The sequence below is a fragment of the Homo sapiens genome, chromosome 8 (genome assembly GCF_000001405.40).
Source record: "Homo sapiens chromosome 8, GRCh38.p14 Primary Assembly".
NCBI lineage: Eukaryota > Metazoa > Chordata > Mammalia > Primates > Hominidae > Homo > Homo sapiens.
In genome coordinates this window covers 30,338,405-30,577,735 of record NC_000008.11, presented here as the reverse complement: position 1 = coordinate 30,577,735, position 239,331 = coordinate 30,338,405, and the positions used below count along the sequence as shown (strand labels likewise).

At 42.6% G+C, this 239,331-nt stretch overlaps 1 protein-coding gene, 3 long non-coding RNA genes and 2 pseudogenes across 26 annotated transcripts, besides 32 other annotated features; 3 read left to right on the top strand and 3 right to left on the bottom strand.

Moving 5' to 3' along the window:
- Positions 1,934-1,983: a silencer, noted in NCBI's record as "silent region_19078". NCBI's record gives its function as "represses an Ori minimal core promoter by ATAC-STARR-seq in GM12878 lymphoblastoid cells {active_cell/tissue: GM12878}" and the evidence as "EXISTENCE:reporter gene assay evidence [ECO:0000049][PMID:35858748]".
- Positions 5,480-193,195, bottom strand: RBPMS (RNA binding protein, mRNA processing factor). 23 transcript variants are annotated; one of them, NM_001008711.3, is made up of 10 exons: positions 192,578-193,195; positions 102,880-102,957; positions 99,899-99,937; positions 98,359-98,421; positions 73,300-73,450; positions 33,112-33,242; positions 28,151-28,236; positions 18,780-18,849; positions 11,376-11,479; positions 5,480-7,099 (listed from the first exon to the last, which is right to left on the bottom strand). In NM_001008711.3, coding segments are annotated over exons 1-8 (615 nt in total). In that variant the 5' UTR covers positions 192,644-193,195; the 3' UTR covers positions 5,480-7,099; positions 11,376-11,479; positions 18,780-18,848. The 23 variants fall into 23 exon arrangements, 22 of the variants coding, with proteins under 22 accessions (NP_001008711.1, NP_006858.1, XP_016868470.1 ...); NM_006867.4 differs by lacking the exon at positions 28,151-28,236 and adding an exon at positions 15,587-15,792; XM_017012981.3 differs by lacking the exons at positions 11,376-11,479; positions 28,151-28,236 and adding an exon at positions 20,942-21,078.
- Positions 12,331-12,939: an enhancer, noted in NCBI's record as "H3K27ac-H3K4me1 hESC enhancer chr8:30422314-30422922 (GRCh37/hg19 assembly coordinates)". NCBI's record gives its function as "activates a minimal SCP1, AML or CMV promoter by ChIP-STARR-seq in naive and primed H9 embryonic stem cells {active_cell/tissue: H9 hESC(naive and primed)}" and the evidence as "EXISTENCE:reporter gene assay evidence [ECO:0000049][PMID:30033119]".
- Positions 18,613-19,112: an enhancer, noted in NCBI's record as "H3K27ac hESC enhancer chr8:30416141-30416640 (GRCh37/hg19 assembly coordinates)". NCBI's record gives its function as "activates a minimal SCP1, AML or CMV promoter by ChIP-STARR-seq in primed H9 embryonic stem cells {active_cell/tissue: H9 hESC(primed)}" and the evidence as "EXISTENCE:reporter gene assay evidence [ECO:0000049][PMID:30033119]".
- Positions 19,113-19,614: an enhancer, noted in NCBI's record as "H3K27ac hESC enhancer chr8:30415639-30416140 (GRCh37/hg19 assembly coordinates)". NCBI's record gives its function as "activates a minimal SCP1, AML or CMV promoter by ChIP-STARR-seq in primed H9 embryonic stem cells {active_cell/tissue: H9 hESC(primed)}" and the evidence as "EXISTENCE:reporter gene assay evidence [ECO:0000049][PMID:30033119]".
- Positions 21,266-21,325: a silencer, noted in NCBI's record as "silent region_19077". NCBI's record gives its function as "represses an Ori minimal core promoter by ATAC-STARR-seq in GM12878 lymphoblastoid cells {active_cell/tissue: GM12878}" and the evidence as "EXISTENCE:reporter gene assay evidence [ECO:0000049][PMID:35858748]".
- Positions 26,750-27,044: an enhancer, noted in NCBI's record as "tiled region #2547; HepG2 Activating DNase matched - State 5:Enh, and K562 Activating non-DNase unmatched - State 7:EnhWF". NCBI's record gives its function as "activates a minimal TATA promoter and a strong SV40 promoter by Sharpr-MPRA in HepG2 and K562 cells {active_cell/tissue: HepG2 | K562}" and the evidence as "EXISTENCE:reporter gene assay evidence [ECO:0000049][PMID:27701403]".
- Positions 27,869-28,528: an enhancer, noted in NCBI's record as "H3K27ac-H3K4me1 hESC enhancer chr8:30406725-30407384 (GRCh37/hg19 assembly coordinates)". NCBI's record gives its function as "activates a minimal SCP1, AML or CMV promoter by ChIP-STARR-seq in primed H9 embryonic stem cells {active_cell/tissue: H9 hESC(primed)}" and the evidence as "EXISTENCE:reporter gene assay evidence [ECO:0000049][PMID:30033119]".
- Positions 29,192-29,251: an enhancer, noted in NCBI's record as "active region_27212". NCBI's record gives its function as "activates an Ori minimal core promoter by ATAC-STARR-seq in GM12878 lymphoblastoid cells {active_cell/tissue: GM12878}" and the evidence as "EXISTENCE:reporter gene assay evidence [ECO:0000049][PMID:35858748]".
- Positions 33,523-34,130: an enhancer, noted in NCBI's record as "H3K27ac-H3K4me1 hESC enhancer chr8:30401123-30401730 (GRCh37/hg19 assembly coordinates)". NCBI's record gives its function as "activates a minimal SCP1, AML or CMV promoter by ChIP-STARR-seq in primed H9 embryonic stem cells {active_cell/tissue: H9 hESC(primed)}" and the evidence as "EXISTENCE:reporter gene assay evidence [ECO:0000049][PMID:30033119]".
- Positions 34,131-34,738: an enhancer, noted in NCBI's record as "H3K27ac-H3K4me1 hESC enhancer chr8:30400515-30401122 (GRCh37/hg19 assembly coordinates)". NCBI's record gives its function as "activates a minimal SCP1, AML or CMV promoter by ChIP-STARR-seq in primed H9 embryonic stem cells {active_cell/tissue: H9 hESC(primed)}" and the evidence as "EXISTENCE:reporter gene assay evidence [ECO:0000049][PMID:30033119]".
- Positions 35,347-35,956: an enhancer, noted in NCBI's record as "OCT4-NANOG-H3K27ac hESC enhancer chr8:30399297-30399906 (GRCh37/hg19 assembly coordinates)". NCBI's record gives its function as "activates a minimal SCP1, AML or CMV promoter by ChIP-STARR-seq in primed H9 embryonic stem cells {active_cell/tissue: H9 hESC(primed)}" and the evidence as "EXISTENCE:reporter gene assay evidence [ECO:0000049][PMID:30033119]".
- Positions 35,957-36,564: an enhancer, noted in NCBI's record as "OCT4-NANOG-H3K27ac hESC enhancer chr8:30398689-30399296 (GRCh37/hg19 assembly coordinates)". NCBI's record gives its function as "activates a minimal SCP1, AML or CMV promoter by ChIP-STARR-seq in naive and primed H9 embryonic stem cells {active_cell/tissue: H9 hESC(naive and primed)}" and the evidence as "EXISTENCE:reporter gene assay evidence [ECO:0000049][PMID:30033119]".
- Positions 36,565-37,173: an enhancer, noted in NCBI's record as "NANOG-H3K27ac-H3K4me1 hESC enhancer chr8:30398080-30398688 (GRCh37/hg19 assembly coordinates)". NCBI's record gives its function as "activates a minimal SCP1, AML or CMV promoter by ChIP-STARR-seq in primed H9 embryonic stem cells {active_cell/tissue: H9 hESC(primed)}" and the evidence as "EXISTENCE:reporter gene assay evidence [ECO:0000049][PMID:30033119]".
- Positions 37,174-37,782: an enhancer, noted in NCBI's record as "NANOG-H3K27ac-H3K4me1 hESC enhancer chr8:30397471-30398079 (GRCh37/hg19 assembly coordinates)". NCBI's record gives its function as "activates a minimal SCP1, AML or CMV promoter by ChIP-STARR-seq in naive H9 embryonic stem cells {active_cell/tissue: H9 hESC(naive)}" and the evidence as "EXISTENCE:reporter gene assay evidence [ECO:0000049][PMID:30033119]".
- Positions 37,783-38,391: an enhancer, noted in NCBI's record as "NANOG-H3K27ac-H3K4me1 hESC enhancer chr8:30396862-30397470 (GRCh37/hg19 assembly coordinates)". NCBI's record gives its function as "activates a minimal SCP1, AML or CMV promoter by ChIP-STARR-seq in naive H9 embryonic stem cells {active_cell/tissue: H9 hESC(naive)}" and the evidence as "EXISTENCE:reporter gene assay evidence [ECO:0000049][PMID:30033119]".
- Positions 38,399-39,110: an enhancer, noted in NCBI's record as "H3K27ac-H3K4me1 hESC enhancer chr8:30396143-30396854 (GRCh37/hg19 assembly coordinates)". NCBI's record gives its function as "activates a minimal SCP1, AML or CMV promoter by ChIP-STARR-seq in naive H9 embryonic stem cells {active_cell/tissue: H9 hESC(naive)}" and the evidence as "EXISTENCE:reporter gene assay evidence [ECO:0000049][PMID:30033119]".
- LOC124901929 (uncharacterized) lies at positions 73,447-77,203 on the top strand. The gene is made up of 2 exons (XR_007060882.1): positions 73,447-73,556; positions 77,026-77,203. It is a non-coding gene; the product is annotated as an uncharacterized LOC124901929 (long non-coding RNA).
- Positions 101,776-101,967: a silencer, noted in NCBI's record as "fragment chr8:30333285-30333476 (GRCh37/hg19 assembly coordinates)". NCBI's record gives its function as "represses an EF-1alpha promoter that drives an FKBP-Casp9 reporter gene in an ReSE screen in K562 erythroleukemia cells {active_cell/tissue: K562}" and the evidence as "EXISTENCE:reporter gene assay evidence [ECO:0000049][PMID:32094911]".
- Positions 115,674-116,469: an enhancer, noted in NCBI's record as "H3K27ac-H3K4me1 hESC enhancer chr8:30318783-30319578 (GRCh37/hg19 assembly coordinates)". NCBI's record gives its function as "activates a minimal SCP1, AML or CMV promoter by ChIP-STARR-seq in primed H9 embryonic stem cells {active_cell/tissue: H9 hESC(primed)}" and the evidence as "EXISTENCE:reporter gene assay evidence [ECO:0000049][PMID:30033119]".
- Positions 124,367-124,868: an enhancer, noted in NCBI's record as "NANOG hESC enhancer chr8:30310384-30310885 (GRCh37/hg19 assembly coordinates)". NCBI's record gives its function as "activates a minimal SCP1, AML or CMV promoter by ChIP-STARR-seq in naive and primed H9 embryonic stem cells {active_cell/tissue: H9 hESC(naive and primed)}" and the evidence as "EXISTENCE:reporter gene assay evidence [ECO:0000049][PMID:30033119]".
- Positions 127,129-127,423: a silencer, noted in NCBI's record as "tiled region #3907; K562 Repressive non-DNase unmatched - State 21:Repr". NCBI's record gives its function as "represses a minimal TATA promoter and a strong SV40 promoter by Sharpr-MPRA in K562 cells {active_cell/tissue: K562}" and the evidence as "EXISTENCE:reporter gene assay evidence [ECO:0000049][PMID:27701403]".
- Positions 130,365-130,892: an enhancer, noted in NCBI's record as "H3K4me1 hESC enhancer chr8:30304360-30304887 (GRCh37/hg19 assembly coordinates)". NCBI's record gives its function as "activates a minimal SCP1, AML or CMV promoter by ChIP-STARR-seq in primed H9 embryonic stem cells {active_cell/tissue: H9 hESC(primed)}" and the evidence as "EXISTENCE:reporter gene assay evidence [ECO:0000049][PMID:30033119]".
- Positions 130,893-131,421: an enhancer, noted in NCBI's record as "H3K4me1 hESC enhancer chr8:30303831-30304359 (GRCh37/hg19 assembly coordinates)". NCBI's record gives its function as "activates a minimal SCP1, AML or CMV promoter by ChIP-STARR-seq in primed H9 embryonic stem cells {active_cell/tissue: H9 hESC(primed)}" and the evidence as "EXISTENCE:reporter gene assay evidence [ECO:0000049][PMID:30033119]".
- Positions 139,506-140,041: an enhancer, noted in NCBI's record as "H3K27ac-H3K4me1 hESC enhancer chr8:30295211-30295746 (GRCh37/hg19 assembly coordinates)". NCBI's record gives its function as "activates a minimal SCP1, AML or CMV promoter by ChIP-STARR-seq in primed H9 embryonic stem cells {active_cell/tissue: H9 hESC(primed)}" and the evidence as "EXISTENCE:reporter gene assay evidence [ECO:0000049][PMID:30033119]".
- Positions 150,146-150,645: an enhancer, noted in NCBI's record as "H3K4me1 hESC enhancer chr8:30284607-30285106 (GRCh37/hg19 assembly coordinates)". NCBI's record gives its function as "activates a minimal SCP1, AML or CMV promoter by ChIP-STARR-seq in naive H9 embryonic stem cells {active_cell/tissue: H9 hESC(naive)}" and the evidence as "EXISTENCE:reporter gene assay evidence [ECO:0000049][PMID:30033119]".
- Positions 150,646-151,147: an enhancer, noted in NCBI's record as "H3K4me1 hESC enhancer chr8:30284105-30284606 (GRCh37/hg19 assembly coordinates)". NCBI's record gives its function as "activates a minimal SCP1, AML or CMV promoter by ChIP-STARR-seq in naive H9 embryonic stem cells {active_cell/tissue: H9 hESC(naive)}" and the evidence as "EXISTENCE:reporter gene assay evidence [ECO:0000049][PMID:30033119]".
- LOC112268025 (uncharacterized) lies at positions 157,861-162,422 on the bottom strand. The gene is made up of 2 exons (XR_002956700.2): positions 162,176-162,422; positions 157,861-160,414 (listed from the first exon to the last, which is right to left on the bottom strand). It is a non-coding gene; the product is annotated as an uncharacterized LOC112268025 (long non-coding RNA).
- Positions 165,106-165,546: an enhancer, noted in NCBI's record as "heart enhancer 24". NCBI's record gives its function as "activates a minimal c-fos promoter by transgenic reporter assays in zebrafish embryonic heart {active_cell/tissue: heart(embryonic)}" and the evidence as "EXISTENCE:transgenic organism evidence [ECO:0001131][PMID:20075146]".
- Positions 172,289-172,583: a silencer, noted in NCBI's record as "tiled region #541; HepG2 Repressive non-DNase unmatched - State 14:Gen5', and K562 Repressive non-DNase unmatched - State 21:Repr". NCBI's record gives its function as "represses a minimal TATA promoter and a strong SV40 promoter by Sharpr-MPRA in HepG2 and K562 cells {active_cell/tissue: HepG2 | K562}" and the evidence as "EXISTENCE:reporter gene assay evidence [ECO:0000049][PMID:27701403]".
- Positions 179,659-180,357: an enhancer, noted in NCBI's record as "OCT4-NANOG-H3K27ac-H3K4me1 hESC enhancer chr8:30254895-30255593 (GRCh37/hg19 assembly coordinates)". NCBI's record gives its function as "activates a minimal SCP1, AML or CMV promoter by ChIP-STARR-seq in naive and primed H9 embryonic stem cells {active_cell/tissue: H9 hESC(naive and primed)}" and the evidence as "EXISTENCE:reporter gene assay evidence [ECO:0000049][PMID:30033119]".
- Positions 181,756-182,453: an enhancer, noted in NCBI's record as "NANOG-H3K27ac-H3K4me1 hESC enhancer chr8:30252799-30253496 (GRCh37/hg19 assembly coordinates)". NCBI's record gives its function as "activates a minimal SCP1, AML or CMV promoter by ChIP-STARR-seq in naive H9 embryonic stem cells {active_cell/tissue: H9 hESC(naive)}" and the evidence as "EXISTENCE:reporter gene assay evidence [ECO:0000049][PMID:30033119]".
- Positions 183,153-183,851: an enhancer, noted in NCBI's record as "OCT4-NANOG-H3K27ac hESC enhancer chr8:30251401-30252099 (GRCh37/hg19 assembly coordinates)". NCBI's record gives its function as "activates a minimal SCP1, AML or CMV promoter by ChIP-STARR-seq in primed H9 embryonic stem cells {active_cell/tissue: H9 hESC(primed)}" and the evidence as "EXISTENCE:reporter gene assay evidence [ECO:0000049][PMID:30033119]".
- Positions 192,066-192,737: an enhancer, noted in NCBI's record as "NANOG-H3K27ac-H3K4me1 hESC enhancer chr8:30242515-30243186 (GRCh37/hg19 assembly coordinates)". NCBI's record gives its function as "activates a minimal SCP1, AML or CMV promoter by ChIP-STARR-seq in primed H9 embryonic stem cells {active_cell/tissue: H9 hESC(primed)}" and the evidence as "EXISTENCE:reporter gene assay evidence [ECO:0000049][PMID:30033119]".
- Positions 192,335-195,617, top strand: RBPMS-AS1 (RBPMS antisense RNA 1). The gene is made up of 3 exons (NR_046205.1): positions 192,335-192,592; positions 194,039-194,192; positions 195,121-195,617. It is a non-coding gene; the product is annotated as an RBPMS antisense RNA 1 (long non-coding RNA).
- Positions 192,738-193,408: an enhancer, noted in NCBI's record as "H3K27ac hESC enhancer chr8:30241844-30242514 (GRCh37/hg19 assembly coordinates)". NCBI's record gives its function as "activates a minimal SCP1, AML or CMV promoter by ChIP-STARR-seq in naive H9 embryonic stem cells {active_cell/tissue: H9 hESC(naive)}" and the evidence as "EXISTENCE:reporter gene assay evidence [ECO:0000049][PMID:30033119]".
- Positions 224,215-225,879, bottom strand: TUBBP1 (tubulin beta pseudogene 1; annotated as a pseudogene).
- Positions 227,389-227,870, top strand: PPIAP84 (peptidylprolyl isomerase A pseudogene 84; annotated as a pseudogene).

Genomic DNA, 239,331 nt, shown 5'->3' with positions numbered 1-239,331 from the left:
CATTTTCCTCACCTGCACTGTTTATGTTCTGCTGTGGTCCTTTGTGCTGGTGGTCATGGTCCTCCCGTCACAGCATGGGATAGTAGTGGATTAGGAAACGAGGTGTTGGTTCTCAGAAAAGGCATGATGGAAACCCAGAGCAGGAAGTGCTTTGTGCAGACGACAAAGAACCTTTTTTTGCTTTTTCAGTTGTTTTCTCTTTTCTACTTACCTCTCATCCCTTTACAGTGTTATCTGTTTGCTTTACCTCTTTCTTACCTCCAAGCCCCAAAACATGGCAGGAGAGGATGTAACTGAGGTTCCCACGATAATTTAGAACACAGGAAATACAGCCTGTCTTGCTTTGTATAAGGTTTTTTTCTGGTAAGGAAGAGCTTTAATATCTTATGGCATGAAACTAGCTTTCCTGTAAAAAATCTAGAGTTAGCTTATCTCCAGGTAGGTACCTACTTTTGTGATCTCCACACTCCATCTTATTTTATGGGCCAGGTCTGGAAGTACAGTTTGGACATCTCATCTGCTTTGCAGGGAGATGGGCATCAGGGCCTCCGTCGTGGGCTCTGTGATCAGGTTCTCCATCTCTGTGATAAGGCGCTTACTGCCAGTTGTGTTATTGGTTGTGACTTCTAGCAATGCCTGTGCTCAGCAGTACTTCGTGGGCTGGCCTGATAATTGATTTCAGTTATTTTGTCTAAAATTCATTTCAGAAATGAAGATCTAGCAAAATGAAGTGACTCACTAAATTGCTGTACTCAACAAAATTCCGTAGCTTTATCTCATTCACTTGCAGTTTCTTTTGTTAAGCCTCGACCCACTCAGTCTACTACATGTAAGAGCAAATCCTCCATATACCCCATCTCAAGGTACTGGGGTTGCATCATCGGGTGACATGTTGAGGATACAGTGTTTGTGGGAACACTGATGGAAGGTTACTTGTGTTGGACGGTCATATTACAGGCACACCTCATTTTATTGTACTTGCTTTATGTGTTTTCACAGATACAGTGGAGTTTCTTTTCCATATTGAAGGTTTGTGGGAACCCTGCTTCAAGCAGATCTGTTGGTGCCGTTTTTCCAACAGCATGTGCTCACTTTTTGGCAATAATATATTTTAAATTAAAGTATATAATTGGATTCTTTAAGACATAATGCTATTGCTCACTTTCTACTATCATGTAGCATAAACATTTTAATATGCACTGGGAAACCAAAACATTTGTGTGACCCACTTTACTGTGATATTTGCTTTATTGCGATGGCCTGGAACCAAGTCTGCAGCATCTCCGAGGGATGCTATACAGAGAAGCTGTCTCTTCGCAGTTCTTCTGGGTGTCTGAAAACATATCCACCAGAAACACCAAGTTGAAGTCATGTTCTCGCCTCTGCCCGTTTCTGGTGGCTCTGCTGGCCATTTAGAAGCACGTGGGAATGGCACGGCTCGGTGAGTTAAGAGGGTATGACAGTCGGGAGTGCATTTGATCTATAATTCATCACCATGATGTGAGGCTTTTAGGGGATAGCTAAGGGAAATGTAGTCAAGCCTGGACAGAGTGTAAAAACCGAACATTTGGCTGCTGCTGTCACAGCCTGTAAATGTGGCCAGATGATGGTGGGACCCAGGGGACAGAGTGGCACTTGACACCTGTTGAGCAGAGGCTTAGTGGAAAGGCAGCGCAGGACATCCCGTTCCTTCCAGCCCCAGCGTTCAAGGGACTGCGAGTGGACAGCCCTGTCTTTATCTGTGAGCCGTTTGAAATCTGTAGCAGTAGAATGGGATTGTCAGTGTGGACGGTTTTGTGGGATGAGGGCATTTGGTTTATCAGTTCCCTGATTCTTAGTTAATAGTGATTTTCTGAGGCATAGAGGATGAGACTCAGTGTCTCTTCCCTGTAGCCACGGGTTTTACTTTCAGATGACTCATTTGTGGGGAGGATTTGGGGTTTTCTAAGGTTTGGTTGACTGTTGACAAGCTCAGCCTGGTGCCGCGCCTTCTGCAGCGAGGCGGAGCAGCCCTCCTGGACCTTCCTGCAGGTTCGAGGTCTCTCAGGGTGGTTTTTGTGGGCTTGTCCTGAGAGATGAGAAGGTGTTCTGTGGGAGTTGTGGTGGGATGGTCCAAGGACCTCTTGGAAACCATTTTTCAGACTAACTGGACCGTAGAACACCCATCCCTGTCCTGTCTGGAGTGTTGGGGGAAGCACCGCTGGAAACTCAAAGAGCTAGACGGCCCTGGCTGGCGCTGTACGGTTGGCCCCCCTCTGGCTGCAGTGTAAAGAACGACAGTGCATTTTGCTTCCCTGGATTTCCATTAGAAATAAATGTGGATCCTGCTCTTCAGCAGATGGGGAGGGGACTAATCCAACTCCACTGGTTGGGGATGGGACCAGCACATTTGTGTGACTTAACCATGTGGTTCTGAGACCCTGGTGAAAGCCCAGTGACTTTTCATCTGGCCACAACTTCGTGGGGCTTGCATGTCAAGGGAGAAAAGGCAAAGACTTTCCTTTAAAGAAAACACAGAAGGGTGCCAGCAGGGGATAACTGAGTGAACCATATCCTGATTTAGGCGGGACCAGCTCTAGAAGCGCCAAGAGCAGGTTTGTCCCGTGGGTGGTGATTGTGAGGTTTTGAAGTGCCTGCTAAGCCCCCACGCCAAAGCTTATGTTGTAGTTTTAAAAAGTGCTCTTTTGTCCAGGTAAATCTTTTATTTAACTCGTGCATCATTTCTCATTGCATTTAGGCCTTCCTTTTTGCTCAGAAGAGAAGTTTGGGTTGACTTTAAGCATTTGGCCCAAGTTCCTAACTTGGAATTAACGACCATGGGCAGAGTTCCACGTGAATTTCTCAACTGGACAAGTGGAACACAAGGACCCGAATTTTCTCTTCCCCTCAGATCGTCCATAGGTGAGATGTATGTGAACAGTGGTGGAGAATGGAAGCCTTCACTGTTTTGTTTATGTTTACCAGCAAATTATTACGGTTTGTAGGAAGAGCTCCCTCCTCCCTCGCCCCCCAAATAGGAATGAGTTTGAACTGAGGGTCAGGAAGAGGTAAGTGGCAGGTTCGTTGGAGAGCTGCAGAGGGGCCTAGTTCTCACAGCACACTGGCATCTCTCAGGATTGGGTAGCTATGGAGCCAGGCCAGTTCACACAAGAGTTAATATTAGTTCCATCTGGGATGTTCTACAGCAGGGACAGATAGCTTTACAGTGGCAGTTATTGAAATTTCCTAATTTAGTGCTCTTGATCAAATTGCTGACAACATACAGTTTTTCATTATCATAGTTATTAGAGTTTTAGGAGAGGCATTTATTGAGGATGAGTGTTTTAAATAACACCTCACTGGTAATGAATATTCTTAGGTTTTCTATGCAGGCTGTAAAGTTGTTTTATGCCATGAGGTTTTATGCCATGAGGGTGTGGAGAGAATGGTTTAAGAGTTGGAGAGGAGAGCAACTGTGTGCCAGAACCTTCCATCTGGGTGGGTGAGAGTGCTTTTGGGAACCTGTCCATATTCTTAGCACAGATCATGTCTTGCCCAAAGCGCTCAGAAACAACTAGTTGAATTTGGACATGGTGGCACGCGCCTATAGTCCCAGCTACTCAGGAGGCTGAGGCAGGAGGATGGCTTGAGTCCAGGAGTTCGAGGCTGCAAGTGAGCTGTGAATCTGCCACTGCACTCCAGTCTGGAGACCCCGTCCCTTAAAAAAAACCTTACTTCTTTATGTCATCTTGACAGACACCAAGAATTCTTGTGTATTGGAACGCAGAATTCAGGGATGGGGCAATAACAATTGCAAGCTAGTCCATGAAAGTAGGGTGGAGACATGTGCATGCCCTGGGTCCAGCTGAGTCTGAAGCCCAGGTGTGATTAATTGGCAATGTAGCGTTCACTTTGTGAACTGCAAGGTTCTTTTCACATTCCTTTAATTTGTAATTTTGTTATAGACGTGGAAAGCATGGTATTTAATTTCAGATGCCACTTTTATAGTTATATCAGTTCGACATTAACAAGGGTTCATTTGGTAATCACACAAAAAGATGGGCTTAGTTACCATCTTTCTGGAGCCTACAAATTGGGACATTTTGCATGGGAGCAAGAGCAAACAGCCTGCCTTTTTCGTATTCCAAGTTCTTGATTCCAGAAGACATACTGCATTCCTTCCTGTTCAATAGAGTGACAAAAAGGGTAACTTCGCACAGACCCTAATGAAGCTGGTATCTGGCTGGTGAGTGGAAATATATCTGGAGGTCACACTAGATTAGTAAATACCATCCAGACTTGTCACTTGCACATCATGAATGACTATCATCAGCATGGGGAAGATTGGGGTGCTCATCCATCCCAGGGCCCCCTGTAAAAAATCATAGGTGACTGTGTTCAGCCAGTGACTGGCTGGGATGGAGTCCGGGCAGTCCCGAGGCAGCAAAACCCCTTAAGAGCTCACTAGCCTCCATTCCTTAGCTGTTTGGCCAATCTCTGGTGCCTATGAGTTGGAGCTCACAGGTGGACCAAAGGCAGATCAGGCGGGCCTGAGAGCCATGCTGGCGTGGCCTTCTAAGCCTGGGCCCAGGAAAGCGTTTGGCCTCTACAGTTACGTAAGTTGGAAGGCAGTGGACACAACCTACGTTTGGTGGCTAGGCTCTTCTGCAGGCAGGCTGTGAGAGCTTCACTGCGGGTCATCTCAGTACCCAGCAAGACTCAGTAGTGGTTGTTGCCACTGCTTGGATGTTTTTTTTTTTTTTTTGCTTTCTTTCTCCTTTGGGGGGAAAAAAGAGTAGGTGAGAGTATATATAAAACACGATTCTCTTGGCAATTGGTGCCTGGTTTTCCACTTTTTTTTTTTTTTTAATTTTTTATGGTTTTGGAGTCAGGGTCTTGCCCTGTTGCCGAGGCTTCAGTGCAGTGGAGCAGTCATGGCTCACTGCAGCCTCGACCTCTTGGGCTCAAGTTGTCTTTCCTCTGTGGTCCCCCGAGTAGCTAGGACCACAGGTGCTAGTACTCCTGGCTAATGTTAAAATTGAGGGTCTTGCTGTGTTGTCCAGGCTGGTCTCAAACTCCTGGGATCAAGCAAGCCTCCTGCCTCAGTTTCCCAGTGTTGGGATTACAGGTGTGAGCCACCATGCCTGGCGTAAGATATATTTAAGTCAGCAGAAAACCCAAGTGACATTTTAATATAATTCAGATAATCCTGAGTCAAGCTTTGTAGGCTGAGGTAGATGAGGGGCCTCCCTTGAGGTCCCTCTGCCTCTGGTGTCATTGTGGGTCACCAGCCACTGTGGTTGTGCGTTTGCAGACTTACTCTCTGGCTTTCCCCGGTATCTGCTTCCTCCTTTAATCTCTTTGTGCCTAAGCTCAATGGCCAATGCTTGCTTAGCTCTGCCGAAGCCTGACAATGGGAATGAAATCTGCTGGCGTCTTGTCTGCAGTGTGGGATACATGTAGTTGGTCTTGCTAAAAAAGAATTTGTCAAGCAATGGTGTGACAGCTGGAATAAGCACTTTATTTTTTAAAAATGACAATAGAAAAGTACCTTTAAACAGTTATAAAAGCATAATAGACTGCAGAAGTGGCTATTTTCCTTAGGAGTACAGTCATCTCACCAAGAGCCGATTGGCACTGAGGGCATAAGCAGGTCCTTGAACACCAAAGTGGATCCGTCACAAGTCCTTGAGCTAACTGCCTTTTCCCCTTATTTACGGTAAGAAAGAGCCCCTCACTCCTGGCCTTGGTTTTTTGTGTTGACCTTTAAAAGCTTCTTGACATCTTTATATTTCTAATGGAAAATAACAAAACAAAAACCCAAACCAACCAGGTAATCATGACATTGAAATTTTCAACATAAGCCGAGCGGATCAATAGGAAAGACTGTGTTTGGCAGCTGAATTTAGGTCAGTGTGGTTTTACAAAAATGGCTTCTGTACAAGGGGAGAGGTTGAGCTGTCATGAACTCTGGAGATGTGTCAACTGACAACACCAGACTGACTTTGGCTTTGACGAAGTCTGAATAGAATTGGTTCCAAATGCCCACTGCCTCCGTCTCCTGTGGGGTGTGGCAGGACGTCTCACAGTGAGCACACGCCATTTGGGAGCTCATGGTATGTGGTCGGTTTGGCCCAGTGCTGCCAAGAGTTGGCAACACCAGCTCAGTTCAGCCGGTGTTTTGCAAACAAACATCACTTTGGAGATACAGACATGAGCTGCCCACTGCAGCCAGGTGGGCTGGGCACAGCCAACCCCTTCAAGGGCCAGGGCTGGCCTCCCAAGCCAAGGTTTTCCCTTACCAGTGAGGCAGGCTCTGCACTTACACTGCGGGAGCAGGGATGCGGGGCTGGCTTGTGGAAGGTAGGTTAGGCATCGAGTGGCTACACATACAGGAGAGTGGAAACATAAAACTGTACAAAGTCACACTTGGCACACAGTTGATATAGTCACAGCTGGAGCTACTAGGGCTTTCTAAGGGCACACTCAGCAGTTCTTACCAATGATGTTTTCTTGCCCAGTTGTGAATAAGCCATAGGTAGAAGCTCCTGGAGGCTTCTGGTTGATTGTCTTGCAGGGCTGTCCTACTAGAACTGGGATCCTAGACCTAACACTGCAAATAACAGTTCTGTTTCTAACATCTAACACCATGCTACTAATTTACCCTGGACTCCGGCCAGGCACAGATTTCTATATATTCACAATACAATTCAGGATATTTTGATAATATTTGGAAACATGCCTCAAACATGCAACTTACTTCAGAGGAAAAAAATAGATATTTTTAATTACAAGCATTCAAAAGTCAAGAACAAAAACTGTGATCCAAACCAGTGTAAGATCGTCCATCCCAGCATACTTAAAATGTTTGGTATAAAAATACTCACTTTTCTTGGTTTTATTGTTGACTTCTCTTACGTTTCGTTTGAAAATATCTCCAAACTGTACAGAAATTTCAGACCATGCATTCACAAATAATACGCTATTTCTTACAATTATACAGTGTAAAAGAGTAAAACATTTTTATTAATTATATTTTTTTCTTCGAGAAAAACAGATGTGTGATAGAGGCTGTGACAAAGTCTTGAAGGGATCAAAACTGGGCAAGGGTTTTTCAAGCCTGAAACAGAAAGAAAACATGTTAGGAGAGCAGGTGTCAACCCCTCCCTAGTTGCGATGGCTTTGTCCTGGAGATGCTGTGGATGGGAGAACGGATGGGTTAGATGACAGTGTGCGGATGTGTGTATAGAACATATTTGCTGACCACATGTGTCAGTGGTCTCACCTTGATTAGAAACATGGGGCAAGTCCTTGGCTCCCGCTCACAAACCCCTACCCTGGCCCAGAGGTTTTCTTGAAACACATCTCAGCTATATTGTATTATTCAGTCACTCCTTTTCCTGCCATCTTACCAGCATGTCACACACGTTTGAGAAGTTGTAGAAAAGGTGTATGCAGAAGGCAATCAATCAGCTCAGCATACACTAGAATTTTGTACAGGGAGATGCTTATTTGTGTGCCGAAAGAGGCCATAAACAGATAATTATTGATAACCTATTTAAATGTCCCAAGTTAGATTTTGTCCCAAGTTAGATTTGGGAAAATGTGTTTTAAAAAGTCCTGAAATGAGAATATTTAGGTGACCACTGAAACATAGCGTACGGGATGAGCTTGTAAATGTTCACACCAAATCTGTCCAATTTGTATCTGACCTGTGACTTTTCACTGCCCAGTTTTTGGACGACAGTATGAGTGGGTAGCGGGTAACGGCCGGCGGAGCAGGGGCAAGCCAGGCAGAGCTTTCCACAGTGGGCCCTGGACACCCTGGACCTTCTCTGTGACGGGCGACTAATACTTGCCTGTCTCTTTAGGTTGTGGCAAATAAATAATGACATTAGTTCTAGCACATCCGCTTAAGTATGCTTACTGTAGACAGCCCTCAAGGCAGCCAAATCCAGACTCATCCCTGTGCACCCCTGGCCTGTCCCTGCCCTTTACACCGACCTCATTTCCTGTCCTCTTGGCTCATCTGCTCCTTCCACTCCACCATCACCATCTTAGGGCCACCTGTGCAGAAGTGTGCTTCTACCTCGAATCTTCATCTACTTTGCTTTGGGCAGCATGACAACAACATTCCTAAATCACTCTCCACCCCTGCTCATCTTTCCAGTGGCTTCCAAATCCCTAACACATCCTTCAAGGCCTTCAAAAGCCTGGCCGCAGTCTACTTTCAGCAGAGCGTGCCGTGCCTGTTCTTACTTCCTCTCTTCTGTTACTAGTCCCCTCAGCATATACAGGCCACACTGTCTTTCAGAACTCATGCCTCTGGAGATCTTAAGGGCTTCCTCCTCTGAGCTCCTCACAGGGGTTCTCACTGACCAGGCCACTTTAGCTTTGACAGGGATCATCCTGCATTATTTTCCTGAGACCTTTTCCTTCTCCTCAAACCCCAGTCACTTGCAGGTGGCCCAAATGCAAACCCTCCATTCAGACACTTAGACTGTAGGACACACAAAACAGGAGTGGTGGGTCATTTATGGCATGTGGCACTGAGACATGGGCCCCTGGGGTTGATGGTGTCTGGCCTGGGAGCAGGCCAGGGGACCAACTTTGGGTTCTGTACACCAGCCCAGGGGCACCCTGAGCCTCCATGGGTAGCTGCAGCCCTGATGAGGGGGATATGGTGGCTCCAGCTTTCCTGGGTAATGAACCACGCAGCTTCCCAATGCCCCAGCCCCTGAGCAGGCGGAATGGCTGCCTAGGAGGGCTAATCTGAAGGGAGAAGGAACATAGGCAGGAGGAGGGCGGGAGCAAGTCTGGTTTTCTGGGCCTTCCATAACTGCCATGTAAATGGGATCCTTGCATGGGAAAGGAATGTAGTCACACTACCACAGATGATCCCAGACTGAACAGAAGGTCAAAATGTGGCTATTTCAGTCCCTGTAAACAAGGAGGAGGTTTAGCTAGGAGCGGAGTTCAAACCTTGGAATGTCTTAACAAGGACATTTTAAACAGAATCCAAAGACATCTGGGAACACAGCCCCACGGAGGGATGGATGGCGGGGTCAGGGTTGGGAACGCATAAGGCTCTGATTAGGAGCAGGTTCTCCTCGCGGGGCCTTCCTGGAAGGGGCCGACTATGACATACAGGTGATGGGACGTCAAGACAGGGAACAAATCTCCTTATCTCAGGTAAGTGGGAACAGTCCCAGTTTGAAGACACTGGAGGATGTCTCTTGGTCTCTTAAGGAATATTACACAATTCTAAAACACTGCATTTTGGGTCTTTGGTGGAACTCAGAACGTGGGGACAGATGGGCCTGGGGTCAGGATGCCCGCTGCCTGCCCCTCACTCTGCGGTCTCTTCGTACCCAGTCAGGGTCTCGGTCCGATGCCTTGGGAGATTTTTCTCCCAGAGGAAAGCCTCCCTTGATCCATCTGCAGCTCCTTGACCTAATTCCTGAGGATTCCTTCCCCAAGAGTTTCTAAGGCTTCCTGGTTACCAAGTCAGATAAGGAATGTTCTCCCCCCAACTCCAAATAAACATGGGCCATCATGTGGCAAAGGTTCCTAATTAAGAGTGCTTCCGTTTTCATTTAATACCTGTCAGCTTCATCTTCAAAAAATCAGGTACTGATATTAATTTGTAATAGATTTTCAAACGTGTCATTGAAAAAGTTCACGGTCTCTGGAGCCTCTAGGGGCATGGTCTTCTGCAGTTTGGAACTCCATTCCAGCCCTGGGGGCCCATGGAGAATGGCCCATCTCTGCCCTCCAAGGGTAGGTCACATAAGCACTGTTGTCTGACCTCAGATTTGGGAAGAGAAAAGCCCCCTCCAAACTCGCTGCTGTAACCCAGGGAAGGCCCCAAGAAATTGTGAGCCCCACCTTAACACACTGGTGCTGAGAACGCCACTGCTCCCCTCCATGCTGGCTGCTGCCGCTCTCTCAGGCACATCTGGGGCATTTGCAACCTGATCCTCAGCTGCCCCCAGGACCGTGACCCAAACCTGTCCCCTCTTTTCTGTCTCCTGCCACTAGGCCCTTCCGTGGCCTACCAGGAAAACTCCTGCTCCTTGCATTGTTGATACTTTGGTTGACTTGCTGCATTTAAAATCATGTCTAACCAGCATTCAAAAATTGCATAAGTGGAAAAAAATGTGCAAGTGGCTTAACTGGTTTTTAAATATCCCCAGGAGGAAGAACAAAATCATGTCTTTTAAAAAAGTTTGAGTGAGTGATGACCATTAAGAGCTTTGACAAAAGGAAAAGCTAGAAGGCCGTGGGCCTAGTGGGATAGACCCAGCTGCCCTATGTGATGTGAAAAAAGCTTGGGTTAGTGCAAGAAACAGGCACCCTGGGAAAAATGCCCAAAGTGCAGGGTCCGGCTTCCTGTGGGAAAGCTCTCTGGGGTGGTGGGAGGTGGGTCGCCCAGTGTGGCACACACCTGATGCCTGCTCCTGGGTCGGCACTGAGAGGTATCGTCGGAGTATGAAGTGACTTAAGCCCCTCAAATGCGACCCCACCTCCTTGGCCAGAAGCGCTTGGTTCTCTGTAGCAGGAATCTTGTTCCTTTCAGACTCCTCTTTTTTCATAGGCCCCTCAGAGGGATGCAGCCTGCCGCTTTATTTAGGCTGAGACATAAACCACCATAGACTCGCCCCTGGCATTCCTGCCGCTCTAAGCCAGGCTTTCCAGAGACCCAACAGCAAGGTCACCTCTGGGAATGCTACAGGAGGATTTTTTTTAGACTACATTTCCTGCTAGTAGCTAACGAACTGAGGAGTGACAGGTGATACCGACTGAAAAGACAGATCACTAAAACCATGAACTACTAAGCTAAAACCATGAACTACTAAGAGGCCCACAGTCTGGAGAAATTAATTGTGAATTCTGATTCAGTCATGCTCCAGGGTAATTATCCTATGTCCCTAAGTCATCAAATGGCTGATCATATGCAGTATAACTGGATTAATAAGATGGGGGGATATACACATTACATCTGAAACAGATTTCCAACAAAATAATAATTTCCCCCCAAAAAAGGCGATGCTTAAAGGGAAAAGCTTCGTTTCAGTAACATTTCCCTAGGTGGAATCCCTCACTCCAGGTGCCACTGGACAGCCAGATGTTCATGGTGCCAGCCTTACCTAAGGAGGACATGGTGAGCACCAAATACTGGGGTGATGGGCTTTAAAAATGTATCAGTTGCTGTCCTGGGATGACCTTCCCTGGCAGGCCGTGTTGGAGCAGATGTTAAAGAGCTCCGGGCAGAATCACCTGGGGTGGAGGGGCACGAGCACCTGGAATGCCAGACCCCACCCCCAGAGGCCCACAGTTCCCACGTGTTCGCCATGCCGCCCCTGAGGGCTTGTTCAGCCCTGACTGTTACTCACCAGCATGCTCCAGTTTTGTAGAACAGCTAGAGAACAGTAGCCACCACTGAAGATTGCATTAATACCCACAAGACAGATTGCAGCCGCCATCACACACCTGGGACCTGGGATGGAGAAAGATCACCCGTTAACGGTGCACAGTAACCTCCACCTGGGGCTGCCTCGGTCTTGAAGACCGGCCTGTTCTGAGGGCAGAGAGCCAAGAGAGGCAACGCCGAAAGAGATCAAAGGCCTCTGCTGCTGAGCTGAGGACCAGAGGCTGCTGCAGAATGGCCTTGGATATGCGACATGAAAAGCTCTCAGCCAGGAAAACGCACTGAGGACTTGGCGGAGCAAGTAAGAGGAGGCTTCTGGGGGCCAGCGAGGAAGGACATTCCAAGAAAAGCATGTGAACTCTTCGCTGAGGGCGCATTAGGAGGCTGCAGGCCCAGCAAGCAGGACTCTACACCCACGTCCCTGTGGTTGCATCCCAAGGGCTGTGGCCTAGACCCGGAGGACTGTCCAAAGGCCCTGCAGAGGAAAGGCATGGGACCTGAGGCCCCCACACAGCAAGATCCAGAAACAGCCACCTCCAGGAGCTGAGCAGCTTTGGTCAGCCCAAGGCCATAGGAAATCCCTGTCTGTCACAGGCACCAAGGACTAAACTTTGCTCCAAGCATCTCCTGGAAAACAAAAACTAAAAGGATGCACATTTGTGAAGATATCTGGCTACTTGTACCCTAGGGTCTGAGAATTTTGAAATACGAAGGTGCAAAGACCTAGCAAAGAATCAGTTTCTAATACTCCCCCTGCAGGCACGGCTGCCTCTGAGCCGGCTGGTTACAGCAAGGATTCCAGTGCCAGGGAAGGAAGCCCAACTCCCTGCATGTGGACACCAGCGGTCCTATTTCCCACTAACATTTCTCAGATCTCCCTCCCTGCAGACAGGCCGTGTCCAGTATGCGAGGCTTATGAGAACTGGAGTGCATAACATACTGCTGCGGACTGTCCGGGTTCCCCAGAAAGGTGGCACTGGCTCAGCTGGCACCTCCGAGTGGTCCCACCAGGACTCTTCAGGGAGAGGGGACTGCGTGTGCTGAAACCCAGCTCTGGAATCAAGAGTGAGCCTGAAGACTACCTTCCTAGGACATCTCTCTCCTCAGATTTAAGGAAGAAAACATTTTCCCCAGAACTTCACTATGCAACATTAGATGATTCTAGTTTCCTAGCAAAAGTTGGGTTACTTGAGAACAGGAAAATAATCATCTTTGCACATGAAACCTATCAATCAGCTCACCCAACCTCTCCAGGACCCCTCCACACAGGAGGGAGAGCACGAGCCACCCAGAGCTGCAGAGCCAGGCCACATTTCCCGGGAGGCTGTATTTCTAGGATGATTAAGAAGCCTCTGGGCTTCAGCTAATCAGTGCGACTCATACAAGTACTGGGATCCTGGGACCCTCCCTCTCCTCCATGTCCCCAGGAGCATAGGGGACAACCCGCTCCTGGGACCTCAACAACAGTTGTCTGCACCCCCGGGTTTACCTGGGCGGGGGGAGGTGGGGGCAGTAACATGAGCCAGAGTCCGGCCAGGAATTGCTCTCAGGAGTCGCGGAGCCCCCAGACCCCATGGCCTGGTCTGAACACGTGGCTACCCTCTTTGAACTTCTTCCAGGGAAGAGTCAGGCAGCTCTGCCAGTGCACATGCTCAGGAGTCTCCAAGGACTCCAGACAGATCCACAGAAAACACAATGGGCAGGAGCAGGTTGGGGGGCTGCAGTTTTCACTGCATTTGGTTGTCACGTGGTTTGTAGAGGAGCTCGGTAAGTGCTTGTGATGTGGCACAGTCCGGAGGACAGTGGTGGCTAGAGGGGCACCCACCACGTCCACAGGACTGACAGTGTGGAGGGTCTTCAGGCCCACCCCTACCTTTAGAGCTCAGATGGGAACCATAACAGACTCCAGAGCTGGAAAGAATTGCAGAACCAGGCTTGCGTCTCCTCACTGGGAAAACAGAGAAAGGTCTCTGAGGAGGGCCCTGCACACTCTCCCAGTGATTCCTTAGTGCTGCGTGGGAGCCAAGCCTGCTGCACTTCCAGTCCATTTACTTTAAGATTACAGGAGTTAAATATTTTCCAAGCCTCACTAAAGTGGAATGTGTTCTGAAAAAGAAACCCCGTATAAAGCTGGTGAAGTTCTAGGTCTTTGCTGAGATGTTACCTTCTCAGGCGGACCCTGCCTGCTTTGCTAACTTGAAGCAGAAGGCACCAGAAGTGCTGGCCGTACCACAACACTGAGCTGCTTACCTGGCCTTATTATTTATTCCCTGAATACTATCACCACCCAAACTATTATGTCTATTTGATTACCTATTACCCATCTCCTCCCCAGGACGCTGCAGCTGCTCACCGTATTAGCCTTAGGTATGACGGACAGTTACGGCGTTAGTAGCCTTAGGTGTGATGTGCAGACCTCACAGCCTCATACTGGTTGGTGGGTGCACCGCAGTGTGATAGCATGACATGGACAGGTGGCTTTCTTCTAAGGGGAGGCCAGCGTGACAGCAGGAGCCACCGCAGCTGTCTGGGCCTCTGGAGCCCCAGTGCCTTTCCTCCTTGTTAAGCTCTAAGCTCCACCTGGGCACCAGCACCTGGGACTCTACTGAGGATGACTCAAGCTCACAGCCAAAGACAGGCAAGGCCATTCCACCCAAAACAGAAGAGAAGGGAAAAATAGCTCCAAATTCCGTCACGTTCTCTCTTGCATTTCCTTCTCCAATCTGGGGAGGCTGTAACTACATGTGCTTATAATTTCTGGGCTCTGGTCCCGGTCCATGGCCAGGAAAATTTCAAGAGTCCTGAAAGAAGACGTCCCCCTACACCCCACTTGGCTCCCAAACGCTGGTTCTTCCCTTTCAAGAACAGTTCAACTCTTTGAATATCCATCAAAGAAAGCTGCCTCACTCTCACTGCATGTAAGGAGTGACAGCAGCGTTGCTCATGCTCGCCTGTTCTCAGTGTATCTGGGAAACTGACAATTTTCAATCGTGATTCTGTATTCTGGGCTCTCTAGCACATGGCTGAACCATCAGCAAAACTCTGGCCACAGGCTGTGTCTGCATCACTAAACTCAACACCATCCATCAGCAAGAGGCGGAGCAAATTAAAACACCAGTAACACCCTGTCCCCTTCTGACCCCCCCTCTCCTGATGGCCTTGCTTATGCCACAGGAACAGCATGCACATGGCCTGTACATGCCCTCAGCTTGGCTCTCCTCACAGCAAGCTGGTCTTGCAGGATCATGAGCAGTAACTCCCTCTCCTGTACATGTGTCCACAGTTCTCTGCCATTAGAACTTAAGCTCCTGAGGGGCACAGGCCTGTTTTTTCATTTTTGTATCTTGGACACAGCAGACACAACAAATGTTTGTCTAGAGAATAAAGTTCTTATTTACATATCTAGTCTAGTCACTGATTTCTCTTTAGCACTAAGAAGTCCAAGTAGATAAATGAAAAATCCTTGAAGGACCTCTGGGAGTGCTGGCCTTTGAGGATTTGGAAGGACGGCATCACTCCTGCTCGTCTTCTGTTCTTTCCGTGCTGGGAAAGCAAGATGGGGAAGAAAGCCCTCCCCGCCGAACGGAGAGAGCCATGTGGGCCTCTGCCAATGAATGGTATGCGCCTTTCATTTGGCCTTTTTGACTTGTTCTGGTTTAAAAATGTTTATATTAGCTCATCAGCACCACTGTTTCCAATTCTAATTTACATTTGCCTAAGATTACACAGCTTGGATTATGGGCCATCTTGGAAAGGACTTGATCCAAGAGACTAGAAGGAGCTGAAATAATAGATCCGCACTGAGCTAGTCTAACTTTAGATGGGCTGGGAGACTAGACTCCCCCGCGTGCAGGAGTAACGGGCACCATTATCCATACTCCTTCCTCACCTGCTCCCCACAGGCTCCGAGGAAGGAGTCTGGCCCATGGCCCAAGCTTAGCTCAGAACAAATGATTCATCCACGGGAGACATTACATACTCTTTTTTTTTTTTTTTTTCGACAGTCTTGCTCTGTCGCCCAGGCCAGAGTACAGTGGCATGATCTTGGCTCACTGCAACCTCTGCCTCCCGGGTTCAAGCGATTCTCCTGCCTCAGCCTCCCTAGTAGCTGGGATTACAGGCGCCCACCACCATGCTTGGGTAATTTTTGTATTTTTAGTAGAGACGGGGTTTCACCATGTTGGCTGGGCTGGTCTCAAACTTCTGGCATCAAGTGATCCGCCTGCCTCAGCCTCCCAAAGTGCTGGGATGACAGGCGTGAGGCACTGCGCCTGGTCCATTACATATTCTTATTCGGATCTTATTCGGATCTAGGGCTTCTATTAGCCGTACTTCCAAAGGAGGGCAATTGTTCGTCCTTCTAGTAGCCATTGCTGAAGGGTCTGTGAGAAATGATTTGGAAAAAAATTAGGTGAGCAGATACAAATGAAACCCAGGATCTCTGTCACTGGAACCCACGCAACTGCTTCACAATGGATGTCTTCTCTGTGGCCTACATAAATTCTTAAGGGGAAAAAAGCCCTTCCTTAGGTCCCAGGCCAACATCCTTTGCCCACTTCTCTACCAACTGAAATTGCCAAGTTGAAGGTCTTCTCTCACCATGCTTGACTTTCCTGAAGCATCTGACTGACAGAAGTGGCCGGCGCACCCTGCTTCTCCAGCCCGCTCTCCACTCTCTGGGGGCTGCTCTTTCTCTGCTGACTCTTGGCTCTCAGATGTGCTTGGCAAGGGGCCTCTCTTCCAGTTTCACCAACTTCCTCAACGGTCAGTTTATGCTGAGGGTCAGGTCAGTGTTTCAAGCCATGCCTTCTCTTGTGCGCTTCAGAATTTCCAGTTACCTCATCCTCGGCACCTCTAGCTGAACACCCTACCAGCCTCTGACAATGGAGAGCTCAACACACTGTCATGGAATAGGGAGCTGCTCACAGCAGGGTCCGCTCAGTGCCATCTGGAGTTGTAAGGCAGTGCTGGGCACCATGGTAACGGGGAGGTTCCTATGCAACCAAATAAGTAAGGCTTTGGGATCTGTATTTAAAAGTCAATTATGGGCATATGAAGACGAAACATGGACTTACAAAATTCTGGACTTCATAGACCCTAGACTATATCTCAGATATAGTCTTATAGCTTAAGAATGGTATTCCCTGGAGCAAAAAAATCTCTCCTAAAAAGCAAACTTTTAGAATTCACAAAATAATTAAACATTTTAAAAGAACATTTTATCTATCATGAATTGTTAATAAAGGACATTTAAGAGACAATTACCATTTCCTAACACTACCATTTAAAAAGGATACTTAGGCGCGCACACACACGACATGTAATTTCAGAATAAGGGACAAACAAGTAGTACAAGAAAAGCTACTACATTGTCTGGGGTTTTAAATATCATCACAGATTAATGAGCAGTATCACACATGAATACTCATCCAAGGATCTCTATATATGGGGGCCTCTGGTTTCGTTTCTGGCTAAGAGGTTAGGATATGGTTCCCCCAGGCATGAAACATTAGTCTCCTAAGATTCTGTGAAAAAAGGATGACCTGGTTTCAAGTAAGCTTGAGGAACACCGTGTACCAGAGCCCCCTCCTCTTAAATATTCATGATGTTCATATGGTAATAAAGGCTCTGAGAATCTTTGGGTAAAGAAATTTGTTTCACTGACCTTGGAAGGATTTGTGTACTTCACCTGCGATTGCCCCTGAGGACTATTATTATTTGGCCACACTCGAATATGAAGTATTTGAGTTAAAATATGAAATACATTGGGTTAGAGGAAGAGTAGATACAATTTTAGCTTCCTGATGCTGATGTCCTAAAGCACAGAGCGCTCTCTCTCAACTTTCCTATCCCTGCCATCAGAGAAAGAGCTGTGAATGGCCAGGTGGCTGCTGGGCTATGACTGGCTGCTCTGAGAATCGTCTGTGGGCTTCCGACACTCTCATGCCCATTACTCATCTCTCTACTGTCTGCTGAGACCTCTCCTTTGCGAACACAGAAGGGGTCTTCTGACTCGGACCTGAGCTCATCCAAAAGGGCCGGCCTCCTGCGTGATGAGAACTTCAAACATGAAGTCCACACTCAGCAGTCCTCCCAGATCTTGAAGGTGACCTGACCCACCAACCGAGACTTCAGGTCAACAGGGCAACTTACCTGTGCACAATAAACCCTAGCACTCTTTAAAAATCTTATTCAATGCTCTCTTTCTTCTTCACTGACAGGCACTGACCTGCGCGAGTTCAGCTCTAGTGTCTTTTTCTTGTGAGAGGTCTGAAACATTTCTCCATTAAGTGGAATCTAAGTTGACCAGGGGCCTGTTCTTTCCACAGAATGCCTCTCCAGAAGAGTCTATCTAAATGGCTTCAAATGATCTAACAAAAGCATATGGACTCAGTATTAATGGTACAAAAAGAAAAGAACACTAGTTTAGTTTGGAAGTATTTTTATCTTACAATAGAAGTCTCCAAGGAAAGGCCCATGACACTATTGTAAAATCAGGTGCACAGGTTTGCCATGATCTCTTTAGCATTTCTAACAGCATGAGGATCAGGCCCCTCCCTCTTCTCATTTTTCTTCCTATTTCATGAAGGAACTGTGTAAACCAAGAGAAGACTGATGGTGGAACTAAAACATTCTAAAAACTTAACTCTAAGTAGACTCTCCAAATTCACATACTAAATTAGAGTTTAGAAGAACAGTGCCTTGTACTTAACAGAAATTCAGAATTTCTGAATTACAGAAGGCATTTGGTATTTTGTAGAAATGGAGAAAAGGCATTTGGTAGTTCTCTGAAGCAACGTTAGGCCTAAAATGGCACAAAAATGCCCATTTAGGATAGTGCTTCCTTCATGATGAAAACCTTAAAGGAAAGCCTGCTGGAACTGTGCACTGCACCTTTGGTAGGAAAATGAGGTATTTTTTAACGATTAGTACTTTGGATATGATGTATGCAGGGAAACTCATTCTAATAAATCTCCCATAATCAACTACTGTGTAAATTAGTGGATGACTATTCCTGCAACTTAAGGTTTTGATTTAATGCTGGCAGCAGGTGAACTACAATTAGGTAATAAAATGTTCTGACAGCTGTTCTACAGAAATTAGCACTGACTGCTTATTTTTAAGTGGGGAGGCCAGGTACTGGTTTCCTAAGTTAGACTCAAATAGACTAGCACCCGTACCTAGGTGAAAATTTCCTCTCGGAAAAGATGCACTGCTATGTAGTTCAAGTGAGTTTAACAAAGATGGACAAAGGAGGTGCATAAGGTGTGGGTGCAGAGAAAGGAGGAGAGCTGCGTTCATGGCGCACCCACCATGTACAGATGTGTTCTAGGGGCTTCGCACATTCCAAAGGAAAGCGAGTACTTACATAGTATTCAGCAGAACTGACGGGACTTCCAGCCCTGAGAAGTAGCCTCGGAGGGAGGGAGCCAGCGCATCTGAAAAGACATGGGAGAAGGCCGTGAGCCAGGGCTCCCCAGCATATCCCCATTCTCACGGAGGGTCCTGCTTGGCTACCACTTCCCTACTGTTCCAAGATGGTACCCACTCACACTAGCCTGTGAGGGCCTCTTCCCCAAGGGGCTGAAAAGCATCAGAGCGGTGTCCTGAGAGGCGTTCCACACACCATTATGAACACACAGGCAAGCTCTCTGAGGAAAGCACCCACCTCGAGAAGTGCCCGAGGTTCCACCAACTCCTCTGCTCTCATCCTCCTTTTAAAGGTTAGCAGCCATTTGAGGCTAAGATCCGGCACAGCGAATTCCTTTTCCCAGGCCTAGGCTGGTGAAAGGCTATCTAATGGCTTTCTAAGCAGAGTGTGGAAACATAGCTGCTTTGGTAAGGAAGGGGCAGTTCACGACCCCATCCACACCAGTGGCCTGGCCAGGACTACTTTGCGATTCTATTCCTGTTCTTTTAAAAAAAGGGTTCCAGCTTCTTGGCACTGTGTGTGTCTGGTACCCCAGGCCCTCTGTTCACCCTACTGAGGAGATGGGCCTACAGCCTTCAGCAAGGAGCCTCCCAGCTGGGACCAGCAGCCCTGTCTCTTCCATTAGCTTTCTAAAGTGGAAGGCCAGCCGCAAACACAGGTGCATTGAGCAACACTTTGCCCACCTGGCAGCATATTCCAGGTCCTATGCCAAGGAAAACATGAAAAAAAAAAATGGGTGTGGTGGCTCACGCCTGTAATGCTAGCACTTTGGGAGGTCAAGGCGGGCGGATCACCTAAGGTCAGGAGTTCAAGACCAGCCTGACCAACATGGAGAGACCTCATCTCTACTAAAAATACAAAATTAGCTGGGCGTGGGCATGCATGCCTGTAATCCCAGCTGCTTGGGAGGCTGAGGCAGGAGAATCGCTTGAACCAGGAGGGGGGAGGTTGCTGTAAGCTGAGATTGTGCCACTGCACTCCATTCTGGGCAATGAATGAAAATCTCAAAACAAACAAGAAACAAAACAAAAAACACCCAAAAGGGCAAGCGCCGTTTGTCTTTAACGGCATCCATCACTGGACATGTTTTTGGACACAGGCAAGAGATGCCCGCCTCCCACTGCTCTTCCTTTCACATGGAGGCGGCATGGTCTCCCCATGACCACCATGAGCAGCCCAGAAGTGCTGCTGGGAGTGGAGAAGGTGAGGCCTGTGGGGCCAGGTGAGGCGATGCCCTCCCGCAGGGTGGCAGAGGAGGACTTACTGAGATCTCCAAAGCTTAGTGATGAAGCAAGAGCCATTCTGGCTGAAATGGAGGTGCAGGGGGGTCTGGGAGGCAGCACTGCACAACGCAGGGCTCTGAAGGGACTGGTGGAAAGCTCCTGCCTCATCTCCTTGTTTTACAGGTGTGGGCACCAGCTGAAGTCTGGGGATTCTCAATGACCTTGGTCACAGAGCCCAGTGGGGTCAGAATCCAGGATGAGGCCCCACGAGATCCCCTAACTTGATTCTAAAAGCAGGGATGTCTAGAAATTGGGTCCTAGAGAAATCCGACACAGCACCCCGACCTTGTCCCTGGTCCGAGCACAAGGCGGCCTGGGAACCTCCTCCTCCCCATGGGCCTCCTCACGAGCGGTTCTTTCCTCGCTGGCCTGAGTCAGGAAACGCAGGCTTAGGACATACCGGAGCTTCTGCCTGCACCACGACTCCGTCAGGCTGCCTGTGCATTGGGTCTCTTCTGGCGACCATGCCAGATATGACCAGCGATCAGATGACCAGCTAGAGCAGGGTCCCCAGTATCAGGGAAAGGCAAAGTTGCTGTCCTCAGGGCCACCAGCAGGTACCAAAGCTCATTTAAGGCAGGGCTGGGGTCACTCCCAACACTCATTGCAATTACAGGGACAAGGGTCAGAAACTTTTCCCAGGCAGGAAGGCTAGAAAACACTCCTCTGGGAAATTAGAAGTGTGTTCAGAACAAAAGAAGGAGGGCAAGAGTGGGGAAGATGGGGGTGAGGTAGGGGCGGGCAGGGAAGGGGACAGAAGAGTCTAGGGGAGGAGAGGGAGGGCAGAGGTGGGGAGAAGAAAGAACTCATACCTACCCACGGCTCATGGCCTGGTGCATCTGAATCCACTTGCTCACTAAGCAAAGAGCAGAGTTGGAGCTGCCTTCCTGAGACAGGTGGGAAAGGACGGGGCGGGGACACAGAGCCCCCATGGCAGGTGGGGGGCTGGACACCTAAACACACAGTAGAGGGTGATGGGTCTGTGTGCACTGGGTCAGTGTGGAGCGCAGTGGTGTGACTGGTGCGGCCTGGGTGTGGGTTGGGGCGCTGAGCCCCGACGAGGCCAAGACGTGACGGTGTTTCACAGGAGACACAGGAGGGGGAGGGCTGCCCGGGGAGGAGAGCTGCACAGTGGATGGCATGGTTCTGCTTTCGGTGCAGGTGACTGCGAGAAGGAAGCCCTGCCCCAGCCTCTCTGACCAGCTCTCGCACACAGCCCTCACGTTCTCACTCGCACAGGTGCCTGCAGGGTTGGGGACGAGCGTGCAGCCCGTCTTCAGGCTCTCGTCAGCCTGGTCGAGGCGCACTCCAGAGTGACATGAAGGCGGGTTCCGAGCTGTGGGGTCCAGGGGAGGCTGTGCTCAGCTGAGGAGTGAGGACGCCAGTGATGCAATAGGTGGCTGCTCCTCAGAGTGGATGTGGTGGCGGGTGGCGGACACACAGACCCCTGAATTCATTGCTCTTGTGTCTCAGGCTAGGACACTATGTGCTTGCCAAGTGGGGGGCTCTTCTCACCGCATCCACAGACACCCACGGCTGCCTCCTCTTCCAGCCTGAGAGGCTCCGCTGCGCCCAGCTTCCAGCAGAGGGCAGTGCCCCCCTGGCCAAGTCTGAGCGGCTCATCCAGGTTCCCGCACCACAGCCGGCAGAGCGGCAGGGCTCATGGTGCACAGCAGAGTTCGGGCAGCCGGCCCGGTGGGGGGGAACAAGCTGCTCCGCGCTAATCACTGTGTGGGGGTAATGAGGAGAGGGTTCTCTCTTAGCCCCATTCGGGCTGCTTGTTCTGCTGGGCTTTTGGCCCCAGGTCACTCCTGCCCATCCCATAAGGGCTGCTTTACAATTCTTCTTAACGGGGAAACCTACAGTTCCCTCCAGACTGCCTGCGTCAAGGTCCTCTCCAAACAGTTCAGCAGGCTAGTTTAGGGCTCCCCATTAGAATAATGTGACAAGGGCTGGCCTTCCATGCAAGGCAGCGGCCCCTCACATTTCTTCATGCCATGTGCAGAAAACGTATGTGTACACAAACACACACCCTCTCTCTCTTCTCCCATAGTTCTCTCTCTCAAATGTGCACACTCACAGTCTTGCACACAATTCCAGGGGCTTCTCAAGACCCTGTGAGAAACTTTAACACAATATACTTAACCAAACTGACCCTGACATTTAGTCTGCGTCAGAGACCGCGCTAAGCACTTCACACAGCCTGTGACATCTAAGGCAACGTGGACGACCCTGGGAATCTTCTCCACTAGAACTTAACAATAGTGGTAAGTTATTACCATGTTACAGTTCACTACCCAGGGCCACACTGTTTGGGATTCTACCATCCCTCTTCTTCAGGAATGCTCTGAAAATGCAGTGCCCCTGCATGGCTAACACTGTAAGTCTCCAGCACTCAGCATGGTGACAGATTGGACAACAGGAGAGCACCAAGATACCCAGAAAAAGAAGCAACTCAGAGTAAAAATCAAATGGAATGCTAGAGAAAGCGGTACCCACCCATAAAAATAATTTCCATCCTCTTCCATTTATAGATGAAAAATGAAGGCCCAGAGGATTAAATACAGACAGAATTTATGTTCCTAATACTGATGCCAAGGACAGGAAGACCTTGACTAGTCTCGGGAGGACGCCCTGCCTGAAGTACCAACCCTTCTGCAGTGGTGAGTGACTGGCACAGGGTAAAACTCTACAGTAATGATTTGCATTGCGCTATCCCCTTTCTAGGGGCTGAATCCCACTATCATACTTGCCCTTAGAAAGAGTCACGAAAAGTGCTTAGCAGGTGACTGGCTCAATTAATAGTCACTACTGAAAGCAAATACTCTCTGGTTGGACTGTTTTCTTCTCTGGGGAATGAAGGGGTAAGCCTAGACCAGTGGTTCTCAGGTTCCTGGACCAACGGCATCACCTGGGAACTTGTCAGAAATGCCAAAACTCTGGGAGAGGCATCCAATAAACGACACTGTAACCAGCCCCCCAGGTGATCACCAGGCACATGGTCAAGTCTGAGAGATGCTGCTTTTAATTAAGGTTTCGAAAAGTATGGCTGGAAGAACACTGGTCTAGAAATGCTCTAATGTCAAGGACATTAGAGAGAAATGCACAATTTGGTCCCTTCAGCAGTTTCTTGATATGTGTGGGCACAGTAATGGCTCCAAGAAGTTCCAAAATAAAGAAACCTGTTTGACTTGATCTAGACCTGTGCTGCCCAAGTTTATCTGACTGCAGGATCTCTGGATTATGGAACAGCTGTGAATCCCTGTGGGTGTTGAGAAATGCTGGTCTGGAAGGTCCCTTCCAGTGGTAGCATTTGGTGGATCTAAGAGGCTGGGCTGTGCCATTTGCATGCTTCGAGCTGGAAGACAGACCACCAAACCGGCTAGTGCTCTGATGTCTCATGTACATGGAGCAGCTACAGATTTTCTCTCACCTTCCCTAGTGCAGATGCTGTACCTGAATGCAGGTTTCCCCTGCACCACATTCAGAAGTCAGCTATCCCTCTTTGAACAAAATAGTTAATAACAGTAGCTTGGGCAGGGCGCCGTGGCTCATGCCTGTAATCCCAGCACTTCGGGAGGCTGAGGCGGGTGGATCATGAGGTCAAGAGATAGAGACCATCCTGGCTATTATGGTGAAACCCCATCTCTACTAAAAATACAAAAAATTAGCTGGGTGTGGTGGTGTGCGCCTGTAGTCCCAGCTACTCAGGAGGCTGAGGCAGGAGGATTGCGTGAACCTGGGAGGTGGAGGTTGCAGTGAGCTGAGATGGCGCCACTGCATGCCAGCCTGGTGACAGAGGGAGACTTCCTCAACAAAAGACAAAACAAAACAAAACCCACAGTAGCTTGAACAAGTTGTTTTATGTAAATGACAAGAATGTTATCTCAAACTAATGGGTTAATGTTTTGAAGGCATGGATATTCTCAGGCAGGTTTCCATGACTCTCCCTAGAATGGAGCGCTGAAGTTCGCTGTGGGGCTCGTTCCCAACACTGAGCAACTGCAGGGAACCACTCACACAGTGACTACCTACCATCAGCTCTGCCCTACTCGCTCCAGACCTCAGGATCCACTTTTGGGTGGCATCACCAAATAAAGCACGTTAGGCCATTACAGCAAGCTCTGTCAGAGACTGCCAGGCTGAAGAGAGGCTGCCAAGCCCAGCATAATCTGGTCCAAGAAACTCCAAACTCATCGAATAGGCTGGAGGGATGATGTGCAATACAAAAAGATTGTCTTCCTTACAGCGCTGATTGCAAGATTCTTTTAAACAGCAACCCTCACCTCCATTTCTAAAAAAGCACTCACCAAAACTGGAAGAACACTTTTTGGGAATTTCGCTGCTGCATGAAATGAGGCCCTCTTGTAAAGGAACCACTCCTCTTCTCCCTGCCCCCCAGAATCGGCAGCCTATACTCTTTCTCAGCAGACTCAGGCATGAAAACGCCATCAGCATTCTTCACTACCTGTCTGGCACCTAATAGTCCTTGCCTAGGGCAATTAAGTCGCTATGATCTAGGCAGAATGTCAAGATTTGTATGACTTGGTCCTTGGTTAAGGCTGCCATCTCACCTGCCCCAACAGCTGGAAAAGAGGTGAGCAAGAAAGTCCTAGCTGGAGGAGGCCATGCTCCCCGCTGGCCTTGTGCTCTTGCCGGATCTTCCAGTCACGATGGCAGGTGCTACTGAGGTCCGAGCCCAGGCAGGGACAAGGTCTAGACCACAAGGACAAGGTCCTAGGACTGTGAGTACATCCTGGTAAGCCTGATCAAAGCTGGGTTTAATGAAACAAAAGCCTCCAGGGAGAATTTTCTCTCCTGGGCTCTTAGACTCTTTTCCTGTCTGTCCTAAGCACAAGCTAAGCCCTGCTTCCAAACAGGCATGTGAAATGTGCCCAGACATCTCAGAAGTTCACTTGAGATGCCACTTGGGTTAAAAGCACCCAAGCATGTAACACCCTGTGTCAGATTAAGTCCACAGTGGTTGCTTGTCATCCATATTTAATTCTGTCAGTCTGTTAATTTTTAACTATGTTTGCTATCAAGGGCCATTAGAGGTCCCCAGGAGCTGAGCTCAGTGAAGCGCATAGAACTTCGTGGCAGAACGCACAAAGCTTGAAGTTGGGGTGTCCCACTTTCCCATCCTGTCGCTGGGTCTGGCCTTCCCCACCGGCAGCACAAATCCTGAATAAAACATGATTCCATTTGGAGTTGATTTTCCTTTACCCCTACTGTCACAATTGGTTTTCTTCACAGAAAAGTTCACTCTCCCCTTTTATGAAGGCTACATTTTATAATTCCAAAGTTTCTCTGTGGCCTTGGTTTTGTTTCCAAAGCAGTTAGAGTTCACATACTTTCCGGACGGCATCTGGGTGCCTATGCCTACAGAAGAAAAAAACCTTGGGTACACACCCAGCTGACCCAACCAGACGGCCTCCTCTCGGTATACGCCACAGCCACGGACCATTCTCACCCTGGCTCTGGTGTTTCTCTTCTTTACCAAAGCAAAAAGCCCAGGCCCTTAGGTTTCTCTTATCAGGGTGCTGGTCAGGAGTCCCTGTGTCCTAAGTGCTTCTCAAGCTTACAGGGAGGGCTCAGGAGCCTCTGGGCCACACCAGATCGAATCCTGACAAAGGGAAGGCATTGGAAGAACTATTTTAATCATAACTATGACTTTAAGCCAAACATCTTACTGTTTTCTGCAAAATAAACCCATGGAGATGTTCATTCTTCCCATTTATAGATGAGGAAACTGAGGCTCCGTGCAGTTAAAAACCAACTTGCCTAGGATCCCAAATTTAGCAGAGTGGGTAGAAACTGTCATTAAAATCAGGTTTGTTTGATTTAAAAAACTGAGTCCCAGTTAGGTGCCAGGCGCTCAGCAGCACCCGACTGTGACAGTTGGGCCACGCGGTTGTTAATCCCAGGGAAGAGCCGAGCGCAGACGGCACTTCCAGGTGCGACTTGTTGGGACTCAGGGTTGGGCTCTTACTACTATTAAGGACAGGGGAGAAGGCGCGTAGGATCTGGGGAGTTTAACCTTCCGCAAAGGACAACATGGAACACACTTAGAAACCTGGAAAACAGTGTACCAAATGGAGAGTAATGGAGTAATGGAGAGTAATGGTGCCCCCAGTCAGGAGGAGGCCCACGTTGAGATGTTCTGGCAATCCTGAATAATACTGTGATTTCTACGGAAGTCTCCTTGGGGTGAGTGACCCTGGCCAAAGCCACACAGCCATACACTAGGGGACCGACTCTGGTTTCTGAACGGCATTTCCTCCTAAAACTGCCCAACATGGAGAGGCCTGGGCCTCAGTAGCAGCAGCAGTTCTGGACAAAAGAACACGTCTCCCTAACACCCTGGACGGATGGTTTTGGAGGACTGCTTCTAAAGAGGGTGAAGGACAAAATGCTGATGTCTCTCTCACTGCAAATGACGGAAGAGGTGGAGAGGGTCACCAGGGAGAGAGCATCTGCCTGGCCGGGGGCAGATTCTCGGGTTTCCTGGCAGAACTGTGAAGAGAGCAATATCCCCAAGTACAAGCTGTAACTCCATTGCCTGGAAATGAGGCTGAGGAGAATACTAGCAGAAGGACTGTGGGAAGAAAGTGCCAGAAAGTCCAGGGAGGAATGGGCTGGGTGACCTGTGATTCTTTCTCCAGTTTCTCCGATAGGAAAGTGAGATAAGGCTGCAGCTGGAAAGGTCAGGGACAGCGGGTTTGTGTAAAGTAACTCGTGAGGGCAAGGGCCATTCCGTCGCTGGGATTCAGCTGCCCAGCCCCCTCCACCCCGGATGTATTTCCTGTCAGAAGGGGGTTCCGGTGGCCGTGTCCAGCCTGGTTTGGGGAGGCCCCTCTTTTGGATAAGCTCTCCCAGTGCTGGCGTAAGCTGTGAAGATCACACTGCCAGGAGCAGGGCAGGTGCTGTCAATCGGTGCTGTGGGTGGTGCTCTCACTGCAATGCCTCATCTTACTCCCGTCATTCATTCATGCTTTCCAGTCTTCCATTTGGCTCCAGCCGTGAGGTCTCTAGCAGCCCCTGTTAGTGTCATCCACATGTGCTGGCCATCCTGTGTCTTAACTGTCACGGCCTTGTGGGTAGCTTAGGCTTAGTCCTGGGCTTCCTTCTCCTTACTGAAAATTCAAGTGCCCCTTAAAAGATCCTTGGGAAGGGCTACCTTTAAAGCAAACATGAAGCCCTTCTAATATGCCGGGCATTCTCTTAAGTGTTTATGTGAAGGATTATTGGCCCTTTTCCTGAAGCCCAGAGAGGTTAAGAAACTTGCTCAATTGAGGTCGCACAGCGTGTAAATGGCAGAGCTCCTGTGTGGCCAGGGAGTTCCAGAGCCTGTCTTTTCCACCCTACATTTCTTGCCATGAGCTTAGAAAGGAAATGAAGCCCCGCAGAGCTCTCCTGAAAGGCGCAGCTCAGAGCACAGGCCCTGCATCAGGAGGCAGGCATAGAAATCGCCCCCAGGCGCTTGTAATCCCAGCACTTTGGGAGGCCAAGGCGGGCAGATCATAAGGTCATGAGATCGAGACCATCCTGGCTAACACAGTGAAACCCCGTCTCTACTAAAAATACAAAAAATGAGCCAGGCGTGGTGACAGGCGCCTGTAGTCCCAGCTACTTGGGAGGCTGAGGCAGGAGAATGGCATGAACCCGGGAGGCGGAGCTTGCAGTGAGCCGAGATCACACCACTGCACTCCAGCCTGGGCGACAGAGCGAGACTCTGCCTCAGAAAAAAAAAAGAAGAAAGAAAAGAAAGAAAAGAAAGAAAAGAGAGAGAGAGAGAGAGAGAGGAGAGAGGGGAGAGAGAGAGAGAGAGAGAGAGAAGAAAAGAAAAGAAAAGAAAAGGAAAGAAAGAAAGAAAGAAAGAAATCGCCTCCAGGAAGGGCCTGGGAAAGGAAAGGAGACCCAGCCCACTCTCACAGGAGGCTGGCGCTGTGAGCATGAGGCCTGGCCTCCCCGTCCGCCCCTCCTCCTGTGAGAGCTAAGCCAGGTGCTCCTAGAAAGCCTCACCAAACAGGAAACCAGGCCAGGCTGGCACTATCAGGAGACGGAGCGCTCAAGGGGTGGCTTCTCCTCACAGTCTGACCTTCACAGAGCTGCAGGTTGAGAGGAAAAGGTAAATGTCAGAGGATTAACAATTTCATTTATGTCTGAAAACAATGGAAGGCCTTGGGCAGAACAGCCCCAAAGGCAAGCTCTGCAGTCCTTCAAAGCTGTCGTTTTCCGGATAGCCACAGCCACAGCTCTGGAGCAGACAGTATATACCTTAGGAATCCCAGGCCTCAAGGACAAGGCAGTCTGGGGTCAGGGGTCAAGTGCTAAAGTGACCTGAGATTCACAGAAGCAAGCAATGGGAATCTCCGGACTCCTGCCTTACTTTTGGGAGGCAGGACTGCCAGGTGAGGGGTTGAAGCCATGTCCCTGGGGCCCCAGACATGACTCTGTTCACAGGTTTCCCTGTGGGACCAACCACCCTCACAGCACTGGCCACCGTACAGGAGGTGGAAGCCAAAACCATCAGAGTCCTTGCCTTGTGAGCCTCCCATGCGCCTGGAGGGGATCCACAGCTGTCTCGCTGCTGGGCGACTCCTAAGGAGCTGTGTGCGCACTGAGGTCCATACCCAGCACTGCCCTCGAGACACCCCCCAACACTCTATGTATTCAAAACATACCCGACACCAAAGCAGAAGTCCTTGTGTCTTTTTTCTCAGTTATTTCCTACAGGGCATAGTGATGCAGATGCTTAATACGATTTGCTTTTTTTTAAATCTAGTTTTCAGAAGTCCCACCCTGCTGATGAGCAACTGCTCAGATACAGGGGAGGTGGGGACAGCCCTGCAGTTCAGGTAGTCCACCCACTACTCCCAGGCCCATCTACTCCTCTGTGAGCTCCCTTCCTGGTTAGCCTATGTCTCTCTTCCCATGGTCCACTTCTGTATTTATTTTGGGTTTAACCTTTAAAATTTTTCCAGTGTGTCACAGAGCCATCCCAAGGGACACGCATGCCTTGTCCTCAGGCAGTCTGTTATAATTTTAAAACCTTTGGTTTATGTCCAGGTAAGCTGTACAGCAGCCCTATTAGAAATCCGATAGAACTGCTGTTACTCTGGACAAATGAGGCCTCTGAAAAGGAATTAGGTAACCAGGACTTTCTCTCTCAGTCCTACTTACCTACAGAAGCTTCTGGCCCCACACTGTGACTCTGCCTGAAGTACAGGGTGTATGGTGTGTTTCGAGAATGTGGTAAGGACAGTATACTTTAACGACTTTCTCTCTGCCCATCACAACAAGACTGAAAGCAGAACATGAGCTCAAACCTAAGAGGCGGAAGTGTGTGAATGTGAGGTGACAGAACAGCTGTGTGCTCTCTTCAGTGTATAAGCTTTTTGAAAGCAACAGATGAAAGTTTCCTCTCCTAATTAACACATTTCAAATACCAATGACCTTGAAAGTAAACTGGATGATCACTTTTAAAAATGTTAATGATCTTCTTAGCAATCCGATGTCTGCTGCACAGGGTCGCTCTTTGATCTCTAAACATTAAGTCAGTACTGAGGCTTTCAGTCCTATTACCTTATCCAATAATTTCTAAAAAACGGGATCTGATGGCAAATAAGTATCCTTACTTTAGAGCTGGGAAATCTGAAGGGGTACCAGACCACAGCTGAAGCCGGGGCAGAGCTAGAAATGTGACTCAACTTCTTTTCAATGACACTTTGTCTCCTGGTCTTCCTTCCTGTGGATCCCGGTGGGCAGACTGCACACTGCACCCACACGTTTCACAGGGGCTCCCCTAGCTAGACGCAGCATCCCTGCTGAAGTGAGGTCTCCTGGTGGATGAGACGCTTCCAACATGCAGCTCTTGGTGGCTCTTCTGGGAGCCCAGGGAGAGACAAGCAGCAGCAGTGTGGCCTCGGCTCCAGGACCTGGCCTCTCCAGGAAGCTCGTTCTGAGTCCTTCTATGTAAAATAGACTTGGTGTCACAGGCCCAATTCTCCCAAAACCTCAGTCAGAGAGTAACACCTTTGCTCCAAAATTGCATCACCATGAAAACAAAACGCTGCAGTCTACTTGAGTTCATTTTTGCTCTGATTAAAATTTTTATTGAAATCTCTCAAAGGTCGTCAAGAAATAGTTTTTGTGAAAGGGGGGAAAATAGCTAACAAACAAATTCAACATGGGAGCTCCCTCTGCTGGTCTGCAGTAGGTTGGTATGTTACAAACACATTCCCAGAGACAAATCTAATTTGCTGGAGAAGTGGACAAAAGACAGGTGTGTTGGGCTTTGCCTCAGGAGAGAAACACTAGAAGAAAAAAAAAATCCATGTCTCAAAATAGAGCATAACATTGCTAAGAAAAACAAAATTATTTAAAGCCTCTCCAAAGACATTATAAGATTTCCAAAACAAAGACTGAATTCTCCAATATGGGGAGATGCCCCGTAGAGGCTCCAGTCTGCTCTGCCTCCAGTTACTAAAGATTCTCTTGGGCCCTTTGGGTGAGGGTTAAGTGCTGATTCCCTTTGCTTTGCCTCCAAGTCTCTTCTTACAGGCTTCCCATCTACTTAGAGAAGAAAGATCCAAAGAGTCACTGGAGTGAGGCCTTTCCAAAATTCCATTAAAGAATAAGTCTGTGGTGAGCCAGCACCTCGGAGTGGAAAGAGCCAGGCCTGGGAGGCAGGTGACCTGGGTCTAGTCATGGTAGAGCCCCTTCAGATTGTGGGTAACTCCCTCCATCTTCTCAGGCCTGTTTCCTCATCTGTAAAATGGGTCAGACCAGCTGATCTGTAAAGCCTCTACTAGTTCATTCTGATTCTCATACTGGACAAATACATTTAAATAACCGTATTTGTTCATAGAGTCCATGACTGCACTGGGAATGACTCCAAACAAGAAGTGGCGTTGAAAACTGATACCAGAGGAGAGTCCCACCAAATCTGGGACCGATGTGGCAGAGCTAAGTGGATTCCAGTTTGGGAAAGTCTCAAGATCAAGGAAGAACTCCCAGGGGAGGGTGCCACCATGGGCAGTGCATCCCATTAAGTCAAATGGCTGAGTCCATTTAATCTTGGCACTGTCTCTCCCCATCCTTCCTTACAATGGCATATGCTTTCTAATCTCTTGAGACTCTTTAGGCCCTTCTCTTACCATACCGTATCTCCAGAATTACTTCTGATTTGACCCATTACATGAATGAAGAATGAGCAGATGTCATGGCCAAAAGCCACTATTCCCAGTACTTTCTGGCTGTTGTCAACTCTTGATTATCCAGGGTAAGGGTGAAAGGCTTTGTTGCTGACTAACCAAAGCCATGGCTATTCAGAAGACTATGCAAACCACTGTTTCATGGTATTTATTAACATTTGCCTTAATTGCCACGTGATCTGTACCCGGCAGTCTAGCAAGAGGAGACACCATCCAGAGCAGGGGTGGGAGGTGGCAAGCAAAAGGGGCTCTTAGTTGCCCCATGTCATCCACATATTTATCCGCAGCCTGCTACAAAGATCCTAATGACTCAGCAGAAGACACCCACAGGTTTACATTTTATCCCGACCCCGTTACCTGCCAGTTGTGAGGGTTCCCAAGCACTGACATGGAAAAAGGAAGAAAAAGCAGCAGGGGAAGGAGAAGCCAAAGGCACAGGTAATCCTGGCTCCTTTATTTTCTGTGCCATGTACTCTCAACCACCAACACCACCTACATTTTTTTCTTCACTACTTGTACTACTTTCTCCCTTCTTCTCCCAACATAGAGGGCAATCATTACTGGGGCTCAGGCACCAAGGGCAGGCCAGGAAGCCGGGTCATCAATGCACGCACAACGTGTTGGTAACTCAGAATTAAAAGATGTTCAGCCAACAACAATCTCGACCCCATGACTTTCAAGAACCCTCGCTGGGGGCTGCTTCTAGGTGGTCTTTATCAAGACAGGGAATTCTGTACAACATAAAAGAGTTTTAAGTCAGAAGGAGGTTTTCTGGGAAGCTGTTTATTTCACCCAGCCTTGTAAACAAACACTGAGCAAAACAGGCAAACGAAAACTCTGCCTGTCCAGCCTAATAATTTTTAAAAATTTAAAATTTAAAGGCTGAATTACACATGCAGAAAGACAAATGAAACCTACGTACGTACTTTCTATTTGTTACTGGTCATCAATCTTTGCAGGCCAAAGAATGAGTGGTGATCTCCAGAGGTGAATCTTTACACTGATTACTACCACTTGCACTAAAAGCGAAGCTAAGAGAAATATTTTCTCCAAGGGGAGAGGAAGTGTTAGTATGTAGACAGTAATCTTTGCGGAGAAACAGGAAGTTTGTTTATAAAAATCAGGCTATTTTTAACTAAGAAAGAAAGCTGGTCAGAATAGAGATCTCTACCTTGACCTGTAATTCCATCTTAGACACTATCTTGTATCTCCTTTTCTACAGGGTTTCCTGAAAATGGAGAGAAGGAACCCTTAATCTTTCCTGTAACATATTTAAGAAAGTACAGCCTTCCCCCCTGGAAGCTTTCCCTTTGGTCAGAGATTCTTCTCACCGTACACGAGAGTGGAAAACTCTCAACACACAGAAACACGCACAGACGCACATATCCCCTTCTCCTAGCACACACCTTCCTCTGCAGCCCTTCCACACAAGGCACACACGTATACACTCTGGTGATGCCCTCTAGCTAGCTGGGAGCCAGGTGGATAAACCTGCCCCGGTCTCTCATGTGCGATATGAGGTGAGATCATTAAGGAAGAGAGAGGTGTCATTTGGGGCAAACATCAGGCAGTGGGTGATATCATTGCTGTCAGACGATCCTCGTCAGTCCTGAAGGAGTGTCAGCTTGATTTAGAGGGGATCATTAATCTCTTGAGGGTGGATCTGTTAGCTGGATAGGTGTTAGTTGTATGGTGTGCTCTCGGGAACCAAGTTTGAAAGGACTGGTGGTGAAGTGAGTGAAGTCCTGGCCGATGGGTATCAATTACCTGGGCATGCAGTGAAGCGGGATAGGTGAAAGCAGGAGGAGGTAGAGCAGGCGCTAACTCCGCTGGGTACAGAGGGTACGGGGCCCACACTTCAGGGCTACTGGGGTAAAGTGCAGGCACTGTGAGCTCATCTGCAAGAAAAGAATAAGGCGAGAGTTAGTGGTTACCATACAGCTAGTTTCAAATCAGAAAACAAAACACCCAACAACCCCGAGCCCCAATCACTGTCGGAAGTCAAATTACTCTCATTCTTTTAACAACCTGTTGTTTGTTGGCTTTGGTCCCACAAATGCTAAGTAAGGGAACGAAAAATATAACACAAGAAAAGCAACAAGCATCTGCTGCCTGTCTGGCCTGCTGAGATCTCAGGCCTGGACTCCGCCTTGAACACTCTGATGTCTTTCCGACTGTAGCTGGGGAACCCAAAACAGTGGGAATTTCCTGCACAAAACAGGAAATGCGACCCTCTGAGGAAAAGGGAGAGAAAGAACCAATGAAAGACATCCCATGAGAACCCACTGCAGAGCCTTTGGGAAAACCATGGCTTAACGGCAGGGCCTCAACAGACCAGAACTGGAAGACTTTTCTGTTTATTGGCATAATTACTATTGACAAGTCAGTAATGATCATCAAGCATTTTCCACGTAGCCCTCAGAAGTACAGGGCCAAATACTGTGACCACAGGGCATTTAAGATCTTAAAAATTCAGAGAATTGAAGTGAAAAACCTTGAGAATCCTGATTAAAATTACACTCCACAAAGATGTAAACAGGAACATTTCCAGTTGCTCTTTACAGACTAACTTTTAGGGGAAAAAAGTGAGTCATATTGCCAAGTGCCTGGTCTAAGTGTTCCTCAGGCAGCTCCAATTCCACCCAGGTCAGGCTGCAGTTGGCCAGATTGAAGGGCAAGTGCCTGGGCCTCCCATGTATCAGGAAGCAATCCATTAAAAGTAACAGCAAACACATGAGGGAGCTTCTCAGGAAAGGCAAAAATAACATCAGTCAATAGCAAGGAATCTGGGCCCTGTGAAGCAGCAATCTCAATATGTGCTTTTATCACCTGTCAAAATCTGAAATCAAGTGTGCCAAGGACGCTATCCAGGACTAACACGGGAGTCAGCAAAAGGTGATTTGATAGAAGTCATTAGTAACTCTGCCATTCAGTACTTTCCCTGAGTCTACAGTGCAAGGTCAACAGAGTCACTTTATTCCTTCCTACCATCTAAGGAGCCATTCCAGGCCCAGTGTCTCTGCATCCTTCCCATCCCCCGAAACTCTTCAATACAGAAAGGGGGCTAGCAACAGAAAACTGCTTTGCTCGGTGTGATGTGGGACTGCTCTATGGCGAAACCAGAAAGTAGCAGAACCTGTGTGAGGCTTCCCCACAGCCAGCTTGCATGGCACGAGCTTCTCTCAGGATGGTAGGGAGTCAGGAGCTGACTGCTGATGATACGTTCAGAGGGCAGTTTGTACCCATTTTCAGATATGATGGGACCCCAACAATGTGGTTTAACATACTGTTGCTGGTTGGCCTTCCTGACTCCCTTCTCCTCTCAACAAGGCAGTAAAAACTACCTCCTCAGGACTTGGTGATAGAAAGACAGACTGCCTGTGCATCTAGGTGGGAGAAATAAGCCCCTAAGAGTGGACTGATCATTATTAGTCAGGGTGAAAGCAACAACACCAGAGTCCTTAAAATGATCAGGTCCACAGCATCTACTGTGTTCTAGGGTGTGTAGGTGCCTGTAGCCCAAGGCTTAGGGACCACCCTCAGAGGGGCTGGGAGGGGCTTAATAGATCCCTGTGCTTCCTGTTGTGATGAGACCATGTGATTTCCAGAGTAACTCACGTGGGAGCCCAGCTAGTGGAAACTAACTGCTACCAGAACCAATGCCTTGAATTTTAAACAAACAACCATTCTCAGGAATGCCAAACTATTATTGTTGTTTAGCGACCAGGCTATTTTAAGACATTCTGAGTCTTTTAAATCCTCAGTACACTGTGGCCCATGCTTGTCTGTTCCCACTGTGATAGCAGAAGACCATAAAACTGATACATACAACTGATTCCAAATGGCAGAGCCCTCAGGGGGAACGTGTTTGGCCTGCAGCCTGTCAGTGGTCCTTCCTTATCTTCCTGGCTAACTGGGGTGGGGTGGGTAGAGGTGGTTACCTGATCAGTAGGTCCTTCCTTTAGAAACTTTTAAAAATGAAATGAGTATGTCCTTTAAGATATCTGATCCTAAAGAGATAAGCAACAGAGATAAGCTGGAATCAGATTTCAGTGTCAGCCTGACTGCTGGAATTTATGTTTCCCAGACTTTTCTCTGTTTTTATCCTGAAGCATTACTTCCCATTAGTTCTTTACTGATGCTTAGAGACAATTCACCATTGATATTTGCACAAAACCCAGCCCAGCAGAAAAGAGGATTTGGTCTGAAATCCCCTAAACTCAAAATTGCTGAGTAGTAGTAACGTATTAGTGAGGCAGAAGCCTAAAAGAGATAAAGGTGAACTTACACTTGATAAATCCCTTGATACATCTTATCATCTCCGTCTCCCTTCTCCCATCATGAAGGAATGTGGAATTACCATAAACATCAAAAGATACGTGGTCTGACCAGGTCAGGATCGCACCTGAAGCAGTCCTCACCAACACCTAACTTTCCAGTATGAGCCTGAGCACTCTCCTAACACACACATACACTCCTTTGACGGAAATGGGTATTAAAGCAGAATAAGCTTTTTGCGTTTGTTTGCTTTTTCGTTGCTTGAGAAAATTACAAAAGCTAGAGAGACTGGTTTTCCACAGCACAAGCCCTTCACAAGGACTCCCCACTGAAGGAGCAGGCAAGGCCCTGATGGGTTTCACCTTCCTGAGTCACTGCCCATCCTGCTCAAACTTTACAGGATGGAAGGCTGAAAAAAGAAGACAAAGATTGCTGCCCAAGGCCCACTGGGATGAATTGGAGTTTAGGGAGGGGGTGAGATTCCTCTTGACAAAAGAGGCTCTTGACCACCCAGAGTGAGCCAGGCCCCAGTAAGCAGAAAGAGGGCAGATCAAGAGGCCAGGGCTTTTTTGTCTGGGCCTAATCCATCCCTCCTGAGAGGCAGGGCAAATCCTTTCCCATTGCACCAATCTGGCTACATCTTTTCTTTTTTGCACCTTCTGAGGATAATGTTGTTGAGGGCTCACAATATACATCTGAATAGGCTTTTTTTCTTAGCATGAGAATATGCAACCAGAAGAGCTCAAATTGGATTCTGAAAAACAAGGACTGGAAACTTCCAACTCCACCCTGTAATCCCTTTGAAACGAAAGAACTGCAGAGCGTCTGATGAAGGTTTAAGCCTACAGAGCTTGGGAAGATCATCTTCTGCCTTTTCGTTTTAGATGAGGAAACAGATGCAGAAAGGTGAAGCTTACAGTCTACGGTCACATTGAAAGAGAGATAAACATGAATGACTCTTAGAAACAACTGAGAGATGGAAGAACAAGGAGAATCTTTAATGGACTTAAGTATGGCCATGTATCTCTGAGTTTAGTTGGTAACACAAGGTTTAAGAACTTTTTTGCCTCCTGAAAACATCTATTTGGAAATATTCCATAGCAACTTCATGCTCGACATACTCAAAACTAAACATGCTCCCTCAATGACCTGTCCTCGTTGGCTCCAGATTTCAGCAAGATGCTACCTTCCACTCAGCTGCCCAAGCCACAGACCTGGTGGTCACCCCATCCTCCCTCTCATTCATTCTTTCATCAAGGTCCTGGTGAATCTATCCCATGATCCAGTTTGATCTTCACCAACACTACTGGATTACTGAAAAGGCCTCCTAAAAGCCCTCCCGGCTTCCACACTCAAGTCAAGACAACTTTAAAAATACACAGTTTGGCTGCGTGCAGTGGCTCACACCTGTGATCCCAGTGCTCTGGGAGGCAGAAGCAGGAGGAAGAAGATCGCTTGGACCCAGGATTTGAGACAAGCTTGGGCAACATAGCGAGACCCCGTATCTTAAAAAAATATATATTAGCCAGGCCTGGCGGTGCATGCCTTTAGTTCCAACTACTCGGGAGGCTAAGGTGGGAGGTTCACTCGAACCTAGGACTTATTTGAGGTTGCAGTGCGCTCTGACTGTGCCACTACACTTCTAGCCAGGGCAACAGAGTAAGACCCTGTCTCTTAATTCAGTCATGTCACTCCCGCTTAAAACCCTTCTATGACTTCCTCTTGCTCTGTGGATACTGCCCAAACTCCATGTAATGGCCTATAAGACCCCAAATGATCTGGCCCTCATCCTCCTCTCCAGCCCTGATTCTCATCTGGTTCTCCCTCATGGTCTGGGATCAGTCACTTCCATTGCATGACTATGCCTGCCTCTCGCCCACACACTGCTCCCTCTGCCAGAGGCACCCTTCTCCCCCTCCTCTTGCCTGGCTTAACTCTTACTCATCAGTTACTTACTCCTTCCACCCAGCTTAACTCCTCAGTGTGCTCTGCTTAGATGCCTCTTCTGGGGGCAGGGAGGGGCCTGGTCTCGCACTGCTAGTCTAGAAGACTGCTTTCTCTGTGCTCCACCACATCCTGCACCTCCCCAGTCACAGCAGTTACCTCCTGGACGGCAAGCTCACTCTTATTCTTGCTCACCAGTGTCTACCACCATATTATAAGACAATATCAAGAAATCAACCATTTGGGCCAGATGCAGTGGTTTACGCCTGTAATCCCAGCACTTTGGGAGGCGGAGGTGGGTGGATCACTTGAGGTCTGGAGTTCGAGACCAGCTTGGCCAACATGGGAAAACTCCATCTCTACTAAAAATAAAAAACTGAGCTGAGTGTGGTGGTGCACGCCTATAATCCCAGCTAATTGGGAGGCTGAGGCACAAGAATTGCTTGAACCTGGGAGGTGCAGATTGCAGTGAGCCAAGATCACACCACTGCACTCCAGCCTGGGCGACAGAGCGAGACTCTGTCTCAAAAAAAAAAGAAAAGATTTTTTAAAAAAAAGATTAAAAAAAAAAATCAACCATTTGCTTTATACTTGAGAAAATGAATGACGAAAAAATATACTTCCATCCTGCCTTCAGGTGAAGAAATAGCCAGACTGAGGATTAATTCTGGGTGGGAGAGAAATAAGCACATAAAGGCACCAAGATCTATCTAAGGTCTCACAGATAACTTATAATGTCTGAACTAAGACCAGAACTCATGCCTCTTGTCTCATAGTTTGGGGTCCCTTCTATACACCATCCTTTCCTCCCTGGGGTGGGTGATGCCCCCACTGCTGCTGGTGATGACAAGTCCCCTGGAAAGCAGGTGGTCTTTATGTCTGGCTTTTAGCATACTCAACTTGCTATAAGAAACTCAGGGACAGAGTCTTCCAGGAGAGCTTGCCTCGTAGATGAAGAATTTGGCCAGGAAAAACAGCAGCCATGACACAGAAAATCCAAACATGATGAAAAATTCCATTTTTAATAGGAATAATATAAATTTTGAAACAAGAAAAATAAATCAAGGATTCTGTTAGCAATCAACTCCCACTCACATACCTCAGCAAGTAGCTGATCCATGCCTGTTAAGCCCTTCAAAAATCAGCCATACAGGCCCACTCTTTTAAGGACTAGCCTATTCAGACATGCTCTTCCGCCATCAGGACTAAGAATGTAGCCCACGCCAGCTCCCGTGGTGCAGGGCAGTGCACACTAGCTCCTGTGATAGGGTGAATGGCATTTCCCCAAATCAAAATCCACCTGCAACCCCAGTACATAACTGTTTTTGGAAACAGGGTCTTTGCAGATTGATTTAGGAATCTTGAGACAAAGGCAGGGACTGGAATGGTATCTCTACAAGCAGAGGAATGCCTCAGAGCCTCCAGAGGATCCAACACTGCTGACACCGTGATTTCAGATTTCTGTCCATTGAAGCCACTCAGTTTCTGGTAATCTGTTGTGGCAGCCCTAGGGAACTAATACAGTTCCCATAGAATGTCAAACCCATTCACTGGCTTCCCAAGAAGACAAATGTAGATGAAGATGTTTATGAAAGAAGCTAATGAAAAGATTGTTGCCGGGCGCGGTGCCTCATGCCTGTAATCCCAGCACTTTGGGAGGCCGAAGCGGGTGGATTACTTGAGGTCAGGAGTTCAAGATCAGCCTGGCCCACATGGTGAGAACCCCGTCTCTACTAAAGATACAAAAATTAGCCAGGTGTAATGGTGGGCACCTGTAGTCCCAGCTACTTGGGAGGCTGAGGCAGGAGAACTGCTTGAACCTGGGAGGCAGAGGCTGCAGTGTGCCAAGATCGCACCACTGCACTCCAGCCTGGGCGACAGAGCGAGACTCTGTCTCCAAAAAAAAAAAGATTGGGTGAATAGCTCAAAGGAGGTGTTTTCCACCACCCAGCACTAATTACCATGGCGGTTTTTGTGTTCTGTACAGGGAACCAACTGTACTACGTGCTGCAGTCATGAGGAGAAATCAAGTCTCGGCTTGGCTCTCCACTATTTCTATTTTCTCTCTATCATGGACCTTGGTCATTTCCATTGCTTCAACTACTAATTCTATTTAGGATGACTCATAAACCTATAGCATTGATTTCTACTCCAATGTAAACACCCTAAACTCATCAAACTCAACTCATGGAGAAGTGAACTTACTGTCACTCATAAACCAATTCCTCTTCTTACCTCCAATACTTTCCTTTATCCCTTTTACTCAGGCTAGAAGCCTCCATCACTTCCCATGTCCAAACAATTGCTAAGTCCTAGTAACAATAAAGATGACAAAGATAACTACAGTGATGATAGCAGTAGTAACAACAGTAGGAGCTCGTGTTTACTGACCACATTCTGTGCACCAATCATCCTCATGGGAGACATTAGCAGGAGCCCCTTTTACCTTATGAGAAAGCTGAGACACAGCGAGGTTAAATATCCAGCCCAACGACTCTCACAGAGCCAGGATGTGAATCAATCAAGATCATGAGTCCAGACCCTTCACTTCTGCACTTCACTGCCTCTCTCCATGTTCATTAGCTCCACCTACTGATGATAAAGACATATTCTCTATGTAAAGACATATTCTCTATGTCTTTCTCATTCCCATCCCTACTTCTATTACCCAAATGCGGGTTCTCAGCCAGACTGACTTTAACTTCCACCGTCTCCCCACTCCACTATTTCTCTGATACAAACTGCAGAAGCAACAAGTTTTCTGCAAAAAAGCAAGCAGACCCCAAAATAAATATGCCAAGGAAATTCCAAAAGCAAGCTGGTCATGATTCAACTGGCCCAGAGTCACTTTTCCATTTAATGATTTTCTGCTGTTCTGACCAGTCACTGCTTTGATGGTTGTCTTCTTCCTTTGCTGCCCACTTCTTCGAGGCTAAGAAATCATGCGATGCAATCCAGGATTTTAAAAGGATCTGCTTTCTAATCAGAGTTGAAGGGAACCCTGAGCATGAGTGGGAAGAAAACTGTTCCTCTGGGAACTTAAGCCACTACTATTACCTACTCTTACTCATCACATGGGGACATTTTCATTCCTCCTCCTTCCTATGACCTGCAGCTGCTGGGATGAGGGTTACCCAGAGTTTCCCCAGGAAAGTCTATTCCCTGGCATTAGCAGAATATTCCAAGTGTCTGCCAGCCTCTCTGCGAGCCTGGATTTTGACAACTGCAATCAAGTCTGGATGTTTAACAGGAGCTGTATTTTCAAAACGTAATGGTTTTACATCTATGAACAACATAAGAAAATCTGCTCAGTCCCACTCTGCTAGAGACCTGGGTAAGCTTCATGAGAGCAGCATACTGTTCTGTTAGATTCACTACTGTGCCCGCCACAAAGGAGGTCCACAAAGGAGAAAGAGTAGAAAAGGAAGGAAAATAAATTTCTTCTAACATAAAAAAAGTGTTTCAGGAAGTATATCTTCAGGGCAACTTGAATCTATGATTCAGGTGGAAATTAATTTTTTAAAAATAAAAAATTTATAAACAAACAAAAACAGTGTTTTAGTATAACTTTCATTTGTCACTCACACACCTCTTCTGGCATACATCTGTTATTTGGTGAGGGAGGAAAGGGAGCAAGGGAGAAGGATGGTTATGACAGCAAGGGGAGGCAGAGGTGTCTTTTCAATGAAATTGAAATTGCTGCTTGGGTACATCTCTATCTAGTCCATAAAAAGAGATGATCTCGCCAGGCGCGGTGGCTCACGCTTATAGTCCCAGCACTTTGGGAGGCCGAGGCGGGCGGATCACCTGAGGTCGGGAGTTCGAGACCAGCCTGGCCAACATGGAGAAACCCCGTCTCCACTAAAACTACAAAATTAGCTGGGCGTGGTGGCACATGCCTATAATCCTAGCTACTAGGGAGGCTGAGGCAGGAGAATGGCTTGAACCTGGGAGGCGGAGGTTGCGGTGAGCCGAGATCGTGCCATTGCACTCCAGCCTGGGCAACAAGAGTGAAACTCCATCTCAAAAAAAAAAAAAAAAGAGAGAGATGATCTCTTATTGAACTATAAGGTCCCTGAGTGCAGGGCCTGTGTCTGTTGTGCTTACTGCTGTATCTCCAGTACCTAGCATAGCGCATGTTACATAGCAGACATTCATTCATTCATTATTTATTGATTTATTTTAGAGACAAGGTCTCACTATGTTGCCCAGGCTGGAGTGCAGCAGCTGTTCACAGGTGTGATCATCAATGTGCACTACAACTTCAACTCCTGAGCCCATGTGATCCTCTCTCCTCAGCCTTCCAGATAACCTTGCCAAGCTTTCAGAAATGAACATTTTTAAGGATCTCAATACACCTAACTGTGCTGTTTGAATGTATAATCCCCAAAGTAGCAACATTTGTACCAAATTTTAATGTAACAACACTGGGAATCATCCTTAAAAACAGAACAGGGCACATGCTTGTAATCCCAGCTACTACAGAGGCTGAGGTGGGAGGATCACCTGAAGCCAGGAGTTCAAGGCCAGCCTAGGCAAACATAGTGACACCCTATATCTAAAGAAATGTTATTAAAGTCTATTATTTTAATGTAGATTTCTTTGATAATTAATGAAGCTGATCTAATGAACTTTCCATTTCTTAGCAGGGACTCTTAGTTGGGACAGGTGCTGCCTAAAAGAGTCTTCATCAAGGCATGGAGCACTCTTGAAAATCCAGTAAAGACCAGATATCCTTTCTTACACCTCCCAAAACAGGCTATGTGTACCCTGAACACTGCACCTACTGCTTATACGAAAAATTTTCTTTTTCTGTGTCTATGTCCTTCACAAAACTGTTATCTCCTATCCTTAGCACATATGTCTGGCACACAGAACATATTCAAGAAAAGTTAGTTAAAATTAACGATATTACAAAGTGCCTACAACTAACTTAAAACTAGCAAGAGGATATAAACTTCAGAATTATGTAATCCACCCAATGATTTACAGTTTAGCACATTTCCTTGACTTTTAAGAAAATGTCAGTTTTCTTAAATCTGCAAAGGTTCCAGTCCTTGACGAAAAAAGGTGGAAACTACTAACTTGTCATAGTTATCAGTTTTTTTTTTTTTTTTTTTTTTTTTTTTTTTTTTTTTTGAGACGGAGTCTCGCTCTGTCGCCCAGGCCGGACTGCGGACTGCAGTGGCGCAATCTCGGCTCACTGCAAGCTCCGCTTCCCGGGTTCACGCCATTCTCCTGCCTCAGCCTCCCGAGTAGCTGGGACTACAGGCGCCCGCCACCGCGCCCGGCTAATTTTTTGTATTTTTTTTTAGTAGAGACGGGGTTTCACCTTGTTAGCCAGGATGGTCTCGATCTCCTGACCTCATGATCCACCCGCCTCGGCCTCCCAAAGTAGTTATCAGTTTTAAAGAGATTGCCACTGACCTAGGAAACTGATGAATCAGAACCCCAAAATATACTTCATAGCACAAATAACATAAATCTAGACACACACATAAGCAAACTCTTCTGTGAGCCACGTGAGGAATTCCAGAATGAAGCTGTGTGTCTGAACTGAGCTCCCACTCTCACCCATGGCCTTCTCCTGCTCTAGGAACTCAGCAACTCCACCACCCCCGTTCTTCTGGTTCCCCATCTATGCTGGCTAGCCGTGGGCTACTTGCCCTTGATCTATCCACAGGGAATGTTAAAAACATCAACGACTGAAATCCTATTTTAAAATTATGTTAATGTATCCCTAGAAACCAGAACAAGTATTTATTTTGTGCTTACGTGTATAGTATCCTTCACAAGCATAAAGTCTCAATCTCCCCTTAGTCCTTTGAGCTAGATACTAGTATTTCCATTTTACAGATGAAGAAATTGATGCTTGGAGAGTTTTAGTGACTTGTCCAAGGTCATACAGCTTATAGGTAGAGGGATACAAATCTAAAGAATCTGTTTCCAGAGTCTACATTCCTGACAAGGCATCACTGCCTCCAAACTGAGTTTCTGTGTTTTTCAGAAGTCAGAGTACAAAAACAATTTTTTTTTTTTTTGAGAGTCTCGTGCTGTCACCCGGGCTGGAGTCAGTGGCGCAATTTCGGCTCACTGCAACCTCCGCCTCCCAGGTTCAAGCAATTTTCCTGCCTCAGCATCCCGAGTAGCTGGGATTACAGGCGCCCACCACCACACCCAGCTAATTTTTTATATTTTTAGTAGAGACGGGGTTTCAATCATGTAGGCCAGGCTGGTCTCGAACTCCTGACCTCGTGATTCACCCACCTAGGCCTCCTAAAGTGCTGGGATTATAGGCGTGAGCCACCATGCCTGGCCAAAACAAACAATTTTTATAGACTTGAAATAATTTAACCTGGCATTCTGGTGGGGGGAAAAAACCTGATTTGTGTACAAGCAAAAATTATACTGTTACTAGTCCTGAAAAGAAATTCCACAGGATCTGTTCTACACTTCTTTGAGTAATGAGTACTTATTCACTAGCACCAGATTTATCAGGCACCACAATGGCAATGGATATGAAGAAGGCTGCTAAACATTTCTGTGTGCCAAGGAATTTGATCATCTCTTTAAGCCAGGCTAGATCAATCACACTTGAATATGAAAAGTCTTTTACTGCCAATTACTGTGAAACAAGAAAAACCTACAGGAGCAAAGCCACCCATGGACCCAGAACCGTCTCTCCACAGGTAACAAAGCTGCTAGCAACAAAGTGTGGACATCTCAAAAGTGCCCTCCTTTTCCAAACTCTCCTATTTTGATTCATTCATGTTTTAAAAATCTGGTGCCCTTGGATTAAATTTTCAGTGCAAAACAAAACCCCACTTCTGGAAACATCTGCTGTTGCCTGAGAGTTGCTTTCCTTCACCTCCCTTGCTTTCAGAGGCAGGCTAGGTTCCACGTTGCCACTGAAGGATAATCCCCCTGCATACTCCATGATCGCAGTGAATAAAAAATGTTTTCTGAGAGTGTTAAGCCATGAGGCCACAAAATGGATGAATAACTGGGCAGTCTCCAGTTACAAAAAATAAAATGAGGCTAATTCTTAAATGAAGTTATGACCAGCATGAATAAAGCCCACAAGATCCAAAAATGTCAATTTGGTCAGGGCTACTCTCACATTTAAATTCATCTTGGTTAACAACTGTTTGTCTTCAACAAACACTGAGCACCTGCTGTGAGGCAAACTCTGGTTGAGTATCATCATCATTTATGTTTCCAGCCCAGATTTCAGGCAGTAATGCTGATTATCTACAGGTAATTCCTGTTTAACTGAATGTATCCTGGTGGTCCTCGGTGGGAGTGGGTAGCGGAATGTACTAGAAACCATTTGGAAATGGAACTCCTTATTTTACAGTGGCAGGTTATTAGGAAGATGTGGTATGTCATCTGAAAAGTGTCCGAAGACCTGGGAACTCTTTGGAGGGTGAGGAGATGGTCACTGAAAAGGGTATGGACAAGAAAAGAACAAATGACTTCCTCGTATCAGTATTATAGATGGGGTAATTCCAGAATGTATGCGTATGGTGGTGAAAGGTGACTCAATAAGCTTCACCTGAAAGTCAAACCGGTGTTTCTCCCCTTTAAGTCCTTTAGTTGTAAATGTTACCAGCTGTGCAACATTGGATAACTTACCTAATCTCTGCCAGCCTCCGATGCAACAGATAAAAATAAAAACTAACACCTAGTTCATTATAAAAACTGAATGCGAATTTGACATGCATATAGTTACTGCACAGTGTCAAACAACAGTAACATTAGTAACTGACATTAATATAGGAAAAAAGGTAAGGAATACAATCTGGGGGTATAAATAATGTTGTCTCTGCTATAGGAAATCCATCCTCAGTACAAAAACAATCCCTTGATTCATCAGATGATCTGGGGTCATTACCTACCAGAGGGAGGTGGCAGGGAGTGGTGCTTTGGAATGTATGCCCTCAGCCACTTCTCATGTTTAACTGTTTCTTCCTCATTCTTCGTGCCTCAGACATATTGTTCAGCTCTTTTGTACTAAGATTAAATTAATGATCACTAGAAGATAGAGCTTTGTTAATTATATTGGTGTTCATGTACTTATTTTTAAAATAAGAACAATGCTCTTCATTTAAGAGCAGAAGACTTTCTTTAAAAGAAATCTCACAGCCCTCCAGCTTCACCAGGGAAATGTGATCTGCTCAAAAAAATCTACTTAACTTTATTAAACAAAACTGGCTAAGTACCTTGGGAGACTCTGACCTACACAATTCCCTTATCATTCATTCCACCGGCTGCAATGAACCTGCCAATTTACAACAAGCAGCTCCAGGTGTCCATGTACCTCAGTCCCCTGAATAGCCATATTTTATCTTCCTTTTACTCTCCATCTCTTTGCCTTCTAAAAATCACAAAGATTTAACCACAAGTTTAAGAACAACCATAACAAGGCCCAAATTTTAATTATGCAGGAGGTTAATAGTCACACTGTTGACTTTCCGGTAAGATAAACAGTGAAAACTTGGCAAATGCTAATGTAAATAACTCCCCCCTCCTGCCCTCTCATTCCTGAAAATTGTACTCATTCTTGCAGAGTTCATATATGAGAACAGGGTATCCTAACCTAGTTAGAAGCACTGAAATACCAAAAGAAAACTGCAAGAGTTTAGACTAACTGAGCTGCTTCTTTCTGGGGAATAGTAAGTAATTCTATCTCATGAGGATCACTGGTCTGGGATGAACAGATTACCTTCCAACACTAAAAGGTTGCCTGTCAGTCTGAAATCTTTTTTCAGTTGCAATGATGCAAAATCAAGGAAATCTGGGCATGAGGGTCAGCAGAAGGCTGGTTGGCTCTGGCATGACTTCAGATCTTTGGTGGGTAATCCAACACAGGAACCAAGGAGTTTCTGGGGTTTCTTCCCTCCCTAAAGCTTCAGAACATTTTAGAATGAAGGTGTCCAAGCCATCCCAGTGCAGGCAAGGTCCCCTACAAATCTAGAACCGACTGCTGGTTAAGTATTAAGAAGATGGTCATATAAAGTTTTTTTTTTAATTAGGGGACGGGAAATACCTTAATGTTCAAATCTAAGAGCTAGTTCAATAACTATAAAATGGTCCACTATTATAGCCACCGAAAATAGTAACGTAAAAGACCTGTCTATAAAGATGGAAAAAGTTGCATAAACAAGTGAAAAAATATATATATATAATACAAGCCCATACTTATACATACGGTTTGCATGAGGGATTGGTATAATGTTTTGGTAGGTAGATCTAGGTTTGAAGTCCCTGGTCACTTACCATCTATGTGACCTCGGGCAAATTTCCTCATCAAAAGAGGAGGAGGAGGAGGAATAGTAGTAGTAGTACCTATTCTCATAGGTTGTCATAATTGAAAAGATAAAGGGTTTAAGAAAACTTCCCATGAATGGCCAGGCGTGGTGGCTCACGCCTGTAATCCCAGCATTTTGGGAGGCCGAGGCAGGCGGATCACCTGAGGTCGGGAGTTCGAGACCAACCTGACCAACCTGGAGAAACCCCGTCTCTACTAAAAATACAAAATTAGCTGGGTGTGGTGGCACGTGCCTGTAATCCCAGCTACTCGAGAGGCTGAGGCAGAAGAATCGTTTGAACCCAGGAAGCGGATGGTGCAGTGAGCTGAGATCGCACCACTGCACTCCAGCCTGGGCAACAAGAGCGAAACTCCATCTCAAAAAAGAAAAGAAAAAAAGAAAACTTCCCATGACAGAACACATATTCAACCGTGTTGTTGTGATTACCTGTCTGGATAGTGGAGACTGAGAAACCCAGAGTCTGAGAAGTTAAATAACTTGACCCACGTCCCACAACTAATGTGATAGACTTGTATTTCAAAACTCAGGTCAGCCTCACTCTCAATACTGAGGCTACCAGTTCTCTGCAACATGGTGTGATGCCCAAGCTTGAAATCAGGAGATCTCATCCTGGGGTGGTTCTCAGCTTGTGTTGTAATATACATTCCAGTTAAAACTTGGGCTCTGTACAATAGGCAAATGGTGGAAACAACTCAAGTGTCCATCAACAAATGAATGGATAAACCAGATGTACTATATCCATACAATGGGTCATCATTCAGCCACAAAAAGGGATGAAGTTCTGGCCGGGTGCGGTGGCTCACGCCTGTAATCCCAGCACTTTGGGAGGCCGAGGTGGGCGGATTACCTGAGGTCAGGAGTTCGAGATCAACCTGGGCAACACGGTGAAACCCTGTCTCTAGTAAAAAAATACAAAATTGGCCAGGCGTGGTGACACATGCCTGCAATCCCAGCTATTCGGGAGACTGAGGCAGCAGAATCGCTTGAACCTGGAAAGCAAAGGATGCGGTGAGCCGAGATCATGCCATTGCACTCCAGCCTGGGCAACAAGAGTAAATCTCCATCTCACCAAAAAAAAAAAAAAAGGATGAAGTTCTAATATATGCTACAACATGGATGAACCTTGATGACATTACGCTAAGGGAAAGAAGCCAGACACAAAAGGACAAATATTGTATGACTCCACTTATATGATGTCTCTAGAGGAGGCAAATTAACAGAGACAGAAAGAAAGTAGATTTTCAGCTACCAGGTGACAAGGAAAGGAGGGAATGGGGAGTTACAGCTTAATGGTTAGAGTTGTTTTTTTGTTTTGTTTTGTCTTTTCTTTTTTTTTAGGTGGAGTTTTGCTCTTGTTGCTCAGGCTGGAGTGCAATGGCACCATCTCAGCTCACTGCAACCTCCGCCTCCCAGGTTCAAGCGATTCTCCTGCCTCAGTCTCCCGAGTAGCTGGGATTACAGGCATGCAGTTAGAGTTTTTAAGGTGATGAAAAAGTTTTGGAAATAGATAGTGGTGATGGATGCAAAACACTGTGAATATAATTGATGTCACTGAATTGTACACTAAAAAAAATGGCAGGTTTATGTCATATATATTTTACCACAATTTTTTTTTTTTCCTTGAGACAGAATCTCGCTGTTGCCCAGGCTGGATGCAGTGGCGCAATCTTGGCTCATTGTGACCTCTGCCTCCTGGGTTCCAGCGATTTTCCCGCTCAGCCTCCTGAGTAGTTGGGACCACAGGGGCATGCCACCACACTTGGCTAATTTTTAATTTTTTTTTGGTAGAGACGTGGGCTTTACCATGTTAGCCAGGCTGGTCTCGAACTCCTAACCTCAAGTGATCCACCCACCTCGGCCCCCAAAAGCGCTGGGATTACAGGCATGAGCCACTGTGCTGGGCCTACCACAATTTTTAAAAATTAATAACATACCAAAAAAAAATACTGAGTTGTATGCTTTAAATTGTATGGTATGTGAATTACAGCTCAATAACGCTGCTAAAACAAACCAAAAAACAAACCAAAAAACCCCCACCTTGGGGTCTGTGACCTGACAGACTTGGCTTAAAACCTCAGATGAGCAGCTTACCAAATGTGACCATGGGCACATTTAAAAAACTCTGAGCTTAATTCCTTCTTTGTAAAATGAGGATAATGACTATATTTATGTAACAGGGTGTTGTGAAGATTGAATGAGATAATGAATATAACGTGTTTAACAGAAATGTCTTGAATGAGTAACAGCTGCTATCATCCTCATTATTGAATTTCTCATTCCTAAAGATGCCCAAAGGTCAAACATGCACTATCTAATGACCTCAGGTTTCACCAGTTCCCAGAACTATGTTAAGACCTAATGACCCACCATGGTCACAGGTATGTCCCGGCTCCCCATCTGGAGCCCATAAGGCAAACATACTTGCAGGAGTTTCCCCCATCCTACATGTCCTGTCCACCCACCCCTCTTTCTCCAGTCTCTGTACCAGTAAAATTTCAGGGCTGATCAGACAAGGGATAGAAAAGACAGGGAACCAAATCCTATTGCAGAGACTGCTTGAGCACCTTAGTACCTCTCCGAAAGCAATGTGACATCCCCCACACACACAATCCACCACTAAACAAGGATTACCATTTTAAACCTATCTTTTTTTTTTTTTTTTGGAATAAAGTTTCGCTCTTGTTGCCCAGGCTGGAGCGCAATGGCGCGATCTCGGCTCACTGCAACCTCTGCCTCCCGGGTTCAAGCGATTCTCCTGCCTCAGCCTCTTGAGTAGCTGGGATTACAGGCGCCCGCCACCACGCCCGGCTAATTTTTGTATATTAGTAGAGACGGGGTTTCACCATGTTGACCAGGCTGGTCTTGAACTTCTGACCTCAGGTGATCCACCCGCCTTGGCTTCCCGAAGTGCTGGGACTACAGGCGTGAGCCACCATGCCTGGCCCATTTTAAACCTATCTTTAAGGATATTATAACCATGGAGAAAGTGAAACAAGAAAAGGGACTGCTGACTGTAATCTCTCAACATATGTCTCATTCTCCATCTCTTCTCAAGAGCTAAACCTACCCAGCTTCTCCATCCTTTTCTCACAGACACTCCTCTTTCCAATCTTTCATTTTTTTCATGCTGGATCCCCTCCAAGTTTTCCTTTTCTCACACTGTGCTGAGGCCCAGCACAGGATGCTGGGGCTGGGAATAGTCTGGTAAATGGATCATGAAGCCCACAGCACACACAGTGTGGGGCTTGGATGGTAAATTATGAAAAGACTGGGCTGTGTATGTAACCAACGGTTGTAGGCCAGCTAGTGGGTGACGAGATGGTAGTTACAAATGTCTCAGAGGGAATAGAAACTGTTGGAAGAGTTGTCTCTGGATCTTCAAAGAGAATTTATGAAAAGAGATGAGAATGCAAAATTTAATTCAGAGACCTGGGGAGCTGGCAGTTGAGGAAAGAACAAACTCCACCCAGAGTGAGGCTGGGAGACCCCAGAAAAGGTTTCCCAGGGTAGCTGTGTGATTAGGGACGAGAGGAAGGCCTGGGGTGTGGATGCTCACACCAGCTTCCAGGGCCATTTCATCTGTTAATTCCTCTGATCCTGCTACAAATATAGAATGAGTAGCGTGTCTGAGGGTTTACAGTAACTCACTTCAAGGTTTTGCCAGAAAGTGATTTTTCTCAGGATGTATTTACTTCCCACAACAGAGTATCTTTAGATGAGAATCAGGTCCAAAGGGGCAAATGGTGCTGGAAATAAATAGAGGTGGAGAGAGAACTGGGAAAGTTTTGTAAGTATGTATCAGAAGAACAGGCTAGCATGCCCTTTTTAGGATGGAGCTACAGAGCGCTATCTGAATCATCACCCTGGCACTTTTGGTGATGCATTTTTAATCATTCTCTTAATTTTTTTAGATGAGAAAATACCTAAGACAAAGCCACATCTCCTTTAAAATCTGTTGCTGAGTTCTTTCTGATAATGTAATTCTCCTTCTTCCAGATCTGCAATACCTCCCAATACCTTTTGAATTAAAGAAAACTATTAACTGTAATCTAGCATTCCCATTTCCTTCTTCCTTCTTCCCAAATTTATTGCACACCATCAACTCACCCCTAGCTTGGTAAAATTAGTTATGATTTCCTGAATGAAGTCAGTCTTGCCATTAAATTTTCAAATCTGTTCTTCCTTTTGACTGGAATGTAATTCATCTAAATCAAGGGGTAGCCACATACGTTCAGAATTGCTTTTCTCCAGGCTGTGTGTGCTTCAAGAAGCAACCTGAGGGCTTCCCAGCCTTCAGTAAAATAAAATTGCGGTTAGAAAATTTATCTCAGTGGATTGTTTTCACTTTGGGGAACTTGCCTTCCACCAATGGTCCTACATAAATGTAGTCAGTATCAATGCCGCAGCCTGAATAAACACAGCTCTACAGCAGTAACCAACACGGTAGAGCAATTAACCTACATTTGGAGAGCCAGGCAAGCTTTATGAAGAAAGAGATGGTTAAGGTGACTTCTGAAGGACAAGCAGCTAATTTGTAAAGGGATTAAATTTATGGCCAGAAATTGGGCTCTCTAAGCAAAAAGCCTGAAGGCAAAGCGAATACATGATGGACTCTGTTTGGACTCCCAGAGCTGAGTATTGTTGGAGCATGGCTTTGAAGGAGACCTTATGGCTGGGAATCTGGGGATAAGGAGTTGGGGCGCAGATCATGAAGGGCCTGCACACCGTGCTAAAGAGTTGGACTCTACAAAGTAGGAAGTGAAGCTCTTCTCATTTCACTATGGGGATCCCCCATCTATCAGAAATGGCTTTTCATCAAAAGGACATCTGTTACCATAACTGCTACTAATCTGGGATTTAAGTGCATCAAATATTTTCAAATAAATCAATACATTTCTCATGAGTGGCAAGGAATTCTTTCACACACTGTATAACTATTCAGAGGAGAATTCAAGAGAAGCAGCTTAGGGCTGGGAAGCCTCAGAGTAATTGGTCAGGGCTAGGAAGGCCAGCTGGAGGAGCTGCAACCTGCAGAGAGCTCTACAGCATGGGTCCTGACACCCGCCACCTACCTGGCCTAGGGCTGTGCCACATCAAATGCCTTTCTCTGTACTAGAGTCACCTACCTACGTTCCCCCGCAAGCAGCTTCCAATCTCCTGACCTAAAACGTCATTACTGATTCACTGAAAGGAGTAAGTAACACAATTCCTTGCAGAAACTGCAAAAAAATGTTCTTATGGTTCTATTTCAGTATAAAGTCTCACTTTTATCTGATGGTTTGTTTTATGGCTTCTGAATTTTAGATGACTTCAGAGAGGAAGCCAGTGAACTTTGAAAGGATATCATTTACATGTGTTTGCCATATCAGGTAGCACTTAACATATATAAATAGGGAGTTGTGGGTAAGAAAAACAAAGATTTCTAAAGTTTCTACAGGATTACTGTAGATTCTTTTTATTGCGGAGGAGGAGGAAGGAGAAGGGTCAAGTGGAAAAATGATTATATGATTTAAAATATTTGTTAAAAGAATCACATAGTTTCCTGTTTGCATATCTCTTTTGGCATTTGTTGATATCTGTGTCTAGGTCTTGAGAGAGGCCAGTATATTTTAGACTTTTAAAAGTTAACTTGGATTTGAACTAGGAAGTAGGAGACTGCTAATTCCTAAATTTAACTTCTACTAAAAATTATGACATTAAAAACTTTGCTAATCTTTAACTATTTACCAGAAATCAAGTTAAATTGCTATTTTAGGAGAACTTAAGTTTGAGAAACATTTACAATAAAATGATTTTTGAAATAACTTTTAATGACACATCAAACACATCTAGATTAAATTTTTTCATAAATATATCCACTGATAAAGTGCTAGCAAAAATGGTATGATAGACTAAACTTGGAATATTCCAATAGGATCCCAGCTTTGGTACTTTTTATAAATAGTACTAATAATGGTCTTTAAAGGGCTACGAAAAAGTAGTTTTACTGATAAAGTTTGAAATTAAGTTTCTAAAGTTATTAATGTGATCAAATGCTTATTTTGAAAAATACAAAAGGTTAGGGAATGAATTAGTAGATCTAAGTAATGATTATCAATGGCTGGATAGTTTTAAGCACTAGAGAATCAGTATGAGAGAAGAAAGTGCAGAATGTTCTGGAAATCACATTTGGGTCTTTAACCCTCCTATGTTAACTGCTTAGTTCCCTTCTTTTCATCTCACCTTGCCCTACTTATATCTGCCTTTCTATAATTTTTCAAAAAATGAAGAGGGGTAATAACCTGGGACTGTAGTGGAAGGAGAGAAGAAAATTGGTGTTATGTCTGAGATTAAGGCAAAATTTACATATATAGACCTGAGTATTGTACTGAATAGCTGTGTAATCTTGGGGAAAACTACATATCTCCTTAAGCATCAGTTACCTATAAAATAAGAAAATAAAAATTTGGATATTCTGGTACATGGCTGTTGGCTGTGTACATTGGTATAATCTTCATACAGCACTGTTTGGCAAATTATTATAAAATATTTTTTAATTTAATGAAATACATTAACATAACCAAAAGACAATAAACAAACATAAAAAGGAATGGGCAATTGGTAGATCCTGATAATCAATGGCTGTAAACATCACAAAATGAGAGACCACTAATCCTTATGTGCCTCTTGATTGAAGTACACACTACCAGGTATTCTTGCAAGATAAAAAATATATATAAAAGATAACTTGCAGATAATTTAGAAACAGAATCATGCTAAACAAAATCACAGAGATACTCTAAGAAATTACAGGACAAACAATCTGGGTTCCACAACAAATAAACTGCAAGCAAGAACATGAGAGAGAATGAGAGGGAACATATTGAATGTTGATTCAAACAACTTAAAACAATAAAACATTATGCTAAAAATCCTTCAATTTTTAGATATGTTTGAAATTTTCCATAACAAAAAGTTAAAGGAAAAATGAGTAGACCATCATTAAAAATGGTAACACTGGAAAGCAAGATAATCCACTTATAAAGTCTCTTTTCTTGTCTAGCCACTTGGTTATTTGATTACTAACCCACTCAGCAGAAATTAACATGCTAATGCAGTTATGAGAACACAAAATGTGTCTATATTAAGTATAATGCAATTTATGGACTTTGCAAGAGCCCAGAAATCAAGAAAAGAAAAAGCATCAAGGTTAGATTTATCTTTACAGTTACAATTTTGAGGAATTCTTCCCCTGTCATGTGCTCACCCTAAAGCCCTGGCACACTAGATTTCTAGAGGAATCTTACTCAAATGATACTCCAAATGAAGCTGCTTAAGCCTTGGACTGTATTTGCAACATGCCATTATGTAGTACTCAACACATTTTAAAGTATATTATCTCATTGTATTCCTACTATTACAGCTCAGTGAGGTAAAACAAAACAGGAAATTCATCATCATTATTACTTTTTTTTTTTTTTTGAGACACAGTTTCACTCTCTTGCCCAGGCTGGAATGCAGTGGTACGATCTCAGCTCACTGCAACCTCCGCCTCTCGGGTTCAAGCAATTCTCGTGCCTCAGCCTCCCAAGCAGCAAGGATCACAGGCACGCACCACCATGCCTGGCTAATTTTTGTATTTTTAGTAGAGATGGGGTTTTGCCATGTTGGGCAGGCTGGTCTCAAACTCCTGACCTCAAGTGATCTGCCTGCCTCAGCCTCCCAAAGTGCTGGGATTACAGCGTGAAGCACTGCAGCCAGCCTAATTCATCATTATTTTAAAGAGAAACCATCAGCTGTGGAGATGCTCATATTATTAATTTTGAGGGATAGGAAAACAGAGAACAGAATCACCAGCTTCTCCTTCAACCAATGAGGAAAGTATCCACCTGAAAGCAAACTACACTAGTCAAGAAAGCATTATTCTTCTTATATAGACCTATCAATAAGGAAAAGAAGAAATGGACAAATAACTGGAAAATACCATTCTCAAATTAAATGGTTAATAAGTATATGACAAAAAACTTTATTAATAAACTACTAAAATGTCATGCCATTTTTGCCTGTCAGAAACATAAGTATTTATTTTTTAAAAATCACCTAATTGAGAAATGACTGATATACAAAGAGCTATACATAGTTAATGTCTACAACTTCATGAGTTTGGAGATAAGTATATACCTATGAAACTCTCACTACAATCAATATCATAAATATATCCATCATTTCCAAAAGTTTCCTCCTATCCTTTTTAAAAATTATATAAAAATTGACATATATTGTTTAAATTGGCAAATTAAAAATGGTATATATTTATGGTGTACAACATTACATGTGTGTGTCTGTGTTTTGAGAAAGGGTCTTGGTGCGTTGCCCAGGCTGCAGTGCAGTGGCTCCATCATGGCTTACTGCAGTCTTGACCTCCTGGGCTCAAGCAATCTGCCCACCTTGGCGTCTCCAAATGTTGAGATCACTGGCATGATCCCCTCCACCCAGCCACATGGTTTGTTGTTGTTGTTGTTGTTGTTGTTGTTTTGAGGTGGAGTTTCTTTCTTGTTGCCCAGGCTGGATTTTTTTTTTTTTTTTAAATAGAGATGGGGTCTCACTATGTTGCCCAAGCTGGACTAGAACTCCTAGGCTCCAGGGATCTTCCTAACTCAACCTCCCAAGTAGCTGTGACTATAGGCCTGTGCCACTGGCCCTGACTCAATGTGACGTTTGGAATACGTGTACACTGTGGAATGGTTAAATCAAGTTAATTAACATAAGCATTACTTCACACACTTAGGTTTTTCTGATAAGAACACTTAAAATCTACTCTCTTAGCAATTTTCAAATATACAATACATTGTTATTAACTACAGTCACCATAATGTACAATAGATCTCTTGAGCTTATTTCTCCTAACTGAAAATTTGTTTCTTTTGACCGACATTTCTCCAATCCCCCCATTCTATCTTCTTTATTTATTATGATTTTGGAGGATGTGGTAAGAACACAACCTAAGATTTACCCTCTTAACAAATATCTGTACTCCCATGTTCACTGTAACATTATTTACAAAAGACAAGACATGGAAGCAATCTAAATGGCAAATGACAATGAAAATGTGGTGTATACATGAATTGGAATATTACCCAGCCTAAAAAAAGGGGGGTAGAGGAGAGGATCCTACCGTTTGCAACAACATGGATGAACATGGAGGACATTATGCCCACATGATACTCATATAATTTAGGTTACTCACAATTATATGAGTAATCTAAAATAATTTTATACGATAATAACCCTAACTGAGGGAGAGAAGCAGGGAAATAAGCATTCCCATACCAAGAGCCTACTACGTTTCAATCTTTCTGCCAGGCACCATCTTTGTTGACAAAGTTCATCTATTCTTCATAAACGTACAACGAAAAAGTCAACTAAATTCAACCTCAGATTCAAGTGTGTCCCGTCCTTTTGGGGAAAACGTCAATAAACCCAAACCAATCATGACAGAACCATACTGTCTTGGTCCTAGAAAGCCACTAAATATTCAACAGTATTAAGAAACAACTAAAGGGCTTATTCAAACAAAGAGAAAATGTTAAACAAACCCACCCATATCACTGTCTTCCTGTCTATACATTCCATTTCAGGGACCAAGGTCAGGTGTTAAAACAAGCAGAGAAGACATGTTCCAGGAATGCTCCATCAATGGCACACTACTATAAAGCTAACATTTTGAACTAATCTAAATATTTAACTTTCTGCCCCTTCTGCTTATTTTAAAGCATCTAGTCAATATCAGTGCTCAGTCTGTTTTATGTTTATCTTACGTGCAAAGACACACTTTTTACAAGATAAATTTCTTTTCTTGTTGATGAACATTCTGGCTATTACATGTCCCACCTTTCCACTTTTAGCTTAATTTCATGTTCTGCTGACAAAGCCTTACAATTGGGAAGAAAATAACAACGTATAGCCACTAGTAATCCCAGTGTTCTACTGTAGTTCCTAATCAAAGAATCTTAGTAATTAAAAAAAAAAAATCTATTTCCTTTCTAAAAATTTTATTCTCACAAAGCTGTAAAAGTGGGTTTTTCTGTGGATGTTCATCTCACTATGTTGCCCAGGCTAGACTAGAACTCCTAGGCTCCAGGGATCTTCCTACCTCAACCTCCTTTTCTGTGGATAAAGGAGTTGCTTTAACCAGATAAATAGCCAAAGAAATGCATTATACTCTAACAGTGATAGGTCGTATTGGGCACCTAGGGAAGCACCTCTAATGGTTCTGAACCATTAGGAAGTGAGACTCCATCATTCCTACAAATGATGGACATTCCAAAACAAGGTCCACTGAGGCAGTCCTGGTGTTTCCTTCTATCAAAAAGATACTGTCCCTTCCCTGCCCCTGAGCATCAGAAAGAATAATGACTGCGGTATACTGAAACCCCTGAAAATATACTAAAAAACACGAGTTCACGATGATACTCAAAAGTAGGGAAAGGGGAAACAATAACAACAACGATGCAACAAACAACCCCCCACAAAACAGTGATCACCAATGGAGATTACCAGGCACCAATGTCTTAGGCGGAAAATTTGCACTGAAAGGAAAAGAATTAAGCATTTGTCCTGCTTTTTTGGATGACCTGTATTTCAGGGTAAACAACCAATTAGAAAAATCAACATTTTTCAGTCACTAATGAAGTAATGAGGAAAAGATCAATACATGAAGTCGTTAAAATGAAGGTGATAGGGACCTTACAATGTAGGCTTGAATCCACAAACCCCTCTTAGTTTACACCAAGCATGGAATAGCCCCCAAATTACTTATTTTATAAAGGGATGTCATATAAAGTACACAGTATGGCCTATGATGTATTCATACCCAGAAATGGCAAGGCTGAATTTAACCAAACCTTGCAAATCTCATCAAGCTTTTATATTTACAGTAAATAGAGGGGACACAAGAACAAGCAAAAGGACACCTAAAAGAAGAAAACAGACAAACCCAGGAGAATCTTTTCCCAGGAAGGCTGGCACTTTTTTCAATAATCCAATGGCATAAAAAAGAGAGATCCGGCCAGGCGCGGTGGCTCACGCCTGTAATCCCAGCACTTTGGGAGGCCGAGGTGGGCAGATCACGAGGTCAGGAGATCGAGACAATAGTCTCTCTATTAAACTCCATCTCTACTAAAAATACAAAAAATAAAAATAAAAATATTAGCCGGGCGCAGTGGTGGGCGCCTATAGTCCCAGTTACTCAGGAGGCTGAGGCAGGAGAATGGCATGAACCTGGAAGGCGGAGCTTGCAGTGAGCCGAGATCGCACCACTGCACTCCAGCCTGGGCAACACAGTGAGACTCCGTCTCCAAAAAAAAAAAAAAAAAAAAAAAAAAAAAAAAAAAAAAAAAAGAGAGAGATCCTCCCACGTAGGGTGAGAGAAAGTGCTCTAGATTAAAAGGCACTTAAAAGACATAACTAATGCAATATATGGACTGACCAATTCAATTGTAAAAAGACAACTGAGGAGGAGGAGAAAGAAGCAATCAAAAAGTTGTGGCTAAATCTTGGTAACTGTTAAACATGAATGATTCGTTTTTGGGATTGGTCATACTATTCTTTCTATATTTTGGTATATTTACCAGTATGAGAGGGAAAGAGAGAATTAGACACATACCCTCCAAGCAGATAAAACCCAAGCCATGGAAAACACCAATCTCTTCTGTATTGTGGCTTTAAAAACTGGTTTCTTTGTAAACCTGCCAAGAAGATACTGATTCCATGAGACAGGAGTCCTAAGATGTTTGTGATTTAACAGGGAAACGTTCATTAGCAGTGTTTCTTTTGCAAACATGCCCCTCCTTCTTCCTCAAAGTCACAAGGGAGAGACTTTTTAATAAAATTTTTCCTTTCCAACTAAATTCAGGCTTTTGGGTGGAGGACACTAGCAATATCACCTGAAAAACATCATTTTCCTGCTCAGGGTGTGAGGTGTAATCAGCATTCCACTTACTCTCTGCTCCATCTATCAAGTGTAGGTCATACTGGCTTACACTGAGGTCAGGAGGGGTTAACGATAATGTATGCATGTGCCTGTATTTGGCATGTGGTGGGGGTTCAATTAAATGACAGCTAAAAATCATACTCCTTTTCAGAAAAAAAAAAAAAAAAAAAAAAAAAAAAGTCATGCTTGGCCGGGCGGATCACTGGAGGTCAGGAGTTCAAGACCAGCCTGGCCAACATGGTGAAACCCCATCTCTACTAAAAATACAAAAAAAATAGCTGGGCGTGGTGACGCACAACTGTAATCCCAGCTACTCGGGAGGCTGAGGCATTAGAAGCACTTGAACCCAGGAGGTGGAGGTTGCAGTGAGCTGAGATCATGCCACTGCACTCCAGCCTAAGAGACAGAGCAAGACTCTGTCTCTAAATAAATAAATAAATAAATAACCAATGAATGAATGAATGAAAAAGTCATACTCCTAGCTAACTGCCTACAACCTCGAGGTCCTGGATTCTACCACAACCACGGGGGAATGGAAAAACATCAGATGAAATTGCAACTCAGCCAACACACTTATTTCAGCCATGTGGGACCATAAGCAGGATCCAGTTAACCTGTGCCTGGAATTCTGCCCTACAGAATGTGTAACATAGTAAATGTAAGTCGTTTTAAACAAAACAAAGAAAAAACACAAGAAACGTCTCCATACTCCTTTATCAGAGTTTGCCTATTCCATACATGCTACTTCTGAGACGACTAAAGCAGCATGCTGGTAAGATGTGTTCTGTGAATCCTGAAAAGTTTCCTCCTATTCACAGAACAAATGGTATCTAGATTTCCTAAATGCGGCACAATATCCCTGCCCAGTGCTGCTGCTTTCTGTTTCCTTCTGGGCATCTCTTCAGCTGCACTGGATCATGAGCTCCAGCTCTTTTGTGATTTCTTTCTCCCTACACTTTCAGTTTTTGATCCTCACACTGGACACCCCTTCAGTCTGTCGATCTGTTTCCACAATTTCTACTTAACTGAAATCTTTCTCATGTTCAGCTAAAAGCGGAAGACCACCAGGTCTTTCCCATACACTGAATAATGATTGGCTTCATCAGTTGCACAAGCATTGTCTATAACTTCAACTGAACACTTGCTCTACCTTACACACGGCAGCTCCTTACAGGCCTGTTTCCTCTACTATGTGTAAACACTCCAAGAGCAGAACTGTACCTTATTCAGCTTTTTAATCTCTCACCTCCCCTCAAATGTTTGCTAAACTCAAGTGAGAAAATTAGAACAGGAACTCACCATAATTTCCTGCACAGAACTGTTAATGTTTGACCAGTTTGATCTCCTTGACCTTCTGAGGGCTATTTAATTAAAAGACAGAAAGACACCCCTCCACCTTCAGCCACTAATTAAACTATTTTGTTTAAGTAGAGATACTGCTGCTCCTCCACTGTATCTCAGTATAGCTAGGGTCCTAGTGGCTACACGAAGCACAGAATGAAAAGAAGGATAAGGGACCTGAGTTTGCACAGATTACATTATACTTACCCAGAGATTTAACTCTCTAAGCGACCATCATTTCTGCCAATGTTTTCCAAAATGAAAAGAGCTTTGGTTACATGGTATTTCACACACACACACACACACACACACACACACACACACACACACACACACGGGGTCTTGGCCTATATATCTATTGATAAACAAAAAAAATAAGGTCTAGAGCTGAGAATGAAAGCAGGTATCAGAGCAGGATGTAATGTCAAATCCCATTCATACAATATCTATGTGTATATCTGTATAGCTATTCATCCAAAATGTTAAAATACTTATCTCTGGGTGGGTAACATAATTTTCAGCATTCAATTTTTAAAACATACAGATTGAAATAAGTTATATTATTAAAAAAATCAATTCACATGAGGAAAACTCATGTGTGTCTGTGTGTGTGTGTGTGTGTATTTAGAGATGGAGTCAAGCTATGTTGGCCAGGCTGGAGTGCAGTGACCATTCACAGACAAGATACACTATAGCCTTAGATTCCCGGGCTCAACTCCTTCTCTTGCTTTAGCCTCCTGAGTAGCTGGGACTACAGGCGTATGCCACTATACCTGGTTTTATATACACGTATTATAAAAACTATGTTTTTGGAATGCCTTAAATCTTTGTATTTAAAAAATTTTATAAATGCCTTACATCTTTGTATTAAAAAATTTTTGTTTAATTTCCACATTTCTTGAAATAAGCTTGTACCACATTTGGAACTGGTATTGTGGTGGGAGAGAATTGGGCATTTGTGAAAGATACTTGGGTAGAGTCTCCCAAGGAGGTACTATATGAACGGCTGGTATGTTATCCAGCTCATCATACAACCAGTTACTCGTGGGCTAGTCACTACAGAATACACAGCAGAAATAAAAGACCCATTTTAAAGGAGAGGCTGACACAAAAGCTTGCAGGTGTTTTTTCTTTTTTGAGATACAGTTTCACTCACTCTGTCCCCCAGGCTGGAGTACAGTGGCACGATCTCAGCTCACTGCAACCTCTCCCTCCTGGGTTCAGGCAATTCTCCTGCCTCAGCTTCCTGAGGAGCTGGAATTACAGGTGCCCCACCCTCCACCACAGCCGGCTAATTTTTGTATTCTTAGTAATGATTGGGTTTCACCATATTGGCCAGGCTGGTCTTGAACTACTGACCTCAAGTAATCCGCCCTCCTCGGCCTCCCAAAGTGCTGCAATTACAGGCGTGAGCCACTGTGCCTGGCCAAAAAATGTTAATTTTAAATTATTAGGACCAGAAGTTTTTAAACTTTGGTTTTAGGACACCTTTACACACGTAAAAACGATCAAGCCTAAAAGAACTTTTGTGTGGTTTTGTACCATGTTATAAACTTTTGAAGTTAAAAAAGGTAAGGGGCCAGGTACGGTGCCTAAGGCCTATAATGGCAATACTTTGGGAGGCTGAGGTGGGAGGATTGCTTGAGCTCAAGACCAGCCTGGGCAACAAAGCGAGGCCCCATCTCTACAAAAAAATTAGAAAATTAGACAGGCAAGGTGGTGCGTGCCTGTAGTACCAGCTACTCAGGAGGCTGAGGCAGGAGGATCACTTAAGCTCAGGAGCTGGAGGCTGCAGTGAGCTGTGATGGCATCACTGCACTCTAGCCTGAAGAACAAAGTAAGACCCCCATCTCTTAAAAAAGAAAAAAAGTTTATTAATTCATGTTTTTTAAAATATTTTAGTGAAATCTACATATTTAGAAAAAAAGATAAAACTTTAGATCTACATATTTGCAAATCTCTTTAGTATCTAGTTTAATAGAAGACAACTGGTTTCTTATACCTGCTTCAAATTAAATCTATTGTAACATATTGTATTGGCTGTAGTATATGAAAAAAATATGGTCTCACAGAGACATGCATCTAGCTGGTCAAAGGAGTAATATTTCAATACCCTTTACAGGTAACTGGATATTCTTCTCTGCTATTACACCAACACTTATTAAGGGGTGGTTATTAAAGATGTCTTGGATTATGGAATCTGAAACCTTATCAATGAGCTTTCCTATTATGTTCCATTAAAATCCATTGTCCTGGCCTGGTGTGGTGGCTCACACCTGCTATCCCAGCACTTTGGGAGGCTAAGGCAGGAGGATGGCTTGACACCAGGAGCTTGATACCAGCCTGGGCAACAAAGCAAGACCCCATCTGTACAAAATGTTTAAAAATTAGCTGGGTCTGGAGGCACACACCTGTAGTCCCAGCTACTCTGGAGGCTGAGGAGAGAGGATCGTTTGACCCTGGGAGGAGTTTGAGGCTATGATCGAACCACTGGCAACAGAGTGAGACATGGTCTCTAATAAAAAGTAAAAACTAAAAAAGATTTTTAAAAATCCATTGTTCCATTTCATACAGACCTTTACCCATGCATGATTTTGGAATATAATACATTGGTCATTTGGAAGATAATGGTTCAATGAGTTATGTGGATCTTCTAAATGTTGACCCATTTCATTAGGCAATTTAAAAATTCATTAATATGGCTGGGAGTGGTGGCTCACACCTATAATCCCAGCACTATGGGAGGCCAAGGTGGGTGGATCACTTGAGGTCAGGAGTTTGAGACCAGCGTGGCCAACATGGGGAAACCCCGCCTCTACATTAAAAAAAAAAAAAAAAAAAAAAAGCCCGGCATGGTGGCTCGCACCCGTAGTCCCAGCTACTGGGAAAGCTGAGATGGAGGTTGCAGTGAGCCGATCAAGCCACTGAACTCTAGCCTGGGTGACAGAGTGACACTCAATCTCAATTAAAAAAAAAATTCATTAACATCACCACCAATCTGTTGGGAAACTGTCAAAATCATGGTGGTCAAGTTTTCAAAAATTCTAATTTTTGCCTTAAACCTAAAATTTTATTATTTGGAACAAAAACTGTCATTTTCCGTGAAGTGACAGGCACATCTCACAATTTTTCAAGAAAAAGCCAAAATCCAACTCTGAATAACCATAGTTTATGAGTGTCAAGTAAAAATGGATTAAAGGAAGCAGCCATTTACTTCATACCTTAAAAGAACTACAGAACAGCTTTATGTACACTCCCCATTCTGTCACAATCATAAAACGACTTGCACTGAAGAGCTGAGGTTAAATAACGTTAATTTTTACCTGTTTATCAAAAACATTCTTAGGCAAAATTGGCTTTTTTCTTAACAAAGTGTGCAGGAGTGAGGATGCACACTTTACTGCTGCACACTTTTTACTAATGCTCACATTGGTAAATGATTACTAATGTATTTTGGTGCCACTGTCTTGATATGTATTAAGGTGCCAGTAGTTATGTCCACTACTACACATGAGAAAAGCAAACTATTTTTGTGAAAATAATATAGGCCTCATGTACTCCCTTAAGGAATCTCAGAGACCAACCAGGGGTGCGTGGACCATGCTTTTGAGAACTGCCATACTGTAAAAGAAAAGATAGCTCTTTATTTGAGGATTACAAAAGGGAAGTAAAAGGGAGCCTGCATCAACAATGTAAGAAACACCTTCCTTCACAATGAGCAAGTGAGGTGAGAAATGGTCATCAAATAATTAAGCTTGTATTTCTTTTGGATTGTCCCAGTAAATCAACTCCCTTTACTCTTTCATCTCTAAGAATATAATGAATAATTTGAGTTCATAAAACAAAAGTTGGGGCAATTATTTGCATTACAATAGAAATATGTGATATCCAAGGAGATTCGAGTCCCTGATTTTTTTTTTTTTTTTTTTTTTTTTTTTGAGATGGAGTCTCGCTGTGTCGCCCAGGCTGGAGTGCAGTGGTGAAATCTCGGCTCACTGCAAGCTCTGCCTCTGGGTTTACACCATTCTCCTGCCTCAGCCTCCCGAGTAGCTGGGACCACAGGCGCCTGCCACCACTCCCGGCTAATTTTTTGTATTTTTAGTAGAGACAGGGTTTCACCGTGTTAGCCAGGATGGTCTCAATCTCCTGACCTCATGATCCACCTGCCTCGGCCTCCCAAAGTGCTGGATTTCAGGTGTGAGCTACCGTGCCTGGCACCTGAGTTCCTGTTATTTGTTTACAGCTGTTCAATGATTTAATAAAGAAACAAATTCAGCTGGGTGCTGTGGCTCTGATGCCACAGTCTGAAGTCTTTCTCCTCTGTGTCTCACTTCCTGGCCTCTTTCTTTTGCTATCACCCTAGGGCTCTGCTGCCCCAAGACTCTGCATTACTTTCTCCCCACAACCTGTTCTTCACACTGAGACTCCTATCCCTCACCAGCAAAGACTGGAGGCAAGAAAAAGGGGTGAAATAATGACGTGTGCCCTCACTACCACCTCTTCCCAAAATCTCAGGGTGGGGTGGGGTGGGAAGGCTGCCTTTCTAAGTGTACCTCCAAATCTACCCACCCAGTAGCATTTCGGGTGATATCAAGAAGAAACTTCAGGGCAGGCCCCTTCCCCTTTTTATTTACCACTAACTGAACTCCTCTCTCTACACGAAAGAGATCATATGGAGTTCTGCTCTTATCAGTTTCCTAGAGCTTAAGGAGGCGGTTTTGATGAAGTCTACCTGGATAGAAAAGTGTTCATGAGGTGAGAATTTGTTTAAGTATAGTATGGTCAGTGGCCAGGTGCAGTGGCTCTTGCCTGTAATCTCAGCACTTTGGGAGGCCTAGCGAGAAGGCCCAGAAGTTAGAGACACAGCGAGATCCCATCTCTACAAATTTTTTTTTTTAAACTAGCCAGGAGGCTGAGGCAGGAGGATCACTCGGGCTTCAGCCCAGGAGTTGGAGACTGAAGTGATGAGATATGACTATGATTGCACCACTGTACTCCAGCCTGGGTCAAAGAGCAAGACCTAACCTCAAAAAACAACAACAGTAACAAAAACCCAAACAACAACAAAAAAAACAATGCTTTGGATATATAGTCCTGGATGGAAAGGGGTCCACGAGGTGAGAACTCATGTTAAGAATAGTATGGCCATGTTTTATCTAAACTAAATCCAACCAAAAAACCTGCCATATGCTGTATTTTTATACAGTATGTATAAATGCATAGATATTTATGTATAAAATAAACAAAAACAAAAAAGCATACACAAACAAATAAGTAAACAAAAATAAATAATAAAAAAGGAAATACATGAAGAAACCCCAGGCAAGGTGGTATGGTATGTGCTTGTACTCCCAGCTACTCTGGAGGCTGAGGCATGAGGATTGCTTGAACCCAGGACTTTTAGGCCAGCATGGGTGACATAGCAAGGCCCAATCTTCAAAAACAGAGAGAGACTGACTGACTTGAGGCATGTTCTCTTAACGTGGACTGAAAATTTTATCTCCCTGAATAACCAACCCAATATTATGTAAAACAATCCCTCACATTCCTATGTTAGTTTTAGTTTTCCCAGAGAGAAAAAAGTACACCAAAACTAAATATAAACGATCTGGTGGTTCAACTTCAGCTAACATTTTACAGTTAATGCACCTTGGCCATCAAATTTGATGCTACTGAATTATACTGAAGCTTGATTTTTTTTTGAGACACAGTCTCACTCTGTTGCCCAGGCTGCAGAGGAATGGTGCGATCTCAGCTCACTGCAACCTCGGCCTCCCGGGTTCAAGCAATTCTCATGCTTCAGCCTCCTGAGTAGCTGGGATTACAGGCGCACACCATCATGCCCAGCTAATTTTTTTTGTGTGTATATATATATGTGTATCTATATACACACACACACATATATATACAAATATATATATACACAAATATATATATCTATACACATATATACACAAATATATATATCTATACATACACACACACACACACACACAGAAATATATATATATATATATATATATATATATATATATATATTTTTTTTTTTTTTTTCTTTTTTTGTTTTAAAGAGATGGGGTTTTGCCATGTTGCCCAGGTTGGTCTCAAACTCCTGAGCTCAGGCAACCCGCCTGCCTCGGCCTCCCAAAGTGCTAGGATTACAGGAATGATCAACCAAGCCCAGTCTGAAGCTTGATTTTTTGTTTTATTTTGAGGCAGAGTCTCGCTCTGTCACCCAGGCTGGGGTGCAGTGGCACGATCTCAGCTCACTGCAACCTCTGCCTCCTGGGTTCAAGTGATTCTCTGCCTCAGCCTCCGGAGTAGCTGAGATTACAGGTGAGCGCTGCCACGCCTAGTTAATTTTTGTATTTTTAGTAGAGGCGGGGTTTCACCATGTTGGCCAGGGTGGTCTCAAACTCCTGACCTCCTGATCACTTGAGATCACCTCGGCCTCCCAAAGTGCTGGGATTACAGGTGTGAGCCACCACGCCTGGCCTTGATTTTTTTCAATAAGAAGTTGACCAGCCCTGAAATCCTGACTTTATATCTCTTTAGTAAGTGCATTTTCAAAGGTCTGAGTGAGTTTAAAGCACCTTCTAAGGAATTATCTTCGAAAGAACTATAGCTGTCAGCACCCATGGGCTACTTCAAAAAGAAGTGAGTCATGGCTCACACCTGTAATCCCAGAACTTTGGGAGGCCAAGGCAGGTGGATTGCTTGAGCCCAGGAGACCAGCCTGGCCAATGTGGCGAAACCCCATCTCTACAAAAAATAAAGATTTAGCTGGGTGTGGTGGCATGCACCTGTAGTCCCAGCTATTTGGAAGGCTGAGGTAGAAGGATCACTTGAGAGGAGGTCAAAGCTGCAGGGAGCCATGATTGTGCCACTGAACTCCTGCCTGGGAGACAGAGCCAAACCCTGCCAATCAATCAAGAAATGGACCATAAAGGTAGGCAATGTTGAAGGGCAGGAGGGGGAGCAGGTTGGGAGGTAAATAATAAAAACATAACTGGAAAAAAAAAAAAGGCAGTGTGGTGATGTGAGACTAGCAATGAGTTTTAGAGCCAAGCACGCCTTAAAATGAGCTATGTGACTTTGGGAAAGCTACTCAAACTCTTGAGTTTCAGTCTCCTTAGGGGTAAAATAGGTATTTTACATATAATTCTTAAGGAAAGAGAGTAGTTGCTCAATAAACATTTCCTTTCTTCCCATCCATTAAATAAAGGCCTATGAATCATTCAATCAAATGCCAGAATTCAAGCAGCTCAGGAGCTGGTTTGGGTTTACTCGAGACATCAGAGTTAAGAGAGACTTCTCTCTGCCACTATTCCTCTTGCTCTGATTCTAGCAAGCGTATCTGTGCCATATGAATACACAGTGCTCTACAGCAACAGCAGCAGAGACTGAGGTGATGTTTTGTGAGAGCCCAGGTATTATTTTCGGCCCTACTGAGCCACTTAGTCTCACTTGCAGCAAAACTTTGTCCTAAAGATAAAGGGGTAAGTTAAATGATTTCAAAATTCAAAATGCAGAAAGAGATACATTTTATTATGTGCATATTAAAAGGTGTGTAAGGATAAGCACCAAATTGTTAATGGTGATTGTCTCTGGGTAGTAGAATTTAATGACTTTTATTTTTTTGCTGGACTGCCTGAAAATTTTTCTTCTGAGAAGCATGTAGGATTTTGGTTATGAGAAAAAAATGAAATAGAAAGTCTTGCCCTCAGAACACCTGCAACTTTTAGTCATTCCCTTGTGTCCCGTTCCTTCTGCCCAGATTGATTAGGTATTCCTCCTGCCCAGTCAGTCTTCATAAACAATGCCGCTGGAGAGCAGGCGTGAAACTGACAAGACATCTGCCAATCTTTCTAATTGTGCATGCCATGCACTGCTGCCTTGGAAAAAATGCAGGCACCAGGGCTCTGTACCATGGGATACAGGAAGCTTTAGATAGGCCCTGGATGACCTTGTCCCGCAGAGATGAATGTTAAGAGATTTCCTATTTGCTCAGTGTTGTCTCTGGGAGGGAATGTGTGAGATACTTTACAGGCTCTCCTGAACCTTCACAGGGTCTCTTCAGACATGAGACACAGAACTCACTTCCAGTTAGCGTAGGTTGTTACTGGATAAATGGGAACTTCCAGGGACATGGCAGGTAAACAAGGAAGTAATCTGATTAGTCACCAAAATGTTATGTGCTGATCAGGTATCTAAGAGTACTAATTTAACAGAGCAAGCTTTTGTCTGAGAGAGGGAAGGGAGGAGGGAAGAAGGGAGGAAGGAAGAAAGGTGCAGGGGCAAAGGAGAAGAATATGAAAGTAGGAAGGAGAATTTAACTTTAAAAATTCCTTGATTTATCAGTGACTCTCAACTGTGCATCAAAACTACCCAAAGAGCTTTTAAAAGCCTAGAGGGGAGGAAAATAAGAACAATTATTATTTTTTTAAAATACAGAGCCTACGTCCTAGCCCAGACCTGCAGAACCGGACTCCTTGGAGCTGGAGTACAGGAATCTTCATTACTGCAGAGTTCTGGAGCCTTTTGATATCTGCTTCATAAAAACTGAATCGAAAGGACAGGATCTGTCTAAACTGAGTAAAGGCTCTATTAAGTGTTGAATGCCTCCACCTTTAAGGGCACTATTATAATAAGGTATATTGCAAAGAGTATAAACTCATCAAGAACATTTATTCAATTAATTTCATATGTATTATGACAAACTAACCAAATGAGCCATCTTAAATATGTGCATTTTATCACATCCCAATCAGACCTCAGTAACACTGTAAGTTTAAAAAGTACTTTGAAGGGCACCTCTCTCCACACTTGCTGGGAATAAGAAAATCATGATCAATTGAAAAAAACATAAAAATAAAACTATGGTATGTTACCAAAAAAAAAAATCCATTATGTATTTATAGATGTGAGATGCTGAGTATACAAACACAGAAAAACTACAGGTCTTTTAATTATGAGGGACAAAAGGCACGTGAATGTACCCATTTTTACACACGCACACTAACAGTCACTGCGTACTGACTCTGTGGCCCTAATTATTGCCGCTGTGTAGCTGAGAAAACTGAGACACAGAGAGGTTAGGTAACTAAACCAAACTTACAAAACTAGTAAATGACAAAAAATCTAGAATTTAAGTCTAGGCTCTATCACTTGATGTATTGTATTTCTAGGGCTGCCATAGTGATATACCAGAGTGAGTGGCTTAAACAACAAATAATTTATTTCCTCACAGTTCTAGAGGCCAGTCTAGAGGTGTCTGTAGGGTTGGTTTCTCCTGAGGTCTCTCTCCTTGGCTTGCAGATGGTTGCTTTGTCCTCTGTCCTCACACGGCCCTTCCTCCGTGTATATACATACCTGGTGTCTCTTTTTCTTCTTATATGGATAGCAGTCATAATGGATTAGGGCTCCACCCCTAAGGGCCCCATTTGAACTTAATCATCTCTTTAAAAATCTTATCTCCAAATATGGTCACATTTTGAGGTACTAGGAACAGACACTTCATCATATGAATTCTGGGGGACACTATTCAGCCATCACACTTACTGACAGTGTTAACTCAGGAAAGTTACTAGACTTTCCCAGGCCTCAGTTTCTTCAACTGGAAAATAAGTGCTATTGAGAATGAAATGAGATAATTCACATAAAAATGCTTAGGAGAGGATCTGGCACACAGCATCATCACTTTACAGACGAGAAAAATAAAAATCAGTAACAGTGACTTACTCTTTCTTCACCTCCAAAGCAGAGTTCTTATTATAGAATACTACATTCCTGTACAACCTAATGCACAATCTAAGAGAATTTAATGTAATTTATAATTCTTCCTCATCTCTTAACTCCCGCTTTCTCACAGATCTTTTCCAACTTTATTACATACAAGGAAGAGAAATAAAAGCTCAAATTAATGATCAATTCTATTAATTTAGGCAGGTAGGTATACTACTTTCTTGAAATTGTATGTCAATTTCACTCATCCTTTCTCCTAACTTGCAAAGACAATTGGCTACACTCAAACTGTGATGACAACTCAGAAGATCAATATCTGCTGTAACTATTAGGAAAGAAAGGCAACCCAATGCTTTTTATTAACAAATTATGATTGTACTTTACGTTTGCCTAGTACTTTACATACACTATATCTATTTAATCCTCAGCCCAATCCTGGGATATTGTTTTATTTACCTCTCCTAACAATCAGAAAGTATTATTCCTATTTTACAGCTGAGAGAATAGGAGCACAACCAAGTGAAAAAAATTTTTTTCTCTTAAAGGTCACAAAGCTTGTCAATAATTGGCAGAATTATCGACAGGATTCTCAGTGACATCTTCTAGCCTGAAGCCAAAGTTCTCCACAGCAGGCCACCATCTACCCAGCTAAGTTGCAACACCTGGTTTTCTCACTCTCCATCCCTGGCACAAATAGAGCAGGTGCTCAGCAAATACGGCAGTCTGATTCGGGGTCAATCTCAACTAAGCTGCAGAATCTCTTATATGTCCTTCATATGGGGCCAAGTTTTTCTGACAACTTTGACCACCATCACCTCCCCGGAACGACAGCTCTTTTAAGGCAGCAACCAATTTCCTTCTTCTCCAGGGTCTAGCACATTGGGTGCTCGTTTAAGTTCATTAAGTTCATATATTTATGGAGAATTGAGAGTTCAAGTGTATGTGTGTTGTATAATCAAACCACAGAACATTCTTCCTTTAGTGATGGCAACGAGTGCTTTTCAGCCACTACCATATAAAAACAGTAACCAAAAGAAACATTTATAAAAAACCTCTATGGCCTACAACAAAGACTAGCCTTCAGGGCCTTTCCAATCCTCAAATTCTCCAATTCCATTATATTCTACACCTGATAAGTAGTTAAACTGACCACCTTGAGTACCAATTCTGAGTACAATGCAAGTGGGTTTGTCCGTGTAGACCCAACACAGTGTTCTTAGTCTTGCCGTATGCTTCCAGGTAAGCAAGTTGTATGTGACGGTCAAGTTCCCAGTTCCCAGAGGGAATGGCAATGGATAATAAGGTTGACCTGAGCCATAGTGGACTTGCTCTCCTCAAGATGCTGTGTCGTAAAAATGAGCTATATTAAGATAAATCATGCTGACTTTTATTTTCCTCAAGAATACACTGCTGGCTGCTTGGATTTTTTTTTTTTTTTTTTTTTTAAACTTCAAATTTGTGTTGCTGTGAACAGCTGGGCAAGTTTTTACCCTGTCATGGAAACTATCTGGCCATTTTTGCACTGTTCTGTATGCTGGGAAGGGAGGTGAGCAGAGCTTGCCAGAAAAGAGTTCTAAGCTCAGTTTCTATGCTCTCCTGTAACTTCAGGGACTTGTGAATGTCCAGTTTGTTCCTATTTGTTGCTTTTGTATAGCATGTCGTAATCTGGCTACAACCTTCCTGGCTACCTATTTCACAGGGCTGTTGTAGGAAATTCAGAAAAAGTTTCGTGGTCCTGTTAAAAAGAGCATTCAGCAAAGAATTGAAAAGGTAAAGTTAAGTATCACCAGCATTACATTTCCTGCCTGAATTAATCTTTTCAAAGAACTCTGAGATCTGAGGCTGGCAAATTCACTAAAAAGGCAAAGAATTACTTTAGGTTATTTTTACTAAATCAGGCATCCTAAAAATACTCTTTTTTGATGCCTTGATCAAGAGAGAAGAAATTTCAGAGAGAAGAGGCATACAAATGCATCTACAGTTCTACAAGTAGCCCAATTTCAGTATCAATTTATCCACTCACTATAATAAATATTAAATATATACAATATACAAAGTATTAAGCTAGATACTATAAGGATGAAGAATTATGTAAAAGATGTTCCTATATCCTCCTGTACTACAAGTACACTGTAAGATGTAACTTTTGTTTAGATTTCCTTCCCAAATAAGCAAAGGTTTCTAGTTTCCCTGGGACAAAGAAGGTGAAAGAACAAAATAATTTTTTTTAATCTATTATGACTTTCTGGATTCATAGAAACATTTATTTTAGAACATTCAGGGAGACTTATCTGTTAGTTTCTACTGATGAGTACCAAGAGTGACTGAACTACAGAATGGCTGTGACTTCCAAAGATAACCTGATTAAATCTGACATGCACATGACATGGGGGGAGCAAGGAATCCATGTGTCCTTCAATTTCAATAAGAAGAGTTAAAATGTACTATCGAAGGAAGAAGATCACAACCGTGTGGTTTAGAAAGCAGACCAAAAACAACAGGACAGAAATATTCCAAATAACTTGGAATCCAAGTCACTTGGGTTTCCTTGAATGCCCTGCCATATTAAATCACATATGGCTCTGCAATGAAAGGAGAAGTTAAGGCCTGTCTCATGCCCCACTTCTGCCACTGACTGAGCTTGAGAAAGCAAATTCAATCTTTTAAAGTTATTCAGGGAAAGGCAGAAATGGTAGTCTGGACATATAATGAAATAAGCTTATTAATGTGGGGTAGAAGACGTCTTGAGCAATTAGCCAGTGTCCTTATCCAATTAAGTTGGAAAAGAAAGCCCCAAATTTCCTTAAAGTTTTACTGGTATTAGTTTGCTAGACTGACAGTTCCAATATATACATTCTTTGTATGTGTTTACTTTTCCCCCTAGAGTTATGGCTAAACTGAATAGAACCAAATTCCCAAGATCTGCTTCTTTCTCTTTTAATATCCTATTTTTCCAAAGCCACCGAGCTGATGTCCTTCAACAAATGGATTAAAGTAAATGCTGAGAACCAGCTCTCGTGTCCGAGCAGGGGGGAATGAAGGGTTTATACCCAAGGCAACTAGGGGCATACTCATGATGGTCAATATAACATTAAGGAAATCTGTAGTACATCAAATGATATTCTGAAGTTATGGTTCTATTCAAGCTGAACCATCTTTTGGGAAGCCAATCACAAACAAGATTGCTGTATTTGGAATTCTGACACCAAGAACGCCTAGGCAACCTCTTCACAGAAATGGAAAATAAGACTCAGCCAGCTCCATGTCCCATGGTGTAACCTCACATGCAGCACATGAACAGTTCTTAGTTATTATTACTTTTGAATGAAAAGTAGATCGACTTACATGGCTCTCTGGCAATGAACTGAGGTACAGTGTTGGGCAGAGGAGTACTGGGGTTTGGAGTCCCTACGAGTTTGTTCTTGGCCATCTTCGTGTTTGCCTTAGCAAACTCTAGTCGTAGTGTTTGCGGAATTTCAGGATCGAAGCGGATGCCCTTTGGAAACAGAGAACAAATGGAAGATGTTTTCATTTCCTTTGAGTCAAACCGGAATGGTGACAAAATAAACACACCAGTAAACCCTGGTCTATCAGGAAAAAAGGTCAGCAACCACTCTCATTCTTACTACTTACACAGGTTACATGAAAAATGACAACACAAAGTGTCCCGAAAGTCAGTGGGATTTAGTTTAGTTAAAAAATGTAGTTACACAGATTTTCAACTATTCCTTTTCTTTTTAGACAAAAACTTTTCAGTTTAAAATTTGAACCAGCAAATTCCTAGCACAGTTACACACTTTAATATATAGTAATTTCAGTTACCTCTGACCCTATTCCTGCAGTTTACCTAAAATAGATTATATTCAGTAAAACAAATCACAGACACTATGAAAGACACTAGCGCAAGACAAGTCTATTTGGAACCTTTCCACCATTCAAGAATGTCTTCATTATTAAGCATCCAATACCATGAATTCTGGACCCTACGTGTCAAAAAGATATCCCAAGAGAGTGTATTTTAAATGTGCACCCATGGGACCCACTCAGTTCCCATGTTTTCATGGTGTGGTCTGGAAAGGGACTGGAGTCCTGAAAACGAGTCTCCTAAGAACACAGTTGCCATTTAGTGTTCTGAATGTACACACATGGGCCTGAGGGCTCCAAAGCATCCCCCGCCCCCTCGCCACCATTCTTCCTAATGAGCTTGAAAAAAAATAAGAGCAGGCAGGGCGTTGTGGCTCATGCCTGTCATCCTAGCACTTTGGGAGGCCGAGGCGAGTGGATTGCCTGAGCTCGGGAGTTCAACACCAGCCTGGGCAACATGGTGAAACCCCATCTCTACTAAAATACAAAAAAAAAAAAATTAGCTGGGCGTGGCGGCATGCACCTGTAATCCCAGTTAGTTACTTGGAATGCTGAGACAGAATTGCTTGAGCCCATGAGGCAGAGGGTACAGTGAGCCAAGATCGCGCCATTGCACTCCAGCCTGGGTGACAGAGCTAGACTCTGTCTCAAAAAAAGAAATATCCACAAAAACAAGACTCTCTTACTCTAGAGACCAGGATGAACAACTCTGAACTTCACAGGCTCAGCTTCAAGTATACAAGGAAGAGCCTGTGGCTGGATGGTAATGGCATTAACAGGAAACAAGGGGGGAAGGGGAAGGAAAGAGAGGTCCTTAGGGAGGCCTAACAAAAGCCACAGAGCCCTGACCCAGAAGTCTTGGAGTGGGTGGAACTTCATGAGCATGACTCACTCATTCTGAGAAGAAACCAACTGAGGGCAGTAGCAAAAGGGATGTGGAGAATACCCTTGTGCATACCTAATCAACACCAAAAAGCGAACAGATAGTGCCTGTTCTGTGAAACATAAGAACATTTTCTTTAACTGATATTGTGTTGTATTTTTGTTTTTTAAATTTGGGAAACCTCAGTATTATTTTGAAGAAAAAGTATATAAGGAAAAACAAAAACAAAAAGCAAAGCTGCATTCTGAAGCAGGCTGGGGTGAGGTCACAAAGGACCTCACTGAGGTGGACCAACTTCCACCCTAACAAAGCTAATATTACAACAGAATTAATATTTCCAAGAATGGACCTAAGAACTGTGGTCTCTGCTGGGAGGCAAGCACAGTCCCTGGGTGTTACGTACAGGTATGCTGTAAAAGGACTTCCTCATTTGCACCACACTCCATCAGACACACATAGTAGCAACTTGCCATCAACTTCAGGACGTCCTCCCCGGCACTAAACTTGACCAACCTTCCTGTGAAGAAGCAACTTTCCTAAACCTGAGTTCACATTAACCTGAGTCCTGTGGCCCAGGCCACTGGGGATGATGTGAAGAGTATCCTGGGACCTAGTTGTGGTCTAGAGCATCTAGCCTCAGAAAATGAGGCTGCACATGTGAATTCTATGCCTCAGCTCTTTCACTGGTGTTCCAGAATCAACTGAAGCTCCACATCATGTGTTTGCCTCTTACACAACCTGGGCTGGCGGCTTGAGTCCTAAAACATGCTGAACTAAGTCTCCCCTACTCCCTGCCCCCTTCTTCATACCCGCCCCCCAATTTGAACTAAAATAACATCAACATCATGTTCCAAATCAAAGTTCCAGCATCCTTATTTAAAAAAAAAAAAAAAAAGCTCAGAAGTTAAAATGACCTAATTTGTTTGGCAGCTTATTCAGAGGCCGGAGGCTTAGAATACAAGCCACATTCCTCTAACATCTTTAGCAGCAATACCATATTTGGTAATCAATATCCTGCGCAGCTAAGTTTCCATCCATAGGGATTAGCCAAGCCAAAAACATTTTAAATGTTAAGGGATGATGAAGAGGAGAAAAAAGAGGGGCAGGAAAAGGGAGAACACAGAAACGAAGAGGGAAAAAAGAAAAAGAGGCAGATAGGAAGAAGACAAGAGAAAAAAATTCCTTGTGTTTTTAATTAAAGCCTACTAAGATTCTTCTCTGGCTACAATTACTCCACATTAAATGCTGTCAGGATAAGATTACTGCCAAGTGAAAGGGTGAACCTGTGTCTTTCAAAAGCAACCTTTTCCTCTCTTGCTCATAATTCACCGTTCTTCTCACAATGAACAGAGAACCTTTCTCTTCCAAATGTAAATGGTGTCCTATTTATTACATGGACCAGAAAGGACAGTTTCTGAATATTAGTATATTAATTTGAATATAAACAGTTACTTACAAGCACCCCAATCTGACTGGCTACTGGACAGCCAACAGTCTCTACAAATGCAGGTTCCATATAATCTACAGAGGCTGAATTCCCTACTCAGGGCAAATTCTGGGAGATCTTTAAAAGGACACTGCTGAGAAACAACATATTCTTGTTCGTCCAGTATACTTAAAAGTATACCAGGGCAGTTTCATGCCAGGGAGCCAGGGAAGGCACCAGAGGAAGTGATGAAGAGTAGAAGTTCACCAGGTGCAGTTCAGGAAAGGGCTCAGCAAATTTCTCTGTAACAGGATGCAGAAAGGGTGTTGGGGTGGGAGGGGTCAGGGGTGGGGTGGCTGAACAAGCAGACTGGGGAGAGATCACAAAGGACCTCTTATGCCATGACTGAGGACTTTGGAGTGTGTGCTCAGCTAAGCCATTAGGTTTTAAAAATGGGGGGGATAATATGATCAGCTTTATGTAGTAGGTCTGTGACCCTCAAATGTTAGCAGCATCAACTTGGAGGATTTGCTAGAGTTTCTGGTTCAGTAGCTCTGAGATGGAATCTGAAAATTTGCATTTTTAACAAGTTCAGGGTAATGCTGATGCTGTTTGTGTAGGGACCACATTTGAGAATCACAGTGATTGGCGGTAACTCTAGGGGTGGTAGGGAAGACAGACTCAATGAAGGGACTAGAACAGATCAGATATGAAACCATTAGAGCAGCCCTGGGAAGAGAAGCTGGGATGAGATGGCTACTGCCCTCTAAGCCTTCTTCTTTGGGAAGGGTACTCAGGGGCCAATGTCTGTGTTCTGTGCCCTTATTCCTCTGACCACAGCTGCCTATTTAAGGGGCAGCTGCAGCCTAAAGTGACAAAACCTGTTTTCTCTTATAAGGATTTCAACCTTGAGCCTATATAGAGACACAGAAAATGGTGTTGACCAAAGCTGAGTCACCGTAACAGCCTCTCACTAGAGAAAAAGTCTCCAAATTCCTGTCACTGAGGTCTTCAGAGCACCCTCATACCTGATACAGTCTTGGTTATGTGGTACAATAAACAGAGTACTTCAATTCTGTTAGCTTCAGGCTCCCAGTGTTGTTACAAATGGTTCTGCGCTAAAGTTAGTCCATCAGTCCTTGACAATGAGTTTTAGGGACAATGGAATGACTCATTTAGAAAAAAAATGCTTAGAAACAAAGCAGAGCTATATATACATATTGAGAAAGATGTCCATGGCTAGATTAGCCTGAAAAAAAAAAAAAAAAGATACTCAACAATGTTTGGTAGTATGGGGGTAGAGGAGACTGTATATACATCTGCATGTATACTTCTCTATCTGTGTAAGTCCAGAAAGGTTTAGAATGAGACAACCAACCAGTTAATAATAGCAGACAACTTAGTGGTAGGGGTGAGAGAGGGCACAGACTTTTGTACAATTTTGCATCATTTGAAATTTTTACAACTATGTATAATTTATAAAATCCAATACAGAATTAAAAACAAAAGGAGAGAGGTGGAATAAGGGATTTCCTACTGGGACACAGCATTCAACCAGCTATGTTTTTAAAAACTAGTTACTTTTAACAAAGAACTTTATTCTGAAATAATTTCAGACTTACAGAAAAATTGCAGACATAGTATAATTCCTATATACCCTTTGCACAGATTTCTTAGATGTTAGCATTTCACATTTATCAAACACACACACACACACACACACACACACACACACACAGTTTCCCCTGAACTGATTAAAAGTAAGTAGCAAGCATGCTATTCTTTTACCCTTTACTTCAGTTTGATTTCCTAAAAACAAGGACATCTCTTTGTTTTCCTGATCCAAGATCTAATCCAGAATCACACAGCACTTAGTTGTCATCACTTTAGTCTCCTGAAAGAGTTCTTCAGTCCTTACCTTTCATGAGCTTGATATTTTTGAAAACTACAAGCTATTTATTTTGTAGAGTAGCCCTCGATTTGGGTTTATCTAATTTTTTTTTTTTGGTTTAGATTCAGGTTACGCATTTTTTGGCAGGAAGATCAGAGATGGATGTCCTGCACAGTGCATAATATCAAGAGGCACATGATGTCACTTTTGTCCCATTACGAGTGATATTAGCTTTGATCATTTGCCAAGTTTCTCTATTGTAAAGATGCTGTTTTCCCTTTTTAAGTAGTTTCTTATAGACAGATATTTCCAGACTATATAAATATGTTGTTTTTCAAAAAAATCTACTAGTTTTAACACCTATTAATAATTATTACCTGAAGCAACTGTTACTATTGTAGTTGCCAAATGGTGCTTTAGTAATCTCATTGCTCCTCCCTGCTGCCACCAGACGGAGTCTTGCTCTGTCACTCAGGCTACAGTGCAGCGGCATGATCTCAGCGGCTTACTGCAACCTCCACCTCCTGTGTTTAAGCAATTCTCCTGCCTCAGCCTCCCGAGTAGCTGGGATTGCCTTCATTGCTCCTTTTATATACAGTGTATCAGCTTTCTACTCCATGGAAAAGCTCTCCCTTCTGCCCTGTTAATTATTTACATCAGTAATGACTTACAGACTTATATTTAGCTCTATGCTTTATAATTCATTACTATCATTATTTATTTTGCTGTTCCAAGTGTCCCAGTTGTGTACACATACATGCCCTAACATTCAGATCTACTTCTCTGCATCATATAGATATATTTAAAATATTTTTAATTTTTATTTTAATAAACACATTTTAATATATTTAAAATATATTTAGATGTATTGAAGTTCATACTGATAGCTCCAATTCCAATCTAACACCATTTGGTTAATTCTATCCCTCTCCTTTGCCTATGTGTAACTCCTCTAATAGCGAGAATCCTAGCTCTCATTATCTACTATACATTTATTTATTTGCTCAATACAAAAATGCACAATTGCTAACCGATACCACTATAAAAAGTCTATTAACTACAACTTATATTTATTTACAGTTTTTTGTCTTTAGTCTAAATGTATGTTGCCAATATGTATATTATTTGGATTATTTGTGGGTTAGTTTCCCCATTCCCCCCACCTTCAGTGTGGTTGTGTTATTCATTTGACATACAGTTAGTCATTTGTTTCTGTCTTCAATTTGGAGTCTCTCCCCATCCTTGTTGTCTCCACTTTGCCTATGCATTCATAGCAAGTAAAAACTATTCTACCATTTCAAAAGTGAAAGCTGATTCATCGACCCATTCATCTTTCTGCTAACCCACTTATGAATATATATTATAAATATTGACTAAAAGCTGAGGATCTAGAATTCCAACTCCCCTCCCCACCTGCTTTGACTTTCTGAGATACTGAACTTCTCCAAGGAAGCTTCTAAATAATCAAAGGCTCTACCTCCTCTGGGATACAGCCACAAGTCACTTCTTTAAGAGCTTCCTATCAGATTCTGCTAGAGCTTCCTACACTTCCATTCTGATCTGTTGATCCAGTAGATCTGAGGCATATGTACTGAACTAGATGAAACTGCCTTTTACTATAGGATAAAAATAGTAAGGTAGTAGTAATATACGATCCCATCTAGTAGGCTGAAAGACTTCTTCAATTGATTCTAACAACCTTTATACTGCCCCTTCCTCCACGGCCAACTCCAAATGAAAACCCACAGCCAATGAAACTCAAGGTCAAATTTGCTACTATCCCTCTGTGACCTTGTGGCCGGGCTTGGTGGATCATGCCTGTAATCCCAGCACTTTGGGAGGCCGAGGCGGGCAGATCACAAGGTCAGGAGATCGAGACCAACCTGGCTAACATGGTGAAACCCCATCTCTACTAAAAATACAAAAAATTAGCCAGGCGTGGTGGCGGGCGCCTGTAGTCCCAGCTACTCGGGAGGCTGAGGCTGAGGCAGGAGAACTGTGTGAACCCGGGAGGTGGAGCTTGCAGTGAGCCGAGATGGTGCCACTGCACTCCAGCCTGGGCGACAGAGCAAGACTCCATCTCAAACAAACAAACAAAACAAAACAACAACAAAAAAAACCATTTTCTAGAGAGAGCTAAGAATAAAAGTCTTCTACCGGTTTATCATTTTTGAGACAGAGTCTCACTCTGTCACCCGGGCTGGAGTGCAGTGGCATGATTTTGGGTCACTACAACCTCTCTGCCTTTGGGGTTCAAGCAATTCTCATGCCTCAGCCTCCCGAGTAGCTGGGATTATAGGTGTGCATTACCATGCCCAGCTGATTTTTTATATTTCTAGTAGAGACGGGATTTCACCATGTTTGTCAGGCTGGTCTTGAACTCCTGACCTCAAGTGATCTGCCTGCCTCAGCCTCCCAAAGTGTTGGGATTACAGGCATGAGCCACAATAAAAGCCTTCTACTATTTTCAAAGAGCGTTTTGGTCACAAGAAAAGGAAATATCCTGGGGACCACAAATCTTTCAACAGGAGAAAAGGAAATGAAGCAGAAAGAATTTTTTTTGCCTTTTTAGAAGTTAAAAACATAAGTTAGGAATATAAACTGTTTCTTAAAATTGATAGCCATGTCATTTCCATCAGAAACTAGGAAGTAAATACATACTTTAGAGAGATTCTGAGCTCTCAAATATTGGTCCAAGGTTAAAATATATTTAGTTTTTTGAGTATTGTCAGCTTTCTCTGCCACAGGCATCATAATCGGTTATATCAGAAACAGAAACTAGGCAAGGTATAGTCGAAAGTTTCCCCAGGAGTCTGTGAAAACAATTGTTACGCTCAGTTGGAGCCTGAAATGACTCCATGACAGGCCACAGATAAACCCGCATCTGGGTAATCTATTACAGTGGAGAGCACAGGACTCACTGAGAGACAACAGTGTGCAGGTGAGTTAAAAATGAACCAGTAGAAGTTTTCTACCATTTATTAATATATCACTGTGTTACAAGTGAAAACTTGTGACACTCAAACATTTTTAAAATAGAAAACTATGAGTAAAGATCACAGGAATGGGAAGCTAGTAGAGAACTGGGTCAGGTTCTCTGATAAGTAATACAGGTTTGTCAACATAAATCATGAAATTCATAATTAGTACTGAACTTTTGGGGTCATCAAGCCTAGTTCTCAGCCATGGTTAGTACTCCTCATTGCCCTTTCCCCCTACTCCTTAGGAGTATTTAGAAATGAGTGAGGGTGGCCGGGCACGGTGGCTCACGCCTGTAATCCCACCACTTTGGGAGGCCAAGGAGGGCAGATCACGAGGTTGGGAGATCGAGACCACCCTGGCTAACACGGTGAAACCCCCGCTCTACTAAAAATACAAAAAATTAGCCGGGCGTGGTGGCGGACGCCTGTAGTCCCAGATACTTGGGAGGCTGAGGCAGGAGAATGGCGTGAAATCAGGTGGTGGAGATTACAGTGAGCTGAGATCATGCCACTGCACTCCAGCCTGGGAGACAGAGCAAGACTCCGTCTCAAAAAAAAAAAAAGAAATGCGCAAGGGTATCTGAAGGCTGTTATATGACTGAATACCACACAGGCATTCATTAGGCAGGAGGCAGGAAGATAAAGTCCTAAAAGGAGCAGGATAGTCCCACACAATGTTAAGAATTCTCATCCAAAATGCCAATAGGCTTCCCAACACAGATGAAAAAAGATCCAGAAAAATAATGTGCCTAAATTCCCAGCTAACTACTGGTAGAATCCATATCACAATCCAATTTTTAAATTCCCAATAGAGCGTGTGTGTGTGAGGACATTACAGTTCCGTGAAGATTTTTCTTTTATAAAGACTACATTGTTTCCAGATAATAACTGAGGCTGTTGTTCAGTTTGCATTGTGATGAAACTTAGGTAGATATGGATTCCAACAGAGAATGAACAAGTGAGGGAAAGAATCCGTCAGATGTAAACCGTATTTCATACTTTTCCTAAATAAGGGCATTGCTTGCAAAGACATCAGGACTGTTAATACAACAGCCTGTGCTGCTGGGTTACTGCCCAATGAGAAACTGTATCACACCAATTATGCCTCATTCTTTTTCTTAATCCAACTACCTCCCAGTGCTTGCCCTGGCTTTACCTTAGAATAATCTGATTTAATACTCCTTTTTTCCCTTGCCTAAATCAGTCATTTGAAAACATGTTTGCCTGTCCATTGGTAAAACAGCTATACTGCACTTGGAGAAAGAGACCCCTTTCCCAAGGCTTCCTGTGGTATACGTGCCCATGGAGCCATTAGAGGTGATGCTGGGCCATGAGTCTGGGCACAGTTTCTCGCTTGATTGCCTAATTGAACAGTCTTCCAGGAAGTGTTAGGTTACCACATATCTTGAAGTCAGTTTTGATTTTTAACCCCTTGAATTTAAAAAAAAAAAAAAAACCTTCATAATTGTTTCTAAACCAGATGTTCCATAAAACGCAATAAAATTTTATCCTCTTTTGAATGTTTTAGTAACAGACAGGAATATGTTTCCATGTCTAGTCTAGAATGTTTCCACAGGTTTATCTTTGATTTCAAGCCTGTGTAACTTCTCCTCTGATAATATCTGTAACAAGCTAAGTGTTATAAAAGAATAATATTGGCCATGATAGAGAAGCCTAATCTCATCCTCATTAACCAGAGGGATAAAAAGATTTTAATATTTCCTAGTGACTAGGCCACTTCTTAAAATACAATGTACATTTGGCTTCACTTTTATTCCTTTGAATAAACTGTGGCACTCAAACTCACACCCTCCCACCACTAAGCCAAATTCCTATGGTGAAAACAATACATTGTGTTTAAGGTATGTAGTAACTGCTCCAATAACAAAATGGGGAAAACCTCATGTCTGCCCCCGAACCTAGAAGGATTAGAAAAGCAACCAGGAGAAGAAGGTCTTGGTTAATCAATCCCCTTCTACAACTGGCAAAGGTATCGAGAAAACTAGGTGTCTAGGAGTACCATCAGCTAGAGTTAATTATAGTCACAATTATAAAAGAGACATCCCAACTCAGCATCACAATCAATTTTGTGGAACCTCCCCAGGAACAAGAGGCTTACACTGTGAGAATCGGGAGTGTGGATTTAAGAGTCTGACTTCCTAGATTCAAATACTACTCCAGTATTGACCTTGGATATACTGTTTAACCTTTCTGTGTCTCAGTCCTCTGCTGTAAACTGGGGATGAATATAGTCCATATTTCATAGCATTCATTGTAAAGATTAAATGAGATCTTGTAAATGGCCGGATTAATGCCTGACATCTGATAAACACTAATCCCTATGGCCCAGTGCTTATCAGCTATGGAGCTCCTCTTCCAAATATGAACCAATGGGGATTCTTCTCCTTTGGCTTTTTTGGAGAGGTTCTTCTATTACTTAGAAAGAGAAAGATGAGATTCATACTCTGCTCTGAGACTGCCCCAATTGGGAGAAAGCAGCAGGACACCTGAGCTGCTGTCCAGTCTGATGCTGTGTAGTTTCCTTTATTTCCTGTGTTTCCCCCACAGGGAGCTGACGTGTGTCCTGCTTCTCCTGCCCCATGTCTGTTGGTTCACACAGTCTGAGTAGATCTTAGAGGCCTGGCTGGTAATTGCAGAGACTGGATTCCCTTTGTAGGAGGAACCAGGCAGATATACTTCGAAGGTATCTGGAATCTCCATCTGACTTGACCATCCACCCCAGCCCAATTAATTTCTTTTCTACAACACACACTTACTTTTTGTGTTAGCCAACCACCCCTATGTATATAACCATGCCCTAGGAGAATCTGCTTTGTATAGGATGACTATAAAGTCATGACAGGGCCTTTGAAGAAGCGATAAACGCAATCTTTAACATGTCAAGAGAATCAGAGACAAGCAGAGTTTATTTTCCAAAGGGTCGAGAGGGCGTGATTGTTTGAACTTTTGCCACTATGTTCTCAAACCATTCTGAAAAGGATGATTGAAAGACCTGGGCCCTGACAATGATAGGAAAGGGCTGTTTCTAACCCAAACACAGTCAGTTACCCATTAAAGAAATATTTTACAGTGACACTTTGAAATAGATAATATTACATGGAAAGAAACATAGGCCAGAGTGCAGATGGTACTCTCTTACTCAGGAATCCTGATGCTCACATTTTTACACCGAGAACTCTGAAGGTGAACAGAAGGTAAAGCAGCAGGTCAACTGCTCTGGTAGGCATAAAAACATCCCTTAGAATCCTTAATGCACAAACACCAAACGTGGCTGGTGCTGCCAGTAGTCCCTTTCATTGCAGAGTCCTTACTGCCTTTTCCTCTCCTGTCTCACTGTAAGGATAATGAATAAACCCATTGGCATACATTCTTTCCCCTTTGCATCAATGTCTTTTTCTCCTGCTACCTGCTAAATGAAGGCACTCAAAATGAAAGCTTAAAGGAAGCAGATCCTAGGCAATAGCTCTCAATTCAGTTAAATTTTCAACTCTGATAGAGACCTTGGGGTGATTTGGGGAAAACCTATAAACAAATTTTTAATGGTCCATATTGGCTTAATGTTGGCCCAAGACATTCCAGTCTGATGTCGGTCACTGTCAAGTGACACCAAAGAAACTTCAGAATTTTAATGGCCAACTTCACTGACTTGGGAAATCAACAGTGGGTTTGCCTCAACAAAGCACGTCCTTGTATTTGACTAAAGCCTTATGGGTGTCACATCAAAAATTTCAGAAATGTGGCATAGAAACCATGCCCTGTCAATGTGAACATGTAAATGATTTCCCGATTATGTGATTCATCTCTGTAAAGCTCAGATCATAGGCTTAAATCAGTGAATTTGGCACCAAAAAGGAAAAAAAGAGTAAGAAAAAAAGAAAACAACAATAAAATGGACAAAAGAAATCACAACCTTATTCTTAAAGAAGCCAGTCTATATTACTGAAACAGGCCAGTCTAGAAAATACACACCCCTTTGGTTACATAGTGAATCCAGTGAAAAAGTAGGGGGGTTTATGTGCAAATTCATTATCAATAACAACTTTAAAAGTAGCTTGTATTTTTTTTTCCTAGTGATTGCAAATTGAGAGAATCACTTTCATTCATAAGGGCCACATATGTGCCCATACAGCTTCTGCCAAGTACAAAACCCAGGATTAAACTTGGAAGGGATGGGTTTTGAAATACTTACTAATTTCATATCCAATTAGCAGATGACGATCTAGATCCTTTAAAGATAAAAGGGGTATTTTTTTTTTAAGTCAAAGGGTTACTGGTGTTGACAAGCGTGGTGTCAGCTCTTTAAAGAAAGGACTAATTATACATAATTACACATTAATCTTCTAATTACTGAAAAGGAGATCAACCTACTTTTGCATCTAATACATATTATGCACTTATCAGGCAAAATGAGACAATGGATGCATGCATGTGTGAAAGTGCTTTATGCACTCAAAGATAAGTTGAATAATTAACACTGTGTAATATAAAAAGTCTCAGAGAATTATTTTAAAAAACAAGTGTGTCGGCTGGGCGCAGTGGCTCACACCTGTAATGTCAGCACTTTGGGAGGCCGGGGCAGGTGGATCACCTGAGGTCAGGAGTTCGAGACCAGCCTGACAACCATGGTGAAACCCTATCTCTAATAAAAATACAAAAATTAGCCAGACGTGGTGCTGCACGCCTGTAATCCCAGCTACTCAGGAGGCTGAGGCAGAAGAATTGCCTGAATCGTGGAGGCCGGAGATTGCAGTGAGCCGAGATTGTGCCATTGCACTCCAGCCTGGGCGACAAGAGCGAAACTCCATTGGGGGAGGGGTGGGGGTGTCTGTGTCTACATGGAAAAGCACATGAAGAATAAGTCCTACTTGTGAGGTAGGCAGGCTAAGAGAATGCATTTAACGAGCTCTTCTTTTAGCTTCACCTTAAGTGCTTGTTAGGTCATTTGAGGACCTATCTTAACTTTCTGTATATGTTTTAAGGATCGTTCTGCAAAGTTTACTTTGAGCTTTTATTAGTGGCTGGTGCAGAAGAAAAAAAGAGGTAGGAGGAGGAGAGAAAACAGTACTGACATAAACAAACTCTACAATTGAAAAAAAACAGTTGCCTAAACTTTCCAAAACCATTTTGAGAAGATTTCTATTTAAAGATCAGACATAGACCGCAATAGGCCTCCAAGTATATTTTCACAATCCTGTTTCTGCTCTCCAGTATTTTAGCAATCAGCCCCCCAGCCCCCAACAGGATCCAGTGAAACCTCCCACCCTGTGTGTGCCCAACCAAGTTTAGGTAATGTTAATGAAATGAAATACCAAGAGCAAGTAGAAAACGTGCATTTTCTTGTTTTCTTCCCCCTCCCCCAAAGATAATCACTATCTTGATCTAGCTACTAATTTTCAAACTGTACAACTTGACAACAAATTTTTAGAAAGAAAAAGCTGTAGTACATTTAAAAAATACAAATAATTTTATAAGTCAATGGTTTTATATCCTTTATTTCACTAAGGATAAAAATGAGCCATTTATACCAATACATTATTTACTGGTCCTCAACATCATTTACTAATACCATATACTAAATTAATCAATAGGGTTGGGGGAGATGTCACTGATGAATTTCATAAAAGTACAGAAATAAGCAAAGTGGGTAAATTTGCTCCTTAACCCTATTTTTTAAAACACCTCTAACACACACCATCAAATGGCTTGCAACCTCCTTCCAACCAAGAACTTGGGGCTTAAGGCACAAGTTAGTTGAAAAGAATGTAAACAGTCAAGTCCAAACTTAGGAAGTTCACTGCAAAGTACTTCCTGTGCTGCACAGGGAGCCAAAACAAAGTGAGGCAAAACCTATCTCGCCACTACACAACTGAAATCAGTGCTCTTCCTCTACTCTAATGAATCCTTGCAATTAGATTACTAGTGATCTAACCAAACTGAGGCTGAATTTCTCCCCTTCTGCAAAAAGGCTTATCTATAAACTCTAAGTCAGTTGGGAGGCCGAGGTGGGCGCATCACGAGGTCCAGGAGTTCAAGACCAGCCTGACCAACATGGTATGGTGAAACCCTGTCTCTACCAAATATACAAAAAATTAGCCGGGCGTGGAGGCACGCGCCTGTAATCCCAGCTACTCAGGAGGCTGAGGCAGGAGAATCACTTGAACCCCGGAGGCAGAGGTTGCAGTGAGCCAAGATTGCACCATTGCACTCCAGCCTGGGTGACAGAGCGAGACTCCGTCTCAAAAAAAAAAGACAACAATAACAAACAAAACCCCTCTAAGTCAGGAATCTCACTGGCTGCTAAAGAAACATTATAATCAATGGATGTTGGGTCTTCGAAACAGAGATTCAATTAGAATTTGAAATGGAGAAAGATGTGCACAATTAAGATAAAATAAAAGGGAGATGAGGATGTGTTTGTTCAGGTTACAATATTTTATAGGCTTGAGAATATTAAGGATAACATTGCAACTGTGTTTCCCTGATGAGCTCCAAGAAAGGAAGGATGAATAATTTTACCATTAACTATAAGTCAATGTTTAGAAATACTCTGAATCCACTGGAATTTGAGGTTCCACCAAAATTATTTTAAAAACCAGTATACAGAGGCTGGGCGTGGTGGCTCTCGCCTGTAATCCCAGCACTTTGGAAGGCCGAGGCGGGAGGATCACAAAATCAGGAGATCGAGACCATCCTGACTAACACAGTGAAATCCTGTCTCTACTAAAAAATACAAAAAAATTAGCCGGGCGTGGTGGCGGGTGCCTGTAGTCCCAGCTATTCGGGAGGCTGAGGCAGGAGAATGGTGTGAACCTGGGAGGCAGAGGTTGCAGTGAGCCAACATCGCGCCACTGCACTCCAGCCTGGGTAACACAGCGAGACTCCGTCTCAAAAACAAAACAAAACAAAACAAAAAACACCAGTATACAGAAAAAAAGAAAAAATAAAAACACCAGTGTACAGAAAAAAAGACTTTAGCCAGGCACGGTGGCTCACGCCTGTAATCCCTGCACTTTGGGAGGCCGAGGCGGGCAGAACACGAGGTCAGGAGTTCCAGACCAGCCTGACCAACGGGGTGAAACCCCATCTCTACTAAAAATTCAAAAATTCGCCGGGCGTGGCGGCGCGCGCCTGTAATCCCAGCTACTCAGGAGGCTGAGGCAGAAGAATACCTTGAACCTGGGAGGCAGAGGTTGCAGTGAGCCACTGCACTCCAGCCTGGGCGACAGAGCGAGACTGTCTCGAAAAAAAGAAAAGAAAAGAAAAAGAGACTTTAGGAATAAAAACCAGTCCTTTGTGAAGGTTGTCATTATCATTAATTAACAGCATTTTTACCATTACTGAATGCCAGTAGCTTTAAAAATACCCATCTCGGTCAGGCGCAATGGCTCACAGCTATAATCCTAACACTCTGCAAAGCTGAGGTGAGAGATCACTTGAGGCCAGGAGTTTGAGGCCAGCCTGGGCAATACAGAGAGACAACACTTCTACAAAACATAAAAAAATTAGCCAGGCCTGGTGGCATGTGTCTGTGGTCCCAGCTATTCGGGAGGCTGAGGTGGGAGGAGCACTCAAGGCCAGGATGTCGAGGCTGTAGTGAGTCATGATGGCACCACTGCACTCCAGCCTGGGCAACAGGACAAGACCCTGTCTTAACAACAAAAAATCAAAAACCAACAAAAACACCCACCATCTCATTTAATTTGATCCTCTTACCCTTTGAGGTGGCCACGATCAACAGCATAGGAAGGAAAATCAAGGCTTGAAGAAGAGCCCCCAAATCAGTAAAGTGGCAGGGCCTGGATATAATCAGGTCCGCTGGATTCGGACACCCACATGATTGGTTATCAAGAAGACATACTTCCATTGTTCTCTTCTTAGCCTCAATTAACAAATTTAGTACCTTTTTACAGGTACAAACTCACTAACACTTGATGTTATGCAGAAATACATAAAACTACCCTAACATCAAATACACAGTATGTTTTTAATGTCAGTGTATTAAAATTTTTTATTTTAAGAGTAGTTTCAAGTGTGTTTTCAGAATTTGGTAAACACCTCTACAGATAAATCAAGGGGACAGGGTGAAATTTTGTTAAAATCAACATTTTCCTGCTAGAGTTACCTAGGGTCATCCCTAAGCCTAAAAGCCTTTCCTCCATTCATTTTGTCACTCATTTATTGAGCATTCTAAGAGGTGTGAACAGCCAGATTCTGTTTCACACCTGGTTGTTTGCCTTTTCCACAGAGGTGTATCTATCACCTGTAATCTTAAATAACCTTTTCTGCCTTCTATTCAATGTTCTTTTATTTGGACATCATTACATCTGACTTCTAAGTGAATACCTAAATTCTGTGAGACATTATACAGAAATTACTTTGTGTGGATTGTATTTTTATTCTTATTTTTGAAAGTACACATACAAATAATGCTTTTATACTTTACCTGTTTTTGTTCCTTTGTTATAAAGTAACTTGATGTGAATTCCTTTTCCATCTAAACTTATTTTCATGTCCTGTGTTTACAAATTTAACTCTTTAAGTACTCTGTGTATTTATTCATTCATTTACATATGACTGATGTCTTGTGTAAGGCAAATAAAGGAGAAACCAGATTTAAAAATTCAAAATACAAGAGAACTGTTGGTCATAGGTTTATAGTAGAAAAGGAATTTTCTACCCAACTGCTTTTCTGGGGAAATTATTTTGAACTTTTAATTTAAAAACAATAATCCTAAAAATTAACTTGCCGCACAATGGCCAAGAAAAAAAAAATCTTATATATCCTTTTATGCAATGACCAGGTTACTCAAAGCATCACTTGGTTTTTCAAAATGTTATCTACTGAAACTTTACACTAGATTTTTAGAAAAGAAGTTTTAGTCTTAAAAATATACTTCACGGTGTATTTTTCTATAAATGTTAGCTTTAACAGATTTTATTATCTTTTAGATTCTAGATTAGTCTAATAATGTTCACTAAAATTTGGTTTCATTTATTCCTCCTAGTCTCATATTTATTATGTATTACATATATAATTTTTCACATTCTATAAACATTTACTCTTTCTTCTCCCTCACTTATTTTACATATAAAAAATTTTGACTATTTGTAATTTTCTCATTAAAATTTTTTAACACATCCATGTAATTATTAAATGTCTATAAAAAGCAAAAAAAGCCTGCATTTAATTATAAAGAAAATACCTCATATTGCATATACTTGAAAGAGTACAATAATTAACTAGTCTCTATCAAAACACCTTATTCAGTCTTTGAGATGGTTAAGTCCTACCCGACTCCCTAAGGTTTTAAAATGTTTTAATGCATTCCAGTTACAGAGTAAGACCAAGGGTTCTAGCTTTGTGGAGCAAAAGTTCAAATCCTTATGGACTATCAGAAGCATTAAGCCAGTGTGTGAAAGGGAACTCTGAAGACCCTAGTCACTGTGATGATGTGATCATTCACTAAAAGTAAAAGAGAACAAAGAAGACAGTGATTTAAGCTGCCAAAATGTGCTGCCCTGCAGAACCGTCAGTAATGTGGGTAGTCAAGACAGTCAAGACATTAAGATTAAGACTTCTTGGTTCTAAAACTGGCTTGGCATCTTAGCAGCCAAAACAAGATCTAGCAAAAAACTCACTCGGCACTTCATGTTCCACAAACACTAACTATATTTTCTATTTACATTTATAACAGAGGCAAATTAGATTCATAGCACTTTCTGAAATGTCTGAAAAACCATGGAGAAAGGGCAAGGTCAAATGAGGTATCATTTTTTAAATGGCATGAGTTTTAAAATTATGTAAGTTTAAACAAATAGATCCTCATAAAAGGCCATAAGGAAAATTCTGAGAGCTATTTCACACAGTCATGTAATTATCTGATGGAAATGTTTTACCTAGAGAAGAGCTGGGTGAAGTTGAGATTTCCACATATACTTGTCATTGGAATATACACTGGTTCATGTGTGAGAACGTGTGGTTCTTCCTCCCTAATTCTCCAGGGAAAGGATGCTACTAAAATTTCCGACTACTTTTCTTTCTTTAAACTTCCTTGAGATTCTTTTATTTTTTTATTTTTTTTTGAGAGAGAGTCTCACTCCATCGCCCAGGCTGGAGTGCAATGGCGTGATCGCAGCTCACTGCAAGCTCCATCTCCCGGGTTCAAGCGATTCTCCTGCCTCAGCCTCCCAAGTAGCTGGAATTACAGGCAGCCGCCACCATGCCCAGCTAATTTTTTTTTTTTTTTTGTACTTTTAGTAGAGACGGGGTTTCACCATGTTGGCCAGCCTGGTAAAAAGTAGGGGCACTGGATACAGACCTGGGCTGAACCCTGTTTTTTGTTTTTTTTTTATGTTATTTATTTATTTATTTATTTGAGATGGAGTCTCGCTCTGTCATCCAGGCTGGAATGCAGTGGTGCGATCTTGGCTCACTGCAACCTCCGCCTCCTAGGTTCAAGTGATTCTCGTGCCTCAGTCTCCTAAGGGAATTACAGGCTACCACCATGCCTGGCTAAATTTTGTATTTTCAGGAGAGACAGGGTTTCACCATGTTGGACCAGGCTGGTCTTGAACTCCTGACCTCAGGTGATCTGCCCACCTCAGCCTCCCAAAGTGCTGGGCTTACAGTCGTGAGCCACTGCTCCTGGCAAGGCGCTTTTATTAGTGTTTTATTTTCTAGTTTCCTATGTAAATGCTTCATAAATTCAAATAACCAACTTACTCTTCTTCAGGCAAAGACTGAAGACTACTTATAAATGCATCTTCATTTGTTTTTTCACAACAACTTTTAACTTACATGCTATTATAATCGTAGGGAGGTTTTATAACATCTAAAAACTGCAGGGCCACCATGAAGAGAACAGAGCCAGAACAAAGAAAATCTGGACAGATTCTAGAACTAAATAATCACACACTGGGCACTTGTTAACTAGTGCTTTCTTTCTGAATTGTACATGGGTTAGGAGTCACTTTTGGTGGTATGCCTTTCACGGTGAGTCAACTTCAATTTTCTTTGGGGGGAGTTCACTGGACACGGCTGTTTGTCAAGCTCCAAAGTGCATGCACATAGTTGAGAAAAACAGAAGGGCCCAATGGCCCCACATCACAGCGGCTTTATACTGGCACAAGCCTCGTTCCCAACCCTGTGACGTCAAATGGCTGCCTTAAAAGTCTGCAAGTCAAGAGTTAAGCAGTTATAAACAGATTTAACAGATAAACACTAGATCAGGCCCATGATCTCATCTGGCAATCCTGCATATTTCCCATCTAAAAGTCCCAGCTGGGATCTCACTAATTGGGCCTCTTTAACCCACTTTCAGCAATATGCTAAATGAAACTTAAGGAGAAAATTTCAAAACTGATAAGAAACATATTGATATAGTGTCTGGTGGGGGCCATGGGAGTTGAGATAGGCCATCTGGATGCTTATATTCGTAAAATGTTTTGTTTGGTGGAAATAATTCACCTAACTCACAAGCTGTACAAATATTAAGATCAAAAGTCCTAACTTGCACAGGCTGTCAGGAAAACCTGTGGTACAGGAAACAGAGACTGTCTAACCAAGCCAAAATGTTTCTATGTACCCAGTGCAGGTCTTGACTGCCCTGGTATCCCTCCATACTTAACGGTCTGTACCAGTACTTCTGGCCAAGAAAATACATTCATGATATAGGTTTACTTACAGAGCATTTGCAAATGCTTTTGCTTGTTTTCCCTTTACCATTTCGAAGTAAATAATACCTCCATCTCACAAATGAGAAACTTGGTATAGAACTAATGAATTAATTATATCTAATTGTAAAGAACCTTGGTAGTTGGAAAGCTCAAACTATTTAGTATAACAAATTATGTACAAGGCTGTAATCACTGTGATATTTATAAATAACTGTAGTGTTTATTTGAATGCCAGGAATTTATGGAAATGAAAATAGGGCTAAGTTTTCCTGATCATATCAGCTGTTTTTTCAACATCTGACACTATTAAGTCTTTTCTCAGCATATTTTCTTACAAATTAAAGCTTTCTAAAATTCTCTCTTAACTGCAAATACTATTGAATCAAAATTTTTCAATAGTCAAGAAATAATTTAATATCTTATATATTTTTAGTTTACATACAGTTTTTCCATTTATTGTTAAGGTTTCTTTGCAATGGAAGTCTGAGTGGCAGCCATTTTACCTCTTTTAAACAAAACTGCTTTTCAACTCTTTATTCTAAAATCTATTTAGACCTTGAGAAAATACCTTTCCTTCAAGTTCTGTCTTATTAAAAGAGTAATATGAGGGTTGAGTTTTTCCCCCTTCTGTTACTTATTGACAGGTAAAACAAACGCAGTTCCATTACTTAGAACTGTCACAGAAATGTTACTTGTCCCTGCTAAAAGAAACATTTTAAGTCATGTGAAATTCCTACAGAAATCAAATCTACTATTAAAATCAGTCAAACAGCATTTAGCAAGAATCCACGATTGCTTCGTATCTACTAGAATGGTTATAATTTTACAAACAGGAACAAGTTTTTAATGCAAAATGGTGCAACCACTATGGAAAAAATTACAAACCAAAGTAAACAAAAAGCTAACATATGATCACCACATGACCCAGAAATTCTACTCCTAGGTATACCCAAAGGAATTAACAGATTCAGATACTTACACATCAGTGTTCACTGCAGCCTTATTCGCAATAGCCAAAACATGGAAACAATCTAAGTGTCCACCAACAAATGAATGGATAAACAAAATGTACATATCCATATAATACAATTTTATTTAGCTATAAAAAGGAATTTGATTCTGGTAAATGCCACAGCGTGGATGAATCTCAAAAATGTTATGCTAAGAAAGAAGAGCCAGAAGCAAAAAGACAAATATTTCATTATTTAGAATAGGCAAATTCACGGAGAAAGCAAGCAGATTAGAGATTACCAGGGGCTGGGGAAAAGGGAGAATGGGGAGGTATTTACTGCATTAAGGGCTACAGAGTTTCTGCTTGGGTTGATGAAAAAGTTTGGAAATAGTGGTAATGATTGCATAACATGGTGAATGTAATTAATGCCAAGAAAGAGTACATTTAAAAGTCATTAAAATAGCAAAATTTTAAATGTATTTTACCGTAATTAAAAAAAATAATGTAATATACCAAAAGCCATTGAATTGAAAATTTTAAATGGGTGAATCATATGCAAATTACATCTCAAGAGCTATCTGGAAGAAAAACAACACTGAACTTGGAGGTTCACTGATAATTAGAGATCACTTAGATTAATGAGTATAGTTTGAGAGTAAAGCAAATTACTACACTAGCCTAAGCAATTTTGGTTGGGAAGGCAATTTGTAGTGATGTACAGACTTCTCTAGTTCTCGTGTAACATAATACAGTCTAAGATAAAACCTAGCCTAATAACAACTATCCAAAATCAGGGAAGGAAGGATAGCAAATGAATGGCACATATACTAAAGAGTCCAAAACTTTTTAAAGTAATGACCAATTTCCAAACACCAGTAAGACAAAACAATGCCATAACAGGTCATTACAGAGATCTCTAGGTTAGCAGAGATCATGCACAAGCCTGAATTGAAGGTTAACTACAAATCATTCTTATTTATAAAAACAAGATTCCTACTAGACAATAATGACAATTTGAGGTCCTCACAGTTGCTGGAAATAGCTAGATGGTTTACTCCCACATCTGCTGGGGATCTTTACCCTTCAACATGCGCTGCTTCCTGTGTCCCGTTTAAAAATTTCCACAAATCAGAATTTTTCCTAAATCTAGCTAACTGCCTATATTAGTGAATTTGATTTACTTTCCAAAATTATAAACAAGTCCTAAAAATAATTTGATACTTAAGATTTTCAGTGCCCCCTTCCTTTAGCTTGGAAATTCAAAACAGGTACAGAAATTACAAAGTGAGTTAAAGACAAAGAATAGGTCAGATATTTTGCTGTCAGGTTAAAGAAAGGAGGGGTTTTTAATGATGTGGATTAATGAGACCAAAGATAACCTGAAAAGAAGTCTGGGTTTGGGTTATTCTTTGCCTAACGTGGGACTTTTTGCTATAGAAACAAAACGTACTGTATTTAACTTTAGAAGGTTTAATTCCCTGATAAAAGTTCACTGTTACAACTTAATTCAATCTGAGCATGTTTTTCCACACAATTATCAAAATGGCTGAAGCCCAGTCCAAAAATGAGAAAATAGATTTTAAAAATTAGTCATTTTGAGAAAAGACTAATCACTAATACTAACAACTGAACCAGATAGCAATCAAGACAGAAACAACAAAAAGAGAAATTAAACATGGAGAAGTCGTTCATAACACTGAAGTATTATACACAGAGAAATTTACTGGATTCAGGCATATGTTTCTCAATAGTGGAATAAAACAAAACATTACAATATTGAATTCTCTCTCCAAAGGTAAGTAAGAAAATGTTAAGAGAACCCTGGACAGATGACATGGGAGGAGAAAATTCTGTAATGGCTACAAGCATCATATGTTTTTAACTCATCAATTAGAAAAGATGACCCTAAAAAGAGCCTAATATGTTGGATCACAAAGAATATACCTATTAGCTTCATGACTAAATACATTACCTTGAATGGGTCTGCTCCATGGTCACATACCAAACTTTATGGTGGCAATTTGTCCTGGACATTGTGAATTAAATACTCTGTAACTGCCACAAGGAAAAATGCAGCAACATCCCATGTACAAAGCAAGCAAAAGGATGTTGTATAAAATGGACAAGGCTTAGATGCAAGAAGTTTACTTTTAGTTGCCTCCTAGTTGGAGCTCTAAACTTACACATGCTGACTTAATCACCCATCCTCTCCACGTCTGTTTCCCTAACTACAACATCGGAAAGATTTCTAATACCTCTACTACTTTACATAGAAAAGTTCAAAACGTCAAGAAAGAGATCAGCCAGGAGCTCAGTAAATGTCCTACACTCTTATGTAAGTCAGCTTTGGGCAGCAGAAAGCCCAGGCTCATTATTCCATAGGTAAATACGAATTTTCCCTCAGGCCCACAAAACAGGACAGAATTAGACCTGTTTTATTTGGGGTCCTTCCCAAGTTATTAACACATAAGTAGCAAACTATTAATGATTAAAGGAGAGGACAGTGCTAAAGAAAGGCGTACTGCCAGTGAAAAAAAAAAAGAATGGAGAGCCTAGTGCAAGAAGAATAACCTAAAACCAGACCTCAAGACCAGACAACAGTGATCTGCGGCCAGCTGGCACAGGGGCAAACAGGGTTAAACACCTCTATCATTATATTACACTAGGTTCATTACCTGCTATTTGTAATGATAACCTTTGGGCACCAAGAAAAATTGAAATTATGTTCGCTGTACTCAGTATGATGAGGAAACACAGTTTTTTTTGACTATTATCATTTAAACATTAAAACAAAAACAAAAACAAACAAGCAAAAAACTTCAGGCTGGGTGTGGTGGCTCACGCTTGTAATCTCAACACTCTGGAAGGCCAAGGAGGGAGAATCACTTGAGTCCAGGAGCTGGAGACCAACCAGCCTGGGCAATACAGCAACACCATGTCTTTATTCTTTAACAAACAAACAAAACCCTTCAGTTATCTTTAAAAAACAAAAATGCAACCTACCACACCTAAGGGAATGTTGCCTTGTCAGATGACAGGTCACTATAAAAGCCTATTGTTCAGAAAATGAGTCAGTGACATCTTTATACACATAGGAGAAGTATAGTAAAGCAATGAGAGCCAAGTCTGTGAAGCTTCAACTGCTTGTTACTTCCTTTGTAAGAACAATGAAAAGAACATGGTGAAAACTTCATCTAACATAACTTTAAAGGACCCAGAATATTTCTGCATTTAGAAGGTTCCCACCTGGTTAAAATAAAACACTGCTAAATTGAAATTGTGGTTCTACTTTTAAGTTTAAAGTGTCATTATACTGAGAAAATTCTGGTTTTTACGTATTCAATGCAAAAATCATAAAACAACTTTTATATCAAAACATTCAATTATACACCGTGCTTCGGTGTATACCACTGGTGCTCAATAAATAATTGGTTTATACTTTGTTATACAGGAGAGGAACAGAGTGAGTAGGCAGTTATTCTGACAAGAAGGTCATTTATCCAAATCCAGAAAAAGTCTGGACTCTGGAATTCCTGGAATCCTAAGATGTTCCTATATGCTTTATATGAAAAACCAACAAGAATTAAGGTGTTTCTTCTCAGAGTGTACACATTTTTGTTCCAAAGTCTAAAAACCTTTTAAGGTTGTGTATCAATGACACCATTATATGAAGTATAAAGACTTTTCCTTAGACCTCTAAGTCATCACCTATATCAGGTCTCTCCAACAGCACTCTGCATGGTCTACTCAAAGGAGCAGCTGCCAGGGGTACCTGCAGGTACCACAGCAACACAAAGGCCAGACGCAAGTTCCCAGACGCCTCCAAAATGGTACCTGTATTACAACCAGTCAAGTGGCCGCTTGCCTTGTAGGAAGCACCCTAAACACTCTGAGTGCTTCAGTCAGCACTTGTTCACAGCCACTTAGGCCAACTGCCTAGAGCATGATGGAGCCAGCCTTCGCTGAGACTCCTCACCTGAGGATTCATCCTCAGCATCTGAAACCACATTCTGCTTCCTTCCACCTTCTCTAACTTAGTTCCCTTAAATTGTTTAGTTTTTCAACATACTAAGGAGGAAAAATATTCACCAAAACAATACTGGTAAAAGTCTCAAAACACATGGCAAACAACATAACTACAAACCAAATACAGATATATCTACTCAATTACAAATGACTGTAATTTATTCTATTACAACACACGTCTTTTGGGAAAGCCTTATATGTAAATTTTTAATCAACCAGAATAAAGGCTATAACCAGTTTTTTTTTTTTAATGCTGCATATCTAAAAGGAAAGCCTCATGAAATAAAAAAAGCCAGGATTTCAATCTATTCTGAGCATAGTCATTTAGAGTATAATGATGAGCAAGCTAACGCCTCAAATATCTCCTCTGGAAAAAACAAAGCAGCACTACGCACCACCATTGGATGGGATGGGGCTAGATTAAAATAAGACCCACATCATCAGATGTCAGATATTTTGAGCATTTCATTCAGAGCAATCAAAAAGCAGAGTGCTATTTAATAATCTGCATATCTGATCACAATTCTTGGAAAAAGCTCTTTAGAGTGCTAATTAAATTGATGAATCCCTCCCTCTTAGACTGTGCAGTCATATTCTTTCCACTTGATTTCCCGTCCAAAGAGATTCCATTACTTCCCACCACCTCATATGGAAACCCCCTACAATTACATCATTAGTACTTACATTCAAAGCATTCTTTGCAGCCTCTGCTTCTGAGCGACTGTCAAAACTGACAAAACCTACAGGCTGAGAAAAAAAAAGAGAAATATGAAGAAAAAAAATCAGATGATGTCTACTTTTCTAGGTCAAGGGTGACATCAAACTGAAGAGCTAAGATAAAGAAATGACCACAGGCAATGGGCAGAAATAAGAAAGCGAAGTCCCGAAGAATCATGACTCAGTGGCTTAGCCAAATTTCTAATATGAATCAAAGGGATGGTGAGGGTAGTTCTTCAAGAGCACAGCTGGGGATTTAGAGAATCATAAAAAAATCTAGAAGTGGTTGAAAGGTGAACAGCAGTGAACAAGGGAATAGAGGAAAACTTGGGTTGGAGAGGCTCTACTTTCCTAAATCAAATTCACTGTACCTCAGTTTCTTCATCTTTTAAAATGGAAAGAGAACCGAATCACCTTTTGGTACACTGTAAGTGCAAGAATACAATGACACAATGATAAAACCCCTGGACTCTCACTGCATGACCAAAATTACAAAGTGAACATTCCTATCTCAAATCCTAAGGGATGCCTTAAAAAATCCTGTGCTGGCTGGGCAGGGTGGCTCACGCCTGTAATCCCAGTACTTTGGGAGGCCAAGGTGGGCGGATCACGAGGTCAAGAGATCAAGACCATCCTGGCCAACATGGTGAAACCCTGTCTCTACTACAAATACAAAAACTAGCTGGGCGTGGTGGCATGCGCCTGTAGTCCCAGCTATTTGGGAGGCTGAGGCAGGAGAATCACTTGAACCTGGGAGGCGGAGGTTGCAGTGAGCCGAGATCGCGCCACTGCACTCCAGCCTGGCAACATAGTGAGACTCCGTCTCAAAAAAAAAAAAAAAAATCATATTCTTAATTAGGCTGTTCTGAGTAAATACAGAAAGGCCATAATCCCTTTGGACTCCCTATCTTTCAGTACAGAAGGGTGCCTCCAAGATCATTCTTCTCATGAGCCAGAGAGATGAATAGTGATTCGAGAGGTGTGTATGCCAAGTGTTTAGCTTAAAAAAAAAAGTATATAGCTACAATCTCTAAGCTTGTAGGAACTATTAGAATCACTGACTACCACTTCCATTTTGTACGTTCTCTGTTCCATTCTGGACTCGGGACTCTGCCTTAATTTAGGGGTTTGACAGACAGCATGATCCTTCACGATCTGATATTCACATTGATTGTAAAAGTTTGTTTAACCTCATTAAAAGAAATGGGAAAGACTTGGGAATAAAAGTGAATTTAAATAATAAACCACTATTTTCATTGAACATACAAAATCAATCTCAATGTATCACTGTGTTTATCTTCCTCTGGGACAGTCCCTGAAATTCCAGCTGAAGATTATAGAATTATGAAGTATTTTCCTGTGCTAATTCCTAATACATCTCACTTTTAATTTTAAAGACAAAAAACCCCTCAAATTCTAATGGGAATAAAAAAAGAATGTCAAGCCCCAGCAATATTCCTGAGGAAAGTAAAAAAGTGATCTTTATATGCCACTTTGAAATTCTTACCTGTTTAGATGTGAGCTTTATAAGAGAACCCTCATAGCCCTGAAAATAAAGAAAAACCAAGTTTAGCCAAAAGTAACTGTAGTAATACCATCTTGTTCATGTAAAAATAAGTTCTTTATTGATTACCTAACTCCTCCTACAAATGTCTCCTAAGTTATCTGGGAAAGCAAATTACACACATGCATGTGCATGTGCACACACACACACACACCTGTTTGCATTCTTGGGGCCTTTAAAAAAAATCAATCTATGGATTTATCTGTGTTTCTCTTCCTTCTATTTTTTTTTCATGAAATTACACAATGGTAGAAAAATGAGTGTCTCTGTTAATAGCAATCTTTTTGTTTTCTTGGTCTAGATAAGAATAGGAGTTTTACAGAAATAGGCAAGGAAAGAGGGTAAATTTAATACAACAGGAAGGTCAGAGCCATGTATTGGTCATGTAGCTGCTATAAAATAACAACAATAAAACATTAAGAATATAGTTGGGGCTGGGTGCGGTGACTCACGCCTGTAATCCCAGCACTTTGGGAGGCCAAGGCGGGCGGATCATGAGGTCTGGAGATCGAGACCATCGACAAGTGGTGAAACCCCATCTCTACTAAAAATACAAAAAAATTAGCCGAGCATGGTGGTGGGTGCCTGTAGTCCCAGCTACTTGGGAGGCTGAGGCAGGAGAATGGTATGAACCCGGGAGGCAGAGCTTGCAGTGAGCCGATGGCGTCACTACACTCCAGCCTGGGAGACACAGCCAGACTCCGTCTCAAAAAAATATAGTTGGTAAAACTCCCTGACCACATTTTCAAAACTGCCAGAAATGGTTAAGCAGGCAATGATGTTGAATTTTGTTGAGTTACTTTGCTAACTTACTGAAGGAACCAGTTTTCATGTTGCTCTTCTGATGGGGACATGCAAAAATAATCCCTTCAGGTTTTTATTCCAGCTCATGCTCAAGGAAGACAGAAACACTCCCTCCCTCTTTCACTCCCTCTCTTCACCCCTCCCGGCTCCTCAAGATAAGGATAACAAAATGTGTTTATTTCTGAAAATAATCAATAGCTGGTGGCTTGCATTAACGGACGACACAGGGGAAAAACACACCACTTGACGTGATTGACCACTACACACATCAGCGCAGAGACAGATTTGCAGACTAGGGTCAGCCTCCAGGGACTTTAATTAAAAGAGGGTTGTCAGGAATGTACTAGGGTGCTGACTTTCTAGTCGGGGTTTCTGGGCAGGATGTTGAGATTGATTCATCCTTACATCTTCCCAGCAGAGAACTATGTTACCAATTAGCTACTATAAACATTTCACCTCAAAGGCCTTGAGCTCTTATGGCCAGAGAGGTCATGATTCACAGCTCTGCCTCTTCCTTTCTTCAAGGTGCTCTCTTCTGAAAAAACTAGAGGTTTAAACACCATGAAGGTCTTGAAGGCAAAGGACAACTGGATATTTCACTCAAGTAAAACACCACTGGTAGGGATATACTGTGTTCTCAAGTCACAAACAGAAAAGCAGTATAACATAATAGTTCAGAACAGAGAGGGCAGAGTCAGACTGCTTGGTTTGAATCTTGGCTCTGCCAATTTTTATGTGTGTAAACTTGAGCACAATTTATTCAGCTCCAAGTTTCATTTTCCTCATTTGAAAAAATGAGACTCACCCACTTGAAAGGATTGTGACAATACTTTAATAATTCATATAAAGGGCTTGCTGGTGAATGTCTTTCTCTCTATACACCCCAAAACATAACAGTATTTTATACACTAAGAAGATCAATTTGCGTTAAAAGTTTGCATTCTATAAAAAGGATAGAAAAATGGTCCTTTTTATAAAAGTACAACCCGGCAGAAGAAACTCAGGAAATTCTATAAAAGGTGGCACTCTCTCCATACCACCTTCTCTTCCTTTCCCACTTCCTCCCACCTGACCTGGCACCTGACCTCTGTTTCCCTGTGCCATCATCATTATTGTTGCATTAAAGCGATGGCTGTCAGGTGGACTTATGTCCCTTATGACATGGTGCCCTCTTGGCACATAAGCTAGACTGTTTTATCTTTGTTGGTTCTAACTGGCTGCCCCTGCATCCCTCCTTCCTCCTCCCCAACACTAGAGTTTTTAGTTGTCATATCCAATTCCGTCTTCCTAAGAAGCTGAATCCTATCCCTCAACCTGTCATGCCTCTATCACTGGGGACCTGCTTCAGTGAGAATGATCTTTAACCAGAAATCAAGACAGCCCATCACCTAATCATAAGTGTGGTCTCTGCCAGGCACTGCTGCTAACACATCCACACTGACCAACTTAAGACTTCCTGAGCACAGGCCCTTCCAGAGAAGGAACATATCCCTTCCAGGGCCCCGATTCGATCAGCTCCAGCTTTCTCCTATCCTCCAAAGGCCAACCTTCAAAAGGTTTCTTCTTGGCAGCAAGGCTATTTTGGCTTAGTTTCTACGAAGTGCTTGGTGTTTAATTTCCTATGAAGTTTTCAATCCTAGCAACATTAAGTATCTATCAAGTGATCTTATTTCCATAGGAAGGACAGGTAACTGCATTAAATATTTCAATAAACACCAGGAAATATTACCATCAACTTACACCTAGGTATCCTTTAAAATTTTGTTTTACTTTGTTTGAAAGTTTTGCCATGGAAAAAATAACGGTGGTTAGGTTCTTAACTCAGTTCATAAAAACCTATTTACATTTCCAAAGAACAGTATCAACAGTACTATTTCAAATAATAAGGTATGAAACTAGAAATAAATCTTCACTTACATTACTGCATTTGAAATATAAATATGTAATTATCCTAAGTGAGACTGTACATTAGAACTCAGTTGTTAAATCTCCTTTACTCATTAACCTTTTAAAAACATCTGTTTTCTTCTCAAATATTTCATTTCTTGCTTCAAAAAGCTCCCAGAAAGCATACAGACTTTTGTCTCATTTTATAATTTCTGAAAGATAAAAAAAGGTACCTTAAATGGTCTGAAAAGCAGATAGAGCTCCCGAGGTTTGATATCCAGAGGAAGGCCACTGACAAATAGGGTCCGGACCTGGAAAAATAAATTTAGGAAGTGATCAAGGGTGTGGACACTCCAGAGAGTTAACTCTCACCTGATATCTCAGAAACATATTATTCCAAATATTCCACAACTCATACTAAATTCATGCTCTTTCCATGATACAACGAATACTTCACTGTTAAGATGCCACTAAGCCAACACTTTTTTTTCCTTTTTAAATTTTAGGGGAGATGCAGCCTTCTGTGTAATCTTAAGGTACATCCCCTAAGCCAACACTTGAATATTTCTATGTGAATTATTCAGAGTGAATTACATCTAGTTGATTTAAATTTACAAGCTAACTTTTCCCAACTAGCCATTGCACACTTCTAAAAATGTGAAGGATGGGGGGAGGTTCCATATAATTTAAATATTAGCTTAAGAAAAAAATGACATGAGCACAGTAAATCTGCCACTCCTCTGCCCTAAATATATCGCCTATATAATGTGCTTCAAAAATAATATAAAAACAATTTGTTTCCTCCTGCTTGTTTTGTTGCTGCTTTCCTCATAGGCATTAATTACAATAACTTTAATAAATGTAAAAGTAAAGTTAAGCCCAATGCACCTAAATAGTAACCAAAATGCATTAACTCTTCATCTGTTCGGTTCCAAAACAGCAGGGCCAACCTCACTGACTATTGTTCCCATTGCATTTTTGTTGTTGTTGTTGTTTTTTAAATTTTAAGTACTGGGGTACATGTGCAGGATGTACAGGTTACAAAGGTAAACACATACCATGGTGGTTTGCTGCACAGATCAACCTATCACCTGGGTATTAAGCCCAGCAACCATTAGCTATTCTTCCTGATGCTCTTCCTCCCCTCAAGCCCCCGACAAGCCCAATGTGTGTTATTCCCCATCATGTGTCCCTGTGCCCTCATCCTTCAGCTCCCACTTGTGAGAACATGTGGTGTCTGGTTTTCTGTTCCTGTGTTAGTTTGCTGAGGATGACTTATAGTTCCACCCATGTCCCTGCAAAGGACATGACCTTGTTCCTTTTTGTGGCTGCATAGTATTCCATGGTGTATATGTACCACATTTTCTTTATTTAGTCTATCATTGATGGACATTTGGGTTGATTCCATGATTTTGCTATTGTGAATAGTGCTGCAATGAACATACACGTGCATGTATCTTCCTAACAGAATGACGTATATTCCTTTGGGTATATATCCAGTAATGGGATTGCTGGGTCAAATGGTAGTTCTGCTTCTAGATCTTTGAGGAATCGCCATACTGTCTTCCACCCACTGTGTTTAAGGCACAATCAACACATAGGCCACCATGTACAAGGTACCTGGCTACGGTGCCACTAATAAAAGTCATTCAAGACACATATGTAAATACATATAGTGCAAAGTGTAGGGTACACACTATGTGCTTAGTGTCTACTAAAACACAGAACACAGGGGAAACACCAGAGAAAGCATCTGAGTAAGAATCGAAAGGATGGGCATTTACCAAATAGAGCCAAAAGATGAGGTGGGATCCCTAAGAATCACAGGCAGAGAAAAGGATTCACCAAGGCAGTGAAGTAGGAGAAGAAGAAAACATTCTTGGGGAAGGGCAAGCCAAAACTAAACAAGAAGCTTAGGGTCAAACACACAAAACATCAAAAGCCACTGGCTCAGGAATTTGATCTTGATTCAATAGGCAAGGAGTAGCTACTGAATTATCATCATATTTTCTATTTGTTTTTCTCTACTCAAACACAGATGCAACATGATTGAAAATTCGATGCTCAATTGTTCAATTGTTAACCATGAATATATACATGAAAGATTTTTCCTCAGTGAAAGATGGGGAGAATATTAGACAGACAGACAGTCTGCTACCATGTCTGGCTAATTTTTTGTAAAGATGGGGTTTCACCATGTTGCCCAGGCTGATCTCAAACTCCTGAGCTCAAGAGATCCTCCCATCTCGGCCTCCCACAGTGCTGGGATTACAGGCATGAGCCACCTCGCCTGGCTTTTTCTAGATTCCTAACACTTTTCACTGTTTCCTGTTACACAGAAGTGCGAATCACCAAGCAAGGCCCTTTTATTGACCCAGCACAGTACACAGTAAAATGTCATGCCATTTGCATGTAAGTATGTTTGATAAACACTATAATGATGTAAATAGCCCCAGAATTCTGAATGCCTTATTTTATGATATATTTATAAACAGCTTTATTGAGGTTATGATTGATATATAATAAACTACACATCTTGAAATATGTGATGTTTTGACATATGTATAACCTAAGAAACATCACAACCAAGACAATCTATCACCACCATCACAACCAAGACAATCTATCACCACCAAAAGTTTATTCATGCCCCTTTAATCCTTCCTCCCACTCTGTCCCACCATTCTCCATCCCCAGGCAATCACTGCTCTGATCTCTTTATATTAGTATATATGTCTCAAACACTTACATATACAGAGGGAACCACAGAGTATGTACCCTTTTCATCTGGCTTCTTTCCCTTAGCATGAAGTGAAATTTACTTTGAGATTCATCTATGTTGTTGAATGTATCAACAGTCTATTCCTTTTTATTACTGAGAAGTATTCTGTAGTGTGGATACACCACAGTTTATCCATTCACATGTTGACATTTAGGTTATTCTAGTTTTGGCTATTACAAATAAAATGGCTATGAACATTCATGTACAAATCTTTGTATGGATGTATACTTTCTTTCTTTTTGGATAAACACCTAGAAGTGGAATGCCTATATATGAAAGGTATATGCTTTTTTTAATGCCCATCAATTCCTTGTCTTATGTTTCAGAACATGGTAAATGTTCTGTGTGCACTTAAAACAAATGTGTATTCTGCTGGGGCTGGGTGGAATGATCTATAAGTATCAATTACATCAAGTTTGTTGTTCAAGTGTTCTGTATCTTTTGCATCCTCATTTCCACTACCCCCAACTTTGCCACCAGATAAACAAGTTCCTGGTGGTCTTTATGAAGTTCGCTGAGGCAGAATTGCTGACAAGTGTCAAAGATACAAACAGTGAGGAAATCCTGCTAATCCAGTGTGCCCTCCCTGTCACCCGCAACTCTCCTCCCATAGTCCAGAAAGTGAACACCATCTATTCCACTTGGCTGTTCTGGTCAGGACAACCTGGGCAGAGCGAGAATACCATCTTCCATTTATTCAGATTTTGGGAAGTGCCTGTTTTCTCTCTGACACTGTGCCAGGTTCTAACTGGATTACAGAGATTTCCACAAAAATGATACGATAAGCAGAACTTACGTTCTAAGTGTCATGGTGCCATTTATCTAGTGGTGCATCTTACCATGTGATAAATATGAATTAGAATTTGAGGAGTTAACCTAGAAAATAAACTATTATTTATAATATTGTTATAGAGAAAAGGGCTTCATAAATGTCAATTTACCAACAGAGGTTACTTGAAATCTGGGGATTATGAACAAAAGGTTACTTAATATAAACTAAGGTTCATCTGTATCATACAATGAAATATTACACAGCCAATAAAAATGACGTTCAAGGAAAAAGTATATATAGTTCCACTTTGTTCTATAAAGTAGCCAACATATAAGTATTTAGAGGAAAAAAATTTATCTTATAGTATGTGTACTCAAATGTTTCTATCGTTTAGCCTCAATGGTATAGTAACTGATTTTAATGTTTATTAGCTTATTTGTATTTTCCATCTTTCTAAAATAAATATGCATTAAATACTGTAAGTTTATTTTATTAGGTTGAGAATTACCTCAATTTATTACCTCCCTTTCTTTAAGGGACTAGAAACAAAGTCAATATTTGTATCAATATTATATTATAAAGTTTATGGAGGAAATTCTTTCTTATGTAAATATTCCATAATGGAAAGCGAAGAGATTCTTATCTTAGTGTTTCAATAGAAAATTGTCATACATGGGGAAAAAGAAAATCTGAGCTCCCGTCAGGCCTAAGTTTGCCACTCACCCATAGATGCCAAGAGGCTCAAAGCAACTCTGCTTTGTTCATCAAACTGGAGGCAGATCAGATGTTTGGCATTTTATTTAAACATGGACGAGACTTAGGTTACCTAGAATCTCATGAAGTCCACTATTGTTTCAGAAATCTACCAGAATATCTCATCTCACTCACTGAGATATTCTTTCCTCTAGTAGAATAGATTGACAAGGGGGAAATAATTTTTGAATACTTACATTATGTATTTGATTCCAACTAGAGGTCACTTAAATCCGGAAACATAATGTGCTTGGAGTCCTAGAGACCTCCTCAGACTAGGAAAGTCATCAAGCAAGTTTTAAAAAATCACGAATAATGAATGGAAAAAATAGCTTTCTGAATATCAAATTCATGCTTTTCTATGGTGACTGGGATCTAGAATCACAGATTTTTTTTTTTTAGATGGAATCTCGTTCTGTCGCCCAGGCTGGAGTGCAATGGCGTGATCTTGGCTTACTGAGACCTCTGTCTCCCGGGTTCAAGCCATTCTCCTGCCTTAGCCTCCCGAGTAGCTGGGATTACAGGTGCCCACCACCACGCTCAGCTAATTTTTGTATTTTTAGTAGAGATGGGGTTTCACCATGTTGGCCAGCCTGGTCTTGAACTCCTGAACTCAGGTGATCTGCCCGTCTTGGCCTCCCAAAGTGCTGGGATTACAGGTGTGAGCCACCGTGCCCGGCCTAGAATCACAGAAATATTTTAAAACATTTTAGTTTCTCTACTCTTATTACCATCATACTTTTCATCTGAGCCACTAAAGGGAGGGCACTTCAGAGTTTTGGCTTTGCTAAGCCTACTGAATTCATAGACATGATCCTTGCCTTCAGGGAGCTTACTGTCAGTGAAATAAACTGAATATGTAATGGCTGCCTGTGATAACAGAAAGCTTAGCTCATTCACAAAGTAACTAAAAAAACCCCAAGAGTAAGATACAAGCATAAGCAGCATGTAAATTTATGATGAAATACTCATTAACAAAACTGTTCCCCAAAAATAACAAATGAATTACTACGCCAACTGAACTTTGCAGCAGGTCAAAGCATTATCCAGAGCAGCCCTTAGTTTACCAGCAATGTCTATGGACACAGATGTGCCTGGCACTATGCCTTTAGCATCCGCAGATGTTTACTTTATGGAACACATGGGGAAACATATTTCTTAGACAAGTACACAACATGCCTCATAGAAGTTCAAGAGATGAAACTGCTGACAGCTTTGTCCCAAAGAGACTCAAAAAGATTTGTAGATGTACCTTCAACTTCCTTTTTACCCCAACAGGACTGAAAGAATAAATGCTAGTAAAAATCATCCTGTGCTGGGCAGAAGAGCAAGAGTGTTCTTGGCTTAGCCATTATCCAGCATTCCTGCAGAGGCTACAGTTAGATTTTGGATAAACTGGCCACGTGTTCTTAAATGGCATTGCCAGCTCCCACTAGGAAAGGCAAGACACATTTTATTGACTGTCTTCTCATTTAATAAACTCCGATTCAGTAAGTAAAGCCATTTGTGGCAGTCTTGAGCTTCCCTGGAGAGAAAGGCCAAAAGCAGGCCTTGAAATGGCCCTCTCTTTAATAAAGAGCATATCTAATCTTGTTGGTAATCTAGGCATGAAAATAAAAAGCAATAGAAAAATGCTCGACTTCAGTACACAACAGAGAATAATCACAGACACTTTTCAACTAGCAGCCACATCTGGTAAACACATAGTATCCAAAGACTATGAGCATTTTCTCTGCATGTTCTAGTTTTTCATAAAAGTTTTAAGGTCATCTATCTAGCTGCTCTGAGCTGGGCTCTTGAGGTTCCTCTTAAATTCATGGAACTGGGAAGGATAACTATCTTCTAATGACTCAGGAATGACTGTATAGTTACTTATTTGAAACACTCTTGAGTAAACCCATGGTGTTAATGGCTACATTCATCTCTCTCTCTATCTACCCATATTCTTATAGATATAAATGAAGACCTCAAAGCAGCTTTTAAATGTGCTGTATGTTTGAATCATTGTTTTGGAGAAACCATTCTTGAAACACACAGTGGATTCACAGATGAAACCTTTCTATGGGCATTTTAGAGTTTGAAGGCTGTTATTTGTAGTGTATAACACAGTCCTAGGCACAGAGTGTATGTTCTATAAATATCTCGACTGACTTAGAAACATATGCAAATCCAAGGATTTACATAATCCTGTATCCATGGAGATATACATATTTGCTTGTAAACAGTTCAGCTGGTGACATGGCAAGCAAAATAAGATGGCATTTCCCAGTCACAATTTATCAATAGAGTTACACAACATCAACTGACAAACACCTATATGTGTTTGTCAGGAGAGATTAGTATTATAAAGAAATTTAGAAGGGAGGAAAGGGAAGTAGGATAAAAACCAATCTGAATCAAGGAGAAAAATGTAAGAGATAGACTGAAATGGAGACAGACCCAAAAAGAGAAAGTGCAAAAAAAATTCAGGACCATATAGACCAGAATAGTGATCAATATATGGTTACCAGGAAAATTATCCACATTTTAATTTATGATAATTAAAACATACTTACAAATACATACGTCCAATTTCAACAAATGCAAATTCATACTTGAAGTTTTTTGGGGAAAGAAAAGCCCAAACTCATTAACCTGTATATTTAAAAAGCTGAGTAAGTAGATATCCAGATCTACTGACAAAGAACAAGGTTCACAATTATTAAGGGAAAAAGCAAACAGCAGGAACTGCCCATATTCCCACTTTAATTCTCTTAGGGTTTTTATAAGTTAGTACATGCTCAAGGGAAAAAAAAAAGGTATCAAAGGAATACATACCAAATTATCTATATGTTAATAGTGGAGAGGAAGGTAGAATTATAGATAACCTTCATTTTATGTATTTATACATTTTGGCATTTAAATTACAAGCATAAACAACTACTTTAAAAATGAGAACAAATCCAAGCCCAAATGTATTTCCTTCGTTTGAAAATACAAACTCAGCATGTCCACTGTCCTTAGAAATATTCTTTCTCATTTTCCTCCCTGTCCTTGATCCTCAGGGACAAGCTTGATCTGGCAAAAATATATTCATGTAACTTGCTTCACATTTCAATTCTGACCAAAAGTCAGTGTTTCTTTACTTCTGAAAAAATAATCTAACCAAAAAGGGGAACCAGTGACTAAGGTTGCCCCAGGAGCAGAAACATCCTGGTTTCAGTCAAAGGGGTATTCTTGCTTTGTGACTGCTCTACTAAGATAAGAACTGAGGGATCACTCCCATACCTATGGCAGTGCCATCCCTCTTCTGACAGACCATGTAATATAAACTTGGGTTTCAGAAACTGAGAAGTTAAGGCCTCCACATACCCATGCAGCATAAATCGCATACAGCTAGGGTGTTTTAATGCACAAGCGGGGCATCAGGGCCCAGCTTGTAAATTTTACACACTGGTTAACTTCTTTTACTCTTTTTAAATAATCTATTAAGTTATTTGTTAACTTTGTAACCATGAGCTGAAACACCAAGTTGCAAGACTGAACCCTGCTGAGGACTGCTGGTCATCTCATTTCCAAAGAAGGCTTTGTTGGCTTGGTAGGATTTCCCATTCAGGCCTTGCCACCATGAAAATGGATTACTGCAACCATTAATATGGCCTGTCAAGCATTTAATTCTGATTGCAGCTCAGCAGAAATGAACTGGCTTTGGTCAAGCTCCAGTTTCTAGTTGGCACTGACTTCAAGAAAAGCAGGTGGTCAAGTTCTTACTTCCTGATAATGGTCACCTATTGGACTTAAAAGACTTGTTCCTTTTCTGTGCCCTGGGAAGGCAAGTTTTGGTTCAGGAGGTCACATTGCTACAGACACCAAGGATTGACTAACCATAGGATTTAGAAAAGGGCCACTGGCCGGGTTTGGTGGCTCACGCCTGTAATCCCAGCACTTTGGGAGGCCGAGGCAGGTGGATCACCTGACGTCAGGAAATGGGAGACCAGCCTGACCAACATGGTGAAACCCCGTCTCTACTAAAAATACAAAAATTAGCCAGCGTGGTGGTCGGCACCTGTAATCCTAGCTACTTGGAAGGCTGAGGCAGGAGAATCACCTGAACCTGGGAGGCAGAGGTTGCTGTGAGCCGAGATTGCGCCACTGCACTCTAGCCTGGGCAACAGAGCAAGACTCCGTCTCAAAAAAAAAAAAAAAGAAAAAAAAGAAAGAAAGAAAAACCAAAACCACTGTGCTGTTGTTATGGACTCCCAGGTTTGGGTCTCGTTCTGGTCAGGCTGGAGTGCAGCGGTGCAATCATAGCTCACTGCAGCCTAGAACGCCTGGGCTCAAGTGATTCTCCCACCTCAGCCAACCAAGTAGCTAGGACTAAAGGTGTGTGCCACAACATCCAATTAATCTTATTATGTTTATTTTTTGTAGGGACGAGGTCTTGCCCAAGTTAGTCTCAAACTCCTGATCTCAAGTGATCTTCATACCTTAGCCTACCAAAGTATTGAGATTACAGGTGTAAGCTATCACACCTAGGCTATTTTAATATTAATCATTGCTCTTTCCTTTCTAAAAGAAAAAGCCATCCATATATTAATAATTATCCAGAGTACGTGACTCCCTAGTTTTGAGGGATCCACTAGTATTTGCTGTAAGTGACAGTTATTGGCTGACACAATCTGTAGAATAACCAAATTCATACCCTGATTTAGGGCCTATGGAAACCAGGGTCCCTTTGCCAAGGTGATCACAAAGTTTTTGGTAGGATAATGGGAAGAAGGAAGACTAATGGGAGCACAGGTGGAAGAGAGAAGAACAATGATGTTCCATAATTCATAAGGCAGGACCTGAGCACTGCTCAGACATGTTCAGAGAATACGGACAGCAAGTTAGCACTGGGTATACCACACCACTATGTTCAATCTTTGAGGAGCCAATCCCAGCCCAATCCAATGCTGACTTCTAATCAGAATGTTTCCTAAGCTCTAATTCTGATAGGACTTTTTTCTTCTTTTCAGACAAAGTCTCACTTTGTCACCCACGCTGGAGTGCAGTGGCACGATTTCGGCACACTGCAACCTCCACCTCTCCCAGGTTCAAGCGATTCTCCTACCTCAGCCTCCCAAGTAGCTGGGATTACAGGCGCCTGCCATCACACCTGGCTAATTTTTGTATTTTTGGCAGAGACAGGGTTTCGCCATGTTGGCCAGGCTGGTCTCAAACTCCTGACCTCAGGTAATCCACCTGCCTCAGCCTCTCAAAGCGCTGGGATTACAGGCGTGAGCCACTGTGCCCCGCCTGATAGGACTTCTTAAGAAGCAAACTCCAACTCAGGCCATTCCTCATGTCTGCCATATATCTAAAAGGAAAAGAGAAAAAGTGAGAATTCCTAGGATTTTAAGCTGCCAAAGTATAGGCAAGAGAAGTGTCTGCACATGTGAACACTTAACCTCATTATTAAGAAATTCCCTTAGTACTGTCAGACACAGAAGGAGGGAGGTATATCAGATACAAATCAAGAATTTAATGTGTGAATTAGGCTAGACAGGAAACTAGATATATGTGTGTATACATGAGAGAACTTAACCTTGATATTAGGAAATTCACTGAATGCTGTCAAATAAGAAACATGGTTGTCAAATCCTTAGAGTTCAACAAGAAGTTCCTTATAAAGGCAGGATGCTTCATCCCTTAACTCTGGTCCTGTTCTTACTCCATCCTCTAGTTCTTCTAACTAATTTTTAGGTGGCTTGCTCTATTTCAACCCTAGTCAGCCTATGAAATGTTACTTTTCATACAATTTCACTGCATACACTGCTAAAACATTAAGTTTTTAAATGTATACATCAGTCCAATGTATTATGAACATAAAGTTGCATTCTAATGCCCTAAGGTGTACATGCCCTTACGGTTTCACCCTAAGTACCCTGAAGTTTAATGTCAAAATGATCACCACAATAAAGACTTTTCCATGGACTGACAAAATGAAATACAAGCACAGAATATGAAAAAGATCTTATCAAAATTCTAAGACCTCTCTTCCTTTCTCTTTTTGCATAATCTGGGTGACTCATTTTACAAAACAGATTTGTTCAAAGAAACAAGTCATTTCACATCTCTCAAACTACCTAGTTAAAACTAACCCAGACAACACAGAGTTCATGGTCATTTAAAGTACCAGGAAGAAAAAACAGACATTGGCAGTTTACAGTTTCAACATTGCCCAGGACTCTCAAGTATTTATTGCTTTTGATATTAGCAGTAGACAAACTCTATCTGAGGAACTTCATCCCATTGCCAACTTCAGTTTACAATGCATTCTTAAAACTATGCAATATGCTTCTAACAATTAGAGAAGGTGTGAACTAGAAAGCTGGGGTGGGGGGAGGTTTATTTCCCAATATTTAGTTATCAGAAATTACCCAATATATAGTTTAAATTCCTTGGTGCCAGGTCAGTTAGTTCACCTTTAAATTGAAAGTTCTTTCCCATATGATGGTGAGCATCCCAGTACTTGGCAGGAGGTGATCAGTATCTATCAACTAAATGAGTGAATGTAAAAATTGAGTCAAAGTACTAAACCAGATATAAAAGAGAGGGCCGTATCATTCATGAATATCTAGATATGAACACGTAAATATGAAGAAAGTCATTATAACTTTTTTTATTTTAAAGAAACGGGTTGCACTGGCACAATCATAGCTCACTGCAGCCTCAACCTCCTTGGCTCAAAAAGATCCTCCTGCCTAAGCCTGTCAAGTAGCTAAGACAACAGGTATTCACAGCGGGCCTGGCTAATTTTTTTGTTTTCTGTATTTGTAGAAATGAGGTCTCCCTATGTTGCCTAGACTGGTCTTGAACTGTTGGGATCAAGTGATCCACCCACCTCCACCTCCCCAAGTCCTGGGATTACAGGCTTGGGCCACCAAACCTTGTGAGTTCGAATATGCATTCAAGAGGTTAAGTGCTCAAAGCATGTGGTTCACAGAACAACCAAAAACACATGGAGTCTGCTGGGATTCAAATCCAGGTTCTGCAACTCACAAGGTATGCACTTGGACAAATCACTTAACCTTTCCCTTCCTAAGTTTCCTCATATTAAACTATGTCCACAATTTCTTTGATATTCCTCCCTTAAAGAAGTGGAGCTTAATCCCCTTCACCTTTAGCATGGCTTCACTTAAGTGATTCGCTTCTAGTGAGCAGAGTATGGCAGAAGTGACAGTGTATGACTTCTAAGACTGCATCAAAAAAGGTATTCTGGCTTCTTTAGCAGAAGCAGCTCTTGAATTACTCACTCTGAGTGAAGCCAGTTGTCATGTTGTGATAATATTTTAACCCGATGGGGTGGTCCACGTGATGAGTAACAGAGGCCTCTGGCCAAAAGCCATGTGAGTGAGCCATCTTAGAAGCAGATCTCCCACGCCTAGTCAAGTCTTCAGATGACCGCAGCCCCAGCTAAAATGTTGTGATTCCAACCTTATGACCCTGAGCTAGATCCACCTAGCCAAGCTGCTCCTAAATAACTGTTAAGCTGGTAAATTTGGGGTAATTTGCTACATAGTTTTTGCAAGGATTAAATGAGTTAACTACATGCAATGTGCATAGATTTCAATGCTTGGTTCATAGTAAGGGCTCAGAAAAATGTTATCTATTATAAGGTGGCTTACAATGTTCACAAAAAAGATGCATTTTCATGTACCAAAGGCAATCCTAAGAGAAGGTGCATGTGATGGTATTATCATGCAACTGTTATACACAGGCTTGAGGTGGGCAAGAGAGAAAGTAAGTCTGCATCCTAAAAGGAACCAATGCATAACTCAAAGTAGAAGCATTTTTCGTATTACGGACCCCAATAGTATGACTCAAAATCTCTTCATTACCATCACTCTGTCTACCTTTGTAAAAGGCCGCGGGCAAATTTCACTCTGGCCAGCACCCCACCATCATGCTCCTCATGCATCCTTCCAAAATCCATTTCTTAGATCTCAGTCAACTTTTGGCCCATCAGGAAAATCTCTGTCTCTCTTTATATTCCATTTTTGAGATTAAAAACAACAACAACAACAAAAAATCAGGCCAGGCACAGTGGCTCACGTCTGTGATCCCAGCACTTTGGGAGGCTGGGATGGCCGATCACTTGAGGTCAGGAGTTCGAGACCAGCCTGGCAGACATGGTGCATGGTGAAACCTCGTCTCTACTAAAAATACAAAAATTAGCTGGGCGTGGTGGTGGAGGCCTATAATCCCAGCTACTCGGGAGGCTGAGGCAGAACCACTTGAACCCAGGAGGAGGAGGTTGGAGTGAGCCGAGATTGCACCATTACACTCTAGCCTGGGTGACAGAGCAAGACCCTGTCTCCAAAAAACAAACAAACAAACAAAAAAGTATAATGTTACTTAATTTTATAATATTCCTGTTTGTTTAATCATCACTTTTTATTGTAGTATATGGTATTTTAGCTACTTTATATTTACATTAAAATCCATACCTGATTGTATCTCATATGATACAAAAACAATGATAACACTGGTTATGGCAAAGATGCAGAGAAACAGAATCTTTCACATATATTGCTGTTGGGAATGCAAAAAGGTACAACCACACTAGAAAACAGGTTCTAATCAAACTACACAATTTCCAAACAATCTAGCAGTTGTACCCTTGGGCACCTATTCCAAAGAAATAAAAACTCATGTTCACACAAAAACCTGAATGGTTAAACAAATTAGATATATCCATAACATGGGATACTAATCAGCAATGAGAATAAATAAACTACTAATACAAGCAACAACTTGAACGACTCTCAAGGGAATTACACTAAGTAAAAAAAGCCAATCTCTAAAGATTACATAAGGCATAATCCCACTTATCTACTCAAAAGCAACCTCAGAGATCTCTGTAGTGGGGACTTGTTCTGTAACTTGACTGTGGTGGTGGATCCATGAACACACACATATAATAAAACTTCACAGAAACAAAATTAGTGGATTATATCAACTTCTTGATTGTGACATTGTGCTACAGTTTTCTAAGATGTTACTACAGGCAGAAACTAGGCAAAGGGCACAAGTGATCTCTCTGTATTCTTAGAACTGTACATGAGGCCGGGTGCGGTGGCTCACACCTGTAATCCCAGCACTTTGGGAGGTCAAGGCGGGTGGAACACGAGGTCAGGAGATCAAGACTATCCTGGCTAACATGGTGAAACCCTGTCTCTACTAAAAAATACAAAAAATTAGCAGGGCGTGGTGGCACGCGCCTGTAGTTCCAGCTACTCAGGAGGCTGAGGCAGGAGAATCACTTGAACCCAGGAGGCAGAGGTTGCAGTGAGCCGAGATTGGGCCACTGAACTCCAGCCTGGGCGACAGGGCGAGGCTTCATCTCCCAAAAACAAACAAACAAACACACTGTATGTGAAACTACAATGAGGTCAAATTTAAAAGTTTAGTTAAGCAAATTTCAGTATACGTTAAATAAACTTAAATATTTAAAAATGTTGAAGAAAAATTGTCCCTAAAAGTTATCAAGTCACTTTTTATAAGGGGCCTATTTAGATTATATAAATCACTTCTTTATGATGCCATAATCCTGTCAGGAATAAATAATTATATCAACATCAATGAAGAGATTGGTATCAGTTGGTAAAGCTAGGCAGTAGAAGCTATGTAGTTAGGGGTGCATATGCATTTTTACTTTAAAGTCCCACCAGAAGACTGGTCTTTTTCCCGTTAATTTCTTTTTTTTTTTTTTCAGATGGGGTCTGTCACCCAGGCTGGAATGCAGTGGTGTGATCTCGGCTCACTACAAACTCCACCTACCAGACTCAAGAGATCCTCCCCCACCTCAGCTTCCCAAGTGGCTGGGACCACAAGTATATGCCACCATGCCTGGCTAATTTTTTGTGTTTTTGGTAGAGAAATACAAAATGTCAAAACATTTATCGAACTCCTGAGCTCAAGTGATCCACCCACCTCAGCCTCCCAAAGTGCTGGGATTACAGGCGTGAGCCACCACACCCAGCTCCATTAATTTTAATTGACTAGATTCAATAATCTAAAAGGCAATAAAATAAACACGACCCTTTAAAAAGAGAGGTTTCAACTTATAATTTTCCTGATTTGTTTAATCACTACTTTTTACGGTAGTATAAGAAATCTTAGCTATAGTCTCCTTTAATATCTATACTTAATTCCAGATATATCTGATGTAATATAGAAAATAAATAGCAATAATATAAATGTAAAATATTTTGAAGCTAATACCAGGAAAAAGACTAAGAGTGTCAAGCCTAGGGACGTTCACAGAGCATAGATGTATATGTAGGCTAACAGGGCTTTGGTGAGCTCTCTACTAAGAACCATCCACTTTTCTAAAACTGTTTCTACAGAAAAAAATCCATCCAGCCACTATTTAAAACACCACATGGCTGAAATACAAGTTTTTAGAACACAACCTATTTTACATTAGTGCCTTTCTCTAATTCGCAAACTAGTTTACTTAACACTATAAAGCCCAGTGCTGATAATGAGTACTTCCAGTAAAAAAGCAAACTTCCATTTTAAAGTTTAGATATTTTTAAGTTTGGATTTTTAGTTTAGATTAGCTTTTCCAATTGTTTGCATTTCAAATTTCAGAATACATTCAGTACATTTAGGCTACAATTAATATGCCCCATCCTACTTAGTACTCTCCACCAAAGACATATTTGTTTAATCTGATAACCACCTAATTATGTCTGTTAACCATTTATGTGGTTGCATGAATCAAGTCAATATTAAGTTTATATGTTGCTTATATGCATGTGTAACTATGTAAAGAGACACAGATCTTACAAGTCTTGCTATGATGTACAACTAGCAATGTTATGTGCCTGCTGGAAACAACAAAAGACAACAAATGTGAGAGGAAAAAAAGGGCGAGGTTTGTGGTTGAGAAATAATCTAGGTTAACATGATTATATGTACTTTTAAATTGATCTAAAATATTTTTTAAAGTTTATTGAGCTATTTAATCTGGCACTGTATAAATTTTTAATGACTATAATGGGAGGAAAAGACCATTAAATTGAGGAGTGTGGCTTAAATCATGTTTCTGTTTTAGAACAAACTGTTGAGGGCTTAGGGACTGACCTTGTTGGGTCTCAATTTCCTTATTTATGAAATGAAAGTGTACAAGGGTTGATCTCCAAGTTCCATTCCAACTCCAAAGGTATAATGAAAGGCTTTTGTTAAAAGCATAGAGGTCACCGAACACCAGGTGGGAAGACCTACTTCTTGCCATTGAGAACCTGTCAATCGAGCCACTTTTCACCACATATTTATATTTATTTAAACTGTACAATCTATTTATGTTTCATGTAATAATTAAAATAGAATGAAGCTGGGCACAGTGTTCATGCCTGTAGTCCCAGCTACTCAGGAGGCTGAGGTAGGAGGATCACTTGAGCACACGAGTTCAAGGAAAGCCTGAGCAACAGAGATCTCATTATTTAAAAACAAAAAACAAAAAAAAACCACAAACAAAACCAAAAAAAACCACTGGGGGCAGTGGCTCATGCCTGTAATCCAAGCACTTTGGGAGGCCAAGATGGGAGGATCACTTGAGGTCAGGAGTTCGAGACCAGCCTGGCCAATATGGTGAAATCCTGTCTCCACTAAAAATACAAAAACTAGCCGGGTGTGGTGGCACGCCTGTAATCCCAGCTACTTAGGAGGCTGAGGCACGAGAATCGCTTGAACCCAGGAGGTGGCGGTTGCAGTGAGCGGAGATCGTGCCACTGCACCCCAGCTTGGGTGACAAGAGTGAGACTCCGTCTCAAAAAAAAAAAAAAAAAGCCAACATGCTGGGTGTGGTGGCTCATGCCTATAATCTCATCACTTCGGGAGGCAACAAAGTGAGACCCTATCTTTACAAAAGCTAGCTCTGGATGTGGTGGCCCATGCCTTTGGTCCCAGATACACAGGAGACTGAGGCAGGAGGATCAACTGAGCCCAGGAGGTTGAGGCTGCAGTGAGCCATGTTTGCACCACTGCACTCCAGCCTGAGTGACAGTGAGATCCCGTCTCAAAAAACAGTGTCTGAGGCCACAAATTTAAAGAATTTAGCACAGAATTGTCAGTGCAAAACAAGGGAAATGGACTACAGAATTACTGATGTGCAACCAGTTCATCACAGACACTGACCTAACAGCCATGACTAAATCTATTTGTTTTTGTTTTTTGTTTTTTTTTTCTTGTGAAAGAATTACTCAGTAGAGAATAGTGTTAAAGCATATAAACTGTAGAGCCAGACTGCCTGGGTTTGAATCCCAGCTCCAACACCAATTAGCTGAGCAATCTTGGACCAACTATTAATTAAATGAGTGCTTTAGTGTCATCTGCAAAATAGGAAGGATAACAAAACCTACCTCTCAGGGTTGCTAAGAGGAATAAATCAGTGAATATTTGTAGAACATTCAGAAAAGTACCTGACAGAGAGACTAAGTAGGACCCAAGGTTTTTTTGTTAAACAAATTCAGTAGGCCCTTGCTATCTGTGAGTTCCACATCATGGATTCAACCAACCACAGATCAAAAATATTCTGAGGAAAAAAAATGCATCTGTAGTGAACATGTACAGACTTTTTTAGGTCATCATTCCCTAAACATTATAGTATACCTATTTACATAGCATTTATATCATATTAGCTATTGTAAGTAACCTAGAGATGATTCAAATGTACAGGAGGATGTGCATAGGTTATATGCAAATACCATGCCCATTTTATATCAGAGACTTGGGCATCCAGGTTTTGGTATCCTCAGAAGTCCTGGAACCGATCCCCCCACAAATACTGAGGGATGAATATATAAACTCCTCAAATGCTACCTTGTTACACTTTCTGCTAGCAGGGACAGAAAAAATACTTAAAGAATATAAATCAAGGCTAGGGCGGTGGCTCACGCCTGTAATCCCAGCACTTTGGGAGGCTGAGGTGGGCAGATCACGAGGTCAGGAGTTTGAGACCAGCCTGACCAAAATGGTGAAACCCCGTCTCTACTAAAAATTAGCTGGGTGTGGTGGTGTGCGCCTGTAATCCCAGCTACTCAGGAGGCTAAGGCAGGAGAATCACTTGAACCCGGGAGGCAGAGGTTGGAGCCATCGCACCACTGCACTCCAGACTAGGCAACAGAGCAAGACTCCATCTCAAAAAAAAAAAAAAAAAAAAAAAAAAAGAATGTAAATCAAATTCTAAAACTTAGGATTTCATTTAGCTACAGATATTTTGAGAAGTTACCCATAATAAAACAGTGCTTCAATTGCTATTAAAGAAACAGAACATTACCACTGAACAAATTGCATATCACTAAACAAATTAAACACAAATATTTCATTATTAATACTGAATTTCCAGTCTGAAATGCTTATTTATACTACTACCACCATGACCACCACCTTTCAGGACCTTGGAATTTACAAAGTTTAACCTGTGAATGAGAATACAGATTTGTAATATATCTGTAAAGAGCACAAATAAAATAGCATATTTTACAGAAACCAGCTCAATATTTTCCATTTTGTGAATTTCAAACATCTCGGGCAGTTTCCAAAACTGTTCTCAAAACTGAGAAAGGATTCTCTCAAAACTGTCAGAACCTGGGGGCATATGAAGGATGTTTCAGAGCAGACATGACCCAGCCTGTCAGTGATCTTTGGAACCTGGTATGACAGGCCAGCATTGGCCAGAACACAGGCAAAGATATGTGCAGGCAAACAGTTCTCACAGTGCCAGAGAGTCTGTGTTTTAGTACGACCAAATAAAGATACGACCAACATCCCAGATATGCAGTTCTGTTGTGCCAAAGGTTCTGAAAGTTCTGTTGTTTCTTTGTGTGTGTGAGATGGAGTCTCGCTCTGTCTTCCAGGCTGGAGTACAGTGGCGTGATCTCGGCTCACTGCAACCTCCACCTCCGGGGTTTCAAGCAATTCTCTGCCTCAGCCTCCCAAGTAGCTGGGACTACAGGCGCACGCCACCATGCCCAGCTAATTTTTGTACATTTTGGTAGAGACGGGGTTTCACTATCTTGGCCAGGCTGGTCTTAAACTCCTGACCTCATGATACACCACACGTGACCCAAAGGTTCTCAATCACTCTTGCAAGGCCACATCTAAGCTATTGTTAATTACAGGTAATTTGTTCCGATCCCAGTGAAAGAATTTCCAAATATTCTAAATATAATAAAATACAAACTCTCATCAGAAATCTTAAAAGACTGTATATGTATGTTAAACTACAATATAACCATGATTTTAAAAAAAAATCTTTTTAGTGTGGTTAATGTCACACACCACATGCAATACTTTTTTGCTAACTGAAACTGTGTCAAAAGTACTATGGACCCAGGGAATAAGAATATGGACCCCTTAGCCTTACACCTCATCCCTCAACACCATCAGAGTGTAAGCAGCGCTTAGACAACTGGCTCACAGACCTTCGATGACCTTTTAAGGCTAGCACAAGCATCATTTTTTTGCCCAAATATCTTCATCTTTGCTGGAGAGTATACCACTCATCAGAAATTTTCGATTTTATTTGCAGTGTCATCTTAGATGACAAAAACTAGAAACGCTAAAAAACAACAAATATCAGATAAATATATAACATACACACAGAAAGACACACATCTAGTTTTTGAAATGCATTAAAAAACACACACACAACAAAATTATTGCTCTTCTGACCTCATTCAACACTGCTAGCATGCATCAGTTTCTTCCAATTATATCAAAACAAAATCCCCAAGCCTCTGGCCTTCAGATGTTCCATTCATTACCTCCCTGGGTTCTACTGGCTCAGTCTTAATACCACACATTGCTTATTCCCGAATAAAAGCATTGTCTTTTATTTATTTATTTTTATTTATTTTTTGAGACAGAGTCTCACTCTGTCGCCCAGGCTCGAGTGCAGTGGCGTGATCTCAGCTCACTGCAAGCTCCGCCTCCTGTGTTCATGCCATTCTCCCGACTCAGCCTCCCGAGTAGTTGCGACTACAGGCGCCCACCACCACGCCTGGCTAATTTTTTTGTATTTTTAGTAGAGTTGGGGTTTCACCATGTTAGCCAGGATGGTCTCAATCTCCTGACCTCGTGATCCACCCACCTTGGCCTCCCAAAGTGCTGGGATTACAGGCGTGAGCTCCCACGCCCGGCCTGCATTGTCTCTTATAATTATTCTTTACTTCCAGAGAAGGCTCTCTTCTACTCTTAGAAGCCCAAATTAAACTCTCCTTCCCCAAAGCAGCTTTCCCCACTGCCCCAATTCTTTTTCTCTTCTGTACTCCTAATGCATTGTTTATACCACAGTCAGGACTTACTTTTTTTTTAATTGTTTCACAGGCTTTAGTTAAGTCCTCTCCAATTTAATTATAAATTCCTTGAGAGTAGGCAAGGTATCTCATTCACTTATCACTATAACTTTGAATCAGAGATTTAAATTTCCTCAGACCAGGGATCTAAGTTTCCTTTTGCATTGGAATGACACACTCACTTAGAGAAAGCCCTAACTGGGTAGTATTTAAATTATTTCACAGAAATGGTCAGGAATTTAGTTTTAAGAGGAAAAGACTCCCTTCTCACTTATCCATCATAAGCAAGAATTTAAACCCATGAAATGATTTATAAAATACAAGAATTTGAGGCCGGGCATGGTGGCTCATGCCTGTAATCCTAACACTTTGGGAGGCCAAGGCAGGCGGATCACTTGAGATCAGGAATTCGAGACCAGCCTGGCCAACATGGCGAAACCCCGTCTCTTCTAAAAATACAAAAATTAGCCGGGTGTGATGGCGGGTGCCTGTAATCCCAGCTACTTGGGAGGCTGAGGCAGGAGAATTGCGTGAATCGGGAGGCAGAGGTTGCAGTGAGACAAGATCATGCCACTGCACTCCAGCCTGGGCTAACAGAGTAAGACTCTGTCTCAAAAAAACAAACCAAACAAACAAAAAGAAACCCAAGAATTTAAGAACTCAAATTAGATAACACTACTTAATTTAATCATGGATTTATACACACAAATAATAGATTCAACAATGTGTAACACAGTAGTACCCTAAAGTATTTGATAATTCATCTTTTTGTCTGAGACACAAGGATTACTCCAATACTAAATTAGAGGCCAACACATTTATTTCTTTATAAGAAACAAATCCTTCTGCTACGTTCAAAGAGGATGGTACATAAACTATGTAATTATAAGGAAAAGAATGCATAATTCATTTCTCTAAATAACAACAATTTGTCCCTGAGGTTGAAGCACACTCACAAGTTTAATGTTAAGAAAAGGAGTTGCAGAGTAAGACATGGCAAATCACACATATAACCTCTCCCCATCAGCCCCTACACATATACCCCTAATGTACTTCATGACGGTTCGCCATTTTACTGTTTTAGATCTTGTTTCCTTGCAGACTAAATGTAACACTTGCCATCTTCAGGACACTATCCATGGAACAGACAATAGTATGAATAAGTTAATAAGTTAATAAACTCACACTAAGTTAATACTCGTTAATCAAGTATGCTTACATTATGGACAAACAATATCATGCAGTATTTAGCTATACACACTTTCTGGTTTTCAATACTAAACTAGCAATCCTGAGCTGCCTCTTTACTGCTGCTGGGGTAAAGTATGTTCAAGAAAACAAAAGGGATGATATGAGTTCAAAAAAATATAATCAGAAAGGTAATCTGCTGGGAGAAGGATCACATAATTCAGTATTTCTTAAATATGCCTGATCTCAAGAATGTCCAGGATGTCTGTTAACAGACTGCTGGAGATCCCTCCCAGAAATTCTGATTCAGTCGATCTGGGGATGAGGCTTAGGAGTATGAATTTTTAATAAGCAATACAGATGAACTTCCTGATCAAGCACATTTGGGAAATATGACTAAATCCACAGGAAGGTTTTCTAGTTTTAAAAAAACATACAAATAACATTCAATTGTACCTACTCCCACTGAGATGAGATTGTGGCCCTTGAAAGCTCCTATTGCCAAGTGCCACTGAAGATCGTTGGGAAGATTTTCTTGATCTTGGAGCAGAGGCCTTTGAATCAGGCCGTGAGTGAATCTCACACAGGCAGAGAAAAATTAGACCCTTTTGTATAAGAAACAGATTTGCAATTAGATTTTATAAGGTACTTCTGCAGTTATTTAGGAGGAAATAGCTAAATCTGTGCTTATACTAGTGATAGCATGAACTTTCACTATTATTCTTTACTGTGAATAATGTAATAAGAGAACAATTCTTCTGAGACACCCCCACAATTTCCAAGAAGCTAAAAGCTGTTTTGTTTCTTTTTTTTAGAAAAGTAGAATATATGAAAAGCAGATCCACAAACCAACAGTCAGTGATTAATTAATGAGTGCTTCCTACTTATAAAGAGTTGTAAAGCAATTCACATCCATATTTTCATGTAGCATTTTATTGAAATGTAGATTCTGATTTAGTAGATCTAACGTGGGGGCTGAGATTCTGCATTTCGAACTAGCTGTCAGGTACACAGATCATATTACAAGATTCTACATGAACCGTTACCCAAACTTTAACATACATTAAGGACCACAGGGAGAGTATGATGGCTATTTAAAGTGAAGAATCCTGGATACTCTAAGTAAGGTTGGGCCCCTGGAATTTGCCTCGTTAACAAGGACTCTAAATGATGCGGATATAGGCAGCCCATAGAACACACACTGAGAAATACTGCTGCAGAGACCACAATGAATCCACGAGGAAGGGGAAAGAAGACATCTGTATCAAGTAACCACACTTGAAGGCAGAATGAGATACCTGTTAAGAACAGTAACCCTCAATTTGCTCTGAAAGTCAGGAGATACTGACATTTTCAGAAGGAAATCTCCAAGGAAAAGATTTTGGAAGTTCTGACTAGCAAACAGTAACTATTAAATGTGAAAAGGATAGTTTTTAGACAAATAGCATATCTCACATGACACAAACAAGTGCCAGGAGTCAGTCTCCCACATTCTCTGATAAATGGTTTTGAGCTAAAGCTAATTGTCCTGGTATATCCCCTGCAGTAGAGAATACTATCAGCAACTCAGCAATTGGCAGGAATTTGAGGGCTAAGGACCATTTGGCACTCTTCCCTACCTAGGCATCATTATAGAAGTCAAAGATGACAGAATTACATGAACCACACAAAAGAAATGAGATACGGATCCTCCCTATGCACTCACTAGCAGTATTTTTAAGAATTCTTGTAGGGGGTGGAGGTAGGAGAGATAACAAATATACTTACAATGATCATGTTCTTCTGGTGTCTGGATAAAATGCCAGCAATGAGTATCTAACTGCCACCTGGTGATATTCTACCTCCAACACCCCCCAATCCCAGCCCTGCCCAGTGACATCTAGTCTAGCATTTTGCTTATTATGGTTTGGATGCCTTCTCTGTAAATGGTAACACTGGGTACAATCATCTCTGTACATCAAACATGAGTTACTCATTGCTTCCAGTTCTCCCGTACCTTGGACTTTACAGACCCTGATTTCTGGCCACTTATGACAGCCCTCAGGAATGCCCATATTTTTCTTAACTAAGGACTGATGATGTAAAATGCCATGCTTGATCATCACCTTCTTCTTACAACCTGTTTGGCCTTAGAACCTGTACTGATGATCTCTCAGACACACGAATGCAGCCTTGTTAAGGCATCTCGCAAAGGAAGGCAGAGTGATATGGAGGACAAAGCACTTGACAGAAAAGGCCTGTGTTCTAGTACTAATGGCCCTTGACTGCTGCTTCCTCCCTAAAAGGTGCCATCTATGGATGTGACGTCTTTCTGAGGGACACCTGAAATGATACTGTGGCTGAAATATGATAGAAAAGAAACACAATCATTATATGATGGTTTCGGGCTAATGACAATGCCTGGAATAACACTGTTCTATTTGCCTGCCGTCCCCCAGTCCCTAAAAGATAGGAGAGATTTGGGAGATTTGTTACAATTTGATATTTAAAAAACAAATGGGCTAAATGTCTCCATGAATGAAATTTGCCCCTGAAGCCTGTGCAAGTATCTCTAGTTTCTCATTTTTCTCTATTCTTAGCAGTATATCCATCACCAACAGACTGTTGCCTGCTGGGAAAAAAATCAGTAAAATGGCAGTTTCCCTGAGAAAGACACTAGCCTCATTCACACTTCTAGAGAGCCTGAAATAACGTGAGCTATTCCAAAGAGAAAACTGTTTGGGGTGCAGGGGACAGTGGAGATAATAATCCATATCTATCAGAATCTCAACTCAGTTCCTGGGCAAAGCACTGTTGCTTTGCTTGACAGACAACATTCACACGACCTGTATCAAAACACCCACTAAATAATGAAAGACATCTCAGTCTTGCCTGAACAACAAAGCCCCATGAGTACAGACACTATGTCAATGGCTGAAGCAATTCTTGATAATATGTCATTTTACACATGAAGTTTATTATAAACAGAACAGCCAATGACAGGATATGATTCAACGATTTTAGCTTGGAGAGATAGGAGAAAGAAAAGTCTCAGGGCATTGAAATGGCAGGTGTGAATCTAAAGACCTCAGAAGCCCAGGGCAGTGAAATGTGTTGTAGTCCACCTACTTCTACTACAGAGCCAGTTACAAAAAAGGACACACTTGTTATAATCCAGAACCCTCAGCCTGTACAAGACCCCAGGATGGAAACATTTCTTTTGGCATGCAAAGTAATTACATTTTCTACCTCCAGGGCTTTTCAAGGAGTCTATTTTTTCAAAAATATTAAGATACTGGCTAGTCACCATATTTTTTGATATTTTTTACTCATTTTAATATACATTGTAGGATTTTTACCAGATATATATCTGCCTTTCATCAGTCAGTACCATAAAAGGCAAAGGAGAAGTAATTTTATTCTGAAGCTTCTTTATTTTTAAATGAAAGTCCTTCCTTTAATTTTCAAAAACACACTTTTTTTTTTTTTTTTTTTTTTTGCTTTCAGGCAGTGGGAAACCAAAAGCCACAAATAAACTGGTCACTGCATTTACCTGTTGTTATAAAAGACTGTGCCAGCTTTTAGAACTCCAATTATGTTTTCACAGCCATGCAGCTCTCTGGAAATACTATGCAGCACTTTATGAGATGACTTCTTCTCTTTCAAGTGTCATGAATTCCAAGACAAGAAGTGGAACTGAAGGCCTGGACAGCAGTGGAGGCATACTACCAAGGTTGCCATTTGCTCATGACCTGGGAGCTGCCAGTCAGTATCACAGGAACTGACTCTACCTGAAGTGACCTCCCATGACATCCTTCCCACCTCCTCCTCAAAGTCCAGTTGTGGGTTTAGGGAGTAAAAGCAAACAGATACTGGGCTGAAACCATCCAGTGTTTCCACCAGACTGAAACTAAGTCTGCCTGCTAGAGAACACCAAATCTAAGATAGTCCATCTATAAATCCATCTCATGCTGAATTGCTTAATTATGAATTCTTAGAAACTAGCATGCAAATGATTAAATAGTCTACCTCCAGGGTTTTTAAGCAACTTACTTTTAAAAGAATATTAAAATGCCAACTAGTTACTATGCTCGTTGATTTTAAAGTGTCTATATGTAGCAATCTATAATTTTAATCCATTCTCCCATACCCTCACTTTAAGAGGAAAGTTATTTGGGAAAAGGAAACCATGCACTAACTTATTTTAATGCGGCAACCTGCCTTCCATCTGTGAGCCGTTTAATACCTTCATTTGTTTAAAAGAAAGATAAACTGTTCTTTAAAAAGGCTTGGAGCCCTGCTTCTAAACAGGACATCCTAGTTGACTTGAAGTGTAACTAAAAGTAAATTGTAATTTTTGAAGATTTTCTGTTGAAACCAAATTCTAACTATAAAACTGTAGAATCTGGCCCTGAAGGAGGTCTTTATAAAATAATGGAAAAGTACTCTGTGAAAGGCAAAATGCCTAAGAGGCTATCAGAGAAGCAGAAAACCTGGCCTCAAGCCTCATAGGAGCAGCAATGCACCTCCAGTGAATCACCCTGAGGCCAAGTTTCTCCTTGTGTGAGGTACAGGTGACAGTGCTTGCTTCTGTCTCCATTTAAAAAGGAGGTGTGGGCCGGGCACGGTGGTTCATGCCTGTAATCCCAGCACTTTGGGAGGCTGAGGTGGGCAGGTGACCTGAGGTCAGGAGTTTGAGACAAGCCTGGCCAACATGGCGAAAGCCTGTATCTATGAAAAATACAAAAATTAGCTGGGCATGGTGGCGGGTGCCTATAATCCCAGCTACTCCGGAGGCTGAGGCAGGGGGAATTGCTTGAACCAGGAGGTGAAGGTTGCAGTGAGCTGAAATCGTGCCATTGCACTCCAGCCGGGGCAAGAGTCTCACTCTGTCTCAAAAAAAAAAAAAAAAAAAAAGAGGAGATGTGAGGAAAAGGATCCAATCGAGCTGGGTGGGGGCAAGAAACAGGACATTATTCAAGTTGCTTCAGGATATCTGAACATAAGACTAAGTCAGAAAAGATCATGTTAGTTTCCTACTACTTAAACAAAAACAACAACAACAAAATCCAAGTTTAAAAACATTATAGTTTTCCTTTTTGTTTCTTTTCTTTCATTTTCAGGCACAACAAAGCATTGAAGGAATACGTGCCACAATGGGAACTGTTCAAAAGCCTGACAATGTGCAATTAGCAAGGTTCTCAACACTGTTTACCCTTGCAGAAGTTACCTGTCATTCTCCAGTACTCCCAGCTATAAAGTTTAACATGCCAAACTCCCAAATTTCTAGGCCTGACTTCAATCCCAGGGGCTGAGTAAGAAAGCTAGCCAGGACAGCAGTTAAACGAAAGACAGCAAAGTTCCCCCCCATGGGTATGGTCTCGTAATATTTTAATAATCTGGACATAGAAAAGAAATGAAGAGTATATAGAGTTGTATAATAGTTGCCAAACATACTGCCAAGCATTTTATTACATGAACTATTTAATCCTGAATCCAACAGATACTACATTCTATTTCTGTCGCCACTTTATAGATAAGGAAACTGAAGTTCAAAATAACTTGGTTCAACATAACTAGAAAGTGATAGAGCCAGGATTTGAATCTTGAACAAGACATGAGTCCTGGGTCCAAGAGCTGTCAACCATTATACCCATTTCTACCCACTGCTCTCTGTATACTTTTTCTAGTTTTTACACATTTCTGCAGGCTTTTTTCTCTGCTTCGTGCACTGCTGCTTTCATCTTGAAAGTGTATACTTGACAGAAAACATGCCTTGACTTGAATTTGAGAGGCAACCTAGTCAAGATGGGAGGGAATGGAAAAGGACCTGGTTTTAAGACTAGTACTGAAAACAGGCAGGACAGCTCATCTTGAAGCCAATGGCAGGAAGAGCAATAAGAACACATACTTGGAATGCATCTGCCCTGCAAACATCTTGGTGTTTTCCACCTCAGTTAGGCTGTACATCCAAATATGCACACAGGAAGACCTCACACATGCTTAATGTTAAGGGCATGTGAAAAATGTCAAATACAAGTTAACTCTTGCAATGCTTACCCAACATACAGCTAATAAGTTAAATTCTAATATTCTAAAAGAATTAGGCAAACATTTAGAACAAGCCTAATTTATTTTTCTGTGTTCCATTCTGAATTAAACAGTGGGCACTACAATTGTAAACCATCTAATAATTTTTGTTTATTTGCTTTCCGTGTCAGAGTCCCCTTAACTTTTAACAGCATATATATTCTCACAGAGGAAATTTAGGAACACTGAAAGGATGGACTATAGATTGCTGAGGTAAGAGGACTAAGAGGCTTTTAGAAATCTCCTGTTTGTATCAGAGAGCTATCTATAATCCATCATCTAGCAAAAAAATGTAATCACAAAAGAGATATGTGACAGTTATGTATTAACACTGTTTTAAAATTCCCCAAATTACTACGTATCATTTTTAAAATGAGTTAGATCTCCATTACTGATATAAAGTCTAAGATTCATTGCTAAGTTAAAAAAAAAGATGCAGATACAATTTTGTATAGACACAATAAAGTTCTGAAAATATTTATTTCAATGAAAGTTGAATAGACGTTTACTTTCTCCCCTTTGTTATGGAATTCATTTTTCTTTTTATCGTATGTTTCACTTCTTAATATAATAATGTCTCCTTACAAAGTCTTTCCTAAATTAAGAATTAGGAGATCTTTTTCTACATGGGTGACAGGCTGGAAGGAAATACTTTGCAGGGATGCTCAAGACTGGTGATTTATAGAACCCAGCAGCTCTATAATGCAGTTCAGTCTTTTTGTCAGATGTTTATAATGATGAGTATCCAAAATTCACAAAACATTGCACTATTACACACTTTACTATTCTAACCGCTAACTTCCTCTAATATATTCTCTATTTTATGTAGTAATAAATTTCTGTTGGGCACATGATTTCCTAAATTCCCTTGCTAGTTAATACTGTACAGGTTGAGTACCCTTTAACTGAAATGCTTGGGCCCAGAAGTGTTCAGTTTTCGAATTTTTCCATATTGGGGGATATTTGCAATTACACTTTCCATTGAGCATTCCCTTTGGGCATCATGTCAGTAGACAAAAAGCTTCAGATTCTGGAGCATTATTTTGGATACTCAAACCATATTAGTAAATTCTGGCCTATGGTGTGGACAGAAGTGATGCCTGCAACTTCCAGGTGGTGCCTTGAAAAGAGAACATTCCTTTGGTATGCAACAAAATCAAAAATAAAATAAGAGCTTTTTTCCTGCTTTCTTGTTGCCTAGAAGATGACTGTGGGAAGTAGAGCACCCACCTTAGATCATAAGATGACAGCTACCTGTTGAAGATGGCAGAGAATCAAAATATAAAGTCACCTTGGGCAAAATACTGAAGTTCCATCTCTACCCCACTACCCTCCACCGCGCGCGCGCGCGCGCACACACACACACACACACACACACACACACACACACACACACACACAAGCCATGTGTGGTGGCATGTGCCTGTAGTCCCAGCTACTTGGGAGACTGAGGTGGGTAGATCGCTTGAGCCCAGGAGGTTGAGACTACAGAAAGCTAGGATCACACCACTGCACTCCAGCCTAGGCAATGGAGCAAAACCCTGTCTCAAAAAAGTCTGATAAATATAGACCACTTTTCGGGCTTTTACATGAGAGAGAAATAAATGCCTATTATGGTTAAGCCACATTACTTTGGTTTTCTGTCGCTGCAGCCACTATCATACTGCATCCACGTGCATGCACACACATACACGCACTATTAGGGATTCTAATGCTGTCACTAATTATCATCTCATTTTTAAGAAAAGCTTATTTTAATTGATGGCTGAAGTAGTCTACCTGTAGTAAGCCTTAAAATAGAAAACACAGAAGTTAGTTTTTGAGTGTCAAGTTTGAAACAGAACAGCCTCACCCTGATTGCTGGCCTTCATTCTTACATTAAAGGCAATAAAATACAAGATTTACGACACTGTGAGACTGCTAAAAATAAAGTGTATTACATGACCAAATCTACTTCGCAGATTAACCACAATAAAGGGGAAAGTGAACGAAGGAATAACTACCATAATAAAACGATAAAATCATCTTTAAAGTTAATATCCCAGACATCAGGATAACATGAAGTTGCAAAAGAGATAAGTGTATACAAAGAAACAAGCCTTACACTTGAAAAAGGTGATCTTTGGCAATTTTGATTTAATGCTCCAAGTTGTTTTTCATGTACCATATTGGTGTCTTCACTGATTTCATTGTCTCTTTCTTTAGCAAAGTCTTCACATAAATGTATTTACAGGCTGGGCACAGAGGCTCATGCCTATAATCCCAGCACTTTGGGAGGCTGAGGCGGGTGGATCACTTGAGTCCAGGAGTTCCAGAACAGCCTGGGGCAACATGGTGAAACCCCATCTCTACAAAAAATACAAAAATCAGCTGGGAGTGGTGGTCTGTACTACACGCTACTCAGGAGGCTAAGGTGATATAGGCTCGCTGGAGCCCAGTTGGTCGAGGCTGCAGTGAGCTGTGACTGCACCACTGCACCCTAGCCTAGGCGACAGTGCAACACCTTGTTTCAGGAAAATACATATATATATATATATATATATATATCCGTGTGTATATCTACATATGTGTGTGTATACATGTAATAGACTAAAGATAACTGATGAAGAAATGGCAAGGAGAAAGAAAAGATGAAAACTCCAATGTAAGCTTTCCATCTACAGAGAATTTTTAAAAGAAACTAATAGGCTACTAATTTATGCATAAAAATGGAACTTATAGTTCTTCAGATATAAGCCAATAAAATAATCTAAAGATGTAATTCTTTTGAATTATCTAAATAGCTCTGTATTATAGTTACTTTTGTCAATCTATGTATCTTACAGACACAAGGATAGCAAGATTTACCTTTAGATTTTAACTTTGTCCTTCAGAGTTTCTGCTTCCAGTATCTGGCTTATCTTTTGAAAAGCACACATTATTCTTTCATGCATTCCCACATTGTCCTTTTGATCAGGCTTAGACTGGGTAAATATGTGTATTAAGTAGAAAGAGAGGATGAAATAGGTCTAATTATTTTTCACTGTAAGAGCTACAGTGTATTTTCAATAGATATTAATGGATCACAGGATAAAATATACCAGATCACTAGACTTTCAGGCCAAATGTAATATAGCCATGAACTCACATGAAACATCAACCCCACAGTCCTCAACTCAGAAGCCACCTCTCTTTGGTAAGAAAAAAAAAAATCTTAGAAGCATTTAAGTTGCCTAAAATTTAAGAATTTTCTACACCATCATGTTCTAGAAATAATCCATTGGCAGCAAAGCAGATTAAAAGATTTAAGATGCACAGGGTGGCTTTCGGTTCTTACCGTGTGCTTAAGAGTAGAGGCAAGTCAAGGCTGAAGTCACAACAAAAGAAAACATTTTAGAACTTATCTGAAATCTTTGAAATAGATATCTGAAACTGTTCAATTGTTTTGGCTAGGCAAGATGGAGTGAGGAGGAACATGGAACTTTTCTGCTCTGCCTTCTTTGTTCTGTCTTTCTTGTTCTTTTACCATGGGAAAAACAGACCTGAAACCCAAATGAGATAATATGCGAAAAATACACACAGATACTTATGTAGGCCTTCACTACATCCACTTTAAACCACTATGATTTAAACTACTCTTTTAAATAATAACAATCTAGTCATAAAGTATAGGAAGAATTCAGTTTTGCACTAACATTTATAGGGTGCTTACTAAATGCCAGGCCCTGTTCAAATGGTTTACATATGACTCCACAACCTCTAATCCACAACTCCAAAATCTAAATGCTCTGAAAGCCTATAGTGCTGAGTCTGGGAGAAGGGCGGTGCAAACTCACTGGGTGGCAAAACCTGATCTGAAGTGATGTAAAACTATTTATAGCTTTAATTTATCCCGCTTAGTGTATTATTCATGTTTCACTGCAGAAAAATTAATGTGCTTAGTTACTATGTGCTACCTTAGACATTGCTGTATTATGTTACCTATGGGTTATGTACTATGTTATCTTTTACAATCTGAAAGAGGCAGGGTGTGGTGGCTCACACCTGTAATCCCAGCAATTTGGGAGGCCAAGGCCGGAGGATCACTTGAGGCCAGGAGTTCAATACCAGCTTGGCCAATATGGTGAAACCCGGCTCTACTAAAAACACAAAAATTAGCCGGGCATGGTGGTGCCCCCCTGTAGTCCCAGCTACTCAGGAGGCCGAGGCAAGAGAATCGCTTGAACCTGGGAGGTGGAGATTGCAGTGAGCTAACTGCATTCCAGCCTGGGCAATAGAGACAGACTCTGTCTCAGTGAATTAATAAATCAATACAAAATCTGAGGCTGGGCGCGGTGGCTCACACCTGTAATCCCAGCATTTTGGGAGGCCGAGGCGGGCAGATCACAAGGTCAAGAGATGGAGACCATCCCGGCCAACGCGGTGAAATCCTGTCTCTACTAAAATACAAAAATTCGCTGGACGTGGTGGTGGTGCACGCCTGTAGTCCCAGCTACTCAGGAGGCTGAGGCAGGAAAATCACTTGAACCTGGGAGGCAGAGGTTGCAGTGAGCCGAGATTGCACCACTGCACTCCAGCCTGGGCAACAGAGCGAGACTTTGTCTTAAAAACAAAAACAAAACAAAAAAAACCTGAAAGATTTTTAAGCACATCCGACCCCAAGGATTTCAGATAAGCAACTGTAAACCTGTATCTACCCAATTCCCCCTACCACAACCCTACAAGATAGGAGCTATTTTGCAGCTAAGGAAACTAAGGGTTAAGGAACCTGTCCAAAATCAAAACAGCTGGTGTTAGAGCTTGATTTGAACTCAAGCAGTTCAAAGCCTGGGCTCTTAACCACTATACTACGCAACCTTTTGTTTTTACATCATGCATATTAAAGGTTTTTAATTTTTTTTTAGCCATAATTACCAAAAACATTAGTGCAGGACACCATTTTAAAAAACTATTTAAAATAGTCTTCAGAGAAAAAATATTAAGTATTACAGTTTAGGAGTATATTGACTTTGGGCCAACGGATTCCAATATTTTACAAAAAGGCAATATCCACGCAACATATTCCAGATTCGGGTTGTGGAGAAGCTGCAGGGCTTGAGGTGACTCTATCACAACTGCTTTCCGTACGGAGGAGCCACTGCCAACTGTGTGGACGAGAATACTTAAGCACGTGCTTTCATTGCTCCACTGCCACAGGTGGATATTTCAGGGGAATTATTATTAATTTCAAAGTTTTTTAAAAAGCTATGATAAGTAAATAAAAGTAATGGTAGGAGTCACGGTCGGAGAGCTTATCGCCAAGTCTTTCTATAGCCTTCCCCCGGAAGCCCCAGTTCAGGCATCGGTCACCCGAAGTGTCACCCTCTGATCTTTCCCCCATCCCATCTGAGGAAGTTAAAGAGATCCCTCACAGGTACCGTGGCTCTCGGTGCCCTCGCACTTCCAACAGCCGGTTCGGGCCCAGGAGACTCGCTCCGACTTCCACCACAATGGCGGCCAGTGTGGGCCGCGCAACCAGAAGTGCGGCCGCGCACCTGACCCAGCTTCCGCCTGCACCTAGAGCTCAGCGCACCAGCCCGGCTCAGCCAGACGAAGGCAAACGAAGAGATGCGGATCCCTGGAGGACTGGCCCCACCGTGAACAAAACAGGAAGCATTCCAGGAAGACTGCGGGGGTGGGAGAATGCAATTAAAATGGAAAAGGCAGCGACTGGCTGCGAAGGTTTACAGAAACAGAAGATAAAGCGCCAGAAACCCACATTCTGGAGTTGCCACGGTGAGGGTGAAAGGAGTGGGAATGAGCTGAGAAAAACCTGCAAGGCTCCAGGATCCTAGAGTGCAACAAAACGAAGGGCCAAGGTGAAAAGCGACTGAGACTTGGTGAGGCAGGGAAGGAGAAAATGGAGTGTAAAGAAGCCTAAATGTTTTATTTCATATTTTGGCTTAAGTTTGCCTGTATCACCAGAGGGAACATCTAGCACAGTAAAGGCCCAGGAAATACTGTTTAGAATTGTTACTCAGTAGCCACGCGCTCTTAGGTCAGACATTTCCCACGCTTGAGCCCAGGAGTTCGAGACCAGCCTGGACAACATAGCAAGACTATACAAAAAGAAACAACAAAATAAAAAATAGGCCGGGCGCGGTGGCTCATACCTGTAATCCCAGCACTTGGGGAGGCTGAGGCGGGCGGATCACGAGGTCAGGAGATCGAGACCATCCTGGCTAACATGGTGAAACCCCGTCTCTACTAAAAATAAAAAAATTAGCTGGACCTGGTGGCACACGCCTGTAATCCCAGCTACTCGGGAGGCTGAGGCAGGAGAATCGCTTGAATCCAGGAGGCGGAGATTGCAGTGAGCCGAGACTGTGCCACTGAACTCCAGCGAGACTCCGTCTCAAAAAAAGAAAAATAAAGTTATTTCTGATATGGTATTAAGAGAATCCACGAATAAAAAATATTGATGGCAGATAAATCAGAACATTCCTTTACCCCTTTTTAATTTTTTGGAGGGTTTATTTTTCAGATCGAACGATAAGGAAACATATGTTGATACTACCCAGCGTCTGTAACAGAGGAAGTTAGGCAGTATGAGGGAAAAAAAAAATCAATCACGGGAGAGAGCGGAAGAGATCTACCACCTTATCCATCTTCTTGACTGTACAGTCTCCAGAGCATTTCCATTAATGGGCAAGAAACATCCCAGTGCATTGTACACCTGTTATTTGTAAACTCTTGTGACATGAATAATGCTTTCCTCACAATCTGTTCTACTGAACTTTACTTTTTTCTAATAGTTCTGCCAAGTTTGAGATCTGCAATTTTAGCTACCATGATGTTCCACTGCTTTTTCTACCTACACAGTCCCACACAGACTGTGCTGAAAATCAAGAAGAAACAATGATACACTGCACCAGACCCGCTGTAAGTTTAAAAACCCCAAAACAGTGTTTAGGAGCAAGTGAAAGAAAAAAATTTTAACTCTACCTTTGCAGATCGCACACAAATCTCACATTTGTCCAACCCCAGGTGCTCAAAGTTATTTCATCATTACGGTTAATATTAAAAATGGACAGTTACGGCTACTATCAAAACTCAAAATAGTCCAGGCAGGGTAGCTCACTCCTGTAGTTCCAGCACTGTGAAAGGCTGAGGCGGGAAGATTGCTTGACCAGCCTGGGCATCATAGCAAGACACTGTCTCTACAAAAAAATTAAAAGCCAAACAAAAAAACAAACTAGCTGGAGGGGGGCGGGGCGGGGGACTGTGGTGGTGATGTGGTCCTAGCCAGTCAGCTACTTTGGGAGGCTGAAGCAGGAGGATCCCTTGAGCCCAAGAGTTTGAGGCTGCAGTGAGCTATGATCATGGCACTGCACCCCACCCTGGGTGAGATAGTGAAAACCTATCTCTTAAAAAAAAAAAAAAAGTTAAAAAAATAAGTGTTCTCAAAGATGTGGGAAAAATTGGAACCTTTATGCACTGTTGTTGGGAATGCAAGCTGCTATGGAGAACCTCAAAAAATCAAAAACAATTACCCAGTAGTAGTAGACCCAGTGAGAACAAAAGCAGTATCTCAAAAAGACGTTTGCACACCTGTGCTCATTGCAGCATTATTCACAATAGCCAGGTGGTGGAAGCAACCCAAACATCCATTTGACAGAAGGATGGAAAAATACGATGGAAGCCTTAAAAAGGAAGGAAATTCTGGCACACGCTACGACATGGATGAATTTTGAGTACATTAGGCTGACTTAAAGCCAGTAACAGACAAATACTGAATGATTCTACTTACATGATGTATCTAACTAGTCAAATCCATAGAAAAAGGGAGTAAGAATGCTGGTTGCCAAGGGGTTAGAGGTGGGGTGGATGTGGGGACAGCGAGCTGTTGTTTAATGGGTATAGAGTTTCTGTTTTGCAAGATGTAAAAGTTGTGGAGCAACAATGTGAATATACTCAACACTACTGAACTGTACACTTAAAAAAGGCTAGGGCTCAGCACAGTGGCTCACACCCGTAATCCTAGCACATTGGGAAGGAGGATTGCTTGAGGCCACAAGTTTGACACCCGCCTTAGTAATAGAATGAGACCCCGTCTCCAAAAAATAAAATAAACAAATGGTTAGGATGGTAAACTTTTGTTTTGTGTACTTTACTGCAGTTGATTGATCGAATGACTGATTGATTGACTGACTGACTGATTGATTGTAGAGACGAGGTCTCACTATGTTGCTCAGGCTGGTCTTGAACTCCTGGCCTCAAGTAATCCCGCCTCAGCCTCCCAAAGTGCTGGGATTACAGGCGTAAGCCACTGCACCTGGCTTTAATTTTTTTTTAATTATAAAAAATAAGCACAGCCTGGGCAACATGGTGAAACCCCGTCTCTACAAAAAATACAAAAATTAGCTGAGCAAAGTGGTACATGTCTATATTCATACCTACTCAGGAAGCTGAGGTAGGAGGACTGCCTGAGCCAGGTCAAGGCTGCAGCGAGCAGTGATGGTGCCACTGCATTCCAGCCTGGGTGACAGAGGGAGACCCTTTCTCAAAACAAAAACAAAACAAAAGGAAAAAAAAAAGTCAAAAAACGGGCAATTAGCAAGAGGGAAGCAAGAGGGGGTGTGGGGGAGCCAAACTCTAAGAAAGAAGTTTTTCCTCCTAACCTTTAGAAGAATGTATCATCACAATGTCAAAAGATTTGCTCACCGCATTCCTTCTTTGAGACCCTCACTGCAAAGTCAGCCTATTCAAAGTTTCTCGTAGGTGCTAAGCTATGGGTTTCCTTGTAAATCATGAATCAAAGGAAAATATTTTGCTTTATGAACAAAATTACTTTTGTACTTCTTGGAAATTGCCCATTCATGACTTCCCACTCACCTGTAAGATCTGCCAAGAAACATGGAAGAAAGAAAACACATCCTTTCCTTTTGACTTTGATTAAAGAGGTTTGCTTTTAAATGATACTATGAAATGTACGGAGAGCACACACAAAGTTTATCTCCAAACATTATTTCCTGAGCATAGTAACTGACTACAGCTGTTAATTTAGTCTCAAATAAGAACAAAATAACAACTAGTACTGCAGTATCAGAGTATTTTTGACGCTTAAAGGTAAACTCAGATATTCCCCCTCAGCAAACAAACATTTAAAATAAGTCACATCTTCTTGTAATTTCAGTACTTTGGGAGGCCAAAGCAGGTGGATCACATGAGGTCAGGAGTTTGAGACTAGCCTGGACAGCATGGTGAAACCCCATCTCTATTTCTAAAAATACAAAAATTAGCCGGGTGTGGTGGCATGCGCCTGTAGGCCCAGCTACTAAGGAGGCTGAGGCATGAGAGTAACTTGAACCTGGGAGGTGGAGGCTACAGTGAGCTGAGATTGCACCACTGCACTCCAGCCGGGGCTGGCAGAGCAAGGCTATTTCAAAAAAAATAAATAAAAAAAAAGTAAGATCGCATCTTCCTATCTCTCTATATAGATACGATGCGAACTTGATGACAAAAATCATGGGACATCAAGCCTATCTAATAATATCATTATTGCAAAGACAAAGAAAAACATTTATTAAGGTAGAATAATATAATATCTGCATTCAAATGCCTCTCTCATTATGCCCCAGTGTGTTAGAATAAGAGCTAAAGACAGTGATCACACAAAGAATTTAATTCTAGTGCAGAAGTAAATATGGTAATTCTTACATTCCTCAGTTTAGAGGTAGTCAGTTAAGCTTTTGCTTGAGCAAATGTTTCCTCAATCAAGTCACAAGTTTCACGTAAATGGCATTTTTGGCTGCTATTTTTCCTCCTTCCTTGCAGTAATGACCACGTCAACACTTCCTGGTTCCACTTACGGTCAGTCTCCTTCATTGTACAGGGAGGACAGAAGGGAAAAATCCACTTGGTTATACTCTGTACCTGATAAAAGTAATGACTAACCTAAAACATGGAAAGTAAAAGGCCAACACAAGCAATTGGCTCACTCTGTTGCTCGGGCTGGTCTCAAACTCCTGGCTACATAGGTGATCCTCATGTCCTGGCCTCCCAAAGTGTTGGGATTACAGGCATGAGACTGTATTATTTAGAGAACCCTGCTGATTAGCTTATTTTACCAAAAACTACCAGGTTATTTATCAGAGGAAAGGGGAAGATAGGAATGAATAATAAGTAATAAATAGCTATAATTGTGCTCTAAGATGAACTTGCAAAATAGATAAATCATTTCCTAAGTAAAAATAACAACTTTTTTTTTTTCTTTTTTTGAGACGGAGTCTCACTCTGTCACCCAGGCTGGAGTGCAGTAGCACAATCTTGGTCCATTGCAACCTCCACCTCCCAGGTTCAAGTGATTCTCCTGTCTCAGTCTCCTGAGTAGCTGGGATTACAGGCATGTGCCCACCACGCTCGGCTACCTTTTTTTTTTTTTTTTTGAGATGGAGTCTCGCTCTGTCACCCAGGCTGGAGTGCAGTGGCGTGATCTGGGCTCACTGCAACCTCCATCTCCCGAGTTCAAGTGATTCTCCTGCTTCAGCCTCCAAAGTAGCTGGGATTACAGGCAAGCAATATCATGCCCGGCTAATTTTTTTATTTTTAGTAGCGACAGGGTTTTGCCATGTTGGCCAGGCTGGTTTTAAACTCCTGACCTCAGGTGATCCACCTGCCTCGGCCTCCCGAAGTGCTGGGATTACAGGCATGAGCCACCAAGCCCAGCCTAATTTTTGCATTTTTAGTAGAGATGGAGTTTTACCATACTGGCCAGGCTGGTCTGGAACTCCTAACCTCAAATGATCCTGTTGCCTCAGCCTCCCAAAGTGCTGGGATTACAGGCATGAGCCACCACGCCCAGCCAATAACATCGTTTTTAAAAAAGCCTTCAAAGAGTTCAATACAAAATTTTTCTGAAGTAAAGTTATTTTTCCAAGTGGCAGGCTCTGATAAGATCAATTTTAACATTTTGACTTATAATCCCAACAAATCTAGGTCAAAATGCTACATATATCGGCTGGGCGCGGTGGCTCACGCCTGTAATCCCAGCACTTTGGGAGGCCGAGGCAGGCGGATCATGAGGTCAGGAGATCAAGACCATCCTGGCTAACACGGTGAAACCCCATCTCTACTAAAAATACAAAAAATTAGCGGGCATGGTGGCGGGCGCCTATAGTCCCAGCTACTCGGGAGGCTGAGGCAGAAGAATGGCGTGAACCCAGGAGGCAGAGCTTGCAGTGAGCCGAGATTGCGCCACTGCACTCCAGCCTGGGCGACAGAGCAAGACTCCCTCTCAAAAAAAAAAAAAAAGCTACATATATCACGACAAGGGAGTGTAAACACGTAAAGGTTCAATATTTATTCAGTTACAGTCAGGAAATATTTATTACGTGCCCTTAAGCAAGAACCTCTTTTAGAACAAAATCCAACTCCTTTATAAATTTGACACAACGAATTCTTTTTAAAACAAAAACACAAGCAAACCACAACTGCATGGAAGAATGCAAGGGCACCAGCAAGCTCAGGCACACTGCATACCCTAGACTTGGAGAAGCAGGGAAACAAAGTGACGTGTGCTGAGAAAACTATTGCAGTCCTAAGTGGTATTAGTGTTAGATACAGGAAAGTGATAGTCCTCCCCTGTTCTTGCATAGAACAGCTATGCTCAGAGCACAAGATTCCAACTGACGACTGACAGGGTAAAGTTGGAGATTTGGAGAAAAGCAATCAGGCTAGTAAAGGAACTGGAAACTATGACCTATGAAAGTAGTTGAGGGAGGTAGAGATGGTTAGCCTAAAGGAGAAAAAAGCAAGGCTCAAGAGAAATTAGACAGCAGCTTTCAAATATTTTTAGAGAAGTAGGTTAATTATGGTAGTCATTCAACAAGGTAGAAATCATACCAAGCATGAAGTCACAGGAATGTCCCAGGAGTGTGCAACCATTGGAACTGTCCATAGTAAAATGGGCCAGCTTGAGCAATAAAAGTCTCCTAGTACCAGGAAATGCTTAGAGGTTGGGGAAAGTGAAAAAAAGGGGGAAAGTGAAAAAAAGACCTGATTAAAGGAGGAGGCTGATGTCATTACTCTGAGAAAAGACAATTGTTTTCTTCAAAAGGAAAAGGAGCTAATTATTGGAAATAACTGAATTCCACATAAGGACTAAGAAGAGTCAGAAAAATTGTTGTTGTCTCCCTGTACTTACCCACATTCCCCCAATTCTTTATATTTCAGATCAATATAGTCCTAATTTAAATAATCTAACCAGGCCAGGCACAGTGGCTCACAACTGTAATCCCAGCACTTTGGGAGACCAAATCAGGAGGATCACCTGAGGCCAGGAGTTTGGAGGCTGCAGTGAGCTATGATCACACCACTGCACTCTAGGCTGGATGACAAAGCCAAGAATCTATCTCTTAAAAAATAATAATTATCTAACCAAAGGTTGTTTCTTTTCCTTCCAGTCACTGATTTATCTTTGAAGACTCTTCAAGAGTATTCTTGATGTAGAGTCTTCCCTAACTCATCACTCCATTGACCCATCCACCCCCACATAGGCTTGTGCATACATCCCCATTGGCTGCTGTCTCTCTTCTCTATGCTTCCACAAGTTAGTTGTCTGTGTATATCACCAACACAGTACCCTCTGACCCACAAGGATTACTGATATGAATGGAATCTTAAATTGTAGCAAAAGGCTTTGAATCTATGTCATGTATCATAAAATACTGGTACCATGAGATTACAACAATCTGTGATTTATGAAACAGAATTAACCAAATCAACAGGCAACATATCCCAAGAGGCCTCCAGAGAGTATTTGTTATAGCTTAGCACCTCCACAAGTAGTGTAGGTTGAGCATCCCTTATCTAAATGCCTGGGACCAGAAGTGTTTTCAATTTCAGATTTTGGAAGATTTGCATATACATAATGAGATACCTTGCAGATGGGATCCAACTCTAAACATGAAATTCACATACGTTACACATATACCTCATATGTGTAGCCCAAAGGTAATTTTATATAATATTTTAAGTAATTGTGTTCATGAAACAAGTTTTGACTGCAAAGTTTTGACTGTGTTTGACTGACACATAGGGTGAGATGTGAGGCGTCATGTCAGTGCTCAAAGTTTCAGGTTTTGGAGCATTTCAGATTTTCAGATAAGGGATGCTTAACCTGTAAGCATTTGGATCGGATGGATGGATGGATGGATGGATGGATGGATGGATGGATGGATGTCTTCTTTGGAAGTTCATCCTTCAGAAATATGTCTTAGAACACTTCCATTTTATGTCTTTCTGCTGATCACAGATTATAAATTCCTGAGGACAATGATGTCTTCCTTTCCCTGTCCCATGAGAACCCTTAGATGCAGATTAAACGGAATTCCCTAAAATCCTTGCTGCCAGAGAAAACTATTCTTGAGAACTAAATGTGTGTGTGTGTGTGTGTGTGTGTTATATGGGAATAACTCCTGTTATTTCTGCAAATCTGGACTGACTTCTTTTTGTTGCCTTTTTTTTTTTTTTTCGAGGCAGAGTCTCGCTCTGTCTCCCAGGCTGGAGTGCAGTGGTGCCATCTCCGCTCCCAGCAGTGGCCGCCATCCCGGTTCAAGTGACTGTCCTGCCTCAGCCTCCTGGGTAGCTGGGTTTACAGGCACCTGCCACCATGCCCAGCTAATTTTTGTATTTTGAGTGGAGACGAGTTTTCTCCACTTTGGCCAGGCTGGTCTCGAACTTCTGACCTCAAGTGATCCACCTGCCTCAGCCTCCCAAAGTGCTGGGATTAAAGGTGTGAGCCACTGTGCCCGGCTTGCTGTTCTTTTTTGTTCTTATTTCTTTTGTTCTTGGTCTTGTTCACAAAAGACCAATGATAGTAACTCCCCTACCCCCACTCTCCCATAACAATCTTTGATACTCCTCATTTCCTAGAAGTTGTAGCAATTAAAAAATCACAGATCCCCAGTACTGGACCTAATATCAACCACAGAATTTCAGAGTTTGAAGGTTGCTTAGAGACTATCTAGTGTAGCTCCTTCATTTTATACCTTAGAAGGATAAAGTCACTTATCGACCCAGGACTTTATTTTTATTTTATTTTTTATTTTTTATTTTTTTTGAGACAGAGTCTCGCTCTGTTACCCAGGCTGGAGTGCAGTGGTGTAAACTTGGCTCACTGCAAGCTCCGCCTTCCATGACCCAGGACTTTAAATACTTTTTTCACTTTTTCTTTTTAAACTACAAATGAAATGTAGGTTTATCCACCTCAAAGAATTTACTGATTTGGGTTTAGGACCACCTGAAATTAATGACTGTTCAGCCATTTAACTGTTGAAATAGATCATATTTGAAATTCATCAATTAGATAACACGTGTATAATCATGCAAGATCTAAGAATCAGGACATGGAAGTTCCAGGTCAAATTAATAATTATAAGAACAGCTACAATATCATGAATTCCTACTATGTACCAGGTGGTGAATCAGATCCTATGTTCATGCAATTATCCCAATGATCCTGCCAGGTAGGTAGAATTCACCCTCTTTTTCTTTTTTTGTCTTTAAGACAAGATCTCACTCTGCCACCCAGGCTGAAGTGCTATGGCCATGAATACAGCTCACTGCAACCTCTGCCTCACTGGCTCAAGAGATCCTTGCACCTCAGCCTTCAGAGTAGCTAAGACCACAGGCATTCACCACCACACCTGGTTAATTTTTTGTAATGTTAGTAGAGACAGGGTTTTGCCATGGTGCCCAAGCTGGTCTCAAACTCCTGGGTTCAAGCGATCCTTGATCATGATACAACTTTTGGGTAGAACCTGGTAAATTACTCCAAACTACATATGACAACCCAACAAAGAAAATGCACCCCTTAAAGATATTTGAAAAATCTAAACATAGGGAATGTTATATTTTGCCTCCCTTGTGAATGTTTACTTTGTTACACAATTAAGTGGCCATTGAAAGAGTAAGTTTTTTCAAAGTTCTGGAAAGTCATCTTAACTTAGGCCCCAGAAAGAAATGGAATCTCTTTTAGTAATGACTCTTATTTTCTTTGAAAGTTCACGTTTGGGTCAGCCAAGTTTTAAACGGTAGAATTATATTGCTGTGTTGTTAGTCAAGTTTGGGGGGAGTGAGGCCGCTGGCTATTTGAATCACTGTAGGACAGTTTATCTGGTTTTTAGACTGAAAGAGGGGTCTATTCTTAGGCAAAAGACATCATTTTAGAGGAACAGAAGCTTGCATTGGCTTTCAGTTGAACGTACTCAAGTCTAGTTCTCCAAATAAAAGTTGCTTCCAGACCCTGTGTGATTTTTCTTGGATCAACAGAATGTTTAAGCGAAAAGGATCTTTCTTTTGTTGCTTCCTTATGTTGCAATTTAGGCAAACAGAAAATAATGTGGAATCGTTTTATTTATTTATTTATTCCCTGCCTTGTTCTAACAAGAACAAGGTGGTCAACAATAACAAAGAATAAATCGAAACTACTGCACAGTTATGAATGAGCCAGAAACTTTATTTGGTTTCATTACACCAGCTATTACCCTGACTTTAAACTATGTATTAGTCATAGAAGCCTACACACTACACTTTATTAATAAAGCCTATCTGATTTTAATATAAGCATCTTTTTTCAATATAACTACTTTCATGGAGGTAGTTGCGATAGGAAGGCAAAACAGGTAAATGACACAAATTAAAACAATAATTCCTGACTGATGAAATCGTTTCCTTCCAAGGAGGATTTAAGTAGCCTTTGGCACCAACATCCTCAAGGGACACAGAAAGAAGTCATGGGCACCTCTATGGTCATGGTTCTGTGTCAGCACCAGATCACAAGAGGACCTGGTGAAGATTTCTTGCTTAAGAGTAAAAAATATTATGTAAATGAGATGCAGGGCTAACTTGTCTGCAGTCTTCCATCTAACCAAAGACTCAGAGCATCTCATCAGACAATGGGATAGAAAATAGTTACTTTCTGCCGGGAGAGTCAGTTTATTTAAACAACTACTGGATCACTTCAAACTTTGTTAATAAGTAAGAGATTGGTTGGTTCAAAAGAAAAAGTCTTTGAAATGTCAAAATAAAATTTGTTTTTGGTTCTTTTTTGAGACAGGGTCTCACTCTGTTGTCCAGGCTGGAGTGCAGCGGCGTGATCATGGCTCACTGCAGCCTTGATCTCGGGCTCAAGTGATCCTCCCACCTCAGCTTCCCAAGTAGCTGGGACCTCAGATATATGCCATCATGTCTGGCTAACATTTTTTTTTTAATGTTTTTGTAAAGACAGGGTCTCCCTATGTTGCCCAGACTGGTCTCCAACTCTTGGGCTCAAGCAATCCTCCCACCTCGGCCTCCCAAAGTACTGGGATTATAGGTGTGAGCCACAATGCCTGGCCCAAATAATGTTTTAAACTCTTACTTGACATAGCAGACTTGTATAATCAGGAATAAATATACTGATAAGTACTATTATTGAAAGAGAGGGCTGGGCGCGGTGGCTCACACCTGTAATCCCAACACTTTGGGAGGACGAGGCAGGCCGGATCACCTGAGGTCTGGAGTTCGAGACCAGCCTAGCCAACACGGAGAAACCTTGTCTCCACTAAAAATACAAAAATTAGCTGGGCATGGTGGTGCACGCCTGTAGCCCCAGCTACTCTAGAGGTTCAGGAGAATTACTTGAACCTAGGAGACAGAGGTTGCAGTGAGCCAAGATCACACCACTGTACTCCAGTCTGGGCGACAGAATGAGAGAGTCCGTCTCAAGAAAGAGAAGAGAAGACAGGACAGAAGAGAGGAGAGAAGAGAAGAGAGAAGAGAAAAAGAAAGAAAAGAGAAAAAGAAAAGAAGAAAGAAAGAGAGAGAAAGAAAGAAAGAGAAAGAAAAAAAAAGAAAAGAAAGAAAGGAGAAAGAAAGAAATGCAGGGGATTGGGTGTAGGCCTTGACTCTACATTCCAAGTAAGGCAATCTTTCCTATGAAATTTGAGTTGTCCCCTTACTATGTGACACCCTATGCCACACAATAAAATCAAGAACCAACATGCTATTTTTTCTCCCCCTGGATACACTCTGCCAGTTATACCATGTGCTCCCCAGTATATGTAGAATAATGCATGCTTCCCAGTGAACCCACTGCAACCCCACATCTTCCTCCTCTCCCATTCAATTCAAGGAAATGCAAGTGATTGAGACTAATAAAGAATACATCTGAAAACCGCTTCATACATTAAAAATACACTCACAAATAATTACTTATGCTACTGCATTTTAATCATCTGCTTTCACTTTTCATCAACCTCACCAAATAAGAAGGCCTTGTTTTATTCGTCTTTAAATTTTAGCAACTTGGATAGTGCCTACTACATGGTAGGCATTTGATATATCTTTTTGGAATAAATGAACTATAAGACATAGGTATTTTTTAAATTAATAGTACTTTTATCCATTTCTAAGTAAATGAACATGAGGCTATAACTTTAGTCTTTAGGAGAAACCACTAAATATGGTGTTAGTAGATGTCCCTCAAAGCTATATGTGTAACTCAAACATGTATAAAATGATTGCCACAATGATTACTCTACCACAGCCAACAAATAAGTGAGATAGCTACTAGGAACTTAAACACTACTCTCTTCATACAGCATTTAAATAGCAGTGATTTTGACAATGCTGGATTACTGCATTTTTGTTCTTTGATATACTTGTACTGTACATTGGGAAATGGATGAAAAGTTATTAAAAACTCAGTACAAGATGTTTTCTTTACAAACTCTGAAAAATGTACCAAAAAATACAGTGTAGGAATATGCACAATGAAGCCTCTTCTTCGCTGTCAGCTTGCAAATACCTTGGTTCCATGTTACAGAATAGAACCAAGACGTACAACTTGTTACTCCTCCAGAGATACTATGGGTATAAAGTAGTATGATTCTCTTCTCTATTGACAACAGGGGGACATATAAGACTTCAGATTTTTAATTTATTTATCTATCCATCCATCCATCCATCCATCCATTTAAGACAGGGTATCACTCTAACCCAGGCTGGAGTGCAGTGGCATGATCACGAGTAGCTGGGACTACAGGCGGGCGCCATCATGCCTAGCTAATTTCTGTATTTTTGTAGAGATGGGGTTTCACCATATTGCCCAGGCTGGTCTCAAACTCCTGGGTTCAAGCAATCTGCCCGCCTCGGCTTCCCAAAGGGCTGTGATTACAGGCATGAGCCCCTGCGCCGGGCCAGATTTCAGATTTTCAAATTTGCCAAGTTTCTGTATAGATTCTGTAACTATATGGCTATAATCAAAAGTATTTTTCCACAAATCAAAGTTACTAGGGCTTGGGCATCTAATTTTTAAATTATTTAACTTCTTCTAAAACATTCTCCCTCTTTCACTTTAAAAATTAAACAGTCACAAATTGGACTACATTTTGAAAAGGAGACAACAGCAAATGTATACCATATGTAAGATGTGGAAACCTGGAGATAATAGCACAATTTATTGGGCTGCTATCTTAGAAACTATGTAGACACCAAGAAGCCAAAACATGAAAGGAAATGGCTCCAAGGAAGTCAATGACAGGGATTTTGCTGGGTGACTTAACAACCCAATTGCTAAGGACTTTTTGAGATGTACTGTAATTGGCTAGACCTTGATTACAAAATCAGATTATAGACTGTTTTTATATTTCACTACAAAAATTTGGGGGCATGTATATCAATCACTGGATGGGGTGGTTGAGGCTTCTAACACTGTCATTAGCTTAACTGTTCTGCTAAAAAGGAAAACTAAATACCCTTCCAGGAGGCCTGGATTTCATTGCTTTTAATTTAGTCAAAATTTAGTTTAAAATGCACAAAGGAAATACTGCCTGGGGAGTCCAGGAAAGCTTTCAAGAAGCAAGCCATGTGCTTAAGACAGACAGGGGCTCCTGTATAAAGAGGGAATAGAAGGTCCCCTCTGAGGCCCCCCAGCCAGCCACGTGGCCATCCACGTGATGACAAACACCCCTCTCCACATCCCCAGCACAATGTGACATCACTCCACATTTTGGGACCTCAGTTTCCTCATCTGTAAAGCAAGAAGGGGCTGGACTAGTCAAGCTCCTTCTAATTCTAAAATACTATTCTATTTTATGACTTTAGCAGGATACTTCTATCCTGCCTACAAATAAAATACACTAAGGAAAGAGCTCCTTCAATGACATCTTTTTTCTCACCACCTTTGATGTGTCTTAGAAGCAGAAGCAGATGCTTCTATGATTGTTTCTCATGGATTCCCATGTGCTTTGCATGTTACTAGTGGAGCTACAAATGGCGACGCCACTACACACATACTCCCCAGCTTATTGGGGCTACTTTGAAAAGGGATTTGAAAAACACAAGGTTTTTGAACACATTTAAATCATACCATTAAAATAGTGTACATGAGTTTTCTTACCCTTAAAAAAAAAAAGCCTTATATTCCCACAGTACGTACTTGTAAATGGCTTAAGGTCCTCACACAGATGCCAGTTAACTTTATAATATAAGGAAATGAACAGTAGATTATAGAGTGTCCTACCGAACCTCTCTGGGAGCCCTGTAAATTTAGATTTCTTTATTTTATCTATGCTGAGATTAAACTTGGAGAATGCAGAATTAACTTAATTTCTGTACATCTATATAATGTTCTCTCCAATTATGCTGGGTTATTTTTAAGAGTTTCTCATTCACTCAATGATATGCTTAATGTTATGATTAAATATCACAATGGTTAACACTGCTGATTTTTTTTTTTGAGACAGCGTCTTGATCTATTGCCCAGGCTGCAGTGCAGTGGCATGATCACAACTTACCACAGCCTCCAACTCCTTGGCTCAAGCGATCCTCCCACCTCTGTCTCCTGAGTAGCTGGGACTACATGGGGTCCCATGGCCAGGTGCAGTGGCTCACACCTGTAATCCCAGCACTTTGGGAGGACGAGGCAGGCGGATTACGAGGTCAAGAGATTAAGACCATCCTGGCCAACATGGTAAACCCCATCTCTACTAAAAATACAAAAATTAGCTGGGCGTGGTGGTGTGCACCTGTAGTCCCAGCTACTCGGGAGGCTGAGGCAGGAGAATTGCTTGAAACCAGGAAGCGGAGGTTGCAGAGAGCCAAGATCGCATCACTGCATTCCAGCCTGGTGACAGAGTAAGACTCCATCTCAAAAAAAAAAAAAAAAAAAAAAGATGGGGTCTCATTTTGTTGCCAAGGCTGGTCTCAAACTTCTGGCTTCAAGTGATCCTCCCACCTCAGTCTCCCAAACTGCTGGGATCACATGCATAAGCCATGGCACCTGGCCTAGTTGCTGAATATTTCACCATGCACTAGGTACTATTCCACTTTACTCAGATTCTCCCCCACCCCAACAAGCCTACACCTGAGGAAACAGAGGCACAAAGAGATGGCAAGTCACAAAGCTAGAATCTGCGTCCTGTGTTCTAACCCCACAACCCACTTGTATAAACTCTGGATGGCAAACATATCTAGCACCTGACAACATGCTGCATGATCAAAGACGATTAAGACAAGCACTTAGTTTACAGGCGGTGGAGTCTGCCAAACACATAAAAAATAATTACAACATGATATGTATGCTGTAACACAGACCTTTAAAAATTGCCATGGAAAGACAGGAAGAGAGAGAGTTTGCCAGGGGAGTTCAGCGAGGCTTCCATTTGATCTGGGTACTGAAAGACGAGCAGGCATTCCTGTAGTGGAGGAAGAATGGAAGGGCATTCCAGGTAAAGAACAAGATGTGCTGAAATACGTAAAGGTGAGTGAACTCAGTGTGAGGTGAGGGAATTCAGTGTGGCAGTAGGGAGAGACAGGGAGGGGACAGCACTGTGAAGATTTGACAGGCTAGCTACCTGGACCCCTTTCAACATCAATGCCCATTTGGCTAAGAATGGCCAATAAAGCAGGGTCCCCTTTATAGTTACCTCCTGAAGTGATCACATGTGATAGAGCTGGAGTGGGTATGGAGTTCTGAAGACTTTCAAATGCAAATAATTCTGGGGTACAAACAAGACATTAAGAACAATAGCTGAATTCACCGATTAGCTTAATTTTAGAGCCACGAGGCCCAGGCTGAGGACGGCACACAGAAGGGGAGGTCGGCCTGGCGTGGTGGCTCATGCCTATAATCCCAGCACTTTGGGAGGCCAAAGCAGGGGGATTGCTTGAGCTCCAGGAGTTTGAGACCAGCCTGGGAAACAAAGCGAGACCCCTTCTCAAAAAACAAAAGAAAAAGGGAAGGGGCAGTAAACAAGTTCTGATGTTGAATTGCCATATACTCTAAAGCCTAGGTGTGTGGCCCTTAAAGACCCATGAACAAAACATTGTGTGTATGTCTGTGTGTGTTTTCTGGGGAGGATGCCCACAGGCTTCACCAGACTCTCAAAGGGATCAACGATCCCCCAAAACATGAACAATCACTGCTTTCAAGCCAGCTGGGAGTCAGACCTCCGAGCAACCTCTACCACCTGGAGAAACCCCAAGACATAGTAAGCAAAAAAAAAAAAAAAAGAAAATCACTGCAAGCAAAGTGAGAAAGTAAACTCTCCCTTCCTCGCTCCCTTGACTTTTAGAAACTACGACAAACACTTTAACCTCAGCCTGTTCAATGCCTTTAAGATCAGAGATAGTCATGTTTGCCTAACTTTATTCAGGTCCTATTACGCAAGCCTGCTACCTATTCAGGACCCCAAATGTTCATGATCTGCCGATAAGGTATTCATTCACCCTTCAATTTGTAATCTAATTCTCCTAAGAAAAGCCTCCCGTCTAAACAGTGAAAACAGTAGGAAAATGCAGGAAGCTGGATCCACAGGGCAGGTACTTAATTAACTTCTCTAAAGTAATATTTAAAAGAAACTTTAAAAATCCAACCACACTTCAGTGAAACTCATTTTAATTTTCTACCACAAGATTAAAAGGATGACTGGTCCCTGAGGAAAAAAATAATCACCACGGAATCTGAAGACAAGAAACCTTATTTACAGATGGGCAATTTGGCCCCTGGTGGGACATGAACATTGAGCCAGCATCTCCAGCATCTGTCAAAATCCTCACATCTTTCAGCACCGGCACTGCCAGATTTCACTGCTGAACTCCGTGCTGCGTCTTTAAAGCAGTGCAGTCAAGGGACTGTAAGTAACTTTTCAGGAAAGAGACAGAGAAGCCTGCAGGCACTCTTTGGGCACGGTGGGAAGCAGCATAGAGTGGTGGTTAAGAACAACACCATCGATAAGAGTCAGCAGCCGCCTGGTCTCAAAGGCCAGCCTTGATCACATTACAGCTGTGTGACCTCAGGCAAGTTAATTTCCCTCTCTGCTGTTTTTTTACCCATGAAATGGGGCTCAGAACTGTACCTCCTCCTAGGATTGTTAGGAGAACTTAGGAAGTTAATGTCTGTAAAAATGTTTAGAACAATATCTGGGACGTAGGAAGTGCCTGACAAATTGTACACTAACTCTTACCAAAACCCTTTAAGAAAAAAAGCCACCGGGCCGGGCTCGGTGGCTCATGCCCATAATCCTAGCACTCTGGGAGGCCGAGGTGGGCAGATTGCCTGAGGTCGGGAGTTCGAGACCAGCCTGGCCAACATGGAGAAACCCCGTCTCTACTAAAAATACAAAATTTAGCGGGGCGTGGTGGCACATGCCTTAATCCCAGCTACTCAGGAGGCTGAGGCAGGAGAATCGCTTGAACCAGGGAGGCGGAGGTTGTTGTGAGTCAAGATCAGGCCATTGCACTCCAGCCTGGGCAACAAGAGCGAAACTCCATTTCAAAAAAAAGAAATTAAAATTACGCTACATATCAAATATACACATATAAAATACATACTTAAATTATGGATGCAGAGAGGACTCATGCTATATATACGTTTCAATATATTAAGGAACCTAGCCTTAGCTTTTGAAGGAAGATAGGAATTTCCATAAAAGTAGTAATAATGGAATAAATGCCTATAATCTCAGCACTTTGAGTGAGAGGCCAAGGCGGGAGGATCACTTTAGTCTAGGAGTTTGAGACCAGCCTGGGCAACATAGTGAGACTTTGTCGCTACAAAAACTACAGAAAATTAGTTGGGCGTGGTGATGCATGCCTGTAGACCCAGCTACTTGGGAGGCTGAGGTGGGAGGACTGCTTGAGTCTGGGAGGCTGAGGCTGCAGTGAGCTGAAATTGTACCACTGCACTCCAGCCTGGGTGGATGACAGAGTGAAACCCTGTCTCTAAATAAATAAATAAATACATGGAATAAAAAGTTAATATTTAATAATGGGCTAATGCTAATTTGTGTGTGTGTGCGCGCGTGTACCCAAGAAAATAAAATCCAAGAGTGTCAAAAAACTTGGAAATACAACAGCCATGCTTCAAAGGACTAGAGCACAAAAAAGAAATTGTCACTGATCACTGAGCACCGCTTTTACCGTGCTTTAAAGGTTACTATGTCTAATAATAAGGGCCTTCTTTCTAGATCAAATTCTGTACCAGACACTGTGTAACATTTTACATATCATATCTCCTTTAATCCTCACAACTCCACGAAGTAGGCATTATTATCCTCATTCTCTTCTTACAAACAGATGAAAAGATTAAGATCTAGAGAGGTTAAAGATCACCTAGCCAGCCAAACGGAGCAGAGTATGAACCTAGTTATGAATCCAGTATAACCATGCACCCTTAGTAACTAACTTATAATTAAATTTCCAATGTCACAAAAGCTGGGCTTATTGACCGACTGCTCTATAACCTGCCCTCATTTCATGTCTCAGTGATATCCCCTTTCAAATAATTATAACAATGATAGCAACTTTCCACCTGTTGAGCACCTATTTACATTCTATTGAGGCATGATCTATAATTATCGCTACCATCCATATGCAACTCTATGTTGTGGATTTTGTTATTCCCAATTTATTCAAGAAGAACTAGCTTCAAAGAAAGTAACTTGCCCAAGATAGCACAGCTAATAAGTGTCAGAGCCAGGTTAGGAGACCAGGATGTCAAACCTAACACTGGCTGACCCAAAACTCATGCACTATGAAGACATCAAAGCCCATCCAAGGCCCAGCATGGTGGCTCATGCCTGTTCCCAGCACTTTGGAAGACGGAGGTGGGCAGATTCCTTGAGGTCAGGAGTTAGAGACCAGCCTGGCCAACATGGTGAACCTCTGTCTCTACAAAAAATACAAAAATGAGCCGGGCATGGTGGTGCACGTCTGAGGTCCCAGCTACTTAGAAGGCTGAGGCAAGAGAATGGCTTGAACCCGGGAGGCAGAGGTTGCAGTGAGCCAAGATCGTGCCATGGCACTCCAGCCTGGGTGGCAGAGTGAGACTCAGTCTCCAAAAAAACAAAACAACAACAACAAAAAAAACAAAAAACCCATCCAGATTTTTGTAATACAAACCTAGTTTAAACCCCCGCACCATCCTGCCTTTCTTCCTGAGAGAGATCTTCTCTCTTGGCAAGGGACCCATGTGACTACTTATCTCTGAAAAACTAAACTAAGATTTACTATTTCCGGGAGGTCCTCCCCTCCCCACCCCCAACCCTCAACTTCCTCCCCACCAATTCACCCTGCAGATTGTTTGGTCCTGAGACACAAGCAGAAATAAATAACTAAAAGAGAGACGAAAGAAGAAATGGATGGGAAGTGGCCGTTACTCCTACAATAGATGGCCCCTGAGCCCCTGGAAGCCCCGCCCATACTAGAGAACAAGCACAGGCCTAACTCAGGATTTGCCAGGCCTTCCCCTTTGCAGCCCAGCCCTCACTGTCCCCTCCGAGGTAGCTAGGCAACCAGGCCCTGCATACACAAAGAGGAAAGAGGTGCCAAGCCCTGCCAGACAGGTCTTCAAGCAAAAGCAGAACTGGTGACCTACAAATATCCACAAGGTGCCGGAACACATGAACAAAGAGATAGGGACAAGTATTACAGATGTTTGAGAGTCTGGATCTCCAGTCGAAGAAAGAATAAAAAGAGCCCTGGTACAACACTGGTAGACAGAGAACTGGTAGGCGAGGCTGGGAAACCAGATAACAAAGCCCACGGCGATTCAGAACCCAGAGTAAACAGGCTGGAAGTGAGGCTGAGCAGCTCTCCTGCCTAAGGCATGGACTTTGCCAGGTACATTTCAACTGCTCGGAGACCTGGAGCCAGGTCCTGGTTCTCAACCCCACTTGGGATAGCTGCAATGAACATGATGGCTACAAAATGAACCTGTAGAAGAAAGGGACTTGCTGCGATCATAGAATTCCCTGTTTCACCCATTTCCCCAGCACATGAAGTAGATAAAAAGAAATATTTATTGAAAATGCAACTCTTGTGTCAGTAAAATACATCCATCCAATACCATGAATTATAAACTTGGGATATTTTGTTTTAAAAGTGCATTTGTTATGTATTTTTCCTATGATTTTCTTGGGTGTGGTTATCTACACAAGAAAAAGATGAAAACAATGAGCCCAGATAGAAAGTTTTCTAAAATCCACACTCAGGTATCTATTTAAATTTGTTCAGAAACGTACATTTGGGTTTCTCTTGTACATTATTAAGTTCCTACAAAGGAGGTGCTACGGAACACTCTCATGCCTAAATGAGGCGCAGATTTCTATATAAAATAACAGCAGGCCAGGTGAGGTGGCTCAACGCCTATAATCTCAGCACCTTGGGAGGCTGAGGCAGGAGGACTGCTTAAGCCCAGGAGTTCGAGACGAGCCTGGGTAACATAGCAAGACCTCTATTACTAAGAAAATTTAGTATTATTATTATTTAAGAAAATTTCGGCCAGGCGCAGTAGCTCAAGTCTGTAACCCCAGCACTTTGAAAGGCTGAGGTGGGTGGATCACCTGAGGTCAGGAGTTCAAGACCAGCCTGGCCAACTGGCGAAACCCTATCTAAATTAAAAATACAAAATTAGCCAGACATGATGGAGGGTGCCTGTAATCCCAGTTACTCAGGAGGCTGAGACAGGAGAATCACTTGAACCCAGGAGGTGGAAGCCAAGATCGCACCACTGCACTCCAGCCTGGGTGACAGAGCAAGACTCCATCTCAAAATAAAATAAAATAAAAATAAAATAAAATAAAATAAAAAAATAAGAAAAAGAAAAACAACAGTAGATTATCCTACCCATCCCAGCCCCCTACTGCTTTTAAGAACTTTTTCTCAATTACCTACCTGGTTATTACTTTATTCTTATCTCTATCATAGCAACCAGCTTTTTTTTTCTTTTTTCTTTTTTGAGACAGAGTCTCGCTATGTCACCCAGGCTGGAGTGCAGTGTTGCGATCTTGACTTACTGCAACCTCCGCCTCCCGGGTTCAAGCAATTCCCCTGCCTCAGCCTCCCGAGTAGCTAGGACTATAGGTGCGTGCCACCACACCCAGCTAATTTTTGTATTTTTAGTAGAGACGGGATTTCACCATGTTGGCCAGGATGGTCTCGATCTCTTGACCTTGTGATCCACCTGCCTCAGCCTCCCAAAGTGCTGGGATTACAGGCATGAGCCACCATGCCCGGCCAGTAAAACAGCCTTTTTAACCTTGTGTGTAATACTTTCCACCTAACCCATAAAACATGTGAGGATATGACATTATCCTTGGCACATAGTAGGTACCTAGAAAATTTGTAAAAAATAATTTGTCATGTTTGGCTTTCAAATGTAGGAATACTAAATATGATATTTGAAAATGATGTTTGTACTTAAGGAATTTTTAATAAGAAACACAAACATAACAAAAACACTATAGAGGATTTATGGAAACATCACCACAAAGTAGTGACATAATTCCTACATGTTCTTTAAGAAATTTACTTTAAATGATTGCTGCACATTTGCCTGTCCAGAACTAAAGTTAAATTATCCTGGTGGCTGCTGTCTGGTGATAATTTCTTAGTGCCAGGAAGCTGGTGAGTATGTGATTAAACATGTTTCCCCCTTAGCTCCACCCTAGATGCTATCAGGTTTGCTAACCAGAAGGTTCTGCAGCTGACCAGCTCATGCGCACACTCACACACACACACTCTCTCTCACACACACACACACCTCCCTAAGAAAACAAATTTTCACAAGAGTAATTACATACAAATTCTAAATCTCTAACCTGTACTTTTAAGCTCATCATCTTCACAATTCAGCACAAATAAATTTAAAGCATGGGATGAAAATAAATCAAAATTAGCCATTTTCATGACTTCAAATAGGTAAGTATTTTAAACTTTTAACTGATAATGTCACTAAAATACTAACTAGCCTGTCAATTGACTGAAAGTTTCTAAACCATTCCTAACTACTGTTCCTAGATAGACCCCGGACTCTCTTCATCTTCTGCCCTGATGACCCTTCAACTCTGAACTACTCTGCTACAATAGAGGAAGCATTTACAGGGAAAACACTACAACATGAAACACGAAGGCTTGACAGATTTTCCTTTTCTCATTTTATTCAAGTTCGGCAAATGTCTAATAGGTTGATTCCCTGCATAAGTAATTTTCCCAAAAGATAGTATCTTTCTAATTGGGAAATGAAGAAGCCTCCCGATAAAGTCTACAACATTGCTGAAAGTTAGAATCACATGCAATCAGTCCAGCCACTGAGAAACACTTCAACTGACCCGCATGAAAAATGCCCATCTAGCTCTGTGACCTTAAACTAGTAACTTTACCTCTGTGGACTTCAGTTTCATTTGGTGATTTGTCTCTTTTAACTACAATATTTCAAAATGGGTTTTGATATCCGGTGTGGAAAGTCCCCCCGAGTTCTTTTCCAAATTTTCTTGGCTTTATGTATGTTTATAAGTCCAGCTGACTTATAGATTAGCTTGTCAAATTCTGTTTAAAGTACTTGGGAATTTTTATCAGAATTTCATTTAATGTTTAATTTGGAGAAAAGAGACTTTACAATATCTATCCACAGAAATACAATCTGTATCTCCATTTACTTGGTATTTTCTTTCTTTTTTTTTTTTTGAAGCAGGGTCTTGCTCTATCACCCAGAATGAAGTGCAGTGGTGTGATCACGGCCCACTGCAGCCTCAACCTCCCAAGCTCAAGTGATCCTCCCACCTAAGCCTCCAGAGTAACTGGGACTACGGGCACACATCACCATGTCCAGTTAATTCTTTGGGTTTCTTTTGTTGAGACAAGGTCTTGCCATGTTGCCCAGGCTGGTCTCGAGCTCCTGGGCTCAAGCAATCCATGCATGTCGTCCTCTCAAAGTGCTGGGATTACACACATGAGCCACTGCACCAGACCTATTCAGGTCTTTTCTGTCCTTCAGAATGCAGTATTCTTCAAGCTGTTCTTGCAAATTTGTTTTTCATTGCTGTCAAGAATGGTATCTGTTTTTTATTATGTGTTCTAATTGATTAGTACAGGGTGAGAATCCCTTATGTGAAATGACTGGGACCAGATGTGTTTCAGATTTTGGAATATTTCCATATTTTAAAAATAATGAGATATGTTGGGGATGGGAACCAAGTCTAAACACAAAATTCATTCGCTTCATATACACCTTATAAACATAGCCTGAAGGTAGTTTTATAAAACATTTTTAATACTCATGTGCATGAAAACCAAGTTTTGACTGAAACCTGTCACATGAGGTCAAGTGTGGAATTTTCCACTTGTGGTACGTCAGTGCTCAAAAAGCTTCAGATTGTGGGGCATTTTGAGATTAGAAATGCTCTCTACCTGTACTACTTTCCTATGCTGACACACACACACACACACACACACACACACACATTTTTGAGATGCAATCTCACTCTGTCGCCCAGGCTGGAGTGCAATGGCATGATCTTGGCTCACTGCTACCTCTGCCTCCCAGTTTCAAGCGATTCTCCTGCCTCAGCCTCCTGAGCAGCTGAAACTACAGACGTGCACCACCATGCCCGGATAATTTTTGTATTTTTAATAGAGATGGGGTTTCGCCATGTTGGCCAGGCTGGTCTTGAACACCCAACCTCAGGTAATCCACCCACCACAGCTTCCCAAAGTGCTAGGATTATAGGCCTGAGCCATTGCGCCCAGCCATATTTTTAAAAATAAAATTAAAACCCTGTGATTTTTGTGTTTTTCTCATCTGGACATCTTACTGAAGTTTATTAGTTCTGTTTTTTTTTTTTTTTCAACTGATAATCTTGGATTTTCTATGCAGATGATGACATTTACAGCAAATGATAACAGGGGCCTATCTTTAAAAGGACAAGCAAAAAGACTAGGGAAAATATTTCTAAAATATATTAAAGACAAAAACAATCAATGTTTACAACGTATAAAGAGTGCCAAGGCCAGGAGCGGTACTCATGTGCATGAGTACCTGTACCACTAAAACAGATTTGGGAGGCCGAGCATTTTGGGAGGCTGAGGCGGATGGATCACTTGAGGTCAGGAGTTTGAGACCAGCTTGGCCAACATGGTAAAACCCAGTCTCTACTAGAAATACAAAAATTAGACAGGCCTGGTGGCACATGCCTGTAGCCCCAGCTATTCAGGAGGCTGAGGCAAGAAAATCGCTTGAACCCAGGAGACGGAGGTTGCAGTGAGACAAGATCACGCCACTGCACTCCAGCCTGGGTGACAGAGTGAGACCCTGCCTCGAAAAATAATAATAATAATAGTAATAAAGAGTGCCTACAAAATCAAAAATGCAATCTAACAGAAAAATAGACAAAAGATAACCAAATTGTGGAAAAACTAAAAATAGCTAATGAACACTTGAAAATGATACACTTCTTTAATAAGAAAAATACAAAACACAACAATGAAATGCCCTCTTCTAGCCAATGATTACAGAGTAAGAAGGACAATCTCTAAGCCAGGCCAGGCGGTGTGCACCTGCGTCCCAGCTACTGGGGAGACTGAGGCGGGAGGACCCCTTGAGCCCAGGAGTTTGAAGCTAGCCTGAGCAACATAGCAAGATCCCCTCTCTTAAAAAAGAAAAAGAAACACAATCTCAAATGTTAGAAAGGGTATTGAGAAATGGACAAGCTAGATGGGACTATAAATTGATGTAATTGTAGAGAGCAATTCGGCCTTATCTACTCAAAATTAAACGCACATCACTTTCATCCAGAAATTGCATTTCTAGGAATCTCAATATTAAACAAGTTCTAGAATTAACAAGTTATATTATAAATGACATATGGTTAAAAAAGATTTTTAAACAGCACATAAGTTGTTCAAGTATATATGTAGTTATTCTTCATATACCTATGTGTTACGTATGGTAACACATATCAACTATACCAACGTACATATCGTGTTTCATGAAGAACACATAGGCAAAATAAAATTCACATTTTTAATTACAAAAGTACACATAGTTGAATTCTAAAAAGTTAAAATGTTACAGCAGGAAATGGGTAATATATTTTGGAACATCCATACATTGAAACACTATGTGGCTACTAAAAAAAGAATGTGTTACAGCTGCACATACTAACATGGAAGTTCTAAACTTTAACGTCAAGTTAAAATTTAAAAGAGGGAGCAAAAAAGATAAAAGACATATTTACAGACATGTTAAGTACATAAAAAGATGCACATTAAACCGTTAACTGTGGTCACACTTCTGGACAGCAAATGGGGATGGGGTTGGGAAATTGAGGGGGAATGTACATGGCATTGTTTACTGGATGTACTTCCATACTTTTACATGTTTAAAAAGTCACAATTACTGAAAACTTCATAATTTTTCAAAAACAGAAAAATGAGATGACATGATGACATTCATGTTTTTTTGGTTTGCAACTTTCTAGAAGTTTCTATAAAACAGGTTTTCTGAGACATCTCCACGTTGATTTCAACCACTGATAATCAGTTATCTGGGACTAAGTAGTGAAGGTTCACTGTGAATCAGCACCATGAAGGCTCTAAGAAAAAACAGAGGGCATTGGACAATTCCAAATGTTCTGGTAAAAGCTTAAATATCCAGTCATCGTGATATATTTGGTTTTCTTTCTACAGAAGTAAAATATTTTAACATTGTAACAAACCTACCAGTGTTCACAAACACAATCAGAAGATTTTACTGTATTCTTAAACTAGCTTAAAAAAATAAAAATAAAAAAAAGGTCCATCTGTCTCTTAGAAGAACAAACTCCCCCAACAAAAAACAAAACAAGGCCAGGAGCAGTGGTTCACACCTGTAATCCCAGTACTTTGGAAGGCCAAGGCGGGCAGGATCACTTGAGGTCAGGAGTTCAAAACCCACCTAGCCAACATGGCAAAACCCCGTCTCTACTAAAAATACACAAATTAGCTGGGCATAGTGGTGCATGCCTGTAATCCCAGCTATTTGGGAGGCTGAGACAGGAGACTTACTTGAACCCAAGAGGCAGAGCTTGCAGTGAGTCGAGATTGCACCACTGTAGTCCAGCCTAGGCGACTGAGGGAGACTCTGTCTCAAAAACAGAAAAAAAGGCAGGGTGCAGTGGCTCACACCTGTAATCCCAGCACTTTGGGAGGCCGAGGCAGGCGGATCACGAGGTCAGGAGATCGAGACCATCCTGGCTAACACGGTGAAACCCCACCTCTACTAAAAATACAAAAAATTAGCTGGGCCTGGTGGCACATCCCAGCTACTCGGGAGGCTGAGGCAGGAGAATGGCATGAACCCAGGAGACGGAGCTTGCAGTGGGCCAAGGTCGTACCACTGCACTCCAGCCTGGGCAACAGAGCGAGACTCCATCTCAAAAAGAAAAATTAGCCAGGCATGGTGGTGGGCACCTGTTACTAGGGAGGCTGAGACATAATAATGGCTTGAACCCGGGAGGCAGAGGTTGCAGTGGGCAGAGATCACACCACTGCACTCCAGCCTGGGCGACAGAGGGAGACTCTGTCTCAAGCAAAACAAAACAAAACAAAGGACAACAACAACAAAACAATGAAAATCACCAAGAGGGTAGGATAAGGGGCCAAAGAGTCTGTTAGACTGGAAAGCAACACTGTATGTCCTATGGATTAACATTTACACAAACATTAACTCCACTAATGGACAGCCTTTTCTACTCTTCATCATTTTGTTTAGTTTATCTGGCAAGAGGGATGCAAAACAAACCCAAGAAGAAACAGGGAACATCGCTAGGGTATACACAATTCTCCCAACTCATAAACCACTAGGGTATTGGGAAACAACACTCTACATCCTGGCTCTCAGGGATTTCCCAATTCTGAAAATCCCACATTGCAATGGCACATATCACTTGGAATGTTACAAAGGGGATTCATTGTGTTACGTTAAAACTTAGCCCCATACACAGTAATTTTAAGTATAAGGCTAACACAAAAACAAATTGACCAACTTCAGAAGCACTTCTCTTAGATGAAGACATCAGTATGTCTTTTCTTCTATGCAACATGCTCCTGGAATAACTCTTCCAAGGAGTCATCCTTTTCAAAGACCAGAGGAAAAGCTGTCAAACATCGCACAAGGCAGAGTGTGTACACACACTGCCCTAACACACCAAGCAGTCTTATTCCAGGTTTTCCCAAGGCCAGTCAATACAGACTTTCCAGCCAAGCCTATACTCCCAGGTCTGTCTTGGCCTCTCCCCATCCAAGACTCTTGAGTTTCCTGAAGCACCCTCCCAGAACCTGATATCTGATAATTGATTATCCATAAAAATGCTTACTGGATAGATGAAAGAGATGATGCATTATCAGAAGTGAATGAAGCTCGGTATGACTGAAGCATAGGGTCTGCAGGAGAAAGTTGCAGATGAGACCATCTGGCAAGTGGACACAGTTAAAGGTTTTAAGCAGAGTGGCAGAGTATATTTCCATTCTGTGAAAGGTTAGCTGGCTCTCCTGAAGACAGCAAGGACTGAAAAGCAGACAAGGCTGGAAACAAGGAAAGTGGCTTAAGGCTGAAATGGCTGTGCAGAAGCTTTGCTGGTAGCCTGAAATAGGACAGCAGCAGGGTAAAGGTAAGTCAACAGATTTGAGAGATATTTGGAAAGTAGAATTGTTGAATCTGGTGATGGATTAGTCAGGGAGGGGAGGGGAAGGGCTGGGCACCTAGGTGAAGGCTGTGACTCCTAGAGAGGAGGAACACAGGGGTGCAGGTTAGATGGTGGGGATAAGGGGATCATTTACTGGACACATTAGCATCCAGCTAGAAGTGGTGTAGACACTTGGATCTTTGAATCTGGATTTCAGGACAGAAGTCTGGGACAAAGGACACCATCCATGGGAATGCAGGACCACGAGAAATGAAGAGGCAGGACGGAGTGCCAAGGAACACTATCATTTACAAGCCAAATTCAGGAGGAAAGGGGAAAAGGAGAATGTAGGGGTGGGGTCAGGGAGGAAGAGGAAAGTCAACCAAGTGTGGTGTCATGGAGGCCAAGGGAAGGGAACATCAAGGATGGAAAAATCCAAAATGTAACCTCTGTCAGTGCTGGGAAAAATAGTGAATTTTGTTTCCTTCCTCATACTTTATTTTCCCAGGATCCTCAATAACATGCAGTTTATTATTAATCAGAAAAAAAAATCTGTTTAAGAAAATTACAAAAATCTGTTATGATACCCTCATAAATTAAAGAGCCACAGATAGTGTACTATCCATAGGGCATGTGTTTTGAATTTGTTTTCTGGGTCTGGTGACGGATTAGTACTGATCTTTCTATCTGCTCCGGCCTCATGACCAGTGATACATATTGCCCAGCCTCCTGGCCAAGGTCTGGGATCCCAGCAGAGCAGAGCTGGCTGACCCATACACAGATGGCCCAGTGACCTTGGGTTCATTAGCATACTGTTCTAATCAAGTGAGCTAACCAGCAACAGACCTGGCCTACTTTGTCCCACTTCCCACCACTACTGAGGCCAAAGTTCCTCAACTCTGCACCATTTCCTATAAACAAGAGATTGCCTATAAACATCCACAGATACAGGAGGTCCAAGGCTCACCAAAAATATTTGTTCATTGTTTCTAAATAGGATTTATGTTTACTTACAAGCTATCTGCCCTGGCGAAAAGAAGTGTATCATTAATAAAAATGGCGACAGCCACTGAGCCAGCATAGACAGCAATCAATGACCCACTGCCTGTTGTTCTGATGACATCAAAAGGAGAGGAGGGGGTGGGGGAGGAGGGGGCACGACAAAAATAAATATTTCTAAGGTCAACAAAGATTTAAGAAATAACACTCTGGCTGGGCACGGTGGCTCACACCTGTAATCCCAGCACTTTGGGAGGCTGAGGTGGGCGGATCACCTGAGGTCAGGAGTTCAAGACCAGCCTGGACAACATGGCAAAACCCTGTCTCTACTAAAAATACAAAATTAGCTGGATGCGGCTCACGCCTGTAATCCCAACACTTTGAGAGGCTGAGGCAGGCAGATCATGAGGTCAAGAGATCGACACCAGCCTGGCCAACATGATGAAACCCAGTCTCTACTAAAAATACAAAATTAGCCAGGCGTGGTGGCACATGCCTGTAGTCCCAGCTACTCAGGAGGCTGAGGCAGGAGAATTGCTTGAACCTGGGGAGGCGGAGGTTGCACTGAGCCGAGATCATGCCACTGAACTCCAGCCTGGGCAACAGAGTGAGACTCTTAAAAAAGAAAAAAGAAATAATGTTCTAACATTCTAACCTTGTGCCACTTTCTTGATGCTCCCCACCGCACCAAATATTGGTATTTATCTTACAGGATTCACCTGTGATAGCACTCTTCTTGGAGCAGGCTGAGAGTAGCTATCATTCTCTCTACTTACAAAATTTGAAAAGTATAGGGGTTATTTTACTTGACCTCAAGGGATCCAGAAAGAGATGCCCACTCTCCTTCCAGAGAGAGAAATAGGGATCAATTCGAACAATGCTGGCCAGGCATGGTGGCTCATGCATGTAATCCCAGAACTTTGGGAGGCCAAGGTGGGAGGATTGCTTGAGGCCAGGAGTTTGAGACCAGCCTGGCAAAAACCTATCTCTATTAAAAAATACAAAAATTAGCTGGGCATAGTGGTGCATGCCTGTACTCCCAGCTACTCAGGAGGCTGAGGCAGGAGAATCACTTGAACCTGAGTGGCAGAGGCTGCAGTGAGCCAAGATGGTGCCACTGCACTCCAGCCTGGGCAACAGAGCAAGGCTCTGCCTCAAAACAAACAAACAAACAAAAACAATGTCAATTAGAAAAGTCCAGCCTGCTTAAAAAACTGGAATGTGTTCCAGACACCACCTTGGACTTCAGTGGCCCCATCTTTTTAAGTGAGGGTGTTAAACAAATACGGTTCTTGGGTGACCTTCCAGCTCAAAAGGCCTATGATAGCCTAAATCGATGTCATTATACTGACAACCTGGGTAGGAGGGAAAAATCTTGGAAAGTAGCTTTTGAATATGTAAATGTCCATGTTTACATACTATTGTTGGAAATGTCTGTTTCATGAGAAGTTAACAAACTTTTATAGACCTCTCTATTGAATATGTGTGGATTTTAATTCATTGGTTTAAAAAAAATGAAGTACTATTGGAATGTTTTATCTACTATTTTTCTCTCCTCCTCAATACAGCACTTAAAAAAGAATGAACCAACTTCAAATAATTCTTGGGATAAGTAGCCTATCTTTCCAGGAAAAGAAAATGTAAGAACTTAACTTGGACTGGAGTATCTCTGTTTAAATGGATTTTACTATAATTGGTTTTGAGAGGGCAAGAACCATGGAGATGAGGTGCTAAAAATAGATGTAGTAAAGTTGGGGGGAAAGTACGTGCGAGACTGACACTAATAATTACAAAAAAAAAAAAAAGTAGTGTCATTCCTATTAAAATAAGAAACCTGAGCCCATTCCGGGAACAGTCATGGACTGCCACAGTCATCTGGGCTCAGGGCTGGCCCTGTTCCCCACAAAGGTCCCTCAGCCTCAGTGGACAGCCTTATAAGGCAACCAAGCTCAGAGAGAAGATAAGAACACCAAGCACTTAACATTTCCAGAGGCCTCTGCAAATATTAACTCATTAATTCTCACAGTGTTCTGTGAAAGCCCTGCTACTATCAGTTCCAAAAGACACTGGGGAAGAAAGATGCCTAATTACAACTAATTATAGCAAGGTGTGTAAGGAGCTGGCAGCCCTTCCTAGTAGGCACCATGTTCACCACCAGACAAGCCTCGACTTTGTCAGTAACTGAACAAACACTTGCCTACTATGGGACAGAAAGGAGGAGAAACATTTCCTTCTTCTGTTTTTGTTTTTGTTTTTTTTTTTTTTTTGAGACGAAGTCTCACTCTATTGCCCAGGCTGGAGTGCAATGGCGCGATCTCGGTTCACTGCAACCTCCGCCTCCTGCGTTCAAGCAATTCTCCTGCCTCAGCCTCCTGAGTAGCTGGGATTACAGGCACAGACCACAACGCCCAGCTAATTCTGCATTTTTTTAAAGTAGAGACAGGGTTTCACCATGTGGGCAAGGCTAGTCTCGGAACTCCTGACCTCGTGATCCACCCGCCTTGGCGTCCCAAAGTGCTGGGATTACAGGCATAAGCCACTGTGCCCGGCCTAAACATTTCCTTTTTCTTTTTTTTTTTTTTTTTTTTCTGAGACAGGGTCTTGCTGTCACCCAGGCTGGAGTGCAGTGGTGCAATCACGGCTCACTGCAGCCTCTGCCTCCCAGGCTCAAGTAATCCTCTCACCTCAGCCTCCCAAGTAGCTGAGACTATAGGCACATGCCACGATGCCCAGCTAATTTTTAAATTTTTTGTAGAGATGGGTTTTCGAGATGTTGCCCATGCTGGTCTCGAACTCCTGAGCTCAAGTGACCTACCCACCTCCACCTCCCAATGTGCTGGGATTACAGGCGTGAGCCACCATGCCCGGCCAAGAGGGAAATTTCTCAATTTTGACAGTAAGTAAGGAACACACACCACCCTCCGTCCTCTGTCTCCCACAGAATCTCCAGAAGATTCCAATCCTTAGAATAAGACTCCTACTTAATGGCCTCCAGGAGGAGCAAAACACAGGCCAGGGTCTGGAGTAAAGACACATACAGGAGGAAGTGAGAAGTGCTTTTCCCAAGTTTGTTTCTATTCGCCAAAGGGACACTTTCACCTTCATGAATAAACTCAGCAACTGTGATTACAGTGCCAGTACGAAATAAGACAGAGATCTTTACAGTCTGGAGAGGATTAAGTGGCTTCATTAAAAATTATTAAGAAAATTTCACGGCCAGGCACAGTGGCTCACACCTGTAATCCCAGCGTCTTGAAAGGCCAAGGCAGATGATCACTAGAGCCCACGAGTTAAAGACCAACCTGGGCAAAGTAGCAACACCCCATCCCTTAAAATAAATTTTCTTTAAATTAGCCTGGCATGGCTGTGTGCACGTGCAGTCCTGGCTTTCCAGGAGGCTGGGGTAGGAAGATGTCTTGAGCTTGGGACTTAGAGGCTGCAGTGAGCTATGATTGCACCACTGCATTTCAGCATGGCTGACACAGTGAGATCTTGTCTCTAAAAAAAAACAAAACAAACAAAAAAAAAAAAAAAGGAAAAAAGAAAATTTCAATGTCAGTTATCAAATAATGTTTATTGACCATCTATACCATATGACATTTCATGGTCAGGTGCTGGAAATATAAAAGAGTAGCAGTTAATTTTATTTATATTTATATATACATATCTATACACACACACACACATACACACACACCTATATATATATTTTAAAGTCACCCAGAAATATAAAAGAGTAGTAGTTGGCCAGGCACGGTGGCTCTTGTCTGTAGTCCCGGCACTTTGGGAGGCCGAGGGGGGCAGATGACAAGGTCAGGAGATCAAGACCATCCTGGCTAACATGGTGAAACCCCATCTCTACTAAAAATACAAAAAATTAGCCGGGCATGTTGGCACGTGCCTGTAGTCCCAGCTACTTGGGAGGCTGAGGCAGGAGAATCGTTTGAACCCAGGAGAGGCTGAGGTTGCAGGGAGCGGAGATTGTACCACTGCACTCCAGCCTGGGCAACAGAGCGAGACTCCGTCTCAAAAAAAATAATAAATAAAAGAGTAGCAGTTAAGTGTGTGTGTGTGTGTGTGTGTGTGTGTGTGTGTGTGTGTGTGTGTGTATTTTAAGTCACCCAGAATGTAAGCTTTGCCAAAATGTTTAAGTCCCCATGGAGGCAGGGATCTTAGCTTGGTTCACTGATTTATTCCAACTGCCAACTAGTGCCAGGCACATAGTAGGTATTCAATATATACTTGTTGGGTGAATTGTCTTTTAAAAAACTGAGCTCAACATCTAAATGAATACACGTAGACACATAAAAGAATATAAGTAAGGCTGGGTGCGGTGGCTCACGCCTATAATCCCAGCACTTTGGGAGGCCAAGGTGGGCAGATCACAAGGTCAGGAGATCGAGACCAGCCTGGCCAACGTGGTGAAACCCCGTCTCTACTAAAACTACAAAAATTAGCTGGGCATGATGGTGTTTGCCTATAATCCCAGCTACTCGAGAGGCTGAGGCAGGAGAATCGCTTGAACCAGGGAGTCAGAGGTTGTGGTGAGCCGAGATCGCGCCACTGCACTCCAGCCTGGCAACAGAGCGAGACTCCGTCTCAAAAATAAAATAAAATAAAAAATAAAGAATGTATTAGGACGCATATTCACTGTGCTAAGTCAGTAACTGACTCAACAGTCCTATTGGGGGAAAGCCCAAAGGATAAGCTCGGACAGAAAAAAGTAGAAATAACTGGAAAAGATTAAAGAAAACACTCTAGGCCGGGCGTGGTGGCTCACACCTGTAATCCCAGCACTTTGGGAGGCCGAGGCAGGCAGATCACCTGAGGCTGGGAGTTCGAGGCCCACCTGACCAACATGGAGAATTCCCTTCTCTACTAAAACTACAAAATTAGCCAGCCATGGTGGTTCACACCTGTAATCCCAGCTACTTGGGAGGCTGAGGCAGTAGAATTGCTTGAACCCAGGAGGCAGAAGTTGCGGTGAGCTGAGATCACACCATTGCACTCTAGCCTGGGCAACAAAAGCAAAACTCCATCTCAAAAAAAAAAAAAAGAGAAAACGCTCTAGGCACTAGACATTGAGGGACCCAGAGGTGGAATGCTTTGTAAGAACAGACTGACATGTAAAAAGCGTCAACAACCCAAATATATGTTAACAGATGAATGGACAAACAAAACATGGCACATCCATACAATGGCGGTATCATTCAAACAATGGGAAAGGTACCAATTCATGCTACAAGATGGATGAGCCTTGAAAACATGATGCTAAGTGAAAAAAGCCAAAAGACCGATCTTGTATCATTCCACTTGCATGAAATGTCTGAAACAGGCTAATCCATAGAGGAAAAAAAGCAGATCAGCAGTTGCTTTGGGTTAGGGAGAGGAGGAAATGGTGACTGATTGGTTAATGAATTTGGGATTTTTTTCAGGGGTTGACAAAATGTTCTAAAATTAGATAGTGGTGATAGTTCCACAGCTCTGAATATTCTAAGAACTGTTCAATTATACACTTTTTAACTCGAATTTTAAGAGGTGAGAGAGTTATTTCTCAACATTGGGTGTTACTGTCACCAGAACACAGTGGTGTGCAATTGCACAGCACTCCACTGTCTTCAGAACACTTTCACACACATCAAATCTTTGATCAAGGAGCCTCCAAATGTTTTTCCATGCAACTGATTTATGGAGTAGAGCTTTTGATTTTTGTTCGTTTTGTTTTTGAGACAGTCTCGTTCTGTTGCCCAGGCTGGAATGTAGTGGTATGATTTTGGCCCACTGCAAACCCCTTCTCCTGGATTCAAGCGATTCTCCTGCCTCAGCCTTCCAAGTAGCTGGGATTACAGGCACCCGCCACCACGCTTGGCTGATTTTTGTACTTTTAGTAGAGACAGAGTTTCGCCACATTGGCCAGGCTGGTCTCAAACTCCTGGCCTCAGGTGATCCGCCTGCCTCAGCCTCCTAAAGTGCTGGATTGCTGGTGTGAGGCACTGTGCCCAGCTGGAGTAGTGCCTTTGGAAAAGGAATCTGCCATTCGTGTTAGATGGACTAAGGGTGGGGAGAGTCCAATGAGGTTCTGGGGGTCTAACTTAAGGGTCTAGACAGGCAGGATGGAAGAAGTAGAAAAGACTAGATTTGGGTAAGAGTAAGCCCAAGGCCATTTAGATTTTCTTAAACTAAGGATCCTGTAACTGGTCATCTCCTTGACAAGATTAGTTTCCACATTACTGATTGCTGAGAGCTTACACAAGTCCTGTGTTGCAAGCTCTTCTGTTTAGGGAGGCAGGATCCTGAGAGATATGGGCCTAAGGAAGAGAACTCTTGTTCCCTTGAAGCAAACTTCTCTAGTACCTCTAAACTGGCAATGAGGTCTAGTGAAAGATGATGGATTTTGAACTAACTGACCAGGTTCAAATCCAGGCTGTTATTTATTAGCTGTGACCCAGGGCAAGTTATTCAACTCACTGAGCCTCAGTTCCTCCTCTACTGGGAGGAGCAGTGGTGGATAGCTACCCCACAGCACAGTGAAGATGACTGAGTTCACACCCAGTGATGTGAATAGTACCTAGAACAAAGTCAAAAAGGTCCCCTTGTGACCATCAACTATCAATCTCACATCAACTGCGCTCTTCCTCCCTAGCACTTATTACAGTTATTCTCTATTTATCGGTGCTTCACTGTTTAATATACACTTTCAACTACACTGTAACTTCCAGGATGAACAAGGACAATGTCTGTTTGCTGCTCATTGCACCAGCAGGGCCTAATCCAAGTAGGAGTTGAGTACCTTTGGGATGACTAGATCATCTAGGAATTATACATTGGGCTAAGAGTCACCACGGCTGATAAACAGTCATGCTGTTCTGAAGAGGCAGAATGAAGAAGCACCCCCCCACCCAAAAAAAAAACAAAAAGAAAAAAAAAAACAAAAAACAGGAAAAAATAAGCAAAGTTATGGAGTAAATGGCTTCATCCAGAAAGTTAAGGCTGGGCGTGGTGACTCACGCTTGTAACCCCAGTACATTGAGAGGCTGAGTGGGGATGATCACTTGAGCTCAGGAGTTCAAGACCAGCCTGGGCAACATGGTGAAACTCTGTCTCTACTAAAAATACAAAAATTAGCTGGGTGTGGTGGCACGTGACTGCTATTCAGGAGACTGAGATGGGAAAATTGCTTGAGCCCAGGAGGCAGAGGTTGCAGTAAGCCGAGATTGCACCACTGCACCCTGCTGGAATAAAAAAGAAACTTAGGGAAGAATAACCAAAGAAAAATATTCCTTATTTTTCCAGTATGGTCATCTAAACAGCTTGCATGGCCTTGCATACTAGGACCCAAATGAGTTTAAAAAAAAAAAAAAAAAAAGACTTAACTGGCATTGGGTTCTGCAGGTGTCTAACTTCTTCCCAGGTTGTGTATCAATCACCTGTGGAACAGGCCTGATTGGAAAACCAATGACATTGACAAATAATAACAATTTTTTTTTTTTAAGACAGGATCCTGTTCTGCAGCCCAGGCTGAGGGCAGTGGCGCAATCATGGCTCACTGTGGCTCTGACCTCCTGGGCTCAAGTGATCCTGATCCTCCCATCTCAGCCTCCTGATAGCTGAGACTACAGGTGCACGCCGCCAGGCCTGGCTAATTTCTGTATTTTTTGTAGAGACAAGGTTTTACCATGTTGCCCAGGCTAGTCTCGAACTCCTGGGCTCAAGCAATCCTCCCACTTGGTCTCCCAAAGTGCTGGGATTACAAGCATGAGGACCACGCCCAGCCTAAAAATTCTTTAATATATCCCCAAATACATACAATTCATTCATTAAAAAGTAATAGATACAGCTTTTCCCTGCTCCTGTAAATGTGCTACATTCATTCTTACTTCCAAAACTTTTTTTTTTTTTTTTTTTTAAAAGAGATAGGGCCTCACTCTCTTGTCCAGGATGGAGTGCAATGACAAGACCACAGTTCACTGCAGCCTCGACCTCCTGGGCTCAAGCAATCTTCCCACCTCAGCCTCCCAAGTAGATGGGACTACAGGCACACACCACCATGCCTGCTAATCTTTTTTTTTTTTTTTTTTTTTACTTTTTATAGAGGCAGTGTCTCATCATGTTCCCCAGGCTGGTCTCGAATTTCTAGACTCAAGCAATCCTCCCACCTCGGCCTCCCAGCCTCCACCTCCCAAAGTGCCGGAATTGCAGACATGGGCCACCATGCCAGGCCCCAAACTTTTATGATGGTGAAACTCTCCTAAGCCAGTACCCATTTCTATTTAAATATTACCAGTTCCTCAAGGTCCACCTTTCTTTCTCAAAGCCTTTTATTCTGGTCCACACTGATCTCTTTCTGAATTTCTAAGCCCTCTCCGCCCATATTACACAATGTTGTCCATTTAGGTAGGATCAAATGTTATTCTCCCATTGTTTCCTGTGTTGACTGAGGTCTTTCCAAGAAGGCAGGAAAACTGCTTCTCAGTAACAACTTCTTCATCCCCCAGAAAGGCCAAGACAACAGACTCTCAGGCTGTCTTTAACAAATATCAATGACTGTACCCAAGGGAGTCATACATACCTCTTCCACAACTAATGTTCTCTTCACCTACACCATCTGCCAAACAAAACCAAGGGCTAAGGGAAAAGAAGACATCTTTTGTTTTGCAAAAGAGCTCCCAATTCCTTTGAGAAAGGTGCTATGATGCATATAAATTTAGCACTCCATGACCTCAACTGGAATCTACTGAAATAAACACTAAATGAGATGCAAATTCCACTCATATATAACAATCGGGATGAGTCAATACTGAGGTTTCCATTACATCTGCTCATTTCCTAGAGTCACACTCGAACACATGTGTGTAGGCTTTGTGGAGGGCATGCACTTCTCAGAATGTCTGTTAACAATTAAGAAGGCCTGTGGGCTGGGGTTAATGGTGATTGCCCTGCCCACATGGTGAGACCGGAGCTGCACTCCTCAGACAGGATTCCACTCTTGGTATGTTGCGGGCATCACAGTGAAAACAGCCCCTCCAGGGAAGATGCAATTGCCCTGAATGGTCTCTCCTTCATCCTGAGAAATACTTAAGGGGCTGCAACATGCTGGAGCTTCAAGGCAGCATCCTCAATTTGAAGAGGGAGGAAAAGAATCATTTTCACAAGGCGATATACACCATGGTCTGTACCTAATAAAAGGCATTGTGGGGCAAACCATGGTAGCTCATGCCTGTAAGTCTCAACACTTTGGGACGCCAAGGCAGGAGGATTGCTTGAGGCCAGGAGTTAGAGAAAAGTCTGGGAAATGCAGTGCGACCCCATCTCTACACAAAAATTTAAAAATTAGCAGGGTGAACCAGGAGTGGTGGCTCACGCCTGTAATCCCAGAACTTTAGGAGGCTGAGGCAGACGGATCACCTGAGGTCAGGAGTTCGAGATTAGCCTGGCCAACATGATGAAACCCCATCTCTACTAAAAATAGACCAATTAGCCGGGCATGGTGGCAGGCGCCTGTAATCCCAGCTCCTCCGGAGGCTTGAGGCAGGAGAATCACTTGAACCCGGGAGGTGGAGGTTGCAGTGAGCCAAGATGGTGCCATTGCACTCCATCCTGGGTGACAAGGGTGAAACTTTGTCTCAAAAAAAAAAAAAATTAGCAGGGTGTGGCAACACAGCTCTGTGGTCCCAGCTACTCAGGAGGTTGAGGTGGGAGGATCGCTTGAGCCCAAGAGGTTGAGGTTATAGTAAGCTATGATCATGCTACTGCACTCCACATCCTGGGTGACAGACAGAGACCCTATTTCCAAAAAAAAAGAAAAAAAAAAAGGCATTGAAGCATTGTTGATTCAACTGTAATTATAAAATTCTTTCCAAGGATATACTTGGCTCACTGTCCACCAAAACTTATGTCAAACTGACCAGTGTGTCTCTGTTCTCATCTCAAGAGCAAACCAACCATGTGACCAGAAAAGTAGATGAGAGAATAACATATCCACTGATTCTGAGACATGTTTCCACACTGTAACATCTATGAAATCAGGATGCATCTTACAATAAAGTTTTAATTGGCAGTGTTATTGCTTTACCTGACAAATGTTAGAGCTGACTCAAATTCTGTACTTGCACTCACAACACCTAAAATACTGGCCTCATCGTCAGACATTAATAGCCAGAAAAATATAGCAAGCACCTAACACACAAAAAGCAACACACTTCACGGTGTCCGATAAACTCAAGAATGACACCCCCAGAAATTATCTGCTAAGCATTTTTGTATCCAGTGAAGTATAAGAAACACAACTGGGATATGTCTTCAAATGAGGTTAAAAAAAAGTCACTATATAACATCCAGGTGTTATACAGATGAGGCTGGAATATTAATTCTGAGTCACGGATGGGACACAAATATGAAAAACTCCACAGTGAGGGAACAATCTTTGGACATTTTTAAATGGCAGGGGCAGGGGATGCAAGGAATGGGCCTGCTGATTTTCTTAGTGGAAATAGTGTTCTAGAGAAGATTTGGCAATAAACATCAAATATCTTTAAAAGAATGCATGCCCTTTGACCCAGAAATTCCACTTCTAAGAGTTGAAGCTAAGGAAATCACTAAGGGTGTATACACAGATTTAGCTAGGAGGATGTACAGCACTGTTTCTATCACTTAAGCTGGAAATAAGTTCAATAATAAGCCCAATAATAAGGGGTGGGTCAAATACATTAAGGCACATCCATACTATAGCACAATAGGAAGAATTTAAAATTTGGCTGCAGGAATGTATCCAATTGGCCAGATGCAGTGACTCACGCCTGTAATCCTAACACTTTGGGAGGTTGAGGCGGGAGGATCACCTGAGGCCAAGAGTTCGAGACCAGCCTGGGCAATATAATGAGACCCTGTCTCTACAGAAAAAATAGAAAAACTTAGCCAGGCATAGTGGTGCACACTTGTAGTCCCAGCTACTTGGGAGGCTGAGGTGTGAGGATGGCTTGAGGCCAAGAGTTCAAAGCTGCAGTGAGCTATGATCGCATTGTGCCACTGAACTCCAGCCTGGAGGACACAGCAAGACGACGACTCAAAAAACAGAGAGAGAGAAATGAATCCAATGGCATGCAAAGATGTTCATAAAATACTGTTAAGTGAAATAAATGGAAAACCTATTATGATCTCATTTTTGTTCAAACAGATGATAGATGCCATGTGTGCACACACAGAGAAAAGAACATGTAAAAGATACGCAGTGAGGTATTAACACTGGTTGTGAGGGAATTATAGAATTGTTTCCTTTTTTAATCTTTTTTTTTTTTTTTTGCTTACTTGTGTTTTCTAATGATGGTGAGGAGAGAAAGGGTAACTATTTAAGATTGTATTTTAAAAAACAAAAACAGTGAAAAGAAACTTGAACACAATGTGATCCAATTAGATGAACAAATGGCTTATGAATCTTGGTAGCTTCAATTTAAAATATAAAATTAAAAACCCCATACATTTATCATTCTTTAATCCCTAAAATAGAAGCAATACGTTACTATCTTTCCTTTGAGAAATGCTGGGAGAAATGACCAACAGAAATAAGCATAAGACAGGGCTTAAAATAGGCAAAAATATCCCAGGAGAAAACTTTCTGCTCCACACAGAAGCTCTGCTGAGGACCACCTGGGGTAGAAGGTAGTTCTCCATATTTTTAACACAACAAAATAATTGCGAAAATACCCTAGAGCTTTCGATAAAGGCAAACTATTTCAGGGCTTTACATGAACAATAACGCTTACTCTTTATGTCAGCCCTATATGAGAAATTTCCTAATTTATAAGACTAAAAATTAATCCATTAGGCGTGGGGAGGGAGGAAAGGTATTTACGGCAAGCGTTTTTGTTTTTGTTTTTGTTTTTGTTTTGAGACAGAATTTCGTTCTTGTTGCCCAGGCTGGAGTACGATGGCGCGATCTTGGCTAACTGCAACCTCCGCCTCCCGGGTTCAAGTGATTCTTCTGCCTCAGCCTCCCGGGTAGCTGGGATTACAGGCACGTGCCACCATGCCCAGCTAATTTTGTATTTTTAGTAGAGATGGGGGTTTATCCATGTTGGCCAGGCTGGTCTCAAACTCCTGACCTCAGGTGATCCACCCGCCTCAGCCTCCCAAAGTGCTGGGATTACAGGCATGAGCCACCCCACCTGGCCACGGCAAGACTATGATTGTGATGTCAATTTGGAAAGTACAGGGCTTGTTAGTTACGTGGTGAGATTTCAGAGTACTGGTTTAAGGGAGGAGGGACCCAGGTCAATCTGCTGCATTTCCACGCCTGAGTCTCCTGCACTGAGCAGCACCCAGGCTTTGCCTGGGCTGACTTTAAGTACCAGTAGATGGAAAAATAACACTTTTCTTTGGGAGGCCAAGGCAGGCAGATCACCTGAGGTCGGGAGTTCGAGACCTGCCTGACCAACACGGAGAAACCTCACCTCTACTAAAAATACAAAATGAGCCGGGCGTGGTGGTGCATGTCTGTAGTCCCAGCTACTCGGGAGGCTGAGGCAGGAGAATCGCTTGAATCCAGGAGGCGGAGGTTGCAGTGAGCTGAGATCGTGCCACTGAACTCCAGCCTGGGCAACAGGAGCGAAACTCTGTCTCAAAAAAAAAAAAAAAAAAAAAAGGAAAAATAACACTTTTTCATTGACTTCAAGGTAAGCTCACACCAATAGGATTCCTCTATCCGTCTAATCACAACCCAAGATATTACAAGAGAAATTCTCATGTTGATTAAAGGCCAGTGGGGTTTAATGGAATGTAGAAGAGGGGACATTTAATGGTTAAAACATCTTGGATGTACATTTACCAAAATCAGAAACTCACAGTATTCCAAAGCCCCACAGCACTTTTGAGTCTTTGCTCCCTCCCTACTGGCTTTTGTTTTTGTTTTGAAGATACAGAGTCAGCAGGCTGGGTGCACTATGACCAAATGGCAACAGATGCTAGTCTTGCAAAGGGCAAGAACTTCCCTTTGATGATCTAAGAACATGGAGAGAATGGACAAACATGCCTGCTCAGGACATTTTCACTTTGATTTGGGGTTAACCATCAGTTACATGAATACCAAGAGCTATAGAAAAAGCAGTTCCTGCACCCAATAAAATCAGACACGCTACATTCCTGAATCCATCTCGACCACAAATGATCCCAGGAAACGTGTCTCCACTGCGTATGTTGTCTTATTCGCCATGCTTTAGAAGGCTGATACACAAATAGTTCTTAATGCACGGGATCTGAGAACCATTCTTCTGACTCAATATTGCATGGTGGCAAGCAGCTTAGAGAATGGATCACACTTTTCTTTTTTAATCTTTTATTTTAAAAATACAAGCAATGTGGCCGGGTGTGGTGGCTCATGCCTGTAATCCCAGCGCTTTGGGAGGCCAAGGCAGGCAGATCACCTGAGGTCAGGAGTTTGAGACCAGCCTGGTCAACATAGTGAAACCCCATCTCTACTAAAAATACAAAAATTAGCTGAGTGTGGTGGCAGGCGCCTGTAAGTCCCAGGTACTTGGGAGGCTGAGGCAGGAGAATCGCTTGAACCCGGGAGACAGAGGTTGCAGTGAGCTGGGATCATACCACTGCATTCCAGCCTGGGCGACAGAGACAGAGCGAGACTCTGTCTCAACAACAACAAAAAAAACAAGCAATGTTACCACAGATAATAACAGGAAAATAACTGATACTTTCAGAATGAAAAACATATGCCAATCGTATACCATATACAACCTCCTCCAAATGAATCTAATATATATTTCCATATTTGTAAATTGGTATCTTACCAATTGTTACAACGTTATACGTTAACCTTTCTCAAATTAGGAGTTTAAATGATGTATTAAGAAAATGAGGGCCAGGCGTGGTGGCTCAGGCCTGTAATCCCAGCTACTTTGGGAGGCTGGGGAGTGGACGGAGAATCACTTGAGGTCAGGAGTTCAAGACCAGCCTGGCCAACATGGCGAAACCGCGTCTCTACTAAAAATACAAAAAAAAAAAGTAGCCAGGTGTGGTGGCGTGTACCTGTAATTCCAGCTACTCGGGAGGCTGAAGCAGGAGAACAGCTCGAACCCCGGAGGCGGAGGTTGCAGTGAGCTGAGATCGCACCACTGCATTCCAGCCTGGGCAATAGAGCAAGACTTCATCTCAAAAGAAAAAAGAAATGAAGAAAACCGGCTGGGTGCAGTGACTCACATGTGTAATCCTAGCACTTTGGGAGGCTGAGGCAGGCGGATCACCTGAGGTCAGGAGTTCAAGACCAGCCTGACCAACATAGTGAAACCCCGTCTCTACTAAAAATACAAAAATTAGCTGGGTGCGGTGGCAGGCGCCTGCAGTCCCAGCTACTTGGGAGGCTGAGGCAGGACAATCACTTCAACCTGGGAGGCGGAGGCTGCAGTGAGCCGAGATCACACCACTGCACTCCAGCCTGGGCAACACAGCGATACTGTCTCAAAAAAAAAAAAAAAGAAAAAAAAAAGAAAACCTACCAACACTTCAGACACTGGGATTTTCAGTGAGAATAATTTTTCCCTATCAACTCTGGAACTTACAATGATCACATCTCTTTTGAATACTGCATTGCTGGCTTCATATCTAAGATAAAGAGTCTTCCAAGCCTTTAATATATAAACAAAACCCTTTCATAATGGGATCTGAGTGGCAGCTTTAATCTTATCTTTAATTCTGTAAAGCATCTGGTGCTGTGGAGTAAATAAACCAGCCCCTTACCCTCAACACAGAGTCCCCATCAAACACATGAGCCAGCCTTTCTAAAAATATAGTTACAATGAAAAGCCTACAAACAGTGGTGGTGTAACAAACAATGCTTTTTCTTAGAAAAGATGTTTGTCGTTTTCAAATGTTCTAAAAACGAAGTAAACCACAAAACCATTTTCAACAAGACGTGTGTTTCTAATTATTAGTGAGATTTATATTCCTTGAAAAAAAAAAAAACAGGAGTGTCCCTGGAAGAGCAGAGAAGTTCATTGCTCCAAGACAGCAAGAATTTATAAAGGCAAAATAATTTTGATAAGACCTATCCCCTTTTCTAGCATTTTAAATTTGGGATCTCCTTGCACAAATACTGATACAATGAATGGTCACTTTGAAGTGAGGAGAGGAGGGAACATTCCACTGCAGGGCAAGGCTCAACATTTCTTCATTACAGACCCACTACCTCGCACAGCAATGATTATTAATTCCCTCTTCAGCTTAGATTGAGAAAAGAAGTTGATAGCAACATAAAAGGTGAGGCAAAATTAATATAAGTAGAGCTTATTTTGGCCAAGCTTGAAGACTGCAACCCAGGGGCTTATGCATTCCAATTAAAAAGCAGTTACAAGTGGCTTTTTAAAGGCAAAAAAAAAAAAAAAAAGGAGCAGGGACAAGGGAGTGGGCTGATATAAAGTTGTTTGCCAGGAATTCTCATTGGTTTACACAAATTATACTGATTAGTGATTGGCTATATACATTGTTAAACTATAGAGTGAGTTACAGTGTCCAGTGCAGCATTATTAGTTAATTTATAGCTACTTCTAGCAACAGCAAGCAGTGAATACAGAGAGGTGAATATATAGCTCAAGAGGGGAGTAGGACCTGACTGTGGTCTCATTTTAAAGTCCCTCTGGACCTGATCATTTAAAAGGACTTGCATTCCTCAAAGTTCATTTTCTCATTAACACAGTAATTCAAATCTTTGATTTATTTACTGGGTATTTATTAGCAAATCATAACACTCTAACCTCTACCTATGGATAAACAGATCATAAAGATATATATGATAAATCGATCATAAACATATATACAGGCCAGGCACTGTAATCTCAGCACTTTGGGAGGCCGAGGCAGGCGGATCACTTGAGATCAGCAGAGTTCAAGACCAGCCTGGCCAACACAGTGAAACCTCGTCTCTACTAAAAATAAAAACAATCAGCCGGGCATGGTGGCAGGCACCTGTAATTCCAGCTAATCAGGAGGCTGAGTCAGGAGAATCACTTGAACCCAGGAGGCAGAAGTTATAGTGAGCTGAGATCACACTACTGCACTCCAGCCTGGGTGACAGAGCAAGACTCCGTCTTGAGAAAAAAAACAAAAACAAAAAGATATATATGACAAATAGATCTTGCAAAATCCCTCTCATACTTTCCTCATTTTGTATTTATTTCTGCATTCTGTTGATCATGAGCTTTTTCAAGCAAATTCTGGAAGCCCAGGTTAAAGGTGAACATCACATTGGGTGTCGTTCTGCCCAACCTGGTTTTTTCTTTCCTTTAGGGGACTTGAAGCCACGCACTCCTGAAGAACCACCACCTAGGCTCCCAGGGTCTTTTCTGCACTTCTTTGGATCTCACAGTAAGTGTTCCCTGGCATTAGATACTTGGGAGGGCGTGCAAGGAGAGAATGTTCTCCATTCTCCCTTCCCCCATTAGAATGGCTAATGCAGAGATTCATTTCCTAGCTCTGGTTTTCTGCATAACCCCTCCTCAAAACACAAAGACTCAGGATAGGCCTTAAAGAGTCCTTTTGTTTAGAAAGGGTCATTTCCTGCTGTTCTCTCACACCCAGAGACTCCCACCCAGTTCTCAAGGAGAGGCACTCATTTGCTTAGGAAAAAACAAAACAATTTCAGGTAAGAAAAGCAGTCTTAAGAAAATCATTTCAAATATACAGGAAAGAGTTTCCAAAGTCTAGTGCTTCACTAATTTTTTCTTATTTTGTTAGAATCGTAATTTAACAAAACAGAGGCAAGGTCTAAGGGTTTTCACTTAAAAGGCTTAAAATTAAAACCATTCCCCCCAAACAGCCCACCCTGGATGTGTCTTGGCACGCCACGGCAGCTTTCTGCATCACAATGGGGAAATGGAAAGTGGAATGAAAGTGGAAAAATGAGATTTATGGTTCTTTTAATGCACCACAGGTGCTGTCTATACAATCCCTACCTTTTAGTTAAGGAAACAGGTTAAAATGACTTGTCAAAGACAAGCAGCTTCAGTGGCTTGTCCTAGGTCCCTTAGAAACAAAGAGATAATGAGATAATAAGAGAGAAAACAAAGAATACTCATGAATTGATTGGTCAAGAAATAACTTCTATAAGGATTTATATACTATTGGTTCTAAGACTATCAGGTAATGGACGATGGTTAAGTTAACCAAGTTTGTTGAAGGTGAAGTGTGACATAAATGCTATAAATGAGGATAATCCAATGGTCTGCATTTTCATCGATGCATTTTCACCAACTAACTAGTCTGCTCAACTAACAGGTGACTTGTTAGCCTGATGCCGTATGTAATGATGACTTACATTTCTTTCATCCTGAAATGTCATCTGGTCTGCTTTACAATGAATAGAAACAGCTCCTGAGTCTGTGAGGCTGACACGTGGGCATAAATTGTGGCTGTGAGGTGGCCCCATAAGGGCTCACAAGGCATATTAGAAGGTCCTTCATGGCTACACATATAGATGGCTTAAAGGCTGGATTCTTCTGGCTAAAGCCAGCATTATGCTGAGCTTCAGATCTTTTTCTTCTTGTAGGCAAATTGAGGAAGGTATATTGAGCTGGAGGCTAGATCCAATCAAAGGATCAGAAGTGGTAAGTCTATCTCCAAATCAATTCCACCTGGGTTATTAAATTAACCCTAACAACCTAACAGTCACATCTGCAAAACAGGAATCAAATTCACCTTGCCCTACTGGTACTTAGGCATTCCCTACACTCCAGGCCCACATCCCTCTCCTCGTTCTGTGGAATTAGTAGGTTTCCCATCCTAAGTGGACAAAAGGGAAGGATTCGTTTATGTGTGAAAAACTGCTGCATACCCCGACAAGGGCTCTTATCACTTACCATCTGAACATTTCCAGCTTAAAAGTGTGTGAGATGACAACTGCGGTTTTGTATGCAATAAAGTGGGGATGAGGACCAGAAATGATCATCTTCAAGGCAGAAATATAAAGTTTAACCTGAAAACTGCTGAAAAAGGTTTATGATGATACAGTGTATCAGACAGGCTTTGGCGTCTGTAAAGCAGATTTACATTCTAGTCAATTCACAAAAAAACTTATTGGACAGTTCTGGGCATTGTCCTAGGCATCTGAGGTTTGTACAGTGTTAAACAAGGCAGGCAGTCTGCTGCCAGGGAGTTACATTCCAAGGGTACCAAATAAGTACAATAAGCATACAAGGCAACGTCAGGAGGTAAGAAGTACTATTTGGAAAATAAAAGGGTTGGGAATATAGGGCTACTTTAAACTTGGAGGTCAAAGGTCTCTCTGGGGTGACATCTGAATTGAGATCTAAATGAATGGCAAGGATGAGGCTGATAATGTCTGAGTGTAGGGCTTTCCGGGCATACAGAATGGCTTGCACAAAGGCCCTGAGGCAGGAACAAGTTTGGCAAGTTGGAGACACCTAACGAAAGCCCAGGCAGCTGGAGCATAATGAATGAGGCTGTGATTCTTGGCAGATGAGGTCAGAGAAACCAGCAGGGCCCGGATCACATGAACCTCATATGCCACTGGAGAATTTTAAGCTCCTATCCACCAGCTGTAAAACCTCAGACCAATTACTTAATCTCTCAGAGCCTTAGCTTTCTTATCCCAAAACATGGGATGGCAACACTTCATATGGTTTGTCAAAGAGCAATGTTAAAAGCAGAGTAGACACCAACTCCATAAATGTTTAATCAATCCATTAATATGCAAAAACCATTAAGTGTTTTTACAGGTTTGATTACATCTGGATATGCACCTGGTCTTTTTTTTTTTTTTTTTTTTTTTTTTTGAGACAGAGTCTCACTCTGTCCAGGCTGGAGTGCAGTGGTGCGATCATGGCTCACAGCCGCCTCGACCTCCCGAGCTCAGGCAATCCTCCCACCTCAGCCTCCTAAGTAGCTGGGACTACAGGCACACGCCACCACGCCTGGCTAATTTTTTTTGTAGAGATGAGGTTTTGCCGTGTTGCTCAGGCTGGTCTCGAACTCCTGGGCTCAACTGATCTGCCTGCCTCAGCCTCCTAAAGTGCTAGCCTCATGAAGTGCTAAGTGTGAGCCACCTGGCCCAGCCACTGCACCTGATCTTCAATTCTCCCACTGATTTTCTTAAGCATATTAGGAAAAGTAAGATTGAAAAGAAAATTTGTGCAATAAAAATGGTCTCGTCTATAATTCCAGCACTTTGGGAGGCCGAGGCGGGAGGATCGCTTGAACCCAGGAGTTTTAAGACCAGCCTGGGCAACACCACAAGACTCCATCTCAAATAAAAACAGGTAAAAAAAAAAAAAAGAAAAAGAAAAAGAAAGAAAGAAAGATAAATAAATTTTAAAAACGGTCTCAGGGTTCACTCTAACAATTCTTTTGCTTATTACTGGGAAAAGTCTTGGAGGTCCTAGAAAAAGAATTTGGCTTGGGAAGGTAAGAGGAGAGCAGTGGATGATCTGGTCTGGGAGTAGCTGACTAGATTCCAGCCCTTTGCTGATTTTCTTCCTTCTACTCAGATAAGCAAGACCCTGAGGGGCAGCAAGTACCAGTGGTTTCAGTCCCCTGTCACCAGGCATCCTGCAGCAGGCACAGGACGGAAGTACATGTCCTCACTCCCACCTCCCCAAACACATCCTGCCTGGCTGGGAGGGATACTGTATTTAAAAACAGATGACTCTTTGGAAACTCACACATTTTAAGTCCCGTAAATCACACATGCTGGGTAAAGTAATTACACTTTTGTAGCACTTCCCCTCTGAGCACAAAGGAAATTCTGCTACTTCTGTAATTAGATAGCACTTTCTGTGTACACTTTCTCCCAGGGGGGGCCTCCACTGTCTATCCTATAGGTGGGCGTAAGAGGAATTTTCACAAAACAGGATCCTGCGGATTCAAGAAAAAAAAAAATTGGGTAGTCTTTAGGATTTCTCTTAGAACAACATTGGCCACTGCCAGCCTATCTACCCTGGTGACATGAGAATCTGGGAAAATCAAGAGGAACGTCACAAAAAAATCAACTCATGAGAAATAAAAGTTAATTAAAAGTAAAGTTGTCCTATAACTTATTTGCAGAGGTTGGTGAGCCAGACCTCATTTTGGAGATTCTCAGATGTCTCCTACCTTTGCAAAACCCTAAAGGCTGACAGAATGGAACTGGCTAAGCATTCCCTTTGCATTTTAAATTTGTGTAACAATACTGTATTACAACCTGGAATGTGAATCCATCTTCTCGGTGTGACTGGCATTTATCACTGCCATTTCCTTTTTCTCTTTAGCATTTACACAATATGCACCGTCACCATAATAGGTGCAGTAGAGTTAAAACCTAAGAGAAATACAAATGCAAGTTGTTTTCTTTTTAAGTTCCTGGACTACTTTGAGCTGACACTTAGCTGGGCTGAAAAAGGCAGCAAACTTTTAAAGTATAAATTGAATAAAATGAAAATATGGCCAGGCATGGTGGCTCATGCCTGTAATCCCAGCACTTTGGCAGGCCGAGGCGGGTGGATCACCTGAGGTCAAGAGTTTGAGACCAACCTGACCAATATGGTGAAACCCCTGTCTCTACTAAAAATACAAAAATTAGCCAGGTGTGGTGGCGTGTGCCTGTAGTCCCAGCTACTTGGGAGGCTGAGGCAGCAGAATTGCTTGAACCCAGGCAGTGGAGGTTGCAGTGAGATGGCGCCACTGCACTCCAGGCTGAGTGACAGCGCAAGACTCCGTCTCAAAGAAAAAAAAAAAAGAAAATGAAAATATAACCCACAGATTAGATGTCTTTGGGCTGCTGGCCAAAGGCTCATCCTACTCTTCCTTTTCCCCAAAAAAGTCAAAAAAGATAAAAGCAACTTAGAAATTTTTTCCTGTAAAAAAACTCACGCCTCTCCAGATTTTATGGTAGCTTGATCTTTCCTTTTAGGTGCAGGGTTGGCAAATGGAGAGTTGGAGAAGTAAAAGCCTGGGAATTAATGGCAAGTTTGGGAGGTTTATAAACAGGTTCCTGAGTTTTGAGCAAAGCAAAAAAAAAAGCATATGAGAAAGACCATATATCAGATTTTTCTAAGCTCCCCCTCAGGCTTTCCAATGGCTAAGTATACCAAACCCTTTAAAAACAGGCAGATTATATGTAATACATTTTTATGTTCCTAAATTAATTTTTAAGTTTCCATTTTTCTTGATTATTTTCAATTCTCTCCCCTTCCCAAACACTTTTTAACATGACTCTAAATTTTCACTAAATTTTGTATCTCTTTCCTTGCTAACCCTCACAACGTTTCCTAGAAAGCAGGAATTCCATTTTCTGGGCACTCACTCCCAGTATGCACGCTTTCAATTATCAGCTCTATGTTCTTGAATTGTTCTGAAAATCGTATTTCAAGATCAGACCTCTCCTCTGCACCCCAGACTCAGTAACATCTTCATCTCCTAGGTACCTTCTTTTCTTACCCTTTCCACATCTCTATTTTCTATTCCTACAAATACAACCGTCACTTAGCTAGCCACCCGAAGGAGAAACCCAAAAGGCTGCTAGGCTGTCTCCTTGCCTTCTCTCCCGCACATCTGACAGTTATCTAGGCCCTGAACACCTGGCATCTCTGCCTCAGTTGCCACTGCCAGGCTGCTGCCTCACTTTGAGACCAGGACTCTTGCAGCAGAAACCTCACTGCAAGAATGGTTCTCAACAACTTTTCCAAAATTCGCCACATCCCCCTGCCCATTGGGACGTCCTAGATTGCTGCCTTCTGGGGCACATCCACCCTGGTGCCCCATCAGAGGACAAAGTCCAATTCCCTAATGCAGAGGCAGCTCTTCCACCCACTGTGGGCCAGTGCCCCCTCCCCAGTTTCATTCTTCCTTCCCCTTCTTCTCTCCTGCCATGCCTTGCTTGCTCTTCCCCAAAAGGGTCTTTTGAAGCCTCTGTGTGTTCATTCACAGAGCGATTTCCTTGCCTAGCCCATCTTTTCCCCACTGTCTGAACCCTTTTCTCATCAGTCAAAATCTTAACTGAGATTTAGCTCATACGTCATCTTTAAAGAACTGACTCTTTAAACTTCTTTAAAGCTTTCTGTGACACAGCTCCATCCCTTCCTTGCAGGTTTGGCTGTGCTCAACTCAACTACCTCTACTTTAACCTCGGGCGTGGTTATACCTGTTTGTTCATACAGGGGCATCACCATTAAACTGTGAGCAACTTTAAGACAGGAACTGCCTCTCTCAGATCTTGGCATCTCTAGAATCTGCACATGAAGACCCTGGCTCCATAGCTTTTCAGGGCTTCAGCCACTTCCCCATCAAAGCAGCACAATCATCATAATCCCTTCATCAGCTTGGCACATAGTAAATACTCAATAAAAGTTAGGAGATAATTATTTAATGAATAGATAAAAAGATTTCTGACAATTCTGCAGGCTAAAGATTTCAGTATTTCCTTTTTCCTGCTATCAGCAACACTGACAAGCCAAGCAGCTTTCTTCTGATACCACAGACATATCCCCTTTACTCAGCTTCATGTTTCAGATAATATCAAGGACCTCCCACCTCCACCGCCAAACATAGAAAATATAGTGCAATAAAATTGTTTACAATATTCTCCTGGTACACTTTAGGGATGTGAGTGTGAGGAGTTATCCCCATATGACAAATAAGCTCATCCCCACCAGGGGCATGGAACTGACTTGTTCATACCAACATAGCATCCATTTTAAATACCTGGTCCCAGATGGCCTCAAGCCCACTGAGCTATGCAGCCACTTCTGCACCAGCTTTTAAGGTTCATTCTCCTCATTCCTTCCTAAGTTTTTTTCTTTGACCAAAGCAAGCACTGTTCAAGAGGAACATTTGCATTCCCTTTCCCCTACCCCCAGGCAGACACTAAGGTGCCAAATGAAACTGAACACAAACATTCCAAAGTGGCTGTCACACAGAGCAGGCTTGTTTGGGAACACAGGGAGTCCATGCTCTTCCACCTAACCAAGGCTTCTGGAAGCCCTCGTCCAAAAGGTCAAATGGAATTCCACAGCAGAAACCAAATTCTAATGGTGAAAACCCAAATGCACCTTGGGACAAGCAGTCCCACACTGACAGTGGCTATCTGATGGACCAGGCAGGCTCACCTGTGCTCGCAAATGGAGGTTCCTAATGACAAAGGGATGGAAGTAATTTTCCAGCAGTGGCTATTTGATGGACCAGGCAGGCTCACCTGTGCTCGCAAATGGAGGTTCCTAATGACAAAGGGATGGAAGTAATTTTCCAGCCGATCCATCCACACCTTTTCTAATTCCCCAGTGCAGAGCACAGAAGGGATCCTCAATATTAAACGAGTGGCTGCTTCTTATTACCTGTACAAACTCATAATCACCAACCTCACCAATAAGGCTATTTCATATATATTTACAAAGAATTATATACGTGTATATATGTAAGTGTGGATGTGTGCAGAGGAGATTTACCTGGTGCTGGGGTAGGTGTTGAACATTGGGAATACTGTAAAATGGCATAGACCCATACAAAATAAATAGCTGAAAAAAATAATAACCAGGAGTTAAATGGACATAACAGAAAGTAACTTTTACTGAAATTCTAATGAAAAATCATCTCTATGGGATGGGACATTCAGGTGAGGGGGATCTTGCAAAAATGTAGGCTGAAAAACTTGAATCCTGGCTTAAAAGCAGCTCAGACTAGATCAAGAGAACAGAAGAGGAAGACCTAGGCTTCCTCTTAGCAAAGGGATCACAGTATACAGGTAGGTGAGGGCAATCCCGAACGCCATGTGCGCACTTGACTTTGTGGAGTACCAAGTAGCACTGAAGGATTCGGGGCATTGGAGGGCCCAGCAGTATGGTGTAAGGATGGACTCCAGAAGAGCATCAGAACAGGAGAGCAGCTGAAGATCACTAACACAATCAAGATAAGGGAATGAGTAAGAGAAATACTAATAGTACTAAGAAAGACTATGTCTGAGGAACAAGGCAGACCTGATTCTCACCGCTAGGCTTGTGAGCAAAACTAAATGTGACCAACCTCGGTTTTGTGAATATCACGATTCAAGGAAACCCTCAAAGCAAAAAGACATTTAATTCTTTTTGTTCACATGGTCATTTTCGAAAACTTAAACACCGAAAGGCATCAGAAAGTAAATAGCAATGATCTGTAATCCACCAATTAGATACAATTAATGTTTGGTTTTATGAATGAATATACATTTATTTGAGAACTGGCATCACATAGCATAAAACTTTAAAATCAGTTCTTTTCATTTAATATTACAACATGAGAATAAAAATATAGTCTTCAGAATGTCTGGAGCCACTGAAGCTCAAAGAGGTAAGGACAGGTTCTCCTCTCCAGCCTTTAGAGAGCACGGTGGCCCTGCCAACACCTTGACTTCAGGTTTCTAACCTCCAGAACACAGAGAATAGTATATAACCACATATGTATAATACATAATAAATATGAATTTATATATAATACATATTTTATAATCCATGTATTTTTCTCTTTAAAAACGGAGCCTTTAGTGGTTGCACAATATTCCCCTTCCAGAATTATACAATGATTTAGTTAGCAGTTTCCCATGTTAGATAGAGTGCCTCTGAATTGTCACTGTCATAAGTCACTGCAAAAATCATTCCTATATATAAATCTTTATGATACCGTTTTCTTAGGGTAAATTTCTAAAAATAAAGGTACTAAATCAAAGGGCCTGAACACATTTTGATAGTGTCACTCCTTTCTGAAAAGCTACACTAATTTACATCACCACTGCTCTGCACAAAAGTACCCACTTTATTGCCTTGTCACCAGCACTGAACACTTTTATCCTTAAAGCAAAAATTAACATGAACCTACGAAAATCATGTGAAACCATCTCCAGAAGAGAACTTCCACCCCTTCCAAACTACCCATCTGAAAACTAATGCCACTGGGAATGAAGAAGACTGCAGATGCACACAAGGGTTTATCAGGGAAATGTTTAAACCGCTACTGGAAAAATAACTCAAAAGTGCATGCCATATTGACAGGGGTCATGGAGCATCAGTTGTCACCAAATCCTATTCTACAACTGAAATATATGTTTATTGCATTGGATTGAACTTGGAATAACAGAGATCCCCAATCTTGGTTAAATTGTATAAAACCATTCTGTACTTTCCTGAAGTCACAATGTAGATTGACTTTAATGCTCAATGAAAATTTGAGGTTGCCACATCAAACTGACATTACCCTCTCTGCAGCAATTTTAAGAAATAATTTTCTTTACAACCCCAATATTTTGGCAAAATTAGCACTTTAAAAGAAGGAATGCAAAGTAAAGGTTTGTATTAACCTCAGAAGAACTGACTGTATGATTTCTGCACATCTTTTTGATCAATATTCCAACACTTCCACGTTTTTTGCTTTTTTAGTTTTATTATAAGTACAAGTCAATTCAAAGCAATTTAAGGAGAAATTAACACCAGTGCTTCAATATAATAAAAGGCCTTTTAAAGATGTTTTACAATCAGCCTGAAAAGTACTCAATGACATGGATAAAAGTAGAAATAAAAACCAAATCACATATTTAATCTAAATTTCTATTTTGAAAATTCAGTGACCAACAAATAAGTTACAAGCTATAAGTTAGCTTTATAGCTATAGCTATAAGTTATAAGTTAGCTTATAGCTATAGCTATAAGTTATAAGTTAGCTTATAGCTATAGCTATAAGTTATAAGTTAGCTTATAGCTATAGCTATAAGTTATAAGTTAGCTTATAGCTATAGCTATAAGTTATAAGTTAGCTTATAGCTATAGCTATAAGTTATAAGTTAGCTTATAGCTATAGCTATAAGTTATAAGTTAGCTTATAGCTATAGCTATAAGTTATAAGCTATAAGACAGAAAAGGTCTTGATATATTTGAAAATACTTTAAACTCATCAATTATAACTGATTAGGTAAGACAAATAATTATGGATCTATTATATATCAATTTTTATAAAGTTTGATTGCACAATTAGAGAAATTCTAGGAATCATTTTATCAATTGTAAAATATAAGAAATGACATGATACTCTAAACATATATAAACAAACCTTAAAAATCTCAGTGAGATTTTGACAACTGGTTAGTCTTTACAGGACAACTTGCTTAGGGAACACACATGTATAATACATTGTACGTGTATTACACATGTATTTAATGTAATAATACATTAAAAATCGGAAAGTTAAATGTATCATCTCTCTTACACAACTGGCTAGCCAAATCCTAAATTATTTTTCCTCAAAGTTTTCAATGCTATCCAAAGTAGAAGTATTAATACATGTTCTGCCAAAGTTCTCAAAAACTTCCAACCCTAAAAAGCTGCAAAAATACTCCTAGATCCTGAACTGTTCATTCTACACAATTAGAACCAAAGAGGCATTTCAGCACAATTATTTCAGGGTAAGCATTAGAAACTCTCAAAAGAAGCTAAAATACACTGATTGATAGAAGGAATTCGTTTCGAAACTAGAAACACAGAAAAAAACAAACTTGGGTTCTACAATGTGGAGAAAGCCCAAACCACCCTCATGATCTGTGAAATAAACTATTTTCCCTTAATGATGATTGGACTCATTTTTCCATGTCAGTTCAATGGCTACCAGAAATTACAACGAAACACATTTTTCCTCTCGTCATTACGTGTATATATCTATGTTGTATGTGTGTGTTCTGTTTACTGGAGTCCACCGCCAAGGTTTTTAAATGTGCTTAAGAGCAAGTTGCTGATACAATGGGTGGGCAGGGAAAGGGTCAGTGCAGTGGTTTTGTGTAATGCCGGGCACATTAATGGCACTCACCTAATACTCTATTTATTTTACCTGTGGCTTTCAGGGTTAGAAAGAAAAAAACAAAAAAGAGGTTAAGAGTTTTTCAAGAACAAAATATAAACCAAAAATAGGAAATTAAGGCAAAATTACCTGGATCATTCAGGCCACCTTAGTTTCTTTTCCTCAATTTCTGACATTATAAACCCCCCTCTCTTCACGGTCTTAACTGTTTTGTACACGACATCTCTCTTGGACAACTTGGGTTCTGAAATCTTCCTACGTGTCCCCTTACTTTTTACATAACAAGTGTTTTGCTAAAAAGACCGATACTTTCTAGAGCCACATGCCATTCCTACCTGAAAAGGAACGCTGTCAGATAACAGGACAAGTAAGAGGCAGCAACTGTACTGCAATGGCCCGCGATTATACAGCGATTATTATACACAACCTCACAAGGACGGAGGAGCGTCCAGGAACAGGGCAGGCAATCCCTTGGTCCTGGCAGCTGTTAAGAGGGGTCAAGCAGAAAAATGTGACTTTTCTATACTTAATTTTAATGTGGGTATGATTTTTAGGACATTGAACCTCTTTTGCTACCTACCAAAAGGAAAAAAAAAAGTTTTCTCAACTGGGTGAATAAAGAAAGATGGTTTCATATAATATTCTAACCCTGAGAAGCAAACAGATTGCACATCTAGCTGAAACAGAAAGATTTCTGAAGCGATGATTATCTTGATATGGTAAGTGAATTAGTTAAATATGGTAATTCCTAAAAAAGCACACTTGTCATTATTTTTAAATTTTTTTAAGTGGTAGGGAAAATAAATAGCAAAGCAGCCAGTAAAGTTCAAGAAAAAAAATCAGAACACACCATTCAACTCTCCATCGCTTTGAAAAAAGAAATGCCAGTAGCATTCCTACAATTGTAATTAGAAAACATGCAAGTAAACAACTCTTCAAATAGTCTTTTATAATAAAATAGAAAATGTCCTCGGGTGAAAAAGCAATTTTTGGCTGACTGCAATTCATTTAGGTTTTCACTACCATACAACTGGGTGACGAGTAAAATCTCCTATTTATTTTGCATTGTTTGGCATAGTCTCGCTCCTCTACCTTCTCCATCTAAATAGTTACCATTTTCCAAGTGGACAATGTGCAGAGAAGTTGTATGTATTAATGAATTCCTCTGCAATTTTGGTTTCACTATCAGAATTGAAGTTTGCACACAACATAGTGTCTCAACAATGATCTCAACATTCTAACGCTTTAGAATCCGTTTACCTTCTGTGTTCACCTATATCAGGATCCAATACCTGTGTGAATCTTTTCGGGTCATATTTAGACGTGCACTTTCCTGCATCTACACACACTCTCAAGTTCCTCTAGAATGTTTAAGAACTCAACTGTGTGGGATGTTAAGAAGTACGCCAGAAATAATTTCTTGGACTCCAGATAACGTACCTGCAAAAAGAGTCATTTGGTAGGATACCACAAATATCCTACTGAATTCTGAAACGTTTGTTCCTGAGTCCGACTCCCCTTCTGACCACATCTACTCAATTTTGTTTCCACCGAAGGAACGCTCCGCAGTCACAAAACTTTCATCATGATTACGGACGCACCACCTAAAATGCATGCTCAGAAGTCAAAGTCCTATGAAAATACCCTCGATGAGCATTTGGTGAATTGCTGCGTTTTTAACCCTCTTACTCTGCTCCCCTCAGCTGCACGGCCCCTAAAATCACAAGCGTTCACCGCCCAGGCTCGGGGTCTTTGACTCAGCAGAGAAGAATGTGGCTGATGAGTTATCTATTAATCCAAAAAACCTCGGCTAGAAAGATATTTCACCAAGAACTTTTAACACGGAAAGGGAGGGGGCAGGGAATAGAGGTATCTTTTAACGAGAACTTTCCCCCGAGTTTCTTCCTTAAACTGCTCCCCCCCCGACCCTGAATCCATACACAATTTCCAGCCCCGGCCCTAAGTCCTGACCCTCCGAGTCCCGATTATCTGAGGTCACCCAGGAGTCAGCTCTCGGTTCCACTTATAAATCCCGGGCAAACAAAGCTGAGCATTATACTTACAAAAGTCTCCGAAAAGTCCTTGGAGTTACGCAATTTGGGGCCCGCAGACGCGCGTGGACACAAAAACACACGCTCCCGAGATCCACCCTCCCCGGGCCACACTGTGGGGCTGCGTCCGGGGCACGGGCCATGCCTGAACCTTCTTCCACCGCCGCGCCCCGGGCCCGCGCCCCGCCGGCCGCCCGCACTGGGTCCCGCGTCGCCCCCGCCACCACACCGAGCCGCCCAGTACCTCCTCCTCCTGAAGGTTGGCCTCGCTCGGGGTGTTCTCCTTCTCGGCTTTGCCGCCGTTGTTCATCTTCCCGGTCCTTCCTCGCCGGGCCGGGCAGGGCTGGGGCGCGGGGCTGGGCGAGGGCGCGCTAGCCCACTGGAGCCTTCCCCGGGCGCCGGGGCTCCCTCGGGCGGGCGCCGCGGGCTGTGGGGCTGGAGCTGGAGCCGGGGCAGTGGCTGTCGGGCTCGGGTTGGGCTGGGGCTCCCGCGGCGAGTCTGCGACGGCGGCGGCGGGCGACTCAGGAAGTGCAAGGGAGAGACGGGGCAGGGCGCGGGCCGGGAGCGGGGCACCGAGACAATCGGGCCCCGGGAGGGCGACCTGGAGAGGGAGGGCGGGAGCCAGGGGAGGAAGGAAGAAGGAAGGAAGGAAGGAAGCAAAGGATGGGGCGAGGACGCGCGTCCCAGGAGTAAGCGCGGAGAGTTGGGGCTGGGGGCTGCAGCCGCTGGAAGGAGGGGACGGGGGTGCCTAGAGAGGAGGAGGAGGAGGAAGAGGAGGAGGAGGAGCGGGGCGGAGGAGCGCGGGCCGCGGCTGGGACGCTGGGACCCGAGAGCCGCTGAGTACGCGCTCCAGGCAGGCTCTGGGAAGTCCGGGATGGAAGCAGCTCCCTTTCTCTCGCCTTCCTCCCTCCCCTCTCCCCTCCCTCCTCTCCGCGCCTCTCCTCCTCCCTCCGCCCTCCCTGGACGTGGGCTGCCGGCTGCAGCCCGGAGGGACGGGGCGCGGGACGGAGCCCCCCGCGGGAGGAGGGGCCGGCGGCCGGATGGCGCGCGCCGGGGAGGGGCAGCGGGCCGCGGGCGGAAGCGGCGACCCCAGCCCCCGACTCAGCGGCTGGTCGGAGGGCGAGGGCCCGGGAGGCCGAGGGCAGGGAGGTCGGGTCCCGCCGTTCCCTTGGCCCCCGGGGGCCCCGGCGTCTGCGCGCCCCGGGACTTCGGGGACCCTGCCCCGCCGGGGCCTGGACCGGGACCTGGGATGTGTGCGACTTTTAGTTTGCCGGCTTTTACCGAGGGATTTGCACCCCTGGCCCTAAGCCCACCCTTCCCGAGCCAGACCCGGTTCTTCCTCTGCTGCTTGAATGACAGCATGAGAACTCGAGGGACACCGGGGACAGCCCACTCCGGGCCGGCTTTTTCAGGACAGGGCTTCAAACCCATCTCCAGCGCGGGTCCTGCGACGCGCCCGGAGCCTTCCCCGCTTCGCTTCCTGAGCGTCCCGCGGCCCCCCGACTCCTCTCCCAACTCTCACCAGACTGTTCTGGGATTGTTTACCTGGCCTCTCCCTCACCCTTCAGAAAGCTCCTTCCTGGAAGAAAAAAAAAAATCCTGCCCTATTTATCTTTTTAATCCCACGGCTATTTAAACGGGCTAAGGGGTATATAGCAGGCACTCAATAAATATTTGTTGGCAAAGTGAATATTCCTTATTGCAGGCAGAGCTGGGGGTCCGTACGGAGGAACTTCAGAGGCTGGAAGCACGCTTGAAAAAGAAAGGGGGCCTGGGCTTTGCACCAGCTTCAGGATTGCGTACTTGTTTCCTCATCCGTGAAATGGGAGCAGCTGAATGTGTCTCCTCGAGTTTTCGAGGTGATTATAGGTTGATAGAGCTATATACAGCACCCAGCATTTATTCTTGCTTCGTTTAGGTTTACAATACATGGAAGCTAACATTATTATTAAGAAAACTTCTATTTTTCCAGGGCCTTAGAAAGCGTTTCCAATACTCGATCATTTAAGCTTATGGTTTTTTGGTTTTTTTTTTTTTTAGAAAAATGAGGGTCTCACTTTGTTGCTCAGGCTGAGCTCGAGCTCCTGGCCTCAAGTGATCCTCCTGCTTTTGGCCTCCCAAACTGATGGGATTACAACGTGGAGCCACCGTGTTAAACTCTTAGATTTGACTGCTACAAAGGTATAAATGTGGAACTCCATATATCAGTGGGTTCTGCCCCACTTCTTCCTCCCAGGAATTCTCCATCCCAGCCTGCTGCTCCTGTCTTGCACCGGTAACAGTTTCCAACTACAGTATTTGCTTAACTGTTTCTCCCCACCCCCACCAGACATTCTTTATACTTGGTTTAAGTGCTGCTGGGGATAGGGCGGGGGTGGCTGTGGGAGTTGCAGATAAGGACCCTCCCTTTAGGGAGTTTAAAGTGGTATGGTGGCTCACACTTGGAATCTCAGCACTTAAGGAGATAGAGGAAAGAGGATTGCTTGAGCCCAGGAGTTCAAGACCTGCCTGGGCAACATAGTGAGACTCTGTTCTCCACAGAGGGGAAAAAAAGAAAAGACAAAAAAATAAAGTGGTATGGAGCCAAGATACTCTCAGAATCCTCTTTCCGATTATAGAAAGCAAGGAAAATATTTGCTTTAAGGGCATTATGAGGAGAAAAACAGTAGTGATACTTGGATTTACATATTGGATTTATCTTGGGGGTTTGGAGATTTTGAAACAGGAAGATTTCCATAAGGAAAACATGTTTTTTTAATTGCTGTCATAATGTGATTTCTCTCTAAGGGGAACAAACATGTATCCTGGATGAAAATAAACCAACTCTTGAAACTGCAACCCAAGACATTCAGAAGAGATAAGGCTACAGTGAATGTGGAAACTTTGCACGTGTTTGGATGTATTGATTGCCTTAACTGGCAGCTCTTTGCACTGCCAGCTTCCCTCAATTACATGAGGAACCACGAGGGGGCAATGTCTTCCCGAGCAATAATAGCTGAGTGGTGGTCTTAGGACCCCGTGGTGGCCCATGATGCTAGCACTGTGTCTTTGGCCATTCTTGCCTGTCATGGAGCATACTCCACAGAAGGGCATGGTCTTCTTGGATCCCGGCATGGGCCCAACAAAAATGACAATGTAGTCAATAGTTCCACTCAGACCTCACTTAGGAGCAGGTGAACTATGTTGTGTGATATCAGGATGCCCGGAGAACCTCTCCTATCCCCACCCAGGGAAGCATGGCTTAATTCCAAATAAAGAATCTGATTTCTTTGTCTTTAAGCCAAGCCAGGACTTTGTCCATTGTTAAAAGTCAAAAATCTCTGGGATAAGAAACAAAAATAAGTTCCAGGCGGGGCACGGTGGCTCATGCCTGTAATCCCAGCACTTTGGGAGGCCGAGGTGAGCCCAACACCTGATGTCAGGAGTTCAAGACCAGCCTGGCTAACATGGTGAAACACCGTTTCTACTAAAAATACAAAAAATTAGCTGGGTGTGGTGGCGCACGCCTATAATAGCAGCTACTTGGGAGGCTGAGGCAGGAGAATTGCTTGAACCCGGGAGGCAGAGGTTGCAGTTAGCCGAGATTGCACCATTGCACTCCAGCTTGGGCAACAAGAGTGAAACTCTGTCACAAAAAAAAATAAGTTCCAGGAGAGGATCCTTGTCTGGCTTATTCACTGTTGTATTCCCAGCATCTAGACAGTGCCCAACACATAGGAGGCGCTCAGTTATTTTTTAATAAATGAGCATTTTAAGTCTGATGGGTTACTGATTCTCAGGCCTGAATGTTATTACTGGATTTTTCCAAGATCCAGCAGGAAGGACTAAATCAGTGGAGATGTCTTAGAACAGATAGTCACAGCAATGGCATTAGGCAGGGTCTTGGCAGTGTTTTTTTTTGTTTTGTTTTTTGTTTTCTGAGAGTCTCGCTCTGTGGCCCAGGTGACATTGTTTAAGCAAATGTCTCACCCAGGCGAGAACTGTTCAAGCAATTCTCCTGCCTCAGCTTCCCCAGTAGCTGGGACTACAGGTGCACACAACCACACCTGGCTAATGTTTTTGTATTTTTAGTAGAGACAGGGTTTCCTCATGTTGGCCAGGCTGGTTGGTATTGAACTCCCAAACTCAGGTGATCCACCCACCTCAGCCTCCCAAAATGCTGGGATTACAGGCATGAGCCACCGGCCTGGCAGTGGTCTTTAGTCATGATTTTGCAGGGGGGACCCTAGATAGAGACCTTGTGCAGAATGGAACAACTGATAAGGTTTCAAACAGTAAAAGATAAAATCCCACCATTGAGGCCGGGCACAGTGCCTCATGCCTGTAATCCTAGCACTTTGGGAGGCCAAGGCGGGCAGATCACCTGAGGTCAGGAGTTTGAGACCAGCCTGGCATGGTGAAACCCCATTTTTGAAAATACAAAAATTAGCCAGGCGTGGTGGTGGGTGCCTGTAGTCCCAGCTACTCGGGAGGCTGAGGCAGGAGAATCGCTTGAACCCGGGAGGCAGAGATTGCTGTGAACCAGATCACACCACTGTACTCCAGCCTGGGCGACAGGGAGACTCCATCTCAAAAAAAAAAAAAAATCACACCATTGAATTTGACATATCAGACAATAAAATCGACACTGATGCAGGGATGGCTATACTATATAGTCAGTGGTGAGAGTGACATTCAGGGTGTTTTCAGAAAAACATATGGGGTTGGGATAATATGTCAAGAAAAGGGAGATTTCCTGCTTTTTATCCTTTTCATGAAGAGTAGTTTAGAGTTATTTGAAAGAGCAATAATGTATTACCAATAAAACTCAAGGAAAATCTGTAAACAGACTTTTGCTATTTATAAAACTTTGTGATTGAAGGCAAAGAGTTTGAATTTGTGTGGGGGAGGAAAATGTACCTTCAATCAGGGTATAAATGATAATTACAGCTTGTTTATGACTTTAAAGAAAGATTCCAAAGTAATATCTCCTCAGTAGCAATAGTTCTCAGGCATCCTGAGAATTATAAGACCACAAAGGGATTTTTTTTTTGAGACGGAATTTCGCTGTAACCAAGGGATTTTAAATCCTGTAATAGTTGTGCTGAAGACCAGAAAAGTCCGCTTTCTCCCCAGCCTAACACTCTACCTACTGTATTGCCTGACCTTCGAGGTTACCTTGAAAGGGTAATATTGTATACACCTGTAGTTTTTTACTACTCACTGCTGTTTCTCTGGCAGTGTTCATTTCGAGGCTTGCCTTAAGAAATCCAAACCTATAATTATGTCTTAAATGTTTGCCTTTGGGAACTGCAGACATTAAAGGTCTATTTTGAGGCGATTTGCATGGCATGGGCTTTGTACCTATGTTAGCTTTGCAGCAGAAAGCTGCAGTATCTACCATGTGTGTTGTGATTGTCTATTAACCCTTCGGCTGAGCCAAAGAAGTTATTGAGGCCAGAGGGGCTGTATTTTATTGGTTTTTGTCATCCTTGACACCTCTCTCTCCCTTACCTCGTGCCTGCTCACCTCCAGCTCCTCTCCATCTTCCCCTGATTTTTTTATTAATTTATCATTGTGGCAAAAGACACATAACATAAAATTTACCTTCTTAACCACTTTGGTTTTTTGGGGTTTTTTTTGAGATGGAGTGTTGCTCTGTTGCCCAGGCTGGAGTGCAATGGTGCCATCTTGGCTCACCACAACCTCCACCTCCCAGGTTCAAGAGATTCTCCTGCTTCAGCCTCCTGAGTAGCTGGAACTACAGGCGTGTGCCACCATGTCCAGCTAATTTTTGTATTTTTAGTAGAGATGAGGTTTCACTATGTTGACCAGGCTGGGTTTTCTTTTTTCTTTTTTTTTTTCTTTTTTTTTAGTGATGGGCCTTCACTGTGTTGCCCAGGCTGGTCTCAGACTCCTGGGTTCAAGTGATCCTCCCACCTCAGCCTCCCAAAGTGCTGAGATTACAGGTATGAGCCACTGCACCCAGCCTACTTGTTTGTTTTTCCAGATTTCGTTCTGTTGCCCAGGCTGGAGTACAGTAGCATGATCATAACTCACTGCAGCCTCGAACTCCTGGGCCCAAGCAATCTTCCTGCCTCAACTTCCCGAGCAGCTGGGACTGCAGACTCTTGCCACCACACGCAGCTAATTTTTAAATTTTTTTCCCAGGCTGGTCTCAAACTCCTGCCTTCAAGCAATCCTCCTGCCTCAGCCTCCCTAAGTGCTGAGATTACAGACATAAACCATTTCACCTAAGCCTTCCATTTGAACCATTTTTAAGTGTAGTGTTAAGTGTATTCACATGGTTGTGCAACAGCCCCCTGACTTTCACCTCCTAAAGAATTCTGAGGTTCACTGGCTTCCCTCTGATCATGATCAGAGGCCCACATGGAGGAGAATCCAGGTGTTTGGCTTACAGCCCCAGCTGAGCTCTGCAGACAACCAGTATCAATTTGCCAGCCCTCTGAGTGAACTATCTTGAGAGTGGTTGCTCCAGCCCTAGTTGAGCTGCCGCAGCTGATACCATCTGGAAGAGAGATGAGCTTTCTGCAGCAAACCCTGCCCAAATTGCAAAATTGTTAGCAAAAAAAAAAATGAATGCTGTTGTTTTAAGTCACCACATTTCAGTGTGGTTTGTAATACAGCAATATATAACTGAAACATAATTACATACCTAGAAGCGGGATAATAGAAATCAACAGGGTGATTCCTACTGTAATAGAAACCTAAAACACATGGCAGGAGCTTTGGGATCAGGTGGAGGATGGAAGCTGGAAGAACCTTGAGGAGTCTGTTATTGACAAATACTATTAAAGAACAGTGAGTGGGGCTGGCCGTGGTGGCTCACACCTATAATCCCAGCACTTTGGGAGGCAGAGGTGGGCCGATCACCTGAGGTCAGGAATTCGAGACCAGCCTGGTCAACACGGTGAAACCCTGTCTCTACTAAAAATACCAAAATTAGCCAGGCGTGGTGACGCGTGCCTGTAATCCTAGCTACTGGGGAGGCTGAGGCAGGAGAATTGCTTGAACCCAGGAGGCGGAAGTTGCAGTGAGCCAAGATCGCACCACTGCCCTCCAGCTTGGGTGACAGAGAGAGACTCAGTCTCAAAATAAAATAAAATAAAGAACAGTGAGGATACTGTTATTGCTGGCTGGAGAAAAGGGGGATTGACTTAGGTATTGGAAGAACAATTAGCTAAACTACTCTGCAGTTATGTGAAAGCTAGAGAAGGTACCTAGTGAACATGTGGATCTGGCTATGGAGATTTCTGGATAGAATGGTGAAAGGGTGGAATGGTTCCTTTTGCATGCCTGTGATATAGTACCAGAGAAGTGCAGTGAGCTAAAAAAGAAACTGTTCCATTTTTCATCAGAATTTAGAAGAAGCAATTAAAGAAGCCAGGACTTGCAGGATTTGAAATAAAACTACTTTTCATTCCTAGTTCTCCAGAGGACAAAACTCTCAAAATAAGAAATGGCCTAGGGGCAAAAGTCAAATCCCAGGTACTATCAGGAAAACATAGTCATAAGTAAAGTTCAAGACAACAACAGGTGCAGCAGCTCACACCTGCAATCCCAGTGCTTTGGGAAGCCAAGGTGGGAGGATTACTTGAGGCCAAGAGTTTGGGATCAACTTGGGCAACATAGCAAGACTCCTCTGCAAAAAAAAAAAAAAAAAAAAAGAAAAAAGAAAAAACAACAATTTTGAGACAGAATCTCGTTCTGTCACCTGGTTGGGGTGTAGTGGCATGATCATGGCTCACTAAAACCTCTGTCTCCTGGGTTCAAGCAATTCTCATGCCTCAGCCTCCCAGGTAGCTGGGATTACAGGTACACACCACCATGCTTGGCTAATTTTTGTATTTTTAGTAAAGATGGGGTTTCACCATGTTAGCCAGGCTGGTCTCAAACTCCTGGCCTTAAGTGATCTGCTCACCTTAGCCTCCCAAAGTGCTGGGATTACAGGTGTGAGCCACCAAACCCGGCCTCTGCAAAAAATTTAAAAATTAGCTGAACATAGTGGCACATGCCTATAATTCCAGCTATTTTGGAGGCTGAGGCAGGAAGATCACTTGAGCCCAGGAGTTTGAGGGTACAGTGAATTATGATCATGCCACTGCACTACAGCTTGGGCAACAGAGCAAGAACCTGGCTCTAAAAAAAAAAAAAAATGCCCAGGTGTGGTGGCTCAGGCCTGTAATCCCAGCACTTTGGGAGGCTGAGGCGGGCAGATCTCGAGGTCAGAAGATCGAGACCATCCTGGCTAACATGGTGAAACCCCGTCTTTACTTAAAAAAATACAAAAAAATTAGCCAGGTGTGGTGGTGGGCGCCTGTAGTCCCAGCTACTCAGGAGGCTGAGGCAGGAGAATGACATGAACCTGGGAGGCGGAACTTGCGGTGAGCCGAGATGGTGCCACTGCACTCCAGACTGGGGGACAGAGAGAGACTCCGTCTCGGGGGAAAAAAAAGAAGATAAGGATGTAGCTAGAAGACACTGGGTAGGCAGCTTCTACAATGGACCCCAGTGATCCTTCCCTCCCGGTATTCAAACCCTCTGTAATCCCTTCCTTCATGTGGGCTGGACTTTGCAACTTGCTCTTAAGGAATACAGTGTGGCAAAAGTGATGGATAGCACCTCCAAGACTAGATTTAAAAAGAGACGATGGCTCATGTCTTACATGCCCTCTCTTGCTCTCTCACTTGCTGCCTTTGACCTGCCTTATGGAGACGCTCATGTGGCAAGGAACGAAGGCCTCCAGCCAAGAGCCACCAAGGAACTGGTTTTCAGTCCAACAACCAGCAAGGAGCTGAATCCTGCCAACTACTGCATGAGTAGACCTGGAAATAGATCTTCCCTAAGTGGACCCTTCACGTGAAACCTATTATGGACTGAATGCTAGTGTCCTTCTGAAATTCACATAAAATCCTAACCTCCATTGTGATAGTATTAGGTAAGGCATTTGGGAGGTAATTAGGTTTAGATGAGGTCACAAGTGTGGGGCCCCCATAATGGGGTTGGTGCCCTTATAAGAGGAGAAAGAGGCTGGGTGTGGTGGCTGATGCCTGGAATCCCAACACTTCGGGAGGCCAAGGCAGGAGGATTGCTTGAAGCCAAGAGTTTGAGACCAGCCTGGACAACACAGTGAGACCCCCATTTCTATGAATAAATAAATAAATTAGCCAGGCACGTGGCTCACTCCTGTCATCCCAACACTTTGGGAGGCCAAGGCAGGAGATTTCCTTGAGACCAGGAGTTCAAGATCAGCCTGGGCAACGTAGTGGGACCCTGTCTCTACAGAAAAATTAGCCAGGCATATTGGTGTGAGTCTGTAGTCCCAACTACTACTCCCAAAGCTGAGGAATAAGGATTGTTTTAGCCTAGGAGTTCAAGGTTACAGTGAACTATAATTGTACCACTGTACTCCAGCCTGGGAGACAGCAAAACCCGGTTTGTGTGTGTGTGTGTGTGTGTGTGTGTGTGTGTGTGTGTGTGTGTGTGTGTCGAGAACCAAAGCTCCTTCTCTCCCTGCCATGTGAGGACACAGTGAGAAGGTGGCTGACTGCAAGCCAGGAAGAGGGTCCTCATGAGGAAATGAATTGACTGGCACCTTGATCTTGTGGCACCTTGATCTTGGACTTCCCAGCCTCTATAACTGTGAGAAATAAATGTCTGTTGTTTTAGCCACCCAGTCTGTGGTATTTTGTTATGACAAGCTCAGCTGACTAAGTAATTAATACCAAGAAGCGGTTTGCTGCTGTAACAAATAACTAAAAGTGTGGAAGCAGCTTTGGAACTGGGTAGTGGGTAGAGGCTGAAAGAGTTTTGTTTTTAGAGATAGGGTCTGCCAGGTGCGGGGGCTCACGCCTGTAATCCCAGCATTTTGGGGGGCCGAGGCGGGTGAATCACGAGGTCAGGAGTTCGAGACCAGCCTGGCCAACATGGTGAAACCCTGTCTCTACTAAAAATACCAAAAAATTAGCTGGGCATAGTGGTAGGCACCTGTAATCCCAGTTACTTGGGAGGCTGAGGCAGGAGAATCGCTTGAACCCAGGAGGCAGAGGTTGCAGTGAGCTGAGATCTTGCCACTGCACTCCAGCCCGGGCGACAGAGTGAGACTCATCTAAAAAATAATAATAATAATAATAATAATAGATACAGGGTCTTGCTGTGTCACCCAGGCTGGAGTGCAGTGGTGCAATCATACCTCACTGCAGCCTTGAACTCTTGGGTTCAAGCAATCCTCCTACCTCAGCCTCCTGAGTAGCTGGGAATACAGGTGTAGGCTGCCATGCCTAGATTTATTTCTTTTTTTAAAGGTGAGGTCTCACTTTGTTGCCCAGGCTGGTCTCTAATGATCCTTCTGCCTTGTTCTCCCAAAGTACTGGGATTACAGGCATGAGCCACCAAGCCCAGCCTGAGGCTGGAAGAGTTTTGAAGAACATGCTAGAAAAAGCCTAGATTGCTGTGAAGGGACCATTAAAGGTGATTCTGGAGAAGGATCAGAAAGAAAAGGGGAGCTGTAAAGAAAACTTGCCTCTTCTTAGAGAATACATAGTCATGTACAAGATGCTGGTAGAAATATAGACAGTAAAGGCCAGTTACGGTCTCAGGTAGAAATGAGGAATATGCTATTAGAAACTGGAGGAAAGGCGGCTGGGTGTGGTGGCTCACGCCTGTAATCCCAGCACTTTGGGAGGCCGAGGTGGGTGGATCACTTAAGGTCAGGAGTTTGAGACCAGCCTGGTCAACATGGTGAAGCCCCATCTCTACTAAAAATACAAAAAATCAGCAGGGCATGATGGCAGGCACCTGTAATCCCAGCTACTTGGGAGGCGGAGATGGGAGAATTGCCTGAACCCAGGAAGCGGAGGTTCCAATGAGCCGAGATCGTGCCACTGCACTCCAGCCTGGGTGATAGAGTGAGACTCTCTGAAAAAAAAAAAAAAGAAACTGGAGGAAAGGGCATCCTTATTAGAAAGTGGCAAAGAACTTAACTAAATTGTATTCATGCTCTAGAGTTTTGTGGAAGGTAGGCCTTACAAGAAATGAAGTGGAATATTTAGCTGTAGAGATTTCTTTTTTTTTTTTTTTTTTTTTTGCGATAGAGTTTCACTCTTGTCGCCTAGGCTGGAGTGCAGTGACACGATCTCGGCTCAATGCAACCTCTGCCTCCTGGGTTCAAGTGATTCTCCTGCCTCAGCCTCCTGAGTAGCTGGGATTACAGGCGCCCGCCACCACACCCAGCTAATTTTAGCTGTAGAGATTTCTAAGCAGTTTTGGAGTGTCTTGATGCCTCCTGACCACTTTAAAGTAAAATTTGAGAAGTGATAAATAAATTGAAGAAGGAATTGTTAAGCAAAAAGGAACCACAACTTCAAGATTGGAACATTATCCGCCTGTCCATATTGTAAAAAATGAGAAAGGATATTCAGAAAAGAACACCAAGGGTGTGGCTAACTGACCATTTGATGAAGAGATTGGTGTGGGTGCAAACCACAGACCTAATCAACCATCTCAACAGAAGTCACGGGATTGTACCAGCAGAAATCCTGCCAACTGGGATTAAAGGAAACAGAAAACAGGACAGAATGAAGGAAGGCTACAGACACGCATTATCCTTCAAAAAAAGGGAAGAGGGACTCCAAAGGTGATTCAGAGATCATCAGAGCTGCTTCTCCCACTACAGGCCCAGATTGCACAGGCTGAGAACAAGGCTTGTGTCCACCGTGGGTGGCTGTGACATTCAGTAGAGGTGGGTGGGTAGGCCCTTGCAGAGAGCCACTTGAGTGGTATTCCACAAAGCCCAAAGGGGCATACTGCTTGCTGAGCTGTACCCCAGTGGGTCAGCTGGGCACAGCATCGAACCAAAGACAATTACTCTTTTTTTTTTAGGAGACAAGGTCTTACTCTGTTGCCCAGGCTGGAGTGCAGTGGCATGATCATAGTCCACTGTAGCATCGAACTCTTGGCCCCAAGTGACTCCTCTGCCTCAGCCCCCCAAGTAGCAGTGACTCCAGGTATGCACGTCCACACATGGCTAATTTTAAAATTATTTTTAGAGATGGGGGTCTCACTATGTTGCCCTGGCTGGGCTCAGACTCCTGGCCTCAAGGGATCTTCCTGCCTCAGCTTCCCAAAGTATCAGGATTACAGGCATGAGGCACCACACCAGGCCAAGTATTATTTTTGAGCCTTAAAATCTCATGGTATTTGCTCTGTTAGGTTTTGGACTTACTTGGGACCCATCGCCCCTTTCTTTCTTCCAGTTTCTTCCTTTTGGAATGGGAATGTATATCCTATGCCTGTCCCACCATTGTATTTTGGAAACACATAACTTATCTGGTTTCACAGATTCACAGCTGGAGAGGAATTTTGCCTCAAGATGAATTGTACCTCGAGTCTCTACCATATATACTCTAGATGATATCAGATGAGACTTCAGAGTTGATGCTAAAATGAATTAAGACTTTGGGGGCAGTTGAGATGGAAAGAATGTATTTTGCATGTGAGAAAAACATGAATTTGGAGGGACAATGGCACTGAACAGGAGGCCGTGCTATAACCTCTACATGGACTGTCACATTTTATTGTTTAAAGATGCCAGGTTAAACATAAGCATTTCCGTCCCTCTCCCTAAACCTCTAATAACAATTCAGAAAAGATGTGTTGTCATCAACATTATTTTAAAGCATAAACTAACAAGGATAAAGAGAATGAAAGAAAGCTAGGCCTGTGGCTTATACCTCTAATCCTAGCACTTTGGGAGGCCAAAGCACAAAGATCACTTGAGGCCAGGAGTTTGAGACCAGTCTGGGCAATACAGCAAGATACTCATCTCTACAAAAAGAAAAAAAATTAGCTGGGTATGGTGACACATGCCTGTAGTCCCAGCTGTTTCAGAAGCTGCAGCAAGAGGATTACTTGAGCCTAGGAGTTTGAGGCTGCTGTGAGCTATGATCATCGCACCACTGTACTCCAGCCTGAGTGACACAGCGAGACTGCATCTCTTAAAAAAAGAAAGAAAAAAAAAAGAGAGAGAATGAAAGAAAACAATAGTAGTAAAATTTGGGAAACTGTGAAGCAGATTAATATTAAGAAAACTAAATCCAGCCGGGCGCGGTGGCTCACGCCTGTAATCCCAGCACTTTGGGAGGCTGAGATGGGCAGATCACGAGGTCAGGAGATCAAGACCATCCGGACTAACATGGTGAAACCCCATCTCTACTAAAAATACAAAAAATTAGCTGGGCGTAGTGGCGGGCGCCTGTAGTCCCAGCTACTTGGGAGGCTGAGGCAGGAGAATGGTGTGAACACAGGAGGCGGAGCTTGCACTGAGCCAAGATCGCACCACTGCACTCCAGCCTGGGTGACAGGGCAAGACTCCGTCTCAAAAAAAAAAAAACAAAGGAAAGAAAACTAAATCCTAAGCTTGGTGGTGGCAAAAAATTGAGAAGCTACAGAATTCCCAAAAGACGCAAGCCTTGGCAGTAGCTGGCACCTCAGAAGTGAGAGTGAAAATGGGGCTGTAACCAAGAGGATTATCGAAAGGAAAGCAATACATTCCTAGATTCCTCTTTTTTTTTCACATTTTATTGTGAAATTTACTTGTTTTCATTTGTTTGTTTGTTCGTTTGAGACAGAGTCTCACTCTGTCACCCAGGCTGGAGTGCAGTGGCACGATCTCAGCTCTCTGCAACCTCCGCCTCCTGGGCTCAAGTAATTCTCATGCCTAAGCCTCCAGAGTAGCTGGGATTACAGGCGTGTGCCAATGCGCCGGGCTAACTTTTGTATTTTTTGTAGTTTTGTATTTTTTGTAGAGACAGGTTTCTCTATGTCGGTCAGGCTGGTCTCAAACTCCTGACCTCAAGTGATCCACCCACCTTGGCCTCATAAAGTCCTGGAATCACAGGCATGAGCTAGCGCACCCAGTCGAAATTAACATTTTAAATTTGTCTCTTCTCTTTTTGGGAATATCTAAATGGAAAAAGAAAAACAGATATATCTTCTTCTTCTTTTTTTTTTTTTTTTTTGAGACAAAGTCTCACTCTGTTGCCCAGGCTGGAGTGCAGTGGCATGATCTTGGCTCACTGCAACCTCTGCCTCCCAGGTTCAAGCGATTCACCTGCCTCAGCTACCCTAATAGCTGGGATTACAGGCATGTGCCACCACACCAGGCAAATTTTTGTATTTTTAGTAGGGATGGGGCTTTACCATGTTGGCCAGGCTGGTCTCGAACCCCTGACCTCAGGTGATCCGCCTGCCTTGGCCTCCCAAAGTGCTGGGATTACAGGCATGAGCCACCAGGTCTGGCCCCCCTATTGTCATTTTTATTAGAAGTTTATTTCTCTTCATATGAGTAAAGTTTTATTAAAGCAGCTTAACTATAAATATATAAAAATTTTAAAGACAAGAAACATGACTAATGAGGTAAACATCAATGGCTGAAAAGTTGGAAAATTAGGTGTGTGTGTGTGTGTGTGTGTGTGTGTAAATTTAGGCTTCCAGTAATCATAAGCATTACTGTAATTTTCACCCTAAGTGAACCACTTTAAAATGTGTGCCTTTCTTGAGTAACCATTGTAAATATTAATTGGACATTCACAGACTGTAAAGGTTTAAAACTAATGACTGGATGTTATGGCAAACAGTGTGGAGCTTCCTCAAAAAATTAACAATAGTACTGATCTAGCAGGCTTGCTACTGAGCATATATCCGAAGGACATGAAGTCAGTATGTCAATGACATATCTTACTTCCACGTTCATTTGAGCATTATTCACAATAGCCAAGATATGGTGTATCTATACCACATTTTCTTGATCCATCTATCAATAGATGAATAGATGAAGAAAATGTGGTATAGATACACCATGGAATACTATTCAACCTTAAAAAAGAAGGAAATCCTGTCATTTGTGAAAACATTGATGAATCTGGAGGACATTATGCGAAGTGAAATAAGCCAGGCACAGAAAGACAAATACTGTATGATCCCATTTATAAGTGGAATAAAAAAAAAAACAAACTCGGCTGGGTGCAGTGGCTCATGCCTGTAATCCCAGCACTTTGGGAGGCCGAGGTGGGCCGATCACTTGAGGTCAGGAGTTTGAGACTAGCCGGGCCAACATGGTGAAACCCCATCTCTGCTAAAAATACAAAAGTTAGCTGGGCGTGGTGGTGGGCGCCTGTAGTCCCCAGCTACTTGGGAGGCTGAGGCAGGAGAATTGCTTGAACCTGGGAGGTGGAGGTTGCACTGAACCAGGATCACACTACTGCACTCCAGCCTGGGCGACAGAGCAAGATTCCATCTCAAAAAGAAAGAAACAAATAATAAATAAATAATGTATATTATGGATGTGTACCCATATGAAGGCATCTGGATTTTTCCAACCCCATCCTTTTAAAAAGCTTTGTATAATTTTAGTATGGGTGTACAAGTCCTATATGGATGGACATTTAGGTTGTTTACAGTTTTTTAATATTTAACAATGTTTGATGACCATTTTTGTGCAAACATCTTTGTACATTGCCTGATTATTTCTTTAGAATACATTCTAAAGAAGTTATTAGGTTAAATGTTAAGCATATTTTATGCATTGATGTTTCTGGTTAGAAAGCTGATAGAATTTGTACTTGCTTCTACATTATATGAGAATGTCCATTTCATTACAACATTCTCAACACTGGAAAAAATCTTCATGTTGTCAATTGGTGGTGAAAAATGATAAAACATCATTCTTTTAGTTGCATTTCTTGATTATTAGCAGGACTGACCATCTTTCCCTCAGTTTATGAGAATTTGGAAATTGCCTATTGTGTCTTTGTGCATTTTTCTAGTGGGATGTTCGCCTTTTTGGTTTTTAATTTTTTTTTTTTTTTGAGACGGAGTCTCGCTCTGTCACCCAGGCTGGAGTGCAGTGGCACGATCTCAGCTCACTGCGACCTCCACCACCCAGGTTCAAGAGATTCTCCTGCCTCAGCCTCCCAAGTAGCTGGGACTACAGTTGCATGCGACCATGCCTGGCTAATTTTTTAGTAGAGACGGGATTTCACCATGTTAGCCAGGATGGTCTTGATCTCCTGACCTCATGATCCGCCCACCTTGGCCTCTCAAAGTGCTGGGATTATAGGCGTGAGTCACCATGCCTGGCCGGTTTTTAATTTTTAAATTGACAAACAAACATTGTACATATTTATCATGTATATGCTTTGAAATATGTTGTTTGCCTTTTTCTAATTGGTCTTTGAAATTATTTTGCTCCCAATATCCTACAACTTGTTTATGTGTTCCACAGATATGAGTGCCAGGTACCATGATAGGTTCTTAGAATAAAATGATGAGAAAGAGAGTCACAGACCCTACCTTCATGGGCTAGGCAAATTGGTAAGGAGTTACAACAAAGTGGGATCGGTGCTTTACCTATGGAAGTTCACCATTCTAGAGAGTTCAAAAATGTGGCAAATACACACTCTGGGAGGTCAGTAGAGTCTTCCACCAGGAAGTGACATTTCCCTGGGTTCTAAAGGATGAGCATAGTGGCCAGTTAAAGTAGGAGTGGTAGGAGCCAAGAGGGTTCCAGTCAGAAATGAGGCTAAAGGGATTAGAGAGAATTCTTGACTGGTGAATTGAAAACACTGAAGACTGCAAAATAGAAAAGTGCTGGGAGATGAGCTTGGATAAGTAAAAAAGGAACAGATTATTAAGAGTTTAAGGGGACAGGCATGGTGGCTCACGCCTGTAATTCTAGCACTTTGGGAGGCCAAGGCTGGCGGATCACTTGAGGTCAGGAGTTCAAGACCAGCCTGGCCAACATGGTGAAACCCCGTCTCTACCAAAAATACAAAAAGTTTGCCAGGCGTGGTGGCACGCACCTGTAATCCCAGCTATTTAGGAGGCTGAGGCACAAGAATCGCTTGAACCCAGGAGACAGAGGTTGCAGTGAACCAAGATTACACTACTGTACTCCAGCCTAGGCAACAGAATGAGACTCTATTTCCAAAAAAATAAAATAAAATAAAATAGTGACTTAAACAAGCAGAACTCTGAAAAATTTTACACAATGAGAAGTGTGGTACCTGGATTGGTTCACCTTTTCATCTTTTCACTCTGCCATTCTCAATTGTATGATACCTCTTTTTCTGGTCCTGTGATATCTTCCCTTATAGTCTCACAATAGCTGCGGCAATTCTAAGCATCGTTCCCTCACACAATCATGCTCAGTGGCTTGGAAAAAATAGGCCTTGTCTCTGTTAAAGAGGAAAGTTTTTTCCAGAAGCTTCTACAAGAATTCTCCATCTCTCATTGGCCAGAACCTGATCACAGGGGCCAAGCTGCGCTGACTGCTGGGAAGGTGAGCATCTGATAGTTCATTATCTGTGGTGGGAGGCACTTCTATCTGTAGGGAAGAGTGATAACCTTGGGGTAGGAAACCAGCAATGTTGTTCTCTGCATTTGGAAAGTTTTGAGCAAACAAATGATGTGATCAGGCTTATATTTAATTCTGTATTCTTCCAGGTCTTCTTCCTCCTTTCACATTACTCTCCACCACCTCCTTCCTCTACTCTCAACCACCACTTTTTCACCTAGTTCTCCCACCTTTTGAAAAAAAAAAATTTTTTTTAGAGAAGAGGTCTTGCTATGTTGCCCAGGTTGGTCTTGAACTCCTGGATGCAAGCAATCTTTCCACTTCGGCCTCCTGAGTAGCTGGAATTACAGGCATGAGCCACCATGCCTGGTTCCTTTTTTTTTTTTTTTTTTTTTTTTTTGTGATGGAGTCTCACTCTGTCGCCCAGGCTGGAGTGCAGTGGCGTGATCTCGGTTCACTACAACTTCTGCCTCCTGGCTTCAACCAATTCTCCTGCCTCAGCCCCCTGAGCATCTGCGACCACAGGCACGCGCCACCACATCCAGCTAATTTTTGTATTTTTAATGGAGATGGGGTTTCACCATGTTGGCCAGGCTGGTCTTGAACTCCTCACCTCAGGTGATCCGCCCACCTTGGCCTCCCATCTAATTTTTGTATTTTCAGTAGAGACAGGTTTCACCATACTGGCCAGGCTGGTCTCAAACTCCTGACCTCAAGTGATTCACTTGCCTCAGCCTCCCAAAGTGCTAGAATTACAGGCATGAACCCCAGCACCCAGCCTGCCCTAAATACTTTAGAAAGTGCCTGACTTGATTTTTAAAAATGTCCTAAAACAACTAATATTTTGGGTTACAAGGATGCTCAGATATGCTTGGTATTGCCACTGGTATGTTAACCAAGACTTACTTAATTTCCACTATTAACATAAATAATGATACAGTCACTTAGATTGTGTGCCTTGCCTAACACTTTATTGGTAAATGTTTGTAGAATGAATAGCTTTTAAATAAATAAGTCTCCAATCCACATCGTTCACTTTTAAAGACTAAAAAGTGACATAGTCACATCTGACACACCCATTATGTCTACTTGTGCCATATTAAAAACATGTGAAAACCGTGGCAGGCTGACTTGGCTAGATGATCCTTTTTTTTCAAACCATGATGCAAATCTGCTAAATTTCTTTCAAGTTTGATGGCCACATCAGTTAAGCATCCTAGAAAATGTTTTTTGAAAATGCATTATTTGTTCTGAAGCCGTCTGGAACTTATTTTATGAGTGCTGATTTGGACTTCTAGCTGACCAGAGATAATCAGACTTGCTGTCACACATTCTGCGCTATAACTTGGTCTGATTTTACCAGTTTTCCTTGCATCCTGAATGTCAGTCTAAACTCAACAGCAGCTAGTCAACAAAAGTTGTGGAGTACGTATTTGGAGATTATGGAAGAAGGTTTGTGCTTCAGCTCATGTAACATAATTAATAACAAACTTTTTTTTTTTGAGACAGGGTCTCTGTTCCTAGGCTGGAGTGCTGTGATGTGATTTCGGCTCACTGCAGCCTTGACCTCCCAGGCACTGATCCTCCCATGTCAGCCTCTCAAGCAGTTGGGACTATAGGTGCACACCACCATGCCCACTCATTTTTGTATTTTTAGTACAGACAAGGTTTCTCCATGTTCCCAAGGCTGGTCTCGAACTCCTGGGCTCAAGCAATCCACCCACCTCGGACTCCCAAAGTGCTGGGATGATAGAAGTGAGCCACCACATCTGGTCAATAACAAACATTTTAAGCACCTTTTTAAAAAAATTGATTAATTGATTAAATTTTGAGACGGAGTCTTGTTCTGTTGCCCAGGCTGGAGTGCAATGGCCCGATCTTGGCTCACTGCAACCTCTGCCTCCCGGGTTCAAGCAATTCTCCTGCCTCAGCCTCCTGAGTAGCTGGGATTACAGGCGCCCGCCACCACGCCCAGGTAATTTTTGTATTTTTTAGTAGTGATGGGGTTTTGCCATGTTGGCCAGGCTGGTCTTGAACTCCTGACCTCAGGTGATCCACCCACCTCGGCCTTCCAAAGTGCTGGGATTACAGGCGTTAGCCGATGCGCCTGGACTTGTTTTTTTAATTTTTTAAGGTGGAGTCTCACTTTGTCACCCAGGCTGGAGTGTAGTGGCTTGATCTTGGCTCACTGCAACCTCTGCCTCCTGGGCTCAAGTGATTCTCCTACCTCAGTGTCCCGAGTAGCTGGGATTACAGGCACCTGCCACCACGCCCAGCTAATTTTTTGTATTTTCAGTAGAGAAGGGGTTTCACCAAGTTGACCAGGCTGGTCTTGAACTTCTGACCTCAAGTGATCCACCCATTTCAGCCTTTCAAAGTGCTGGGATTACAGGCGTGAGCCACCATGCCTGGCCTAAGCACCTGTTGATACTTCAATGAAAGTTAAATGTTTTAGAAACAAGTTACATATGAGTACTTTATGCTAGCGATTATTGAATGAATGAGTTTTTGTGCCATACATGATAAGATATGAACAATGGTTTGAGATCATGGAGTTACAGATTAATGTTAGTTCATGGTTCTTTTGAGTGAGCCTGGAGTCAGGGAAATTGCAGGGAATTTAGAGATAAGATATTCATGTGGAGTCTAAGCTCTGCCACTTGTATCATCTTTGGGAAGGGCATTTCACCTTGCTTAGATGTGGTTTCCTTATTTGTAAAATTGAACTAGTGACTATGGCTCTTACCTCCTCTCTGAGCTGCTATCAAGACCATATGAGAGAGTACGCCTGTTATTTTCAACAGAAGTACAGTAGTCACTCCTATCCATGGGGGATACATTCCAAGACCCCAAGTATCTAGTAGCCTGAAACCTCAGATATAGTACTAAATCCTATATATAGTTTGTTTTTTCCTATACATATATACCTATGATAAAGTTTAATTTATAAATTAGGCACAAGAGGTTAACAATAACTAATAATAAAATAGGACAATTATAACAATATACGGTAATAAAAGTTATGTGACTGTGGTCTCTCTCAAAATATTTTATTGTATTATACTTACCTATTTTACAACTGTGGTTGACTACAAGTAACTGAAACCATGGGTAGCAAAGCCACTGATAAGGGAATACTATTGTTCAATCTTGACTTAGTACATACATTGTCAAGTTTTATCTTTTTGAGATGGAGTTTCACTTTTGTTGCCCAGGCTGGAGTGCAATGGCGCGATCTCGGCTCAGTGCAATCTCCACCTCCCGGGTTCAAGCGATTCTCCTGCCTCAGCCTCCCAAGTACCTGGGATTACAGGCATGCGCCACCATGCCCGCCTAATTTTTTATTTTTTTATTTTTTAGTAGAGACGGGGTTTCACCATGCTGGCCAGGCTGGCCTTGAACTTCTGACCTCAGGTGATTCACCCGCCTTGGCCTCCCAAAGTGCTAGGATTACGAGCGTGAGCCGCCACACCCGGCCATACATTGTCAATTTGTAAGCTCCTTGACTGATATGTTTGCACATGACTCACCACATGAAATAAACTTACCATAAGCAATGTCTCTATAGTATACTGTGCAATTATAAAATAGAGTCTGTTTCTCTCCAGATTAACTCAGCTAAGGGCATGACATAGTTTCTTCTATCTTTATGATGAGACACAGAGTTCCTATTAAAAAGCATATCTTTTATTTGAAAAGGTTGAGGATGATTCTTAAGAAAAAAAAGTGCCATATGGATAAATATAGGTACTAAAACCCATTCTAATAATACCCTCTGGCTCTGGGCCCACAGTGCTATACTTTTATTAGAGTTTGAACTGCAAGTGATTTCATCCACTTTAAACTCTTGCTTTCCACCTATAGTTGTTTATGAGATGGTGGCAATAATCACACTGACCTTAGTAGACCTGCCTCCTTTCCTGATTGATCTATTTCTGTTATATTTTTGCTAATTAATAAAAATTTTACTTCCTGAAATATTTTTCATTAAAGGCCTGTAAAAGAAATACTGATATTTCACAGCCATGGTTGCCTTCTTTTTCTACTTTAGTTTAAAGACGTTTCTTTCATCCTTCTGCCACAAGGAAGAGATTAAGCATTCTGTCCTATTTCTGCATCTGACTATAAATCAAGCACTCTTCTGGTTTTCCTCTGCCTGTATTTTGTTTCTTTTTACTTTTTAGTTTGAAATAATTTCAAATTTACAGAAAAATCGCAAGAATAGTTCAGGGAACTCCCATTTCCTGTTTGTCCAGCGACAACATCAAGTTTTGCTATCTTGGTGCTGTCCTTAATAGCAAAAGGATCTAATCCAGGGCCACACATTGTACTTAGTTGTTGCGTCTCTGTGGTTTCCTTCCATCCAGAATAATTGCTCAGTGATTTTGTAGACTATCTCTCAGTTGAGTTTGTCTGATGTTTCCTTCCTCATGATTAGATTAAGCTATGCATTTTTTTTTCTTTTCTGTTCTTTCTTTTCTTCACAGACAGGATCTCACTCTGTCACCCAAGATGGAGTGCAGTGGCATGATCATAGCTCACTGCAGCCTCAAACTCTTGGGCTCAAGCATCCTCCTGCTTCAGCATGGAGCACCACCATGCCCAACTAATTTTTAAAAAAATGTTTAAAATATTTTTTAAGCATTTAAAAAAATATTTATGTAGAGATGGGGTCTCACCGTGTTTCCCAGGCTGGTCTCAAGCTCCTGGCCTCAAGCAATCCTGGTCTCAAGCTCCTGGCCTCAAGAAATCCTGGTCTCAAGCTCCTGGTCTCAAGCAATCCTGGCCTCAAGCTCCTGGTCTCAAGCTCCTGGCCTCAAGCAATCCTCCCTCCTTGGCCTCCCTCCTTGGCCTCCCAAAGTGCTGGGATTATAGGTGTGAGCCATAGCACCCAGTCAAGGCTATGCATTTTTGGTGAGGATATCACAGTCATGGTGAGAGCTTTTCTGCCTGCATTCCCCTTAGGTAGTACAAAATATTAGTTTGTCCCAAAATGAGGTTAATAGTGTCTGATGGCAAAGCTACTCTTTTTTTCTGAGACAGAGTTTCACTCTTGTTGCCCAGGTTGGAGTGCAATGGCATGATCTCTGCTCACTGCAACCTCCGCCTTCTGGGTTCAAGCGATTCTCCTGCCTCAGCCTCCTGATTACAGGCGCCCACCACTATGCCCGGCTAATTTTTGTATTTTTAATAGAGATGGAGTTTCACCATGTTGGCCAGGCTGGTCTCAAACTCCTGAACTCAAGCGATCTGCCCGCCTCTGCTTCCCAAAGTGCTGGGATTACATGCGTGAGCCACTGCGCATAGCTCACATCCTCATCTTGAAGCAGAGGCTTGGCCATGCTAATGGAACTTGGCAGTGGGTCTGTGTCTGTCCCTCAGATCACATGGGCCACACCAGCTTGGAGGTCCTATGTGTAGGAGGAAACCCCACCTATAGCAGAGGGCTGGAAGCAGTGTGAGTAATATTGGAAAGGTTCTTAGCATCGTCAGTAAAATGAACCACCTTTGATGGGTCTCTACCTCTTGGTGGTAAAGTTCTCTAATTTGTTTTCACTTTATTTAGCTTTTCATCTGCTCCCCGATTTTTAAAAATTAGAATACACTACATTTCTAGTCAGAAAAAAAATAGTTTTCATTTTGAAATTGAAGAATGTTTTGAGAATGCTCAAAACTCAGTAATAAGAGAACAACTTGATTTCAAGATGGGCTTAAGATTTGACAGATACTTCAGCAAAGAAGATATATGAGTAGCAATTAAACACATGAAAAAATGATCAACATAATTCATCATTGGGGAGATGCTAATTAAAACCACAATAGATAACACTACACACTTGTCAGAATGGCTAAAATTTAAAAAACAAATACCAAGGACTGATAAGAATGTGGGACAACTGGAACACTCTTACATTGCTTTTTGGAAAGCAGCTTGACAATGTCTTATAAATGTGTCATTTGACCAAGCAATCCCACTTCTGGGTATTTACCCAAGTGAAATAAAAACTTATCATTATTCACACAAAAACCTGTATGGAATGTTTGTAATAACCTTATGTATAACCTCCAAAGACTGGAAACAACCATCATGTCTTCCATCTGGTGAATGAATACATGTAGTACATGGCATATCCATGCAATAAAATACTGATATGCTTGGGGTGTGGGGTGTGTGTGATTTATATATTCCCTAGCTCTTCCACTATGAGGCTCCATAACAATGAGCATGCCTAATGCCCAGATCTTGGTATCTAAGTACCATTCTCCACTAAAAGGGCTCTTTGTAGAAATGGCTGGTTCCAGGTCTGGGGCATGGAAAGCACAAGATGAGTTTGCAACGTCTTGTTGTACCAGATAAGGAAGTGCTCATAGACTGACTGGCTATATCAACATGGATGAGACTCTAATGCATTTTGGTAAGTGGAAGGTGCCAGACTCAAAAAAAACTAAGAGGCTACATAGTGAACGATTCTGTTTACATGATACCCTGGAATAAAGATCAGTGGTTATGAGGGGATAGTAGTGAAGGTGGAGGGGCTGAATACCAAGGAGGATACCAAGGAATTTTGGGGGGGGGGTGATAGATAGATAGGTGGTGGTATTTACACAACTGCTAATCAAAACTCATAGAACTGTACTCTAAAAAAGGTGACTGTTACTGCATGTAAATTATGCCATCATCACCATTACCATGTGTTCGTTTGAGTTTCCCTGAAACAGTTCCTGAGATGAGAATTTGGGTGAAAGTAGTTTATTAATCAATGGTTAGTATGGTGAGGAAGTGGAGAAGTGCAGGGAAGAGAGGAAACTGCTCATTCCAATGGGGGTCTTTCTGAGACTCTAAAACACACCTCAGAATTGTCCTGTCCTACCAAAGGGAGAGAACACTGATATGTTTATCCACCAATTCCCATCCCTCATGAATTAAAGTTGCTCTTGGGGGTTTCCACTCCCTGGTACTCCTCTGCAGCCAGAGAAATCCCTCAGGGAAGGAGACTCGGGTGTTTCAGGAGATCTCCAGGGTGGGCTGAAGGGATCTTCATGGGTATCAATAGCATCTGCTGCAATGTTTTCATTGATTATAAAGCATTTAAAAGAAAGCCCTCTCCTGTTGAAGTAGGACTTGAGAATTGTATGAACCTTGATGTCCTACTGATTAGTTCTCAAGACAGTCTCATCGAACCCATTAATACCACATAACCAGCCTGCTGTTGTGTTTCCTCTGCATGGCTGGTTTTGTGCCTTCAGGGTCCCTACTCCTTTCGTTTTCCAAACCATTCTTTTTGGTTCTATGGAGCCAAATCCCATGTATCTCTTTTTTACAGAGAGACAGAAGATGTCTGATAGGAACATATATGACTGCCGACCAGGGTATCTCATTGACTTAAGGAGCATTACCACTTGGGGGACAACCTTAGAGACAAACGGTTCTCCACATTCCTGGCTTGCTGGTTTGAGGATGCTTCTACAGGAGAAAGAGTAGGCAGATGTCAGCTGGACTTGCTAGGTTGCAGGTGACAGACTGTGGGTAACAGACAGTCCAGGGCACCTGACTCAAGCTGGGCTTTATTGCCTCTAGAAGTCCAAGAAAGGTTTGGTATATTAAGATGAAGATTTAAGACATGTGTAGGCCTCAGAAACAATCCGAAGTAGGGTCTTAAGTGTCTCTGCAGCCTTGTGTCAACTCAATCCACTTGCAGACCTGCTTTCTCCACAGGTCAGGCCATAGGTGCTGGCTGCTGCTGGCATTATATCCTAGAGCTCCAAATTACTAGAAAAGTCTGAGTTGACTCTCTTGGTTCCAAGTCAAAAATCATGGGGAGGAGTTCACTGGCCTGGCTTTGGTCAGATCCCTGGACTGGTCAACCGTGGGGTATAAGAACATAACCAATCCCACAAGATCATGCCTCTGGAATAAGGGGTATTTTTTCAGAGGATGGGGTGGTGATGTTTGGCAGGCAAAAATAATCAGTAAGAGAAAGAAAAAATAATGTGAGAGTCAAGACATAATATATTAATATTTTATATTGTTCAAATGAAAGATCTGCACTAAGAAGGATAGGTTAGTCAATGCTGCAGACATTAATCAATTCTCAAGTTCCATGGTTTCTCATTCACATAATGTTCAACATGGGCAGGATGGTTCTACTCAATATTGTAGCAATGCCATCTAGAACATGCAGTTGCCACAGTAGTGAAATAAAGCGGAGGAAAAATATTAACTCTTAAGTGCCTTGGGCCCAGAAGTGCCACATGTCACTTCTTTGTGGTCTTCTGGCTAGAACTAGTCTCACAGCCCCAACCCAACTGCAAAGCATGCTGAGAAATGTGGGGAGCACATCTGAATTTGGTAAGGACTAACTGTCAAAAGTCATCATTGGTTGGGCGTGGTGCCTCAGGCCTGTAATCCCAGCACTTTGGGAGGCCGAGGCAGGCGGATCACTTGAGTCCAGGAGTTCAAGACCAGCCTGGCCAACATGGTGAAACCCCATCTCTACTAAAAATACAAAAATTAGCCGGGTGTGGTGGTGCATGCCTGTAGTCACAGCTACTTGGGAAGCTGAGGCAGGAGGATCACCTGAGCTGGGGATGCAGAGGTTGTAGTGAGCTGAGATTGCACCACACCATTGCACTCCAGCCTGGGCCACAGAGCAAGACCCTGTTTCAAAAAAAAAAAAAAAAAAAAAAAAAGTCATTGTTGCTGCTCCACAATCAAATTGTTCACAAGGGACAGGAATGGTCAGAGGACACTTCAGAGAGAAGGGAGAATTTGTCTCGGGTTTTAGAGGGGCCTCGGGTCATAGAGGAGACTTCTGGCTTGGGTAATTGGAAGGAAGAGGGAAGGCAGTAGCATTTCTTGGTGCTTTTAAAAGACATGAAAAAGTTCAATTTAGTAGGGTGGAAATTTGTATAAAGGTGAAATTGGAGAACCAGATTGGGACAAGATTGCAGAATGCCTTGAGTGTTTAGCTGAGGACATGAATAGGTAGGAACTGAGGTATGACTGAAAGCTTTTCAGCCAGAGACTAACATGAACTAGGTGAAAATGTCAAGAAGATTGATGTAGCAGCAATGTGTAGCTTGGCTTATGTTATTCTATGCACAGTCTAATGTTGAGCACTCTGTTGACCTTAAAACATTCTTTAGAGAACTTCCATTTCTGGTAAAATGGCAGGCTAGATAGCCCGAAAAAAAGATCCCATTACGAAACACCTCAGATACAATGAGACACAAATCCAGATGGCACTGGAGGCTCATTTTGTCTCCCACACTTAGCAAGAGGCTGCCTCAGCACGTCTGTGTTTGCTCAGCAGAAGAACAGGTTTGCTGGTGGATGAGCTCCAGAAGCTCTTCCTTTAGAACAAACTGGTTTCATTGACCAGGAAGCTCCTATTGTTATAGCCTAATTTCTCAATCAGTTAGAGGTACCTTGTACAAGCACACGGATCCACAAGACAGCAAGATGATGTGGGACCCATGTACTCTGCTGATGTTCTGCCTGTAAGTTTCCCAGTAAATTTCACCTTAGGTTTACACCACACGTTGCTAGTGGTGTGCCTATCTGTGTCCTTTACATGGCAAGATAAATATCTTTGTATTTTATTTATTTATTTATTTGAGATGGAATCCTGCTCTGTTGCCAGGCTGGAGTGCAGTGGCGCAATCTCGGCTCGCTGCAACCTCCACCTCCCGAGTTCAAGTGATTCTCCTGCCTCAGCCTCCCGAGTAGCTGGGACTACAGGCTCATGTTACCATGCCCAGCTAATTTTTGTATTTTTAGTAGAGATGGGGTTTCACCATGTTGGCCAGAATGGTGTCTATCTCTTGACCTCATAATCCACCTGCCTTGGCCTCCCGAAGTGCTGGGATTACATGCGTGAGCCACCGCACCCAGCCAAACATCTTTTTATTTTATTTTTATTTTTTATTTTTAGACACAGGGTCTTGCTCTGTCACCCAGGCTGGAGTACAGTGGAATGATCATGGCTCACTGCAGCCTCAAACTCCTGGGCTCAAACAATCCTCCCGCCTGAGCCTCCCAAGTAGCTGGGACTACAATTGTGAGCCACCACGCCTGGCTAATTGAGTTCAAGACCAGCCTGACCAACATGGTGAAACCCCATCCCTACTAAAAATACAAAAAAATATTAGCTGAGCGTGGTGGCACGTACCTGTAATCCCAGCTACTCAGGAGGCTGAGGCAGGAGAATCGCTTGAACCCAGGAGGCAAAGGTTGCAATGAGCCGAGATCATGCCATTTCACTCCAGCCTGGCCGACAGAGCAAGATTCCATCTCAAATAAATAAATAAATAAATAAATAAATAAATAAATAAATAAATAAATAAATTTGTAGAGATGGAGTCTCACTATGTTGCTCAGGCTGGTCTTGAACTCCTGGCCTCAAGCGATCCTCCCACCTCAGCTTCCCAAAATTCTGGGATTACAGGCATGAGCCACTGTGTTTGGCTCATCTTTTAAAATGTATATCCAAACTGGTAACAAAGTAAGGGAAAACCTTAGAGGCCAAAAGTTGAATGCCACAAACTGGAAGAAGATATTTACAACCAACAAATAATACATATCCAAAATATGTGAATAATTCTTAAAAATTAGTAAGAAGAGACTGGGTGTGGTGGCTCACACCCGTAATCCCAGCACTTTGGGAGGCTGAGGTGGGTGGATCACCTGAGGTCAGGAGTTCAAGACCAGCCTCAACATGGAGAAACCCTGTCTCTACTAAAAATACAAAATTAGCCGGGCATGGTGGTTGCATGCCTGTAATCCCAGCTACTCGGGAGGCTGAGGCAGGAGAATTGCTTGAACCTAGGAGGCGGAGGTTGCGGTTAGCCGAGATCGCGCCATTGCACCCAGCCTGGGCGACAAGAGCGAAACTCTGTCTCAAAAAAAAAAAAAAAATTAGTAAGAAGAAGACATACAATCCAAGGAGAGAAATGGACAAAAGATAAGAATAGGCACTTCACGGCCGGGCTCAGTAGCTCACGCCTGTAATCCCAACACTTTGGGAGGCTGAGATGGGTGGATCACAAGGTCAGGAGATCGAGACCATCCTGGCCAACATGCTGAAACCTCATCTCTACTAAAAATACAAAAATTAGCTGGGCATGGTGGCACACGCCTGCAGTCCCAGCTACTCAGGAGGCTGAGGCAGGAGAATCGCGTGAACCTCGGAGGCAGAGGTTGCAGTGAGCCAAGATTGCACCATTGCACTCCAGCCTGGGGACAGAGTGAGACTGTCTCAAAAAAAAAAAAAAAAAAAAAAAATGAATGGGCAATTCACAGAAGAAAAAGAAAACATGGAACATATGATTTCATCAGTAAATCAGAGAAATAGAAAATTAAAACCACAGCATCATTTTATATTTTATACTGATTGAAAATTGAAAGTCTGGCAGTTTCCTGTATAAGCTACACCTCACGGTAATCAAGTAATTGATAATGAAATATTTCTCTTCAGAGAAACAGTCTGCTAATATATTGAAAAGGAATGATAGAATCTCACAATTTTGCAATCTCCGATGAAATAATGAACTAAGCAGTGATTATCAATAATTGCTGCCTTAATACACAAAACAGACACAACAAAATGTTTTGTGCCTCCTAATGGAAGAATATACCACCACTTAAGAAATGTTCTTATTGGAAATTTGATCAACCCTCTGGATCTAACACACATATTGCTGGAACATGTTACACAGCACCATGTGACTGCATTCAACAAAACCCAGACTGGGGCCGGGCGCAGTGGCTCATGCCTGTAATCCGAGCACTTTGGGAGTCCGAGGTGGGCAGATCACGAGGTCAGGAGATCGAGACCATCCTGGCTAACACGGTGAAACCCCATTATCTACTAAAAATACAAAAAATTAGCCAGGTGTGGCGGTGGGCGCCTGTAGTCCCAGCTACTTGGGAGGCTGAGGCAGGAGAATGACGTGAACCCAGGAGGCAGAGCTTGCAGTGAGCCGAGATCGCGCCACTGTACTCCAGCCTGGGCGACAGAGTGAGACTGCGTCTCAAAAAAACAAAAAACACAAAAAAAACACAAAAAAACCCAGACTGGGAAATTGCAGAACACACCACCTGGTGTGTTCACCAAATAAATTGCAAGAAAGGGGACAAGATGGTTTTTATTTGGAACCTGATTTAAGTGACAATAAAACAAGCAACAGATTTTTAAAAATGTGACAGTTGAAATTAGATCATGTAATGGATATTTCATGATATTAAAGAATTATTACAATATTTTAGGCGTGATAGTGGTATTGTTCTTATGTTTTTAAAGAGTGCTACAAAGGAACCTTCTGGAGGAGCTGGAAATAGTCTAGATCTTGATAGCGCTAGTGGTTTCACAGCTGTGTACATGTACCTGTAAAAAAAAAAAAATCACCATTCACTAAGTTGTACTCTTAAGATTTGTGTACAGGTTCGGGCATGGTGGCTCATGCCTGTAATCTCAGCAATTTGGGAGGCCGAGGAGGGCGGATCACTTGAGGTCAGGAGTTCAAGACCAGCCTGGCCAACATGGTGAAACCCTGTCTCTACTAAAAATTCAAAAATTAGCCAGGCGTGGTGGTACATGCCTGTAATCCCAGCACTTGGGAAGCTGAGGCAGGAGAATCACTTGAACCTGGGAGGTGGAGGTTGCAGTGAGCTGAGACAGTGCCACTGTACTCCAGCCTGGATGACAGAGAGAGACCCTGTATCAAAAAAAAAAAAAAAGTTTTGTGTACTGTACTGTATGTTTTATCTCAAATTTTAAAAGGCAGAGTCCTTATTTTTTAGGGATGCATTATGAAATGTTTGCAGATGAAGTAATCTCAGATATCTGAGATTAGCTTTTGAATATTCCAAAATAGCCCATGGTAGATTGGCCATGAGTTGGTAAATGTTGAAGCCAGGGGATAGTTTATAATATAATTCTTGTACATGTGTGAAAATTTCCATAATATAAAGTTTTTAAAGAATGTCTGGCAAGATAATGTTGCTAAGTATAGAACAATGGAAAGACTTATAAACTGCTGGTGACAATGTCAATTGTAAATTGAATGACAATTTCATATTCTCTAATAAAACTGAAGATGGGTGCTATAACTCAGCAATTTCTCTGAGGTTATAACCTACACAAACACTAGCAGGTGTGCTTATAGATGTCTGTGCATGTAAAACACTTCAGACATGGTTTATAATAAACCAAAAGAAAAAGAGAAGGTGCTATAGTCTGAATATGTCCTCACAAATTCATGTGTTGGAAACTTAATACCCAATGCAACAGTGCTGGGAGGTGAGGTCTTTTGAGAGATATGTGGGTCATGTGGGCTCTGCCATCATGAGTAGATTGATGCCATTATGAAAGGAATTGATGGTGGGAGTTCAGCCATTTTCACCCTTCTCTCCTTCCTTCAACCATGTGAGGACCCAGTGTTCCTCCTTTCAGAAAATGTAGCATCAAGGTACCATCTTGGAAGCAGAGGGCAGCTCTCACCAGACAAGGATCCTCCTCGCACCTTGATCTAGAGTTCACAGCCTCCAGACTGTGAGAAAAAAAATTCTGTTCTTTATAAATTACTCAGTCTCAGGTATTTTGTTACAGCAATGGACTAAAACAGAAAGAAACAACTCAAAGATCAATTGACAGAAGAATGAATAAATAAATTGTGATGAGGCCAGGTGCAGTGGCTCATGCCTGTGATCCCAGCACTTTGAGAGGCTGAAGGGGGCAGATCACGATGTCAAGAGATAGAGACCAACCTGGCCAACGTGGTGAAACCCTGTCTCTACTAAAAATACGAAAATTAGTTGGGTGTGGTGGCGCGCGCCTGTAGTCCCAGCTACTCGGGAGGCTGAAGCAGGAGAATCGCTTGAACCCAGGAGGTGGAGGTTGCAGTGAGCCAGATCGCACCACTGCACTCCAGCCTGGTGACAGAGCGAGACTGTGTCTCAGAAAAAAAGAAAAAAAAATTGTGATGTATTCCCCTAATGATAGTCTGTGTAGCAATGAATGAGTTACAGCTATACTTAGTAACACGCATGAATCTCACAAAATTAATGAGCAAAAGTTTTGCAGGTTGCAGAAGAATACTATAGTAATACCATTAATTAAAGGTTCAAAATGTGTAAAATAGAATAATGCATTTTAGGGATCTGTATATGTAGTTAAACTATAAAGAAAAGCAAAGGCATGATAAACACAATGATAAACACAGGGTGGTGTAATTGGGGAGGGGCCTACAAGGTGCTTCCAAGTTTCTGATAATATTCTCCTTCTTAAGCTGGGTGATGATACATAGGTGCTTATCTTAATAATGTTTTATGCCAAACACACAACATGTCATAAACATATATATATATATATTTTATAAGAAAATTGTGGGGTTTTTTGTTGTTTTTGAGACAGGATCTCACTCTGTCACCCAGGTTGGAGTGCAGTGGCATGATCATGGCTTACTGCAGCCTTGACCTCCCAGGCTCAAGGGATCCTGACACCTCAGCCTTTTTTTTTTTTTTTTTCCAACAAACAAGTATTTATTGAGTGCCTACTATGTGCCAGGCACTGTTCTAGACCCTCCCCAGAAGAAAAAACAAAAAACAAGATAGAGGCAGCAAACACAAATTCTGAGGGAGAGGAAACGGGCAGTTGAGTAAGACGGCTAAGGGAACTGAGAAGCCTGAGGTGATGGGGGCTCTGCCTTAGGCCTCCTCTTTGGCCTCCTCACCGAAATCCTCCTCCTCTTCTGCGGTGGCATCCTGGTACTGCTGATACTCAGAGACGAGGTCGTTCATGTTGCTGTCAGCCTCGGTGAACTCCATCTCGTCCATGCCCTCGCCTGTGTACCAGTGGAGGAAGGCCTTCCGGCGGAACATGGCAGTGAACTGCTCCGAGATGTGCTTGAAGAGCTCCTGGATGGCCGTGCTACTGCCGATGAAGGTGACTGCCATCTTGAGGCCACGAGGTGGGATGTCACAGACAGCTGTCTTGATATTGTTGGGGATCCATTCCACAAAGTAGCTGCTGTTCTTGTTCTGCACGTTAAACATCTGCTCATCGACCTCCTTCATGGACATCCGACCACGGAAGTCAGCAGCCACGGTGAGGTATCGGCCGTGGCGGGGGTCACAGGCAGCCATCATGCTCTTGGCATCGAAGACCTGCTGGGTGAGTTCCGGCACTGTGAGAGCTCGATACTGCTGGCTTCCATGGCTGGTGAGAGGGGCAAAGCCAGGCATAAAGAAATGGAGACGTGGGAAGGGGACCATGTTAACTGCCAACTTGCAGAGGTCAGCATTGAGCTGGCCAGGGAAGCGGAGGCAGGTGGTGACACCACTCATGGTGTCTTAGAGGAGGTGGTTCAGATCCCCATAGGTTGGTGTGGTCACCCTCAGAGTGCGGAAGCAGATATCATAGAGGGCCTCGTTGTCAATGCAATAGGTCTCATCAGTGTTCTCTACCAACTGATGGACGGAGAGGGTAGCATTGTAGGACTCGATCACGGTGTCAGACACTTTGGGTGAAGGCACCACACTGAAGGTATTCATGATGCGATCAGGGTATTCTTCTCGGATCTTGCTGATAAGGAGAGTGCCCATTCCAGAGCCTGTGCCCCCACCCAGTGAGTGGGTGAGCTGGAAGCCCTGCAGGCAGTCACAGCTCTCTGCCTCCTTCCGTACCACATCCAGGACAGAATCAACCAGCTCGGCGCCCTCTGTGTAGTGGCCTTTGGCCCAGTTGTTACCTGCCCCAGACTGACCAAATACAAAGTTGTCTGGTCTAAAGATCTGGCCAAAAGGACCTGAGCGAACAGAGTCCATGGTCCCAGGTTCTAGATCCACCAGTATGGCACGAGGAACATATTTGCCATCAGTGGCTTCACTGTAGTACACGGAGATGCGGTCCAGCTGCAGGTCGCTGTCCCCGTGGTAGGTGCCAGTGGGGTCGATGCCATGTTCATCACTGATCACCTCCCAGAACTTGGCACCGATCTGGTTGCCACGCTGACCAGCCTGGATGTGCACGATTTCCCTCATGGTTAAAATTTAATTTTTTTGCTCACTTCAAGGTATGTACGGGGCAAGAAAATAAGTAATTTTTTTTTCTCTGCAGGTCGCAGGCTGGAAGGTTGGAATATGCCCTAGATGCTGGAGCAGCGAGGTGCGAACGCGGCGGCAGGAAGTTTCTCGACACCTCAGCTTCTTGAGTAGCCGGGACTACAGGCATATGCTACCACGCCTGGCTAATATTTGTATTTTTTGTAGAGACGAGGCTTCACCATGTTACCCAGGCTGATCTCAAACTCCTGAGCTCAAGCAATCCTCCCACCTTGGCCTCCCAAAGTGCTGGGATTACAGGGATGAGCCACTACAGCCAGTCAATAAAATTACTTTTAAAAGCCATTTCCTATTGTTTTTCAACAGCCTTAGGACCTGCCTCATAGGTGACGACATGGTATGATGCAAAAATACTGGACCATCAGGAATTTAGGAAACCTGGGTTTTAGACCCAGTTGTGTTACTAAGTAGTCCTGTAACTTGGCACAAATCACTTAACTCACTTAATGCAAGTTCCTTTATCTAGAAAATGAGTGAATCCACATTTCCCAACTATGTTCTTCAGAACACTAGTTCTAAAATATGTTAATAGATATTTTGTGGCAACCAAAAAAAGTTTTGTGGTCTGAGGAACTCCAGATTAAGCAATAATAAGAGTGTTTCCTTATAACAGGACTTCTCAGAGCCTTGAATATACAATTATGAGTTGTGGATCTCCGAAAGAGGAATATAGAATTTTTTTTTTCTTTTTTTTTGAGACAGAGTCTCACTCTGTCAGCCAGGTTGGAGTGCAGTGGCACGATTTCGGCTCACTGTAACCTCTGCCTCCCAGGCTCAAGCAATTCTCCTGCCTCAGCCTCCTGAGTAGCTGGGATTACAGGCATGTGCCACCACGCCCGGATAATTTTTGTATTTTTAGTAGAGACAGGGTTTCACCATGTTGGCCAGGCTGGTCTCAAACTCCTGACCTCAGGTAATCTGCCCATGTTGGCCTCCCAAAGTGCTGGGATTACAGGTGTGAGCCACCGTGCCCAGCCAGGAGTATAGAATTTTCAAAAGTTAGTTTGCACCACAGAATCATGTTATCTCTCTGTGTGTTTTTGTTTGTTTGTTTGTTTGTTTTTTTGTTTTGACACAGAGTCTTGCTGTGTTGCCCAGGCTGGAGTGCAGTGGCGCGATCTTGGCTCACTACAACCTCTGCCTCCCAGGTTCTAGTGATTCTCCTGCCTCAGCCTCCCAAGTAGCTGGGATTACAGGCACCCACGACCACGCCTGGCTGATTTTTGTATTTTTAGTACAGATGGGGTCTCACCATGTTAGCCAGGCTGGTCTTCAACTCCTGACCTCAGGTGATCTACCTGCCTCGGCCTCCCAAAGTGCTGGGATTACAGGTGTGAGTCACTGCGCCTGGCTGACAGTATATATCTTTGATATGACGTGATGAAAATGGCGCTTTCTGTCTCTGGTCTTTCTCCCTGAAACTTATAACGTCAGTCTCAAGAAAAACATCATAAAAATTCTAATGGAGAGAAATTCTGAAAAATACCTTATCAGTGCTTCTTAAAATTGTTAAGCTCGTCAAAAACAAGAATGCTTTGCAGATGCTGGGGCCACCCAGAGCCCTATGCCACAAGTCACAGTCAACCCCACCATGGTCTTTGACATCGCCATTGACGGCGAGACTTTGAGCTGCATCTCCTTTGAGTTGTTTGCGAAGTTCCAAAGACAGCAGAAAATATCCATGCTCTGAGCACTGAAGAGAAAGAATTTGGTTATCAGGGTTTCTGCTTTTACAGAATTATTCCAGGGGTTCTGTGTCAGGGTATGTATGAACTTCACAAGCCACAATAGCACTGGTGGCAAGTCTATCTACAAGGAGAAATTTGAAGGTGAGAACTTCATTCTGAAGCATACGGGTTCTGGCATCTTGTCCATGGCAAATGCTGGACCCAACACAAGCAGTTCCCAGTTTTTCATCTGCACTGCAAGATTGACTGGTTGGATGGCAAGCATGTGGTCTTTGGCAAGGTGAAAGAAGGCATGAATATCATGGAAGCCATGGAGTGCTTCGGGTACAGGAATGGCAAGACCAGCAAGAAGATCACCATTGCTGACTGTGGATCATTCTAATAAATTTGACTTGTGTTTTATCTTAACTACCAGGCCTTTCCTTCTGTAGCTCAGGAGAGCACCGCACTACTGCATTTGTTTGCAGCCTTCTATAATCTTTGTGCTCTCACGGCAGCTCTTTGGGTTCTATATTTTCCTTATTTCCTTTTACATCTAGCTGAATTGCAGAGTTAAGATTATAAAATAAAAACTAAGTAAAAGGGCTGGGCATGGTGGCTCATGCCTGTAATCCCAGCACTTTGGGAGGCTGAGGTCGGCAGATCACTAGAAGTCAGGAGTTTGAGACGAGCCTGGCCAACATGGTGAAACCTTGTCTCTTCTAAAAATATAAAAATTAGCTGGGCGTGGTGGTGGGCGCTTGTAATCCCAGCTACTCAGGAGGCTGAGGCAGGAGAATCATTTGAACTTGGGAGGCAGCCAGAGATTCCAGTAAGCTGAGATCACGCCACTGCATTGCAGCCTGGGCAACAGAGTGAGACTCTGTCTTAAAAAAAGAAACCTAAATAAAACAAACAAACAAAAATAAAAAACAAGGAGAGTTTCAGAAATTGTCACAGCCAAGAGGAGCCTAAGGAGACAAGGCAATTAAATGTAATGTGGTATTCTGGATGGAATTCTGGAATAAGAAAAGGACATTAGGTAAAAATTAAGGAAATCTGAAGAAAGTATAGATTTTAGTTAATAATGTATCAATATTATTCATTAATTTTAACAAATGTATCATGCTAATCGAAGATGTTAATAATAGGGGAAACTGGATATGCAGTATATGAAAACTATGCCATATTTTCAATTTTTCTGTAAATCTAAACTGTTCTAAAAAATTTACTCTCTCTCTTTGGGAGGCTGAGGCAGGTGGATCACCTGAGCTTACGAGTTCAAGACCAGCCTGGGCAACATGGCGAAACCCCATCTCTACCAAAAATACAAAAAATTAGGCAGGCGTAGTGATGCACACCTGCAGTACCAGCTACTTGGGAGGCGGAGGTATGAGAATCGCTTGAGCCCGGGAGGCAGAGGTTGCAGTGAGCCGTGATTGTACCACTGCACTCCAGCCTGGGTAACAGAGCGAGATTCCATCTCAAAAAGAAAAAAAAAAAATTTACTCCCTCTCGATCCCCACCAGAAAAATAAATAAATAAAATTGGGCTTAGATAGTTTCATTGGAGAATTCCACCAAACACTTAAAGAGTAATCAGCACACATTTTACACAATCTCTTCCAGGAAACAGAAGAGGAGCAAACACTTCCCAACTCATTTTATGGAACCAGTGTTACCCTGACACTAAAACCAAAGACAGTACAAAAAAAGAATACACCAATATTTCTCATGAATTTAAATGTGAAAATCTAAACTAGATATTAGCAAACTGCATCCAACAATGTATAAAAAGAATTATGTACCATAGCCACGTGGAACTTCTTCCAGGTATATAAGGCTGGTTCAATATTTGAAAATCAGTCAGTGTAATTCACCATTTAACAAGCTGAAGAAGAAAAATCATACAACTCTATCAATTTGACACAGAAAAAATGTTTGGCCGGGCACAGTGGCTCACTCCTGTAATCCCAGCACTTTCAGAGGCCAAGGCAGGCAGATCGTATGAGCCCAGGAGTTTGAGATCAGCTTGGGCAACATGGTGAAACCTCATCTCTACAAAAAGTACAAAAAAATTTGCCAGGCATGGTGGCGTGTGCCTGTAGTCCCAACTATTTGGGAGGCTGAGGTGGGAAGATCAACTGAGCCCAGGAGGTGGAGGTTGCAGTGAGCTGAGAGTGTGCTACTGCACTCCAGCCTGGGTAACAGAGTGAGATTTCATCTCAAAAACAAAAAAGTTTGGTAAAATCCAACACTGATTCATAAAAAAAATCTCAGTAAGTTAGGAATAGAAGGGAAATATCTAAACTTGATAAATAGCATCTACAAAAACAAAAATCTAGAGCTAGCATCATACTTAATGATGAAAGAATCAATGTTTTTCCACTAAGATCACGACAAAAAGGCAAGGAAGTCTGCTCTCATCACTTCAACATGGTCGTGGAAGTTATTGCAAGAGACAAGAAAAAAATAAAAGTATACAGGTTAGAAAGGAGGAAACAAAACTATCTCTGTTTGCAGATAATATGATTGCCTGTGTAGAAAATCCCAAGAAATCTACAAAGAATCTCTTGGAACTAATAAATGAGTTTAGTGAGGATTTAGAATACAAGATAAACACAAAAAAACTTTTGCATTTCCATATGACACACAGACAAAATGAAATATTTAGATAGATTTCTTTCTTTCTTTTTTTTTTTTTTTTTTGAGACAGGGTCTCGCTCTATTGCCCAGACTGGAGTGCAGTTGCATGATCATAGCTCACTGCAGGCTTGACCTCGTGAGCTCAGGCAGTCTTCTCACCTTAGAGCTGGGACTACAGGTGTGGGTCACCATGCCTGGCTAATTTTTCTATGGTTTATGTAGAGGTGGGGTTTTACCATGTTGCCCAGCCTGGTCTTGAACCCCCTAGGCTCAAGTGATCCACCCACCTCGGCCTCCCAAAGTGCTGGGATTACATGCATGAGCCACTGCACCTGGGCTAGATATATTTCTAAGTATATTTTATTTAATATGTGTGCGGAAAATTACAAAATCCTGATGAAAGAAATCAAAGGAAACCTAAATTAATGGAGACACCTACTATGGTTATAGATCGAAAGATTCAACATAATAAAGATATTCTTCTGAATTAATCTACAGATTTAATACAATTTCTATTATAACCCCAGAAAGCATTTCTGTATACATGGACAAACTTATTCAGAAACTTAAGTGGAAAGGAATGAGCTCTGGAATAGCTAAAATAGTCTTGATAAATAATAAAGTGAGAGGAATCACTCTATCCAATATTAAGGTTTACTACATGGCTACCACAATTAAGACAGTATGGTATTGACAGAGTGACAGATACACAGATCAGTGGAACAGAGTAAAGATTCCAGAAAAAGATCCACTGAAATATGCTTAATTGATTTTTGACAAGAAGGATAACCTTTTCCACAAATGGTACTGCATAGGCAAAAACACAAACCATGACCTAAACATTACACCTTAAATGAAAATTAATTTAAAATGGATGACACCTTTCTTTCTTTTTTTTTTTTTGACAGGGTCTCACGCTGTTGCCCAGGATGGAGTGCAATGGTGTGATCTTGGTTCACTGCAACCTCATCTACTGGGCTCAAGTAATCCTCCCACCTCAGCCTCCTGAGCAGCTGGGACTACAGGTGCATGCCACTATGCCCAGCTAACTTTTGTATTTTTTGCAGAAACAGGGTTTTGTCATGTTGCCCAGGCTGGTCTCGAACTCCTGGGTTGAAGTGATCTGCCTGCCTTGGCCTCCCACAGTGCTGGGATTACAGGGATGAGCCACTTACCTTGGCCTCACCACTGATTTTCAATATTGTACTGGAAGTCCTAGCTAATGCAGCAAGGTAAGAAAAAGGACGGAAAGGGTATACATATTGGAAAGAAATAAAAAAATCTGTTCACAGATGATCTGGTAGTTTATGTAGAAATTTCAAAAGTATTGACCAGGGCTAGGCATGGTGGCTCATGCCTATAATCCCAGCACTTTGGGAAGCTGAGGCGGGCGGATCACTTGAGGCCAGGCGTTCTGCCTGGCCAACACGGTGAAACCCTGAGTCTACTAAAAATGCAAAAAATTATCTGGGCATGGTGATGCAAGCCTGTAGTCCCAGCTACATGGGAGGCTGAGGCAGGAGAATCGCTTGAAACTGGGAGGCAGAGGTTACAGTGAGCTGTGATCATGCCACCACTTTCCAGAAAACCTTTCCAGGAGCTAATAAGCTGTTATAGCAAGATTACAGGATACAATGTTAACATATAAAAGTCAATTGCTTCAGCTGGGTGTTCAGCTGCAGCATGATGGTGCACGCCTGTAATCCCAGCACTTTGGGAGGCTGAGCTAGGAGGATTGCTTGAGGCCAGGAGTTTGAGACCAGCCTGGACAACATGATGAAATCCTGTCTCTACTAAAAATACAAAAGTTAGCCAGGTTTGGTGATGTGCACCTGTAATCCCAGCTACTTGGGAGGCTGAGGCAGGAGAATTGCTTGAACCCAGGAGGCAGAGGTTGCAGCAGGCCAAGACTGTGCCACTGAACACCAGCCTAGGCAACCGAGTGAGACTGTCTCAAAAAATAAATAAATAAATAAAAGTCAATTACTTCCTATATGCTGGCAATTAACAAGGGAAATTTGAAATTAAGAATACAATACTATTTACATCAGCACCTTATCTTAGTCCATTTTCTGTTGCCATAACAAAATACCGAAGACTGGGAAATATATAAAGAAAAGAGGTTCTGGAGGCTAAGAAGTCCAGGACAGGTGGCTGCATCTGGTGAGGGCCTCCTACTGCTTCATAGCATGGGGGAAGCATGCATGTGGAAGCATGAAACATATTAGGAGGCATGTTTCAAAAGTGGAAGGGGAAGTGGGTGCATGCAAAGAGTCCAAACAGAAGAGGCAACCTCACTTTCTAACAATCCACTCTCCTGGGAACTAATCCATCCCAAGAGAACTAACCCAATCTTTTCAGAAAGAGATTGATCAATCTTAACAACCCAATCATGCTTTAAAGGCACTATCTTCCAAAACGCTACATTAGAGACCAAGTGCAACATGAGTTTTTTGGGAGACAAACCATATTCAAATCATAGCACACTCTCAAAAACAAAATATTTAGGTATAAATCTAACAGAATACATATACAATCTAAGTGAGGAAAACTACCAAATTCTGATGAAAACAATCAAAGAAGTAAATAAATGGAGAGATATTCCATGTTCATGGATAGGAAGACTCAATATTTACAACATGTCAGATCTTCACAACTTGATCTGTAGATTCAACATAATCTGACTCAAAATTTTAGCAACTTACTTGGTGGATATTGACAAACTGATTCTAAAGTTTATATGGAGAAGCAAAAGACCCAAAGCAGCTCACAATATTAATAGAGAACAAAATTGGAGGAGTTCCAGGTTTGCTATAAAGGTACAGTAGTCAAGACAGTGTGGTTTGACAAAAGAATACACAAAGATAGATAAATGGAACGGAATAGAGAGCCCAGAAATAGATCCACATAAATATAGTCAACTGACTTTGACAAAGGAACAAAGGCAATATAATTCAGCAAAAGAGCCTTTTCAACAAATGGTGCTGGAACAACTGGACATCCACATGCAAATAATAATAATAGTAATAATCTAGACACAATCTTATACTCGTCACAAAAATTAACTCAACATGGATAACATAATGTAAAACACAAAACTATAAAAATCCTAGAAGATAACATAGAAGGAAATCTAGATGACCTCGAGTTTTGTGATTATTTTTTAGATACAACATCAACAGCATGATCCATGAAAGACAGAATTGATAAGTTGGACTTCATTGAAGTTAAAACTTTCTGTTCTGTGAAAGACACTGTCAAGAGAATAAGGAGAAAAGCCACAGGCTAGGAGAAAATATTTGCAAAAGACAAGTCTAATAAAAGACTGTTATCTAAAATATACAAAGAATGCTTTAAACTCAACAATAAGAAAAAGACAACCTGATTAAAAATGGGCCAGTGACCTTAACAGACACCTCACTAAATAAGATATACAGATGAAAAATAAGCATATGGGCTGGGCGCGGTGGCTCACGCCTGTAATCCCTGCACTTCAGGAGGCTGAGCCAGGCAGATCACGAGGTCAGGAGATCGAGACCATCCTGACTAACATGGTGAAACCCTGTCTCTACTAAAAATACAAAAATTAGCCGGGTGTGGTAGCGGGCGCCTGTAGTCCCAGCTACTCGGGAGGCTGAGGCAGGAGAATGGCGTGAACCTGGGAGGCGGAGCTTGCAGTGAGCTGAGATCGCGCCACTGCACTCCAGCCTGGGTGACAGAGTGAGACTCCATCTCAAAAAAAAAAAATAAAAAAAATAAAGAAAGAAATCCACTCATATGACCTTCAACAGGTGAATAGTCAAACTGTGAAAGAGCTCTACAATGGAGTACTGCTACTTAGCAATAAAAAGGAATGAACTCTTGATATGTGTGACAGCTTTGATGAATTTCCAGGGAATTATACTGAGTCAAAAAAGCCAGTCCCAAAAGGTTGCATAATATGTGATTCAATTTATAAAACATTTTCTAAATGACAAAATTTTAGAAATGGAGGACAAATGGATGCCAGGGTAAAGGATTTAGGGCCACAGGTGCATGGAACAGGAAGAGGTGGATGTGGTTATAAAAGGGTAACCCAAGGGGCATCCTTGTGGTGCTAGAAATATTCAGTATCTTGACCCTGTTGGTGGGCACTTGGACCTACACGGGTGATAAAATTGAATAGATATTAATAAGCAGTCACATACATGTCCATAAATGAATATCAGTAAACTGAGGAAATCTGAATAAGATTAGTGGATTGTCGCATTGTCAATAACCTGGTTGTGATAATGTTCTATAGTTTTTTAAAACGTTCCCCTTGGGGGAAACTGGGCAAAATGTAAGGATCTTTCTATGATTTCTTACTACTGCATGTACATCTACAATTATCTGGATAAAAATTGTAATTAAAAATGTGTAACCCTGGCCAGGTCTGGTGGCTCATGCCTGTAATCCCAGCACCTTGGGAGGCTGAGGCGGGTGGATCACCTGAGGTCAGGAGTTCGAGACCAGCCTGGCCAACATGGTGACACCCCATCTCTACAAGAAATACACAAATTAGCTGGGCGTGGTGGCATGTGCCTGTAGTCCCAGCTACTTGGGAGGCTGAGGCAGGAGAGTTGCTTGAAGGTGCTAGGCGGAGCTTGCAGTCAGCCAAGATCGCACCACTGCACTTCAGCCTGGGTGACAGAGTGAGACTCCATCTCCAAAAAAAAAAAGTGTGAATACCTAGATGCCATGCTTAATAGTAGCACAGATGGTTTTGCAATAGCACAGAAGAGTAAATGACAGTATTCAAAAGGAAGAGAAAGGAATTTGGAGAAGGTGATTAAGAAAAATCTGGCAAGGCGCGGTGACTCATACTTGTAATCCAGCACTTTGGGAGGTCGAGGCAGGTGGATCACTTGAGGCCAGGAGTTTGAGACCAGCCTGGCCAACATGGTGAAACCCTGTCTCTACTAAAAATACAGAAAAAAAAAATTAGTCAGGTTTGGTGGCAGATGCTTATAATCCCAGCTACTTAGGAGGCTGAGGCATGAGAATCACTTGAACCTGGGAGGCGGAGGTTGCAGTGAGCCGAGAATGTGCTACTGCACTCCAGCCTGGGTGACAGAGTGAGACTCCATCTCAAAAAAATAAAACAAAACAAAACAGGAAAGGTGGCCAGTGCAGTGGCTCATACCTGTAATCTCAGGACACTGGGAGGGTGAGGAGGGAGGATCGCTTGAGGCCAGGAGTTGGAGACCAGCCTGGGTAACATAGCAAGACACCATCTCTACAAAAAATAAAAATAAAAAGCTTAGCCACACATGGTAGTGCATGCCTGTAGCTCTAGCTACTCAGGAGGTTGAGACAGGAGGATTGCTTGAGCCCAGGAGTTGGAGGCTGCAGTGAGCTATGATTGTACCACTGTACTCCAGCCTGGGTAACAGAGTAAGACCCCATCTCAAAAAAAAAGATAAAAAGAAAAAATAAAAAGGAAAACGGGAAGGGAGAAGCTGTGAAAAATGCCTGACAAAGCACCTCTGAAGTTTGGATGTATGGATGACATACTAAGCAGCTAAAAGTACTAAAATTCCCTCTTTGTGTGTTGTCTACATTCAATTTCTGATCATTAGAGAAGCTGGTCTAGTAGTCGTATACAGGTGTGCTGCTCTAAATGCACCTGGATCAAATTTGATGGAATTCTTCATCTTATGATGAATATATCTCATTCCCTGGAACCTTTGGGAAGAACTCAAGCAGTTTTAAACATTTCTGACAATGATTAATTATTTTTCCCTGTGATTAAGGTCAGTGGAAAAATGATTAATTTACTTTCAATTTGTCATGTGAAATCCTGTAATTTTAGGTTTTTCTTCTCTCTTGACTTTGTGCTTCCTGATGTTCAATGGTTTACCTTGAAAATTGTCCAGTGTTTCATAAATGTATCCATATAAGGAGTGATCAAAAAGTAATGCCTCCTAATTTTCATCTTTCTTGTCAGCGTCAGGAACTTGCCAAAAATTATTCTTTGATGTCCCTGAATCTCCTGTTTCGACTTCTGAAATTACACTAAAGACCAATGGTTGGATGCTAATTAGAAATAGCTTTGTATCAATGTGATTCCTCAGCTGGTCTGTGTCTCATGATCAACAGCCTTTTAAAAAATACATACCAAATTCTAGGCCCTGTGCCTTGCTTAATAACAATAATTCATTTCACCCTGTTAGCCCCTCTGTCAGGTAGGCTACTGTTATTATCCTAATCTTATAGATGAAGAAACTGATGTGCAGAGATCATAAGTGACTTGCTCACATGCACACATAGTAAGCCAGGGAGCTGGGATTGGAACCAAGGCAATCTGTCTCCAGAATTTATATGCTTGGCCCCTATGCCTCTCATACTTCCTAAATCAGAATCTCTAAGGAGTTGGTGTCTGAGAATCTCTTATTTTAGAAAACAAAGAATCTGCGCAGATGATGTATTGCCGGGTTTTGGACCTCTAGGTTAAAAACTCTCCTGAAGATGAGGTAGTGATAATGTATTAGAGAAAAGAAAAGAGGCAAAAGTGGCCAAGGTAGACACATGTACCAGTAAACGTCATAGTCCTGGGTCACGGCATCAGTCTTCATGCTCTCTAGAAGAAACAGACCTTCCTCGGTAGAGTCTTGTAGCCACGTGCTTTCCCTCCTCTCCAATTTGCTGCACTGTCATCTGTCCCTGGCAACATCAGACCCAGTGTGCAAAGATGAAAGTGGCCAAGACCCCTGATGACTCATGGGCACCTACCCTTCCTGGAGCTAGAAAATGAACATTAAAACCTATCCCTTAAGGCTGGGTGCAGTGGCCCACCCAGCTGTAACCCCAGCGCTTTGGGAGGCCTAGGCAGGAAAATTGCTTGACACCAGCCTGGGCAACATAGTGAGACCTCATTTCTACAAAGAAATTAAGGGTATAGTGGTGCACATCTGTAGTCCCAGCTACTTGGGAGGGTGAGGCAGGAGAATTGCTTGAGCCCAGGAGTTCAAGTCTGCAGTGAGCTACAATTGCATCACTGCACTCCAGTCTGGGCAACAGAGATTGTCTCTAAAAAACAAACAGGCCAGGTGTGGTGGCTCACACCTGTAATCCCAGCACTTTGAGAGGACAAGGAGGGAGGATTACTTGAGCTCAGGAATTCGAGACCAGCCTGGCCAACATGGCGAAATCCCGTCTGTATTAAAAACACAAAAAATTAGCCGGGGGAGGCTGAGGCATGAGAATCGCTTGAACCCTGGAGGCGGAGGTTGCAGAGAACTGAGATAGTGCCACTGCACTCCAGCTGGGGCAACAGAGAACAAACAAACACACCTCTTCCCTAGGCAGAATTCTCTAGCTGGTAAAGTCTTCTGGGAACCCTCCCATTTAGGACCCCTCTCCAGTCTCCCAGGATACCAAGATTGTGAGGGTGTTGATTTCATGGGGGTGAAGTCGGATGTTAGAGGAGGTGCTGACCTGGTCCACCTAGGCATCCCTTCCCTGCAGCTCACAGTTGGCAGAGAAGTAGGGTGCCCAGCAGTTGGAAATACTCTCCCCAGCCCAGCTGCTGGGATGCATCTGAGCTGAGGGAGGCGCACATGCTCGGTGAGGGGCTAACAGCTGCCTTTCAACCCACCTGGTTGTCCTTATATGGGGACCATCTGTTGTGGTTAAGCGTTTTCCATGTATTTTTTTGTTTCCTTTACGACTGCTCTTCAAGGTAAATATTACTATCCTTACTTTATAGATAAAGAAACTGAGGCTTAGGGAAGATAACTTGCCCCAGGTCACTCTCAGCAGAGGCAGGGATTTAATATCTAACGCCTGAGCTCTTAACACTGCTACTGCCTCTTCCCGAAAAGATGCACCAGTCAAGCTTGATCAACCGGTTAGAGCCCCTGCCCCAAGGGATTAGCTAAGAAGTGTTCCTAGAGGTGCTTTGCAATCTTCAAAGCAGAACTGTAAACATGATTAGCCTTCAAGACTATAGGGAAAATTCTTAATGGCAGAACCCCAGGCACTGCGATAAATCTACAGGAAAGATCTGTGGGGGCTGGGAAGTCTGTTTATCACAGCCTCAGAGTATAGCACCTCGGTGCAATCTGTGGGTGCTCACCCGAGCCCTTCCCACAAAGCTGCCCCCTAATGAAAACAGGTTGGTCCTATCTTGATCCTTCTGGCTACCCAAGGGTCTCATTTCTCACTTTTTTTTTTCTTTCTTCGCATCTACCATTAAACTTTGCTGTGTGCCATAAATAGCATGGAGAGGAATTTAAAAAAATGTTCTGCGCATTTATGTTAATGTACACCCAGTTTAAATCAACACATTGTTTATTGTATTGTAAATAATGATGAAACTCATTAACTGCAATAATGGCTTCATGTTCCCTGGTCTAAAATACAGAATATACTCATTACTAAAAATTAAAATCAATCCATCAAAATCTAATGGCTAAATAAGGTTATTAAAAAGTAAGAGGAATCATTTGGACCCATGTAAAATTGTCATGGGATTCATGAAAATAATCGGCAAGTTTTGACATAGGACAGAGAGTCCGGGTAAAAATAAAATCCCTTGCAGATCAAATCACAGATTTGTGATGTCCATTTGGTATAAAGTTTCACCTAATTATACCTGAGTCTCAGCTTGATTGTGTCATCGGCTCCTCCCCATCTCTCAGCCAGCTTTGTCCCAGGGTCACCTGAGGCACAGGCATCAATCTGAAGACACAGTGATCCAGTTGCTTAAATCAGTCATGGGCTTCCTGCACCAATTTTGTCTTCAGCTTTTTCTGATTTTTACTTTATTTTATTATTTTATTTGAGATAGGACCTCACTCTGTCGCCGAGGCTGGAGTACATGGCACCAACATAGCTCACTGCAGCCTCAAACACCTGGGCTAGAGTGATCTTCCTACCTCAGTCTCCCAAGTAGCTGGAACTATAGGCTCGTGCCACCACGCCCACCTAACTAAAAAAATTTTTTTAGAGACAGAGTCTTGAACTGTTGCCCAGGCTGATCTCCAGTTTCTGGCCTCAAGCTATCCTCCCACCCTGACTTTCCAAAGTGCTCGGATTACAGACATCAGCTACTGCACTCAGACCTTTATGATATTTTAATCATTTCAAAATTTTATCTGGCTGGGTCTCTGACTAACTTAGTGAAGCCTCTTTTGCTGTCAGTTACTGAAACTTGTTTCAGCTTCACAGCATTGATATACTGAGCGT

What these genes read in the sequence shown, in the direction of transcription:
- RBPMS (XM_017012980.3), bottom strand. Translation starts at nt 192,643, where the DNA reads ATGAACAACGGCGGCAAAGCCGAGAAGGAGAACACCCCGAGCGAGGCC. An exon ending in TAAAGCTCACATCTAAACAG is followed by an intron (nt 98,422 to 99,898) that starts GTAAGAATTTCA and finishes TTTTTTTCTCAG; the next exon opens with CCTGTAGGTTTTGTCAGTTT. An exon ending in GTTCATTGCCAGAGAGCCAT is followed by an intron (nt 33,243 to 73,299) that starts GTAAGTCGATCT and finishes CTTTTCTTGCAG; the next exon opens with ATGAGCTCACAGTGCCTGCA.